The sequence below is a fragment of the Dermochelys coriacea genome, chromosome 7, assembly GCF_009764565.3.
Source record: "Dermochelys coriacea isolate rDerCor1 chromosome 7, rDerCor1.pri.v4, whole genome shotgun sequence".
Lineage (NCBI taxonomy): Eukaryota > Metazoa > Chordata > Testudines > Dermochelyidae > Dermochelys > Dermochelys coriacea.
In genome coordinates this window covers 12,717,753-13,006,110 of record NC_050074.1, presented here as the reverse complement: position 1 = coordinate 13,006,110, position 288,358 = coordinate 12,717,753, and the positions used below count along the sequence as shown (strand labels likewise).

Genomic DNA, 288,358 nt, shown 5'->3' with positions numbered 1-288,358 from the left:
AAACCCTAGCATGGGAAAAAAGCAAAGCTACAATTGGAATAGTGGGTGAAAAATTCTGCACTTAGTCCATACCTATCAGGATTGAAGCAGATAAAACACACGTTGATGCCTTAATGTTTAGGAATGTTTGGTCTTTCTTTTCCTTTCTTCTCTCTTTTTTTAATCATAAAAAACAAGAAAGTTAATTTTATTTGTATTCTTTCATCTATCACTCAGCCAACAGATCACTACAGCTATCTCTGAAAAATAATAATATTTCCAAAGCAATACAAATTCTTGCAGAACTACCGGTATGTTTGCTAGATAAATTTTCTTCATTCCTATATTCATACAAAGCTTATGTATTTTCATGTTCTATAAGAAAGCTATTATTATGTTCTTCTTTTTACTGAAGTGATGATTGCTATGACTTTTCAAAGCACAAAGTCAAAATTTCAGTAATCCTCTCATGAGCCATAATGAGTAAGGACTCCAAATTAATTTTAAAAATGATATGCTATTAATTGGAGACATTTGCATATTTTATTTTTAATAGACTGAAATGTAATCACTGAAGATGTTTTTTAAACTCTTAACATGTCTCTCTAGGCCAGATTCTGATGTCAGTAACATTGGTGTAAGTCTGATGTAAATACATTATATCAGTGGATTTGCACCAGCATATCTAAGACCAGAATCTGCTCCTATTTCTCCAAAGTCTTAGCCACAGCAGTACCTTTCTTCTTATTCCATGAAATTCCCTCACAGCCTTAGATGTAGCGAGGCTTTTGTCTGGGCCAGCAAGGGGAGAAAACACTTTGGCTCCTTTAATTCCCTTATTTTTACACTCCTCATTATGCGTGTTCAGCCGCCAGTGGGCTTTGAGATGGGAGGAGGGGGGTTCCTAGACTGGTTGTGTGTATAGAAAAATGTAGTGGAAGCCCATTGTCTCTTGCAGATTCAAGAAGAGCATTTATAATACAGCAGAGTGAATAATTGACTTTTTCTGGTTCAGAGGCTGAACTGAAAAATAAACAAAAAGAACAGAATAGCTTTGAGGTCAACTCAGATGAAAAATGTTTCAGCTTTATCTCTACAAAACCAACCATTTGCTTTGGGTTTACCTTTTTCAAGTTAAATCTAGCTAGATTTCAAAACAAAAATAATTTCAAAATAAAAAAAAAATGTTTCATTTAGAAAATGTCACCATGAAATGTTTTGACTTCTTTGGAAATGTTTCTCCCTTTCGTTTTGGCCAAAAATAGTCACCAAATTGCACCCAAACTCATGAACAGTTTTGGTCCAACTGAAACAGCATATGTTTAGAGAATAAGCTATTCACCAGTTTGTTCTCCACCCTGCTCTAGTTTATGTGCCCTTTGCCTTGTGTAGAGGGCCATTCTGCCCCCTGGGGCAACAGCGGCTGCAAGGAAGCAAGGCAGCAGAGGAGGAGCATACCACAGTTCCAACTGCAGCTGTGGCCACCCCTTTGGAGTTAGGAGATCCCAGTAACATCAAGATGACCAATGGGAGTCCCAGAAAGGACTGGCTAGAAATCATCCAGAGGGGCCCAGGCGAGGCAACAGCAGAAAGCATGTGCAGAAGGATGAAAATCGCAGTGGATAGGCTCCTTATCCACTGCAGGACCCAGAGTTTTATTTCCTGGAAGTGGATGATCCAAAACCTGCTTGCCGCAGGGAGAAGCAGGAAGACAGTAATAAGTGTGGCTCTCCTCTCTCTCCTCCCTCCTCCTTGGCTAGGGGCAGTTGGATGCCTTGGCTCAACTCTTTCCCCGCTATAATTTCACTGGACCAGGGTTTGGAGCTCAGAAGACCAGTGGGAGAAGACTCAGAGACTTTCCTGGGGGCTGAAATCACTGACTGTGAAGGCCAGACGGTCCTTCCACAGGAACTTTGGAGGTAGGGGGAAACCTAAATGCATGATGTCCATAAGGTTTTCTTTGGGCAGGGGTTTAGAGGCTCCTCCACACAAAGATTGGGTGCTGGAGGGGTTGCCTTTTCCCCCTAGGTTCTCCAGGAGCTATTAGCAGCCGGGAGTATTGACTTCAGGTGCCAGCACTCCTATAGTTGTGCTACCAGACCGTGATGGGATGGTGGATTCCCTGGTTCCTATTGCTCAGAGATTAGGAGGTAGGCAAAGCAACCCCTACAGAGGAATCTGGTTTAATTAGAACACTTCTATTAGAGATTTCAGAGTAGCAGCCGTGTTAGTCTGTATTCGCAAAAAGAAAAGGAGTACTTGTGGCACCTTAGAGACTAACAAATTTATTAGAGCATAAGCTTTCGTGAGCTACAGCTCACTTCATCGTGAGCTGTAGCTCACGAAAGCTTATGCTCTAATAAATTTGTTAGTCTCTAAGGTGCCACAAGTACTCCTTTTCTATTAGAGATGTGGCTAATAGAAGGCTGTTAGATGATAAGCAATGGAGTGGTGAGTTAGGGCTTTGGAGTTTAGGGATCTGCAAGAGGGATTAGACATCCTGACTCGATGTCAAAAATTGATTAGGGGATGACGAGGTGAATCAGAGAACTACAAGTAGGCTAAGGCAAGGGGAGGCTAAGGCAAGGATTTTCCCAGTCAAAGTATTAGGCTTGACTAGTGCAGACACCTGCTGATGACAGACAGCTTTTTTCTTCATGAGGAAGGGAGTTGCTTCACAAAATTTCAGCTCATTGTTAAGGTAAATTTGGTTCCCTTTCATTAGGATTGGGGTGACTACATCCAAAGCACAGCTGGGAACAGGGGTGAAAGGGGTATAGGCTATTAGAGTGGGCATTCAAATTCATAGTCTGTATGAGGGTGTACGTTAAGGACAATAATTCAATGATATAAATGTGCTGAACTCTTGCTGTTATGCCTTCTTTCAGGATCATGAGAATGGGCCATAATAGTTTGTGTTTGGAAGCATGGAAACAGTACCATGCATTGGGCCCCCTAGAAGGTAGACAGTTCCCCCTGGGAGTTCATAGCTGGGTCTCAGCAATGAGGGAGTTCTGAGATGGCATGTAAGAAGGGGCACACTTTCGAGTCAGCAGATGCCCCTCTTACATTTTTTGGCCGGGGAGGGAATTAATAACTGTGCATCTGGATGGAAACAATTTGGGAACTTTATAAAAGGGTTGAGTTCATGATTAGGGGAAAGAGATTGGGGTGAATCCAGGTCCTTTTCCCTGTCCTCAAATGCCACATTGATGGGTCTTGCTGGAGAGTTTCCAGGTCTTCACAGATGGACCAATCCGCTCAGGAGATGTGTAAATTGGTTGGTAGCTAAATTATGTGAGTAGGAAAGCTTGATGATTGCCCATATTGAAACTGCATATTTAATACCTGAGTTATTCAGGGAGATGGAAATATACACCTGTCTGTGGACCAGATAGGATTCTGTCTTATGCTATGAGAGGAATTAACAGACTAGGGATCTAGGTAGGAGTGATGCTAGTCAGGTGCCCAGTGCACGTTCTTCTTTAACAGGGAGACTGGTTCCTTGAAAAATGGAATTGCAATCAGAATTAGGGGAAAACATCACTTAAAGAAGGTGGGAACCATGCTGGGGATTCTAATGTCTGGTACAGTGAGAGGCCAACTCCTTTTCCCGATACCCTCAAACCTTCTAGGGGAGGGTGTTGGGGTCCTAGCAACAGGGCTAGGACATGTGGGAAAGATTGGAAAGGGTGGGGCTGAAGGCATCCCATCTGAGGTGGTACAGGTCAAGGAAGAAAGGATGACTTGCACTGGACAAGTCATTTCCAGATAACTTATTACATCTGGGAAAAGAATAAAGTTGCAACCTAGTTAAACTATATTCCTGGTGTCTTGTCTGTCTTCCTGCAGTGACTGGGGACTATTAATCACCACTTTCTCTCACTAAACAGAATGTGATCCTACAGGGATCAGCACAGTACCTGTAAAGATTTGACACATGTATGTATTTGGAGAAAACAATTAAAACAAACAACCTCAGGCCCAGCAAGAATTTAACACAAACATCTGAGGGGTGTGTTTGTGTACATATGTGACAGTTTCATTAGAGCTGTAAAAAAACAAATGCTGTCAAAGGAAGGGAGAAACTATGAATTTAGTAAGTAATGATTAATATACAATAAATATCAGTTATAGGCAAGTTACCAATAACCAATCAAAGTACACACAGCTTTTCTAATGACTCAAAAAAATTCTGGAGTCCCTCTTTGACTGGTTGCTGATGATTTTTAATCTTCAGCCTGTTTTCTAAAAAATCAATATGACATCACACAGCAAACCATCATTCTTCGCACTAATAGATTTATCCTGCATTCCTTGCACACACAAAACTCCAGTTATCACATTGGGATGTTTGAGCATCAGACTCTAACAGGATAACAATGGTACTGAATACCGAAAACACCCACAATTATATTGTCTCCATACTGTACCAATACTAATACTACTAGTATTTGTAAAGACTTCACAGACAGTGCATAATTAAAATTTCTTCAGCCTTTTCAAATGATCAAGCATTATGAAAATAGACAAGGGCATTGTTTTATCTGCAATAAGGTCACAGGAATTGCCATAGGTATAGCAATAGTATTACACATATAATTACCATCCTGGTAATTTATTCAATAAAGCTCTCATTTAATTACAGGAACCCATTACACTGAATGATATGTTAAGCATAATTTATATCTTGGTTGTAAATATTCAGAAATAGTTCCCTTTATAATGAAAGCAACTCTTCTCTATTCTCCATTTGCATTAGACTTCAGAGTGCTGATACAACAGAAAGGTGCCATCGGTGGATCACATAGCTACTGAATATTCTATGTGACCTGTGATTTAGAGACACGAAGGGGATAACTCAAACATGGCTGGCTAGAATAGCATTATACGCTTAATAATTGCCCACATGTTCACAGTTTGAGGAGACAGAAAACATCAGTATATTCAAAGGAGACTAAATCAACACCCTAAACTATCATCAGTCTGAAAATGCTTGTTCCAAGATTTCAAGAGAATATTTCCATGTGATTGTTATAGATTGGAAGAAATACAAGAGGCTCATAGAGGAGCAAACCCTTTGCACCCAGTGAGGATTCCCCCTTGTGAAGAGCAGGTTGCATTCCTGTTCATCACTGGTTCCCACAAGGGGAGGAGGGAAGGGAGTGCAGCTTTACCTCCACAGGTGCTCTGCTACCAGGACCTCCTGAGGGAGACCACTGAAGATAGGGCTTTGCTGCCCACTTGTGTTCCCTGTACATGAAGTTGCAACCACTTTGCATTAGTGCCATTTGGGCCACCACATATACTCTGTAATACAGGGGTCTCAAACTCAAATGACCATGAGGGCCACATGAGGACTAGTACATTGGCCCAAGGGCCACACCACTGACCACCCCCCTACTGCCCTAGCCCCGTCCCCACTCCACCCCTTCCATGATGCCCCGTCCCTTCCCGCCTCTTCCCACCACTTCCCTCCCCATTCCAACCCCTTCCCTGAGTTGCAGGTAAAATGACTTGATCATTACATCGTCTCAATGCTGACCTTGTTTGACCTAGAAAGCCAAAGATTTCCCATTAAGAATGTAAGTTTTCCCATCAACTAACTGTTATTTTATGGTAGTGGACATGGTTCATGACACTTACATTACATCATAATCCTGTTAACCTGTATGCCACATAAATCTTCCCCGGACTATAGTATTATATATGTACCTGTCTTATGACTTGGAACACCAAAAAAACATACCTCTTTCGGATAAATGTTTTGTGAGAACTAATTTTTTTAACTAATTTGACCAACCCTCCTCCCAATCCATATTCTAATAATGTATGAGTTGAGACCAACTGACACTCCCCACAACAGTCTATTTAATCAACTGTTACCAAACTTCAAGATTATCCCTCCCACTCCAAGCACTAGGACACACACACCACTCCTGAGGATAGTCTTCTTCAAGTGCAGTACTCAAACTAACTTATAAGGCAAGATCCTTCCCAAGGTTTTCACATCCTGCTGGGAGAAAAAAGAAAAAAGAAGCTCACTCCCAATCAAATTTGCAATCTCCATTCTAAGAGATTCCTACAGTAAATCACAAAGACCACAGAATCCCAACACCCTATGTAAGAACTTTTATTTCCATCCTCCACTTTTTTTTTTTTTTTTTTTACATTTTGCCCTTCAGGAGAGTCTTCTTCCTATACTCCAGATATAATATCATTTTATCATAAATTAGCTTTGCTAATTCATAGTAATGAAAAATAAAGTTAAGAATAAACTCATCCTCAACCATTATAAAAAGATTGCTTTCCTATAAAACTAATAGCCACTGATAGATCAACCAACATTTACCAGAGTACTTCTGAAAACTACTAAATCAGTAGTTTGTAATAGGTTACTTTGTGTTAGTATCTAACAAAGATATCTGCAGATCAACACATAACATGGAACAGTTAATGGTCAGTAGGTAATATGACAAACCTTAAAAATGGATATATGGAATTAATAGGATGTCTGTCACTTTAAGGTATCATTGAAGTAACCTCAGCCATTTGACATCAAAGCCAGTAAAATAACACTACTGAGATCAAAGACATTCAACAAAACTACACTTTTTGAAGTTTGCAAGTCGTAAGTTGGAGACATGTTAGTCCATTTGACCTTGCAATTTGCTGAATTCCTGAATGGTGGAGTCATTACAGGAACATCTGATGTTTTGATACACAAAGATCTGAAAGATGCAGAGAGTATCCAGGTTAATCCACACTGACAGGTAGGTCGGTTTTAGAATCCCATTGATTGTGCTCCTCAGATTTTGCTTGTGGAATTAACTTGGCTTTGCCCTCTAAAACAAAGTTTGCTCTTCTACATGTTATGATGAAGAAGGTTCATGATATTAGCTGTGTGGGGCATGGAATGTCTTTTGTTTTATATTTATGTAGAATCCAGAAGAATGGGAACAATTCCTGATGGGACCTTCTGAGTGCAAAGCTGATTGATATGTTTAATAAATACATTCAAGTAATCCTGGGGAAATTATTTGAAAGCTGATTGTGATTTGCATCAATATCATATGAAATAAACATTTCAATATTGTTTAATCTGACCTTGCTCCTTTTGTTTGTGCATACTCTGATTTGTTTAGATAGCACTGAGCCCATTTTTTTTCTTTTATGTTACAGTTTATGGACCTAAACCTGCAACCCTTATTGGCACGTGTTCAGTTTAAGTGAAAATCATATTAAGAAACAAAGGCACTCCATACTGGCTACTCAATGCAGGGTTCTTTGATCTGCCACTATACCCCCAGAAGTAGCATTGAGAACACATGCAAGTACACAGGCCACATTTTACTTCTTCCATTGAGTTCAATAAGTTTTGGATCAGATGCTAAATGTAATAAGACTAAAGAGTACTGTAGTCAATAGGAATAGGATCTGACCTTTAATGTTCTTTGTTGACATCTATTGTACTTTTATAAAGCAGGCACTATTCCGCTAATATCTCTCCAGTTTGGCTGATCAGTGATGTCCCACTCTGTCCTGATGACGAATGCCTCAAGCTAACCCAGAAATTGATAAGAAATAGAAAAGGAAAAAAAATAATTATTCTTTTTGTGTGTGCACCCTCTTGAGGGTGTAACTGCAGAAAAACTGTTTTCTTAAACTCCTCGGTGATCTGATTTTCTGGTATACCAGGATACTTTTTACAGACATACTGCATCTGCACATAGGATCTGAGCACAAAGAAGGGTGTACAACAGTATGGCTTGCAGCACTTTGGCTGAGAGAACACCCTTCCAGTAATACACATTTGTATGAGATGGAAGTATGGTTTTGATGCTGCTCTGAGAACCGCAGTAATATTTCTTGTCAGCATTTGTTTTACAGATGGCAGGTCAGGCATGTATAAATGTATGCTTTCCTGATGCATTGTGACAGATAAATAGTTGCTTATTTACTGGTGTGTATATCTATGGACAATCAAGTATAATATCTCTTCCTCTTCTCCATTTCACTAATCCTTCCTCTTTTTCATTGTGTTCCATCCACTTAGCCTTCTCAATCTGGTTTTCCACCCTGACTTCCTCTGATTTAGACTCATTACACTATTCCACACCTGGATGGCAGACCCATTTGAGTAGAATTAGTCAGATTTGTATTTTATGACATTTTTCTGTGGAAAGTAACTTTACTACAAACTTCATTTTTCCCCTCTAACTGCCAGCGAAGGTAAAGCAACCAGAACACACACAAGCAAACCTTAAGAAAATCTGTGCCTTCTGACATGCAACATCTCTGCTATCCCAAAGCCACGGGAACACAAAGAATGTTACATAGCAAAGTCTTAGAATGTCTCCCCCCCGAATGCACACACCTCCTTTAGAATCAAGTCATCTGTTTGCAATATTTTTAACCTATTGCTATGGCACATGCTGTTAATCCTTTTCGGTCAGATAGAAGGCAAAATAATTGTTAGGGTACAATGAAAAAAATAAGTAATGTGTTTATGTGTGTTGGGGAGGGAGTGCCAGAAATCTTTCCCAACCACTTTTGTGATACCCTGCTGACACCTTGTTCTCTTCTGAATCTCTATTCAAAATTTTTGTTTAAAAAAAATGCTAGAAACTAGGTGGGATGTATTTTGACGGTGTTCCAGGAGGCATATTTGTGAGTGCTATGTATTAACACATGGTAGAGTCAGTGCAAGTTAGCCATAGAGGCTACACATCCTAGCCAATCAACATCAGAAAACACGATTGGGACAGAACTTCTGAAAGCAGTGAAATATAAATGTTATCAGATTATTTTGACAGTCATGCAGAGGTGCACAGCACACCTCTTCTATATTGGGAGACCTGTAAATCATCCCATATCACAAACAAGTATAGGTCTTGAACTTGCAAACCAAATTGCTTATCCTTTATATGAGAGAAAACCTTTGATTGTAACAAAGCACCATGTTAATCTTGTGCCTAGAAAATTGTCCTATGCAGATAAAACGATAAAAAAACTTAGCATTATTCTGTATATCTGGGGATAACATCCTATTTCTGCACCAAAGTCCTTGTAAAACATCCTATACATAGCAATACATCTGTTTATTTTTGTTATGGCTTCTCAATCACTTTCCAACTGCTTTTGTTTTCTGTTTGAAAGCACTTGATTGTGCCATTCTCTGTCTGTTTTCAGCATCATAAAATGAAATTCACCTCATTGATCAAAAGATGACCTCTATCCAGTGTGTCTTAGATTAGAGATAACAGCAGGCTGCTGTCTAACTGAGAAATAATTTCATTCACTCTTTCACTAATCCTTTTTTATTATGACTGCTTACTAAAATGTCACTTAAAGTAGTGAGTGGAAAACAAATAAGAATGTATTCATCCAAATATTTGTGTTGGAATTTACCAAAAAAAAAAAGAGTGTTAGCACATATTGCTTTAGAACTATTTTATTTTATCCTTCACTGACCAAAGTAGTGTTTAGATTCACATAATCAATAAAAATAAAAATGAAGAAAAACATGGGAAACAGTTTTGTGTATATGGTTTGATGCTGAAAATCAGAAAAATATGTCTGATGCATGCAGACATGGAATTTCAACTCTGCGTATTTAGGAACAGATTTTTAAATATCAGTGTTAAAGATCACTTTAGAATATATTATCACATTCTACACTGTAACATTTATTACAGATCTATAAAAAGGGAAGCATAGATGAACAATCATACTCTATGACTAATCATGTTCTACAGTGAGATTTTTCAAAGCATCATTCCAGATGTTTATTCATGCTAAGTGGAAAAACTTGGCAGTGTCCTATATGTCCTACCAAATAGATTTTTTTTCTGGATGGTCCTAATTTGAAAGGATCATGGTCACTGTGATATTTACCTTAACATGGCATAAATACTGCACATATTTTAGTTATATAAGGCCTAATGATCGACATCAGTGGAAATTTCAGCTTACAGCTAATATTGGACTTAGCTTCCACTGCCCTGGGCACTGCCATTTTGGCTATAATGAGTTTTTTAAATGACTTGCCAGACCCTGTATGGTTTATCAGCGTCAGTCTTATCCTTCCCTTCGCTATATTGAAAAATGTATTCTTTAGGAATAGAAGGGACTCTTCTCCTCTCTCCCCCACCCCCAACAAAACTTTCAGAGCCTCAGTCATTAGAATGGGTTTTTGACAGCTGACCTTATTTTACCAAATAATACATCATCAAAGCAACGCAGGTGTGATGGTATATTACACTAGTAGAGATGAAGTATTGTTGCACTAATGGATCATCAGAGAACATCACTTTGTTGATATATTTGCACTAATATGAGCTAGAGAAACTTTTTCTTGTGGCATGTGCCTTTCAAGGTTTATTTAAAAGAAATTTATATTGTGGATCCTTTTAGGACAAGCCTAGGAGAGAAAATATGTTTATACTGTAACTAGTAGGGAGTTTGCTAAGTTCTCTCAGGGCAGGGTGGTCAAATATTTTGAGGCTAGTCAAAGCCCTCCCCTTCCTTGTTTTGAGGAGGAATAAATAAGTCCCCTTCTCATCATCTCCCACTCAAGATACATTGCTTCAGATGAGGACAATTGTCTTCCCTTCGATGAGCCTTCCCTTGATGCCTGAACAAAAGTAGCTGAGCTTGATGCAGGAGGGATCTTGGGTGGATTCAGTAGAAGGGCAGAATCTTTACAGACCACTATTGCAGTCCTGAGTGGAGAACTGATTTGTGATCCACCTAATGATGGAACCCATCAGCCATTCTCATCAGACTATCCTATCTCCATACCTCCCTGTTCCAAGGTTTGCTGCCTTTGGCCACAGATGTTGAAAGTCTGCATCTAAGCTGCGGGTAGAGAGTATCAGCAAAACAAAAAAACCCTCAGTTCCTGGAATTTAAACACAGACCAGTACTTGTCTGTCAGAAATTTGGTCTGAGGTTACAGCAATGGACAAGAAAAGAAAGGCGCATACCAGTTCTTAGAATGGGAAATCTCTTTAAAAAGAGAGGGGACCAAATACAGTGGAATTAGACTGGGTGAGAATTAGGACCATAATATTCATTACTTATATCTAAGCATTCCAAACCAATAGGAGGAGGATAGATATCAAATGACTAAAACAAGGCTATGTATGGTCAATTGTAATGCCTAAACAATTTAAAATTCAGACAACAAAATGCCTTGAAAACTCAGAGCACATTCCCAACAGAAGATGGTAATAGTTTCTTAGGGTTTGGCTACACTTGAAGTTAGAGCTCATGAAAGCAGCCCCGGGCGCCCTAACTCCCGATGTGTCCTGTAGCGGGGCAGACACCCACTCCTGCCCTGAGGGGCTTAGAACAGCCCCAGAGAGGGCTATGGATGGGAACAAGAAGTCTGGGCTGATTGGGGAAGGCAGCAACAGCTGGGGCCATTCCCCAGTCAGGCCCAGCTGGCCCCTATAAGAGGCTGCGAGCCCGGAGTCCAAACAGACTCTCTCTGGCTGTAGAGAGAGAAGGGCCTGGCTGCTAGGTAGCCTAAACCAAGTGCCTAGAGTGGAGCAGGGCTGGGGGAAGGCCAAGGGAGCTGAGGAGCTCCAGCCTGGAAACCCCCCAGGCTGCGGCCTAGTCGAAGGCCAGTTAGGTACTGAGGTTGCAGGGGGCAGCCTGTGGTTAGGCAGAGGCAGAAAGTCCAAACCCCCTTTGCCTGTGATGAGTGGCTTATATACTGCAGTCAGCCACAGTAAACGGGGGTTAGTTAGTGACTGGGCAGTAGCCAAAGACTGAGGCGAGGTGGGGATAGGGGGTTCCCCTGGGTGGGGAGACCCTGCAAGTGAGGGGCTACTGCCAGGGGGCAGCACCCCAGTGGACAAGGGGCATTGGGTCTGGGAGGGACAGAGGAGCCTAGTGTAAGTGGGACACCGGCCTGCAGAGGGCTCTCCAAGGCTGGAAGTAGAGCTAATTCCCAGGACACCAGCAAGAGGTGCTGCGGGGTGAGTCCTACGTCCACATTGGCAAGGCACATAGAGCACCTGGACTCGGCAGCTGGAGCACTCCTGATAATCCAGTGTAGCCACCACTTAAAGTCAGTTCCTTTTGTAGAGTCACAAAATAAAAAGATGTAAGCATCCAACCATCAGGTATACATCATCCAAGGATTACGTATTTCTATTCAGGGGACGTATAGCACTGTGTGTACCACAAAGGAGTGGAATTTGAGAGATCTTGGTTTAACCCTGGCTCTATCAAAGACTTCCTAATGACTGCAAGTAAATTACTAAGCAGCTCCCTGCCACAGCTGAAAAATTGGGATAATGATACTTCCCTACCTCATCTGTTGTTGTAAACCATAATTCATTCAGGTATGAAAATGCTTTGAGATCAGCAGATGGTTGAGTCAAGCTGACATGCAAAGTATTATTACAGATATCCTCCTTTTACTTCAGTAGATTTTATACACTTTGACTAGTGAATTTTGAAACCACAAAAATATTACAGACAGGTTGACAAATAAACATAGGCCTTTCCCCACCATAATGCTACTATTGGTCATCACATTTCACATAACAAAAGTTACTGTTATTTTTAAGGTTTCAGAGTAGCAGCCGTGTTAGTCTGTATTCGCAAAAAGAAAAGGAGTACTTGTGGCACCTTAGAGACTAACAAATTTATTAGAGCATAAGCTTTCGTGAGCTACAGCTCACTTCATCGGATGCATCAGATGAAGTGAGCTGTAGCTCACGAAAGCTTATGCTCTAATAAATTTGTTAGTCTCTAAGGTGCCACAAGTACTCCTTTTCTTTTTGTTATTTTTAAGTTATTCGATAAAATGGGAATTTTAAAACAGTGATTCCATTTTCCTCACTGAAAGCTCATGGTGCATCAAGAGATAGCGTAGACGATAAATTGTGTCACTGTTTATTTACAGTTTACATTCCTACAGTTAATGCATGTCATACAGAAATTGATCTTTACAAGAACTATTGCGGCACGTTACTTTTGCAGCAGTAAAATTTATGGAAATTGATGATGCCTGAAAAACATACAATTATAGTGTCTTGATTAAAAATGGAGCACATTTCAACTAACTTTTTTCTTCTTTGTATGATTATGATACACAAGTACTAATATTAATGGTATTATATATATATATATATATATATATATATATATATATATCAAATGAACCATAAAATTACAATTGGCAGTCAAGAGCACTCTAGCAGATAAGTAAGGCAATTTTCCTCATAATTTTTCCCTTTGTTGTCAATCTTGTTGCATAGCCCATTGCCTTTTCAATGAGCTGTAATGTAAATATTCAAGATCTTGCTTTTCCCTGGTGTATACATTTTGGTTGAAACAGTTCAGTTTAATGCCATCCATTTAAATAGGTTTTTATCAAGTAAACTTTTTTTTAGGGTTTCCGCTAGTGATATACTAGAATTTGATTCCATACTGAGGGGGAAAAAAAGTAATGACATTTCAATTGTCTCCAGGTTAAGCAATCAGAAAAAGTGGTTATGGAGCTTGCTGTATAAAAATACTTTGTTTGCTTTTGTTTTAGAAAACCCAACTTACTGATACAGTCTTCTTGGTATTTCCACACAGTTCAACATCTTTTATGAATTTTAGACATATTTGAACACCTACACATGTAATATATGACAACCCAATGAGCTATCATTTTAGACTGAACTGACGTTACCATGAGCATTTATTATAGTTATTAGCTTTCATACAAAGTATTTAAGTAGCAGTTGGCTAATGAGGATAATGATACCTACTTGCTTTGTACACCCCTTTGAGATCTGCTGATGAAGAGTGCTAGAAAAAGGGATTATCATTGGGTTTTATTTCCGGTGGTTCAGCAATTTACAACTCTCAACAACTTTCATTTTGGTAGATGAGAGGTTTTAATGTTATGTGATTTCTTCCTATGTATGATGTGAAATAACCATAGGGATAAATTTCAGAGTAGCAGCCGTGTTAGTCTGTATTTGCAAAAAGAAAAGGAGTACTTGTGGCACCTTAGAGACTAACAAATTTATTTGAGCATAAGCTTTCGTGAGCTACAGCTCACTTCATCGGATGCAACAATTGGAATGTTATTCACGTTTGATGATGATAGGAGGAGGTACATAGGTGGAATCTGGTGAGTGTATACCAGTCCCACAACTCAATCACAGGTAGATAAAATCACTAAAAAAAATGGTATAAGGGGCCAGTACCAGCAAAACTCAAACATCAAACCGGATAAATTGTTGTTAACACTGAATAGCACTAACATAAACACCATGTTTGTGGCCAGTCAGTAACAAATTTAAAGTTGGCAATTTTGCAACAGAAAAGCTTCAAAAACAGACTCCAAGGAGAAACTGCTGAGCTTGAATTAATATGCAAACTAGATACCATTAACTTGGGTTTGAATGCAGACTGGGAGTGGCTGGGTCATTTCACATATTGAATCTATTTCCCCATGTTAAGTATCCTCACACCTTCTTGTCAACTATCTAAATGGGCCATCTTGATTATCACTGCAACAGTTTTTTTCTCCTGCTGATAATAGGTCATCTTAATTAATTAGCCTCTTACTCCACCTTTTCATGTTCTCTGTATGCATGTGTGTGTGTATGTGCGTGTGTGTGTGTGTGTGTATCTTCTTATGGTTTCAGACTAGCAGCCATGATAGTCTGTATTCACAAAAAGAAAAGGAGTACTTGTGGCACCTTAGAGACTAACAAATTTATTTGAGCATAAGCTTTCGTGAGCTACAGCTCACTTCCACGAAAGCTTATGCTCAAATACAATTGTTAGTATCTAAGGTGCCACAAGTACTCCTATTCTTTTCATGTTTGTCCACTAAATCCACGTCCACTAAATTCTGGATTTTGCTGCAGGAACTCTAATGAAATTAGATATAGTGTCAGAATCAAAATTGCATCTACTCAAACATAGTTAACATCGCCCAAGTAAAAATGCAGGAGACTGTTCTCTTCCAATCCAGAATCCCTGCAGTTGATGTGGTGGTAGCAGAATTATTATCAGGGCGGTTCCCCTAATGCAGTCCTCATCCTACTCAGAATTTTTGCAAGCGTGCAATGATCTGGTGGTAATAGAACTGTTACCAGTGCTGTTTCGGAATAAAAACTGTGTGCATCATATAATGGGGAATTGAGGGTTGCTCTGAACTTGACAGGAGGCACTAAAGGTGAAATCCTGTGCCCACTGAAATCAATAGGAGTTTTGCTACTGACCTCAATGAGTCCCAGATTTCAATCTCTGAAGTTTAAAGGAATGTTGAGCCCTTCGTTCAGCTCCAGAGAGGGTCTCTACCACATTCTGCTTCCAGCTCTCTCTCCTTGTAAGATTCTCCTCTATAATGCAGCTTTCAAAAGTCCTCATCTTCACAGTCACACACTGTAAAAAGGCAAACCAGCAGCCATTAAAATGGGCCACTCATGGGGCTTCACATAATTCAGTATTACCTTCTATATTGGGATGGCCAACCTGTGGCTCTATAGCCACGTGCAGCTCTTCAGAAGTTAATATTAGGCTCCTTGTATAGGCACCGACTCCGGGGCTGGAGCTATAGGCACCAACTTTCCAATGTGCCAGGGGATGCTCACTGCTCAACCCTTGGCTGTGCTGCAGGCCCTTCCCCCACTCCACCCCTTCCCGCCCCCTCCCCTGAGCCTGCCATGCCCTTGCTTCTCCCCCTCCCACTGAGCCTCCTGCATGCCATTAAACAGCTGATCGGGATATGTGGGAAGAGATGGGGAGGCGCTGATCTGCGGGTCTGCCAGTGGGCGGGAGATGCTGGGAGCGGGGCAGGGGGGGAACTGATGAGGGGCTGCTGACATTTTACTTTGGCTCTTTGGCAATGCACATTGATAAATTCTGGCTCCTTCTCAGGCTCAGGTTGGCCACCCCTGTTCTATATTCTAATAAAACAACAAGAAAAGATTTTAAAATTTTCTCTTAAAAAACATAACTCTCAGAAAAGGCAAAGACAGCAATAGCAAAACACAAAGGTGTATTCATAAATGTGATGAATGCATGTCTGTCTAGGTAGGCATTCTGAACATCTTAAGAATTCTAAAGTTATTAAATAGTAGAGCCAGATTTCCAAAAGAGTTCATCTGGGTACACTAGAAAAAAATTAGCCTTAACTTAAGCGTCAAGATGATAGCTCAACACTCTTGAAAATCCAGCCTCTTGAATCTTTGTATTTTTCTCTCCAACATGCTTCTGTTGTTTTAGTAAAAAAAAAAAAAGTAAGGAGGGAAGCCAAATGAAGGAAGTAGATTTTAAATTTCAACTAGAAAGCAATTAGATTTGAGGTGCTTCCAATTTCTTCCAGAGTTCCACAGTTGTGGGCTAGCTTCTGAGAAAGTTCTGCCTCTTATGCATGGAGCTGCACTGTTGCTGTTCCAGCAGAATAGATGTTGTGGGAGGGACTTGACTGCACAGGGGGAGGAGGTGCCCTGTGTAGCTTAGGTGAGTATCATGGAGAACTTGTAGCTGTATGGCTTTCGTAGGGATGTGTGAAATTCCTTGCTTTTGGTTTGTATTGATGTTGTGCCATCTGAATTTCAGTCTGAGTTCAGGGTTTGAACAAACTTCAGTTTTTTTCTGATTTCTACTCAAAACTTCAAATCCTTCCTGGCAAATGCTCCTGGCAAAATATTACTTTATTATTTGGAAAATGTGAATTCTGTGTTAGGAAGATCAAAGACGTGATTCCCTGCTTTACCTAAAGTTCTAGGTTTTGGCAATGAGTTTTAAGCATTTAGCAATCCCTGAGAATAACAGTTATAGACAGAATACCCTGAAAGTGACAACTTTCAGCTCACAGATATTTGACCTACTATAGATTCAGCTGTCAAGCACAATGTTCAAGTTCCTTTCTGAGTAATCCTGCCAACTACATATTTATTCATACTCACTCTTTTAAATTTCACTCATTCTCAACCTATATATTTTCATCTGTTTCACACCCTGCAACAAAATTAAGAAAAAACCCAACAATAATCGCCACCTCTCAAAGAACGCAACACCAATATTGGTGACATACACAAGGCTGTGTAATACCAGCCTTCATTAAAAAGGTTGTTTCCTCTTTTGAACTTTACTTTCAGAAAAAACTAAAATCTGCAAGATGGTGTGGGTTAAGAGAGCTGTCACATGAATCAAAATTTAAGTAATTAATTAAAAGCTGATTTTGCTCCCCTGTATGCTTTTGTCAGTGAAGATAAGTTATCGTTATGTCTTGTTACCTTTTGTCAGATCAGCATACAATAAGAAATAATGCATCATAAAGGGAAATGATTTATGAAAACGCAGTTCAAGTTAAAGGAGATTACCCTGATTTTCATTTTGGATGTCCATCACTATATCAAGCATAGTGCTGACCACTAGAAAAATATTCCTTCAGGGCCAATTTTTAAGTTTCCAGCAAGTTCCCAATTTAATTAATTTAGGGCCACATTCTGTGCTATTTAAATCACACTAACTTCAGATTGACTTCAATAGGAGTTTTGCTCATTTAAGGAACAAATACTTTGACCTTAAATTATTACTGAATACGATTTGAAAAACCACAGAGATCATATCAGTTCACCCACAAAGATTTGCTTGCAAACAAACCAGGAAAAAACCCCAACCTTTAAGATTTATTTTCTATAAAATGAAGATGAGATATTCTCATCAGCATAAGATTATATTTGATTTATTTACTTAAACATTAGTCTGTTATACATCTAGAGGCAGTACACCAGATATCTAAGAGGAATGCAAGCATTTCTCTCTTATTTTGTTTTTTCTCTAGAAAGTTATAAACTAATGTCTTCAGTGTGGATTTTCCTGTTACATGAGAAAAGTAGAAATGAGTGAGAATGTAAACCTTGAATCAAGAAACTGGTTACATTTCAAGGGGGGTATGAGTTATACTTGAGTTTCCTGAGCTGAAGTCACCTCTATGATTTTGGTTCTGGTTGGGACTAAAATCAGAGATCCAATGCTTAATCTTTCAATTTCTAGAGGCAAGCTAACCTCCATTTTTACTGGAATTGGTTGCAATCTTGTGAAACCAGCTCGTGAGATTTTGACACTGTCAAATTAAATCTTAGCTGAAACTAAGTCTGGATATAGAGCCGAACAATGACTTTTCAGTCCATTTTTCAAGAAAAACAACCAGTATGCTATACAATGTAGCCTCAGTCTAATAGTTAATCAGCAATTGCCATCAAGTTACTATTAATTACAATAGGACATATCCAAGGATAGGCTGCTATATTGTATAAGCACCACCAAATAATAAATAATAAATTGCACAGAAGCCTAGAAAATAAATTACTGCTAAGATGGCAATCAAATGTCATTAGTGTGATTAACTGCTGTAAATGATGGTACACTTTCCTGCTATGGATTTTAATGTACACAAGAAAAGCAAAATATTGGTTAATCAATGTTATGAGCAGTCCAGTTAAAGGACAGGTTATTGAATAAGGGATCCGATTGTAAGGAATACAACACTGTATATCAGCTTTTGATACCAGTTCATATCTCTCTCATACAAACAGAAGTACCTCATCTTGGCTCAGAGAACTCTGGAAAAAAAATGAAGGGCTGAGAAATGAAGAGGGTCAGGTTTGCCAAGAGCTAATATGGCAGAAGGTCAAGGTTGACAAATCTGAAGAAGGCTAATGCCTTGAACATGTTCACCACAGTGTTAGCACAGGGAAGATAAATGAACAAACTCCAGTCTACACAAAGGAACAATTTAAAGTGGAGGGAATCATAATCTGAAGCAATTTGTTTCATAGTGCACAATCATTATAAAGAAGTCTCAGTTTTTCTCCATCTTAGTGAGGTGTAAGAGTGGTTTCAGCAAAAGTTGCAATACAGCTCTCTCCTTCATACAAGAAAAATCACAAATGTAAGCAATATTTAAGGATAATGCCCAGTTGTCACCTCAGTTACACAGGTGCAAGTGAGGGCAAATTTGGGCTCATATTTGAAAAATAAATAAATGATATAATACCAGTTGCCATGTTAGCATCCAAATACACAATTGTGGGTAGTTCAAACATATATTGGGGGAAGTTGTGGTTGGTATCAAGTCAGAAAACCATGTTAGTTCTAGGAAACACACCCACATTGTTACCAATGTAATGTGCCATCTACCTCCCGGATGAATTGTTTTTGGAGACAGTACTATCCCCATACTGATATTGAAATTGTTAAATGCCCAGACTAATCCTAAACAAGTACTCTTCCAAATCACAAGTTTAGATTTTTCTGCCCTTTAAAACAAGTATAACTAAAAGGAAAATCTTTAATAAGGTACAAGACCAGAATTGGTAGATCTATGAGAAATAGTCATTATGAGTGTCTACTTGTTTAACACATACTATATTGTGTGAAAGTAAAATAATAGAAAAACGATTTGGGTTGTAACATATGTTTCACCACATAAAAATGTAATTCTTAGCAGGTATTAAGATGATAAAATTAAGGAAATTGAAATTTAAAGCTCTCACTCATTCACTCTGTAACTTACTCAGTGGTTATGGGTTGCTATTGAAGAGGTTTAAGGAATCCATAACCTTACGTTGGATGTTTTTGATTTGTCTTCCAGAGTCCATCACAGCACTAGGACAGAGCTTTACAAAAAATTACCCTGATACAAAATTTTTATTTTTGTCTATCGTTTGTTTCTCTGTAGCCAAATATGGAACATTAGTACCGCTTCAGACTTCTCATCTTACACATTGGCTAGAATCAAATACCTAGGTTGTAATTATTTTTTGCTGTGGATGGTTCTGGGCCCTGTCCACTCCCACTGATCCCAATGGTTCTACACTACATGGTCCGTTGCAGCTTAGAAAGAATTCAAAGATTCTTTTTATAGCTAGAGATCTTCCATTAGCTCAATTGGGAGAGAACTATATTTGTTCAGTTCTAGGAATAGGGTCTTTTTAATTTGGGGGATATAAATATGTCCCAAGTAAATATATATGCCCTACAATAGATGTCTGACACTACCTAGACCCTAGGCACACCATAGACTTATGCATGTAAGTAACTTTGCAAATGTGAATAGTCAGTCCAACTGAGTGCATAACTACTTGCAAGATTAGTGCCCAAAGCAGCTCTGTGTAAAGGAATGCCTTCCTGTTTATTTATTATAGATGTAAGTTAAATCCTTAACGTCAAAATAACTTAAAGCTGGGTATGCATCCAATGAAGTGAACTGTTGCTCACGAAAGCTGATGCTCAAATAAATTTGTTAGTCTCTAAGGTGCCACAAGTACTCCTTTTCTTTAAAGCTGGGTATGTCTCTACTGCATTTGGGTGGTGTGACTGCAGCATGTGTGAACATATCCAAGCTAGTCTAGATAGCTTGAATACCTATAGCAGAGAAGCTGTGGCAGCACGGGAGCCTGCCTGAGTCCCTAAGTTCTTTCTTGGCAGCTAGCCCATGGTGAAGTCCATGCTACTCACTGCTATAGGTACCTGAGCTAGCTAGATTAAAGCTAGTTTGGCTGTCCATATCTACATGTGTTGCAATCACACCTCCAGTTGCAGGGTAGACATGCCCGTTTTTCCTTGTGTTCTAATTCCCTTCTGTAATGTTACTGGGGGGGGGGGGTGAGTTTGACATTAACATTTGTCTTCTTTCGACAATTTGTTGATATTTCTTCTCTAGCACCATCGTGATGTGGCCAGAAGTACATTTGATACTACAATTGAAATCATACTTGTGCTTTACACCCTGCAATGTTTTATTAGAATGATTTAAGACCCTTTGAGATTGCCTGGACTGCTGTGGAGTCAACATCTTAATAGAAAGAGTCACACTGAGATCAAAATGGCTTCCTCAAAGAAATGATGATCATAATGGAAGTGAATGATTCCACTTTCATATGTTACTATAGCCCATTGTGTTAATGGATACTGTGCAGTTAGATGTTTTCATTCCCCAGTTCACATATGCTCACTAGTTCTGTTAACTCCTTGCATGGAGTAGCTGTATTTCTAAGTGAAGTTACTAGGGATTTACATTTAAAAAATAATAATCCATGTTCTACCACACAAGCCTCCAGAATCTCATGTTTAAAAATCCATCTCTCAAATGAAAATCCATCTCTCAAATATTATTTTAAATAATATCTTTCATCCCAGAATTACAGTTTTTGAGTTCAAGGATTTGGTGTATGTAACAGGAATCTGTATGTTAAGATCTGAGTAAGTTATTGAAATCCTAAAAGACACCAACATTTCAATTATATGTTCCCTTCTAAAATGTAAGGATAGCTAAAATGATGGAAAACATAGTCTGTTCACATATAGATCAGAGGCGATATTTATGATGGAGAAATACTTGGAGGATCTTGAGCTCCTAACCAAAATTGGAGCCCTATTATGCTATTCAGTGTATATATTCATAGTAAAATATAATCTCTATCCTGATGACAAGATAGACAAATGATCAGATAAAGGAAATATTATGCCCATTGTACAGGTGGGAAATGGAGAGACAAATCATTTAAGTGACTTGCCCAAGGTCAACCAGGAAGCTTACGAGGAGCAGTGATTTGAATAGGAGATATAGGGATGCATAATGGCAAAAACTGTTTCCCTCCATAACAACTGTATTCTTCTTCTGCTTTTAGTTCATTTGCAATATGGTACAACAAAAATTCAATAGGAATATTTGTGTAAGTTAGGCCTACTCTTGTAAGTAAGGCTTATAGAATCAAACCGCTTGCTTGAACCACTGTTGATACTTTATTGTGTGACTGGTGAGCCTAAGTTTCCAATACTGTCAGGTTATCAAAATCAGAACATCATTAGAACTTGAGCTAAATAATAATTAAAAAGATAAATCAAGCTTCAGAGTGTTAATTTTAGTAAAACAATAAAAAAGTATGAAATAGACAATTACAACAGTATCACAGGTTTCAGAGTAGCAGCCGTGTTAGTCTGTATTCGCAAAAAGAAAAGGAGTACTTGTGGCACCTTAGAGACTAACAAGTGAGCTGTAGCTCACGAAAGCTTATGCTCTAATAAATTTGTTAGTCTCTAAGGTGCCACAAGTACTCCTTTTCTTTTTGCGAACAGTATCACAGAGCCTCTAACTATTATGATGATGAGTAATTGCATTAAAGTCTTTATTGAAGATTTTTATTTCATGACCCCAGTGAAGTCAACAAATCTCCTCGCATGCTTAAAGTTATGCATGTGCTTTAAATACTTTTTTGGATTGGGGCTTTAGGGCTAGGTTGTAAAGGTATTTAAAGGTCTAAAGATGCAGCTAGGCATTTGGTGGGATTTTCAACAGTATCTGGAACGACAACAAATCTCATAAATGGAATTAGACATCTAGGCACTTTTGAAAATCACACTAGCAATCTATCTGCATCTTTAGGCACCTCAATATCTTTAAACATTTGGGTCTTAGAGGCTAAATTTTATCTCTGATTTATATAATTTATAGCTTAGTTGAGTTTCACTTCAGGAAAGCTATATGCAGAATCAAAATCCTTTGACATTCAGCAAGAGTTGAAGCAATGAAGGAAACAAGGTGAAGACAAAACTATTCTTAAAACTAGGCTACTTTTCTACCATGACATAAATAAGACTGAAAACACTGGGCTAAATCCTCCACTGGTGTAAACTGGAATACCTCTATTGACTTCAATGGAGCTGTATTGATTTGCACCAGCTAAGGATCTACCCCACTGTATATAACACATTTCTCAATGGAATTTAAGACCTTTAGGGTTACAGAAAATGGATTCTATAAAACTAAACCTAAAAGGTGTATTTTTGTCTCAGAGGATACAACTGTAACAAGCTTTACCTGATGGCAAAAATCCAATTATCGTAGTAAAGGTTGTGTACAGTTATTTCTTGCTTTGTGTCAAGGCAAACTGTAAAATGAGGTGTATAAGAAGTCTGTTATTCTACCTTTAACAATACACATTTTGTATCAATTTTTGTTAGAAAACAAAAACCAAAATAAAAAAGGAAGGATAACAGCATCAAGTTCTACTAAAGAACTTTGATTATAGGTGGGTTTTTTTCAATATATTTTTCAAGAATAGAAAAGAAAAACTTAGCACAGATGGATCAAATATATATTTTTTTTATTTCAGGGCAGAAATAAAGACATCTATCTCTATTGAATTTATTTTCTTCTTTTCAGATAGCTCGGTCTAGTTTTACATAAGCTACTATAGAAAAGGAGTACTTGTAACCTTAGAAACTAACAAATTTATTTGAGCATCCGATGAAGTGAGCTGTAGCTCACAAGAGCTTATGCTCAAATAAATTTGTTAGTCTCTAAGGTGCCACAAGTACTCCTTTTCTTTTTGAGAATACAGACTAACACGGCTGCTACTCTGAAACCTGTCATAAGATACTATGGACACAAATCAGACGTCAAGAATTATAACATTCAAAAACCAGTTGGAGAACACTTCAATCTCTCTGGTCACTCGATCACAGACCTAAGAGTGGCTATCCTTCAACAAAAAAGCTTCAAAAACAGACTCGAACGAGAGACTGCTGAATTGGAATTAATTTGCAAACTGGATACAATTAACTTAGGCTTGAATAGAGACTGGGAATGGATGAGTCATTACACAAAGTAAAACTATTTCCCCATGGTATTTCTCCCTCTCACCCCACCCCCCACTGTTCCTCTGATATTCTTGTTAACTGCTGGAATTAGCCTACCTTGCTTGTCACCATGAAAGGTTTTCCTCCTTTCCCCCCCCTGCTGCTGGTGATGGCTTATCTTAAGTGATCACTCTCCTTACAGTGTGTATGATAAACCCATTGTTTCATGTTCTCTGTGTTTGTGTGTGTATATAAATCTCTCCTCTGCTTTTTCCACCAAATGCATCCGATGAAGTGAGCTGTAGCTCACGAAAGCTTATGCTCTAATAAATTTGTTAGTCTCTAAGGTGCCACAAGTACTCCTTTTCTTTATAAGATACTATGTTGCTGTTTGCTTGGCTCATTTAAATCCCGGGGGGAAAAAACCTCTATTCAGAACTAAAGGCTAAAGCAATTATTTTTTTAGCACTTCTTCACTTTCAGCAATAGAACGGTAGGGGTGGTAAAGAAAGATGACTTTTCCATTCCAAAGAATCCAGTTGTATCAAAAATGATACTGAGTAGAATTGCAGCACGTTGATAAGCTATAGTTTCCCTTTCTTTTGCACATTCCTTGTTTAAGTTCTTCCTGCAGGGATACCCCCACGGAGTAGTAATTGTAAACTGTGCATCCACCACTAGACTCTTTGCTTTGGTGTCCCACAAAGATCAATTCTGTATAGGTTTATTTTCTACATGCAGCCATTAAGGAAACTGATAAATAGCACAGACCCAATTTGCCAGTAGTATGCAAATAACACACAGCTCTATTTACCGTTCACTATATATGACCATTCCATACCATCAAGATAGTCCAGTGACAGAATCAGTTTATGGATGAAGAACAGATCATTGAAGCTGAATTTAAGTGGGACCAAGGTTACACTGGTGGGCAGAAGAATGCACTTTGAAGAGTTTATAGCCACAGTGCAGCCTTCTTTGCTTCAAGCTACAACACTAGTGCTTGTCGGGATTTTTCTTTTCATCTGAAAATGCTAATTCATCTAAATGTTTTGGTTTGGTTTCAATTAACTTCCCTGGAAACACAGGGAGGGTTCCAATGGAAATCTGCTTGGTTTTCTGTAAGCCTGCCTGGCAGGCTGCTGGAGCCTCCAGAGCTTCCAGAGTCCATTACTCTGGGGTAGCCCACCATATGGACTCGGTCAGAGTCAGGGATTCCAGGCCTTCCAGGCTCTCTGCCACAGAGGCAGGAGCACAGAAGCTGTGGCACCAGCAGGGGATCTCAGGGTCTAGACTCCCTGCTCTGCAGTGGAGATCCTGGAAGCCCTGGATTGAGTCCCCCAGAGTCTAGGGCAGTAACTGCTCCATTTCATTTCTGAAATATCTAAACAAAATGGTCATTTTTTTCTGAAATAAAAACCTTTTAGAATTTCCATTCCACAGGAAATTTCAATTTTTTTTAGTTTTTGTTCCAAATCAGAATGAAAACCTGAAATATTGGAATTTCCTATAGAATGGAAATTCAGAGTTTCAACCAATTCACACCCAGAACTGGCCAATTCAGTCTGTTATTTAGCAGGGCACTTGGATTCCTCACTTTAACTAACCTCTCATACAGCAGCATCTGTGAATAATATTTTCTATCATCTCCATTTTTCTAAGACACTGTCCCATCTTGGTGAAAGATGACCTGGCCTCTGTTATACATGTTGTGTTACCTCTCATCTGGTCAACAGCAAGGCTCAATACCTGGAATCAGAGCCATCAGCTCTTAGGCAGGGGTGAAAGTAAGTTAGAGGACTTAATGGTACTCCGGAGTCCTAAGCAGGGGACATAGCCTCAACCAGAAGAGGCATGGCCTTAACCAGAAGAGGCAGGGCCTTAAATCCCTGGGCCCTTTAAATCTTGATTTAAAGGTCCCAGGGCTCCAGCTGCGGTAGTGGCAGCTGGGAGCCTGGGGCCCTTTAAATCACCCCCGAGTTACCAGCTGCAGAGGTGGCTGGGAGCCCCGGGGCTCAGGGGAGATTTAAAGGGCCCAGGGCTCCAGCTGCCACTATCGCAATGGAGCCCCGGGGCCCTTTAAATCACTGAGGAGCCCTGGGGGCTCCCGGCTGCCATCGCTATCCCGGGGCTCTGGGCTCTGGCAGAGCTTTAAAGGTCCTGGGACCTGAGCTCTTTAAATCCCCACCTGAGCCCTGCTGCCTGAGCCCTGGGGTAGCTGCAGCCAGGCTCCGGCGGGGATTTAAAGGGCCCCGGGGCTCCAGCTGCTGTGACCACCCTGGCCCTTTAAATCCCCTCCGAGCCCCACTGCCTCTACCCCAGGGCTCGGGCAGCAGGGCTCTTGAAGGGATTTAGGGGCAGTAGCAGGGACTGGAGCTCCAGGGCCCTTTAAATCCCCACCAAAGCCCCACCACCACTACCCCAGGGCTTTAAATTGCCATCTGGGAAAGTCGGTCCCGGTACACCTTACGGGGCATACCGGCTTACTTTCACCTCTGCTCTTAGGTAACGCCAACGAGAACAGAATGAGGCAACACATTTCCTCAATAACACAGGCTGCTGCGAGCACATCAACCCTGTCCTCCACTCTGCACTTGCTTCTGGTATATCAGATTAAACATTTCAGTCCTTATCTTCAAGGCATTCGGTGGCCTGGGCCCAGAACATCTAAAAGATCACAAAAGTTCTGTGATTAGGATGGTGATCCACAATTCAATTTCTCAGATTCAATGGAGCTTTCTACTATAAGGGTAAAGGGGATCTGTGTGCAGGACACAGAGTTTTCTCAGGGGCCAGCCAACCTGTAGAACCAATACAAACCTCACCATCTTTTGCCCCAAGTGTGAAGTGTGCTTCTGCAACCTGCCTTCTCTATTATAAACTCAAAGGGTGATCAGATATCAAGTATGAAAAATCGGCACACATTTTTTTCTCATGTGTGTTTTGTCTCTACAAAAACAAAACCTGATCAGAGTAACACATTCCATGACTCACACAATTCTCCCCCTGGAGAAAGGATCTGGGAAAAGAACAAATTTCACATGACAGATGTTAGTCACATTGCTTAATACACAACTAGAAAGCACTGAGATATGATAATGAGGACTGTATGAAAAGGACAATATAAGAACCTAGACAGAACAGAATTCCATCCTATTTTCTAGTTTCATTTCTTCAGCAGAATATCCACAGGGAACCACAATATTCTAGTGGCATGACACCCACTGTATGCTTTTATTTTTATAGAGAAGATTTTCAGTTAGATATTATGAAAATAGTCCACTTTTCACAATATTTGCTGTGTATTTACTCTCCCACCCAATCTCTTCATTGGAAGTTCTGTCTTATCTGAAATACCTGGGATCCATGGAAACAGAGATACAAATCCCACCAGAACAGAGAAGCCCTTCATGCCTCTATGTTAACTAAGTATGGTAGCATGAAATTGAAATCTGTCTTTAGATAAGTCCTTAAAAACTAGGAAACTATCATAGAACCATAGCCATTTTCTGCTCTACCTACCAGAAGCTTTAGGCAGCAATCTGGTCCACGTTCCCTTTCCCATTAATAGGAAGTGTTTGAAAGTAGACACTCAGTTGAGCAACCAGCTTTGACTGATATCACTTCAGATGACCTAATGAAGTTGATTTGAGGTTGATTGAATCAGAATTAAAATAAAAAGTAAAATAAAATAAAATAAGACACCCACCAAATAAGTCCTGTCCACTTCTGATTTGAATTGAAGTCAGATGATCGTTAACATGCACCGTTATAAATGATCGTATTCAATTAGAAGGGCATTGGTGGATCAAGTACATAACCTAATTAAACACAAAAGGACCACTTTTGCCAGGCATATTCATACTCATGGAGTAAGATACAATTTAGTGTGAAAACAGTTAACAGAAGTGGGACCAAGGTAAAGGTGCATCCTGTTTTCTACAGCTGGATCGGAGATCTACAAAAAGAGGACCAAGCACTCAAAGTCCTCTTCACAGCATGCACCTAATAGGTTCTGCAGATAGGTTCTTTAAGGGCTGTGTCCACTTTAATTTCTCATTGTCCTGATCAGGAGCATAGAGGCAATCATTTCTGGGAATTACAAGAGCATGTATTAGGAGGTGAACAAGCCATAATAAGCTAGGCTTGAGGTTCAGGTTCTTCTTCTGCTCAGTGACTATGCAGAACCATAAATACTGCTTCCTACTACTGATGCTCCAGTAACAGATTCCTGAAAGGGTTGATCTCCTAATGTGGGATTTTTTGGTGCTGACAACAGTGAACTAGCCAACATCTTCTAATGCAGGAGAATGTAATTATGTTTGCACTATAATGCATTTCATGATGCAAACACAAAGACAACGGGAGCCTCTTGTCTAACAAGCCAATGTTTGCTTTCAGTACCAGACTCAGATATCTACTGAACACTAATTCTTTTGGGCAATAACCTTAATACTTTTAAAGGTATGACAGTGAGACTGTTGGGACAGGACTGATATTTATTTCCTGAACCCAATCATCTGACCTAAGTCAGGGCTATAAAGGGTTATACTCCATCACATGAAAGAGGTCCTTCCAAAAACTAGTGGCTACTATTAGGGTCCTGACATACACCTATTTTCCATTCACCCTAGTGGGAAATTCATTCACATAATGGTGGCAGAGTTTTGCTTTAGAAGTTTAGAACACATTCATTCCTCAGATTGGAATTTTATAGACCCCTTGTTGTCAATCCACTTTCCAGACCCATGCGCCTTAATTACTTTTACTGACTAGATTATCTTACTCTCTGTAGCTGTGACTATTCCATGCTCCAGTTCCAAAGATTTGTTACCTAGATGTAATGCAAGTAAAGGCTAGTAATGAAACACAATAGTTTATGCTCAATATTTGCCTCTTTAGCCCCAATCTTTTCAACTAGGCCATTTATCTTCCTCTCCATCCAGTTTACCCTGTTCTTTTATAGGTCTCTGTCACACAGCCCTGGTAAAGCTCAGTCTGCTGGTTCTCACCAGGATGCTATGTTTGTGTCCCACCATACTGGACCCATTTGCTCTTAAGTTTCCCTTGGTCTATGTATGCTGCAGCATTCTGGTTTTCCTTGGCCTTTCCGGCACAATTCCTAAGCACAGGATGGCTGGCTGTTACCCCTTCACAGAACTGGGGTCTCACAGCCCAGCCCTAGACCCCCAGAACAAGTGCTGACCTCCCATATGCATGAGTAACTTAAGCACACCCTCTCCCGAGACCTCCAACCTCCAGACTCATGGGCAGTCTGAGATTACAGTTCACCTCTTCAGGGACATGATAGGTGCATCACATCACATACCACATGCACTACAGGCATTGCAAGGTTTCTAAATACATTTACTCTTTACTTTCAATAGCACAAAGGGCACAGTTCCAGACAAAAATAATAAGACACCTATATGCATTTCCCTGCCGGCTTCCTCACCACTCTGGCGGATTCTTTTGGCTTAGGTCAGAATCTTCTGGAATATCCTGCATTCCCTCCTCATGGGTTATCCTCTAAATCGGGGAGTCTCTCTACCCCTGCAGCCAATACCCTTCTGCTCTCTCCCCCAAAATGGCAGATAAGAGCACCTCTGTTTTATAATCTCCCATCCCCTTTGTCAGGTGACCCTTTGGTCAGCCTTGGCAGGTGACCAAGTCCCTCCCAGGTTATCTGTTGCTTAACTATCTCCCTTCCGCCAGGCAGCTCAGACTTGAAAAACTCCTTTACTCTGGGTGGTAATTATCTTTTTGTCTAAGGCTGCTTTATTTGAATGGACAATTGTTGAAGTTTAATAACCCTCCATTGTTAGTCCTATGTCAGATGCAAGAATGTCTCCTGTGGGCTTTACCTCACTGTGGAGGCAGAAGACAACAGGGGAGACAAAAAAGCTCCATATTTCAGAGGGGCATCTGTGTTAGTCTGTATCAGCAAAAACAACGAGGCGCCCTTGTGGCACCTTAGAGACTACCACATTTATTTGGGCATAGGCTTTCATGGTCTAGAACCCATTTCATGGAGTGAAATAGTCAAAAATCTTCAAAATGGAGTTTGCAGTCTGACACAAACACACAGTGGTCCCACTATCAACCAGAATTCAGGAGCACTGCATAGTCATTCCCCCACACCATGGCAGGCTCAGTTTGTGATTGCTACCTCTGCTGAGACTCAAACATCATTTTATTTTATAGGCTTCTTACCAGCTGGTTTAAACACATGTAAGTATAGTGCTAACACTTCCTGATTTTCTTTAACTAAAACCCTTGGGAGAAAACACCTTTGGCAGGAAAACAAAGAGAGTGGAGAACCTATATTAAAAGCAAAACTCCATATGAAAAAGGAGAGTAGATATTACTGACAACTGACCTCTCCAGCTCCCTGTGTTTTCAGTATACAAACTATTGTAAATTGTATGTAGTCTAGGTTAAATTGTAGCTTGCACCCACACAGTATGTATATATTTTCCTATTCAACATTATGAACTCTTGAGTTTCTTGTGGGTTTTTTTAATTAATTTGCCCATAACTACATCAGTGCTGCTGACTGCCAGTATAATGTACTGGAAAAATTGTCACTGCTTTGGCAATTAATGTTGACAGAGAGAGACAAAAATGTGAGGATATTAACAGATTAATCTAGGATCCTTTTCGACAACATTGTAGGTAAGATGACATGCTGAGTTTATTCCATCCAATGTTAGATCAGTGCCCCCTACTGATCATTTGTTAGATTAAACTATACACAAGGTCTCTGTGCTCATTTAATACAGCAACTGCTTCACAATCCCAAATGCAGTCTGAGCGGGCACAACTTGAATGTTAGGGAAAGAAACATATTCCTTTTTAACCCTGAATCCCCCTTTCTTTGGCAGAAATAACCGAGAAGTTTGGGGCCAACGCTATATACGAAGATTGTTAATTAAGAAGAAAGAAACCAGCTTGTTACACATTACACATGTTATGGCTGAAATTTATGGCAGCAGCAAAGGCTCTTCTGCTTGCTGCTTCATTGTTAGAAATTTTTTGTTTTTCTCTCTGTGGATAATCAAAGAGAAAGATGCAATCTTAGCAGTTTAGGAGTACATATGGGGAAATGAAATCAAAGCTAAAAGGTCAGCTTCTGATACCCTTGCTCACCATGAGGTGTTCCTTACTTTGCAAACAGTCCTATTTGATTACAGTCAGATTACTCATGGAATAAGGTACCACTCAAGGTGAGTATGACTGGCAGATTGAAGCCCTAAGCGAATAAATTAAAGAATAAATTAAATAAATTAATACCAGAGTCCCATATATAGGAATAAATGATCAAGAACTCAGTTAGAAGGTAGTTGCATATCTCCTTTTATTCTTGACTGAAGCAAAATGTAAATTAATTGCAGGGCACTTTACAGCAGTGTTTCACAAACAGTGGGTCATGAACCAACCAATGGGTCATGGGCATGTTGTAGATAGGTTACGGGAAGTGGTTGGGGACTGGTGAGCTAGCCTGCCCTTCAATCACCCCACAGCAGTGGCTTCTATCCCATGGGACTGGGCCCAGCTCCCTGCTCCAGGTGTTTTGACCTGGCTCACAGGATTGCAGCTCCACTCACTCCATTTTTGCCAAGCCACACCTTTCTTATGACAAAAGGGTGACCAAGTCAAACCTGCAGCCCTGAGCAACACCCAAAGCAGGGAGATGGGTCCTGCCCTATACGAGAGTTGCTGTTGCAGGGTGAGTTTGCTCTCTAAAGTTACACCCCTCTGCACCAGGTCAAGATTCTGGTTGCGCTGCTGGAGTAAGGGTTCTGCTGTGGATGGTCTGTGTCCCCTTTGGCATAGGGTGATAAGGAGGAGGCAACAGTCATTAGAGGAGGATGCTGGCCTATGATTTTGTGGCCCTGGCCACAAATTTGGACCCAGAGGGGGTTGCAAAACAAGACAAAATGAAGCTGTGGGGGGTTGTTTTATTAAAAAGTTTGGGAACCACTGCTTTACAGGATTGGTTCGTCTACGTTTATAACTTTGTACCCATCAAGTATTATACAGTTGATATTGTTTGGCTTAAACATAGTGGTAACATTAGTGGAAGAAAGAAAAGGAGTACTTGTGGCACCTTAGAGACTAACAAATTTATTTGAGCATAAGCTTTCGTGAGCTACAGCTCACTTCATCCAATGAAGTGAGCTGTAGCTCACAAAGCTTATGCTCAAATAAATTTGTTAGGAATGCATCCGATGAAGTGAGCTGTAGCTCACAAAAGCTTATGCTTTAATAAATTTGTTAGTCTCTAAGGTGCCACAAGTACTCCTTTTCTTTTTTGCGAATACAGACTAACACGGCTGCTACTCTGAAACCTGTTATTGGTAGAAGATTTTCTGTAGATGACATTCAGGTATCTTTACATGCTACATCATCTAATATTTTAGATGCAGCCTGACAATATCTCAGCTAAAAGGTAATGTAATGCTAGGGGATGCCTGCACAAGTTGGTCCCAGTCCTGCAAGTGACAGCACATGCTGAGACCACACAGAGCCCCAGTGAAGCCAGCTGTAGGAGCAAGGCTTTATTATCCAAAAATGGAAAGAGATGCAAGAAACCAGGAGAGTTAAGAGAGGAAAAATTGGAACTATAGAACGAGAAGGGCAATAGCATATGCTCAGATATTGCCTGCAAGGAACAGGCAATTGCACCACAAAGATTTTTAAAACTAGGGGTAGCAGGTTGATGTTGTTGTTTTTGTTTTTAAAAAAGGTTGTTTTAGGATCTTTTTATGTGATTTAATTTCTATTTATCATTAGTTTAAACTTCCAGCCTGGCAGACCACATGGAACATACAAATGTGACCAGCACATTCAAATGTGACATGGATGACAGCAAAGAGAGATCATTATTATTTTTCAGGGAGAAAGTTTTTAAAATAAATACTGGAGGCTGTATTGCTGAATTCAGCTCAGACTTTCAACTCTCCATATTTTCTATGGATATTAGCGATAAAACATTTTCAAAATGGTTGTGTATGTATTTTATATATATAATTCTTCTAGTCCTAGTTAGTAATCTGGGCTCTTGATGAGTGTTTAGGGGTATGATACATCATTTCATTTTAGAGTGTTCCAAAGCCCGGTAGCATGAAGCTACATAATCCATTTTGCCATGATATCAGTAACATATTACAATGTTCAAAGCAGAGTTCTTTATACACAGTCTGTTGAATATCCCTGGCTATCCTCAAAGGTATGTAATCTTAAAATTTAGCTAGAAGATGGAGAGTGGGCTCATGTTCATATTATTCATGAATATTTCCATTCTCCAGCTAGCCACACTTGTACAGTATTTCTAGCAGGTCAGTTGGCACAATTCTACATTCTGCATTATTAAACTCCAGATGCATATATCATAAATAAATATTTGCAGTGCTCATCCAATAATCAAAAAATGAATGATGGCTTGGTTAAGGAACAGAGGCAGACAGCTGATAATTACATAGTCTGATTATAATAATTTAAAATAGCATACAAATATACAAAAAAATGTGCAAAGCATGATTATAAGGTGTTTAGGGCAGTACCTTGTCTTTCTCAGCATTCGTGTGACACCTAGCACAGCCTCTGAAACTTCATGGGGCCTCTCAACATTAATGCAATATAATACAAATAGTTCCCAGAGATAATGTTTAGTGAAGAATCCTAATTGTTGATGCATGTGAGGCAGAATGGGAACCGATGCTTTCAGCAATAAGCAGAAGATATTGTTAATGCCACTCCATTAATTTTCTCCAAATCTTGTCCCTGAACTAGTTATAATTTTGAAGCTGGTACAAGAAAGTTTCTTTTTAAATTAAAATTATTGATAGCTGAAAATTGCATTGAGTTTTGCCTTATTGGCCCAAAGAGACAAACTGAGCTGTGCAGCAGTGTGCTGGGATGAAATGGCTAGTGTCTTTATCAGGTTAGAAGAGATATTGTGAATCCCCAGGGAGATTCACTTACCTGTGAACATGGAGGTAAGATCTCATCTTCTCTTAGCCACATCCTTTTCTTACTCCACTGTCATTGGGCTGACGGGCACTTCTAAAATGACGCCCTCCTCGCAAGTCTTCCTACTTCCCTAAATGAAATGACTGATTCAGTGGTATTGAAAGTCTCTCCTCTGAAAGTGTTGACTTTGGGAGTTAATATTTAAACACAATAGTACTGCTGGCAAGGTACCTCTGCCAGAAAGAGAGAAAGAAGTTTTCAAGCCAGGGGTAGATGTAGGTAGTAGATATTCTTAGTACCGGCATCTCCCTAATGGATGGCAGCCCTCTTTTGTGCTGCGCTGCTGTTTTACAATCTGCTATGTTGGGCTCAGTCCAGGAGCACATAAATCCTACCAGTTGTTAACAAAATTTGCAGACAAGCTCCTATGCTCTATTTAAAAACGTGTGGGGTGTAATCTAATTTCTATTTCTATTAATAATTAGGGCTGATCAGTTAGAAAAACTTCCATTTTGTTACAAATTTTGAGCTTTCAACATTTTTTTCCATTCTGATTTAGGATAAGAAAAATGATCTTTCGAGGTTTTTTTGTTAAAAAATAAAACCAAGAGAGTGGGAGACCTACCTCAGAACAGCTAACAGTTTGGTGTACTACTGGGGGACTCGCATCGGAGACCCAGATTCAAGTCCTTTCTCTACCTGATCCCTATCTCTGTGTTGTGGTTCTGGAGTGGGGCAGATTTGGAGAGCCTATATACATGTCACAGAGCCCAGGTCCTAGGATTGTGCTCGTATAACATTGGAGGGTTAGCACATATACCCAAAGCTCCTGTGCCGCTGCGGGTATGGTAGTGGCTGTGATGTGGCTTCATTGCTGTAGATTCCCTCACATCCTCAAAGAAAATCTCTAGTGTTTAAACAAGTTGCTTGGGTCACGTGGGCTCTCTGGGAATTATATGGGCCTAAGAGCATCATTTTGGGGGAGTCTTCCACCTCTTAGGCTATATCTATGCTACAAGGTGGGAGCGTATTCACACTAAGTATAGAGAGCAGTATAGCTGTGGCAGCATGGGTAATGGTAGCAGAAGCACAGCAGAGGCTTGCCAAGTACAATGAGAGCTAGTGTAAATGAGCAAGGGAAAAATCACACCCCCACCACATAGTGTAGACATAGCCTTAGTCAAAGCAGCTGTCCTTTATCTCTTTACCTTCCCTTTGTTGCACACCTCTTTCCTCCATCCCCTGACCTTTCTCTATTACTCTTTCCTTCCAGCCTCCCAGTCCCACTCCCTTACTAGTGCAGGAATTTGTAAAACAACCAGCTAGTTTACCATATGGTCCTGAGTATGGGATCCTGGAATATATGGTCCTCTAACCAAGAGCTTCTTCTTATAGAGAAATTCATCCCCAAAAATCACAATCCATACCCCAGTGCAAAATAAATATGGTGGTTACATAACCAGCAATAAGCAGGTCTCAGAATTCAGAATTAATGTAGCCAAAAACAATCCTTTTGGGGGGAGAGAACTACAGTAGTAATGAGTGAAGGTATTTAGATGATGTTACATATTGTTCTATTACTAAGGTTTGTGATACATCTCGGGCAATCCCACTCTCAAAATGAAGCCTCTACCTGGGCTGGAGAGGGAGTGGGCACTGAGGGAGCAAATGTGACACCTACACAAGAAGGTGTCAGGATGGGGTCTGGAGTAGAGCTGGGTGAAATTTTTGGGTGAAGCATTTTTTCCCCTCCCTCCCCTCCCAAAGTGCATATCCTGGTCAAATAAAACATTCTGCAACTTCAAGATGATTTCAGCAAATTATTTCGGTCCAAACAAAAATCAGAAATGTGAGGCTACATTCACAAAACTGAGGAGGAGCCCTCCTTTACACCCAATAGTTCAGTGGTTAGGATAGTCAATTAAGATGTGGGAGATGCAGGTTTGAATCCCCTCCACTAAAGCAGAGAATTGAATGCAAGTTTCCTGTATCCCCATGAATGCTGTATTCACCAAGCTATTGAGTATTCTGGGGTTGGTGTCCTTCAATCTCTCCTCTTGCAACTGTTCCACTTTGTATGACATATTTAAATATTCATTGGGTGACAGAACGAGCAAGAATGTCTCTATAGGCTGGTACTCAGGGGACTCATCTTGGAAGAGGGTTCCAGACCCTGCTCCAATGACTATACTCAGGAACAGTGTCACCTGAAGAGATTGAGTTTAGCTCCACTGCAGAACACCCCATATCTTGGTGATTAGGACACTTGCCTCAGCTATGAAAAACCTGGGTTAAAGTTTCTTCCCCAGAGCAGGGATTTGAACCTGTGTCTTCAGCATCCCACGTAAGTGAACTGAGCTAATGAGTATAAGGGAGAAACAGATCCTCCTCCTCCTGGGTTTTGTGAAGCTAGCCCTTTGTCCGTTTGTTTGTTTTTTAAATAAAAACAAATGAAATTTGAAAGCATTTAAAAAGGCCTGATATCAAAACCCAATTTTTTTTTCAGTTCAAGCAAAACATTTTGATTGCCCCCAAATGAATATTTCAACTTTTCAATTCACCAACAATTTCAAACAATTTTTGGTCTTCGGTCATTTTGTTTTTCAATTCAGAATTGGCAGTGAACCAGAAAATCTGTTATTCAAACAGCTCTAGTCTTGAGTGAGAAGTTGGGGCTAGAGTGATTTGATCCTACTACTGGTGCCAAGAAAATGCCACAGTGAGCTATTATGCCTTCAAGCCTCCTATGCCATCTTGTAGGCATCACAGGGGTTATCAATGTGTGGGTGCTTCATAGGGACTTGCAGGGAACTGAACTGTAGGAGGGTTTCTGTGGTCTCTGTAAACTGGGATATTTTGGAGAAGATTCTGAGAGGCAGTTCTTTAACTGAATGACAGTCTAAACACTAGGGCTTGGTCTACATTACAGAGTTAGGTCAAGGTAAGGCAGCTTACATCAACCTAAGTATGTCAGTGTACACACTACAACCTTGCTTCTGCCAATGTAAGTGCCCTACTACACCAACATAATAACTCAACCTCCACAAGAGGTGTGGGGCTTATGTTAGTGTATATAGGTTGACACAGTGTCCATGTAGACACTGTGTTGCTTAGATCGGCTGTTATTCTTGTCAATTTCACAGCTCTGTGCTGGAGCCGTGAAATTGACAGGAAAGCCGGGCTTTTGTTATGGGGCAGGTGGGAGCTCCAGATCCTGGCTGTCCCCCAGGCTCCCTGCTCAGAGCCAGGCTGTCCCCCACATCCCAGCTCCCAACTTTCAGCCAGGCTGCTGCTGGGAGGCTCCCCACTTTCTATGGAGTGAAATCCTCGGTGCACCAAAATCAAATAGTTTTATCATTGACTTCAATGGGGCCGGAAGGTCATCCTAAAATAGTTAGTATGTATTTCTGCTGGTTTGCAGCTGGTTTTCTGCATGCTCTCATTCAACCTAGAGATCTGGGACCCACATTTTACTCAGGTGAGAGATCTTACTGAAGAGTTAGTATGGATTTTCGAAATCAGGCCACAGCTTCCCATCATAAGCTGAAAAGTAGCCACTTCACTCCAATTGAGAACTAAAAATAGTTTGGGGGAAGGGGAAGAAATAAAATTCACATTTTGGAACTGGCCTGATTTCCAAATGTTTATAACCTAGAAAGCAACTAGCAATCTAGCAATGCTTGAATAAATGCAATGTTCAGAATGAGCAGGTTGTTTCAAGGAGAGCTGGAATGTGAATTTTGCTTGCTGTAGGAACCTGTGAGGTGAGCCTGGGGCAAGTCTGGCAATAATCAGACTCTGTATTACAGCTGTGGAAGGCAGAAGCACTGAGAGAATGAGAAAAGTGGTGGGGGAGGGAAGAGGAGTTAGATTGAGAATCCAAATCTGCATAAAACAAACCTGAAAACATAAGGACAGTTTGGAATAAGTGGGGGGAGCTCAACAACAGGATCTGGCCCAAATTAGTTCACATTTCAGGTTTTCTGTTGTCCCTCCAAAATACCTTTTTTAAACACAGGAATTTAAAATGAAGTGCATGACCTGGGAAAGTTGGAGATCACATTATTGTATTAATTTATTTATTTTGAATATTGGATAGCAAGTTTGCTCACATGAAGGGAAGGAGACTGGGGAGGAAAATACACATTAGCCAAGAGAGGAGTGTGACAGTCTGTATCCCTATGTTCACCCTTTTTACAAAACTATAATGGATTTTGTACAAAGTAAGCCTTGTGAGGTATCATTTGAAAACTCATAATTTGCTGATCATTATTGTCCTGGTAAAATATGTGTGGCAAATTGTATTTTAAGTTATAAGAGTCTACTGTATGACATTACTGAGATGTGTTCCAAGTTTAGAAAAGCAGGTACAAACCAGTTCCTCAAAAACAAAAGGCAAACCGATCCCTCAGCCAGGTGTCCAAAAAATCAAGTGGACTATCACTTCATTAAGTGGCCCTTCTTCAGAAGGAAAAGAAGCATGAATGAGACATTTTGGAAAAGAAATAGCTGGAAATTTCCCTCCCCCTCCCAGACCTTCTGTCTCCTAAACCTCAGCTGGGGGTGATTTTCAAAGAAAAAGAGAACTGTAAGAAAGGAGAACAGATGCTCCAAAATACTGCTTCTTTTCTCTCTTCTCACATCATCAACAACACCTGAAGAACAAGGAAGTAACAACGAACTGGGGGAGGGGTCTTGGCGGAAACAAATCCAGCCAGTGAGCATGTGGTGATAGAAACCTTTGCTTTGAATTCATTTAGCTTGTTAAGTTATTATTTATGTTTTCCCTTTTACCAATTCTGACATATAAACCTCATTACTTGTAATCACTTCAAATCTATCTTTTTATAATTAATAAACTTATTTTATCTAAATGTGTGTTTGGGAAACTTCATTTTGGGTAATAGGCTTTGTACATATCATTTTCTATTAATGAAATGACTGTCTATATATGAACTGGTATTGCCTAGGAGGGTGCTGGGCAGTATAAGATACACATTTCTAGAGAAAATTCTGGGAATGAGAATATGCTGGTATTGCCCTGCAGTGTAATTCATGAGTGGCTGGCTATAGCTCTTATACAATATAGCTGGGAATGATTTACACACTGGGGGCTGTATATAAGCAGACCAGGAGTGGTTCCTTTCACAGTGAAACAGTGTAGGAGGCATCCCAGACTGGAGAATTGAGGGGACACACCTGTCCAGATTGTACCCCAGGTAATGTCACAAAGGGCTCCTGCAGCAAACCCCAATTATAATATATTTTTCTCTAAAATTTAAAATAGATTGTTATAAGTGTCAGATTTTTGAGGACCTGTCAGAATATTTCTCTCAATATTTTATTTGAATTTTCAAATTCACCCATCAGTAATGAGAGTTCTGATGAAAAATGGAAGAGAACATTTTTGGCTAGATTAATAGTCACTTTAGGGATAGATCCTTAGCTGAAATCCATGTTGCTTTATTGATTTTATTGCAGCAAGGCTGATTGACACTGGCTGAGGATCTCGCATTTTTGAGGGGGGTTTATTCTTAACTATTAGGCTCAGGACCTGAAATGTTATGGTCAAAGTTCTTCTGAGAAGTTTTAGTTCTGTTTTATTTCTAGGGGGCCATGTGTTGTCCGTTAGAGATGGTATATGAAAATTGGAAGGCTGTTTGCAAAGAAAAAGGTGAAATCTGCCAAAGAAGTCAAAACCCATAATACTGCCTATTATAGCAATCTCCAAGACAGAATCCCCTGAAGGAAGAGACTGAATGAAATCAGGAGTTGTTTCTCTGTCTGACAGAGAAAGGATTGACATATACCATCTTTATTAAAAAGGCCTAACTAAGCAGCATTAGTCACCCATCATCCATATTTCTTGCCATAAATGAGACTGCATGGAGTTATAGCGTCTCTGGAGAAAGCAGTTACAATATTAATTTAATCTAAATGACAAGTGGAAAAACACTAACTAGTTTAAGGAGTTGAGCTCTCAGAATCAGACTGTGAAAACTACTGCACATACATAGCACACCACGGCACCCCTGCTATAATCTTAAATGAGCTCCCTGGAAGACACTGTAGAGAGCAATAGTGGTAAAGGAAGACATTTCAGCAGTAATGAATGTCAGAGTCTTCAACTCTGTCAAGACACAATTTTGTAAATAGGCCAGATCCCCAAGGATGGCAAGAAAAACACACATGGCCATCCTCTGCTGGCTTTAATAAGCAGAGCTTCATTGAAGTCTATGGAGCCTAGGTGGTGGACACCACCTAAGGATCTGGCCTGTATAATGCAAGCCAAAGGATGCTGTGCAAAGTTTTTTAAAAAAAACCTCATTTTTGCAATGCCATAATATTGGTACTGATCTGGCCATGGCAGCTTCCCCGGGTTGAGTTACAGCAGCCCCCAGACCACTCTAATTCACACCAGCCTTGAATGACATCCGGTAGCAAAAGACAACAGCATAGAGTTCACATGGTGTAGTGGTGCTCTGGCCAGGCCTCCTTATCCACATGATTGTCTTACCTGCTGCTGCTATTAACCCACAAACTCCTATGTCAGCTTCACACTACTGCATGATCGCATGTGTGCTGGGTTGATCCTCCCTGGGCTAGTTAATTTAAATTTAGGGCCAAATTTTGCCAATGGAGTGGCAAAAAGTGCCAAACTACACCAAGGTTTTGTCCCAGTGTGTCCAATAACAATGACAGGAATAAAGTATTTACCAAAATATATTCTTGTGCGACACTCTTCATATCAAATAAACCTACTGCAGACAGTCTCTTCTCCCTAAGACTTGTGCAGAGCATTTGTAGATCCAATTATGCAGTTGCCAATTTCACTCTGAGAAGTGCTCCTGGGAACCTCATCTAGGTCAATGAAACACTCCACCTTACTATATTGACTGTTTTTGGTTTTTATTGGGAAAGAGCTATCCGCCAAGAAGTGTGGTGGTCCTAAAAGAAAAGCTTAAAAGAAACACCAACCAACCAATCAAAAAAACAAAGCAACACACACAACACCTGCATTGTCCTGAGAGACTTCCTGTTCCCAGCCACCATCTTGGATTCCCTCAGAGATGGGGGAATCACAAACAGCCTCTGCAGAAGCATTAAAAACTTCCTTTTAACAGGAACAACCCTCCGTGTAGGTTTTATACGCTCATCAATCTTTGAAAGCTGTCAAGAGATCTCTGTCTCTCTTTAGAGTGAGTCTCGGAGTGGAACTACATGAAGCATGCATGGGGTTGTGAATCTCACGGGGCAAAAAAATGACTGGGACCCCCTACGTGTGGGAAACGTTAAGAGCGACACCATTTTACTGGAGTTTTGTAGCATTTTCAATACTTCAACAGGATTGAAAAAAAAGTGGAAATGGTGCTTCTTTGTCTGCTGTCTTTTTTCCATTGCCACTTAGTATAATACAAAAGATTATATCAGCAAAAGAAGACAAATAAGATTTGTACATAGTTTCTTGAACTTCTACCTACATCTTCAAATCTGACAGATCCAAGATTCTGACCCCAATTAAGAAGCCTCATCACTATACTTTAGCCAAACAAACAAATAGCTAGAATGGTCTACCATATGTTTTGATTTTCAATTAATTAAATCCTTCATTGCACAAAACTTTTCAACAGAGAGATAGTACCAAAGACAGGCAAAGCTTTTTTTTGTAATTGTTTGGAAGAATCTTATTAAACACTTTCTCCAAAGAGAAGCAGCATGACTGTTAAATTAATGATTCATGCAAGGCCCTGCAAGATAGGCAAGTTTCCTGCAAGACTAGCTCAGCAAGGGGTGTTATAAAACTGAAATTGGTATATGTGGAGAATGGATGGAGAAGATTTTAAAAGATGATATCTGTGGAAAAACTTCAGACCTTTAAATTTGCTTCCCCACAGCAGAGGGCTTCCTAAAATGTCCTGCTTCCCTGCCTGACCTCAATTCCTTCAGTTCTTACACATGTTTATAAAACAATATGCTCTTTTAAAATTAGGTCATTTAGTGATAAATGCAAATTGAAAGAATTGCTGCTAAAAACATTTTTTTTATGATCCTCACTCTCAGGTTTTCCTTCATGAAACTAATGGAAAGAAGTTTTAAACTGCTGTAATTCCACTTAAGTCAATGGAGTTACTCCTGATTTACACTGGTGTAATCAATCAGGATTTGGCCCAGTGTTTTTAAAATCTTGAGCAGTATGTGCAGTCATCAGCACATCTCGAGAAAACAAACAACCAACTCTGTGAGCAGCACTTGCAAGATTTGTATGTTGAGTCTCATTGCACCATTGCCATCTGGCAGTAACACAATGAAAACTGACAGTTCAAGGATTAAAGCCTTTAAATTTTACCCATATTTGCAGGACTTGATACATTGAGGCAGCACTCTGCATCAGTAAATGAATAAGGCTTATGTCATTGATGGTTCATCCCACTAGGCAGGAATAAAAAGATTGTGGCTAAGATAAAAAGGAGCAAGACACTAAATATATACACATAAGAATAAATAAATAGAAGAAAGTACAGATATTATGTATCTGTTCATATACTGTAGCCCCCCCCCCCAAGTTATTTGATGCCAAAACACTCATGAAAAAGACATCATAAATATTGTAAAAGGCACAAGGAGAGATGCAGTCATTAATGCAAAGTTACTCAACACCACAGAAAATTGCTTTGGTGACATTTGTGCTAAAATAATTATAAACATAACAAATTAACAATGTATTGTTGAGTGCATTTTAAAATTAATTCATCAATTAATTTAAATCTATTTTAATTTCACCTCAGAGAATCAATTTTTCAGCACTCCTTCTTTTTCCCTCCTCAGTGAAGTGCTAGGTTCCTTTTGTTATTGAGCACTGACCCTTTGGAAACATTACCAAAGCAGCAGGAAAATAATGAAAAACACAGAGAGTGCTGAGATTTCCAAGCTATCCAAAGGGCTCTTAAAAATCGTGCAGATAATCTTTAGAGAATATGCCAAACAGCTCATATAAAGTTGCATTAAAGTCTGTACTTCATGCTGGGTCTGAAAAGTCATGCCCAAAAAACCATGATCAGCTTGATTAGATATGCATTCACTGTCAGCTACTAGGAAAGTTCAGTAAAGAAGATCTAAATGGAAAAAAAATCAGCAGGGTGATCATCTTTTTGTATTTCAAGCTGAAAGAGACGTAGTTAGCTGTGAAAGAATAAAAGGAAAGAGTAAAAGGATCAGAAATGAAGGATCAGAAATATATTTTGGAACCTGTGTCCCTTTTGAGCTAAGCTATACTGTCCTGGCTTTCACTTCTCAGTAATATCATTCTTGAGACTAGCATGCATCTCCATGACCAAAATTGTTCTGCCAGCCCCAGAGACATGCTCATAACTTGGGGAAGGACGCACCCATTGTGACATTATATGATAAAATATGACCATGTAGATCATTGTTGCTACCACTGTTAGATAATTGCAACAAATCTTGTACATGGGTTGTCAAGTAAGGTGTCTATGGAAAGGTTATGATTTGCTGAATATAATTTTGCTATTTGTATACAGGTATCGTTTTTGTATTTGAAATACAGGCAATGCTCATAACTTCAAATAGGTTTTCTCTTGTGGTAAGGCCCACAAGGTAGTTAGCCTCCACATCCTGAAGGGACTATTCAAGTTAAGTGGCCCATCAAAAGAACACTTAACACAATGGAAGACGCCCATCTACACTAAATGGACTGTCCTGTGAATGTTCTTTCTGGGGTATAAGTAATGATTTCCTGCTATTACTAAGCAAAGTCATGCATGGACATATGACTTACTCATGTAACTCCAAACTCCATCTTTTACCTGTAATTTTCCACTAGCTATGCTGAGGGCTTTGTTTGAAATAATGGATTTCCATCCACATGGCAGAAGCTATAAAAGGCACTGGAAACATCTCCATTTTGCCTCTTTCCTGCTCAAGCCTCTGGACAATGGATTTATTCTAATGGGAGCATCCGATGAAGTGAGCTGTAGCTCACGAAAGCTTATGCTCAAATAAATTTGTTAGTCTCTAAGGTGCCACAAGTACTCCTTTTCTTTTTGCATCTTAATCAAGGGATTAAGGACCTTCCAAGGATTTGGAAGCAACCAGAGTCTTGACTTAAGACAGCAGTTTATTCCATCACTGCTACAAGACTGAACCAAGAACTTTGTAATTATTGTATGTATTTAATTCATTTAACCAATTTTAACTCTCACCTTTCTTTCCTTATTTTTATAAATAAACCTTTAAATTTTAGATACTAAAGGATTGGCACCAGCATGATTATTGGGTAAGATCTGAGTGATATATTGACCTGGGTGTGTGGCTGGTCCTTTGGGATCAGAAGAATCCTTTGTTTGATTAAAATGTTTTTAAAGAAACTACTCATCTGTAAGTCAAGTGTTTTGGTGGTGATTCAAGAACTGGAATACCTAAGGAAACTGCTTTTCTGACTTCTTGGTAGACAGTGTGATGAAACAGAAGCCACCAACATTGGGGTGTATCTGCCCTATTTCTCAGCAGTTTATCCTGAATTTAGTATTCTCAGTTGTGACCCACTGAGGCATGGTTACTAAAAGAAATGGGTAGAGAGCTATTCAGATGAGATATCAAACAGATCTCTCAAGCTCAAGTAGTCAATCCAGATGTCAAGGCACTTTTTTCACAAAAAGCATGGATATGAATCTCGGTGACTTCCTCAGTTATAAATTTGGGGGTGAAATCCTGGGCCTATCGATGTCAACAGAAGTTTTGGCCTTTACTTCACTGGGGTCAAGATTTCACCTGGGAGTGATTCCATTCTTCTTAGCCTCCTCATGTTGTTTTAATATTGTCTAAAATGATGTATAGCAGGGATCGGCAACCTCTGGCCCGCGGCCCGCCAGGGAAGCCCCCTGGTGGGCCGGGCCAGTTTGTTTACCTGCCACACCCACAGGCCAATGGGGGCTGTAGGAAGAGGCGGCCAGCACATCCCTCGGTGCACACCGCTTCCTGTAGCCCCCACTGGCCCGGAGTGGCAAACCGTGACCAGTGGGAGTTGCGATTGGCCGAACCTGCGGATGCAGCAGGTAAACAAACCAGCCCAGCCCACCAGGGGGCTCACCCTGGCAGGCTGAGGGCCAAAGATTGCCAATCCCTGTTGTATAGGAACCAAGTCTTACTTTAAAAAAATAGTTCCACTTTACTAGACAATTTCTTGTCTTGAGAGTAGAGAAGGTGAAAGACTGGAGAAACATTGAAAATATTCATAAGTACTAGTTCTGCACTTTCATGCACTGATGTTTAGGCCCTTTAGTACCTGTGAATATGTGAGACTTCAAAACTGGTTAGCATGTTTATGACAGAGATATTCAATTATATCTATACATGCTCTTGATCCTGAATATGTGTATTCAATAATAGATATTAATTCAGCATCAAGTATGGATGCTATACCCACAAGGAGACTTCTGGGATCAATTTTGGAGCTCAAGTACTGAATATTGAGTGTAGTCATTGTAAATAATCTGTGGACCACCACTGATTTGCTTGTGATACTGTGAATATACGGGTTTCAGAGTAGCAGCAGTGTTAGTCTGTATTCGCAAAAAGAAAAGGAGTACTTGTGGCACCTTAGAGACTAACAAATTTATTTGAGCATAAGCTTTCGTGAGCTACAGCTCACTTCAGCTCACGAAAGCTTATGCTCAAATAAATTTGTTAGTCTCTAAGGTGCCACAAGTACTCCTTTTCTTTTTGTGAATATACGGAATGCTAAACTAATATCCAAATAATTGGATGGATTTGCAAATACTTTGTGAATCCAAAAATAAAACATTTGCTGAAAATTTTATTTAGCAAACTACTTAACAGATCACCCCAGCTGTCCCCAAATGATTTGAATTCAATTTCACTCCAGCTTTATAAACAGATTTTCTTCATTAAGCAAATAATTTTTGTCAGCCCCTGAGATTTCTTTTGTTAGGACAAAAAATAGATGTGCACATGCAGTATAAATGTTTCTCTTTGATTTCAAATCACTTTATCATATATCATGAAAAGTTAAATTTGGGATTTATGTATGGCAACAGGATTTATTATTGGTCTGTTTTTTGTAGTTAATTCATTATTTGAATTTGAAAAGTTATGCACATATTGACTTTCTCCAGAATGAATTGTGGTCTAATAAGCCATATGGAACACTTTTCTGGTTTTGGAAAACAAACATTAAAAGGGAGAACTTGCATGTTTGGCCCACTTCTCAGCTAGCATATGCTCTTTTAGTTGACCATTATTTTCAGTAATTTGTGGACATAATTAATAATGTTTGTCCACACACACAAAAAACAAAAGGTAAATTTAGTTATATAGGCTTGGGCTCAAAATGAAATAGTTTAAAAAAAACATTTGCCAAGAACAAAGTGACACAATTGGTAAGGAAATATTCTGAGCCTGATTCTCCAATGCATTACACTATGTGACAAAATTCCTGCTCTACCTTGGTGTGTCTTGCACTTATTGGCGGATTTGCTCACCTTGAAGCTTCACGGCAGCCCTCAGCTTGGCCGTTTTTCTGAATTCACAGTCCAGGTCGACTCCTCCTGTGTCTAACCAGGAGTTTGGAGGATTTGGGGGGAACTTAGGCCCACCCTCTACTCCGGGTTCCAGCCCAGGGCCCTGTGGAATGCAGCTGTCTAGAGAGCCTCCTGGAACAGTTGTGCGACAGCTACAACTCCCTGAGCTACTTCCCCATGACCTCCTCCCAACACCTTCTTTATCCTCACCATAGGACCTTCCTCCTGGTGTCTGATAATGCTTGTACTCCTCAGTCCTCCAACAGTCCGCATTCTCACTCTCAGCTCCTAGTGCCTCTTGCTCCCAGCTCCTCACACACACACCACAAACTGAAGTGAACTCCTTTTTAAAACCTAGGTGCCCTGAATAGCCTGCCTTACTTGATTCTAGCAGCTTCTTGATTGGCTGCAGGTGTTCTAATCAGCCTGTCTTAATTGTCTCCAGAAGGTTCCTGATTGTTCTGGAACCTTCCCTGTTACCTTACCCAGGGAAAAGGGATCTACTTAGCCTGGGGCTAATATATCTGCCTTCTATTACTCTCCTATAACCATCTGGCCCGACCCTGTCACAACTAGTTTTATCAATATTATATTTATTATTTGCATTACCATAGTGTCTAGGAGTTCTAGTCATGGATTTGGACACCAGTGTGCTAGGTGATATACCAAAAGATTGTCTCTGTCCCATAGAACGTATAGAATTCCACCATTAGAACACTGGTATAATGGGTAGGAAATTAGGCTCATTCAGTTTAAAGGTTCTAGTAGAATATTTGAAGTATTAAGGGTTTTTTGGTGGGTTTCTTTAAATGTCTACTTGATCGTGTCCATGTGGCAAAACCTTTAATGTGATATTTAGTGATATTGACAAAGTTGCTAATATGTATCACAGAGGATGTACACAACAATAAATAAAGTACAACCTTTTGTATTGTCTTCTGGAAAGCTCAACTCTTGCCTTTTCTCATCAAAATTCATATAGCATCCCTGATATATGTTTTCTCCAATAAGAAATGCCATAAAGTTCCCTTAAATCTGAGGCAAGCATGGCAAAAAGAAATGTGGGAACAATATAGCTGAGATGATTGACTTAATATACTGTTTGTAATGTTGCTGTGGCTGTGTTGGTCCCAGGATATTAGAGACAAATTCAATGAGGTAATATATTTTATTGGACCAACTTCTGTTGACAAAGAGACAAGCTGTCGAATTTACACAGAACTCTATCCTAAAGAACTGTATCCTGAAGATCTCTGTGTTCAAAGCCCATATAGGTGATAAACAGGCCTTTGATCCTACAGACACCAATTTATATGTATATAATAATGCTTCAGATTTTGCAATTACAAAATTGGCAATTTTCAAGTATTTTGCATAGAAGAATACTTCTAAGCTTTTGGTAGCCAAATGTGTTGTTCACAGACTAAGACCTTGCCATCACACTCTGAAAAGACACAGTATTTAGCCTGAAAAGTATCTTATTATAGAATAATTTGTAGATTTTGTAGATTTGTAGAATAATTTGAAGATTTTAAAGGGTTGGTGCTTCCATAACCACCTCAGTGCCATGTAGGACAAACTAAATATAGCATGAGCAAGTTTTTAGTTCCTTCCAGTGATATTGCATTTTCCTATGATTAAATATCCATATAAAATCCAGAGTAAACATGCATAGTGTTCTAAAAGCCATAGAATAAGACAAAATCATGTCCTGAGAAAACAATGGCCTAGGAACTCAAAGCCTGAACTTGCTCTCACTGAAGTTCATGGAAGTTTTGCAATTGATTGACCCTGATTTTGAAATCTTATTCACGAGTAATTTTTTCTCCATGCAAATAATCAGCAGGACAACTTGTAAAGCATGAATTTGTAGATCAAGCCCTTACAGACAAACTAAAATAGAGGGCCAAAGTTCTGGAAAAGGAAGCAGTGAGGAAATCATAGGTGAGGAGATCAACATAGAAAGAATTTGTGAAAAATGGATTTGATAGCGATTAAGTGCACAAAATCCTCTCATGACGGCACACAAGAAAGCCCAGAGCTACTGGTTTCTGGAGGATAAGATGGTTTGTTCTATATTGTTATAATAGTTACTAACTAGCAGTCTGATCCTCTGAGCACATTCTGCAAGAGCTCAAACACATGCAGCTCTCCTGCACTTTGACAGAAGTTGAGGTCACTCAGCACCAATCTAGGTTAAAGTGTGGGTTACAAGTTGCACAATAATAAATTGCAGCCTATTGAAGGTTGGTGCAAAATGCCACAAATTTCACGCTTTAAAACCTCATTTTAAGGCTAAGCTAATAATGAAGGATCACTAAAGGGAAACATGTTTCAGAGTGCAGTTTCGATGGCAAGTGATTTCACACATTTTTTTTCACGCTTTGTATTTCTCCCTGTGAGCGATACTCAATTGAATAAACTGTCCCTCAGACCAGTGTAAAACATGTTATATGATAATAATACATATGGGAAATTTGCAGTGGATATCAGTCAGCTATAAGACTCAAATGTTAATCTCTTGGGTGTGCCACAGTGCTTTATTACTGAATCTTTATGTTACTGCATAAATATAAAAGCTAATGAAGGTCATTATCTCAGATTAGAGGATATGCCTAACTTATTTGTATGTTATCTATCATTAAAACATTTAGTCAATATACAATGCTGCTGAACATGTCTATAACAAACACACCTACTTTTTTACAGTGAAAGCTAATCAATAACATTTCTAGAAGCATAATTCAATTTGCCTTTTAGAGATGAGGTAGTTTATGAACCATGTGCTACCTGACCCATCCCCTGTTAAACTAAACCCCATGCTCGGATTCTTGCTGGATATCATATTGTACTTTAATATCATGCAGGAGGCAGTTATTCTGAAAATGGCATCTGTCAACAGTCTGATTCCCCCCCCCCCCCCGTGCTAGATGACTTCAACTACTGAGAATCACAGAAGGCAATTTAGATCAGCACTATTGACAAGGTAAATGACCAAAAAAACTATCTTGCTGTCACCATGGTAACAGGGCCCTAGTCTCAGTTTCCCTCTCACAAATGAAATAGATCATGCTCTACAAAAAGAACTCCACCCTGCCCATGGTAAGAAATGTTTGCAGTCCAGTTTAAACAGACAAAATGTGCTCCTAGTCTTCTGGGTCACAGGCTCTCCACTGAGGTCTGTGTAAATATGCACTCAACCCTCTCCTAGAAGCTCCAGGCACAAGCCCCTCAAAAAAAGCGGATGTCCAATCCAGGCCTCAAGCCCACTCTGCTTTCTTGCCCTAGGTGTCTTCCTTCATTTATTCCCATCATGTCTCACCTTCTCTGGGATTCCTAAACAAAAAGCTTAAATAACTCTTCTCCTGGGTTTCTTCTTGAGCCTGCCTAGCTCTCTTAATAATTAATGCCTAGGATCTTGCACTGGACTTCTCTCACTGAAGAGACCAATGGATCCTGTCTTTTCCAGTCTCCTACTCTATAATTGGGTGACCAGAAGTCCCAATTTTATAGGGACAGTCCTGATATTTGGGGCTTTTTCTTATATAGGCTCCTATTACCCCCCAACCCCTGTCCTGATTTTTCACACTTGCTGTCTGGTCATCCTACTTTGAAGAGACCCATAACTTGCACTTACAAGGAGCAGGAGAGACCCACAACCTTCCTTCCCAAGCACTCTCTATACAAGCAAACGGAATTTTATATACAAATGTCCTTTTTCCTATCATTTCTTGCAATTCTCTGCTGCTTCTGGTTTCTCTCAACTGCAAGTTTTCAAATGCTACTGTTCTGGTCTGAACCAAAACCAGAGCTATGCTGGGGCCTGTAGTCTGTCTTAAAGGGCTAGCAGGGTTTGGCTACATTCCTGTTATTTACATACCTCTGAAAATTATTTGCTGATAGTAACATAATTTTCTACCAACACATTTCTGTTGTAATTGTTTGCTTGGGATGCAGTTCCTCATGTCTATTCCAATAAACAAAATATGAGGAAACTTTTGAGTTATGAGATCAAATTCCACATCAGGATTCTGGTGTTTTGCTCACAACTGATTCATGTAGGCACCAGAACTCTGAAATGAAATTTTAGCTCCATATAACTCATAGTCACATGCTAACTAATGTATATTAGTGATAACACCAATGGAAGACAACATGCTGTACACTCAAAACATGTACTTTGTAATAATGAAGCCTGCATTAGAGACCCTATAAAAAGTAACATCCATATGTTCAGCCAAAATTGAATGTTATCTTCTCATTGATTTTTTTCTCAATTGTGAAAAGCACATTTACAAACGTTAAGACAGCAAAACAACATTTTATCTTTCTCAGAAATTGCAGAGGCAGCAGACAAGATAAATGTCAGATGGTGAACAGGACTTAAAATGTCTACCTTCATAAATCAAATTTGGCTATTACTTGGCTTAAACTCTGTCTATACATTCTTGTCTAATTGTTAAGAATGTGGTTGATCTCATTAAACAAATTCTGCACTTGCTAATGGAACAGACCTAGTAAAAGAATAGATTTTTAAGGCATAAAGGCAATCATATACAGAAATACCATGAAACAGGCTACCAAACAATCCTAGAAATAATAGTGCAAATGTTAGAGACCTTAAAAAGGTAACATTGATGGTTAACAGATGAAAAAAATGGGCCAGATATTTTTTTCTGAAAAACATTCACAAGTCCTCTTGATCTTAGTACCTCTTGAAATATTGTTTACACAGACAAAGGATCGCTTTATTACTGTTATAGTGCTGGCAGTGATTTTTTTCTCGCCTTACCAGTTTTACCCTCTGGGGCTTGATTATGCTATCACACCAATGTAAGCCAGGAGTGACTCCACTGAAGTCAATGACATTTCACTGGTGTAATACCAGTATAAATGACCTTAGAAGCAGGGACATTGACTTTGTTTGCATGGCAACTGATTTAATAGGTGTAAAGGAGAACAAAATCAGGCCCCATATATATTTGCTGATGTCCTTTCTCATAAAAATCTTGTTATGGATATGTATTACTTGCAGGTTCTTAAAGAAGCAATTCCAATAACCTCTGTTATATCTTTAGAAACATCCCAGCTAAATAAGAAAGGTTCACGGGCTAATCAGAAAAGATCAATACAAATATATGTTGGGGAAGGAAAAGAAAATCATAGGAAAAGCTGAAGAAATGAAAGTTTCTGGAAGCAAATATATTCTAGGGGCAGGAGTAAAAAGTAAACTGGGGCATAGCAGGGGTTAGAAAATGAGTTTTCAAAATTGTCAGAGGATGCACATTACAAGCATAAAACTGTGTACAAGCATGACTGTCTGATATGCTTAGGGATCTTAGTGTACTAACATGCTTTTAATGGTAGTACAGTTTTATAAGTCACAGGGCATCGTGTTGTAGCTTAGGGTGAAGACATCATTGGTCTATTGAAACTCAGCAGGAGACCTTTATATTGAACAACAGCATATAAAAATCCCTCATCATAAAATTCAGAGAACTTAGATTGCTCCTCTTACCCTACCTCAACTAATTTTATATGTGAAGCATGCTTTCACAGCAGCTTGGTTTTTCCCATGGAATCTAGATGTCATCCTATAGAATGGGCTTATGGGACCGGTTTAGCTTTTGCTTCTCTCTTCTCCATGGTACAGAAGTACTTTATTCATGTGGGCACTCATTATATTCTCCCCCATGCTATAAGTTCGCTTTTCAATAAGTGTCCCTTACTGTGAACCAATGTTCTTCAGCTTTCATTTTACACCTCACCCATCTGCTTCACCTTTCTCTAGGAAGTATAGTGACATTGGTACTATAATTTGTGTGCCAGTGTAGACTGATGCTACTGCTTGATGCTGGTACATTTACAATGGGTGGAAAGTGAATGACTGACATGACTCAACTCTACTTTTCTTGCAGAGAGATTTCAAAATGGCATTGACTATCAAACCTATCCTACTGTCAGCAGCCACTTGCTAGCATGTTATTTTTATTTCTAATACCGATCAGTCTGTTTACAGTGTGTGCACTTACATATTACAAACAGAAATGGATTTCTCAGAGAAAAGAATTGATGTGACTAAATAGAGAAATTGTCGTTTGTATCCTGCAGCATAATTAGTGGTAGCATAGCTGTTATTAGAGTTGGCTAAATAATTAGTAAAAATAATAAATAAAATCTTCATTTGTGACTATTTCGGTATATAAAAGTTCCAAGTTCAGCTTGCTCTGATTTGAGCCATCAGTTTATTCACTGAGTATTTGGATGGTCAACATTTATTCAAGAAAAGGACAGAGGCCTCTGGGATTCCCACAGATGGTGGAGAGGAGAGGAGAGAACACGGAAGGAAACAGAATCACCAGAGAGGCAGGTAAAAAAATCAAAAGGACGATGTCATGAAAGCTAAGGGAGATCAAGATTACATTAATGGAGCATGATCTAAGTGTCGAAAGCACTAGAGATGTGATCAGGGATGGTCGTGGTTAGAGACAGGACATTGGGCAGGAAAGGCCAGGGCTCTGAGGTGCACAGACATTCTCTCTAGCAGGTGCTTGGTTGACTGTTCTTGCTCTTGTGCTCGGGGTCTAACTGATCACCATATGAGGAGTCAGGAAGGAATTTTCCCTCAGTCAGATTGGGAGTGACCTTGGTGGTGGGTTTTGTTTTTTGCCTTCCTTGGCAGCATGTGGGTGTAGTTACTTGCCAGGATTATCTGAGTATATCTGACAATTTCCCTGCCATTGCAAGGTCTTGGGCACCGATACACCTTAGTCCCTCCTATTCTCTACCTCTGGCATGTACTGGGTCTGAAAATCCAGTTTACATGGGATTGATTCTACCTGGGCCGGTTACACTGACTTTAGAGTAGAATAAGCCAAATGTAGGGCTCAGAACAACCAAACAGGAGATTGTGGCCCTGTTCCTCTTACTTCCCACAGAGGGATTCAGGCAGAGACTCATCAAACGCTAATGTGTTTCCCACTTCTCCTCCCCACTTATTGTTAAGTTGTTGAGAAGTTATCATCTAGGAGCACTGTTTAAACATATGTTTTCTGTATAAAAGCTTGTTTCGAAGCTCTGATCCATGCCTTTAAAATAGAGCATGTGAAGTGTGGGCTAAGCTATCCAGGGAGGAAAAACTGCAATAAATAAATAAATCCAATCAATCAATCAACCAAATCCTTATATGGTCTGGAAGCAAAAATGTCAAGACAGTGAAAATAGATGTTGAGGTACAGTTAAAAACCCAACAACCAGAGACTAGAGAGTTAGAACACATTTTATTATGGATGGGAAACATTGTAATTTAACCCAGGGGGAGAAAACACAGGAAAATAATAATGCTCAGGTGATTTCTTACAATCAATATGCCCTTAAATATTTGTAGAGGACATAGCCAAAGAGATCATACAAGTTGTTGTTACATAAAATGGCACAGGAACAAGCAATATACCTGACACAATCAATAGTTGTAATTATCTTGAAGCATTTTCCAGAAGAGTCACACACATGACTATTTGCCCCGTGTAACTAAAGTAACTCTCTTTTCCACTGTACATGGCAAAAGAGTAGAAGGGGTTTGGAATGGCTGGAAATAAATTTGTGGGAACTGAAAATGACTATGAGGGAATTGGAAGGTATCAAATCATAGTTTGTTTGCATTTCTCTCTCCTTTATAGTAGAAAACCTGTTAGTGCATCAGAAATTAAGAAGCTAAAAGAGATTGCTGTTTGCATCATGAGGAAATGCTTTGTTTTGCAGATATCTAAGTGGAAGATAGACATATGCCACATTATGCTCATTATTTGCCTTCAGAAAGATTTGAGTTTAAAAATATAACCTGACAATGCTTCAGGATTAAATCCTGAAAAAGGCAAGATAAATGGCAGGACTTGATGACAAAGTCTGATTTAAAGAACTATTTTAAAAATATGACAGTGTCAAGGTATCTGTTCCATGCTAGGGTTTTCTTTTAATTATTTTCTCTCCCATGTAGAATTAATCCTATGGTAAAAGCTGAAAACAAATGTGTTCATTCTACCCATTTTGTTTCCTCCATTGTGTATGCACACACATGCGGACACATAAAATGGAGGACAAAAAAGTTGAATCTGATAAATGCTGGGCCTGATCTTGTGAGGGAGAGTACACAATCAAGTAGTACTAAGAACCATCACACTCACACTCTCACTCTCTCTCTCTCTCACACACACACACACACAGAGTTTGAATCAGTGATAGCTGATAGCACTTAGCAGCACTTGATTGGGCCTGATTTCTCAGGCAGAGAGCCAATGTTGACCAGACTCAAGGGTGATTTATTTTTCTTCTTTCATCAGTTTACTATTAAGTCTTTGTGACTAAAATATACTCCTTAATTAAGGTCTAAGAACACTCTGAAAACACTTATGCACATGATGATAGGTTTCAGAGTGGTAGCCGTGTTAGTCTGTATCAGCAAAAAAAACAAGGAATACTTGTGGCACCTTAGAGACTAACAAATTTATTTGTGCATAAGCTTTCGTGGGCTAAAACCCACTTCATCGGATACATGCAGTGGAAAATATAGTAGGAAGATATATATATATATACACACACAGAGACCATGAAAAAATGGGTGTTGCCATATCAACTGTAAATGGGTCATTACACAAAGTAAAAACTATTTCCCCATGCTAATTTCCCCCCTACTGTTACTCACACCTTCTTGACAACTGTTTGAAATGGGCCATCCTGATTATCACTACAAAAGTTTTTTTTTTCTCCTGCTGATAATAGCCCACCTTAAGTGATTAGTTTCATTACAGTTGGTATGGCAACACCCATCTTTTCATGTTCTCTGTGTATATATATCTTCCTACTGTATTTTCCACTGCATGCATCCAATGAAGTGGGTTTTAGCCCATGAAAGCTTATGCACAAATAAATGTTGTTGTCTCTAAGGTGCCACAAATACTCCTCATTTTTTATGCTCATGAGCAACTTTACCCACATCAGCGAATTCTGTGGGACTCTTCATTGTATGTACAAGGTTACTTTCATGTGTAAGTGCCTACAATACCAGAGCCAAGAGCCAGTCTCTGAATAGGGACTTGGAGCTGGATATTTAAGCCAGAGTTCAGCACAGCATGTATGCACGTACTGAGTGCTTTGACAAACTGGATTCTTTGCTGTGCAAAAAGATTATATAAATATATATATATAAATGGAAAATGTCACATCTAGGAAGTGCTTTCATATAGTAAGACTGCAATTAAAGTGGGATATAATTTTTAAAAATTCACATGATTGTGTCAGCAGTAAGCCTTGCTGTAAAAAGCTAACAGGCTCTTTTTCTTAAGGAAAGTTTCATTAAAGGAAGAAAGATGGGTAAATAACCTAAGAAGCAGCATAAAGCTTGTCAATACTCGCATCAAAAACCTCATCAAGACAAATATTAAATCAGTTAAAAATCAAACTATCAAGCAGTCTAAGAAAATGAGCATCATTTAACAGTGTTCATGGTAACTTCCCTGACCACCTGGGAGACTAAAATGTCTTTAAAAGAAAAGGAATGGTGCTTTTAGGCTAATTGAACCAATAATCAAAGTTTGTCTTTCTAACTCCTGGACTATGCAGTCAATTACTAAAATAAATTTGACAGCAGACAGATAATTGTATGCAATTACTCTGTAAAGACTTGATAATTTTGGCAAGAATTAATCTGCATTTTCCATTGAAGTGAAATATACCAATTTTTAGTGGGTTATCATCTTGATTATAAGAAGAAAGATTCAACTATGTCTTGTCAAGCTGTCTAGAACCTGAAAATACAGTGTGGGTTGAAAACGGGCTGATGAAATGAGACAAAGTTTAAAGTTTCTTTTCCTTGGCTGGGAAGTTAAATTAGAGATGTGAGAGCCTTTTAGCATTCAGCAAGCACTGCTGTCTGAGAGCAGAGCTGTTCAAAAGCTATTTAAATATGTAGAGACACTAGCAAAAGTATATATATTTAATGTGTTTTGCAAAATTTGAGTCATATTGTGTACCCCTCGCTATCATTGGCAATATTTTCTAGCCCAAGCATTCAGCAATCATGAGTCAGGCCCCTCTAAATCATGAGATTTTTAAAAAAAAAATTAGTTTTGGGTTCTTTCATATGCCTTCCAGTTTGAGCCTTTAGAGTTCATACTTTCAGTGTTTTCTCTGAAGTCATGAGGGAGATTTTTTTTTCTTTTTAGTATGAAATCTGAAAGTCTCATGAAATCATAAGACTCAAGAAGCTGGGGATTTATGGAAACCAATGAATATTGCAATATTTGTGATAAAACTCTGAGTATTGGCAACAATGCACTGGTGAACCATTACTCACATGAGTAGTGCCACTGACGTAAGTTTAAGGGAGAATAAAGGTATACATTGGTCTAAGATGCACTTTGAGGGGGCCAGAAAAAGATGTAAGCCACAGAAAATTAAAGTCCCTTTAGAAGCAATAGTGACAGTGTCAGGGCTAGGAGTTGTACCGTGATTGCAAGTAACCAGCGATAGAGGAGGGGAAAGCTGTTAAATCAATTTTTGCCAGTGTTTCTATGTTGTTACACATTATATGAAATAGTGTGTAAAATTATGTGATTTCACTGCACTTTAGGTTGATTTACTTACTTAATGGCATCTCAGTTCCATGCTGAGTTTCACTGAATTTAATGTGTTTATTAGAAAATTAGCTAACACTCATGCTTTTTTGTAAATTACTACCACATTGTCAGTTTAAATAGCTTAGTGATTTTTATATATTACACACAGTTTTATAAACTGCTGGTCAGAGAAAAATAAATGCACAGAATGACTATCTGAAGTAACTTCCCCAAAAAGGATCAAGCAATTGTTATACAATTGTTTATTTGACACTGTATTAGCACTTATTTAACAAATCATCATAAAAATAATTCACTCTAAAACAGAAGTAACATCTTTAGATACCATGTGCCCAACCAGAGATGCAGTGTGATGCATGTTCCAATGAATTTAATTGTGCAACAGAGAGTGCTACAAACAATTAAAAGGGTATCCATGAGCCCTGCAATAGCACCAGGTCCCACAGAGAGACAATTCTTTGTGATGAGTGGGAATAAAGAAGGACTGCATCTAATGGAGGTTGCCACCAGAGCCACATCTTTCATCCTAGATTCTGTAGAACTTTTAAGTACCAGAGCATTAAGATGGGTTTCAGAGTAGCAGCCGTGTTAGTCTGTATCTGCAAAAAGAAAAGGAGTACTTGTGGCACCTTAGAGACTAACAAATTTATTTGAGCATAAGCTTTCGTGAGCTACAACTCACTTCATCGGATGCATTCAGTGGAAAATACAGTGGGGAGATTTATATACACAGAGAACATGAAACAATGGGTGTTACCATACACACTATAACAAGAGTGATCAGGTAAGGTGAGCTATTACCAGCAGGAGAGCAGGGGTGGGGGAAAGCTTTTGTAGTGATAATCAAGGTGGGCCATTTCCAGCAGTTGACAAGAACCTCTGAGGAACAGCGCAGGGGAGGGGTGGGAATAAACATGGGGAAATAGTTTTACTTTGTGTAATGACCCATCCACTCCCAGTCTTTATTCAAGCCTAAATTAATTGTATCCAGTTTTCAAATTAATTCCAATTCAGCAGTCTCTCATTGGAGTCTGTTTCTGAAGATTTTTGTTGAAGAATTGCCACTTCTAGGTCTGTAATCGAGTGACCAAAGAGATTGAAGCGTTCTCCGACTCATTTTTGAATGTTATAATTCTTGACGTCTGATTTGTGTCCATTTATTCTTTTACGTAGAGACTGTCCAGTTTGGCCAATGTACATGGCAAAGGGGCATTGCTGATACATGACGGCATATATCACATTGGTAGATGTGCGGGTGAACGAGCCTCTGATAGTGCGGATGATGTGATTAGGCCCTATGATGGTGTGTCCTAATAGATATGTGGACACAGTTGGCAATGGGCTTTGTTGCAAGGATAGGTTCCTGGGTTAGTGGTTCTGTTGTGTAGTGTGTGGTTGCTGGTGAGTATTTGCTTCAGGTTGGGGGACTGTCTGTAAGCAAGGACTGGCCTGTCTCCCAAGATCTGTGAGAGTGATGGGTCGTCCTTCAGGATAGGTTGTAGATCCTTGATGATGTGTTGGAGAGGTTTTAGTTGAGGGCTGAAGGTGATGGCTAGTGGCGTTCTGTTATTTTCTTTGTTGGGCCTTTGTAGATAACTTTTGGGTACTCTTCTGGCTCTGTCAATCTGTTTCTTCACTTCAGCAGGTGGGTATTGTAGTTGTAAGAACACTTGATAGAGATCTTGTAGGTGTTTGTCTCTGTCTGAGAGGTTGGAACAAATGCGGTTGTATTGTAGGGCTTGAGATGGTTCACAACTTAGTGTAGAAGGAAGGTTATCATGGCCCAGCCACTATTTCTTGACTAAAGAGACAGGGAGAATAGATCCAACTATTCAAATAGATAAAAACTCACTTGGGATCTCCTCTATTATTTTGGATGAAGTTTAAATGTATGAGGTTCAGCTTCTTCAAAAACAAAAAATCACACACTCCACCAGAAGAAAAGGTGGAGAGGTAATTAACCATGGTTATTCTTGCTCACATGCATAGGATTAAACTGATCACCAAATCAGGACTCAGGAGGGAATCTCCTGCATTGGCAGGGCCAGTGGTGGTGGGGATTCTTCTCAACTTCCCTGGAAGAATGAGCTCGAGTTAGAGTTGTGCCAAATATTCAGCCTTGAGCTGAAGAGTCTGAAGTGGCTCTTTATTTGTGGATGTTCTCTCAAAGCGAGGTCACATGAAGCGTCTCCTGTGTTCCTGTTAGGCTTGTCTCCCACCATGGAGACAAGAGTTTGGGTTTGATAGAGGGCATTTTGCTTAGGTAAGTTCTCCCATTCAGATAGACATTTTATCCCAGTCTGTCTCCCTCTTCTGAAACTATTTTTACTTGTACATATTCATTATCCCAAAGTTGAATTAGCAACCGATTCTATCACCTTAACCGGACAGTAGATGCACAAACTCTGGACGGACAGCCCATTCCCTGCTGGGAGTCATGTCCTGAACACCTGCATTGAATGGTGAGTGGTTTAGAGTGGCCACTCCAGAACTGGTCAGGACCCAGCATATCTAGCAATAATGGGTTTAGCTAGGCAGCCTATATTGTAAATAGCAATGTAACAGGTTATTCCAACAGCAGCAAATCCTTTTGGTGCATTTAGCACTGGCAATTTCTCCACTCCTGGTTATACCCTAAGCAGCAAAGAAAATGAAGACAAAGAAGAAAGGTACTTTCAGTGGCACTTCTGGCTTAGACATCTCAAAAATTCAGGTAAACCACTTAATGTGTCAGTCAAGAACAACCCACATGAATTCTGCATGCAGACAATCTAGTGGTACACAGCACACCAGGAGACAGCAATGATACGCAGCATGCTAGGAAAAAACTTAATTTGTTTATTCAGTTTATTGTGAATTTGTTTATTCAGTTAATTTTAACCAAGCAATGGATAGCTAAAGTAGGTAACAGCTCAGTTAATTGTCAGCAAAGAAGGGTAAGATGGTGATTGTAAAATGTCCCTTTAAAAAACTAGCAAAGTACAGTATATTCCCTACCGCCGTGTCTGTTCAGTGCACCAACGAATAGATGTGTTTGAAATGTTGATTTATAAACTGATTTTGCTTTATCATAATCTCAGCTTGTGAGACTGGAGCAGGTGATGTGGTCTAAACCATAAAACATAAATAATTAGGATTTACTGTTTACATTGCGGTAGTGCCCACTGTGCTGAGCGCTACACAGACATAAGGGAAGACACACAGGAGGAGGAGGAGGAGAAGAAAGGATATGAAGTGCAGAAAACAAAGTGGCCTGGATGGTGATAGGCACAAATCTTGATACTTCTTATTCAATATATATGACTTTTGTGGGATGGGGTAAGTAGCACTCATATAGTTCTGACATGGGAGAGAGGAATGATAGGAAGGAGATTCTAGAGTAAGTCACAAAAAAGAACAGGGAAGATGTTGGGGAGGGAGGTAAGCACTGTATAGATGGGGAAGAACCAAAATAGACTGAGAGAATGAGGCTGGACAACTGAAGGGGTGTGGTGGTGGTAAAGCAGTGGGATGGAATGGGACAAGCCACCAATGACAATTCAGCAAATGAGGAAAAACTTATTGAGAACTTCAGTTTCAGAATAAAGGGGAAGGGGAGCATTATTCAGGTTTTCCATAAGGGAGAGGGAGAAGGAAGGGCTGGACAGCCCTGACTCACTGGGGCTGCTGCATCTCGAAAGTAACAGACACTTCATTTAAGTTGTGAATCTGGAGATAACGTGAAGTATATGGGATCTCAGTTAGCAACTATAGAAATATCTTTACTTCAGAATAGCTAATGATTTTGACTCCACAGCACCTTCTAAAACTATGAAGAATTTGTGAGCCAGTGAGCTCAGTATGTAATGAAGAGGAGGAAGTGGAGGTTACAAGCAACAGAGGGAGGGGACTTATCATTGAGGGTCCCTGTTAACTCAGACAGTGCCCCACTGAGTACAGTGGAACTGGCAGCTAAAGAATCAGCCAAGAGGAGAACTCCTGATGTGCAGTCAATAGGAGAGAACAGAAATTCATCAGCAGTGTGGAGGAGGCATTAAGGGCTATTTTGGTGATACAGAGGTGTGGGATGGAATAAGAAGTGATTGGAGGTATTGTTTCAAAGGGGAGGTGATTCAAGAGACACAGAACTTCCAATTATACTCAGTGGGTTCTAGAGACAGACAATAAGCACATCATTATGGACTTCCTTAACTGAACAGCAGATTAGTATCCAGCAGAAGCAAAACTGATTTGGAATCATTTGTAGTAAAGGCCCATTTGCCATCATAGGAGTCCTGGGAAAATTGGCTGTTATTGTTCGATAAATGGTTCTCTGCGAAAATCTCTAAGAAAAGATGTTTTTGTTTTTCTTTATGCACAATTAAAAACAATGCACAATACAAACTCTACAAATCTCTGACCACCAGAAAACATTGATGGTCCTGGAATAGTCTTCTAATTGCCTTTCCTTATTAAGAACTAAATTAGATACCTGAGGGATGCATAGTTTTTTCTCTTTGTATGAAGTGAATAATCTCTAACCACAGTGAATTAAATTTAATTTCTCCATAATTTGGAATACCAGCTGCTAATGAAAAGCTGTTTCAGCCATCTCTAAATTAAACTCTGATTACCAGTGCAATCCTATATCTTCATCTCTTCAAAATCAGCATAGTAAGAGTGAAACATGAGAGAATGTTTTTGTCTCCAATCCAACTCTGCAACTATGTAAAACTCCATTGATTTCAACGGGGCCTGTTTTCCTGGAGACACCAACAGAATCAGGGCCTTCCTTTCAATGACATGGATTTATATTTCTTGGGGGGTGAGGGGGTAAATGGGATTAGGTACAGATTTATTTAATTGGAACCAGAGTCTGGGTTAGTTCTACTGAGAATTTTTCCCCACCCAAGGTTTGGAGAGACCTGAATATGGGTTATTACATATATGCTTGAGTGAATATTTCTGTGTTACATCACTTTAGAAAGGTGAGAATTAGCCTTATTATCCCATATTCACATGTGGGGAAACTGGGGCACAAAGAGGCAAAGTAATTTGCAAGGCAACAGCAGAGCAGGGAATAGAACCCAGGTCTCCTACCACCTCGTGTTCTAGCCTACTGAATTGCAGTTTCCAAATGGGAGGAGGGAAGTGTATTTGGAAGCCAGTTCTGGAATACTATTACCATTTTTTTTTCTGTGAAGCGAATAATAAGGTAGATTTATTCTAGAACATTTAGCAATCCACTACTGATAATTAGGACCAAATCCTGCACTCCTTATTCAGACCTTACTCCACCATGGGTTTTGGCCCATACGGGATTTGGCCCCTAGAAATCAGCTGATAATTACATGACTACTGTTCCATATGCACTGCATGATTTCACTGATGGCTGATGCAACATGTCCTATGGAATGATAGAAAGTAGTTGCCGCTATGGCAATTTATACCATAGTGGGATGTGTGACATCACAGTGTCCTTATCCACTCTTGTTTCTTACTACATCACTTCACTTCCTTCCATGCTGGTAATGATGCCAACCTCAACCACACATTTGTCCCTTTCTCCGTCTTACACTTTCTCCTCTGCTCTGCCTGTCACCTACGGAATGACCACCCTCAAATAGTCATCCTTTCCTCTTTCAGATCCCTTCTCAAGACCCACTTCTGCTGTGATTCTACAAGAAACCAACTACCTAGTGAGTATTTGGTTTGTGGGGCAAGGGTGAGAAAGTCAGTGTCAGCTGATATGAATTTTAAATGATTAAGAACTATCAGGTTCTTCTTCTATTATTATTGTTACCCTTGTCCTCCGTCCCCTGCTCCTCCTATTGTTAGTTAAACCAACTTGCAGTATCTTGTTTTTGGTTGTAAGTTCTTTGGGACAGAGACTGTATATTTCTATATCAACTAGCACAACAGGGCTATGATCCTGATTGAGGACTTGGGGAGTTACCACAACAGCCATAAATGATAAAACAGCAATAATGTTTTTCGTGAAATGTTACATGGTGCAGTAGTTCAACCTAACCACAATGGAAGCACTAGTAATTCTCCTTACTGACCCTGTATTAGTTCCTGTTATGTAAGTTACAGGAGTCATCACTGCACATATGAAGAGACAAGGTAAAATTTTCAAAAGCCTCCAACTGACTTAGCAGTCTAAGTCCCTGTGATGGGGGACAACCATCTCCTGAGTGCCTCATAGCAGCTGGGTGTGGTGCTGCAATCTTTCTCCTGTTCCTGGCACCCCTGTAGTTGCCAACATCAATAGGCAGGTTTTCAGTGGCTCAACCCTCCAGCCAAGTCACAGAGTCAATATGAACTACTTCCAGGGTAGCAAAGAAGTCACCAAACTGTCCAAATCAGCATCTTCAGCCCCGTGTCTGGGCCCTTCAAATCTAGCCCTTCACTAAGGCCTGTAAAGGAGCCTTGTTTTCTAATTTGAGCTTAGGCCACATCACCAGTGGGAGACCCACTTCCCCAGGTCCACTCAGTAATCTAGGTTCCACGCGAGAGACCCTATATACAGTAGCCAATATTGCTTCCTTTAATTAGTTGCTGCTGTTTTCCCTGGGCTTCTTTCTATTTGGTCCTTTTATCTCCTCACATCAGCTGAGGATTACAGTTCTCAGGTCCTCTCTCCCAGGTCCAGTAAATGCAGCCTTTCTAGGCAGCCTGGGGGATTCACCTTTGCCACTCTGGGTCACAAAGGCCTGGTACATCCCATCACAGGTCCACTCACTTTTAATTGGCCTAAGATCTCCTGGGTCACGTAAGGGGTTTTCGCAAAAAGAAAAGGAGTACGTGTGGCACCTTAGAGACTAACAAATTTATTAGAGCATAAGCTTTCGTGAGCTACAGCTCACTTCATCGGATGCATCCGATGAAGTGAGCTGTAGCTCACGAAAGCTTATGCTCTAATAAATTTGTTAGTCTCTAAGGTGCCACACGTACTCCTTTTCTTTTTGCGAATACAGACTAACACGGCTGCTACTCTGAAACCTGTAAGGGGTTTTGAAATTCTTACTCGTACCTCTTATACTATAGGCACTATTATGAATCAAACCAGTCCCAAAATAGAAACATCACATAATAAAGCACACTTTAAACCAGCCTCAACATTTACTCCAGGGAGCATTCTGTGCCAAAAAATTAAAAATTCTGCACATATTTTAAAATTTTGCAAAATTCTGCAAATTTTGTTGAAATAACACTGCATAATCACACCAGTTTCAATTATTTTGGTAAATTATTTCAAAATACTTGTCAGCAAGTATGTCTGTAACAATACAGACACACACAAAAATTCCCCCAGGAGTAGTGAGTTAAAGAAACCCCTGTGACAACCCTGTTCCTATTTCTCTGCCCCCTTCACACACACCCCTGAGCCCAGCCGGGAAGCCAGACACCCACAACCCCTCTCCTCCAGAGCCCAGCCACGCCCCCACCAGCCCAGATAACCTGCCCCAGCCCCAGAGTCCAGCTATGGGACTCCCCCTTGCTCAGACCCTCCCCTCATCCCCCAGAGTCCTGGGATCCAGAGGAAGAAACAGCCTGCTGCTCAGTCCCATGGAGTTTTCTATGCACCACCCTCTTCTTCCCTCAGTGCATGCTGGGAACTGCAGCTGCCAGAAACCCTATAGATCCCTCTCCCTCCCCCAACAGTGTCTTCTATGTGCAAGCTGGGCTCTGCTGGGTCCAGTGGCCCCTAGTGGTGGCTAGCAGGCCTGCAGATCATTTCTGTGGGGGAAAGGAAATTCTGTGTGCATGTTAATTTCTGCAAAATTCTGCATTGCACAGTGGCGCAGAACTCCCCAGGAGTTAACATTACAGATCTCCATTTAAATCGATTGATGGAGGCAGGGTGAGTTTAAAAGCTTATGCAAACTATCTGAACCTAGCACGCCACTAATCCACACTTTCCTCTGCCCCACACAATTTTCCTTCCCCCTTATCTGGCATTGTTTCTTGCTGGGAAGGATAGAGTGACCTACTACACCCCTCTTGTTGTTGGCAGCTCCTCCGTGGAGCCATAAGGATGGATGTGTATTTGGCACAGTTCATGGAATCCTCTGACACCTGTACCCTCTGCAATGAGAGGGAGACCCTGGCACAGATCTATGTAGAGTATACAAGGCTGCAGCCCTCTTTCTGGCTCCTCTAGACCCTCTTATTGAAGTTCCATCTGCACTTCTCCCTGAACCTTTCCATTTAAACACATCTGTGGCCCCCACAAAGTCACAAAACCTCCACATCAGCCTCCTCTGGAGCTGGTTAAGACAATCATACACCACACCAGGAGGAGGAAGCTAGACAGGGGGGTGCTCTGTGACTGTGGGGCCTCTTTCCTGTCCCACATTAAATCACTCCCAAGCAGCGTTCCCCAGGGTGCTGTCCACTGACACCTTGGACGCCTTTGAGGAATATGGATGCTATGAGGGATTCTTTGCTCAGGTCCCAATCTAGTTCCCTGATGTTTAACCTTTGACCTCACACGTGTTCCTATTTTTTTCATTTGTTACCCCAAGTATTCATTTTGGGCCTGGATTCAGTGGTTCCTTCCTATCAGTTGAGAAGGCCTAGACCTACCCCTCCCAGTATATGCATTAGGTAAACCCTGCTGCTATCTTTGGTGTATCTTGCTGTCATAAATGTACAGGGAAGGGTAACCACCTTCCTGTATACAGTACTATAAAATCCCTCCTGGCTTGAGGCAAAATCCTCTTACCTGTAAAGAGTTAAGAAGTTCAAGTAACCTGGCTGGCACCTGACCCAAACGACCAATAAGGGGACAAGATACTTTCAAATTTGGGTGGGGGTGGGTGGGGGAGAAAGGCTTTGTTTGTCTGTTCCATGTGGCTTTTTCCGGAGACAGAACAAGGAAGCAAGCAATCCAACTCCTATAGAGTTAGTAAGTATTTAGCAAGAAAATGCATTAGATTATCTTTTGTTTTGGCTTGTGTTTCTCTCTGTGCTGAGGGGAATGTGTATTCCTGTTTTTTTTCTTTTTGTAACTTTAAGGTTTTGCCTAAAGGGAAATTCTCTGTGTTTTGAATCTAATTGCCCTGTGAGATTATCTCCCATTCTAATTTCACAGAGGTGCTTCTTTTGCCCTTTTTTCCTTCTAATAAAGTTCTGGGATTTTTTTAAGAATCTGATTGGGTTTTTTTTAGTGTCCTGAAAAACCCAAGGCTGGTCTGTGCTCATCTTGTTTATTCTCAAGCCTCCCCAGAAAAGGGGGGGTTAGGGCTTGGGGGGATATTTTGGGGGAATAGGACTCCAAGTGGTCCTTTCCCTGATTCTTTGTTAAATCACTTGGTGGTGGCAGCATTTACCTAATCCAAGGTACAAGGGAGAATTTGAGCCTGGGGGAAGTTTTAACCTAAGCTGGTAGAAATAAGCTTAGGGGGTCTTCCAGGTGGGTCCGCACATCTGTACCCTAAAGTTCAGAGTAGGGAGGGAACCCTGACACTTGCCCATCTCCAGTATTTCTTGGGAGCTGCCAAGGAAAACCTCTCAAATCTGAATGGTCTTTAAGAGGCTGAAGGGAATGGACCCCATCCTGACAGAGAAGCAAGGAACAGCATTGAGTCCATGTATTGATTATAGAGCAGCTCCTAGATAGCACACAATGTGCATCTGCAAAAATGAGTCAAAATGACTTCTGCTGGCTTTCCTGATCACATGGGTTGGGCTCAACCAATAAGGGAATCAGGACCAACACAACCTCATTTGATTCATGTGACCAAGAGCAACTGACCCAGCTTGAAATTCAGGAGTAGCCCCAAAGTTTGTTAAAATAAGTATTGCACATGCACTCTTCCTAACAGCTGAAGCAGGAAGAATGTCCCAGTGGCTAGGGACCTAGTCTAGCACTCAGGAGAGCCAGGTGCAACTTTCTGCTCTGCCACAGCCTTCCTGTTTGACTTTAGATGAGTCACACAGGGTGAGATACACAACAGCACCTCTCAGCCTAGAAAACTACTGGGATTCACAAAGCCTGAGTTAGATACCTAGGCTCTCTTCAACAAATGGAGGGTGCATAAAATGGATTCACAAAAGCCAGCACACTTGGCCACTCCCCACCTAGGCTAGCCAATAGGACAGGTTTTTCCTACATCTTGTCCCTTTCAGAGAGTTTGGCACCTATCTCTGCTTGGATTTTCAGCTGTGAATGCTCCAGTGGATACCAGTAACTAAGGTGTTTATTACAAGAAGCTTGAAAAGGGGATAGAGGAGGATCTCCCTAATAACATTTAGACCAGTAGTTGGTCAAGTCCCATCCTCCACCTGATGGGTAGAAGAGATCTGAATAGGGCTTGGACACTTCTCAGGGTAGTAACTTAATCACTGAGCAATAGGATAGTCTGATGTGGGGTTCCCTCAGTCTCTCCTGTTGAATCTGTTCTACTTTGGATTAAAAAATTAAAGAGTTATTGGGTCAGACAGAAAGCAAACATGAGAATGACTCGTCTGGTGGTTACATCATTTACCCAGGTTGTGGGAGCCCCAAGATCCAGTCCTCCTGCTCCAATGAAACTTTCATTATTAATCCAAAATGAAACAGCTTCAACTGGAGAAATTGAAGTTGCCCCACTTGAGAATAGCTCAGTGCTTGTGGCACTCATCTGAGAGGTGACAGATTCCTGTTCAACTCCCTTATCCCCCACAAATTATAAAATAGCTCCCTTTTGGTTATAACAAATTGTTTCACATATTCTGCCCCACTCTGCTGTCACTGCCTGCCTTGTCACCATCATCTTCTGAGGTACCGGGTAGGTAGACAACATAAATACAATGGTGCAACAATTGTATAATGATTGCTGTGTAACATAATGCAATGCAAGAAATGTAAACTTTACAGACTAGTTTTTAACAAAAGTGAAAACTTTCCCAGTCCTGTGGCTAGACAGTGACAGTACATCCTGTGAGCCTGTGCTTTCATCTCAGCAATAAAAAAAGGGGGGGGGGAATAACAGGAGTTAAAAGCTAGAAGACAGGAAGATACTACAACCAGTTACAAAATGGCCACTAGAGGACTGCTGGGCTCTAAAACTTTAAAATGCCATCTCCAGAAAGGCACACTGGGGAAAAAAAAGTTTCTATATGAAGGATACTGGGGAGAGCTAGTAAAGGTAAGCAAGTCCCTGTGGGAGGTACAGATTGCTTCTGTGTTCTGCATATCAGCACTATATCACACCATCTGCATTATAGAACAGCCACTCTGAATACATGATAATGGCATCAAAGGGAGAACAATAAAGCTCTTTTTGTCTGACTGCGTCACTGCAGAGCTAACAGGTTAACATTTTCTATGGTGTTGTGAGAGTGACATGTAATCCATCTCATGAGCACTGGTCCATGTCTCTGCAGTGATATGAACATGACCTCCTTCAACTTGCTTTAGATCTCACATTGCTCTCCTGAGAGAACACACTTAAGGAAAGTTTAGTGCACTATGGTGTGGACAGGCAGAACTAGCCTTCATCATAGTGGAGTTTGCTCCCTTCTCAGTGTGGGGGCAAGAAGGTGAGGCCATTACCCAACCTAATTCCATTCCACCCTGTCCTCTTTATCATGATGTATGACCCGTAGTGGTACTTGGAGGGGACAGTTCCTCTATTCCCTTCAGTGCCTGGACTGCAGATGTGACCTGTCTTTGCACAGGTGTGCCAAGAGGACATATCTGTGTGCCCTCACCTTCCTCCATTCTGGCACACACAAGGGTCAGTCACAATCTGGCCCTTCTTCATTGCCTGAGACCCACACTAAAAGAGAACATCAATCCACAAAAGCATCTGATATGGATGAATGTTTGTTTACTTGAGAGACAAGGTGGGTGAAGTAGTATCTTTTATTGGACTAACTTCTGTTGGTGAAAGAGCAAAGCCTTTGAGCTACACAGAGCTCTTCCTCAGAGCTTACTTGGTTTTCATTGTTACTCTTTACTGAAAAGTCATTTGATTTGGTCTCTCACCTCCCTCCAGTCACCTATCCCCTCTTCCCACCATGACCTACAGAAACCAATGTGACTCTACAAAATAAAATAAAATAAATATAAACAGCTGTTAACTGTCCAGACTCATACCATCCATATGTAAAGTGTGATTAAGCTTTGGGAGAACACACAGAAAAACTCCAGGCTTTTTATTTCGAGTAAGATTGTGAGCTCTTACACCTAATAGGGATAAATTAGACACACAAGCAATCTCACTGACTTCAATGTGCTGCTTGTATGAATAACTACTTACCAGAATAAGAGGTTCACTGGGCCCTTAACTTGAATCTTCCTACTTCCATCTCCAGCTTCTTTTCCACACAAATTTGTTGTTTCCATAACTTTGCTAACATTGACTTGTATGTCCCTTCACAATGATATTTCAGCACTGATGTGCATGGTCCTTTCCTGGCTTTAAATCTACATAGTAAGTTAGGAAAATGATGAACCCTAAACAGTTTATGCTGGATCAGTGTTTAAAAAACAACAAAGAAGAGAATCCTGGCATAGGCCTCAATCCTGCGAACACGCATGTGAGAAGTTCCAATGAAGTTAATGAGACAACTCACTTGAATACAGTTAAGAACACAAGTAAGTGCTTGCATGGTTAGCATCTTATTTAGCGTTGTGCTTTGTTTTTATTCTTTCTATAGTTATTTTGCATTGCTTTGCTTCTTGATATATGCTCTATTTACAGCACAAATTCAGGAGAGTTACTTCCAGAATTTATTTCCTCAGTGGCTGTTTTCTTCTCTTCCTATCTTTCTTATAACTGAGATCTGGCTCTGGCAAGCCTTTCCTGACTTTGAATAGCTGTCCACAACTGAATGCATGATGTTTTTTGCCTGGAGTTGAAATGGAATGGGTGCAACAACAAACAACAACATTGCATGCAACTTTTATAATTCTTGTAATGGATTTCTACAGTAGACCTTGGTCTTCCCTGATGGGTATTTAGCACAGGGAGATGAAGGAGACAGTGTGTGCTGTTCACAATTCTGTCTTTTATCAGATTCACAGCAAACACTGATACCATACTGTGTATACTAAGTGGACATATTTAATAATATTTAATTATATAGCACATGTCTATTAATCAAATAGAACACATTTAATCGTTTCAATAAGTATACATACTTTCATGTGGATGCTCATTGAACTAGATCCTTAGTGAGCGTAAATTTGTGTAGGTCCATTTATACCAGCTCTGGTTCTGGCTGTTGATACAGAGCAGGACCAGCACAGGACTAACTGAAGTTTAATTTAAAAACCTGAGGTGCTTGCATATTCAGTGAAACTGGGATCCATCACAATGACTTGGTGACATTTTTATCTTATGATTGACCTTTTTCAGATTGAGCTTCATTGCAAGACTATTAGCAAATGGCAGTGGTCAGGAGAGGTGAGATTTTATAGAAATATTGACCATACAGAGCAATAGAAAGAATAAGCTGATCAGAAATAAGATTGTTGGGATCCTTTTAGCCTGGCTATACAGGACATTGAAGGAATTGAGGTATCACGCTCTAATTTAATAGGTTGCCACTTTATCTACTCTGAACCTTAAAAAAATCTAATAAAAATAGTTTCTCCTCCTTTTTCTCCTTTAATTTGTGCTAAGGATCTGCAGGTTTGGCATCAGTGCATTGAAGTGAATCGAAATCTGCAGCTTATACATTGAGGGTGGCAGTTGCATCTTTATTCTCACTCCAGTGGAGCACACGATTGTAAGACTTTTCCTCTCCATTATGTTACTGAAAAAAAGTGTAACTCTCATTATATTGGAATATGAATAACAACAACAAAACTTTGAATGTCCTTGATACCTTCCTGAAAGGTTAATACTAGTTATTATATTCCTAGCTGTATTCATATTTGCATTGAAAGCTGAGATTATGCAGCTGGAAAATGTGTTAAACTCCTGAATTTCTCCTCTTAAAGTGAAATAGCTGAAAACCCAATGGGGAGAAAACAAGTGAGAATTTTGCTTTCACTGAACCAATAAATCAATAACACAGATTAATGTGTAGAATATTATCTTAAAATAGTACGATGAATATCCTGGAGACTAGAGCCAGTGACTATTTGTGGCAAGCAATTTATTAATCAAATTTGGCCATTAAATCTGTCATTGTTCATGAACAGATTTATTTTAATTAATTGGTTTATTATTTATAATTGTTTGACAAATAAGTTTTACATTCATATTAGTCAATGAGTTTTTTGCCAGCTGTTAGTAATTAGTACTCTTTTGCGTATCTGCTATTTGGAATTTGCTATTTAAGGTGTGTAATTGTCTAACTCAGGTCATATAGTACATTTTTTGTCCTCAGATTGGATGACCTATCCTCTTTGAGGAGGAATATCTGAAGAAACCACTTGGCACTGAATCTTTAAAAAAGGGGTAGGGATAACTTTATGGAGTGATTCAGAATAGGAGAGGAAAAGGCCTGGGAAATTTTACAATACTTTTAGTCTTTTCTGCCCAGATCCCCAAAGGTATTCAGGCTCTTGTTAGGAGCCTGAATACCTTTGAGGATCTGGATCTTCCTGTCCTCTTTTGCAAAGAAAGAGTATTCATTTTAGTTGGCTTTGTATAGGGAACTCAGACTTTAAAATATCTAGGTTTCTTCCTGAGTAAAGGATACAAAGATGAAGGTAAGAATTATTGGGTGTCTGGTGGACTTTACATTCAAATTTATTTTGAAACATTTAAGGAAATATTTGTGTATGTGCATGGTCCTAATGAACTTTGTTTAAGCACTGTCTAATGCTTTTCTGCCCATTTTGCCTATCTCTATTCCACCAATTCTGGAAGGATAACGTATTCTTTTCTTCCTTGTGTAGGTCTGATATGTTCTGTTAAACAGATATATCGTGCCATACTAGAGATGAATGCATTTCTGTGCTGGATAAAATGACATTTTTGAATAGTTTGCCCACCACTTGGTTAAGTTTATAAGTGCTTTGGGGGACATGTAACTTTGGTTATATGATACATGAAAATTATTAAGATATATTATTTATATGTGCTAGGTTTAGGTGTGACAATTGATTTCTCGATACTTTGCCTGTGGACACCATTCCTGAACTTGCATTATGAATTAAAAGAGTCCACTGAAGTTCAGGAATTAATAGATATGCTTTTTTCTGGTTCAGGTTCATCTCCAGTTTTGAGTAGCTCACCTCTGAAATCAACGGAAGATGCAGCTATTAAACACCTCAAGAAATTAGGCCCAAGATGAGAAGACAGAAAAGTTGCCCTGTGTGCTGGAAGCTAGGAATTAATGGCTTTATCTTCCCACACCACATGCCCCTTCATGCTCTTGATGTTCAGTTCTTCTGAAAACATTGACCACATTTTCTTGTACCTAATCCTAACAACTTACAGTGCATTTATAATACTGTATAATGTACTACTATGTACAATAGAAATAAGGCACAGTTATGACTTTGAATTTGCCTCTTGTTGAGACATGCATTGTTTTCCCTGGCTTGCATGCATATGTTCAAATGTGGAAATTCAATAGATTTTTTAGGGTCTGATCCTCAGCTAGTATATTTGCTTCTCTGAAGCCAATAAAACTACACCATTTTACACGAGCTGAAGATCTGGCCTTAATTTAAAATCAAAACAAAATTCCTGACAAAAAAACATGAGCAAAAAAATAAATGTGCTGATCACAAGTTAGGCATTTGAAGAATACATCAAGTCAAACTTTTATTAGCAAAGTTGAATTCCATGTGTAATGAAAATATCTTTTAAAACCATACATGTACATAGGCATGATACAAACAGCAACTACAGTACAAACACATTTTTCTAAAGCTTAATACATTTACATTAACATTCATCTAATAAAAAAAATGATGTGAACTTAGTACCACATTTGTCTTGATCTTTTTACATGAAGTAACAAAATATCTCATGTAAAATAAAAAATACAGTATGCTTTGGCTCATACCCATATATTGGTTCCCGCATGAAAACTGAATTACTGCAGATAACAAAGCTTGATCTGATAGTCAAAACTTTTACATGAAAGATATGGTGCTGAAGTGTAAACATGTACCAATAGTCAGAAGATCAAATGGCAAACATTATGTATATGCTTTATTCAGAAATACTAAACATTAAAAAAGATGCTTTTGAGGGCATGATCTTTTGTCCAGTTAATGGAATTTCTGCCAGCAAGCCCTAACAATGATTTTCCTTCAATTTCTCTCTCCTTACATGGTTGTTGTTTAAAATAATTGAGATACACTATAGACAGCATGTCTAAATATCCTTTTCATTTGTGTAACTATGACTGCATGATTGCAGTTACAATGAAATGCCTCTTCAGATGTATACAAGGCTTAAAATAAAAGTACCCAATTACCTAACATTGTTTTCCAAAGCTACGTGTGAAATTATTGTCAAAAGCCTGGAACGATGCAACCTGCTCATTTTTATTTAATTCACTTGGGGAAAAAATTCTGATCCTGCAAACTTTTATTTACACAAGAATCATTGGCTCATATGGTTTGTTCCATTAGCTCAATGGGAGTACTCATCTGAATAAGGGGTACTCATAAGATTTTGTATGATCAGGCCAAAACAAAGTGACAAATCCTTGAACCATTGCATCATGTTGAAAGCTGACCTGCAGAAGATATGATTTCCTATTAATTATATATACTAAACAATCTAACTATTGTAATATTAATAAATTTATTAATGGAGTTATATGATGGGGTTGCTGAACTGAACTCCACGACCCAGGAGGCCCCTTCCAATCCCGTAATCTATGTTCCAATATATATATTGATTTATTCATAGGGGAAAATAACTTGTCTATTGTCTTAATTGGAAGCAGATAAATGGCCAAGACACTTATCCGGTATTGGAATCCAGTAGCAAAGCCTCCTGGGGAATCCCACTGATGTAAATAGGAGAATGCACAGAGATGGAAATATGGTTTTTAAAATGCATAAACTCCTTTGAACTTTGTGCCCTTGAGCTCACAGATACCACCAGAGACTAAACTGGAGATGGAGGCCATTACTAAGAATACAATATTATGCAAAAAGAAAAGGAGTACTTGTGGCATCTTAAAGACTAACAAATTTATTTGAGCATAAACTTTTGTGAGCTACAGCTCACTTCATCAGATGCATTCATTGTAGCTCACAAAAGCTTATGCTCAAATAAATTTGTTAGTCTGTACGGTACCACAAGTACTCCTTTTCTTTTTGTGAATACAGACTAACACGGCTGCTACTCTGTCACCAAATATTATGCAAGCTTTCTTTCTTGGGTGGATTGTGCATATTTTAAAATGTAATGCTCTGATATACGAGGGCCAGATTCTAATGTCCTTACCCATGTTGAATAGGCCATACTCCATGAGTATGTAGTATTAGAGTAAATGGGAATACTAGTGGAGGCTAGGATTATCCAACATGAGTAAAGTGTTTGGTCCTTATTACCAGGGAGGAGTAACCCCCTGTATTTTGCTTACCTAAGACTTTTCATTATAAATGATTTTTGCAACCTTTTCTTTGAGTAGCTCTATTACCTCCATTGTTTAAAGTGGGCCTTTGAAATTCATCAGGGAGAAATCCCTGAGACCAGAGAAGTGCCTTTTCTTTGACAGATGAAATTCCATTCAGGTGTGGATGAGATATAAGCTTCTGAAAATCACCTTTACTCTTCTGTGACTTGTGTTGCCAGTAAAATGTTGGCAGCATGCCAAAATAATAATAGAATTAACATTCTAATCTAAGCTTGATCCCATGCCACCATCAAAGCAGCAACAGACAGAACAGGTGTGAGGGGAGAGAGAGCCAAGCTTTTCTCCTTTCTAAAAGCCCTTCCCTCTGCTTCCTGCAGGAGTACCAAATAGGGAAGGAGCTTCCCTCACCTCCAGAAGGTTGAAAAGAGGAGAGCTGTTCCACACTCATAGTAATCTCTTCATTTTCCTTAGACCCAGCACGTGACTCCATAACCTAGTCACACCTTCTATGGAATATCAATTTTTCTCTTACTGCTAACTAAAATGGTTACTGTAATTAAGTCCTCAAGCTGTGCTGGAGGTTTAGGATTCAAACTGACTGATGATGTATGATAGGGGGAGCTGTTGTATTTCCATATAATTAAAATTTGTTTTTACTTTTTCCTTTAAAAGAAACCTAAGAAATTACAGACAAAAATCTATGTTTAAAAATATTAGTTACAGTTGTAAAGTCCAAATCAAAAAAATTAGGAAAGGTCAGAATTAAGATTTCATATGCAACCTTAATTCAGCTTTCGTGTGTGTATGTATTATGAGATATACTACATGATCACATGGCATTTTTTTTCATAAGACCCTTGTCTCATTCAGTGTATGCAGTTTTAATAAGCAGTTAAGATAGGAGGAGTTTTTTTTATGTAACAAATGAAATGAAAAATCATTACAGATTTCCAAAATGTTATTTTATTAAGAGGATTTCAAGCACTTCTGAAAAATACCAGAAATACCTGTTCTCTTAATTGTGGTACTACATTTATGGTGCTAAAACTTTAAATGCAATGCAAGTGTCAAAATGTCCCCTTCTTCACACCAAACCCCACTGAAATGAATGGAACTGGCCTGTTTGAATGAAAGGAAAAATTGGTTCCAAAAGTATAAACTGTTTTGCTTTTTTGTTTTTAAAATGACATCTCTTTTGGAAGCATATTTTAATCTTCTGCACATTCCAGGATATAAAGTAGATATAGTGGTGCCTTTAAAAAAAATCCCTGCTGAAAAAGAATTACTCAAGAAAGAGAATGGAGCTAGACAGACACAAGAATCTCTGGGAATTTCAGACGTTTGTTTAATATTCATTGGGCAGAATCCTAAAAAGTCAGTGCACATGTAAAAAATTTCATTGCACATCTTTTTATCACAGTGTGATTTTTAGGCCCTGAGGAGTAATGAATCATGAACATTAAGATTTAAGAGTCTGAATAAAAAAAAATAATAGAAAAAGTACTCATACCGAAACAGATGAATAGCACATCACAGGAATGTCATCAGCAACTTTAAGCTACAAATGAGCAAGTCATAGCACAGGATGCTTATTCATTATTTGATAAGAGGCTGTCCCACTAATGTGGTCTGAAATTTGTGTCTGTTTAACATAGATGTTTCTGGGACAATGACTCCAGTTAAACCGAACATCCTGTAAGTGCAAGAAAAATGCATACCTTTGCTGACTTTTAATGGCTCATATCGTACCTAATGTGTGAGTGTGAGCAGCCATCCAAACTTGCAGATGGCAGTGTCCCACAATCCTAAAAGCTTTGCCCCTATCAGAGGTCCAAACCCTTTTCACAGAGGAGTTGTTTAGTAGCTATGGGGAATAGAAGAAGGCAGACTTCTGTAATTGAGCTCTTATGAGCTGTAGCTCACGAAAGCTTATGCTCAAATAAATTTGTTAGTCTCTAAGGTGCCACAAGTACTCCTTTTCTTTTTGCTAATACACTCTAACACCCTAGTCTGGACCTTTCCCTCCTCCACAATCAGATTTCTCTCTGAGGATTCTGTGCCACCTACAGAAGTTGGCACAGCAGTAGGGGAGAAGAGGAGAGGCTCTGGCTACTCAATGGACCATTAAAAACAAACTAGAAAGGCCAGTAATTTGTGGATGGGAGCAGTGGTGGTTGGGGACTTAATACTCCATCTTCCTGGATAAGGCTAACTAGGGGCTCACCCTGTCCTATTAAGAGTTTCTTTAGAGGATAGGAAGGGAAAAGATGAAGAGGTAAAATTTAATGTTTACAAAATCCAAGGCAATCAAAACATTTCAATTAAAAAAAAAGAATATTCAGTGGAAATAATTAAGAAGGCAAGGAAACTTTCCTCTGCTAGCCAAACATTGCTCCCCTATGCTAGTGCAGAGTCCCTAAAAGTGAAATGGATTAGGAATAGACTAGCAACAAATTGAAAATTGAAAAGGAGTACTTGTGGCACCTTAGAGACTAACAAATTTATTAGAGCATAAGCTTTCGTGAGCTACAGCTCACTTCATCGGATCCGATGAAGTGAGCTGTAGCTCACGAAAGCTTATGCTCTAATAAATTTGTTAGTCTCTAAGGTGCCACAAGTACTCCTTTTCTTTTTGCGAATACAGACTAACACTGCTGCTACTCTGAAACCTGTGATTATGCAAAAAATTGAAAATTGTAACACAAGTCTGGTCCATTCCCAGTTTCTTTCAGTTTCAGGTTCTCATGCACTAGTGTCAGTGGACACTCATCCTGTCGGTTAATTTGTCTGGAGTCCTGAAAAAAGTCACCCTGTGTGACTTGGGACAGGATGTAAGGTTTCAGTTTCTTGCCAGAACTTCTGTGTGTGAGACCCTTCCCTTCCCTCTCCCCCTCCCAAGCTGACCAGTCCCTTTTCAGTGATCAAGTTGAATTAACTGTAAAAAATATACAGTGCAAAGAGTGAGACATTTGTCAAATTCTCCCAGTTTTAGGGATCTGAGGTACTAATAATACAGGATAGTGTGCTAGCTATTTTATCCTATGACCATATCATACTCTTACAAGCTACCTATAAGTAGTCCCATTGGCCTTTATTCCAAATAGATGGTAGATTTAGGGCCAGCACCCAACAGCTACCATTGTTTTCAATTGTTGTTGAGAACTTTTGAAACTCAAGCCACTTCATTTAAGTACATGAATGGGAGCTGGTCCCTTAGGTATTGTATAAAATTAAAACCAGTGTTATAATTATTTTATAATGTGCATCGTGAAGCTCATAAAGTTGTAATTCTGGATCTGATTCTGCAAACCCTTATTCATGGGAGTAGTCTTTACTTACACTATTATTTCCACTGAAGTACTTGCGATGAAATTAATAGAGCTATTTGCCTAAGGACTACTCGTGTATAAAAGATTTTGCAGGAATTAGCTTGTATATAGTAAAATTTCTCCTTCTAACAATGGCTAAATTGTAATTATGCAGATACAATCATTTTAAAAGAACAACATAGAACTACAAGGAACATTTGCACTGTACCAAAGTTAACAAAATATAAAAGAAAAAAAACCCAACAAACTTTTAAAAATAACTGGAAGACCAAATATAAAAAGGAATGAGTAGTAAAGAAAGGAACAGCTCCATTGGGAATTTTAAACCTTATTCAGTAAACCATATAGAAAAGAAACTCCAGTGTAATCCATTTTTAAAAAAAGTAACAATGCAGGATGTGAAAATAATTTTTTTAAAAAAATCCCTAATTATTCAGGGTTTATTTTTTGGAGAGAAACAATTATTTTAAGTATTATCCAAAAGAAAGAGGAAAAGCTAATATATGACTCTTTCATACCCAACTAGTCCCTCTATTTCTACATAGCAATACAGAGTCGTGCTAGGATAATTTTCTCACTTCAAATTAAAACCAGTCTGTGTTTTCAGTTATGTAAATATTAACATAATATGTACAAGAGAGACAAGGTGGATGTCTTTTATTGGACCAACGTCTTCTTCTGAAGAACTCTGTGTAGCTCAAGAACTCTGTGTAGCTCTTTCCCCAACAGAAACTGGTACAAAAAAAAGATATTACCTCACCCACCATGTCTCTCTGGTATCCTGGGACCAACATTACTACAGCAACACTGTAAATAATATGCACAATGCATTCCTGAAATGTATGCTCACATACAAATATACAGACAGAAGGCAGACAAAACACAGTTGCTTAGAAATGCAGCTTTCAAGGATCTTGGGTGGCAGATTCAGGTGGCCTTTTTAGTTGTCTAAAGACCTGATCCTGCTTCCTTGACACATCGAACAGATGTGGGATGAGCCTCGTTATCCTCTGCCAAAGGAAAACTAGTGTAACTAAACTTGTTTAAGGAAAGAGTGACAGCTACTGGAGAGAAGATCGGAACCTGTTTCTTTTGAGAGCAAGTTTGAGATCAAATTACTTTTGGATAAAGCTATGTCTCTAAGTAATTGCAATCAGCTCTAGATCCACTAATTCTAGAATTACTTAAACAGACTTTCTTTTTCTTTGTGAACATTAAATAATTTATGGAATGCATTTCTATAGTGTTTTCAATTATTTTTTTCTTGGTGTTAACTTTTAAAGTAATCTCCCTTCTCCCACTCCCACTATCTTCTGACCTCCACCATGCTAAGGTCATTATATATTAGGGAATACTGGATTTAAATGTACATACAAAGTGACAAAGCATACAGGAAATAGAAAGTTATATAGAGAAACATGTAGGGTAAGAAGTATCTATATACATATGTAACACTGAGAAGCTATGGTTTTCATCAGACTGAGTGGTATATATTGTATGTGAGAGTATTATTCACCTGTTTTTTATGAATGAAAACACCTGAACAATCAGGACTGAAAAGTCTCAAAAGTCATGTTTTGATAGCAGCGACTAATTCCCATATTACCTGGAGGTTGGGGTTCTGATTGATTCATTCTGCAATCTACTTCTGATCACATATGGTAATAGTTGATTACTAGTCAAGATAAATATGGAAATTTGAAATGAATCATTTATGTTAATATTTTATGCATGGAGAGGAAAAGTTGCTGTAGAACTTCCAGTGCTTTCGATTGATCCTTTTTCCTTAGATCCAGCGTAAACGCCAATAAATGAACCATCTTCATTAAACATCCTTTGGTCCCCTTCTCCATAATCTACCAAACTATCAGCACTTTCTGTAGCTTTAATGTCCCCGTTAAGTGACTGGAGGCTGCCTTTGAGTGGCTTCTCATCGCTGTCACTATGAAATAAAGAAAAATCTTCCCAAAATCTAGCTTTGTATTACAATTACAAAAGCAATTGTTCATTTCCTTTTCAAAATAGACAGACATATTGAGGGAAGAGGGAATCATTTTGATTGGGATACATTTTCAAAATATGCACACAACACATTATTCACTTGATTCCAAGTCAAGTCAATGGATGTGGTGCCGCTAATACACCCTGCTCTGTGCTTTGTTTGCATTTTGCATTTTTTGTAATTTTGAATTTAATGGAATAGGTCAAAAAACAAAACAAAACAAAAAATGCAAACATTACTGAAAAGAATGGATTGTGGACAGTTTTTTTTCCCTTTTTTGACCCCTTTCCTTCTTTTGCCATTGAAAATGGAGGGAGGAGGAAGGGGAAAAGACAAAAAAGCTGAAAACCCGCTCTATTGATTCATTATTGTATCTTATTTTGTATCTTAAAGAGAGGCATAAAGAGTCTGATTTTACAAAGCAAAGAGCCATTTGTATTGCCCATTGCAGGGTCCATTTGTTTCGCCTAGCCTTTGAAGTGGAGTAGGTGGATTGAGGTAAAGGCTGATGTTTGAGGGTACTGGTATTTTATTGTGTCCTGCTGCTTGGTGGAAGGGGTGAGCACTTCGCTTCTGTAACTTTAAATGACTGGCATGGTGTTGGGTGGGCACTTTTATTTATTCTGAGTAATAAATAAAAATATATTTTGCATCTCTATCTATTTCGCAACTGCACAGTCATAATCCACATTCACTCAGTGTGACACCCTGTTCCTGTCTCGGGACAACTGAGCCACACTATTAAGGCTGATGAGCCTGCTACAGCCTTGGGTAAGAGAGCTGGATCTTTTTTGCTTTCAGATGCAGAGGTGCCAGGTTTGAGTTCAGTGCTGAAGACCCATCCAGGGACACAGAATTAAATAAAGTGGGTAATTTATATGCACAAACAGGTAGGCCCCTAAACAGCTGTGTACCCCAAATACCAATCTGAACATACAATTGCAGTTACTGCACATGCCTTAATCTTGACTCATCTCTGAAATATCAGGCCCAAACCTCACTTCTTCATACCACTTGTATTCAGTACAAAGAGCCCATCATTTCATATGCTCTAGAATTACTTGGGAAGAGTCTCCAAATCTGTTTTGGGCTGCTCTGGCTTTGCATTTAATTCCTCATTCACCATTGAGCCTTCCCCAGTCCTATGCAGGGTTTGTGGCTGGATTACACCTGTATATGGCTAATCCTCCAATTGCTGGAATGACCCTTGTGTTGGCAGGCTGTGCTCTCTTCAGCTATACCTAAGGATTAGAGTAGCAGCCTTGTTAGTCTGTATTCGCAAAAAGAAAAGGAGTACTTGTGGTCTCTAAGGTGCCACAAGTACTCCTTTTCTTTTTACCTAAGGATTAGGGAGCCACAAAGGTCCCAGACTCTGGATTTGTGCCAAATACACCCTGAGCAGCCCAGAGCTCTGGGCCATTCCCTTTGCAGCAGAGCTGGTTGAAAGATATCCCAGTTTTTCCGTGACAAAGGGGAAAGTTATTTTGCAACATTTTTCACAAAGGATCTGTTCCATTTTTCAGTTAACTCTATGGAACCTATCAGCATCACAGCTTAGTTGCACATTGGTTACATCATTACATCTCCAGCCTCAAACTCTGAATTTACATATGTATATGAAGGAATGATTCAATGAAGTGTTAAAAGACACCTAGTGTTATTTGGCAAAGCTATTTTTAACAAATTTATGCTAATCTATATTAATTCAAATCCTTTTTTATTAGGCATGGCAAAAATAGCAAAGAAGACACAACACCTAATTACTAAGAAGGAGTCAAAAGAGGCAATTTACAATGTAAGGCTGCTACGAAAAAATGTATTGGAAACAGTGAAGTCTAAAGGAAACTGTATCTTCTGACTAAGGTACTCCAGTGGAAATGGCATGGGAAATCCCATGAGATCTTGCAATGAGCTTGTTATTGTATATTCTGGAAAGCCCAGCATTTCCTGTCTAAACAAAGGTGGGAGAGTTTGTCACAGACGTTTCCCAACTGCCACAAGATACAAGTAATATTACTAGAAATTCTTATACTAATAAAAATGGGCAAAGAAGCAATAGCATTTTTTAGTCAAAGACATGATGTTACAAGTTTAACTGGAATCCCTAAAATATTAGGCAACTGGGCCATATTCTTGCTCTCATTTATCCCAAAGTATGCCTAGTAACTCCACTGAAATCAGTGGAGTTCCACTGGCTTTACAATGAAGAAAGTGACAGCAGAGTACATCCATGTGTATCTCTAGGATATCTATGTCTCCTAGAAAGAAGCTCATGGACAATGATGATCTGAAGTAAATCATCTTACGTACATATCCAAACAGAAAATGGTCAAGACTGAGAGAATCCAATTAGATGGTTCTATTAAAGTGATTTCAGGAGAACCAACAAATTAATTCAACTTACCGTAGTTGCACATAAAAATTGAATAACTTGTGCACAACTTCACCGCACGACCTCTCAAGATGTGAATGCAATGGCACTGCCTGCTGGCTACCCCCTCACACTGCAGCTCTAGGAGCCCAGGCAGCCTCAACAACCCAGCTGTCTTCTCACTCTTGCTCCATATAAATGGTATAGAGACACTGTCATACATTGGACTGTTCCAAGACCAGATATTCAGGATAGGCATTAGACCACACATTTTCCCCTCTCAGACCAGCGCTTTGAAATCTTAAGCATCTCCTCCAAGTTGTAATCAGCACTTTTGACTGCAATTGACTTCAGTGGGAGTTGAAATTGGTCGGCACCTCATAGGAGGTGCTCATACTGTCATAGGATCACCTGCCATTTTGTTGGCTGGTCAAAAGATACTCGCCTGTTAGTTTACATTAATCAGTCACACTCTATTGACTTCAGTGGGACTGAAGGTCATTAGAATCAGGAGATATAAAGATATCTCAAGTATGTTTTCATCTATCATGAAAAGAAATAACCAACGTAAAATGGAAAGTAGATGTAGATGCTAGAAAAATCTTCCAAATTGTTGGGCCCAAGATTGGGTTTCTAAGCTAGTAACATAAAAGTTCAATTCTGCCATCCTCACTTAAACTATTACTGAAGTTATTAGTAATGTTGACTGAATAAGGATGTCAGTAACTGGCCCCAAAATTTGTCTCTTCATAATCAATATACAAAATATTTCTTGCTTATTTTACCATATATAGTATTTGTATTTCTAGAAAATACAAGCTGGAGTTGGGGGTGAAAATTACTAACCTCATGACATTCTTACCTTTCTAAATATCTGTCCCATTAGAAGGCATTAAAAATTAAATAAAGATGAAATTATGCATGAAAAAAACCTTATCCTTGGTAAATAACCTAGTATACATACCGGATTTAGCCAGCAATGTTTGTGTTTTAAAAGCTAGTTAACCAGTATTCAAATATGGCTCATACAACGATGTATTTTCATATGTAATGTAAATATATAATGTAATTAATTAGCCTCATTAATCTTGAATGCAGCCAAGTGTAACTATTTTACTTCTTATACAGAAACTACTGTACTGATATTTATTTGCCATTTTCTGTCTTTTTAATTTTTCTCTCTTCTTTTGCAGAATGAACAACCCCCATGCTACTAAGGGCCCAATCAAAACCGATTGGAATCAATGAGAGTCTTTCCATTGACTTCAATGGATTTTGGATAAGGCCCAATATAAACATTATATAACAATATATATAAAAGGTGCTAAATAAGAAACAGATGGAAAAATAGGGCTACTCCATCAAAAATTACCTATATCATAACTTGGGTGGATTAAAGTGTTCTGGATATATCTTTACATTCATATTATCATCCACTCCCATGGGGTTTGCTTTGAAAATGAAAAAATAGTGTTACTTGCATGCTATAATAAAAACACATTAAATAAATACTTGTGAAGATATTGGGGGGAAAAACATTTGATATAGTAGATCATATTTACCTATATTCCCCAAAGATCTCATCTTTAATTGATTGAGCTTCAGGATCTGGATGCAAATCCTCTTTTTCTTTCACTGTACAAATGAAAAAAAAATAGATCTGTTCACCATGCTGTTTCATGTATCATTTTTATTTTTGGCAGATTCTATGAGAAAACTGTCAATCATTATCTACAGCTGGAGGGCAACGATTTCAATTAAGTGTTTTGCATTGCACAGAGGAGTATGTTTTCAAGAGGTGTAGAATAGGGTAGATGCCTAATTCCCAAGGACTCTAGTCAGAGTTTTGCAGCTAAATCCTTGTACACTGCTTTGAAAATGCAGCCCCTATAATTTCTTTTACTAAGACACATTTCTTTCCTGTGTAATTCAGACTATATCTGGAACCATAATGCATATGTCATTATAATACTATTTAGTTGGAATATGAATTTAAAAATTGCCATGCTGGAAAAAAGATTTACAGGTGCATCTAGTTAAGTATCCTGTCTCTATCAGTTGGTAATTCAGGATGTTTCCAAAGAAGGTGTAAAATTAGGGTGACCAGATGTCCTGATTTTATAGGGACAGTCCCAATATTTGGGGCTTTTTCTTATATAGAGCCCTATTACCCCCACCCCATCTCAATTTTTCATAGTTGCTGTCTGGTCACCCTATGTAAATCCATGTAATTTGTTTACAAACCTAATTGTGCAGTACCACATCGGAAATTTCTTCCTGGTTTCTGCTGACGATCAACATGTACTACAGCCACTATTACTTTTATCCTAGCTAGTTTAATTGTGATTAGATTTAGGAAAAAAAAACCATTGTGGGAACACAGTTATTGTAACTGGGTATATAAAATAGGTAACTGTACATGCCAAAAAAAGGCAAATTGGAAGACTTTAGTCTAATAAACACATGCAGCTCTAGTGAATATGGACAAGATCTTAAGAAATGTTGGTCCCAAACCCTCTCTGAAATCAATCGGAATTAGGCACCTTAAGTACCTTTATAAAAATCTGGCCCTTTGTGTACAAGTTAGGGTCCTAGTTCTGCAACTGGATCCCCCAGCACGGCCCCTGTGTTTGTATAGTGCTCAATTAAATAAAAAACATATTAGCACAACCACTGTGAAACAATAACATATAGAGCTGGATTGTAACCCTACCTGAGTAAGGGGCAATATATAGCATTTTAACATTATAGCCTGTAGGTATAATGAAAATTATTGTAGTGTCTAATACAGTGGTGGGCAAACTGTGGCCCATGGGCCGCATGCAGCCCATCAGGGTAATCCTCCGCTTCCGTAGCTCCCAATGGCTGGGAACGGTGAGCTGTGGCCACCGGGAGCTGCGCATGGTGGCGCCTGCAGATGGTCAACCCCAGCACAATGTCTCGCGGCCGGCAATCAGATTACCCTGATGGGCCACATGTGGCCCGCAGGCCGCAGGTTGCCCACCACTGGTCTAATACTACCAAACTCCCACAGCCTTTAATTTTCACTTCCATATCTCTTATCATATGTCGAATATTCCCATTTTTTAATTTGGAATACAAAATCTGGAGAAAAATAGAAGAGAGATTTCTAATTGTGCATCTCAAAAAACCCAAGTAATGCAATGACTAGATCTAGTCAGACGACATTGAAGGAGTTACAGTTCATATCAAATCACTGACAACTGGGTGGACCTGCCAGGGCATAATTTTAAAATTTCCATGTGTGAGACCTTGAATGAAAAATGACTGTCTATCAATATGATGATCAGCTTGGTGTCCCTACTCACTTTAGTGATACAGGATCAGGGCCTAAACCTTCCCTGTTAGAAGTTGCTTCCTGAATTACATGTAAAATACCCTCACTAAGGAAAACAATGAAACCCGTAAGGTCACTCTGGGGCATAAGCAGATGTTAACCAGTGACAAGATTGCTAGTGGCACCAAGACCACTTAGAGAGAGATTAATGAGTCTGCTCTACAACCTTAGCTAAGAGCCATGTGGCTTTTAGCTCATGCAGTGGAGGCTCATGCATTTAGCTCCAGAGATTCCAGGTTTGATCCCACCCACCAACATCCGGGGTCTGTCAGTGTTACACTGGAAGTACAGAGAGCAGCCATCAGTATGTCTCCTAATGAACCCCTCACAAGCCATGGAGCATTCTGGGACCAGAACTAGGAGTGGGGCTGTATCACAGCCCCATGGAGATTCTGAGCAGTGCAGCAGCACACAAAGCAACAGGGGGAGGATGTTGTAACTTACACAGGACCCCATGGCTGTCTCAATTACACCGAGGAGTCCCGGAGCAGCCCAGGATCAGGAAGGTTCAAAGGTGGCTTAAAGCCATCAAAGTGCCTCCTCCTCTGGGTGAGTGTTCTGTGCTGCACCTCTTACAAATGGAGCACAGGATCTCATCAGCTGAGTATAATGTTTATTTATTAAAAGTCACAAATACAAAATTTGTATTTCAGTTGGTATAAGTTCAACCTTTAGGGGACTGAAGGCAAAATATTGAGGCATTTCCACTTAAATAAGAAGTTATTTGGTATGAAGAACGACTGCTATTATATACATATCTGAAAAAGGACAACAGCGTCATTTACCTGAGTATTTTCCTCCTTTATTTCTTTTGATAAAGCACATAGTTAGCAGCAATAAGGTAAGCAAAGCGATGGCACACATCAGTCCAATAAACCAGCCTTGGGTGGAAACTCCCTCATAAATGCCAGCATAAGCTTTGTAAAAGGAGAGAAGTAAAAACATTTAACAAGAGGAAAATAGACTATCGTAACCAAAAAACCCACCATTTAATATTTTCTGAACTAAACCTGAATCACACCAAACTATTGCTATTTGCTGCTTTACTGATTTCAGTCTAACATTTTCAATGTAAAAACGAAAAAATACAGGACAGAAATAATAGGTATGAGGAATAATGTTCACATTTAAGTAAATGAAGTGTCTGCAACATAATATACATAAGTAATTCCAAAGGAGTATTTGATTCAGAGGATTAATGCCAAATAGGAAAGTTGGACAGAAAATTGATAGCCTCTCATGCAAGCAGTTTTGCGACAGAAATAGTGTTAAAAGTGTTTAGGGTACATGCAAACTGCTCAGCTAGTTGCATTGAAGATGTAAAACGTAACAGCACCTACCCTATTAAAATGGCATAGTAGCTAAAACCTGTAAATAATATATATTGGAAATTATTTACGTGTCATTATTTACTACTGGGAAGACAAAATACAAGGCTGAATTGAAAAAGATGGACTCATTCGTGCTCCTATTGAAGTAAATGGCAAGAAGAGGCTAAGATTTCATTATTTAACTGTTACACTTTCATTGCACAACATAATATGTAATGTCAGTATTTCTTGAAATATTAAAAATAAAATAATCTTGTTTTATCACAATGGATTTTTCACCCTAAACAGTTTCATTTCTCACCTCTCTCCCTCGTCTCAATTACATCTTCAAAAATGCTATTGTTATCAACCCAATTCTTAGTCACTAGACGAACTGTATATTCAGTACCAGGCTCAAGTGCCTCAATGGGGTGAAACTTTTGGGTGGGATTTACTGCTTCTGAAATCTTCCCGATCCCTTTACCTATGAAATGTACATAGTCAAGTCACATTGATTAATTCTATTAATTCAATAGCAGGACTCTGAAATGCACAGTTACAAATGATTTAAATAACAAGTGATAATAAAACAGCATACATGGATATGTTTAACATTTGCCTTTGGATAGTTTATCTTATTTTTTAAGGTAGACAAGAAAATAAAGTAGAAAAGCATTTTCTGTATTTGCTCTTTGATATTCTGCAGGATAAAATCAGTGTCAAACTGAAATAATCCTGAAATTTATGAAGGGCTTGTTTTAAATTTGCAGGATGAAAGTAAATATTGAAGGAATGACATATAGGACTATAGATCTGCTTTAACTAATGAATGCTTAATTTAAAAAAAAACCCTGAATATGGCCTGGATTTATTTACACAATCTGTGGCTTGATCCATTTCCCATGGAACTGAAGTAAATGGGACAGGACTGAGGCCCATATTATTCTGAAATATTATTACATCTCTCATAGGAACAATTACACTGGGATTTATACTCAAATTTTCCTTAGACAATAAATCTCCTTGTCCCCATTTATTTCACATTTGTACTGAAGCTATAAGCAAAGCTCTCTTTTAGATATACCTGAAGTTTTCTTTCAAATGGATTTTCATATACAATCTTTACATGTTCCAACTGATATTTATTTATGTGAAAAGTATTTGCAATCAATTTTTTTCTATGGTTTTCAAACTAAGTCAGTCTTGCACTCCTTTTGCTTTCAAAACTCTCCTTGACATGAATAGATGTTTTACCTGAATCCAGTACTGCAGGATAAGTGATTTATTATGTATGTTTAAAAAAAAAAGTATTTCATGCTAATTGCAAAAGGAAGCAACTGTTATTCACTGCAGTGAAGATAGTAGGATTTGCCCTCATCCTGGATTCAGTGTAGTACAAATCATACGAATGAATCATAACTGTTCCTCTCTTTCAGGATTTTAAACAGTAACTTTTGCTAAAAATTACACAGGAATATAAAACAGCATCCACATTTAGGGCCTGATCCAAAGTCCATTAAAGTCTATAGAAAGACTAAGAATCATTGATGTCAATGGGCTTTCAAATCAGGCCTCAGTAGACCTGTGCCCAGGTCTAGTCTTAGGTACTAAAGTTTGGAGGACAGCTTTAAAACATTTGCCTTTTTACTTCTGTTCAGTTTCTTCATTTGCTTAATTTATCTGGTGAACATTCTAAAGTTAACTAATGAAAAGGATCTTATGGTTACTCATACATACATCATAGCTCAAAAACTGCTCAATCAATTTGCACTTATAACACAGACAGTAAAGCAATGCTGATTACTACTGAAACTGGTAAGCAAGCAAACAAAAAAGCTTTGAGTGATTAGCCCTTCTTGATAGCTGAAGGAAAAGAAAAAGAGATTAAGAGTGGAATAGACATGGTTAAAGGAGCTGTACATAATACGTTTTCCAAGGCAAGTATACATATATTACAATAAGTAGCTAAATTAGTAGACCACTGGGAATCAGACAGAACATGTCCAATTAGAATAATCCATCTAGAGGTATGTTTTACAAAATGAACTACATGAAGCTGAGCTATAATTTTTAAATCAAACTGCAAATTCAGCAACAGGACATTACAGGTACATTTTAATTACATTTTGTAAAATCAGGATGTCAGAACAAAATGTTTCATAAAAAAGCTACCCATAAAATAACAAAAAATAAAGCTTGCTATATGAACTTTAATCCTGTTGGGCAATATACGCCATCAAACATTTAAAGATGTCAGCCAGACAAAGCAGTCATATTTTCCAGTCCATATGCAGCATAGGTCTGATCTTGTAGCTCTACTCACTGAGATCGTAAGCCAGCAAAGCACTTATATTTGTCCTTAACTTTAAACATGTGAGTTGTCCCATTGAAGTTATTTTTTTAATGCCATGACTCACTTATTTAAAGTTAAGTGAGTTCAATCCTTGAGGGGGGCATTTAGGGATCTGGGACAAAAATTGGGGATTGGTCCTGCTTTGAGTAGGGGGTTGAACTAGATTATCTCCCTTCCAACCCTGATATTCTATGATTCTATGTGCTTAAGTGCTCTGCGGGATCAGGGATTGGGAGTTTTCCCTGATTGGGAACTAAGTTTTATACCATGAGTTGTGCAGGGCTTTTGATATTTGGCACCACAATGTTGTATAAAGGATTTTCTGTATCCTAAAATGTAAGATAGGAGTCGAGTGGAGATTGTCTGTGTGTGATTTCTTTCCATATGAATCTGGTTGGCATTATAAAACTAAACACTGTACAATACCCATAGAAAAGAAATAATGGGTAACTGGGGAAGGGTTGGTAGAGGGAATAGAAAAAATAGTTTAGAATCCTGAGGGGGGAAAACAAAGACGCACTGGTAAGGAAATGTTTACTCAATATACTGAAAAGTCAGTGCGCTGCAGAAATTAGCTTCAGAAAACTGAAAGCAGTTAGGTTAGGTTTTTAATCTACAGTACAGGAAATAAGCTTTAGTAATATATTTAAGCTTTAATAATATATATACCACCAGCATTTGTCATCTCCCCACGACTATTTATCAGCCATACCATGGGATTCACATGAACATTAAACACTGAACTGCAATTTTCCAATATTCCTATTGGGTTTAGAGATTTATGAGAACAATGGAACATACTTTTTTTTTAAATTGAAGCCTATGGAATAATGGGAAAACAAGATAAACCTCCCCTAAAGACATACTATAGTGCTAGTTCTCCAAAAGTTAGCACATCTGTTATGAAACTCATTTATTAAAAAAAAAAAAGATTGGCACTTTTACAGTTGAAATATAATTGTAGGTAATATTTTAATTTATAACAGCACCTGTCTAAATACATCTGCCTGGAATAAATGGAAAGTTACACTTTCATCAGTTTTCCTCCACTGAATGGCTATTAAAAGCTTATAAATATGCATCATAATTACACTCTACCTTCTGGGGTTTTGTATTCTACGAGGTAGTTCATGCTGATTGGGAGGGATCTTTTTTTACTGGTAATTTACAATCCTTAGAATCCATTAGATGAAAATTAGTAAGCCATCCTGCTTAGCTTGACACCTAGACCATCCACCTTGACTTTTGGGTTGTTGGACTTTTGGACAAAGCACAGAAGAGAGGCTAGCTCATTTTATCTTACCACCATTTCTATTTATCTTTTGCTCCTGGCCACAGTTTTACTGGCTGTAATAGGTGGGATAGATGTGATTGTATTTAACTATAGAAATGATTCAGTAGGTAATACTTGTGATGGTCAAAATAGCAGCAGATGATCACCAGTGCCCTGGTTCAGGAAAAGTTCGTATGTACACTAGGGCTTGCAGTTACTCCCAGTACATGTTCAGATCAGCAGTGTGGCTTGGGAGGACAGAAGGCTGCCTGAGGAGTTGTATAAATGATGCGGTAGTGGTGGAGGCCGGTCAATCAGTTGGTCATAGTTCAAGAAATAATTCCATTAGGATGTTATTCTATATGGCTAAGAAAACTGTGTTTTTAGTCTGTCAGAATGTTGGGTGGCAAAAGAGAATTGAGTTGGATCATACCTTATGTTATGAGAGGCTACTATCATGATCTTGAGAGATGTAATAAAGGTTAGTATTCTAAGGCTGGGATTTTAAATGAAGCCCAAGGGAAGTAGGTGCCCAATTGTCACTGACAGGTTTCAGAGTAGCAGCCGTGTTAGTCTGTATCCGCAAAAGAAAAGGATGATTTATGGCACCTTAGAGACTAACAAATTTAGTTGAGCATAAGCTTTCATGAGCTACAGCTCACTTCATCAGATGCACTCAGTGGAAAATACAGTGGGGAGATTTATATACACACAGAGAACATGAAACAATGGGTGTTACCATACACACTGTAACGAGAATGATTAGGTAAGGTGAGCTATTACCAGCAGGAGAGTGGGGGGGAAAAAACCTTTTGTAGTGATAATCAAGGCAGGCCATTTCCAGCAGTTGACAAGAACGTCTGAGGAACAGCAGGGAGGCAAGGGGGGAGCAAATAAACGTGGGGAAATAGTTTTACTTTGTGTAATGACCCATCCACTCCCAGTCTTTATTCAAGCCTAAGTTAATTGTATCCAGTTTGCAAATTAATTCCAATTCAGCAGTCTCTCGTTGGAGTCTGTTTTTGAAGTTTTTTTGTTTAAGAATTGCAACTTTTAGGTCTGTAATTGAGTGACCAAAGAGATTGAAGTGTTCTCTGACTGGTTTTTGAATGTTATAATTCTTGACGTCTGATTTGTGTCCATTTATTCTTTTACATAGACACTGTCCAGTTTGGCCAATGTATATGGCAGAAGGGCATTGCTGGCATATGATGGCATATATCACATTGGTAGATGTGCAGGTGAATGAGCCTTTGATAGTGTGGCTGATGTGATTAGGCCCTATGATGGTGTCCCCTGAATAGATATGTGGACAGAGTTGGCAACGGGCTTTGTTGCAAGGATAGGTTCCTGGGTTAGTGGTTCTGTTGTGTGGTGTGTGGTTGCTGGTGAGTATTTGCTTCAGGTTGGGGGACTGTCTGTAAGCAAGGACTGGCCTGTCTCCCAAGATCTGTGAGAGTGATGGGTTGTCCTTCAGGGTCGGTTGTAGATCCTTGATGATGCGTTGGAGAGGTTTTAGTTGGGGGCTGAAGGTGATGGCTAGTGGCGTTCGGTTATTTTCTTTGTTGGGCCTGTTCTGTAGTAGGTAACTTCTGGGAACTCTTCTGGCTCTGTCAATCTGTTTCTTCACTTTAGCAGGTGGGTATTGTAGTTGTAAGAGGGCTTGATAGAGATCTTGTAGGTGTTTGTCTCTGTCTGAGGGGTTGGAACATGTAATGAAATTGGAACATGTAACTTCCTTAGGCTCCTTTGAAAATTCTAGTGGCAGTTATTGTTTCATATGCATGGATTTTTCATTAACACTTGGATTTTTGTATGTACAGTAATCGTTGTAACATACATAATTCTGTATTTTGTCAATGCTGCAACTCACTGGTAGCTCTAGATAGTTTGAAATTTGGCAACAAAGATTGTTGAGTCAGATGACAATATATCAGAGGGGGATTTAGTTCTTTTTTTTGTTTGTTTTTTTAGGAGTTTCTCTTTCCATTTAATATATATATTAATGTTATGTTGTATATCATTTCAGGTGGCTAATTACATGTATAGCAATATTGATCATCAGGTTTTCTTATGTCAATGTTTTGGGGGCAGTTTAAGAAATGCTACCTGAATAAAAAAGGTAGAAGTAATAATCATTTTCTAAACAGAGACAGCACATTTTTTCATGGAGTTAAGCCTGAGATAAGCCCATAATATTTAATCAGCTCTCTCTAAAGCTACAAAAAAAGACTAAAAGATAAACAATGTTAAAGCTATAAATTCCAGGGTTCATAATTCTCAGAGCAGAGGAAACACTGCTGATCCTTAATAACAACTTGCTAATCTCCAATCATTTATTTTAACATCAAACTGAAAATATAATTTAACTTTGAAACTATATTTTTTTAAAATTTATTTTGCAATGTAATGCAAATGTTACAGAGCGGCAATCATTTCCACCATTAGCAAAAATTCTCCAACCAAAATTATCCCTGTTTTACATCTAACCTCCCTCCCACCTTGCCCCCCCGGCCCCTCCTCCCCCACAAAACAAACCCCTCTAACTCTACTCAACTCAGTAGGCACAAGTTCTGCACAGTGTTTTATCAACCCACCTCTGCAAAATCCACTGTTGTGCCTCAGCATCTCAGCTGGGCTTTGCCACTAAATATTCACTTCCATTAGAATGCTGATTTAAGAAATCTTCCCCTCTAATGACTGTTCATTACATACTGGATTTAGTTATTAGTGCTGTTGGTGTTAGGGTAGTGACATGCAGGGTAACATGGGGGATTACATGTGGGGCCTGCTCCTTATAGACCAGGTGCGAGCAAACTTTTTGGCCTGAGGGCTGCATCGGGTTTCGGAAATTGTATGGAGGGCAGGATAGGGGAGAGGGTCGTGGCCTGGCCCCCACCTCCTATCTGTGTCCCCCCCCCATATTCAACTCCCTTTGTTGCCTGATGGCCCCCCGGGACCCCTGCCCCATCTACACCCCCCTCCGCTCCCTGTCCCCTGACCGCCCCCAGTCCCCCGCTGCCCCATCCAACCCCTCCTCTCATTCCTGACTACCGCCGCAAGGACAACTGCCCTAACCAACCACCCCTTCTCACTGACGACCCCCGGAACCCCCACTCTTGACTACCCCCTGCCACCCCATTCAACCCCCCACTCCTTCCTGACTGCACCCTCGGGACCCCTGTCCCCATTCACCCCCCATTTTTCCTGTCCCGACTGCCCCCTACCGCCCCATCCAAACCCTCCTTCCTGACTGCCCCCCCAGGACCCCTTCTCCCATTCAACCCCCCTGTTCCCCGTCCACTGACCGTCCCAACCCCTGTCCATACATTCCCCACCCGAACTCCCCTGCCCCCTAACCACGCTGCCTGGAGCATTGGTGGCTGGCGGCGCTACAGCCGTGCCACCCGGCTGGAGCTGGGCCACACCACCGCCGCCACCACGCAGCACAGAGCACCAGGTCAGGCTGGGCTCTGGAGCTGCACTGCACCAGGAGCTCACCCCGCTGCCCAGAGCATGGCGCCGGTGGCGTGGCGAGGTGAGGCTGCAGGGGAGGGGCCGGGGCCTAGCCTTCCCGGCCAGGAGCTCAGGGGCCGGACAGGAGGGTCCCGCGGGCCGTAGTTTGCCCACCCCTGTTATAGACCATTGGTTAATAGTACTGGATTTGATCCTACACACACACATTGCAGAGGAGAACCATGTTTTAAAGGAACTATGGAGAAATGGCTCCTTCTGACTCAAGCAAGGGCCTGGGCTGATGGGGAATTCCCTCCACACCAGGACATGCAATGACTGCAGAAAGCTGCTCTAGCCCATTGAGTGAAAACACAGAAGATTTTCCTGCCCCTAGCCCAGCCTGTTCATTTCCCACTTCCCCATGTGCTGTGATGCAGAAGTCCACCATGTCATTGTGGTATGAAGCAGCTTTGGGACCTGCCACTCTTTACAGGACAACCTGCACAACCTACTCCCCTGCTGCTGTGGGGGAAGTAGCCCAGGGAATTGTACAGGTCATGTTTCTAAAAGGTCAGCTACCATAGCTGATACTATTAGGGTCCCTGGGCTGGAGCCTGGAGTAGAGGGTGGGCCTGGGCTCCCCCCCCCCACCATTGCCCCCTGATTAAAATGCATAAATTCAATGATCTTCAGCTATAATGGAAAACAAACGACTATTTACTTTAATATAGCTATTATAAAATCAGGTCAAATATGCCAGGAGCCAAACATGACTGAATACATATCCACAACATATCCATGTCTTCTCTGGGACAGTTTATTTTACAAAGCCCACAATGTAGCCTCTGACAGCTGGATATACGAGAGTAATGGGAGCTATAGAAGGCCTAAAATAGATAAGGGAGGTAGATCTTTTTTCTTTGAAAATGGAGCACATTGAATATGAGAATCACAGAGACAAAATAAAAAACAGAGCCTATAATGTTATTTTATAGAGTCTCATTCCACAGTAGAACCACACTTTCAATCTACCACTTTAAATCTGGGCAACTTTAACTGATATGCCTTGACTTTTGAAAACACTCCATTTTTTGAGAGACTGTGTAACTTGTTTAATTGAGATAGTTACATATTTTATCACCCTTTTTGTATTTTGCATGCCCTCCATTCCTCATCTCAAAAAAATGAGAAAGTCACAGAAATGTGTATGATTTCCTCAGCCAAATGGCACAGATTTTGCACACTTTAAATGAGTCTGGACCAAATTTAGCTTTCAGATAATTACAAAAAACTCCTCTGGGATTTCAATGTAAGCTGGAGAGCTGTATCTAGGGATGGACATTGGTACTGTCAGGTGGCTCTCATTTAAATTACTTGAAAAATTTGTGTAATAGGGCACAAAAGTAACAGCAGAATAGGACCCTTAGAATTTACAGAGATTATGCTGTTCTATTTGATGTGCAATCTGCCACTCTGACTTTCAGTAGAATCCCTTGCTGCCATTGCCAACAAAATCTTTTGAAAGAAAAGAAAGAAAACACGGGGAAAATTAAAATGTCAAAATTCCAATTTTGCATGTTTCTTAGCCATATGTTACTGACAGCGTTACCAACAAAGATCCTTTTAAAAGCTAGAGTATTACAGAGGGTTGTGCAATTTAATAACAACATCCTAAATGACCAAATGTAGGACTCCTGATCTCAGCTAAGAATACAAGAATAAATGGCTAATGAAATAGCACTGTATTTTTCTGGGATCAAATTAAAATAAAATAAAATATATATATAATGTGATGGGGCAAGGCCAGATGGCAAGGCCAGATGGCTATGGAAGAGTAGTGGGAGATAGATATATTAGCTCCAGGCTAAACAAATCCCTGGTACCAGGATAAGTGAAATGGCAGCTGCTCCAGGTCAATTAAGACACCTGGGGCCAATTAAGAACTTTCCAGAAGGCAGGGAGAAGGCTAGGTTGATTGGGACACCTGAAGGCAATCAGGGGCTGGCTGAAACTAATTAAAAGCCTCCCAGTTAGTCAGGTGGGAGTGCATGTCAGGAGCTGTGGGAAGAAGTTGTGCGGTTGGAAAGGCTGAGTAGTACCCACCATATCAGGCACAAGGAAGGAGGCCCTGAGGTAAGGGTGAAGTGGAGCTTGAGGAAGTGAGGGCTGCTGGGGGGGGAGTAGCCCAGGGAATGGTACATGTCATGTTTCTAAAAGGTCAGCTACCATAGCTGATACTATTAGGGTCCCTGGGCTGGAGCCCGAAGTAGAGGGTGGGCCTGGGCTTCCCCCCCCCACACCTTTGCCCCCTGATTAATCACTGAGACTGGGAAACAACAGGGACTGTGCAAGGAAGGATAACTTCTCCTCACCTCCCTCGCTGGTTTATGATGAAAATGGCTCAGTAGACTGTGACCCTCGTCTCTAGAGAAAGAAGGGTTACGTGGAGGGTCACAGTGAGCCTCTGAGGCTAGCGAAATCTGCCAGGAAACACGGGACCCATGGAGGCAAGCACAGAGCTTTGTCACTATATATATATATAAAAATTATGTTGTCAAAGACAAAGCTCTAACCCATTTTAATCTGATTTCTTAAATTATCTTTTTCAATTTAGCCATTAATCTCATCTATCAGCAAAAATGTCACACTTCGCTTAATAAAGGGGAACGAAAAGGATGCTGGAAGTAAAGGCCATTTATTAATATAGCACCAGATTCTGCATGGCCCTGAAATAGCTGCACAGTACAGTGGTTTTGGAGGACATATGCAGTGTATGGGTGGGCTTGACTTAGATCAGTGAAAAGGCATCAGTTCAGCCTTATGATCAATATAGTAATACAACCACAGCCAGTTACCTAAGGGGAAGAAGGTGGCAGAATAACCCAGCCTAGGGTGAGTCTGGTCGCTTAAATGAAATAACAACTGTTCTGTGATAGAAAACCTTACCTATCAGGTATTGGGTCTGGGAGGGCAGCATTATCATTCAAGCAGTTTTGATGATGGGAGTCCACATGAACTACAAAGGGAGAATAATAGAATATTTTGCACCTTGTTATCTGCTGGTATCGTAAGAACTGTCCTGAATCATTTCATGAGCAAGGGAATATGTTTATGTGTGGAATTAAAGATGGAATCCTGGACCCAGATTTGGATGCGGTACTCTGGTCTGGGTAGGTTGATTCATGGAAATAATTTCTCACAGACTGCAGGTATGATGGAGATTTTCTGAAGCCCAAGGAGAGCACGAGCGAGAAAGAGAGAGAGAGAGAGTGAGTGTGTGTGTGTGTGTGTGTGTGCGCGTGCGAGAGATGTAAATGAGCTGCTGATTTCATCATTAGGTAGGCAATCTTTGGACATTCTGTGTGGGATGCAAAAGTGGGAAATTTGTCTTTAAATCCATGCATGGATTCGGAAGGATACTGAGAGGCATCACATGCACAGCCAGGTCTTTATGCACAAAAATTCATTAAGGATTAAATCATGTGGAAGAAGGCAAAAGGCAATGGGGTGTCTCTGTTTCACAGATGGGGCCTTAAATGCTTCTTAGTAACTGGATCCTGAAATCAGGCTTGCTACATTCACTGGATTAAGAATAATTTTTTGCCAGGAATTGTGTTTTGACTTCAGCACTTGAAGAGACTATGCAGGCTGACAGTCAGCTAAGATATTAAATTTCAAGATTACAATGTTATCAGTGTTAAAAATGATGAAGCCAGGCCATTTCTGCTTATCACATTCTCTTTGTCCTTTGATGTGGTATGTCAAAAGCAATTATTATTGATTAATATCTAGGAACTTGTTCATTGGTACAGTAGAACTTTCAGAGTTCCTGAGCAGAGTGTATTTGATTTCAGCTGAATGAGACAGACTGGCTTGTTTTAATTTTCTTGTAAATCTACAAACTTAGAGCTTTAGGAGGACAGCAAGTAGCCTACAAATGTATTTCACTGTGTTACTTTATGGGAAAATAATACTATGTATGGAGCAAGTGCAACTACTGTTAGCCTTATGTTAATCTTGATTTGTGGGATTCCCAAATTCTGCCCTCAAATGACAACACATGGCTTCCATTAATATTTCTTGGAATCCAAAATGTCCATTTAAGGGAAGAATATGGCCGTATAATATTATTGAAAACAGGTTTTTGATGTTCTCCAACTTCCTGTTAGTGGTTACTAAAAGCTAATTGCTAGTTTTGATAAAAATCAGCTGAGTTGATTGGTTGGTTGAAGCTGCTGTATAGTGAGACACAATAGCCAAACCTTTTTTGTGTGTTTGGAGTATCTGGGTTCCTACATTTAAAAGTTCACTGATTGTGCTAAGGCAAAGCAAATTTAAAAGCAAACGATTTCCTCTAATTAGAGAGGACAATGTCAAAGCTGAAGTATTCTCAATGGACTTTTCATTATCATTAAAACTCCTCATCATTAAATGATACCCCCATCAACTTACTCCCTTCTGTCATTGTTAGTCCTTCTTCTGTGATTGGTTTCCCACAGCCTTTTATAGTACAGGCCCTCACATAGAATTTATACTTGGTGCTGGAGATCAGATTTGAAATCCTCCAGCTGAAAGTCGAAGGGTTTGTAATATTGGCATCATTCAATGCTCCAATCTCATCTGTCTCATTTACTGAAAGAGAAACAATAGAGTTCAGTCAGGCATGGCAGCTAAATGTTACCAAAATGCGAATGTGTCAAGAAAGCTGATGGAGAAGATGCAGTTTACAGTAAGTAGAAAGGATGGCACTTTAAATAAATGTATATCTTACTACGCTGATACATTTGTGAGTCTTCAAATGGGATTTACCATGTCTAAATCAATCAACTACACAATTGGGTATTATGATAGTTGAAAAGGCTCTATGATTCTAGAGATCTAGTTACTGAAAAAGAGAAAGGCCTGAGTTTTAGAGCTATGCAAAATGTTTGTCTAGAACCCTAAATGCACATTAATTGAGACTGTTCTTGGATTTTCATTTTGCTTCCAAACATCTGCCCATGTCCTTAAACTTTGGCAGGCCTGCAGTCATGATGCAAGATTATGGGGTGCTTCCAGAAAGCATAATAGCTGGCTGCTATATAAGGATATATATACATTGAATTAGTATCCAAAGTTATCCCCAGTGTTTGGCTGTACTGGTAACTCATAATCAATAATTCAACATAAACTTTCCTCCCTAAGCTTGGCTGCTCCAGAACCATATCTGTTCTATCTCCTTAGCTCCTTCTGGCCCCAAAGAAACATTTCTATGTCCTTGATATCCTGGTTACATATCATTGGATCCACCTGATCATGACTCAGCAGTAATTACCCTGACTCTAAATGTAGGGTTTTTACAAACAGGGGGAGAGAATTTGCTGAAGAGAAATCATTAAAAAATCTGAATAAATATTCACCAAAAAAAGTTTGCATTATTTGCCCAGCTGTACCAAGTATGTGTGTTTAAAGATTCCAAGCCTATGCAAATGACTCATGAATTATCATCACAAATTATTTCTTCTTTGAAAAGTCAGGTGCATTTCTAAAAACAGCTATAAATATTCTATGTGCTGGTTAACTATTGGGTTAACTGTCTGTGAATTTGAAAACATGTATTACACGATTTGATTAGTCTAAGAGTCTTCGAATGTACCATGATTGCACTTTGAGCTTATCTAGACAGAAAAAGAACATGCTGAAATCCTTTTTCCCTGGAAAATGGAATTCACCTGCCCCCAGCAGGCTAAACTAAAATCTGTAATTTTGGAACATTTTTTCTGTGATGAACAAGTTGTTACTTAAAATTTAAAAGAATTAGTTTTAAGTTATTGTCTATTTTAAATAACTTTATATTAAAATAATGTTTGATTTAAATATGATCTATTTGCTAAAAGTCTACATCAAGGTAGAACATGTACTTACTTATCTGATATTGCAAAATGTAGCCAGTAAGGAAGCCATTTGGTTTTCTGGGAAGTCCCCATGACAAAGTGACAGAATCCTTATCTTTGTTTAGTAATCTTAGAAAATGTGGCTGTTCAGGGACTGGAAAACATAGGAATTAGCTTAGTTTCACTGAATATAGATCATATCTTAGCAGCTCAGTCTCCATACATTCCTGTTAGTATGGCATATAACTGCATCCAATATGTACAATTCTCCATTCTCAGTCAACATATGCTAGATGCTTAAGGTCTGATCCAGCAAGATGCTTGCTAAACACCTTTTGAGAGTCCTCAGCCTTGTTAACTGCCATTTACTGCATAGACTTGGACCCTCTTATTGGATAATCATATTAAATACTTTTTTATGCCAGCATAATAATATAGAGTCACACAGAGTTCTTAGTAGAATTAATTGGTCTCGTTTCAAGGAAGACATTAGTTTAATTTCTTCCATCCCCATATTTTAATTTTTCTTACCTCCTTCTGGAGTTTGGAATACAGTTGGAGAGCTTTCAGGTCCAGCTCCTTTTGCATTGAAAGCCGAAACAGTTAAGTGAAATTCACTAAATGGCTCTAGACCAGGAATCATGCCATAGTTTCTGTCTCCTGTAAATGTTAGGAAGTGTTTATCTGGGTGATGTTGTTTCCCATCCAGCAAACTCCTTGTTTTCCACCAAATGACCTGTATTGAGAAGGGCAATTCTGTAACAGATTAAGTTCTATGGGAATGAACACTGCATTGATTTCCCCCAACCTCAGAGCAATTGCTTTAAACTTAGACAGGATTCACCTAACACAGCTGATTATTTAAAGAATAAATGATGATAACCTTATATCCTTTTAAGTGTCCACGAACTCGGTCTCTTGGAATGCCGGACCAGATCGCTTTAACCAGCGTACTATTCATCACTTCCACAATTACACTTGAAGGAGCAGCATCTGGAACTGTAAATATGTAGGTGTTACATACTAAGGATACTCCCTAGGATTTATTTTCAAAGAATAGCTCTACACTTATGCTGGCGTGTAGAGTACGGACATTGCATGCCCAGCTAGCATGGGTAGAAACAACAGCACAGATGGTGAGGCACTGCTCAGGTGACTAGAGTGCCCTACATGCCTGAAATCTAGGGTGTGTGCCCTATACATGGGTCTCTACATGCCAAAGCAGCGTCTCTGATGTCTACTCTGCTATATTTAGCCGTGTAGTGTCCCACAGCCTCCCTGTTGTCAGAGCCTTTCCCCACCACAGAAAAAAGCTTCAGCTGCAGGGACTGCTGGAATCTTTCCCTGCCACAGTGAAAGTCTCTGGCAGAGGGAAAAGTCTTTAGCAGCTCCCCAGAGTCTTTCCACACTGCCTCCCCACTGTCAGTGTTTTTCACTGTCACGTGTAGCTACACACTGCAGGCAGTATGGATGTAGCCTTCCTTTCGTTGTGCCGTGTAGTTACATGTATCCTACACGCAACAGCAAAGGTAGGCAAGTGTAGACAAGATCATCGCGTTCCACAGCTACCCAGCCTGGCTCAAGTTGTAGAGACTCATGCTTTTAAGTCTGAAGATTCCCCCAGTTCAGTTCCAAATGGGGGCCATCACATCTGTATCAGTGAGGATAAAAAAAAATTGTGATTAATGCCTCATTCAAAAAAGCAATCTTAGAGTTCTTTCTGTAAGCGATTTTCTTTTAACTAAATCAACTGGTGAAAGAATAGGGTTTTAATCACCACAGAACATCAAGAAATCTACTCCAGCACCTGAAATAACTAGACCCAGAGTCAATGCCACATCAGTGGATACAGGATCGGGTCCATAGAAAGCATATTGCAAGTGAAACTGAACACATGCAGAGAAATCTCCCTTTTTACTTACTTTCACTATCTACCAGATGACATGATGTTCGGTGTTAATACTGTGACCGTGAAAAGCCATATGTCCCTAACCCCGCACTCACTACCAGGGAATAGGAGATGGGTATTGTTTACTACCATAAACAATCTCATTTAGACTCCCAGTAGTAAGTGTTCACAGGGTCAGGGCTTAAATTAACAAACTATCAGAAAAATGAAATATGACAAAAATTGCAGGCCATGTAAAAGAGCTACTTTGCAAACATTAATAACTCATCTACTTAGAACAGGTCATTCAGTGGAATCTGTAAACAAAACCTAATTGAGGGTTAGTTTCTTTGTATAATGTCCATAAGAGTTTCCTCTTTGAGCCAATTTTTGATGTTAGGATGATGATAATGATAGCTTTTATAGCACCTATTGGGGCTAGGCACAGACTAAGTTCATTTCAAGAGGGAGTCAGAGTAGAGAGGCTGGAGGAACAGTAACATCTATAAAATCATTCAGTTCAGCAGTTGCTAGTGCACAGCATGATGGATTAAAGAAGGATTTTGGTTGTTTGTCCATCTGAATAAGTAATAAAGTAAACAGTTGTCTCAGTTGGCTAATCTCTTGCAGGCTTTTGTGTAGACCATTCAAGCTGGTCATCTATTTTTCTGTTAGGAAAACAACTTGAAGGTTTCAGACATGGGATGAAAACTGCCCAACTTTACATAATAAAATTAATCTGCAAAATCTGAAAGATGTACAATTTGTAGACACTTCTGACCCTTATTTGACAGTAGTCCTCACCCCTGCTGCTAATGACTAATGCATTGGGCATTTGTTATTTGTATCAGGGAATCCTGGCTCCCTATGCTAGCTGGCTACACTGGTGTTTACTCCCTTATTGATTTCAATCCCTAAATCCTAAAAAGATTTTTTTGCTTCTCTTGCTTAACTGGCTTGTCTACTGAAGGAAATCTTGGCTTTTCATCACTGCAGCTGGGGAACATATCATCCTCCCAATGTCTTTTATACATTGATTCTCTAAGCAACAGAAGGGAGAAAAAATTATGATATAGTGTTAGGGGGGATTGGAGGGACTATTGTCCGATAGTCTAGATATTATAGCAGGGATTTCTACAATCTTACAGTAGCCAGAAGCATGTTTGTATTAACTCCACCAGCTTTGACCCAGCACTAGTGTTGTCATTTTTGCATTAGTGTTCATTGGAGGAACATGATTACTAAAGAGCACTGTGGTGCAAGGGATTGGCAGGTACAGGTAGATTGTTGGTATCACAGCTGATGCTGATATTACAAAAGAGTATGAAATATGCTTATGTGGGAAACTGGGGAAAACATCATAACAGACCCTTAGGGGCTTCAAATCTATGAACAGATGTTTGTGGCACAAATGCTGATTGCTTGTATCAAGGCAGTCATTTAAGAAGAAAGACACAGTACAGACATTGGAAAGAACATTTTTATCAGTGGTGGACCTCACTTTGAGAAGTGGCCTCCAGCTATGACAGGAACAAAACTGGATCCTCAGTTATTTGAAAGATCAAAGTTGCACTTGCAAAATTAGAGACCTGTTTGGGATCCCTTTAAAAATCGGGGACTCCCGTGTCTCACAATTGTAAGAGTAGTTTCTATAAAAAGCAATAATATTGAGTGGAATATTGGTGTGGCTGCAAACTGTACGAATTAGAAGCAGTACAAATAGATCCAGTTTGAAAGGGATGATTGTGAAGGTCATTTCATGAGAAAGTACTCTGTTTCTTGCATGATGCAGAAAGGATAGGTGTGTTGGTATCATGGACAAAAATGTGCTCATGATATGGAATGTAAAATATACTAAGGTGTCTACTGCACATGCAGGGCTGTGATATTACTTGGAAAACACTGCAACTCTAGTGTTGACACATTCCTCAATGTTCAGTGGGGATCCTTAAAGATAGTGCCACCTGCTTTCCTCAGTGTGGCTGGCCCATTCTGTGTCAAGAAGCCATAGTCATCCTCTTTCTTGCTGCCTTTGGATACCCTGCACCCCAGGCGTGCACTGAAGGGGCATACATACTACTTTTTGCAATTTCCTGCATTCTTTTTGGCATACAAAAGCTGAATAGTCTGTATACTCTGTTTTAATTCTAAAATGCCCACAAACTGCATATGTGCATCTACCTGTAGAGTATTTTACTCCCTGTAGTTTGAGATGAATGGGTTAGGCCCCAGTCCAGCAAAGTACATAAGCACATACTTAATTTGAAGCATGTAGATAGTCCTTCTGAAGTCAATGGGGCTATTAAACTTAACATTAACATTAAACTTAACATTAAACATGTTTTGATGGATTGGAGCCATGATTAGGTGCACAACTTAATCAAGCAATTGTACATTTTGGTATATGCAAGCATAACTGACCTTTTTGAAAATGAAGCCCTTGATAGCTAAAATTCATAGTAAGGAAACTGACACATAATACTTCTGTTTCTTTTAGTATTCCAACATGCTGATCACTAGTGAGTGACATTTAAGCATTTTTAATTGCGAGCTGGTCAAATAATACTTGTTATCCATTTATATTGCAATGCAAGAATCATCTACATCATATATTTTTACAAAAATGTTTCTGTTACTTACTGTCCTCTCCTGAATATCCAGTGGTAACATTTGGTTCAGGACCAGATCCAAAATTGTTTACAGCTTGGACTTTGATATCATAAGGCACAAAGGTAGGAGTATTCCTCAATGTCAAGGAATGTTTTTTTACAGTTTCCTCATTCCAGTCCGTCTCTACTCCCTGCTGTCGCCAGCTGACTTTGTACTCCAGTCCCGGTCCATTTTGCTCCATGGGTTTCAATGGCTACAAAAGAAGTTAAAGGGATACTGAGCTGCCTTTGTTGCTATAATCATAAAATGGCAGATTAAGTGGAGAATAATTTTGAAGCAGTACACTGTAATATTTTGCAAGAAAAAAATAACCTTCCCCATCATGTTATTTTTAAGATGGCTATAAGAAAAGTGTTATGATTTTTAGAATAGCATGCAGGAATAACAGCTGGATTTAAAACAGGTTAATTATTAAAGCATATCTTTCTACATATAGAATACACTAACTGGTTTTGCTACAATTTTTCTTAGTTTTATGGTAATATAAATATATGTAATCTTCATTAAAAGTAAAAGACAAATTATCCAAATTTTTATATGGCACAGCAAGGTGGGTCATTAAAATTTAGATTATCTGGTAAGATCTTAAATATGCACCAACCTCCCCGACTCTCACTCCTCCCCCCCCAACACACACACACACACACACACACACACACTCACTCACTCACTCACTCACTCACTCACTCCACCCAACTAGATTTAGACACTTAATGGGTAATAAATAGTTGTACTCCAATTTTTTTTTTTTTTTACTGCTTAGTTGAGGAAACTCTTTGTGATATAAGGCAAGAATGAATCTATGAAATGGTGTCAGCTGGGGCTGGTTGGAAAATGGTATGGCTTTTCTGTAGAAATTTTAGAAAGAAACGGTTTGTTTTGTTTTTCATAAAATCTTTTCAATTTTATAGCTTTTTTTTCAGTTGACAGTTTTTTAGATGAAAAATCAGAAAATTTAGGAAGAGATGAAAAGTTTCACAGAATGTTTTCATTTACAAAAAACAAGCTATTTTTCATCAAAAAACTGAGGTGTTAGCCCTTTTTGATAGAATAATTCAGTCACCAGGCCCTATAGGGTCTGATCTAGCAGCCTTTGAAGTCAATGAAAAGGCTGCCATTTACTTCAGTTGTTGTGGGGGAGTGTACCTGAGGAGATGAATAAATGATGGGGCAGTGGTAGAGGCCTGATAATCAGATTGGTCATAGCTGTTCATTGTTAAGATTGCCAATAAGGCTACCAGTTGTGAGTCTTATGATGTGCATACCTGCAAACTGGATTTAATCACAACTTACTAGACCAATGGTGGGCAACCTGTGGCCCATTAGGGTAATCCACTGGCGGGCCGCCAGACCATTTGTTTGTATTTTCACAGCCTCACACGACTCCCAGTGGCTGTGATTCGCCGTTTGAGGCCAATCGGAGCTGCGGGAAGTGTTGGCCAGGCTTTCTGCAGCTCTCATTGGCCGGGAATGGTGAACCGCAGCCACTGACAGTTGTGAGAGGCCGTGCAAATGTAAACAAATGGTCTGGCGGCCCACGAGTGGATTACCCTGACGGGCTGCGTGCGGCCCATGGGCTGCAGGTTGCTCACCACTGCACTAGACTCATTTCTCATAGACCATCACCTAGCCATCACATGGTGACAAACCAATATGGGTTGCATTTGAATAGAGTTGGGAAAATAACATTGATGGTTTATTTTGGTTCACTGGCATTTCCAAAAAACTTTTTAAACAATGTTTGTGGTGGAACCAATAACAATTTTTGGTTGAAATTTTGGGCAAATCGGAAAGTCAAAACAGGTTGAACAAAAAATATTTAATTCAATTCAAATATTTCAGTTTTGACTATTTTAAAATGTTTTTGAAAGGAAAATTCATTTTGACCTAAAAAATCAAAATGTTCCCTTTTTAAAAACTAGAAATCAAAACATTAACTTTTTTTTCAGAATTTTTTTAGGTTATCCTTTCGACCAAAACAATTTGGCAAAATTAACAGGAATTCATTAAATGTTTCAATGTCGCCAAATTTGTATTTTTCATCAAAAAAAGTTTTGTGCAAAAAATTTTGCTCAGATCTAGACCTGAACAATGTGTTTTTATAAGTCAAACTACTTTTAGAATTTAATTGTAATGTATATAAGCAAAAAATAAAATGTTAATAATTCAAACAACATTTTTCCATACACAAGAAGCATTCAAAAATACACTATAGCTCCAATCCAACAAATCACATATACTCTATATTTAAAGTATTTGCTGGATAACATCTTAAATTGACTTAATTTGAATTACTGTTTAATTAACTGCATTAATAATGCAATTAATTGAATTATCATTTATTAACAATTTTGCATAACATTTAGGAGTACATGACTGATGAAAATGATCATCATTATTTAAACTCTGACTTCTTCATTGCATTGCCAAAGCATTACACAGGGATTTAATTTTGTAAATCCCCTTGACTAAAACCTGAACGGTACTTTGAAAATTGATCGTTTACGAATGCACTAAAAGGAAAATAAGAAAATAAAATTTAATGCTGGAAAATAAATTCCAGTTTAGGGTTAAGTTTCAGCCCCACTTGACTATTATTTTGATCTTGCTTAATGCAGCAAAGCCTTGGCTGAAAATCCTGTTGCTAATGCTCATCTGATCTGTTAATCCAAACTAGGCAGATTAACATCATTTTGCAAAATCAGTGTGTGTACATATCCGGCCCTTGTCTGCTGGAAATAAAGCATTCAGTATGCATCAGGCATAGAATATCTGCTGCAAAGCCTACAAGAAGCAAACTAAAAAAAAAAAATTTGTTCCCCAAATAGTCTAAATGAACCCAGAATCACTGTCTGTTCTTATTTATCTAAACCTATCCAATCTCACTCCATTCTCCTTTAATTGTTGTGTTACAACTGAATTGTAGATTGTAAGATTTTTGGGCAGAGAATATGTCTAGCTAGCAGTACAAATAATTAACAACAACATATGCTGTCTGTGTTGGTAGCTGCCTCTGTGTAACTGCTTATAAAAATAAAATTGTTCTCACTGACTATGGAATAATTTGCAGAATGAAGTTTCACAATAAAGTAATGGTCAATAGACTTAGAGGGTCACATTCACTTCTGGGCTACACCCTACCTAAAATGAAAATTCAGGTTGAGGAAATTTTTATGGTTCTTTTCTGCTAGAACCAGGGTGGGAAATAATCTTTTCAAATCCAATGCAAAATATGTTTTATTCCAGTTACACAAAATACATTCCTTCTCAATTATTAAAACTTGTTTGGAATTGAAGAGAAAATATATCCCTCTGAACAGATGGCACCTAAATTACAGACAAATAGTCTGGAAATCTGAAGGCTGTAATTCTGTCCTCAACACTTCTACAGATTCCTTTGACACTTGTGCTAATGACCTTCTCCAGCTCTTGCTATATGTGCTATATATGGGATTTCTTCTCCCACTACACACTTGTGTATTTCAGGCCTTCTTACATTTTTCCTTAGCATTTGTCACACAGGTGTCAAAAATATATTTTTGAATGGGAGAGGAAGGAAAGAAATCCTTTCCCCATTGAAGTGAATGGGGGCTTTGCCTTTGACTTCAGTGGTCCTTGGATTTCACCCATGGAGTCTACTAATGGTGGCTACAACAGATAGCAGGAAGAAACCCATATTGAAAATGTGAGTACTGTCTTAACATGATCCTGATAACTTCAGTAATGCTTCAGGATCTTCAGCTTGAAAGAAGAAACCATTTCACATACAGTTTCACTGATAGGAAGTTTTAAATTACCTCCCATTTCATAACCATTTCATTTGGTTCAGAAGCTTCAACTCGGATGTTTTCTGGGTTCTTGTCTGGAGCTATAACAGTAGAATGAATAAAATTAGTTTACGTCATCCGTACTTTATTAATCCTGTCTTTTTTCCTCTCTTCCCCTATGCCCTACATCTTCACAAAACAACCAGGTAGATGTGAAAAGCACCAGGCTAATTTCCTTATTTGAAATGATTTGGCTTTGTTGCAACTAACCAACATGTAAATAAAGAACCCATTATTAAACATAATTACTTGACACAACAGAGGGTTAATGAACAAATCTGTAGTTTATATGGTTTGATCTTGAGCAGCCTTCTTGGTTAGTTTTAGTCGATATCTCTAAGATGATTTTTTGGATTTCAGAGTACCAGATGTAGGGGGATTATGCTGAAGAGACATTTCCCCTGTTGGGAATGGAAAAACAGAAGGTGTATCATTAGTGTGTGACACAGAGCTGAAAAGCTGTTGAAGAAGCTGAGACAATATATGTAAAAAACAAACAAACAAAAAAACCAAAAAACCCTAAAGCAAAAATAAAGCTGGGGCAATGCAAATTACTATGCAATGCTGAACAGCTGGCCTCCGCAAGTACTTTCAGGAACAGGACAGGCCAGTCCTTGCTTACAGACAGCCCCCCAACCTGAAGCAAATACTCACCAGCAACCACATACCACACAACAGAACCACTAACCCAGGAACCTATCCCTGCAACAAAGCCCGTTGCCAACTCTGTCCACATAGCTATTCAGGGGACACCATCATAGGGCCTAATCACATCAGCCACACTATCAGAGGCTCATTCACCTGCGCATCTACCAATGTGATATATGCCATCATGTGCCAGCAATGCCCCTCTGCCATGTACATTGGTCAAACTGGACAGTCTCTACGTAAAAGAATAAATGGACACAAGTCAGACATCAAGAATTATAACATTCAAAAACCAGTCGGAGAACACTTCAGTCTCTCCGATCACTCGATTACAGACCTGAGAGTGGCTATCCTTCAACAAAAAAACTTCAAAAACAGACTCCAACGAGAGACTGCTGAATTGGAATTAATTTGCAAACTGGATACAATTAACTTAGGCTTGAATAGAGACTGGGAGTGGATGGGTCATTACACAAAGTAAAACTATTTCCCCATGTTATTTCCCCCCCACACTCCACCCCCCACTGTTCCTCAGACGTTCTTGTTAACTGCTGGAAATGGCCCTCCTTGATTATCATCACAAAAGGTTTTCCTCCTCCCCCCCCTTTCTGCTGATAATAGCTCATCTTAAGTGATCACTCTCCTTACAGTGTATATGATAAAACCCATTGTTTCATGTTCTCTGTGTGTATATAAATCTCCCCACTGTATTTTCCACTGAATGCATCCGATGAAGTGAGCTGTAGCTCCCGAAAGCTTATGCTCAAATAAATTTGTTAGTCTCTAAGGTGCCACAAGTACTCCTTTTCTTTTTGTGAATACAGACTAACACGGCTGCTACTCTGAAACCTTTAGGAACCAGTCATTCTGTGCTACAATGAGAAATGTGTTATGAATGGAGATTTGTGACAAGTTCAGAGGTGCTGGGAGACTCACCATAAATCTTGAGAAAGATCCATTCTAGCAACTGATTTGTATGTAAAAGGGCTATATTGGGGCTTTAAGCAACAGAACCAACTGGAGCCCCTGGACCATTGTACCTAACTTAGTATGCTGTCCTCCAGAGCTTCAGAGCGTGCAGGAGAGCATTGCTGCTGTGCCAACCTTGGCAAATGTGTGGCATATGCTCCCCTTTGCAGGGTACCAGCTCTTCTGGCTGTTGTGGGTCAAGCTCTAGCCTCTCCTTTCAGAGACTATTGAGTATAACTACATCTTCATAGAGCCCCATTGGCTTCAGTGGGACGAATCATGGAATAAGGTGTTGTTCAGGTTTGCAAGAGTATAAAAATCTGGTCCCAGATGATTTAAACTGGGCTGAAAGCAACCCTGCTGGATTTCAAACTCTCATGGAACAAATAGGATTAAACGTTATTCTAGAAAATATATAGCTAGGAAATGAGATGACAGTATGTACCAGTGGGAGGTGTTTCATAGCGTGCTGATGAAGCGCTAGCCTTGCTTCTTCCAACACCATTAACGGATATAACACGGAACTGGTAATTCATATAAGGAGCCAACGATAAAACAACGGCTGTGTTGTTCCCTGGGATTCTTGTGAGTTCCTGCCACTTCCCAGGCTCCCAACGATTCACTTCAAATTCTACAATGGACTCTGGACGGGGAAAAATAAAAATGAGAGAGAGAATACCAAAAGCATAACTCTGCACTAAAGCCCATATAAATACAATGGCAAGCACAGAAGAAAACAACTTTACAACAAAGGTGTTTAAAAAATAAAAACAATTAAGTATGTCTATGAACCTTGTCTGTTTATTCTAGTGGTAATGACACACTGTAACTCTAAAAAATAAATGTAAGACTATGGTACTAGAATCCTTCATACCATAAATGGGACTGTTGTGACTGCCTCCTGCTTTCCAGGATAATCTAACACTTCTGTTCTGTTTTTCTGAGAGAAGAAGCTCTTCTGGTGGGTCAGGAACATCTAAGAAATAAAGAAGAAATAGCAGAAAGGTGGTGAGTTGAATGTATTTAGGGTAAAATTTCAACAGTGCTGTGCATTGGCCCTAACTGCTCCAACTGAAGGCTATGGAAAAACTCCCACTGACTTCAATGGTGACTTGGTTAGGCCAGCAACAATCACTTTTAAAAATCCCACCCTTATTATACAAACACAAAGTGAATCCTCTGATTTTATGAATGGCTATATTCATTTTTCAGGGAAATCTCATGTCCTCTTATTGTAATAACTAATGCAATCGATTTATTTTTTCTTCATCAATATAAAGTCTATATAACAATTAATATATCTCAGTTCTCTTTTTAATAGAAAGCTGCATTTGCTTCACTTGGATTTACTGTGGTCCAAACCACAGTGATGGGGAAAGAAGAGTGAACTTCCCCAGATATTAAACCTACGCCCCTATAATGTTAGTGAGAGGAGAAAATGCATTATCCCTGGTGGATCCCAGTTTAACCCTATACTATGTGAGTGGAGAAGAAAGTTCATGACCCAGCTTCTCAGTTCATCATCTGTCTAAAGGCTAGGACAAAAGCCAATTGGATGCTCAGATGCCATGATGGTGAGTATGATATAACAACCTGGCTAGATCTCTCATCTCGGTGCCACGAAGGTGACTTTTAATCTCTCAGCAGGGTCATTCCAACCCCAGCTACTACTCCATCATATGCACTGTCTGTGTCAGAGCCAATTTTCAGAGCTACATATGAGGTCTGACAATACAGGACTTTAGAATCTGACTTGTAAAGCTTGAATACGGCATATACAGAGATGGATTAACCAGCAGGAGAGCAAGAAAACAGCATGGGTGGACAGACATGTTTGCAGAATGACCTTGAGTTTCTCAAAAGTTTATAAGAGGCACTAGAGACGATCTATGGTTTGGGATAACATATGTTTGTGAAAATCCTACAGATGCATCTGATGAAGTGAGCTGTAGCTCATGAAAGCTTATGCTCAAATAAATTTGTTAGTCTCTAAGGTGCCACAAGTACTCCTTTTCTTTTTGCGAATACAGACTAAGATGGCTGCTACTCTGAAATATATCCTACAGTGAATGCCTTTAATACAGGCACATTCAGACTGACAGATGTTTATCTTCATCAGATATTGAGACTTGTTTTGTCAATTTTGCCATCCGTTTTATGAAATTGATATGGTCTGAGGAAAAAACAGTTTCTCATAACAATAGTATTTTGGAGCAGTATGTTTGTTGAAATAACATCTAAATACAAAAAAAAACCATGAAAGAAATAAAAAAATCATGTTAAAAATAAAATTATTTTCATTATGAACATGTTCTTCAAACCTCAAAGTGGAAATGGTTCCATCTCCTGGAGTCACTTTAATCTAAGGCAATGTGACATAGTAATTAAACAGATTAAGGAGTAGGTCTTTGAGGCCTTGAGGAAGTCTTCATCCTCTTTGTGCCTCAATCAAGTCACCTGTATTATTGGATAAAACTAGGACTGACATTTAGTTTAGCATGCAAACTAAATTAAAGGTAAACGCACAGGATTTTTTAAAAAGTGAGCTTGTGCCTTCTTACCGTGTTTATGATGTGTAAAGAATGTTCGAAAGATTCTTCGCCTCACCCTACCTCTTCTCTCTTCCTCAATTGTATTACACCTTTGAAATATCAGAAATACCCAGTATGGTCTCCCTAAGTTTTGCTAGTGGCCCTCTTGAGGTCTCAGAGTATGTCTGTTGTTAGTTCTTAGATCTTATTTGGAGAGACAGCGGTCCTCTATTTTAACAGAGATGTCTCCAATATGTCCTTTAGTCACTGATGGGTGTTAACAAAGCCAAACAGTTTTAAACAGTCCAACGAAAAATTCCTTCATGCTCAAATTGTGGTGTCTTGCTTTTATCAAAATTAGTTCTCTAGTCACCACCATAGAGTTTTCAAGGACAGAAAAGGCTTGAATTTTTAGTTTGAAAAACACAGATTTTTTTAAACCCCCATCTGGCTTATACATTATGTGACAAAGCTCTGTCCTTGCCTCCGTGGGTCCCATGTTTCCTGGTGGATTTCGCTAGCCTCAGAGGCTCACTGTGACCCTCCACGTAACCCTTCTTTCTCTAGAGACGAGGGTCACAGTCTACTGAGCCATTTTCATCATAAACCAGCGAGGGAGGTGAGGAGAAGTTATCCTTCCTTGCACAGTCCCTGTTGTCTCCCAGTCTCAGTGATTAATCAGGGGGCAAAGGCGGGGGGGGGGGGGAAGCCCAGGCCCACCCTCTACTCCGGGCTCCAGCCCAGGGACCCTAATTGTATCAGCTATGGTAGCTGACCTTTTAGAAACATGATGTGCAATTCCCTGGGCTACTTCCCGCACAGCAGCCCTCACTTCCTCAAGCTCCAATTCACCCTTACCTCAGGGCCTCCTTCCTTGTGCCTGATATGGTGTTTACTACTCAGCCTTTCCAACCGTGCAACTTCTTCCCACAGCTCCTGACATGCACTCCCACCTGACTGACTGGGAGGCTTTTAACTAGTTTCAGCCAGCCCCTGATTGGCTTCAGGTATCCCAATCAACCTAGACTTCTCCCTGTCTTCTGGAAAGTTCTTAATTGGCCCCAGGTGTCTTAATTGACATGGAGCAGCTGCCATTTCACTTATCCTGGTACCAGGGATTTGTTTAGCCTGGAGCTAATATATCCATCTCCCACTACTCTTCCATAGCCATCTGACCTTGCCCCGTCACATATCCCCCCACCTCCCCCCCGCTCAACACCATAGAGTTGGGCAACTTGGGACGCCAGGCAGTACGCTCGTGACAGACCATCAGCGTTGCCATGGTGGCATCCAGCCTTGTGCCGTATGCGGAACTGGAATGGTTGGAGGGATAAGAACCACCTGGTGACTCTTGCATTCTTTTCCTTATTCCGCTGCATCCACTGGAGGGGTGCATGGTCCGTTACAAGAGAAAATCGCCAGCCTAAGAGGTAATAATGCAGTGTCTCCATAGCCCATTTGACAGCAAGGCATTCTCTTTCGACTACTGCATATTTCTGTTCTCTTGGGAGAAGCTTTCTGCTTAGGGTAGAGGATTAGGTGTTCCTTGTCTCCCACCATTTGCGACAGAACTGCCCCCAACCCCACCTCGGAAGCATCTGTTTGTAAAACAAATTTCCTGTTAAAGTCCGGGGCTATGAGTACAGGGTCATTACAGAGGGCTGTCCGAAGGTCTGTAAATGCCCCCTCTGCTGCGTCGGTCCACTTTACTATGTCTGGACCTTGGGCCTTCACCAGGTCCGTTAGGGGACTTGCCCTAGTGGCGAAGTGGGGAATAAACCGTCGGTAGTAGCCTACCACGCCTAGGAACGCACGGACCTGCTTCTGTCGGGTCGGCCGGGGCCAGTTTTGAATTGTCTCTAGCTTATTCATTTGGGGCTTCACTATGCCCCTTCCCACAATATATCCCAGGTACCTAGCCTCTGCTAGCCTGGCGCATTTAGCGGGATTAGCAGTGAGGCCAGCCCGCCTTAAGGTGCGCAGTACTGCCTCAACTTTCTCCAAGTGGGTTCCCCAGTCTGGCGTATGGATGATGACATCATCTAGGTATGCAGCTGCATAACTAGTATGGGGGCACAGCAACTTATCCATGAGGTGCTGGAATGTGGCTGGGGCCCCATCTAGCCCAAAAGGGAGGACGGTGTACTGGAATAGCCCATCCGGGGTGGAGAATGCTATCTTTTCTTTAGCTTCTTTGGTCAGAGGAATCTGCCAGTACCCTTTTGTCAGACCCAGTGTAGTCAAGAATCGGGCACTACCCAGTCGATCAACCAGTTCATCAATGCGTAGTGTGGGGTATGCATCAAACTGGGATATTTCATTCAGTTGGCGAAAGTCATTACAGAATCTCACGGTACCGTCAGGTTTAGGCACTTGAACAATTGGACTGGACCACTGACTGTAAGAATCTTCAATAACCCCTAATTCTAACATTTTCTTTACTTCGGCCTTGATTTCCTCTCTTTTGGCTACTGGGATTTGGTAGGGTCTCAATGTTACCTTGACTCCGGGGATCATGCAGATATGGTGATAGGTTTCAGTTGTCCGCCCTGGTTTTGCGATTAATCACGTCGGCTGCCTCGATCTTTTGGATTGGCGTCAAGTTGGATGATATCCTCACTTGCTCATGTAAGTTATGCTCCTGGGGAAGGGTCTCCTGCATGACTAAGCATGTCTCTTGATCATGCCAAGGTTTTAGAAGATTGATGTGGTAAATTTGCTCTGATTTCTGGCGGCCTGGCTGCCATACCTTATAGTTCACCTCTCCCACGGCTTTGATTATTTTGTAGGGTCTCTGCCACTGGGTCAACAGTTTACTTTCTGCTGTGGGCACCAGTACCATCACCCGATCCCCTGGTTGGAACCGTCGAAGCTTCACTTGGTAGTTATAATGGGTTCGTTGGGTCTCCTGTGCTCTCTCCAAGTGTTCCTGTACAATGGGTGTAACTCAGGCTATCCGATCTCTCATCTGCAGTACATGCTCAACTATGTTCCTTCCGGGATTTGGCTCCTCTTCCCCGACTTCTCTGGCTATATCCAATATGCCCCGAGGGTGGCGCCCATATAGTAGTTCGAATGGAGAAAAACCCGTGGAGGCTTGCAGAACCTCCCGGATGGCGAACATGATGTAAGGCAATAGGGTATCCCAATCTTTCCCATCCTGGCTCACCACTTACCTGATCATGGTCTTGAGGGTCCTATTGAACTTTTCCACAAGGCCATCTGTTTGCGAGTGGTATACAGAGGTCCGCAGGGCTTGTACATGGAGCAATGAACAGAGATCTTTCATCATCTTGGACATGAAAGGTGTCCCTTGATCAGTCAACATCTCCTTGGGTAGCCCAACCCAGGCAAAGATCCGTACTAGTTCCTTAGCTATTGTCTTGGAAGCTGTGTTGCACAGGAGAACAGCTTTCGGGTACTGGGTTGCATAGTCCAGTACAACAAGCACATGTTGGTGGCCCCAAGCTGTCTTCTCTAGGGGCCCTACCAGATCCATGGCTATCAGTTCAAAAGGAACCTCTATTATTGGAAGAGGTATCAAAGTAGCCCGCAAGTGTGGGTGAGGGCTATGTAACTGACACTCCGGACAAGAGGTGCAGTATCACCGGACATCTTCATGTACTCCTGGGTTTTCTCTACCCCTAGGTATCCTCCAAACAGGTGACTGTGGGAGAGACTCAATATGGCTTTTTGATGTTTTTGTGGCACCAGAAGTTGTATCTCTTGCTCCTGCATTTGCACCATGAGGTACAGGAGATCTTTCTTCACTATAAAGTAAGGTCCGGGACCCCGGACCTTCCCATCCACAGGTATCCCATCAATCTCGGCCACCTCTTTCCTGGCATTATCATATCTGGGGTCCTTCACCTGGTCCGCCCAAAAGTCTCTCTCCCGGGACTAACTGCCCAAGCTCCCAGGGGCCGGCTTCTGCTTCTTCCAACAGCTCGCCGCCGTCATGGCTGGGGGCAGCTTCTGGCTCACCTTCTGTGGTGGAAGTTTCTCTGTTGGCTGCTCATGTCCATCTGCCTACTAGGGAGGTCTTCTGGCGCTGGGTCAGGATCCGGGTTCCCAAGGCCTTTGCGGCCTTTCTCTCCTTTTTTGTTTTCCAGGTCTTTTGGGGGGCAGAGAACAAATCCTGAGAAATCTCAGCGAACATCGGGGGTTGACATTCCCCCGGTGACAAGTCGCTGTCCTCAGGGTCCCCACCTCCCTCCTGCCTCTCTGGGGGGAGTAAATTATCAAACCCTGGATAGTCCCTCCCAATGACTACAGGATATGGGAGTTTAGGAACTATGCCCACAGTCACCTCAATGGGGTTTCCCTGAACCTCTATCTCCACTGGGATGGTGGGGTAATGGCTCACGGCCCCATGCACGCATGTCATTGCTATGCGTTTGGCTTGTAGCAGCTGACTTTTTTTTTACCAGCTTATCCGATATGAGGGTGATAGCACTCCCAGAGTCCACAAGCGCTGTAGTCTCTGCTCCATTTATCCTCACTGGCCTGGTGTAATTATGCGGGGCTAATGCGACCCCCGCGAGGTGGATAAGGGAGCATGGGACCTGCCAATCCACCAAATTACATTGCAAAGGCTCCTCGGTGCTGGGACACTGTGCTGCTATGTGTCCCCACTCCCCACATACATAACATCTATAATTGCTTTTAATCACTCCCCTATCCCGGGGGTTAGGGGGTTTAGTCCCGGGGCTCCCCCCACTCAGGCCAATCCCTTCCTTCTGGGATCCCTGCTGGTTTTCGGCCGCTCCTTCTTCCACCTAGGACTCCCCGGGGGTTTGGCTGCCCAACCTTCCAGGGTTGAGGTCGGGTGCTTGCTTCGAAAGGGGCCTTCCTTGGGTAGTCAGGTCAGTCCCCTGCCTGTCATCTGTCTTTCTACCAGTGTTATCATCTCATCGTATGTGGACGGATCATTCTGGCCTACCCATTTGCGGAGATCTGGCAGCAGTCCCCGCATGTAATGGTCTTTGACCAGGGTTTCCAAAATCTCCTCCAGCCTGCACACCTCGGGCTGTAACCACTTCCCTGCAAGGTGTATGAGGTCGAATAGCTGGGACCTCGGGGGTTTGTTCTCCTGGTATTTCCACTCATGGAACCTCTGGGCCTTACCGCTGCCATTACCCCTGCTCGTGCTAGGATCTCTGCCTTCAGACGGGTATAGTCAGTGGCATCTGTGGTAGGCAAGTCAAAGTAGGCCTTCTGGGCCTCTCCACACAAAAAAGGGGTGAGGATGCTGGTCCACTGCTCCTGGGGCCACGCCTCTCGCTGTGCAGTCCTTTTGAATGAGAGGAGATATGCCTCTACGACATCTCTTGACGTCATCTTTGGCAGACAACCAGTGGCCCTCAGGGTTTGCGTCCCGTCGGACCCTGGGCCTGGGTGGTGAGGATCTTCAGCTGGTCCACCACCTCTCTCAAGAGAGCATGATCTTGGGTTGCCTGGCTCATCAATAATTAATTGGTTTCCTGCTGTAGCCGCATAGACTTCTGTTGTGCCATTGCCTGAACCCGGGTGGCCTCTTGTTGGGCTGCCATGGCTTGTACCAGAGCTCTTACCACCTCCTCCATTGTGGTACAAAGCAAACAAAAAAAATCAAAACAAAAAAAATATCCAAACCCCCAGTGCACTTTTTTTTTTTAAAAAAAAAACCTCTTTCTTTCGCCACACTGTGAACGAAATCCCACTTCTGACACCAGTTGTGACAAAGCTCTGGTCTTGCCTCCGTGGGTCCTGTGTTTCCTGGTGGATTTTGCTAGCCTCAGAGGCTCACTGTGACCTTCCACCTAACCCTTCTTTCTCTAGAGATAAGGGTCACAGTCTACTGAGCCATTTTCATCATAAGCCAGCGAGGGAGGTGAGGAGAAGTTATCCTTCCTTGCACAGTCCCTGTTGTCTCCCAGTCTCAGTGATTAATCAGGGGGCAAAGGCGGGGGGGGGGGGAAGCCCAGGCCCACCCTCTACTCCGGGCTCCAGCCCAGGGACCCTAATTGTATCAGCTATGGTAGCTGACCTTTTAGAAACATGATGTGCAATTCCCTGGGCTACTTCCCGCACAGCAGCCCTCACTTCCTCAAGCTCCAATTCACCCTTACCTCAGGGCCTCCTTCCTTGTGCCTGATATGGTGTGTACTACTCAGCCTCTCCAACCGCGCAACTTCCTCCCACAGCTCCTGACATGCACCCCCACCTGACTAACTGGGAGGCTTTTAACTAGTTTCAGCCTGCCCCTGACTGGCTTCAGATGTCTCAATCAACCTAGCCTTCTCCCTGCCTTCTGGAAAGTTCTTAATTAGCCCCAGGTGTCTTAATTGACCTGGAGCAGCTGCCATTTCACTTATCCTGGTACCAAGGATTTGTTTAGCCTGGAGCTAATATATCTATCTCCCACTACTCTTCCATATCTTTAGATCATATAAATCTTTCACCTTTTACTAAAGATTTCCGTGGAGAGGAACATTTATGAGTTTCTAGTACTCTTCCATAGCCATCTGGCCTTGCCCCGTCACAATTATAATAAAAACAAAAAAGGATCAAGACCATTCTTCCCCCCAAGCAGGTCAACTTTTAAAAGGGAATATAGCCCTTTATGGAATTTTCATAAGTAGTTCAACAAATAGTCAACAAACATCTTGAATTACACAGTAGTATAAATGTACAATAGTGTAAATAAAAGGCATGTCATGTTGTTAATTTACTTTTTATTGAAAACCAGCATTTATCAATGAAGCATGAAGTAAATACAAAACTCTCAAGGGTGAGTGATTTAAGTCCTGTTGCAGCCTCTGCCAAGAATATAAATGGATTGAATTAAAACAAAAACTTGCCCATAAAACAGGGGTGGGCAACTTTTTGTCCCAAGGGCCACATTGGGTTTGCAAAACTATATGGAGGGCCAGGTAGGGAAGGCTGTGTCTCCCCAAACAGCCTGGCCCCCACTCAGTATCTGCCCCCTCCCACTTCCCGCCCCCTGACTGCCCCCTCAGAACCCCTGACCCATCCAAACTCCCTGCTCCTTGTCCCCTGACCGCCCCCTCCCAGGACCCACGCCCCTAACCGCCCCCGGGGACCTCACCCCTTATCCAATCCCCACCATGCTCCCTATCCCCTGACTGCCTCCCGGAACCCTCTGCTTCCTGCTCTCTTACCATGCTGGAGCCAGCCGCGCTGCCCGGCAGGAGCGGTGGGCCAGAGCATTGGTGGCACAGCTCGCTGAGGCTGCGGGGGAGGGGAACAGCAGGAGAGGAGCTGGGGGCTAGTCTCCCCGGCCGGGAGATCACAGGCCGGGCAGGACAGTTGCGCGGGCCAGATGTGGCTCGCGGGTTGTAGTTTGCCCACCTCTGCCTAAAATAACATTCCTGTTAATATCCAATTCCCTTGGATAGGTACTTAGGCTCTGATTCTGCAATGGATTGCATGTCAGTGCATCAGTTCACCCACCCTTGACTTCAATAGGGCTTCACGTGGGCAGAGCTGCAGGCAGTCCATAGCAGTGTCAAGAGAAAAGGAGGCTTGTCCAGTGGCTATGGTGCCAGCGTGGGACTTGGGAGAGCTGGGTTTCAAGTCTCAGTTCTGCCACTAGCTTCCTGTGTGTCGTTAGGTAAATCGCTTAGTCTCCCTGTGCCTTAGGCCCAATCTACACTAAAATGTTAGGTCAATCTAGCTATGTCACTAAGGGATGTGAAAAACTCACCTAATTGACCTAGCTACCACCTCTCAGGGAGGTGGACTACCTACACTGATGTGGGAGAACCTCTCCCATTGGCATAAGTTGTGTTACGGTAGCCTTTCAAGTGTAGAAAAGCCCTTAGTTCCCTTTCTGTAAAATAGGGGTGTAACTGCACCCATTCTGTGTGATTCTCTGTCCCCGTCTCGTGATGGCTGTGCCACATATAGAGATTGATGAGCCCGAAGCTGTCAGATACAAGGATTGAACCTGGGACCTCAGGATCTTAAAGCATGAGCCTCAAATGCTTGAACTAAAAGACTCTGTTAGCCATAGAAAATACGACAATAGCCCTTAGTAATTGACTAGTACATAGATACTAGTACAGCTCTACCTCACAGGGGATTTTGTGAGGACAACTACATTAAAGATTGTAAGGCACTCAGTTACTATGGTAGTGGGGGACATAAGTACTTTAGCTTCAGGACTTTAGATAACAAAATAAAAATGCCTCACTATTTTTGCAGGAAAGATATTCCCAATCATAATTGAAGGGGTGCTTAGGGTGTATTCAAATAGCAAGGTAGACTTATGTATATAGCTAAGTCAAAACTGATAAATTCTCATGGGCGGCCCCAGTAATACCATATTCTGGAACCAAGACAGTCCAAGCAGCTAGGCTGCATGCCAGAGACCTCTGTGGAAGCTGGGATAGAGGAATCCTCCCCCTGAGGTTGCAAAGTGACAGCATAACTTTTGCACCAATGCAATTAGAGCTTCCAGCCTTCAACAGCTCCTACAGCTGGTGTGATTGCCTCTTGCACAAGAGAAAATGATGAATGGCGCTCAACAAGGACATTATTATATGTGTTGTTGTATCAGAATATTGTGCTCTGGGGCCCAGTTTTCACAGATGTTGGAAAGCATAATCCTAACTGAAATTAAAAGATGCTGCAGGTGCTCTGCATCTCTGAAAACCAGGCCACTGATGTTCTATAAATTGAACTGAGTGTGTAGAAAAACTGGTCTGAATCACAACATTGTTTAACTTTTTGGATGTAGGCTGCAAACCAGGTGGAAAAAATTACTTACCAAGGACAAGTAATTGGGATTCGGCTGTGACACTGTCCAGAGATGTACTAGCTACACAGGTGTAAATGCCTTGATCCTCTAATGTCACACTTGATATGAACAACGTATCCATTTCAGGAATTATCCTTCAGGACAAAAAAGAAATTACATAAGCATGAGAGAGAAAATTGGAAGAGAAGCACATTACTGATAGATATTTTTTTCCTGTAGGCCTGTTCATGCATGCCTTTGATAACAGACACATTTGGAGTAATACAGTGGTGGTGTATGTCTGTTATTTAAAATTGTGTCTTAGCTGCAGATATATTACACATTGTACTTTAGAATATTACTTTTGTAGCAATTTAGAGCTCAGAGTTAGATCCTCAGCTGGTGTAAATGGCATGGCTTCATTGTCTTGAATGGAACTATGCTGATTTACCTCTCAGTGAGGATCTGGCCCTCAGTCTTTATGCATGTGCTCAGTCATATTATGTGGTGGAGCGTGGGGGGCTGTACTTCTTCCGTGACTAAAAAATAAAGGAGTTGTCCATTCCGGACACTTCATAGGATTAGGGGCCCAATCCTAGTCATATCAAATTCAACGGCAAAACTATACAGAGAGCAAAATTCAGCCCTCATTTCATTCATTCCTATGCTTACGACACAACCACTCAGAAACACACTGCTTTTAATGTATACTATTTAAACTTATTTTCTAGCTCTCGTTAAGCATTAGCACCCCAGTGTTGAACAACTGGGGTGAAATGCTGGCTCCGCTGATGTCAATGATAAAACTCCCAGTGCTGCAGTGGAGCCAGTATTTCACACTTGGATGAAGGGTAGGCAGCCAAGTTTGATACTTCATTGTGTAGGGTGCCTGCCAAATGAGACATACTGCACCACTGGATAGCAAGTATACGTGAACCTACCTGTGAAGCTTAGTTCAAAAAAAAAATCAAAGCTTTAAAATATTTGAAAGAACACAGGTACATTCACAAAAAGAAATGTACTGTATGAACAGCTATGATATGCACAGACTTGGCTTAAAGCTATAAAAACATCCTATCCGTAGGGAACAAAATTAACCATGCTACACATAACACAGTATTGTTTCAGAGTCAAAACAAGGAGAGGTTTTTTCTCAAGATTACCTGCCATCTTCTGTGCTGTTGATTTGCAACTCATCTCCATCTTTCCTCCAGGATAATTTAAAACTTTGTTTCAAGTGCGAGTCATATTCAGACTGACATTTCAATAAAACTGAATGTGATTTCAACACTTGTGGGTTTTCAGGAGTAACAAGAAGTTTTGTAGCATCTGGTTGATCACAGAAAGATACTCTGATTAGCAATATACAGGTGATTGTCCTACATTTTCACCAAGAAGTTCAAATGCAGAAAAAAAACCATAGGAGCAATATGCTGTAGTTTTTCTACATAGTAGTCAAATTAAGGAGGAATGTTTTTGATTTGAGGTTGGGCTAACATTTAGTGTACTATAAAAAAATTTTCCTTTCAGTTCAATTCATATCAAAGAGGATCATACAGCCAATCAGGAGTTTATAGGAAAATATCACAGGTGAACATCCTAGCTAATGGTCTGTTACAATATATGACAAAATAAATGAGACAGAAAAACTTGACTATAATTTTTATGCCCAATCCTATTTCAAATAGACTTTGGCAATGACCCAGAGAAAATTACAAACGAATTAAAGTCAAGTGGGGAAAAATATCACAATCAAGTTCGTTATTTTAAAATCAATCTAAATAAAGAAACAGAAGAATAAGTAATGGAAAGCAATTGGCTACATTGCCATACAGTGAAAAGTAGTTTTGTGAACATTTCATTGTGTGTTCTCATATTTATAGTCTCTCATTAATTTCTAAACAATTGTGTCCAGCTGACAAGTAAAAAGAAAAGGAAGAAAACAAAACAAAACAAAACCGAACTACAAAACCTGCAAAATCATCTTTGGCTCAGAGTCAAACTGCAGTCTTTCCTACTCATGCATCATTAGTAGTTCTTCAGGCTACACTAAACTCTCTATAACATGTGCAATCCATTGACTTTAGATTATGTTCTCAACTGTACCTGTCCAACCCCATCTTCCATTTCAACACACACACACACACACAAAACTCCAAAACCTGTGTTGAAATGGAGTTAAAGATGAGAGTGCATATCAGTAATTTAAAAGTAACACACACTACAGGAATGCTATAATTATTCCAAAAGCCAAACATTACAAATCCAGCATATCCACTGAGTCTCGGGGCTGATGAGAGGAAGCAAACCCTCCCCTCGACAGTACTCGGGCCAATATAGGAATATGGAAAAAAACTCCTTCCCAGTCTCAAAAAGGCTACTAGTATAATGCCCACAGCAAGTACCCCAAACCCAGATCCTGCTCTAACCTGAGAGAGTAGAGGGGATTATCATTCATGTTGTTGCAACTTGGCAGGTGCCCAGTGAAGGTACTCATGCACTAGGAGGTCCAATCCTCTGACAAATTGCAACTGGTGGTAGAGTTTGGAGAAGACAACCCCTAAAGAAGTGGGGAATGGGGTGGGAGGTTCTTAATGTCTGGTACAGTAAGGGCCTAATACCCATGCCCTCAACAATCAAAAGAGGGGAATGGCAGTGGGGTTGCAGCAATGCTGCTGGAACCAGGTTAATGATATGGAAGTGGATGGGATGAGGGCCGTGCTCCCCAAGGTGGTATGGATTACAGAAGGAAGTTTGATCTGCACTGGACAAGTTATTGCCAGATAGTTCCCAGATGTGTTAGTTAACAAAGCCGTGACCCAGTTAAGCCGCATTCCTTGTGCCTTGTCATTCTTTTTGCAGAGCCCAGGACAATGTGAGGGTCATCCATTCATGGGGGAAGAACCATGCACAAAATATGTAAGAGTGCATACCTTGTCTTGATTCTTGGATATTCCTTTCATTAAACCTTGCATAGTTGTCCCTTGCATCATCCATACATGATGCTGCTTCTTTTGCTGGACTGGGTCCTTCTGAATCAAGTATTGTTCATAAACCATGTGATAATTTTTGATGCAATTACAAGAAGCAGAATATACCTCTGTTTTGGAATACATTTTCTCTAAAGCTTTAACATGTTTCAAAGATGTGTCTATTCATAAAATGAGAAGTTACCTCTGATACCCAGATTGGCAGTGATTGCACTTTTTCCAACCAAATTTGTCACCCAACAAGTGTACGACCCAGAATCTTCTTTCTGTGTCTCTCTGATCTCCAAGGTGCCATTTTCATATACAGTGTACCGCAGACCTTCAAGTGGCATTGTGCTGTCATCCCTCATCCTAACAGTATAATAATGGTTACCAATTATTTTCAAGTCTTGGAACCAGGCTTTCACACCAGGAGGAATTTAGGTTTAGTGATTATTGCAAAGGAATAAGAAGAAGATTTCTGGATTCTGTTCCCAGCTATGTCACGGAGTGGCTGAATATCTCTGAACAAGTCACTTTAGCCACACCATGTCTCAGTTTACCAGCCTATTGGATATTACAATACCTTCCTCAAACAGATGTTGTGGAGTTTTCTAATCTTTGTACAGCATCATGCCTTGAGATCCTTGGATAAAAAGCTTGTTTAAGTCTACCATACTGATATTATCTTATTCATTATTAAATTTAACTCAAACATGATGACTGAAAAGTTTCAATGTGTTTGTACAGCTAAATAACATGTTCAATATAAAACCAGAGATTTAAAACAAGCAGCAGGCAAACAGTTATCAATGGCTTACCAAGTAATGACAGCGGAAGGTGAAGCAAAAACTTGACAGTGCAAGAAAGCATTGAAACCAGCAACTGTGGCATAGTCTTCACTGTCTGAGGTTAGCACTAATGGAGCAATATCTGCAAAACAGAATGTAAATCAGTTATGTTATGATTTGGAGTTAGAATCAAACATGTTATTTCTTAGATCCTCTTTCCAGTGCCCTCCCTGCCACTAGCCCCACAACAAGTACAAGTAACTGGGCTGGTGCAAGAGGGACCTGCACAATGAGGAATCATTCCATCTCTGGACCCTCCAGCTGTCCTACCACTGCTCAGTACAACTGCAGCTCAGATGCTTTGGCAGCTACTGCCACCAGCTCATAAGGGTCGATCGCTGGTGCATCTACTTAATGAGAAATTCATTGCCATACTCTCTCTTTATACTGTGCTCCTTCTCTGTAGCTAGTCCCTGGGTAATAGCTCATCTTAAGTGATCACTCTCCTTACAGTGTGTATGATAACACCCATTGTTTCATGTTCTCTGTGTATATAAATCATCTCCCCACTGTATTTTCCACTGAATGCATCCGATGAAGTGAGCTGTAGCTCACGAAAGCTTATGCTCAAATAAATTTGTTAGTCTCTAAGGTGCCACAAGTACTCCTTTTCTTTAAGCACCACTGTGTAAACATAACAGGAGGTTGGTTCTATGACATGCCGGGGCTGTAGGGCCCAGGACATGCTCCAGAAATCTTGGTCTGGATGCGGAAACTACATTAGTTCTGCTGCCTATGGAGACCGCTTCCACTAAGTCAATTCCCAGCATTATGATTGTTTCTTAAATGAACAAATTGATAATAAAAATTGAAGTTCCAGATTAATGATCTGTGTAATAATATAATTGTACAGTTAAGGGCACAATCCCCGTTCCACATCATCGGTCTCAACTCAACTATCAGTTATTGTTTTATTTAATAGAAGTCTTTGAGCGAGGCACAATTCTTAAACTAGAGTGTACACATGAGTCATTCTGTGCTTCCACTAAACATATAATATCGTGCATGTGACACAAGGCTCTTTGAATCAGATTACATAATAAATTGCATCTCTTCACTTTTTGGACCAATGCAAAGTTAAAATGAACTTGTTAGAATCCTGAGGCTAATGATGAAAGCCATAGAACAACAGCCAGCTTTGGTAAAGCATTAACAACTATGGGCCTGATCGTACAAACTTTTACTCCCATGATTTATCCTCAAGCAGTGATGGGTGAACAGGATTGGGTCCCTTGGCAAAAGCATCCTTTCCATAAATAATCTAATGTTGTGGGATACTTACTTAAAACATTCACATTGGCAGTGGCAAGGATGGCACCATGCTTGTTAGTTGCCTCACACTGATATACTGCACTGTCCTGCAGTTGTAGGTTGGTAATGCTGATCTCCCCAGCGGAGACTCTGCCCCTATAGGTCCGTTCTTGAAAGGAATCAAATGATGTCAGTAGGATGAGGAATGATCAGCACTTTGAGTTCACAGAGCATCTCTGAACGGCTTCCATTTCAGATGCATGTTAAAAGGGCAAGTTGCATTTTCAGGATTAGGCTAACAGTTCCCCAACCACCAGAAAGCTGCTCTAAAGCATTGCATATGTCATCATTCCCATGGAGAAAAAGAAGTGGATAACTTGGCTTGCAGTAACATGTTTATCTACAGAGACATTTTACCTATGACAGAAATAGCATGGTTTATATTTTGTATGTGTGTGTGCAGATTTCCAGAAGCACCTAAGGCATCCGACTACCCAGTTCTCATTAAAAAGAATGTCCAAATCACCTAAAAAACTTTGAATTTCAGCCATACTGTATGTTCTTTATACCTATATACACAGTATGATGGGATAGACCAGGGATTAGCAACCTCTGGCGCGTGGCCCGTCAGGGAATTCCGCTGGCAGGCTGGGACGGTTTGTTTACCTTCAGCGTCTGCAGATTTGGCCGATCATTCCAGGCCAATGGGTACTGCAGAAAGCGGCGTGGGCCGAGGGACATGCTGGCCTCCGCTTCCCGCAGCCCCTATTGGCCTGGAAGAGCAAACAGACATTGCAGGTAAACAAACATCCCGGCAGATTTCCCTGATGGGCTGCGTGCCAAAGGTTGCCGATCCCTAGGGTAGACAGTGTCCTGGGTAACTTGGAGTGAGAATGGATGGACCACGCTGCAGATTGGGTCCCTAAGAGGAATTCTGATTTTCTCAGCTAGAATGCATTAGAGGGGTTCAGCATGCAGCATGCTATGCTGGCTAGTTCAGGTGTGTCTGTGACAGAGAGAGAGAGAGACAGACGCATGGCCTAACCCTTCCCCACTCTCATTCAAGCAGATAGTGCCAGGGGAGGAACAAGAAGGGAGCAGGGCCTTTACTCTTCAGACACTTTGTGGCTTATCTCTGTGCTAGTCTATGAGTCCTAGTGGGGCCCTAGTATTGTAAGAGTCTGATCCATGTTCCTAAAGATGAGAAACATACGCTGACTGGACATGGGCTTTAAATTACAGTTGTAGCTTCCATATTATTGTTGCTTTAATTCTACTCTCTTCATTATCACCATGAAGTATTCACTTTGGCTAAACCAGACAAATCAACTGTCATATGATGCATTTGGATTTATGCACCAACTTTGGTGCTGGGAGTATAGTATATGCTAATATTGTCCAGCTGTCTGAGTGTAACCTACACACCTTCTGGGTGTGGTGTTCTGTTCCATCTAGTGGCACTGAGACCACTTAGAGAGAGAGTTAAATGAGTCTGCTCTACAGCCTTAGCTAACAAGCATTTGGCTTTTAGCTTATGCAGTAGAGGCTCATGCACTAAGCACCAGAGGCCCCTAGTTTGATCCCACCCGCCAACAACCGGTGTTTGTCGGCGTTGTATGAGCACACTATTTTGTATCCTTACTTACTATCAATAGGCATCCCATTACGTTTCCACTTTATAGTTGGCTCAGGTTTGCCAGTAGCTTCACACAATAGCAAAGCAGTTGACTCTATGCTGTAAACATCACTTGTGGGTTTCTTTATCCACCGAGGAGGTTCTGTTAAGAAAGAAAATAACATTTCAGCAGATTTTACAACGAGTAGGAATAAAAGTTCATGAAGATGCTGCTATCACTAATGTCTTCCAGAAGATGGCACACACGATCAACTATTGCAGAGCAGATTCTCTCTTAAAGGATAAATATATTGTCTTATTTTATTTTGATTTATAAAATGATTCTACCAGAGAAATTAAAATAATATATACACCATTCTCATACTCCTCTGTTTAGATGTTGTTTGTTGAAATTAAATGCCATGGAGAGGCTGTTGGAAGTGGACAGTGTTTGAGTGAAAATGCCAAGCTGTAAGTGCAAAGCTAAATGTTTGTGCACAGGAAGGCTGGTGAAAATGGCAAGGTTGCTTGGTTTGATATTTTCAGAAACACCCTCAATATGGAACTCTTAACAACAGACATGCAATGTAACCAATGTAATGAAAATGCAAATATCTATTCAACCCAAATCCTCCCCTTGGATGTAATCATGTGGATTCCATTGACTTCAATGGGACCTGGATATAGGTCTCTGATGGAAGAACCTGCAGTGTTAAGAATATTTTGGTGACTCAGGGAATGCAGGGGCTGAACCCAAGCTTATCTCTTTGCATGGACCAGAGAGGTTTCCTGGGATTTCTGACACCTTTGCATCATCCTCACAATAGCCAGACAACTGGAATCCTAGGGGTCTGATCCAAAGATCACTGAAGTAAAAGGGAGTCTTTCTATTGACTTCAATTGGCTTTGAAACAGGCCCTAAATGTTCAAGATAGAGCAGTCACCACTCAAAAGTCAACTGTGCTAAAAGTTGTCCACATGATGGTGCCAGAGATGCAGTGCTGTACTGACATATTTCCTTGTTCTTAGAACAGGAAGTAAAAACACTATGTTTATGTTAATGAGGAGAATTGAGTGTGTAGTGTGGTGTTTGTTTTGGTAGGTTTTCCTTTTCTTTCTTAAATATGTAAAGAGTAAACACTGCTATGTATTCACATTAGAGAAGGTCAAAGCAGCAGGTCTTGCACCTGGAGCAGAAGATGGGGAGATCCTTGGTTCTTATGGGAGTTTGTTCACAGTATGGAATCAGTCAAAGGTCTGTCTCTTGCATAGACCAGCAGTATTGAGAACTGGAGTTGTTAACCACAGTCCTCATCCTAGAGCTTTAGGCAATCTTTTAGATATTCAGGTCATTAAAGGTCTTGAAGATAAGGACCAAGACAGAAATGAGATGGTGACAATACGCTAATACAAAGGTTCCTAAAATGTACCCCAAGATCACTGGTTCTCGATGGAGAACTGCTGATAGTCCAAAAGAGGCTGTCTGCCACATGATGCTAGCTACTCGTCTCTTGCTGCTCCGTTGAATTAAAGGAGAGCTAAAAATACACAGCCTAAGTACTTTCCTAATGTTTTTTCAAGTAAGAAACTGCTAGAGTTGCCTCATCGATGTTATGCAGTTGTGAGTCTATCGGTGTCCATTAGACAATTTCAGTATTAAAATGTAGTCCACACCATGAAGACACTAGAGAAGCCCTTCTCTATTAGGAAGCGGCGCCATGCTGCCTATTAATATATCAAATGCAATGGATGCAGCATCAAATATGAACGTGCACCACTTGCATCTGCAAAATGCCACATTTATGCCAGCAAGTTGCTGATTTGTGCGAGCAAGATGAGTAAAGGCAGCCACCTCCATGGGCAATTCACCCCTCTTAAAACAGCTGCGAATGTGGGGGCTGTGATTACAATTGGCATGTGTGTTTTTTTTTAAATGATGCCCCTAATTATATTATATTATTACTATTATTAATTACTATTATTCTGACAATAAAGACTAGACACCCCAACCAAGATCAGGGTTATGATGCCAGGCATTGTGCTAGTTAAAAGCTTCAGAGGTTATAAGCATTTTAAATTTGGGGGGAATATATTCATAAATAAAAGTGTTTGAAATCATGACAATTTGTGGGGGGTTTTTTAAGAACCTCTCTCTGCTCAAACAGCAACAACAGGCTTTTTCTGTCACCATTCTAATTTTCCAGGCTCCATCGCTTTTCTAAAAGAGAGATTAAAATGTTCAAGCAGTCAAACAATTTTCTGGCTGAACATTTCCATATGCTTTGTCATAATTGCCTGAATCTTGGCCCTCAAACTATTGTAGGATTAGTAAATAGGCTGCCTGCAAATGCCATTGCTTGAGAATGCTGTTATGAAGACTGGGGTTTTGTTTGGGCATGCTTAAGTATCAGCAAGAGGACACAACGTGGAAATGAGAGCTAGATTCTGATTTATACTCTAGCAATAGGAGAGAGAATGGGCAGAAGAGCAGTGCTAGTTGTTGACATAACACTAGTTAATGGCATGGAGAGTAATTTTTCTTACTTGTTTAATTTTCTCTCCCTATACACATTCATAGAGGAAAAACTGTCACATCCTCAGATGTGGCATAACTCCACCAATGTCAATAGAACTACACTCATTTACACCAGTTGAGGAGCTGACCCTGTCATGTGCGCAGAGAGAGAATGAGACTGAATATGTGGCTCTGTGATGGATGTTAGTGACATTTATTGGTTTGAAACTCTAGAAAAGGAGAATACTTGGGTTCAGTTGTGCCTAACGTGTTGCATGGGAGGAGACTCCTAATAGATCTAAATCCTATTAGTGGCATCAATAGACATTGGTTCTAAGCAGGGGAGAGGGGTTTAATAGCTCTCATAAAAAGCATTGTTTACATGGAAATAGCGGTTTTAGGTTTTTGGGGACTTGCTGGTTAATGAACAGAAACAATAATTCATCACAAAGCTTTTATCCCTGTAGAGATCTGTGGTCAACATACTGAACAACTTAGTTAATGTTTTTTCCCTTGTATTTTACTTTTTGAAGCTCCTACAATTGCTTTGAGGGCTTCAGTTTTTACAGTTGAGAAAACCACAACCAGATTGTTAAAATATTCAGCTACTGTAGAGACGTTCCAAATCATCTGGAATGATTTTTAAGAGTCAGCAACTTCCATGACAGGAGCATGTGAAACTTCTCCAGGCCGTGGTGTCCTATTCCTCCCCACTTTCAGGAAGAGAAATAAATATTATACAAAACAGGGTTGTGTCAAATGACAGGGCGTGATCAGTCACATCATATGACAAAATGCTGTGTAGATACCTGAAAGGCTGTTCTTCCTCTCTGGTTGCCTGCCTATGGAGAAGTGAGGAGAGACGGGGAAGTGAAGATTAAAATCGAGCAGCTGGCAGAAGTGGATGGCTTAATAGCGTAGGAGCACATTTCTCTCAGCAAAGCGGAGTCTCTTTTTTATCATGGCAAGTGAAAAATGTTTTTGCTGAGTCTTTCAATTATGTTTCAGTATCTTCCTTCCAGAGCTATTTTGGGTGTCTTACCCAAAATAGCAGCTATATTAGCATGGCCAATAGTAACATTACAAAATGATAATATCACTAAATGTTGTACTCTGCTCTATGGGGGGAACTGTGAGCCCTGCTGTGTGCCTGGACACAGCAATACGGGGGAGTAAGGAGTCACCACATGGTCCTGCATGGGCTACCCACATCCCTGGAGCTTTCTTAGTGATGGAGGGAGGAAGAGCATCTGCCAGTAGGCTGATAGTCCCCCTGTGAGCAGGTGATGGGTGAGTGGGTCACCCAATGCACACATGGAGCAATAACCTGCTACAGAAAGGGGAATGGTCCACATCCCTGTGCCCTGGAACAATGGGAAGCAAAAAATCACATTGTGACTTTCACATTCTGTTGCTACTCTATTCCTGAAGCAGCAACGTTACACGTTGCCCTGTCCTGGGGCTGGATTGCCCTATTAACTCTGAAAAAGAGGCATTTATCTGCAAACTCATTCTGTTACTCATCTTCTGTGTAAATATGGGGCAATGCTTTTCTAGACTTTATTTTGACCCTAGATTGTTTCTCACTTTTGATTTACAATGGAAGTGTTTTGCATTGTTACCTAACCCAACCAGTTTGCTTGATGCCTATTGTAAGATACTACACTGGCTGGTTTTATTACTCAGTTTCACCTTCGCCAGCAAATAAATAAATAAATAATAACGGATAGGAAAATGCACACATCCGATTTCAAAAGAGTTACACTGGAGTAACTATGTGCTTTGTTATGCTATTATGTGATATGATACAAGTCACTATTTTAAGACTGAATCTCTGCCATGATGCCTATGAAGAAGTGCTAGCTGCCAATTGCTAGGTACACAGTGAGCTGAGACTTCTGTTTATTGTGTCATAGTTTGCTCCATCAACTTGTGCTCCACCCACCACCATTTGTTTGTTTCATCCACATGGTACGTCTTGTCATAGCATAGACTGCAAGCTAAACTGGGTGTCAGGGAACTTCAAAGAAGCCACAAGCCTCTAGTTCTTGGTTTGTACTGGACAAGTAAGTTCCTGAGCTTTCTGACTTTCCTGGGTATGCACCATGCTTTATACTGTGGTGCCCTAATTCTTGAGCTGTGTACCTAGGTACTATCATCATATTATTATTTGCCTTGCAAAAGCAAAGAAAGGCATTGTGCTTTATTATTAATCATGGTTTGTTAAGAGTTGACAGTGTCCTTGGCCTATGGAGTTTACTACCTAAGTAAATCCAGAAAATACACTGGGAAACTTCAAATGTGATGCTCATGTAAAATGATTCACGTGGGCAGGAAGGGGGGTGTTGCTGTCCCTGGAGATAGAACCCTGGGCATGTTGGCCACTCAATGGCCTGCGTGGAAAGAACCAGAATGCTGCAGCAGACTCATAAAACCCTTTATGTGGTTCAGCCACTACAGGTCAACAAAGCTATCCAGAGTCAGCAAGGGCGCCGCTAATAGAGCAATTGATCAACAATGTATTATTTTAGTGAAGGGCTGTAGACAGCTGTTTGTGGAGGCATCTTACTGGTAGGAGCTGGCCTCTCTAGCCTTTGTGGAATCAGAGATACAGTTTGCAGATCTAAAGTTAGACAGGCCCCCATGCTAACGTACACAGATAGTACAGGAGTAACGATAACATTAATGAGTGAGGATATAAAAAACTGCTGGGAGACAGATTAGTAAGGATTACAAAACAGAGCAAGTGGGGAAAAGTAAGTAGATAATGAGTTCCTTAGCTCCTGGGGAAGACTGTTTGCTTTTGCAGTCAGAGTTACAGTCACTTAAATTGTCCTGTTATGTAAACTTTGTGAGTATTTTATTAATATTACAAGTTGTGAAGGTTTGTCATGTGAGACACTGGCTCATGTCACGTCCCCTTCAGCTACTTCTACCAGCTAATGAAATTACTCCTTCATGCCTGTGCTTTTGACACTGAAGATCATGGACACTCCATCCCTTTTGATGAGCCAAGGTAAGTTCATTTGGGGATGAGAATGTCACAGGGAAGTGCTCTAGTGAAGATCAGCAATGGCAGGAAAAAAGTAGGCATGGGTAGGGATTAAAAGAAGAATGATATCACCAGGTGCACTGGAGAGGAAGGAGTGGTTCCAGATGTGTGGGGTAGTGTGACAGTAGAATTTGGGTTCTGAAGAAGATGTGGCCAAGGGATCATAAAGATAAGCAAAATCAGCAGAGTAAAAAATGAGTACTGGAGTGTACCACTGTGGCAGAAATATAGGTAGCAGCAGAGTCCTGCAAATGAGGCTGATACATTTCAATACAATGTGGTAGGAAATGAAGCAGATTGTTCAGCTGTGATATTTTGAGAAACCTGGAGGGGAGTGAGGAAAGAAAACTGCAGTAATCTAGCTGAGACATCACTGACACCTTTCAAATGGTGGCAAATATCATTAAAAACACAGAGATTATTCTTTGTGACTACGTTATGTTCCCATTATTGAGGCCAGCATGGTTTCCTCTAATTTTTCCTTTCTATGCAAATGCTTTGGATTTATCAGACAGACCTTACTCTAAGGATTAGGAGTTATATTTGAATAAAGTGTGTAAGAGCCAGTCAAAGTTACTATATTAAAAAAAAAGTAAATTATACCTCTGATAGTTTCATAGATTTTAAGGCCAAAAGTGAACATTAGATTGCCTAGCCTGAGTTCTGCATAACACGTCACAGAATTTAATCCAATAACCTGTGCTTGACTAAAGCACATCTTTATATTTTAGATTACTGAAAAAAAATCATTTTACATGAAATGTAATGCTACACTGTGCAAATATAAAATCTTAGGGCCAGATCCTCAGCTGGTATAAATCAATAAATCAAATCCACAGACTTCAATGAATTGTGCTGATTTACACCAGCAGAGATTCTGACACCCCTGTTTATTATTCAAAATCTAAAACCCATTAAAATATAAATGGCACCTTCCACATGAACTTGAAACTCATGTTTCACTCTCCCCATAGAATTGCTTGCTGTGCACTCATAAGTTCCTTCATCTGCTGCAGATACTTGTTCTATCTTCAAAACCTTTCCAAAACTTTCTGTCACTGCTCTGTCCTTGGGCAAATCTCTACCAGCCATGATCCAGTTAAGATGTGGAGTTGGGCTAGCAGAAAAAGAAAGAAGATGTTGAGTTTAATTTAAAAAAAAAAGTTGTAACATTTCACATCAGTATAACTACTGAATGTTGAAGTTTATACATTTCCCTTTGTTAGATCATGATTTCAGAATTCTCCAAATGGCACTCCTTTGTGTGCAGAGCTATCCATTTTACTCATTGAAACATCCTGGCTGGAGGTTTGATATGGTCCATAGCTACTGCCTGTTGTTTAAAAGGGACCTGTGTACAACAAATCCTTTGCAGCTGACAGTGGGTCACAAAACAGGTTTGCATCCCTTGTAAACATATTGGCATGAACTGTAGTAGAGGCACTGAAGCTTGTTTTGTCCTGTTCCATAGGGACTTCTTGCAGACAGACAAGGGGGTAAAGACTTAATTAAAATAACTCCGCTCTGTACTCTGCCTGATTAGACAGGGCTAACCGCATGTCACAGATGGCTGAAAAAGCTACTTTATATTTTTAGAAAGTTAGGAGCGTGCTCAGAACCAGAGACACTGAAGAACAGGACAGATTGCTGTCTGAACATTCCCAGCTGGGTTTCCTGACCCCAGCACCACACATGATACATATACCCAGTGTCATATCTGCTTACTCTTGTGTCCATCTGTTAAGATGGCAAAATGCCCAGGCACAAGTTACTCAAAGCCCCAAGTACCGAGAAATTATGTTCTTTTATGAACAGCATGGATAATAGTTCAAGTGTCATATTTTCTGCAAGAGAGTTCATCCCTGATATAGTAGTGAAACACTGACACTATGAAACCCCTTACATTTCATCAACACCAGTTTAGATCTTTGTACCATCTAGAGGAGGTTGCCTGCCATTTTCTAGATCAGGGTAAAATCCTCCGAGATCACAAAGTGGTCATATATTTATTGCCATTAATTATTTTTCGATTTACTGGTCCTCATTTTCTGAGTTTGAAACTTGTCTCAATCTAGCCAAACTAGTTCCTCATTGACATTTGCTCTCCGCATAGAACAGGGATTAACTGCAGGGATGAACTGCAAGGGGAGGTAGGTTGGGGGAATATACTTAGAGTCCATCGAAAATTTGTCATTTTTTTTTCCAAAGAAAAGTACCTTTTCGACTACAAGATTTTTTTTTTCCATCTTGGCCTAATTTGTTCATGCTTTGATGTAAATTTGTTTTGTAATTCATCCCCAACCCAACTTTTTTTGTATACTTGAAAGAGGAAATACTTTTTTCTCCCATGTCATGGGAAATTTTGAATGAAATGTAAATGTAAAGTGTTGGTTCCTTTTTAAAATTTTTATGAAGTATACTTTCCTTTTCTCCTACCTGCTTTAATTATTATACGGGGAAAGTTTTATGAGGAAATTTGCAGAACAAGTCCCCATACTGTCCTTGTTTCAACCAAAGTGATCGGTTCCTTACATTCCTGAGCATAAAATTTACACACATATTTTTTTAAAGAATCCATCAACTGGATAAAAAGGAAGTTCACAGGCACAGGTGGCAGTGAACTAGACATGGATGTATTGCAAAAAGGAACAAGAACCCATTACAGTTACTTGGAATGAATCCAACAGAGATGAGTTGTTCACATGCTCTCAGAAAATGGCAACCAATTGCAAAGTCATAATCTTGTCTAGTCAAAGAGTGAGTGATGCCCTTTCAAACAAGCATGGACAAACAAGATGCCCCAAACATGTTTGCTCAGGCAGATAAACACCCTGATTTTGAGGTTTATAGTGGGAGATAATTGCACATGCTTTAATATGGATCATTTATCTGCCAACCACAGTGAGCACACAAGGATGTGGAGTTCAACAATACAGGTTGTAAACATGATGATTTAAACACCCCTTCAACAGAGAGCTCTATCACACATCAACCAGGAGCAAATGTGTTTTCCCTGTTAGGTTTAATGGCTGTGGAGGGCTTTTAAGCTTTACCTAGTTTTCCTCCCGCAACTCTTTTTGGGTAGAAAGTTGCACACATAAGTACAAGGTAAAAAGTGGTGATCAGGACGGAGGGCATAGGTAAACCTGATCCCATGCTGATGAAAGTACTGCTGTACGGCGGCCAAGTTACCCCTGCCCACTTGGAGGAATCAGGGCTTAGAGGAGTATTCACAGCTAAACGCCACATCATCATCATAAGGATTGCACTTCAATCATGTCTGCTTAGACTTTCCGATTCCCCACTCATTTTCCATCCTGCGCAATAAGAAAGATGGCATACCACTGCCGGTCTGTATCTATTTGTTGCATCTTGTCTTAGATTATAGATTCTTTGTGGCAGGCATGGTCTTTTTGTACAGTGACAAGCACAATGGGGTACTGGGCCAGGACTAGGGCTCCTTGGCACTATGGTATTACCAATACTAATAATAATGGGGTTTGAGATTTCCATTCAATGCAGAGGGCTACGCCTAGGCCTAAGGATTAGTTATACCTGCATCCATGCATTGAAATTGGCCCAAATTAAACTTGAACACTCCCAAATATGAATCTATATCTAGTTTTGCAGATGCTCCTTATCTTTATCATGGGCCAAACCGAAAGCCCTGAATCAAAATGCCCCTAGTCTTTTACTCCGTTGTTGGGTTTGTTTCTGAATGGGCATCATGGAAGGCATGAATCCTTGTACGATGGTGCTCAAGAAATTGAAATCTCATTGAAGGTGGAAAAGCTCAGGAATTTATTGATACTTAATCAATACTCTGAATTGGCCATGCTAGAAAAGAAAAAAAGGGTGGGTTTTTTTGGAGTCCAAACTGTGGAAGCTGAATCAATTCCTAATACACTCAAAAGAATAATCCAATGCAGTGAGCTGTAGCTCACGAAAGCTTATGCTCAAATAAATTTGTTAGTCTCTAAGGTGCCACAAGTACTCCTTTTCTTTTTGCGAATAGACTAACACAGCTGCTACTCTGAAACCTTTCAAAAGAATAATAATTTTCAGTGGTCACCATACTGGAACATCTGCGAAACCAGTGATCACAGGATGAATAAACAACTGTGATATGCCAGTTACTATGGTAAATGATGATTCTTTAGTTATAGTTGTCTATAACCTGTACATTACTCACTCGCCAACAGGAAACTTTCTCCATTGTAACTCTATTCCAGTTTTCAAAAAGTACAATTTATGTAAAGAGAAATTTGGTTTAAAATTATATACTCTGTGGAGAATGTATAAAGGTCCTTCCTTTTGCTCTAACTTTATTTCAGAAGGTTGTTAAGTGGGTGCAGTACTCACAGCCCTTCAGCAATGCATTCAAGTAGTAGAACTCCCCCTTTGATGACAGTAACTGATGAGCTGCTACCAAAAGATTCGGGTGGTATCAGTATTTTGGGTTTTCTTTCCTTGATGAAATTAGCTAAAAAAGAGAAAAGAAAAGGGTCAGACCTTGTGAAGTAAGGTGATTACATATGCCCCTGAATCATTCTGTACCCTCTAACCAGTGCTAAAAATATTGCTTTGGTCAGAAGATTTCTGGAATATTCATTCATTCATTCATTTTATTTATATTTGTGGTATTTTTCTAAAAGACCTACCTAGGGCTCTGTTTTTTACTTACATTCAAAACACAACTATAGTAACAGGAATAAAATTAGAACCTTCTCTTCCTCAAAACCAGAGCCCTGAACCTGCAAACCCTTAAACGAATACACAACTTTACACTCATGAGGAGTTTCTTTCCATCAGGCTTCCAGGGCTGGGCAGTGGCTAGGCTAGAATCATACAACCGTGGGGGATTCTTTCTCTGGCTGCTACTGTTGATGTCTTAAAGAGGCAGACCAACCCAGAAGATGTTCGGGGGAGGCTAGTCCTGAATTATGCTGGTACAAGAGATCCTGGTTGCTGACGATGTTGGTTGGGAGATGGCATTCTTAAAAGAGCCAGAGTTGCAGCTGCACTAGTATGACTCCCAAATGGTATAGGGTGAAGGGGTGTGTCACAAGGGAGCTGGTCCCTCTGAGCAGAACTGGGCCCAACTCCCCTGGGTCAGAGCAGGTAAGCCAATTAAAGGAACCTGAGCTATCCCTGTGCCTATTAAGGGTTACCAGAGGGGAGGAAATGGGAGATGGAAGGGAATGACTGGGACAGGCCATGCCTAGGAAAAGGAAGGAAAACCATGGTGGAGTGCAGCTAACTCCTGTGATGGGTCCCTGGAGCAAGGGTCTCAGGGCAGCAGCCATGGGGCTATTGCTCCAGGAAGGGAGCAGAGCTGACTAGAACCGGGATGCTGCCAGGAACAGAAGTACCAGAGACTCCAACGAGAGCCTGAGAGAAAAAGAGAGTTAAAAGGCTGTTCTCTGTTGTTTTACTTGACTATGGTAAGAGGCTAAACCATCCTAAAGGAGACTGGGTGTGGCAGCGAGTTTTTGGAAGCTGGGAAGAAGCCGGGTGACAGGGTGGCTGGGCCAGATGCTCTGTTCCAACTCTGCTGAAATCTCTTCTAATCCCTCCAAACTAAGATCCAAGTCCCATCTCTCTAGCTGACAGCCTAAGAAGAATTCGGCTTCCCACCTCACATGCCCTAAGAAGTGTGCTTCATCCTCAGACAACCTCCCTGGTTCCCAGTCAATTTTAAGAACCAGTTCAGAATTTCCTGCCATGCCTTGAAAAAACTCTATTTTGGATTTGCTCTAGCCTCTCTCATGAATCTTTCTTCTATTCTCATGCCTGCTCAGCTAGTATTTGCCTCCTCTCTGCTTTCTTATTTCTCCCCTCACCCACACACTCTGACCAATGATGGTGAATGAGTGTTTCCCTTGTCTGTTCTTGCCATCTGGAACAGTCTTCCTAATGTCTTTCCCCTTCACTAACTTTACATCGTCTTCTAAATCTCAGGCATTATCATATCTTTTGTCCTTTGCCAGCAACTTAGAATTCATCTTCCTTCTACAGTTGCAGAATTTACAAAAACTCACGAATGCATTTGGGAATACACTGTTCATAACAAAACTCCTTTTTACTGTCATGGATTTCAGACAACCATTTACTCTAGACTGCCAACAAAAAATCAATTGTTTCTTTGACAATACATTTTAACCATTTATGTTGTTAAATGGCTATTCAGTAATAATTAATAGCCAATATGTCATTCAAATGTTTACTGATTCTTCAATAAAAGCGATTTATTGATAATTTGGTAATAGATCATTTCTATCTTACAAGCCAGTGTTCTTCTCCCCTTCTTTAATTGCTTTGGGTCTCTTTGTACAGTATGCACTACACAGACCAGTGACTACATGTGCTGTACACAAATGTTCGCCCACATATGCCTAGATTTTCAGACATGAATAGCATTCTTGGGTGTCTACCATGAAACATCTGAAAAGGGCCTGATTTTCAGAAACTGTTCAGCATTAGTCCTCTGAAAAATCAAGTCCCTCTCAGGTGTTCTTAGGTGGGCACTCCAGAAACTGAGGCACTCAAAATCACTAGTTAGTTTTGGAAATGATGGACTTAATTTTAAAATATATTCTCTCTTGATAACCATGTTTGGGGAAAAATAAGGTATTTGGTAGAACGGGGTAGAAAATAGATTTTCTATCTCATGAAAAGTTTTTGTTTTGTACCCGAATTGGAACAAAAAGCCACAATTTCGATTTTTTTCATAAAATGAAATAACTCCCAAAAATATCATTTTGAATCACTTGAAACATTTTGTTTCACTAAACTGACCCCCCCCCCTTTTTTTATATTGACTCTTTATGGTTCAATTTGAAAAAAATTAAGTAAATTTAGAGGAAAAAAGCTTATAATACATAAAAAAAATCAAAACTTTGAGATTGAAAACTATGAAACAGGACATTTAAACATTTTAATAGCTTTTTCCTTTAAAAAACAAACAACATTTCCTCAAAATCAATTGATTTTGTGAAAATGTTCAGTTTTGTCAAAACAGCATTTTCCAGTAGAAAACTTTCATTTAAAATCTTCCAACAAGCTCTAGTATTTGGGTTGAGAATCCAGATATATTCTGTTAGCTACACACCCTTATCAATTCTATCCATATTTTCTGCTATTGTTACATGAAACATCACAGCATATTCTAACACTATCTGGTCATCATAGTTCCTGCGTGATTTTTTTATTCATCTAGCTTGAAGCTCCTTCCCTTGAAATCACTTTTTTGATCAGCAAAACTGCCAATTCTGAAAAATAGTTTCTATTTGTCAGGACCACTTCTCTGAACGCTTTATTTCACATGGAAGAGAGATGCAGTAATGTTAAAAATCCTGCAGACCTCAGTCAAGATAGTAAAGACTGAGTCAATACTGATGCATGTATTCCTTATACCCAGCAAACATGTTAAAAGTATTTCCTCAGCAGTAACAGTATTTCATCTAAATTGATACAATATTTCATTTTCTAAAATTGCAGATTACCCAACACATTAAATAGCTCTTAAGTATTCTCATTGTAAATTCAAAGGCAAAGAAACAAACAGGTACATTCAACTCACCCTTAGTAACAGCAGCATTAGGTGAGCTTGAGTCATTAGTATGTTTAACTGAAATAAACAAAAAATGAAAACTAAATGCAAATGGAATAGTTGATACAGATTAAAAGGTCAAAAAACAAACAAAACATCAACCAAACAAAAAAAAACCTACACAAAATGTTTTCTTAAAGGAAATGTAAATATATTTTATATAAAACCACCAAAAGAATATAATGCAAATTAACACAGACAATGAATTTCTGTATGTATAAAGAAAACAATAAAAAGATGTAGAACTCAGGAAAAGATTCACTAGAAAGTGATTTTATCAGAGTTATGTCAAATAAGATTGATAGGTTCCTAGCATTCATTAAAAGATTCTATCCTTAATTCTTTCTTCTTTGTTATTTATCTGTTTTTTCTTGCTCTCAGACACAATACCTCAGTAGGGGCAATCTGGCCCCGATCCCACAAAGCACTTATGCATGTGCTTCACTTTAAGTACATACATAGTCCCATTGACTTCAACAGTAATGTGCATGTATTTAAGTGGTTTGCTGCCCTGAGGCCAGAGTGTTCCAAAGCCTGCAGGATGAAGTCCTCTAACGTGTGTGTGACTGGAGACATTTAAACATCTATAGAATGCAATATCTACTTCTGATATTTTACTTACAATTAATATCCTAAAACATAGCACCATAGAAAAGTAGGTTTGGAAGGGAACTTGTAAGGTCATTTAGTGCAGCCCCCGTTGCTGAGGCAGGATCAAGTATACCTAGATCAGTGGCTCTCAAACTTTCCAGACTACAGTACCCCTTTTAGGAATCTGATTTGTCTTGCATCCCCCTCAAGTTTAATCTCATTTAAAAACTACTTGCTTCTAAAATCAGACACAAAAATACAAAAGTGTCACAGCACACTATTACTGAAAAATTGCTTCCTTTCTCATTATTATTATTATTACCATATTATTATAAAATAAATCAATTGGACTATAACTATTACATTTTAGTGTATAGTATATAGAGTAGTATAAACAAGTCATTGTCTGTATGAAATTTTAGTTTCTCCTGACTTCGTTAGTGCTTTTTACGTAGCCTGTTTTAAAACTAGGCAAATCTCTAGATGGGTATCTGCAAACCCCGACTGAACTACACACCCCTCACAGGTTTTTGTCTCATTTATTATTCAAAATCTCCAATGACAGGGATTCTACAACCTCCATTGAAAGTCTATTTCAGTATTTAACTATCATTACAGTTAGAGAGTTTTTCCTAATATCTAATCTAAGTCTCCTGTGCTTCAGATTAAGCTGATTACCATTGTCCAACGTTTAATGGATATGGAGAAAAAATTATCACCATCTTCTCTATAAAAGCCCTTAACATATTTGAACACTGTTATCAAGTCCCCACTCAGTCTTCTTTTCTCAGGACTTAACATGCCTAGGTTGTCTTTTTTTTTTTTAATTTTCCTCACCATTCAGGTTTTTCTAAACCTTTTATAGTTTTTGTTGCTCTCCTCTGCACTCTCTCTAATTTGTCCACAACATTTTTCAAGTGTGGCACCCGGAACTGGACATAGTACTCCATCTGAGGCCTCAAGATGGATTAACCAAGTATTAAGGTATTTGAACTTAGTATTATTAATTATTTATCTGTTTACCCCAACAAGAAAATATACCACTTGTAAATTAAATATTGAGGCGTTCATTTGGGAAGAAAATATCCCTGATTTTTTAGGAAACATAAATCCCACAAAGTCAGATATTATTGAAACCAGAAGGTGTCTTAAAGGGCACAGCCAGCTTAAAATAATATATATTCTGAATTGATTTTTAACATATTTATTCTTGCAAGTGACACTTAAAATTACTGCAACTGAATGAGTCAAGCAAAACGGGAAAGATCTTCAGCTGGTGTAAACTGTCATAGCTCCACTGAGTTTAATGAAGCTTTGATTTCCACAGCCTGCGAACGTGGCCTACCATATTTTCTCTGATTTTCTTTTTGTTTGTTTGACTTCTTTCAAAAGCACAATCTCACTGTTTCCTGTAAATTCTGTATATAGAGTCACTTTGTTTCCTTTGTTGTTTGAACTTTGATACACAAAAAGAGTAAGAAAAAATAAATATATAGGAAAATGTAATTGTAAAACCATGAAATTGGCAGTGGGACTTAGGTGCAGGTACAGTCTGAAACTACCTTTTTCTCACTTTCGGAAACCGAATAGATTTGAAGTATCTGGTGTTCTTTTAATCTGCAAAAAACTGGGTAGCTACAATGCCCACGAGTCAGAAAACGAACAGCTCCATGTCTCCTACTCACCCTTTCAGTCAGGAAATGGAAAGCTCCTTTCATGCCATATTATACTCAATTCCTTTGTGCTTTTTACTTCTTACTAGAGACAGCCATGCAAACAAGTTTTCCTCTTGCTCTAGAGTAGGAATACATTTCCTATGATTGGGAAAGCATTGAAACCCAGTTCTCCACTCTCAAGATCATGAAAGTTGATGCTTTTGTACCTTATAAAATAATGGGGTTTATGAGGCTTTTTTCTAAACAACAGGTGATTTTGTGCATTTAGAGACAGAGGGACCATTCATAACTTCTGTTGATTTCTACCTTCTCTTGAGCACTATCAAAAATGGGCAGGGATAATCTTCTACTGTTTGTTCAGTTCCTCTCACAAATGGGCACCATCCTTGGCTGGTGCTTGGGCACTACTGTAATATACTGATTACTATTAATAGAAGTGAAGACAAATGGTACCATTGGCTCTCCATGGCTGAGCTCAGGAACAGACTTGTCAGATACAAACCAAGAACTCTATGCTATGGCCATTTTGAAGTTCTCTAATATCCAGTCAGCCAAGCAAGAACCTTGTTGCATAACAGGACACCTAGAGTACTCCCTGATCATGTTAACTGCAGCTCCCTAATGTCATTCTCCAGAGCCCAATTGCCATATCCAGGCAAACCCATGCCCAGGGGAAGAGGCAGTATGGAATGCCTAATCATCCACTCAGTGGCTGAGAAGGGAGTTGATTTCCTGGATGCATCATGATTAGATTTCATAGCTGTGGAGAATAGGAGGAAGACAATAGCGCTTTTGCAGCCCAGCAACTGCAGAAGCTTTTTATCAGTTAGATCTAGCTCTCAGAGTAAGGCTTATAATATAGGGATAAGCATATTAACATGTATTTTGTTCAGAGAGAAGAATCATGTTAGACTCATGGCATACATTTTCATTCAGTGACAAGGGGGAATTAAAACAATTTTTAAAAGACTTACTACGTGTAACCATCAGTGTCATTGGCATTTTCTGTACGATTGTCCGCAGCCTGGGAAATGCTGCAAAGCAACAATAATCACTTCGACTGTCATTTTCTTCCACATTTGCGAAGTATAAATCTCCCTTAAGGCTCATGGAGACCCTTTCATCTTGTGGAATGTGTTGTAAATCTAGCAAGAAAAAAAATATTATAATATGGTTATGATATCCTGCCATCCCCCAATATGACTATTTACACTTCCTGTCATGTGTTTGCTTTCAGGTGCAGAATAGAACTTTGATTCAAAAGAGGAAGGAGGTGCAACATAACCATAATCTCTGTGTCCTTTTACAGTCATGGGAATGGGAGTTTATGAAACAAGAACCTAGGTAAACTTTCTACAGAAACAGCATGAATTCTCTGGAAAGTCAGTTTTGTTCATTTACTTTAATTCTGTAATTACTAGGGGATGATGCAGTGAAAATCCCAGCAAGTTTCAGTGCTACAAAGGCTTATAATACTGCCATGGATGCCTTGATTTCTAGGTTTCCACTGTGCAGAACCCAATCTTATCTGTAACTACACCTTATAGAAGTAACTACTAGACCATGTAAAGATTGTGTTGTCTCATTGTCAAACCAGCCAAATGTAGAATTCTAGTCTGGAATCCTGTCTCTGATAGTGATAACTCCTAGGGGTGAAATCTGAGTCCCACCAAAGTCAACGGGAGTTTGCCATTGACGTCTACGTGGCCAAGATTTCACCCTAGACATTTAAAGAAGAATGTGACAGAATCCCCTAACATAGCCAATTATGCAATAACCAGACAACAGAAGAAGGTTATTCCTAATCTTGTCAGTTAATGGTTGGCTTACCTTCTGAAGCAGGATGGTTTATATTACTGGTATATTTTATCCACTTTACTGTAACTGAACATTCTGATTATCTGTGTGTGTCTAACCCTTTCTAAAACCCTGTTGAGCTCTTGCACTCAGTATTATCTTGTGGCAACGAGTTTCACAGGTTAATTAAGTGTTATGTTAAAAGGCATTTTATTTCATCAACTTCAATGTTTTGCCTTTCAGTTTCATTGTATGTATATTATGAAAGGTACAGAAGACGACCTGATTCACCTTTCTTTACCATTATTACCAGTACCTTTCCATGTGTCTAACCATTCTTATTACCTATCTCTTAAATCTCTCTGCTATATCCTTTTTTGATATGTAATGACCAGAACTAAACAAAATATTCATATTGAAGGTAAACCTTTGATTTATGTAATGGCATTACTACATTTTAAATATTGATTTATATCCCATTCTTTAAAAAACTCTGGCAAAAGTCCCATGTGACTTCATGGGGTCTGAATTTCAATCCTTATAATACTGCTTGTTCTTTTGATTGCTGTTGCACATTAAATAGAGGCTTTCACTGAGTTGCCTACAATGCCATCCATATATTTTTCCTTAGTGCTTATACTTTTAATTTTCATCAGTTATGAATTTGTAATGAAACTGATCTTGATAGGCATTTTAAGAAAGGCCTGTTATGTGTTGTGTCATCAAATGTTACTTACCAATATTCATCCAATAGATATGCAAAGGTGGAATTCCTCTGGGAGGATTACAGTGCAAAACAACAGCATCACCATACTCTACCTCAATTGGCTCAATCTTTTCTTTTGGGAATTTTGGTACACCTATGACAAACACAAACAGTTTCCTTCATTTTCTTATCCTTAGTCCCCTTTTATACAAACAGCACATCTACCCCATATCCTTCCTTTTGTTCTCTGTATTAAGTACTATTATTATGTGCATAAAAGCAAAAATTGGCTAGGCATTTTTTGAAAAAAGAGCAAGACGACAAGATTCCAGCAAAAGAGTTTGTAATACACAAAGAACAAAGGAATTGGTGTAATGGAAAGGAAAGTAATGGTGATGTTAAGGGGAAGTCTGGCATAAAATCTGCATGTATGACTCTACATCAGCCCATCTTGGTACACATTTTTCCTCTATCCTCCACTAGTCAGGGGGCATGCTGGAGGCTAGCAAGGGCAGGACTGTGGTTTGATGATCCTCGCTGGCATAATAGCTCCCAGGGAACTATAAGGCAATGCAACTTAGAGCAGCCTTTAGGCAGCTGCTATAACTTGTGCAAGGGGCTGGCTTGGTGCTCAGTCAGCCACAGAATCAGAAGAGGCAGAAAGGTAACTTAGGGTGATCTTTGCTTCCCCCTTTCTCAGGTGTGCAAGCTTTGCTGTGGCACAGCTGCAGACTGACCCTACATAATCTTTAGGGTCTGATCTTGCTATCCTTGTACATGTAAGCAGTCCTTTTGACTCACATGCACAAGGGCTAATGGATCTAGCTCTTAAATACAGACCAGTTGATCCAATAGTTTAGGACCTGACTCAATTGCCAAAATTCACTGAAGTCAATGGAAACCCACAAGGACTGCATATAAAAGATGGGAACAGCAACCAGCCCAGTTGCAAACAGCCAGCTGCAAACAGAAACAAAGAATTGTATCTTGTTTGTCAGTCTCATGCGAGCACCCCCACTGAAGGCACTGGTGCTACATCCACAAGTAAGGTGAGTAAGATTTGATCCTGGAATGAGCATAGAGAAGCCACAACTCAACAAACAAATTCATTTGTTAAATGTAATCACTCTTTAAGCAAACCAAGTTGAGACTGTTTCAGGGCAGACACTGAATCCTGCTTACATTTGAGGCAAGTTAAAACTGGTAGAAGGTGCAATTCGTAATTAAGCAATAGTAAAAGAATGAAATAATCATGGCTATCAAGAGCCAAAGGGAAATATTAAAAAGTGCCAGCTTTGCATACCAGTTATTAATGTGAACTCCAGTGCAATGCAACTGCATATTATAACATGTTTAAATGTCAAAGCTCATCTGTGCCAGATCCTCAGCTGATGTAAATCAGTATAACTCCACCAAATTCAATGGGCTGTGGTGATTTACACCTTCTGAGATCTGGCCCATGGTCTAGGAATAGGTTACAAGTAAGGAACTGAATGATTATTGGGGATTTTACATACAAATATTACGAGATAGATTGAGACTGTGGTCTGTGTAGTTCCATAACGAAGCAGGATCTACCTGCATCTTAAGTTTGGATGCAGAAGAGAAAGCAGAGGCTGTGTGCCTGATACTTCCTGCCCCACTCTGAGTAAGTAGCTGGGAGGAATTAGGGGAGAGAAGCATGTGGGTCATGTGGGGCTACCTCCCTACAACATGTATGCCAGCAGATCTGGCATGCTGTGACTCCAAGAAGTGTTCCTGAATTACAGTTTCTTCTTAAATTTCCTTCTGTGGTAACACTAGCTAGTCTGAACTGGAACAATTACAACATGATGTTGATTGCTTGAGTAAGAATTGTGTATGGATATTACTGGCCGAAAGAAAGGCATCACTCTGCCATAAGATAAAATGGAAAGAATGTTCTCACACCTACCATGGATGATGAGAAATTATATCTACCAGTCTTCTATTGGCAGAGAGATTAACAATTTAAAAAAATCTCCAGTTTATAAACAGAGTAGGGGTCCCTAACAAGCGGTAAAATGGAGATCCCATGAATCTCACCCACTTCATTCTCGCTATTGTCCTTCATACTACAGCTAGCTTCCTTCCAGTAGCTTCTTCACTCCTTAAGTCCTGCAAGGTACACCCAGTGACAATTCCAGTTCCTGCCAGGTACACATATTAGGCTGAAATTTAGGTCAGCTTCCAACCAATTCTCTTGCTGAAGCCCACTCTGTCTAATCAGCTGGAAGGCAAAATTCTCCTACATTCTGTGTTCGGGGAGTTATTAAAAACCAAAAAAGCTGATAATATTGTTACCCCTTTGTGACCCAACCAGCTACTCAAATTTGGGACCCTGTGGGTTGTTTTATTAAGAGAAACTGTTGATAGTCCGTTATTTCTTTGATGCAATCCTGACACAAGAAGAAAACAACAGGAGATAGACTTGGAATGGTGAGCCAAGAAACTCTTTCAGCCAGCACTTAAGCCAGAAGCTCTCTTTTATCTTTTTCTCAGGGACACACTATCAGAGCTTTTCTGTCTGGTGCATGCACACATGCACAACCCAACCCCAGTCACTGTCCTGTCCCTGTGTTTGTTATCAGCTTTAGTCAGCCTGGCCAGACCACTGCCTAGGCTTGTCATGCTGGTGCAGACCCTGGGCATTGGTTTCCATTATTTCAGTTATCAGTATACCCTGGGTATTGAATGGTTCACACATTTAGCCTGAATAGACGTTGCTTAGTACACCCATCAACCCAATCAACTCCGTGATCTATGCAGCCACCAGCACCTCTGCACATAACATTATCTTAAGAACTGGCTGTGCTATATCATTCCTAAGTGCATATAGGTGTGTAACCTTTTTGCAGAATTTATCATTTTAATTCTTGGGTATTATGTAATCGATTGCTACTAATTTGTGTCTCATCACAGAATCTATAATTGAGCTAAGCTGGTAAGTGGTTCTGATCTCTATGCAAGATGTACTGCTTGATGATAGATTTTGAAATTGCACAGAGTTATCCATAAGCACATGGATAATGTGAAATTGGAAATCAATCAATCAGTTTGCCATGATATCTACCGAAAAGGTCATGTCAATATTACAGGCAACTGCCTACACACGGACATAAAGAGCAGGGCCAGACAATCTTTCATAGCTCAAGGTACTCCATCACATATTTTCATTACCCAGGGGGAGAACACACTTATATAATGGGCCTCCGAATGACCTGTTGAAATGCCAGCAGGTGGATCCTATCAAGGCTCAGACAAACCATTGGCAGGAGAAAAAAAAAAGAGCCACATGATGAAAAATTATCCACCTGCATTCTGCCTCTTATGGAAACATTTCCCAAAGCACACTGTGATATTTAACACACTCAGAACTGTCTTGGGAATGGTTCTTCATGCCACATTTTAATTTCTGCCGAAGTAATATCTTGAGTTCTCCAATACCACAGTGTCATTAAACTGTGAGACATATAAGGATCAAAATTATATTTGTCTGTGCCCAAGTTCTCTGCTTGTGACTGACGGTGACCCAAGCAGTGACAAATTGTTGTTTTCAGTGCCCTCTCACTGTTGTGAACCTGGGTATATCCAATCCCTAGAAAAAAGAAAAGGAGTACTTGTGGCACCTTAGAGACTAACAAATTTATTTGAGCATAAGCTTTCGTGAGCTACAGCTCACTTCATCGGATGCATTTGGTAGAAAATACAGTGTGGAGATTTATATACACACACAGAGAACATGAAACGATGGGTTTTATCATACACACTGTAAGGAGAGTGATCCTCACTTAAGATGAGCCATCACCAGCGGGGGGGGGGGAGGGAGAAAGGAGGAAAACCTTTCATGGTGACAAGCAAGGTAGGCTATTTCCAGCAGTTAACAAGAACATCTGAGGAACAGTGGGGGGTTGGGGGGGAGAAATGTTATTTCACACACACACACACACACACACACACACACACACACACACTGTTGTTGCCCAGTCTTGAATAAGCTGCTAAGGGGACAATGGGCAGAAGATCTCTATTCTCTGGTAATCCCCAATACCCAGAGCATTCCTTGGCCATTGATAATCAGCAGTAATTAGAGCAGCCCTAAGGTTGATCTTCTTTATGCCAGGGATCAACCCAGTGGCCAGCAAACCAGAGGGACATAAATATGACTTATGACTTCTTTCTACTTGCACTGTGCTGAGCACAGCTTGGACACAGCCTGAGATCTGTCTCAGTGTATAATTTCAGTCCTGGCACAGTGCAATTTGGAGTTAAATTAGTAATTCTCATTACAGTCTTTGAACTGTTTACAAAGGATGATTCTCCTAATTTATGGAAAGATTCTAATTTCCACACTAAACTGACTTATGTAATGGCTGGCTGTCAATCTAGGAAGGTATCTTACTATGGGATAGATGCTAGTCCTTGCCTACATGGAAGGTTTTCACTATTACCCTTTCCCAAGAAGAAGAGTGTTTATCCCCATAAATGACTTGGCGACTGTCAGAATAATCACAGTGAATTAATTGGTTAATTGGGTGGTCAACAGGACTGGGTTCTATTCCCGGCTCGTGCACAAACTGCTGTGTGACTTTGCTCCATTACTTAACCACTCTGTTTTCTCATTTGTAAAATGGGGATAATATCGATCATTCACCTTTGTAAAGTGCTCTAAGGCCAATTGTTATTTTAGCTCAACTCAAGAATCCTTTTGGTCTCTTCACTACAGAATTCGGTATGCTGTTTCAAATTTTAGATACAGGCTTTGCCTTCTAGGTGGACTGTGCAATCGATAACGTGAGATACTGTTCGTGAATTTATTTCTTGGTTGATTTATTTTCATGCTATGCTTTCATTCTATAGTTTTAAGTGTTTTAAGGAAAGTAACTATAAATATACTTTAAATGAATCTTGTATACATTTCACCAAGGAGGCAGGTACCTTGTGATCAATTAAATACAAGATTTAAATTTCTAGTCCTAATTCAATTTCTCCTTCTGACATTAGGCACATTCAATAATTAAAGTAACAGAATTATAAGTTCAGTAGTACAGTGGTTGTTGTCTGCATCCTTGTCTTTTTATGGCATTTAACATGTGTCACACTATATAATCTGCACTGCCTGTTTTTTCACTTAATTGTATATGGACACTAAACATACACATATGCTTAGATAAACATGCATTGCGATTCTACTATAGTTCTTGGTCAATTCAGTTAAATACAATAAAGGGAATGGAAATCTACTTCTAATATAAGCACCCTTATTGCAGTGAAGGAAGTCTTGTCCAGCACATATCAAGCTATCCACATGTCCTGCCTCAACTACAGGTTCCAAAATTCAAGAAACAGGCATCAATTAAGAAAAGTGTTCTGTTTTTGTATATTTAAGTAGCTCTTCTTTTGGAATCAGAGTCAATGGATCACCAGAATATCAGAAGACTTTGTACTGCTGGAGGTGACATACTTTAGAAGGGACATAAAACTGACGTCCTCACCATTTGGGAAACTAAAGGGCCCCCGGCACTCTTCTTATGAGTAGTGGTATCACCCCAGAGCCCTGGCTAGATTCCAAAGTGAATAATTGTGTTCTGCTTAGAGCTTTGAATGGCAATGTTGCTCTTTTCACTCTGCCCAAAATTATTGGGTAATATTAAACAACTACTGTGTCCCCTCCAGTAATGACTAATCATTTTAACTCACACTATGACATTCAGTTCAGTTCAACTGAAAATACAATTTGGAGTCAAACTGTTGTGCAGTGCTGATGAGTTACACCCCTACAGGCAGCTGAAATTTAGTGATGAGTGAAGTAATTCCTATATATACACACACCTGACCTTTGTGGCCAGGGTGTCATGAGGCTTAACTGGATAGCTAGTGTATAGAGCACACCTCTCAAGAAAAAAAGTATCCATAAAAACTGGTCAGTAAAAAGGAAACCCTGGGAGACTCCTCTCATAGATTTCATTTCAGAGTACTCAGTCAGGAAAGAATCTCCCTGAAAAGGAAGAAGTTCCATAGACTCCATGAAGTCCATCAAGGACTTCACTTTATTTCTGATTTTATGCAGAAGGTGCTCAGGTACTATGGGTAAAAGCAGCAGTATAAAACCAGAGAGAGAGAGAGAGAGAGAGAGAGAGAGAAATGTTTTGTCCCCACAGAAAGATCAAGAGGTTCTGCTCCCTGTGTAACTTGGGGGATCTGCCCCAATACAGAACAGTTTATGTGGACTCTCTGTCCTGGCTCTGGCTCTCCTTCCCAGACTCTTCTAAGCTTCTGTGACAGCACAGTTCCCATGAAGCCATGTTGCCAGGCTTTCCCCTATTTATAGCTGCCTTTAGATCACTTCTCAGATGTTCCATGGCACAGAAGGAGGATGCCAGAAAAATAAATAGCTTTAGGCTGCATAAACTTTTCTACAGGGCTGGTGGAGGGATGATGCATGTTCCTTATTGTCTTCTACCTCTGCACTCAAATGGCCAGAGATACTGCCAAGGAGATAGGTGACCACTCCCTTCCATGGCAAAGGCTGAAATCAGCATGTGGAGGGCCTCCATCACATGCAGATCTCAGCGGGACCATTGGCCCTATGTCTGTCAAGTGCTTTGGGATCTTTTGATAGAGGAAGCTGTAGAAATGCGAAGTACTAGGACTGGTGGCATTGAATGAGCAAAACTGCTGTTTTAAACACAACAAAAAAACTGCTATGACTTGTGAAAAATAAAAAGAGAAGGCATTAAAAAGGTGTTTATTTTCATAGCCTCAGTAGAGAAAAAATAATCAAGTCAAAGCAAATCATTTTCTGCCACCAAACACTCAATTCTCCTGAGGATGCCATTAAAAAAGCCTGTACTAACAGCCCTGCTGGCTTATTCTCTAGAGATAAAGCATGGTGAATTCTATTCAGCAAGTATCAGTGAATAATAAATGCTCTCCAAATTAATATAGCTGTGAAAATATGTACATAATTTACCCAGTTCCTTGTAAATTAAAGTATTTGGGGGATGTTTTTAGTATTTGTACTAGGAAACTTAGAAGGTACTGATGGTTCCGTGGTAATATCTTGAACTCCCTTGCTATTTACTCAGATTTGGTCATTAATTCCTAGCAAACAGGAGTTGAGAATGCTGTGGAATAAACTTAGTGAGTTAGTGGGGGGAATAGAAGTGCCTCATACCACTCAATAGCAAGTGGTTGGAGTGATTACGAAGAAGTTAGGGATATGCGGGACTACCACGGGACTACCACATCAGGATTCCCAGATTACAGGTGGTTTTTTTGAGGTGACCCGCTATTCAAAAAGTCTGAAATCAGTTCTGAGGCCTGTGAAAAGTCATCACATTGGGACATTACATCTCAAGAGGGATGGTTTGACACGATGTCCTTATGTTGCACCATGGTGGTGCTTGGGCACAACATGATGACAGCACTTTAAAATGTCAGAATGCTGCATTGCAAGGGCCTGTCAAACTGATTCACAAGTGTGGCAAACTTAGCTCCACAGGAAGTCTTGGTTAGGAAGTCTTGTGGTTAAACAAAGAAAAACTCTGAATGTTTCTTAGGGCTCCCTAAGAGATATGGAGGACAGTAGGGGAAATATGAGACATTCTGAATATTAATAACTATAGCTTTCAGTTTCACTTTTTAGGCTGCTATGACCATGGCACACTAGAATAAATAAATATCATAGCATGCCATATATGACAACCACCTTCACTGTTATCCAGAGATAGCATCTAATATTCTCTCCCTTCATTAAAATTTTGACTAATATATGCTGGTAATCAATCAATCAAATCAATCAAATGCATTAAGCCCCAATAATATTAACCACAAATATTGTAATAGTGATATAGCCTAAACCAGCCTGTACCATAATCCTATTCACTTATGCTAAGTATCCCATAACACCTTGTATTTGCTGAAGTAAACATTTGGCACAAGCAGCTAGGAAACTTGTCAAAATCAAGATACATCTGTTCTGTGTCCTAGTACAAGCTAGGGATATACCTTCACAGATTATTACCTGGAATGCTAGTATCCAAAACAAAGATAACGAAGGAACAGAAGAAAAGGTTAGGGAACTGGAACAAACTGATGAATTGGATTTTAGTGCTGTAATTTATAAAATCATATAAATAATATCAGCTGAAATGTGTAACTTGGGGAGTACACCTTCTGCATAAGGTGAATGCAACATCACTGCATGGGACTGTTCTTTGGAGACTGATATAATATCAAACCTTTCTCCTGTACCATATTAATAAATCTGACTGACATTGGTTATTTGGTCTTGATTATATTTCATGAAGAAATAATGAACCAAAGTGTGGTCAAGCAATTGACTATGCAATTTATCAATAAAAAGAAACACAGCATTTCATCTGAGAAACTTACTTGGAACTATTATTTCGATTTCTTCTGACATGGCAGTGCCCAGTTCATTTGAAGCATAACAACGGTATTTCCCTTGAAAATCAGCTATCATCCCCTGATTTTGGATCACAAAGGTTCCTGAATTTCTGGATGCAATTATCCTGGGGTCAGATAGTAGATTGAATGGTTTCTCATCTTTAGTCCAATTAAAACTGAAAGGTAATACAAACATTAAACATAAGGCCTTGGAAAATAATGTGCTGTAGTATAAGCATAATGGTAATCAGGGACCCAATCCTGACTCATTACAGTGAATGGCAAAATTCCCTTTGACTTTTACGGTGCTGGATCAGGCCCCAAGGGAAATGTAGCTAACATTAGCTATGGGGCACATCTCTCCTATTGAGCACGCTACTTTGAGATACACTGACTGTGACATGAAATATTAATCCAGGACTGAAGGCAAGGACAATAAATGAAAGTCACAGTCTCAAAATAAGAAAAGGAGTACTTGTGGCACCTTAGAGACTAACAAATTTATTAGAGCATAAGCTTTCGTGAGCTACAGCTCACTTCATCGGAAGTGAGCTGTAGCTCACGAAAGCTTATGCTCTAATAAATTTGTTAGTCTCTAAGGTGCCACAAGTACTCCTTTTCTTTTTGCGAATACAGACTAACACGGCTGCTACTCTGAAAGTCTCAAAATACTGGCCACAATGAAAGGAACTACAGAATTTGGATTAGAACCAAAGCTATAGGAAACTTGGTGCTTTTCGTTGGGAGTGGTCCATGCAAACAAACAATTTCACTGGTTCTGGCTTATGTATATTTGAAAACTAAACACTTATCTTATCAAAATGAAATGTTTCATTTAGACTTTTATATAATACTATGTGTAGAGATATATCTATCTCTCTATATAAATTTTATACTGTGTTTTGATATTATCGAAACAAAAAGTTTTGATGGTCCCAAATAAAAATTTTGTGGGAAATTTTGACTTTTTACTCCAATGCAGAATGAGAAATAAAAAGTCAGAATGTCTCAGTGAATGGACATTCGGTTTTCTGACCTGCCCTTTTCAGAATGTTAGGAAACCTTGGCAACAATTGACGTAGGCTGACCTTTCAATTCGTAATCAAACACGAAACAGGGCAAGTTAGTTGTTAACATGCTGCAGAGCTTCAGTAAGAGCCATCTTGAAAATGACTGTGTCTTATTTAGTATTAAGATGACAGTTGTCTTTTTTAAAAAAAAAAATCCACCAAGTTTTAAACTTTGTTCACTTTGTGGAGTAATGAATATCAGTACTGTACAATCACAATCACACATACACAGAGCTCCAGCGAGTTAATAAATAATTTAATCAATTTGAACAAACAACCTGACTGGTAAAATTTCACAGAATATTTTATCACAAAACCCATAAATTTATATTAAGAATATTTGATGCAAAATATTATCCTGTGCTTATATTTGAGATAACTATTGTGATATTAGGCACATACAAAATATCAAATTAAATGTAAATGTGAATACTTGGCACTTGGTTTAATGAGTTTGGTATTTTCATGGGGGAGGGAAGGCTAAGCAGTGTGAAAAGTAAGTGGACAGCTGGTACCCTTTGATTGACATTACACACCACATATCTCTTTTAATACTGCGGAGTCAGCCTTGTGTGAACCTGGGGGTAAATTTAGCACATACTTGAGAAATGAAACATTTCCAAACAGGAAAAGGCATGTTAATCCCTATTCATGGAGCTAGTGGAAGAGATCAAGCAATAAAAGTTGGGTGGCCTAACGGAACACAAAACTTAACCTATCCCCCAGATTCTAAGCTGATTAGTGTGCATCAATTCTCCCTTTCCCTGCCAAGTAAGAACAATTTTTAGGCAACAGTTAACAGGTAGAAAAGGAAAACGAACTTTTGATTACTCCTCTAGTTTAAAGAAACACTTACGTGGGTTGTGGATTTCCTTTAGCTTCACATTTAATTGTAAAGTCTTCATCAAAAGGGTATGCAACTTGGGTCATGGATTGGTCTGTAATTGTTGGAACTTGTGCAACTGAAGAGAGGACATTTGATTAGATCAAGTACTATTCAAACAAAACTAAACACAGTTCAGATTATTTAAAGGGATCAAGGTTGCCAGACCCCATTACATTATCCCAGCAAACATTTCAGATGCACATTTATACATATTCTCCTGATGATGAAAACACTGTCAGTATTCTGAAGTAAGTGCTTCAAGTGTCTCAGCACCAAACGGGAGGTTGAACAGTGCTTGGCTGCAGCACTCCATGATATGGAGGGAATATAATGGGATGGAGTAATTATATGGCTCTTGTTCTTCCCTCCTCAGACATTGATCTTCACTTGAAAGATCCAAAGTCCACTCACGTCAGTGTTTTTCCATTGATCTCAATGGGCTTTGGACCTGTAGAACAATGATGGGGGCTGCATGAGCAGAAAAATTCTGCTCTGCCATTGCTATGTTCTTTCCTCTAAGGCATCATAACTTGTTCTCCTGTCTGAAAGCATAACACATCGAGAGGTTGCAACATAGCTGGTGTTCTGCTTCCACGTCCCTGCATGGCTCCAGCTCATAAAGCCATAATAGAGACCACAGTCTCTTCCAACATAAGCTAAAGATAGCAAATGTGGAGGCTAACTTTCTAATGCTCATGACTGTACTGAGCTCTGATATGTCTTCTGAGAGTTTGTGAGTGATTTTTTTAAAGCCAGGTGACTAAAAGAAAATACTTTCCCCCTGCTCACTCCTAATGAATCAAGCAGGTGGCAAATCTGCAGATAAATCAAATATGTGCAAAATACATGCAGGTTTCAATAAACTGGAATATGGATGAGTATACACTTCCTAGAGCATGCCTTCCATTTCATTAGTGATATTTCTGAACATAGCCATTAATATTACATACATTTTATTGCCATTAGAAATGATGAGCTCTGACTCAGAATAGAAATATTCCCACAGAAGTCAGTCAATACTTACACCTTGCTTGTGAGAGCATTAATGTTTCATGTTTTCCCAAATTTATTAAGTTTAAGGAGGAGAGTAAATTAATAGACTGGCGTGTTTTAAACTACACATAGATACACTACATGGTACATCATTGGATCCATTATGGATACATACTGTTTTCATTCATCTGTGGCATGAGTGCGCATCGTTACTATGCATACAGCAAATCAATGATGTTTCATTGACTTTTCTTCTACGGGAATTAAAGTGTTGAATAAGAGACACACAACAGAGAATGTGCTCTGAACTGTAAGCTGGGATAACAGATCATCACATTGTTATACACAACAAGAAAATTAGCATGTTCTCTGGTTTCACTTTTAAGTCGAACAGGCCATGAAGCTCAAAGCTCAAACAAAATGTAGTATCTTGCTGCACCATGTCATGTCGAATCCCTTGCATCTCTATTATGTCCACCCTTTCCCTCTAGCTTATAAATATTCAGACAGAATTCTTTTTTATTAAAATATAAAATGCTCTATTCAAATAAATTAAGGCACAGATGGTTCCCAGAGTTGGTGCTTACATTTAGGTGAATGCACAAGGAACCTGTCCCATCCTTGGCTTCAAATGCAGTCTTGTACACAGCTGAGTGCAAGGATTCCTCTGGGCTATCCACTGGGGCTAGCCACTTCCGAAGGAAGGAGGGGTACTGCCTTCCTGCACTGGTATGTAGAGCTAGCCAGCCATGGAAGGGAGTGTATGTTGAAACTCCTAGTAAGTGTAGTCTTCCAGAGCAGCTGGGATTGCTGGGAGGCACGGGGTCATTCAGAGTTCTTTCTGGGGCCTGGCGGGGGGTGCCCTAAAGTGGGCCAGTGCCTTAAAGTTATAGCTGAGCCCTAACATGTTTTGAAACTACTTATAGGACCCTTCTGGCTGCAGTGTCTGAGGCACAGATCCCCAAAAGGAGTTTAGGGGCCTTTGAGGTCAATGGGAGTTAGGCCCCTAACTATGTTTGAGGATCGGGCCCCGCATGCCTAGGAAAAAAAAGGCCAGGTTTGTTTTTTTTTTTTATGAATAATTGGTGAGACAATTCATCTAACAAAAATATTAATGAGATAAGATTTTTTCCAAAAGAAAACTGTAGTGTGTAATCAGCCTTATTTATTTGCCTACGATGAAATGTAGTTTGGGGGCTAAATCTTCCACCCCTTGCTCCTTTAGTCAGCTCCACTGACCTCAATGGGATTGGCCTTTTATGAGGTTCATTACATATTGTACACATGCACTGAAGAAGAACCAGCTATGTAAAATATGCCATTTGATGAGTACCGTGGCCAGACACAGGTAAAGTAAGTGCTCCTGCAAGCGGCATTCAAATGATGGGAAATATTCTTGTGGGATGAAACTATTCTGACAGATCCACATATGTTCCCTTTTGAAAATGAAACAGCAGGCTGCATATAAATAAATAAATGGATATGTATATCAGACCAACTGCAGAAAGAACAGCAGCCAAAATGAGAGATTTATGCAAAGGACAGAATTGAAACTTCTGAGCAGAACAGAGGGTAGGATCTCAAAGATCAGTGATGTGCTAAGTTCACTGCAGCATCTAAATGGGTCTGAAGAATGTAAATTACAATTGTATATGTATAAACTCCCAAAAGACCATGTTAAGACAGAATAAAATTCATAACGGAACACCTGAAACAGGGGAGAAAGCAAAGTGTTTTTCAGGGGGGAAGAAAGCAGTGTGTTCAGTAAATAGCTACAACTCACCTGATAATGGTATTTCAATACCTTCTGCCAAATTTAATACAAAGAAAAGCAGACATATGTTGATCCTTTTTGTGCTTAACAGTATCTCCATCTCTCTTCTGTAAACAGGGATTCCAAACAGAATGAAAGAATGTTTTTCTCCCACCTTCCGTTCAACTGAGACGTAAGGATGTGCACTTGCAAATCTAGTAAAGAGGAGAAAGCCATATTAGCTCACAATATTAACTTGGCTTTAATGAGATTAGTAAATTAAAGCAACGCTCAAGGGTTCAGAGCTAAAGCAAAAATGTAAACATATTAAAGGTGTATTAAATTGTACAGTTCCCCGCTTTGCTTCTGAAAGGTACTATAATAAAACTATAGCAACAGAAAAAATAAAGCACATTAATTATACCATCAAATATAATTATACCAAATCAAGAAATTTGATTACTTTTTGCTTTGATTTTGAGAGCAGGGATGGGTATATTTGTAATCATTCCAGTTCATAATTTTTTCTAATTGAGAATAGTGCTAGTTGAAAAGCAGTGTAACACATCTAATGAGAGAGATTCTGTACTCCAATGAACCTATTCATAAATCTTATATGTTCTTTATCTTTCATTTATGCTTAAAACAGGACATTTAAACAAACCTGATTCACTACTAAGGACCATCCTATGAAACCTTTGCTTTTCTTCCATAATCCCAATATTACTATATACAAGCTTTACACACACACCCCACCATTATCCATCCTAGGTTTATATGTTAAAAGGCAAAAATGTCAGGAGTCTGCCAAAAGGAGAAAATTTTCATCTCTAATTAGCATTTAACTGCTATTCACGGAGGAGTAAAAAGAGACAGTTCTGAAAATGCAGGTATATAGACAATTCTGATTGTCAGTAGTGCTTGTCGTACCTCAGTTAAATATTAACCAACACAAGACTGATATGTTTTTTAGCTATCTATGTATCTTTATCTGTGGTATTTATAGGGTACCAATCACCACTATATACCAGATATCAAATGTCAACATTACTTAGACAGGACAATTATCAGGCAAGAAATGACCTAGAATGAGGTAAAAGTCAGCTCAGGAACCAACAGCAGCTGACTGCCAAATGGCAGGAAAGAGAGACAGCCTATTTCCCCTGCAGAGGTTTCCCCTACATGGAAGAAGCTGATAATCTGTTTCCGCTCTTACCCAAAGAGAGACGATAGTGAAGAAAGCCAACCAGCCAGCCTTAAAGAGCCCAAGAGGGAAAAGGGGCATAGCTGACTGACCTGCAACGCCTGTGGGCAGGTGTCATAAGCCACTGGTTTATAACAGGGTGGGAATTGTGGCGAATTCAGCATCTTTGTAAGGTTCTGATTGAAAGCTAGGTGGGAAATAGAGATTTTGACTGAGTTCTATTTAGAGGGAGGAAGATAATCTGGAAGTGAAAGTCAGGGAGTTTGAACGCTAGTAAAATGAAAGTGGAAACAAAATTTACAAGATCCCTGAAAATCAGAATTGCTGTTTCACATTTCAAATAATCTTTGAGAATTCCCGGGTTTATCAGCAGCATGAGAGAGACAAAGGAAGAGGCTGACTGATAAACCTCATGCCAAAATCCTCCAGTCTCACTCTTCCGCAGGAGAGATCCACTATTCAGAGGATGTGCTGAATTCAAGAAGTGCCAAAACCCGAGTACCAGAATAGTTGTAAAACAAGTACCAGAATAGTTGCAAGATGCCCAAAAAAGGTCCAGAACAGTGTCCCAGAGAATTCCAGTAGGACTTGAACACTGCCACTTTTAAATATTTATATGACAAGGGTTTATATTACATCCACTAACTGGTCTTTCCAGGGAATTATTCTAACAATCCAAACCATTGAGAAGCTTCAACAAGCCACCATATTTTAAATCAACATGCCATCAAAATCTCTATTTCTTCTCTCAAATTTGAAAATTTACTTCAGATTACAGGGGTTTACAGATTACAGCATGAGCAGTATTAAGTCTTGTGTTAACAGCTAGAAGATCTGATTGTCCATTGCAGCTAGAAATGGAAGCTTTAGATCAGTGGAAAAAGGAGATTACCATCTTTCCTGTAGGACCTACAGCACCAGTCTTTAGGCCTGGAAGACTCAAACATATTGAATGTTGAAGTTTGACACTTTTATGCACAAAGTTATTTTAGCTATATTTTAGAGGTATATTAAATGTGTTATTTCTGGTTTTCATCTCACTTACACTGGTTTTACACCAGTGTAATTTCTTTGACTTCAAATGAGTTACTCTTCACCTACAGGTTTCAGAGTAGCAGCCGTGTTAGTCTGTATTTGCAAAAAAGAAAAGGAGTACTTGTGGCACCTTAGAGACTAACAAATTTATTTGAGCATAAGCTTTCGTGAGCTACAACTCACTTCATCGGATCCACCTACACTTGAGTAAACGTGAGGAAAGTCAGGGTCATTATTTTCCATCTCTCTTCCTACTACAGTTGGACTTGCTGAAGTAAGGGTGCCTGTCTTTACAGGTGAAGAAATTATTTAAGAAATAATATTAAGAAAAATATTTAAAGGGAAAAAACCCTAGAATTTTCTATACAGATTCTCCTCTTGGACCTTGCATGATGACAATAAAACAAGTGGTGGTGTGAAGCATAAAGGCTTTATCAACACTTGTCTGAGGTAACCTGCACAGTTAATTCCAAGTTTACCATCTGTAAGTAATACAGTCATCCGACAATCAGTGCGATCAACCCTTTTATACGTCACCACATCAATCATCATATATTCTATATATACAAGATACATAGTCCTTTCTTAGATGACAGTCTCTCGGTGGCTGCCTAACACTTACTTACGCAGTGTCAGGTTCTCTTATGTTCCCTGCCCTGCTCATCATTGTCTGACTTGCGTTTACAGGCAATAAAATCAAGACCTTTATAAATGCTATTTATAACTAATGTACGCCCTGCATACAACTTTGGTGGTCAGAGGAACTGCAGTTTACACTGTGACAAGGCACCTCCTTTGCCTCCTGGGACTCACCAATAGGGGAGAGGGGGCTGGAGTAAATCAGTCCCACTCTAGAGAGCTTTTGTTCCTCATTCAAGTTTATTTTTCAATATTTACAAGGTTGGCCTGGGGTAGGCCCACGGAGTACTCTTCAGCCAAACAAAAGGAAACACGTTCTTAATACAAAAAAGAAATATCTTTCCTTGTCCCCTCTTTGGGGTGTTGCCTTCTTATGCTGGCCTCTGGATTCCAATCCTCCCCCAAACTGTCCATTAGCTCAGTTGATTCCTCCCATAGGGAGGAAAGCAGCCTTCCACCCAAGAGAAGCCTTTTCTCCCAGCTGCCACTAGCTCTTCTACAGCTTTTCTCTTATTTCTTTTCCCTCTCTCTCACACCAGAAAAAAAAGGGGGGGGCTGTTTAAAGGTCACAGACAGCCCTTAATTGAGGTAACTTCTTTTCAGCTCATGAGGAAGAGGGCCTTTACCATTCTAGGGCTGATATATCTGCCTTCCACCACACAATGCTCACAAACATCTAACCAGAGAGTAGCTTGCCAGTTGTACGTTACTGGTAACAAACCCCTACTTTTGCATATAGTGCTCTCAGGGTCCAGTATCAATAATGACAAACTCATTGACATCTGGGAGAACGTCCAAAGTAGAGGAGCCAGAGTTGCAGAAGCATACTGAGGTAGCATGTTGGAAGGGAGACATGAAAAGGAGGTGTCCCTTTATCTGAACTGTATCAAATCTAATCGAGTTTCAGGTTAAATCCAAGGAAGATGCTAAGGTTTAGGTGGCTTCCATTAGCCCATTAGCTCACCATACTACTTTTTATAGAGAGACAGACAGAAATGTTTAGAGTGGAGACAGATCTTTTATCACATGACTTGTCTCTCTTCAGACCACTATAATTAGTTGGTTCATCTAGCTCTCTCTTTTTCTCTCTTCCCCTGTTTTGAATGCAGAATGCTGCCTGCACCAGCACTGGGAACTAGTGAACACATTGAGATGGATGATGTTACATTTTCCTGAGGCAATACCCAATTGCAGCTGTGTTGAGCCCATTGTCATTTTTGTTTTTTGTTTTGTTGTATGAGGTAAAACCCAGCTGAGCTGTGAATTAAGCAACAGCATCTTTCAGGCGTATTTGCCTAGTGATAAGTATCTGGCAAGATACTCGAGAGGCAATAAGTGTAACCCATCAACAGGCAGAGTAACAGCGACATTATTTTAGGTGTGCTATGTGTGTGGTTTCTCTCAAACTATTTTCAGAGTAGCAGCCGTGTTAGTCTGTATTCGCAAAAAGAAAAGGAGTACTTGTGGCACCTTAGAGACTAACAAATTTATTAGAGCATAAGCTTTCGTGAGCTACAGCTCACTTCATTGGATGCATTCGGTGGAAAATACACTCCACCGAATGTATCCGATGAAGTGAGCTGTAGCTCACGAAAGCTTATGCTCAAATAAATTTGTTAGTCTCTAAGGTGCCACAAGTACTCCTTTTCTTTTTATCAAATTATTATGACCAAACTGCTTCCCATCCTTGTAAACTCAATTCTGATTTCAGTCTGGGAGTGTGTCTGATTCTCAAGGCTTATCTCACCTTCACATATTGGAAGAAGTACACTAAGCTAGACTGTCACTATCTTTATACACTCACACAAGGAAGTAAAGGAGCATAGAGTGTTCCCTGCCACTTTTTCAGGGGAGCTACCCACACCAAAGGGTGAAGGGAAGGAGACGTAACGATGCCACTTCCTCACATCCCTGCACAGATTGGGTGGGGAGGGATCAGAGGAGCTTAGGAATGGGCACAGCCTTAGCTCCATCACCTCTCCAGTGTGCTGGCTCACGTATCTGAGGTGACACGCTGGGTGCAGGCCTAGAGCAGGTTCCTTCTTCCCCAGAGCAGGTGGGGGAAGATGGGGAGGCAGGTTGTGACTCTCCAAGTAACAGTAGGCTTCCTGGGCTGCTCCTGGGGCAATGTAATTGACTTGCCCCTTGCTTAAGGCAGATTTCAAAGCGATGACCTAGTCCTGGGCTAGGTTCTCCTTAGGGGTGAAGAATTTGACTTTGTTCCACTGCCTATTTGCAGCCACTCTTGCACAGTAGCAGGTGTCAAGTCTAAGAAAGGATCAAGAGCTAAGTATCTCAGTGTGACAGGGCTAGCTCTTAAAAGCATGTCTTCTCAGATCCTTCTCCATCTTTGCCAGGCCCAATTCTGCACTGAGCTCTGAACAGTAAGATAGTGGTCAAGCAGGGAGGATAGGACATATGTCTGCTCAGCGAGGGGGCAAATGATTCACCTTACTAAAGCTGCCAAGTAGACCAGGCTGCCAAGTATTAGGCAATTTGCATGGATGTCATGCAGTAAGCAGCCCTATCATGTTTCAGGCACACTGCTAAGCTAGATATCATCAGCCCCTCCCCACCTACCTTTTAGCATCCACCAGCCCGAACACTCCAGTATCCATCTGCCTAACCTAACAATCCCTGAACACCCATAGAAACCCTCCAGCTTACCCACAAGTTTTGTGCAGCACAGTGTCTGACCCCCACCATAATTTGTCATATGCAAATTATTTGTAAATGTGAAGATTAGCTGATTAAATAATTTGCATAATATATCACACATACAGCTGCACAAAACTGACAGCTATGTGCATGGTTTTGGTCATTCTTGTGCTAAAGTACAACAATCTCATGCTGTTTGCAATGTGCCAAGCAAGGATTTGCAAAATCTAGGACTTGGTAAAATTAACAGTTCAATTCACCAAGCTTTCAGAGCAGCTCCAAAGTGCTTGCCTTGGAAATGTGTTTTTCATCTCAAAGTGGTGTCATGCTACCCTTTTTCCTTGCGATGAGTTTTATGCAGGATTCTGCAATGAAGGGGCTGAGGAATCCATTGAGGGAAGAGGAATCCATTTTGTTACAACAGAAAAAAGGACTAAATCCATTATAGCAGATGTCGCCAAACTGTGACTCCATTAACTCTTCAGAAGTTAATATGCAGCTCCTTGTATAGGCACCGACTGTAGGGCTGGAGCTACAGTCACCAACTTTCCAATATGCCGGGGAGTGCACACTGCTCAACCCCAGGCTCTGCCACAGGCCTGCCCCCCACTCCACCCCTTCCCGCCCCCTCCCCGAGCGTGCTGTGCCCTCACTCCTCTCCCCGCACCCCCAGCCTCCTGCACACCATAAAACAGCTGATTGGGAGGTGCGGGGAGTGAGGGGGAGGTGCTGATCGTCAGGGCTGCTGGTGGGGAGCAGACGTTGGGAGAGGGAGCTGATGGGGGGCAGCTGACATATTACTGTGGCTCTTTGGCAATGTACATTGGTAAATTCTGGCTCCTTCTCAGGCTCAGGTTGGCCACCCCTGCACTAGAGCTACTTTTCTTCACAACAAAATACAATATGAATGCTCTGTATAGGAATTATATATATTCTATGACTTATGCTCTTTTCTGTCTCTCTCTATTTTCTCTTTTCTCGGCCTGAGGCTTAAAGCAGGTAATTTGAATTCACTTCCGATAATTATCCATAGTTCTTTACCTGCAAATCATTATTTATTATGCTATTCAGTTAATAGTAAATACTGATTGCTTTAAGGACAGCTCGTTTGTTTGGTTAATGAGATGTCCTTAACTTAGAGTGAACAAATCTTTCAACATAACCAATTTTATTCAGGAACCATGCAGACTGTCAGACTCCTGTATTGTGTATGACCCTTTCCAAGAGCATGTACTAAAAATATTGGGCAATCAAATAGGAGAGAAAATATTAAATTTCCATTTGTCTCCTAAACATAGGGAACAATTTTCACGACATGGAATTACTGTATCAAAATAGTTCAGAAATACGAAGAGTGACCACCAAAAAACTCAGATTACTGCTCTATAGCTACCAAATGAAATTATACTGTGCAGCTAAATACATCATCAGCCCAGCAATTTTGTGTCCTCTTAAAATGCTTGAGTTTCCATTTCTGAGTAAGTTCTGTACAGTACAGCCAATATTAATGAAACTACTGGATTCCCAAAGCCTAGTAATGGTTAATTTCAGAGATGACCTTTTTGTTAGCCAGCTTCAGATTTAATTTACCAGTAACTTATATGTTAAAAGGTTTATACATAAAAGTCATTGGTAATTAGAAAGTACAGCCTTCGGGCATGGCCCCAGATACGATTTGGGAGAGTAACTCTCTCACTCTCTCTCACACACTCACACACACACACAAAGCAGCTTTTGGGTTTTAGAAAGGAAGGAAGTTGATGATTTAGTTATACAATATGTGGAAAGATACAGGGACTATATACAACAGGAGCTTAATGAGCTACTGTTGCTCTTTCTTAGGCATGACCATAGACAGAAGAGATAAAAATGTTGCTTCAGCCAACATTTGTCCACACCACAAAACAGTAGCATTCTCTGCTCGAAAGAAAACTAGTGCTGAATTTCAGTTATGGCAAATACAGTGGCACAGCTGTGCTGGGAAATCACACATAGACCCTGCCTACACCGTGGCTAGTTTTAGAAGATATTTTTATATAGAGTCTCCTTCTCATATCTTTTGGGTATCTCTTTGGGACCCCACCAATGTTGGGATCCCCTCTATGGGACCCTGACTACCATTTACCTCAAATCTCATGTGCTTAAGGAGAATAGTCCCAGAGCACACTAGATTTGAACAACCTCTTAGAATGAATTAAGGACAAATGTTCCCCCTCCATGGCTTGCATCCTCAAACAGTCACCCCCCACCTCCAGCCTTCTAGCTCTTGTTCTATTTCTCACTTTAACAAAAGAGCTCCTCCATTCCCTCGACAATTCCCCTCATGAAGTGCCTGAAGTATCCTTCTGCTCCACTCCACCCATCAAAATGATCCAATTGTCCCACATTCCCTGCACTTTGCACTGCCACTTATTCTGCCTCTCAACTGACCTCTGCCACACACTATACAATGTTGGTCCTGCCCCAATCACTTTTTCCCCTTCTCTGCATGATTCCTGGCCCGAGGTTAGCTGAGAACTAATAACAGGGGGAGTGGGTCATGTTTGGTGAACAGGCTGGGGGAGGAGGGAAAAAAGGACTCATGGATGAAGCCTATTGTGTGAAAGGTGGTGGCGGGAAGGATAAATCTGGTCTTGAAGACAATCCAAGTGGTTTGGATCATTTCAATAAGTCAAGAAGTTTGGATATTTACACTGGGCAAGATTTTCCCCTCACTGGTTCACAAACTAGCTGCTCAGAACAAGTATATTTAAAGCCTATGATTCGGGGGACACAGAGCTTAATTCTACTGATAATGACCCCTATTCAAAAATAGTCTCCACAGCAGTTGCTCCATAGACCTACTTCTCTCCTCCACTGCCAACCCTTCTAGTGAGTCTGAGTAATTAAAAATGAAATGTTAGACTTTCTGCCCAACGACTACTCCCCTTGACTGGGGATTGGGCCTTTTGGAAAAGAGAATTCCATTGAGCATATGTAGGTCATTAACCTGGCATTTTTTCCATACAGTGAGTAGGTGAGATTTCATGTGTTCACCTGTGAGCTCCCATTAGCTCAGAGAGAGAGAGAGAGAGTGTGATTTATGCTAACGAGGCACTGGCTGTATTGTAATGCAACAGCTGAAAGGATTTTACTGTATTCTGTAGCTGTAATATTTTAAAAAAATATTTAAAAAAACCAAACATTTGGCAAAGGTGGAAGGTGAGCTCCATACAGACTCTTTTTCTTCAGCTGTCAATATAATAGGGACCATTTCCCCTGAAAGCTTTCAGACATCCCAATGTCAATATTAGGGAAAAATAACCTTCCCTTGACACTATATCCAATGCCTATTTTGGCTACTGCCAGTCTTCTGAAAACAATTGACAGTGCAAATGCTCGAGGAGGTTAAAATATTCCTCTAAAGCAGAAGTATAGTCCAGTGTGTGAGGCAGAGAACATATTTCCATAAGCACCAAGGATCCTCTCTGTCATTCCTGGAATTAAGTATTTAGTGACATTTTTTTCTTTTGGCCACTGATTTCTCACTAGATTTGGACCATAGAGTCAATGCATGACTTAACCCTTAGAAAACTGTTTTGCCAGGTGGCCCTATAAACTCCATTTATCTCCGCCTACATCACAGCAGTTTTCAGAACAATTACCCAAACAACATTTTTTTAAGATTTAACAAAATTGGCACAATAAATTTAGAATATATAAAGATATTATGTTTTCTATATTTAAACAAAAAATTACCACCCTTTCTTATTAATAAATTAATAAATTTATTATTTATTATTTATTTATATTTATATATATTTATTTAATTTATTATTTATAAATAGATTAATAAATTCCAAGGCCAGAAGGAACCATTCTGATCATCTAGTCCAGAGGTGGGCAAACTACAGCCCGCGGGACCATCCTGCCCGGCCCTTGAGTTCCCGGCTGGGGTGGCTAGCCCCCGGCCCCTCCCCTGCTGTCCCCCCTCCCCCGCGAGGGTAGCACGGCTTGCATCCGCCCACCTCCCAGGCTTTCCAATAAGCCAGTCCTGCCGCTCTGAGTGGTCAGGGGATGCAGGATAGGGGGTGGGAGTCCCAGGGGGCATGTCAGGGGTCGGGGGTGTGGATAGGTGTCGGGGAAGTCAGGGGGTAGGGGGTTGGATAGGGAGTGGGATCCGGGGGGGGCAGTTAGTGGTGAGGGGATCCTGGAAGGGGGTGGTCAGGGGACAAGGAGCAGGGGGGTTGGATGGGTCGGGGATTCTGAGGGGGACAGTCGGGAGGGAGGAACTGAGGGGGGGCAGATAGGGGTGGGAGCCAGGCTGTTTGGGGAGGCACAGCCTTCCCTACCCAGCCCTACATACAGTTTTGCAACCCTGATGTGGCCCTTGGGCCAAAAAGTTTGCTCACCCCTAATCTAGTCTGACTTTCCATAGTTCAAGCAGTAGAATTTACACAGATTAATTCATAGAATTTATATCTTTAGGAAAAACATGCAGTCTTGATTTAAAACTTTTCAGTGATGGAGAATCCACCCTGAAAGTTGTTTCAATGGTTAACTCCTCTATTAAAAATGTACACCTTATTTCTAGTCTGAATTTGTTTAACTTCAACTTCCAGCCATTGGATCATGTTATACCTTTTTCTGCTGCACTGAAGAACACACTATTAAATATTTGTTCTTCATGAAGGTACGTATGGACTATAATAAAGTCATCCCTTAACCTTCTCTTTGTTATGATAACTAGATTTAGCTCCTTAAGCCTATCACCATAAGGCATGTTTTCTAATCCTTTAATCATTCTCATAGCTCTTCTTTGAACTCTCTCCAATTTATGAACATCCTTTTTGAATTGTAGACACCAGACCAGGACACGGTATTCTAGCAATGGTTACACCAGTGCTGAATATATAAGCAAAGTAACCTCTCTACTCCTACTCAAGATTATCCAGTTTATGCATATGAGGATTGCACTAGCCATTTTGGTCATTGCGTCACACGGGGAGTTTATGTTCAGCTGACTAACCCCCCACAACCTCCAAATCTTTTTCAGAGTCACTGCTTCTTAAGATAGAGTACCCCATCTAAGTATGGCCGACTTTCTTGGTTCCTAGATTTATACATTTACAGCTAGCCATAATAGAATATATTCTTTGCTTGCACCCAGCTTACCAAGCAAACCAGACTGCTCTGTGTCAGTGACCACTCCCCCTATTTTTGTGTTGTTTGCAGACTATCAATGATTATTCCCCCCCCCAGGTAATTTATACAAATGTTAAATTAGCATAGGGCCAAGAGCCAATCCCTGCAAAACCCCATTAGAAACACACCAGCTGAACGATGATTTCCTGTTTACAATTACATTTTGAAACCTATTGTTTAGCCATCTTTTAATCCATGTAACGTATGCCATGTTAATTTTATATCTTTCTGTTTCTTTAATCAATATATTATGTGGTACCAAATCAAATGTCTTACAGAAGTCTAGATATATTACATTAACACTATTACCGTTATAAACCAAACTTTTAATATCATACAAAAAGTTTCAGAGTAGCAGCCGTGTTAGTCTGTATTCGCAAAAAGAAAAGGAGTACTTGTGGCACCTTAGAGACTAACAAATTTATTAGAGCATAAGCTTTCGTGAGCTACAGCTCACCTCATCGGATGCATTTACAAAAAGTTATTTTCCATAAACCCATGTTGATTGGTATAAATTATATTACCCTACTTTAATTATTTACTAATCGAGTCCCATATCAACTGTTCTATTAATTTCCTGGGATTAATGTCAGACTGGCATGCCTGTAATTACCCAGGCCATCCCATTTACTATCTTTAAGTATTGGCACAACATGAGCTTTTCTCCAGTCATCTGGCATTTCCCCAGTGTTCCAAGTTTTATTGGAAATGAAGATTAACAGTCTAGCAAACTCCTTATCCAGCTCTTTCATAATTTATGCATTTAAAGTACAATTGAGGAGCTAGACAAATACTGGGAAAGATATGCAAAAGATGGATAAATATAACTGAAGATGTGTACAGAGGAGCAGAACATTTGCTTTAATTTAAAGGAGGAGGTAATTTAATTTCCTTATGTAGGCCAAGGTTTTCAAAAATGACTAGTGATTCTCAGTGGCCAGTTTGAGATGTCATAAAGGGGACTGGTTTTTACAGAGTGGATGCTCAGAATTTAATGGAAAATTTGAGTTGTGTCTAATTCAGCATTAAAAAATTAGAGGCACCGCTATTGTCTTTTGAAAATCTTGGCCTTAAATTGCCATTCACCAGACCTGTATGACTTAAAACATTCACCCTCACCACAAATTCCCATTTGAGACAAATCCCACAATCAGAGGCCTTTGCCCTCCCTCCACCTATGCCCCCTCAGACAGACAGGCTTTGCAACATACCCAGACAATCAATGACTTTGGGATCTTTCGGACCAAGGAGAGACAGCATTCCAAAAGGAAGGGACTCGCTTGCAGAGCATTATCTAAGAAACCTTCTCTCTTTTATGCCAGCGGCATCCCAGCCCAAGTCACCTTGTTGATCTTAGCTCCAGTAGAGTGCCATAGAGAGAGAGAGAAGGTCTCTGAGGTATGAAGGTCCTAAGCTATTGGGGGCTTTATAAATCAAAACTAACATTTTATCCTCTACCAGCAGCCAAAAGGCATAGCCCCATGCAGATCCCAGAACACCACTGCCACACGTTTACAGCAAAAAACACTGCTTACAAAGATGGCTGCCACATTCCTCACTAGTTTCAGCTTCCAGATGGATTTAGGTGTAGCCCCATCTAAGTCTGATCCAAAGCTCTTTTAAGTAAATGAGAGTTTCCCATTTAAGAGTGGCCAATCCCCAAAGAGCTTACAATGTACATAGACAAAGAGTGAGAGAAAGGAGGTATTACTATCTCCATTTGACACATGGCAAACAGAGGTACAGACAGATTAAGAGACATGTCCAGAGTCACACAGGAAGTTTGCAGTAGAGCTGAGAATTGAACAAAGATCTCCTAAATCCCTATTGGGTATCTTCTCCCCAAAGCTATCCTACCTCTCTGTAAATTCTTGATGACTCATTGTGGCAAGTGTGACTTGTTAACTCCAACAGGATACTTGAGTTGTACATAATGGCCTCTTAGCAGAGGGAGGGAGATCATGCAGGAAATCTTAGGAACAGTCAGGTTGGAGAAAAAGCTTAAGCTATTCTATTTAATTTTATTCCATCTAGGCTCTTGAACCATGCTTGTTACCATAGTAGCTAAGAACTTTCCAATAGTATATTGGGGGACTAACGTCTATCATGAGTTGTTTGTTCTCTCATTCTCTCTCGAAGAAGTATGTTCACTGGAGTAGTTTGTTTTTTGTTTATTTTTAAAATAAATATATATAATGTTACTATATGTTTATTAAAAAGGCAAACACAAAATGCGCCTTGCATTTGGAATGGAAGGTGGTGAGTTTTGAGATGGCTATTTATTAATTATTACATGGGTTACCAGTAAAGTCAAACCACATGTAAAGAGTAAGTTTGACCTCGTACAGCACATGCAGACTTTAATTGTGCCATTTTACTATGGACACTTTTCAGAGCAGAACTACGTTTTAAATTCAATTAAATTAAATTAAATTCAGACACAGTGTACTGTAACTGTGAGATATTTTAAATTATAGTATGGAAGCACAATATACATTTTACTTGTACTTACACAACTTATTATAAAAAACTACTCCATGCCATATATATATATGATTACAAATATAATTCTTATCAGTAAATTAATGATACTATACACAGCATATCTGTTGTATCACATTGTTTTAAAGATATTGAGATAAGTTCATTTTTGGTGTAACTCTGTCAAAATCAGTGAAACTCACCGGAGAAGAATTTGGCCCATTGAATTTAAATGTACAAGCATGGAATTTTTAATTCTGTTTGACAAATACAGCAGGTGATTGGAGAATATTTTTAAAAAAGGAATATCATCAACCTGGTGTGACGTTCTATACCTTATGGGAGCACCCTGTGACTCCCATATTCCTCATTTACATAAAATTGTGATATTGAATATAAAGCATGACAAGTAAAGTATCATGGGAAAGGTTATGATCTGCTGAAACCCACTGTTCCATCTAAATATGTATATCATCAATGAATATGAAGTTATGAGAATGTGTTTTATGGTTGTCACTGAAATATGCTGTGGATTTGGGAAGAGCCAAGACTCTAACTCTCCAGAGACAATACCAAGGAAAGTAACCAACGCCTGGGCGCATATCAAACAACCATCAACAGACATTGTCCAGCAAGGGAGATACAATTCAATGACTCACCTGCACAAGGCCACACCAGAGGAATTGCCCAACCTTGCCTGGGGACTCAGCAATACCCACCAGACATGCCTGGACTTGTGATCTCCAAGCACATGTACTAAGGGTATAAAACAGAACACAGCAGCCACATGCTTGGCCTTTCTCCTTCCCCCACCTATGCTGCAAGCAACATAGACACTCTGAAGACTCCAACAGAAGGGACTGGTCCAGATTTCAAGGGTGAAACCTGTGTACTATGAACTGCAGTATCGAGTGGGGTGAGAAAAACTGCTTAATCTAGATGTGGTCCAGCCTAATAAGGTTGAGAGTTTAGACTGCGTGCTTATTTTTTATTTTATTTTGGTAACCACTCTGAGTTTTTGCCTATCACTTAAAATCTATCTTTTGTAGTCAATAAACTTATTTTACTGTTTATCTTTACCTGTGAGTTTACCTGAAGAGTTTGGTAAAACTGCTCAGGTTTGCAAAGGCTGGTGTACATCCACTTCCCATTGATGCAGTGGTGAACAAATGAATAAATTTGCACTGCTCATCCTGAGCAGTTCAAGATGGTATATTCCTGAGGAACAAGGCTGGAAACTGGGGGGATTTGGCTAGTGCCTTTCTCTGTGATATTCATGCGTGGCTCTGGGAGCATTCATGCAATCCAGCTGGGTGTGGGGCTCCACATGCTGTTGTGCTCAGTGATAACAGCACCTGCCACTTGTCACTAGCAAAGCATTGTGAGAGACAGCCCAGGCTGGAGAGTTAAGGGGGCACAGTGGTCCCACAGTCCCAGGCTGCACCCCAGAGATCCTGTTAGGGACCTCATCATAATTGGCTTTTTCACAAGCCTACAAATAATGGACGGTCAGATTGTGTCTGCCTGCAGTGATACCACCGCAGCCTTAATTGTCGCTTTGTGTGTATAACTGAGAGCACATTACACCTTTAAAAATATACATATATTCCATTACTCTCTTGCTATTACTTTTTGACTTATTATATGACATCAAGGAAGTGAGCTGACAACATTTCTGGCTGAAACTAGTTTTATGTTAATTGAAATTTTCAACAGCCATTAGCATTTTATCTCATAGGTCAACCGTGAAATGTAATACAAAGTAAAGTATCAACAGGACATGATGACTAGAAATGATGGAATGTCAACAGCACACAGACAATAAAAGCAGTTTGCAATTTGTTTGTTTTCCAATGGACATTGTTAACAACAGATTTTCCAAATAAAATTGATGCAAATTATCATGATCGGAAAATAAATGTATGTCAAGGGTGTTAGGATATAGATATTCAGTCCTGTCTGTAAAGGTCTATACTTTAAGAATTTAGGTATATGTTTATCATTTAGCTAATTATAGAGGTATAAAAGAAAGAATCTATGTAAGGGCCTTCTCTTACTGTGACAGTCTGAGGCCCTGTTCTTAGGCTGATGCCTTTGGCCAAGCAGCAGAGGCAGCCATAAGCTGGGAAGCGAACGGTCACATCCCAAACTAGTCATATTGAAATAAGGCAATCTGGAGCTTAGAAAGGTGATCCAATCTATCACCTCCAGAGAAAGGGAAGAGCCTAGAAGATGTAAAAGGAAATTTAGTTTGATAGTTTTCTGTTTGCTAAGAACTCACTTATCAATAGACACAGCTGGGAAACCCTTATGTCTTTATAGCTGCAGTTGTGAAATCCTCACTTCTATATTGTTTTATCATTATAGTTCCCTCTTTACTATTATTTATTTGCCTGGTCTCTGTCCGGTTCTGTGATTGTTTCTGTCTGCGGTATAATTAATTTTGCTGGGTGTAAACTAATTAGGATGGTGGGATATAATTGGTTAGCTAATCATGTTACAATATGTTAGGATTGGTTAGGTAAATTTCAGTAGAATGATTGGTTAAGGTATAGACTATATAAATTAGGGGGAAACAGGAAGGAAATTGGGATTCGAAAATAAGGAAAAAGGAACTTGGATTTAAGCTTGCTGGAAGTTCACCCCAATAAACATCGAATTGTTTGCATCTTCAGACTTTGGGTATTGTTGCTCTCTGTTCATGCGAGAAGGACCAGGGAAGTGGAAGAGTGAAGGAATAAGCTCTCTAACAAAGGGCATTTTCTCTTATTGTCCCCTCCTACTCCCCAATCTCTCTGCTTTTTAAAACACAGTACATTTAATTGCACTGAATTATGACAATGCAACCTTTCTATGGTTAAAAATAAATATATTACACTGAAGTAACATGCTGCTTTATTTGGAGTTGTGCATGAGTCAGAGGAGCAGGGTTTAAGCTACCACAGTTTGTTTTAGCCATTAAGACCCATACCCCATGAGATGTTCACTAGGCAGACAGACATGAAGTGCTCCAGTGTCTTCAAAATGTAGCACAAAGCATAAGTGCTGACTCTGTGGGTGCTCCGGGGCTGGAGCACCCACAGGAAAAAATGGTGAGTGCTCAGCACTCACTGGCTGCCCCCTGATCAGCCGGTCAGCGGGCCCCACCAATCAACACCTCCCCCTTCTTCTCAGCCCATCCTGCCTGCAGCGGATCAGCTGTTTAGTGGCATGCAGGAGGCACTGGGGGGAGGGGGAGAAACAGGGTGCACTCAGGGAAGGGGGAAGAACAGGGCAGGAAAAGGCAGGGCAGGGGCAGGAAGAGGAGGAGTGAAAAGGGGAGGGGGCGGGGTTGGGGCGAGACCTGGGGCAGAGCAGGAATCAAGCACCCCCCAGGAAAGGACTAAATTGGTGCCTGTGGTGAAAAGGGTCTACCTGTGCATAACTCCTTGCAGGCTTGGAGCCAGATTTAATTGTTCATTCAGTGTAAAGTTTGGTTTAAAATAGCATACTTTCTCCTCTCATATGCATATATGTTATGAATTGTAAGTTCATCACAAGACAAACATTGTACTTTATCAGGTAATAAATGAGAAAAATAAAATAGCAAAGCACAATACATATGCTCTCCATTTAAAATACATAGCAGCTCACAGTATGGAAACAATTCCGATGCCATGAAAACCATTTGACTTCAGTGGTGGTAACCACTGTACAGCAATGAGGTTTCCATTCTGTGTAGTGATTTTCACAGAATGGGGCTTGTGTTCACGCCAGAGTTCCCGGCACTTACAACTAGATGACATTGACTATAGGTGAAAAAGGTATTTAATTTCAAATGAATTACCTCTATAAACCATAGAAAATAGCTATTATTCCCATGTGATCCATTAGATATTAGTTGTTTCTGATGTAATTCAGGAAGGCAGATTCATCTGCAAAGTGCATTGCTCTGGTGGCAGCAGGTTTTGTTTGTTGCCTTTTATATCAGAGTCTTGAGTCTGAATTTATTGTCTTGGAATATGAAAGTAGCTTTCACAACATTTCTCTCCCATTCCCACCAACGAAATATATTTATAGGCAAGCTCAGCACATTCCCCGAGGATTTTGAGAGGAAAATGCTGGCTGTTTCTGGTTATGAAATCTTAAAACAAAGCAGATCTTAACATCAGAAGCAGCACAAATATCTGCTCATACGGATACCACTCTTATATCCAAAGATAATCCTGTTACTGGAAAGTGAAATCCACCAAGACACCATGTGGATCTAATTGAAACTGCATTCACTCACTCATAACAATGGACCGTTTCATGACAACAGTCTTGTGTCTTTACTTCTTTCCTCTGATTTTTCCCCTTCCCTATGTAATGAAAGATTAGCTTTTCCAGCTTCATAAAGGTTTTTAAAGTGCTTGCATTTCCTGAGCAGTCAAACCCATCAAGCTTCCATCATTTCTTACACTACAAGAGATATGAGGGATTAACTCAACAAAATAAGGTGGAAATTAAATATTTAACCATATAAATAATATGAAAAATATTTTAAGGGTGTAGGTTAAATTTCAGATTCATCACATTAAGCCAAATACTGCAGTCCTTATTCATTCCTTATTTAGGTTAATCCCAGTGAATTTTGTCTGAATGAGGAGCAACGCCAAACCAGCATCCCGTTCCCCATAAACACTTCCGCCAGCTTCAAATAGTATGTCAGAGCCCAACTAAGAGATTCTTGTTCTCTTTTATTAGTGGATCTCCCGTTCGTCTCAATGGAGCTGCAATATACAGAAATATAAGGAATTTTACCTTGGGTAAAAAATGCAGAATTTGGGCAAGTTTGCCCAGGTGGTTTCAACTTCTTAGGTAAGAAATCTTTAATACCTACATGTAATATTGTACTGAATGAAGGATGGATTCTCAGCTTTAGCATTTTCTTGCTTGTGATTGTAAGTTAGATGCTTAAGTTATTTTTCTAAATCATGGAGCAGCTTTAAAACTTAAAAATAAAGGATGAGGAAGAAAAATAACCATACATAATGGGAGTGCATGACACTAATATATCACATTTATCTTCTTTTAGAGCCATTATGATCTCAGAGGAGGTATATGAGCAAGTGTTATGGTACAACAGACATCTCAGCAGAGTACAGTGTATACAGTCTTCATGGAAGAGTCTGAGATATTAGATTAAGTAGTATAATATTACAATTTATCAGGTCATCATCTTGTTTCAATAGCTGGTGTTAATGGAAATCTTTTGTTCCGAGGCTTTCAGGGGAATTGAATAATTGATAAGATGAAAATTAATTCTGAACATCAGCAGTAGTAACTATTTGTTTAGGCTTATTTTATTTTATTTGTTTAACACTTTAATGATGAGGGTGTCTTCCAAAACTTACTCTGATTTACCCACTACCACCAACATTGCTCTGCATTAATGCCTTTGCCCTCAGAGTACTGTATCAGATATCAACCAGTTAAGCTGAAGAAATCCGGTGGATTTCCATGAAATATGAACACAGTAACTTTAAAAGAAAGGAAAAGGACTTGCTCAAAGTTCTGCTTCTCTAAATAAATAATTTGACTGGATCACTATTCATTCGCCCTTTTCCACTAAGAGTTGGAAGTGAAATGTTTTCAGTGACTGATTTGTTTTCAGGTGCTGTTATCCTGTATATGTGTGTGTATGTATGAATATTCACATACAAGGTATTTTATGCTATTTATTAAATTTACTATTAGATTCTGACTCATACTACTTGCGCTCACAAAGGATTAAGAGGAAGTCAAATGCACTATACAGACTACCCAGTTATTGAGTCCAGAAGCTTTCTGAAATACACAGGGCTACATACATGGCTGCATGGTTCAGATGGGTAGGGAAGGGAAGACAATGGGAGGGGACTTGACAGAGCCTTAACTCTACTCCCCTGTTGGTTGGCATGGAGATTGGTGCTGCTAGGGGCAAGAGTAAACCCTTGGCTCCTAGGAGAAAGCAGGAATGGAACTGAAAGTCAGACTACTCCTAAAACTTAAGTTGACCTAGCTATGTCACTCAGGGATGTGAAAAGGTAAGCCATCCTAAGCCCTGGCAGAGACACTGCTAGGTCAATGGAAAACTTCTTCTAGCTATTGCCTCTCAAGGGGGTGCATTTATTACAGCAGTGGGAAAACCCCCACCTTCACTGTTGTAGTAAGTGTCTACACTACTGCACTACAGTGACGTAGTGCAGAACTGCAGTTATGCCACTATACCGCTTGTAATGTAGACATATCCTAGGAAGGGACTCAGGGACTACTCCACAGTTGGTGTAGCTTTCACATCCCCGTCCTCAGTACTTTTCCAAAAGTCTGAATCTAGTCCTTAGGTTGTATCCTATTCTAACGTTACATGGATGTTACCAGGAGCTTATATTTGCATGATGGTGTTCTTAATATGCAGCGTGCACTGAAATGGAAGGAGGGAGAGTAAATGGAAAAACTCTGGAGTATTGTCAGTGTCAGGACAGCTGGCCTGCATTAGGCAGCCTGATTGGTGGGAAGAGTCAGCAGACCAGCAAATCAGATCAGTATTTGCCCCTCGCTGCAATAGCTCTTGTGCCTGCTTATTTCTAGCCCTGCTCCTGCCTTGATTCACTCCCAATAATCCAGCTCCTAACCATAATGCCATCAGACCACCGGTCATTGGTGGGTGGGATCAAACCTGGGACCTCTGAAGCTAAATGCATGAGCCTCTACTGCATGAGCTAAAAGCCATATGGCTCTTAGCAAGGCTGTAAAGCAGACTCATTAATCTCTCTCTACGTGGTGTCAGTGCCACTAGATGAGACACAACACTACCAGGAGGTGTGTGGGTTACATAACCTTGGCTCCAATTCCTGACATCCGACTCTTAAATATGGCTTCCGACTCTGGTTTGGAACTTCGGCTCAGATTCCTGACCTCTGACTCCAGCTCTGATCCTAGGCACCAATTCCTGTCTACCTGATTCCACTTGTAACCCCTAGGCATCACAGGCGCAACCATGGGTGCTCGCGCCTCCCCCTGCCCCACCCGAAAGTCCCTGTCCTAACTCCGCCCCTCCCTGCCCCTATTGGATCCCCGCCCCAGCCCTGCCTCCTCCCCCAAGCACACTGCATTTCTCCTCCTCCCCCCTCCCTTCCAGGCTTGCCACGCGAAAGAGCTGTTTCACAGCGCAAGCACTGGGGGGGAAGGGGGAGAAGCGGGAAGCAGCGGCACGCTCAGGGGAGGAGGCAGAGTAGAGGCGGAGGTGAGCTGGGGCCAGGGGGTGGGGCGGGGAGCTGCCGGTGGGAGCAGAACACCCACCAATTTTTCCCCAGGGGTGCTGCAGCCCCAGAGCACCCACGGAATCGGCGCCTATGGTAGGCATAACTCGTGTGTCATGACTGCCCAAGTCTGAATGTCAGACATTCAGAGAACCTCCCTAAAAAAACATGATAAAAAAAGCCTTGAGACAAATAGACCTTTAATTTATCTCTGATCTTAAGAGATGTTGAATGCCAACAACTTCATTGTCTTCAAAGGTGCTGCCTGGGCTCAGTTCCTCAAAGCATCAGGCTGCAAGTTTGCACATTTACATCCCAACCATATCCTACAAGGTGATTAGATACCAACCACACACTCTTCTATTTGGATTCAAAGGAAGTTAACAGGAAGGGATACACTTCCAGGAGGTGTTGAACAGTTTGGAGGGTCTGGCCCAGAAACACTCTGAGCATCCGGTAAATTGAGCAGTGTTGCCAACCCCAAATGTTCAAAAATCATGAGTCAGGCTAACAAAAATCATGAGATTGGCTTTAAAATCATGAGATTATGTACAAAAAATAATAGATTGGTGTTCTTTTTATTTGCTTTCTGCTTTTTGAGTCTTTAAAGTGGACTGGGTAACATTTTGAAGCTATCTCCACAGCCACAAGGGCTAAAAACTTACTTTTTCTTTAAGAATGAAGGCTGAAATCATCACATAATCCACTTGACTCCAGGAGTTGGGGCTTCAGGGAAGGCAATAATGATCAGGTATCGGGGGTAACCATAGTAGTCTGTATTCACAAAAGCAACAAGAAGTCTGGTGGCACCTTAAAGACTAACAGATTTATTTGGGCATAAGCTTTCGTGGGCTAGAACCCACTTTATCGGATGCCATAATTATCATGAGACTCATAGCAACACTGGTGAGTTATAAGTAGCCATAGAAGTATGTTGTCCACAGGAGCTTTTACTTAACAAATGGATTCTTTTTATGTAAAGATTACACAACAGAGAACACAGCCTGCAGTTCACCACAGCATGTAGCTCACTCTCCCTGCAGCCCAGGGCCACGCCTTCCAGAACAGAATGAAAGCAGTTGGGGAAAAAAGGAGCAATTGACTGCTAGAGCTAGTGCCACATGGGCATGAAGGACAGGCTCCTCCATTACAGCACACATCCTTTGAGCTTTTCTATCTATAGTCCTTTTTTTCTTCTTTTATTTAACTGAAGTTATTTAAAGGACAAATCTCTGTTTAAGCAGCTGCTGCCATGACTTGTCAGCCCAGGCAGCAATTTTAATTAAATATTTGCTGCTGTGCATGGTGCTCTCACTCTCTCACCCTCCCTCTCCCACACATCCCCATCTTCCTTGCAAACAGCATTTGTTCTTGTGAAGATAACAGGTCTGTCAAGTATCCTCTAGCTTTGCCTTAAAGGCCTCTCTCTTATGATATGCAGTACATCAATTGCTACCAGAGAAATCTATCAACACAAAGGACAAGAAACAAAACTTGTCTGAATTTAATAATGATAAATGCCATTCCATAATTAAATTTTGCTAATTATTATTACAAATCATTTCTACAACACTGTACCTTTTCACAACCCTTCACAGAGTAAAATGTGCTCCTTCTCCCCAGTAACTTACAATATAAACTAGACTAGACAAACAATTCAAGAGAATACATGGAGACACGACAGTTTAGGGAGTGGGATGGTGTGGAAAGAAGCATAGAGATGTGACAGGAACAAGAGAGGAAGCATTCCTGTGAGAAGTGGATTTCAAACATGGTTCTACTCCTGAAAAGTGGCTAAGCAGAAATAGCTCACTCTTACTCAGCAGATTGGTGCCCTGTGTATATTTAAAATCACATCTGTTTAAATTATAGACAAACAGGTTTGCACTTTCTTAGCTCCTGTGAGGCCTGCAGAGATACCCAGCTACAAATTACTGAGCTGACTACCACATGCATCAGCAGAATTGCTTACTATGTTCCAGTCAGCTATACCTCTGAAGGCAACTGGATTGACTAGGTATCGATCAGGTCCTAATTTGGCCTGCAGAGCCTTCATTCCTGCTGATGGCATGGGAGAAAGAAGGAAGGACCCTGTCTTGTCTCTTAAAGAGACTGTGTGCAAGATGGACAGTTTGGATGTTTTCTTGTGTTTTGCTTTGGGGGTTTTTTTTGTCTTTTTGCTGGTAAAATGACTGGTTATGGACCCTGAGAGACAACTAACAACCCATGATGTCATTTAATGGAGAAATCAGAAAGTAGGAAAGAGGATGTGTGGCACACTGAAGTATGGAAGGTATTCCCAAGCTGTCATAAATATAAAGGGAAGGGTAAACACCTTTAAATCCCTCTTGGCCAGAGGAAAAATGCTTTCACCATGTCAAGGTTCCTTCCCCACTCTGAACTCTAGGGTACAGATGTGGGGACCTGCATGAAAACCCCCTAAGCTTATTTTTAATAAAGCAATATTAATGAGTGCATGATTCAGAATGGGAAAAGGAGGTGAAGGTAAAGAAGAAGCCAGATGGCACGTAGGAGGAAATGAGAGCAGAGACCACAGAGGTGGCTTCTAATCTGTAGGGCTTTGAAGCAGCCTTAATTAGATGTGGAAAGACAGGGAGCTGGTGAACAGGTCCCAGAAGCTGGCTGAAGTGGTCAAAATGGCAGGAGAGGCAAATTCATTTAGAAGCATGGGGCTGTACAGACTGAGTGGGAGAAGAGGAAAAGCAGTAAGGTCAGAACAGCAGGTAAGTCACTTGGAGGGAAAGGGGCAATGAGAGTCATTTGGAGTTGAACTAAAAGGAAATTAAGAAGCAGAGAGAAGTGAGAGGCTCAAAGTAACCATGTTCCCAGCACAGCTGCAGAAGTCTTCCAGGAGCCAAAGAGAAGGAGAGTTCATTGAAGCAGAGCACAGCAGCAGATTGTTTATTACAGCTGAGCATTCTGCAAGGGGTTAAAGCTCTCCAAATTGACAGAAATATTATATAATCATTTTTGCAAGAAAGGCTGAGTTGTAGCAAGCTGTTCTATGCATGTGTATATATAAGCAGGCTACATGAAAAATACAAATGTATACAAAATCCACGCACAGACAGAATAGATTCTGTTCTCAACTACTCTAAGTTTATATCAGCCCATTTCCTTTGATTTCAGAGTAGATACTCCTGATTGACACCATTGTGAGAGGAGAGTCTGATCCAGAGCTTCCATGGGATACCTGTATTATTGTACCAAACAGCTACCATCTCCACCCAGTAATTAGGTGTCAAACTATGTTTCGAAATGACGATAGCATAAGCAAGTAATGAAAATAATATATTGTTCCATTTATTTAAATTATTTCACATTGAAACTAGGCTTTGTGCATTTAACACTAATTTAGACAAATATTTACACTTTTTAGACTTACTGGACTTGCTATAGAAATAATAATAAAATTGTAGATCGCTTTTCATTGTAAAGGAGGCTAGCACATGTTAAAAACTTGCACTTAAACTATGCACAGGGAATTGCATCATCAAGGAATAAAATATAAACATGACAGCTGGTTAGCAGCACACGGAAATGCTTCACAAAACAGGAGAAAGAGAGAAGAACATTGTAGCCAACCGATACTGACCTGTGCTGGAATTTGGCCAGAATTCTCATTAACCACCATACTTACAAAGAATGGCATGTGTTCCTTAATTACAACTAGACAGGACCTTGATTTTAAGTTTCCTCAGAAAGATAGTCTTGTCTTTGCCCCCAAATGTCTCACTGGAGCACTGGTTCAAAAATGACTCACAGGAAAGAATGCCACCTAGTGAATCACAAAACCACTTTATGAAACCCCTAGGTTTGGCCTTCTAGATCTGCCATCCAGGTATCAAGCCCAAGGTCACTTAGTTCCTAAAGCTGAGACGATCACAGCATGAAGTGGTATGGCTGCAAGCCTGAATACTATTCATTTGAACAGATTTTCCAGTTAATGTTTTACTAATCCTAAGGCACAAAAAAGGCTTAAAATATGTGTCAATCATGCCATCCTCCTCCCAGCATACTCAACTGCGTCGGGAGAATTGCTATTCAAACTGCTGACGCACTGACTGTAACACTGTCAGTGTTTGGAGAAAGAGAATTAAATTGCATGTGTGAAACAACTACTACAAAACAAAGAATCAGTGGGAGATAGAAAATGTCAAGAAAAACCACATTAGCATAGCTTTCCATTTGTTATGGATTAAAATGCTTATTTTTGCAGGGAGAACATTAATGTTTTGATGCTTTGCAGTTTTCTTCTGTAACCACTGCACCATTACCTTATTTTAGCAGGTTCAAATATCTATGCAGTGTCATACTAGATGGGGCACTAATACTATGTGGTAAAGTCAAGTAAGAGTTTAAGTGATTACATGCCAAGGAGATTTAATAATTTTCTAGAATTATCAAGTAGCTCACAAAATTATATATCATTTAATCTGCAATTACTACATCTCAGGAAAACAATCCATTTTACATTACAACAGTGACCACATAGCACATTACTGAATATTGCAAACTTGTAGACTAATTGTTCTGCCTTGAAATTAGTTACCATGTAATCTACTAATTATTCTTTGTGAAAGATGCAAGGAGCAGGAAAGCATTTTCATGAGTTTTTAAAGTGCAGTTTTCAAAATTCTGACTTCAGTATCTGCTAATTTAAGGGAATTTGTTAATGAATGCAAGAAAAGACCATTCAAATTAGTAAAAAAGAGGCAGTTTACTCTCATCAAGCAATTTGCATTAGAAATCACTTCCAATTTTTCTTCAGTACAGAACAGTTTTTTAATGGACTGGCTTGACTCAAGGGTGATTAAGTCCTAGCTTGCCATAGGTAGCTTGAAACATTTAAAGGTTAAATTTATAAGCTAAGCAAGGAGATACTGCTTTCCTGCTGAGAAGTACTATATGGCCAGCCAGCATGAGTTAAGATTTTTTTTTTTCTGGAGACATGTGTTACTAAAGCTATTGGTCTGGCATAAAACTCATTAAGCTCCCTGACAATCATTTTGACAAAGCATAAGCCAAAAGCTACTGCATGTTCTTCATCTGCTGTCAAAATTTTAAGCAAACAGAATGGGTTGAAAGAAAAGGAGTACTTGTGGCACCTTAGAGACTAACAAATTTATTAGAGCATAAGCTTTCGTGAGCTACAGCTCACTTCATCGGATGCATCCGATGAAGTGAGCTGTAGCTCACGAAAGCTTATGCTCTAATAAATTTGTTAGTCTCTAAGGTGCCACAAGTACTCCTTTTCTTTTTGCGAATACAGACTAACACGGCTGCTACTCTGAAACCTGTGAGAATGGGTTGAGAAGGTTTTATATGCAGCAAATTTGGTTTTAGAAGTATTACTCTAAAGAATAGCTTCATGAATCCAATGTAATCAGGAGGATCTCTTATTAATGATCTATTTGATTAGATCTATAGGCACTACAAAGTGCTGTTAAAGCACCTACTGCATTTCACCTCAGAGGTGGCTGCACTTCAGTATTGGGTAAAGTGATTGAGACAGGTTTGCATAGAGACTGGGAGTGGATGGGTCATTACACAAAGTAAAACTATTTCCCCATCCCACCTCACCCCCCACTGTTCCTCAGACATTCTTGTTAACTGCTGGAAATGGCCCACCTTGATTATCACCATAAAAGGTTTTCCTCCTCCCACCCCCTTCCTGCTGGTAATAGCTCATCTTAAGTGATCACTCTCCTTACAGTGTGTATGATAAAACCCATTGTTTCATGTTCTCTCTGTGTATATAAATCTCCCCACTGTATTTTCCACTGAATGCATCCGATGAAGTAAGCTGTAGCTCACGAAAGCTTATGCTCAAATAAATTTGTTAGTCTCTAAGGTGCCACAAGTACTCCTTTCCTTTTTGCGAATACAGACTAACACAGCTGCTACTCTGAAACCTGTCAGAAACCCCCTTGGGACTGCCATCTGATGCGCTGAGACTACCTCTGTGCCCATTTTCCCTGGCAGCTTGGGACTTGAGTACCCTGCCTGGCTGTTCCAGACACGCTAGCCTGCTACAAACACAGATCTAGGTCTGAACCACGTCCCCCAAAAGCTTCAGGTTTAACTGAAAATAGCTTAAGAAGTTCTCCTGTCTCCAACACCCAGATACCCGGTTCCCAATGGGATCCAAACCCCAAATAAATCCATTTTACTCTGTTTAATGCTTGTACAGGGTAAGCTCAAATTGTTCGCCCTCTATAACACTGATAGAGAGATATGCACAGCTGTTTGCTCCCCCAGGAATTAATTACTTGTTCTGGATTAATTAATAAGTAATAACAGACGGAATGAAGTAAGTTACCAAGCAAAATAAAATAAAACACGCAAGTCTAAGCCTAATACAGTAGGAAACTAAATGCAGGTAAATCTCACCCTCAGAGATGTTCCAATAAGCTTCTTTGACAGACTATACTCCATCCTAGTCTGGGTCCAGCAGTCTTCACACCCCCATAGTTACGGTCATTTGTTCCAGTTTCTTTCAGGCATTTCTTTGGGGTGGAGAGGCTATCTCTTGAGCCAGCTGAAGACAAAATTGAGGGGTTTCCCAGGACCTTATATAGTCTTTCTTTTATGGGTGAAAACCTGTGTTCTCCTGTGCAGAATCACAGCTACAAGATGGAATTTTAGAGTCACATAGGCAAGTCACATGTCCATGCATGACTCAGGTCTTTACAGGCCGACGCCATTGTTTATGTGTCAATTTGAATGTCCCCAGAAAAGCTCAGATGTGGATTGGCATCTCTCAAGGTCCATTGTTAGCGAAGTACTCCCAATTACTTGAATAACCCCTTCACACTATGTTGACCAAAACTTCCTTATGTGCTTCCTACAGCAATCACTTTTAAATACAAGCATAGGGCCAGCGTTCATGACTTCACTTATAAAAATGATACATGCATATGAATAGGATGAATACATTCAGTATAACATAACATTCAGTATAACATAACCTTTGCAAAGATATGTTACATGGCATATTTAGCAGAAAATATGTTCTAGTTGTGTCATATTTACACTCCTAAGCATAATTCTATAAAGCATTATGGGGTGCAATGTCACAGTGACTTCCTACAAACTGTATGTAATTTGTCAAGTCAGTTGATAAAGCATTTTGGGGTCTCTGACACTAACCATGCAGTAAAGGACATCTAAAATGAGACAGAAAGAAATGTATTCCAGATTTAAGATAGAGATTTTGGGGCAGATTGTCTGCTGCACTAGAATGCCATTGGCACAGAGGGATGGCCCGAGCATCAGGGAGCAGTTTCTCAGAGCCAGGTTGTTCATGATGTGACCCAGAGCAGCTGCTGGACTGCTCTAAGTTGCACTTGTTCTTTAATGTCCATTAAGGAGTTCTGCCACATCCCTATCCCCACCCCACCTCAAACAGAAGAAAGGGGCAAGGCAGAGATATAGACCTGGAGAGTGGCACAGATACACCAGGAGGGAGGTTCCTTTCTGGCAAGGGAATTTTTTGCTCGTAATTTTCAGCTGCAATCAAGCTTTTATGCCAGCTGAGTGATGAACAGGAGCTGGATCTCAGAAGAGAATCTTCAGTTATCTGTGGTTTCTTTTTACCTAAATTAATTTAATTTCCTGGTTTTATACAAAGCTAGAATACTAATAGAGTGTGCAATAATTTCCAATGACATAAGTCTACGATACAGTATACAAACAATGTGTTGTAACTTAGTGCATTACCAGTCTCACTACAACTGACTTGGACAACCAGCAAGTAGGGAAATTACACCTATCGTAATTTAAAACCTTCACCTAAGCATATGATACTAACCAGATCACTCTGAGATCCTGATTTAAACCTTTACAGGTTTCAAGGTAACCTTTTGGGGCTAAGACTTGATCTGGTCTTTTAAGAGATCAGTTCCGAAGCAAAGAAAAATGAAATAGTGAAAATAAAATGAACATTCTCCAAGGTAAAAATTCGGCAGGAAATAGCACAAACGTGCGTCGCCCCATTACAAAACACCCCCTGTATTGATCAAAAGACCAACAGGACGTGTGACATAAAACTGTACAAAAAAGGCACTGATGCCCTAGTGTATAACAGTCTGGAATAGTTTATGCCAGATCAAGTATATTAAAACATACAGATAGTGAAATATTCAGATGGAATATGTAAGGAGACCTTTGGAGAGCGGCAAAGCACCTAATGTTATTAGTGTCAAGTGACAGAAAGGTGGAACAGATGTCAAGACTCTAATCTATTTGGCTAATATAGTGCTTCCTTTTGCAGGGTTCAGAGATGGTTCCCATATTTAGTTCAAAGTCTTGGGCATTTGGTTGGTTCTAGGACCCCAACTCAGCAAGATTTATAGTACGTTTAAGTATCTTGTTGAATCAGATCATAGAGGATTCTTCTTCCATTAAAATCAAGAGCAAAACTCCTGTTGACTTCAATGGGAGCAGTAGCAGGCTCTAAAGGACTTTTTTAAGGGTGGCCAAGTCCCCCAGATGTGTGATGAGGGAGCTTATCAATTTTTAAATGGAAGAATATTAGGCCTGATATTGATGGGATTTGGATACCCAGTTCCCATTAAAATAAATGGGAGTTTGGGCACCCGAATTGAGTAGATGCTTTTGAAAATCTCAGCTTATTTGTTTTGTCCTCTGTATTTTGTCTGTGATGTGTGGAAGCAGAACCATGAAATAAGGCACTTGCCATACTTTCTCCATGCTCCCAACAACAGTTTCCTGCTCAGCTCTTTATCGTATAAAGATCAGAGAGATTGATGGAAACCCCCCCTCCCAAATGCAAAACTGCATTAAAAACAGTTTTCAGTAACAAACTTTTAAGAGCCATCCTATTTCTTCTGAAATGAGAACACGCTATGTAACTTTAACTATCTCACATACTCACATTGAGCCTCTCAGAGTCTTTAATATATTTATCCTTATAAACAACCTTGTGAGATAGGGAAGTGCTAGTATCCCCATTGTACATATAACACAGGGACTAAGGGCCTGTTATACAGAGCAGCAATGGGCAAAACTACTGTAAGAAAGAGGCAACTAAACACAATGCCCTAAACAGCCCAATGCTGGCACAAGTTTGCCAGGTTTTGGAGTGGCTGGTAAGACCATGTGCGGTGTCTATGTTTTTCCAGCAATAAATGCAAGTGAAAGTCAACACTAAAAACAGAAGCTGCATTTCCTCTTTGCTGCTCTTTTCTTCCTCCTTCCGAGTATATTTGTCCTGTTTTTCCTCCTAGAAAAAGGAATTGGTCTGTAACAACAACAGCAACAACAACTGTGCCCGCCCACCTGAACTAACTTCTTCTCTGTTTCACAGAAGGACAAATATTACCATCTTTTATATACCATTTTAACAGATTATATACAATTTTAACAGATAAAAAAATCTCTCCAGCTGAAGGGAAAGGGAACAAAAGATGTTGTCAAAATGAAAGCCTTACTTGATATTTTACATTTTAAATGCTTTAACTGTTTTTCCTTGTTCTGTATCTTTAATAAAAGGTTAAAAAGATGTTTGAATGGTGTGTTTGCCATAGTACCACAGAGGCTGAGATCTCTATATCCAACCTAGAACCTCATTTAACACTATTTAAAGCTGGACAGTGAAAGGCTCACATTAACACCTCTGCCACTTGGGGCCCATATATTCCCTCTGAATTAATACCCACCTTAACCGCTAGATCATCCTTTTCCCCCCTTTTCAATTAAACTCATTTTATTAACATCTCTGTTATTCTTCGGATTCTCTACCAGTATCCATCACTATAGTACCCATGTGCTTGCTCTGATAACTAGAAAAAGCTCCATATTGGAGACTCGTGCCAGAAATGGATAGCACAGGAGCCAGTCTTCCCTGTGAACAGAATGTTTGATCAGTGTGTCCAGTAAGCTGGTTTAAGTGGATGTTTACACATTAAAGTTAATCTTGTTTCACACAGCGATTAGCAATTAGACTGCATAGGGTGGATATTTTAGTGGCTTGGGGCCCAATTCCTGCAAGTGCACCCCAATGTTGACCTCTCATTGGAGTAAAACATGGGGTAGGGAGAGATTCCTGCTGGCAGAGTGTTCAAAATGGGGTTCCCCCCCACACATCTGCTGACTAGCAAGGTGATGCTAGCCACAAAACTACATTATTGATAAAGAAAAGTTAATTCCCCTGCAGAAACAATGATCCTGAGACTGGCTGGCTGCTGTAAAGGGGAGCTAATATCTAACAGAATTACATAACCAAAGGTCAAATTCTGCCCTGCTTTAAGATCTTGCGACTACATTGAAGTCATGTGGGGATTGGGGGGAAGGGGATGCAGCGCACAACATAGCCTAAGATGTTTCTGACTCAAGCCAGTCTTAACATATGCACTCTTCAATTTGCAACTACCCTAACTTTTGCCATGGGATATGAATACTTATTGTTCTTTAGTGCACACCTACACCTATTTTTCTCCAAGCTCTTTTTGGCTTGTGCACTGGCTGACTTCATAAAGAAGATACTACTCTTTTTATTAGGAAGTCCTGTATTATTCCAAAGTCAAACTCTCTAGAAAACATATTCTTTAGGAAGAAATCTCTGTGTTTTTGCGCTGCCCAATTACAAAGACTGTCTTACTCCCTACTGATACAAAACTCTAACTAGCTTTAGTGGGAGAGTGACCAAGAAAAGTCTTGGTGTTTTACAATCAGTGATACAATATAAATCCATCTTTGGAAAAAAATGTTGGCTACAATATATGCTTAGCCAGCTAATGTAGGATGCACCATTACAAGGCATATTTAATTCAGAATGTGCATCAAATCTAACTAATGCCAAGTTATAGAAAGCACACAATTTTATTTTTATTTCTTAATTTGGTAAGTAAATGTACTGCTTACTAAAGCGAGAGGACTAATTTAGGCACACACACAAAGTCATTGTACAGGCTCACTAGCACAGCTCTAGGCTACTAGAACTGGCAATCAAGTCAAATTTGTGTGTATGTGTGATTGAAATAACCAGTTTCATTTTCATTTGTGAACAAAATTTAGGATTGATCTCAACTTTCAAAAGATAGAAGAGGTAGGGCACTAATGTGTTTTGCCACCTAGCCCTGGCCCTCATGTAATAAGCAACTGCTTTGATGGAGATAAACTAAACTACATCTGAAAAGATCAAATCAATATATGAAAGTTCAAAGAAATTGAAAAAAGAAAAGGAGTACTTGTGGCACCTTAGAGACTAACAAATTTATTTGAGCATAAGCTTTTGTAAGCTACAGCTCACTTCATCAGATGCATTCAGTGGAAAATACAATGGGAGATTTATATACACAGAGAACATGAAACAATGGGTGTTATCATACACACTGTAAGGAGAGTGATCACTTAAGATGAGCTATTACCAGTGGGAGGTGGGGAGGAGAAGGAAGAAAACCTTTAGTAGTGATAATCAAGGTGGGCCATTTCCAGCAGTTGACAAGAATATCTGAGGAACAGTGGCAGTGGGGGAAACATGGGGAATTAGTTTTATTTTGTGTAATGACCCATCCACTCCCAGTCTCTATTCAAGCCCAAGTTAATTGTATCAAGTTTGCAAATTAATTCCAATTCAGCAGTCTCTCGTTGGAGTCTGTTTTTGAAGTTTTTTTTGTTGAAAAAAAAATAGCCACTCTTAGGTCTGTAATCGAGTGACCAGAGAGATTGAAGTGTTCTCCAACTGGTTTTTGAATGTTATAATTCTTGACGTCTGATTTGTGTCCGTTTATTCTTTTACATAGACACTGTCCAGTTTGACCAATGTACATGGCAGAGGGGCATTTCTGGCACATGATGGCATATATCACATTGGTAGATGCGCAGGTGAACAAGCCTCTGATAGTGTGGCTGACGTGATTAGGCCCATCACTCTCACAGATCTTGGGAGACAGGCCAGTCCTTGCTTACAGACAGCCCCCCAACCTGAAGCAAATACTCACCAGCAACCACACACCACACAACAGAACCACTAACCCAGGAAACTATCCATGCAACAAAGCCTGTTGCCAACTGTGTCACATATCTATTCTGGGGACACCATCATAGGGCCTAATCACATCAGCCGACAAAACCAGTCAGAGAACATTTCAATCTCTCTGGTCACTCAATTACAGACATAAGAGTGGCTATTCTTCAACAAGAAAACTTCAAAAACAGGCTCCAACGAGAGACTGCTGAATTGGAATTAATTTGCAAACTGGATACAATTAACTTAGGCTTGAATAGAGACTGGGAGTGGATGGGTCATTACACAAAGTAAAACTATTTCCCCAAGTTATTCCCTCCCCCCCCCACACCACCCACTGTTGCTCAGATGTTCTTGTCAACTGCTGGAAATGGCCCACCTTGATTATCACTACTAAAGGTTTTCTTCCTTCTCCCTCCCTCCCCTTGCTGGTAATAGCTCATCTTAAGTGATCACTCTCCTTACAGTGTGTATGATAAACCCATTGTTTCATGTTCTCTGTGTATATAAATCTCCCCACTGTGTTGTCCACTGAATGCATCCGATGAAGTGAGCTGTAGCTCACGAAAGCTTATGCTCAAATAAATTTGTTAGTCTTTAAGGTGCCACAAGTACTCCTTTTCTTTTTGCGAATACAGACTAACACGGCTGCTACTCTGAAAGAAACTGAAGACTCTATAAACAGGCACATCTCAGCACACGTGTCATGGCCTGTTCAAGGGAGAAGACTGTTCATAAAAATGGAAGCATTTTTTTTCTCCCACCAAAGAACAAAAATTTAAGGTGAAATAAAGGACTATTTTCTATGAGTTTGCCTATCAACAGCTTACTGCTCTTTTTCTGATTAGCAGCTCCTGCTGTAGCACCACCATATTATGGACTCCTTAAACTGTTCTATCCTGATAAAACCATATTTCACTGATCTCCTCCTATCTAAATGTCAAATATGAATGTCCCTTTAACATTTTGGGTACATTCAGAAAACACTCTGACATGTCAGGGAAAAGCACAGCCTGCTTTCTTTATAAAACAAAACCCAAACCCAAAAAGAGATACACACTTCAATGCATAACTGTCCTCAGAATAACCTTGTATGGTTTTCAAAATGTCAAAACTTTCTTTGATGAAATTCCAAGTTCCTGACATTCCAGACCAAAAAGAAGGCAATTTTGACAAGGAAAACAAACTACAACAACACATAAGGATATCTTCACCAAAGACTCAACAGCAAATTCATTGGGAGTTTGCAGGACTGGATGAAGATTTCTCTTGACTAATAAAGGACTTACTATTATATTACTATCTTATGTTTGAAATAGGTGATTCTTGATGGTTTATTCATTTATTATGATTTGTCTCATCATTGAGTAAGCTGCCTATCCAGCCCCCTTCCACCTATGCCATATATTAAATATACAGAAATAAACAGCTGCACTCATCTAAAGAAAGAGAAAATAACTCCTCAACTAATCCCTGCTGTCAGCTCACCCCTGCAGAGCTACTGAAATCTTGTCTCTTTGCAGTGCTGTTTAAATGACTAATTACTTTCCTGTGCACCAGTGCTCCATTTGCTCAAAGGGGATTGGGAAATTTGCTTCACTTCTGTTTCCTCCTTAGAAGGAAACTTGATTAGGACTAGATATGTTTTTACATGGGGGGTAGGGAGGCAAACATTCCACTGTTTCATGCCATTGGCTACTTGTGACTCTCTCTCTGTCTCTCTAACTAGATCTAGTGAGCAGTGGCATAAAAATTGGGAATTATTTGTTTTCAATATTCCAATTATAAAGAGACTTTTGCATTCTAATACTGTGGTGTGCACAGACAGACACAAAACAACAACAAAATCCACAATCTTTGGGGCTATGCCACTAGTCTCTAGTCCAGTCCCTTAAAAGCAGAAGAGATAAGAATGTTTTTTGGTTTTTTTTCTATTTTGACTGTAATAAATCCGTCTCTTGTTTTCACCACTATCTCAACATGATCTGTAATGAGAGCTGTTGCCTGGTTTTGAGATTCTTCAAAATGCAAAGCATAAACTTTAATAAATGACAGAAGTGATCATGAGATTTTATTAATCTAATTGCCATTTAAACCTAATTCTTCATATTATACATCTAATTCTTCATATCTTATTGTACACTATTCCATTAATGTTTCCAGCATGTAAGCCCATTACAAATCAAAGATATGAGAAATTCCTTATCTTTATCTACTGTTTATGTATGCATAGGCATGTAATTTCAGAACAAATTAACTTGTCTGATAGCCAGTTATGTTAATACTGCATTGCATCCAAGTACTCTACCTCTACACTACGAGCTGGGGTGTGATTCCTTTGCTCATGTACACACACATATGCTAGTTCTCACTGAGCTAGTGAAAGTATAAATAGCAGTGTACTGCCATAACACAGGTGCCAAGTACAAGCTCGCCTGAAACCAGTGGGCATGTACTTGGCATGGCTCAGCCATGTGTCCACTGCTGCTACCAGCTAGCACAAGAATGTGTACACAAGCAGGGGAATCACACCCCTATCATAGTGTACACATGCCTTACTGTGCTTTATCAGGCTACATGATTCCACTTTACCTATCATTCACAGTTTCAAAAAAGTCCTTTCCTTACAGGACTCTTATGCAAGAAAACCCTGACCAAAAAGTCACTTTCCTCTAACACTGAACAAGGAACATTATTATAATAAGGAAAACAGTATTATCCCCCAAAGCCATCTCTGTGTTTCTCTGCATTTTCTCCCTCAAACTGTCTCCACTTCCCAATGTCCTGATATCCTGCTACAGTAAAAGAAATAGTATTTACAACTTCAGATCAAAAAGGTCTTAATTCTAGATGATGGAATGTTAGATGTGAGTATTTAGAGTTACAGTGATTCAATGTGCGTTTTGCAAATGATATATGATAACTCATTGCAACACGAGCCATAACAAATGACATACCCATCATGTGCCCCCATGACCAAGCTACAATAGAAAATGCAGATAATATAAGGCATGAAACATTTGATGCCAGAAATCAGTGGCATCTGAGTACAAGCAAAACACTGCAGTCTCTTTGGATCTTCTCACAAGTCCGAATTTTCTTCCTGGCCTGTTTTCAGGCATGTTAGCGGAATTGCTGAATAAAAGACTCAGTTTTATGTCTACAATGTTGCAGTTCTTCTTTAGAGATGAAATAAAGTAGTAGTGGACATGAGCACTGGAAGGGGAAAAAGTCTTTCTGAAGGCTTGAGGCATAAAAGTCATGTTTTTAAAACTGAAGTATTTTCACTGATAGGAAGATGGATTTAAAGGGAAAGAGTAGAAATATCTGATAAATTGATACATGTTCAGCAGTCTGGCTCATATATAAAAGGGGGTTCCCTCTGCATTTATTACCTTATTATTACATTGCCATGCAAACAGGATAACTAGGACAGTATGAACATCTATCATGGTGACTTATCCCCAGAGATGTGTTAATCATATAGGAAATTTACCAAAAGAAATAAGATATTATTTCTACTTAGTCAGCCAAATATCACTTTAGGATATTCCCCATCTAGGAGTTCTGGAATGCCTAAGCTGCATAAATTGGGGAATCTCAAATAGGAGTACCAAAGTTATTTTACCTATATATTTGACACCCGTGCAACTGGTTCTGGAATACTGAGTCCAGTTCCAGTGACCACAATTCAAGAAGGATGTGGATAAATTGGAGCGGGTTTAGAGTAGAGACATGGGAATAATTAGAGTATTAGAAAACACATGACAGCCTCCAAGAACTCAATCTATTTAGCTTAAAAAAAGAGAAGGTTAAGGGGTGACTTGATTATAGTTTGTAAGTACCTACATGGGGAACAAATATTTAATAATGAGCTCTTCAATCTAGGAGAGAAAGCTAGAACACGATCCAAAAGCTGGAAGTTAAAGCTAGACAAGTTCAGACTGGAAATAAGGTGAACATTTTTCACAATGAAAGTAAATAAGAATTGGAGCAACTTCCAAGGGTCATGGTGGACTCCCCATCACTGAAAATTTTTAAATCAAGATTGGAAGTTTTTCTGAAAGACATGCTCTAGGAATGATGTTGGGGAAGTTCATGGCTTTTGTTATACAGGAGGTCAGACTAAATGATATAAGTGAGATGAGTTAAAAAACTTCCAAACAAAAATGCTAGACTCAGACTTAACTGTGGAGCTGCTATCATGCCTCCATAGTATATATGTAATAACATGATTAATTTTATTAATGTCACAATAAATTATTTAATATTAATTCTCCATCTCTGAGAACCCTTAATAGTTGATTATTTATTGTATTTTTCATCAAATGATATAACTTATTTCAAGAAGTACTGTTATTATGGTTTACTACCAGCCATAATGCTTACTACCACGAATAGTTCCACTGAAGCCAACTTAATTTGTCAATAGCACTACTTGTGGTAGTAAACGTCAAGCTGGATAGTACGTATTTGCTGCTTCTGGTCTATATTAAAAATGTAGACTTCTGTGGATGGTCAATTTACTTGGAAAGAATATATCCTCCATTCTACATAAAAGAAAAGTCTAAGGATATATCAATAGTGACAAGTTAATTAATTTTACCACTTGATATACTAGTATGCAGAGAAACAAATCAGACCATTGGAATAAAGGAATCAACTGCCTAGTTAAGTGTCTGCAGTACTGCAGTTAAGCCATTGTACAAAACTTAATTGTTAGCTTGCTCTACAGGAGTGAAATATTTCACTGCAGAAACCAATATGTGCAATCTCCCTACATGGAGATCAAAAAATGAATAAGAAATTCTTTTTTACTTTGACATGAGGAAAGTGAAGCTCAGATATGCTTAGAAACAGGGTGGCATGAAAAAAAATGTTGTAAGACCAATGCTTATAATGTTATAGTTCCAGGCCAACAAGTTGCATTTAGATTGATCATTTGAAAGTTAATGTGACCTTTGTTTATTCAGGGCCACACCCTCAGATCCAGTGCACCCAGCCGTGCAAAACGGATGGAAAGCTGACCTAAAGAGACATTATTGTTCTCCCCTAGCAAAAGGGAATTACACAGATGGTGTAAAGCTAGAATAGGGGGCTCACCCCAATCCCTTCCATAAAAGTGTGTTTGGAGGCCAGAGATAGGAAGGGAGGAGATATGTTGTGACAGCAGAGCTAGAGTGCATGGTGCTCCGGCCAATCTTTGGCCAGCCTCAGGGTTGTGGGGATGGAGAGGTGACATGATGCTAACTTTACTTATTCCTCTCTTCAGCTTGCTACAGCTGAAGTTCCAAGTTCCAAAATGTATATCTTGTATGATAAGCAGTCTTGAATACAAAAGAGAATCCTAACATTGTATCAAAATTTAAATAAAAATATAGCATGTAAATCAAATCTTCAGGCATTAATGTTTAATTATTTCTTGCATAGTATCAATGGACAATATTTTTCCCTAACCGTTCATCTTTGGATCAAATCATGAAGTCTTTACTCAATTTTTATTCAGCCCTTTCTCTAGGAAAATTCCCACTGAACTAATGCTGGAGAAAGGGTTTAAAAAAAACTGAACAAGAATTTCAAGATCTCACCCTTTATTTGACTATATTGAAAATGGTCCTCTGTTTATGCACCTGATTGTCCTCTCATGAACACAGGGTTTACTTCAATGTAATGTCACTGATTTCAGTGGAGTTGTTGCTAATTTACACCAGTATAACTAAAAACATATATAAACACAGGATGTGAAAGCTCAGGAAATGAACAATCATGCTATTCTACTCTCAAATAGCCAAGAACTAGTTATGACTGGATTCTGAGCAAGGCTATTACAGAACTGACTAAGACTGTGATGCATGTGATTATATGGTTGTGACTTACATCTTGTGGAAACATGCCTCAAAACTGTAGGTGGCATTTGACTATACTTTGTAGTCCAAGTCACTTTGTACAGATGTTTACTGTGTCATATCTGACACAATAGGACAGTCTGTTCCCCTGCACTCACATATAGACAAACATGAATACCTCATATCAAACAACCTTCACAATCTGATGGGAAGGATTTAAGAGGAAAAGTTAAATGAAATATGGCTGTGAAGAAATGCAGGACTGAGATAACTGTCCATAGATAATTAAAGGGTGTGAACACCAGGACTGGAGAGTCATTATGGCACTGCACTGTCCTCCCCATCCAATGCCATTAACACTCCTATCCCATCTATCTATCTATCTATCTATATTTTAACCCACTGGTTAATACGCAGCATGGCCCTCTCATGTAAGACAAACTGATGAACTGATTACATATGCACATAGAAACTAGGTTATGTTCCGCTATGCCAAGTTGTCTATTCACATTCCGATGTCACCAGACTTGTTGCTAGAAGCCCCATCACATAAGCCATTTACATTTATACTGGGCATAGTTCTCAAAGATATATTGTAGGGGAAAGCCCTACAGTTGGAGGAGGTTTGATCTAAGTGACCACATAACATAGTCTTCTCCATCTAGAACTCTAATTGTATGCACAAAATATGTAATCATGCACAAGCCTTTACATGTCTATGTATGACTTCATTGAGAAAGTAGGGGACTGAATGGACCAGAATTGAAACTCATCATACTTTTAACTTGTAAATCAAAGTCAGAGAAACGTGGAGCAGAAAGAGGATTTTTCAAGATACTGCATATTAATAGCTTACTGATATTAATAGGAATTTTAATATAACATAGGAAGTTGAATATTCATGATTTCCAATTTATTTAATGTTTTATTGCACAGGCTATAATGAAACAGGAAATTGGTCCAATAATTCCTAATCACATAAGTGGTGTGCAAGCAGAAAGGCTGTACATTGGACCAAAACAAATGCTCTTCTTGGATTGGGTAACTGTATGTGTAAGCATCCAGCTGTGGTCATTCGCAAGTGCAATTATACAATATACATGGGTGAAATTTGTTTGTGTGCTCAAGACTACTACAGAAAAGGATGATCTTGGGTAAAATTTTCAAAAATGCCCAAATGATTTAGGAGTCTAAGTCCCATTTAGATTCCTAAGTCACTTGGATGCTTTTGAAGATTTTACCTCTTGTGTCTAAGGCATAGTCTGTTATTAGGAAGGTTGAATTCAGTTACCTGCTCTTACCCAGACTTCCTATGTGATCTTTTAATCTCCTAATGCCTCAGTTTCTCATCTTCTGCTTGTTGTCATGGACCTTTCTCCCACCCTTTGCTTGTCTTATCTATTTGGATTGGTCACTCTGCAGGACATGGCCTGTCTCTTACTATGGGTACGTCTACACTGAAGCGAGGAGGTATAATTCCTAGCTTGGGTAAATGTACACATGCTAGCTATGATCAAGGTAGCACTTTAAAAATAGCAGTGTGGCCAACTGATGCTAGATACGTACTTGAGCAGCTAGCCTGAACTGCTGTGATCATGCCACTGATTGAACTAACATATATGCGTCTAATTAAGCTGTGAATTACACCTTTCAGCTGCAGGGTAGACAACCTTATGTGTATGTAGAGTGCCCAGTACAATGAGGTCATAATTTCAATGGAACACTTAGGGGCCATTGTAAATAATAATAATACATAATAATGACAGAAGTCCCACTTCATCCTTATTTGATTAATTAAATGGGACTTAAGTGGTGTATAAACCTCATTAATTTCATCCTGAGCCTACCATTTCTGAAAATCTGGCCCTTTAATGTTCAAATAAAAGGATGACATTTTATACATTTGTTAAAATATTGGCATATGTACATCATGACATCATCCTTGCCACAGGCTGTTAACACTACAAGGAGATTTAAAGAAAGGATGATTGATGTCTGTGTTTCTTTTGTGACCTGTAAACAGATGGATCTGTAGAAGAAAGTACTGACTTGGAAGCAAGAAGAAGAAGAATTAAGAATATTCAGTAATGTGAATTTTCCTGAAAAAAAGAGCAATACAGCTTACCATTTATTTCCAGCATGTGAAGTGGTACCTCAGTCTCATTCCCACTTCCCCAGAGACCAGCTTCCATCCATATGAGTGAAGATTGTATACTATTGGCAAAGAAGCAACTGTGGAATGACTATAATGCAGCATTATGTGGGTACTAAACAAGGAGTAGCTTCTGAAACTTCATCACTTTCATGGGCCAGGAGCCTTTAATTTGTACTGGGCCTCTCTTACAGCAAGTGTGACTGGAAGTGTTTATCAAAAATCATTTTAAAACTAGATATACTTGACCATCCACTCAGGCTCCTAATACTTATTGCTGCTAAAAGATGACTATGAATCCACATGTAGCAGGACACTGCTTAGCTGAAAGTCTAGGGGGTTCTGATTTCTGAAGGAGCCACTGCTGCTGAGGAGACAGGAGGGAAGTACAGAAAATCAGGGGGGATGGCAGGAGCTTCTCTCTTCCCTATCTCGCATGTTTTTCCTCAGAGCCACATGGTGGCACTCATGTTGGCCTGCAGCTTACTCACTGTTAAGTCCCATTCATATCAATAGGCCTGTTCATGGAGTAAGGTACTACCAGAAATGAGTAAGGGTATCATTCTCTGGCCCTCAGTGAATAGCTTTCTGGGAACCTGGATAACATAGCAACTCCTCACTCTCTCTTTCACCTTCTGCTCTGACAATCAAGCAGAGTGAAGATTTTTGCTGTTCCTCAGTTTTTGAGACTTTTCTCTGACCTCCCCTTCCTGCCCAGGCCCCCAGGAACAAAAATTACATGGAACCTGATCCAAAGAGCAATTCAAAAAGCAGAGGCTATGCTGATAAGCAAGCCTTGTGGGATGTAAATGAATTTCAGATTAGCAAGAATTTCAGTAACTTTGTTTCAGGTAATCAAGGTTTTATGGTACTGTACTTCTGTTCAATTATAGTTCTTGATAATTTATTATGTGGCACAAGCTGGGAGTGCAGATCTATTTTGCATATACCATTAAATGCAAAAGCATTTAGTAATAAGACCCTCTAGAGAGAATATTACCAGAGATTATGGACTAATTTGGCCAAAGATGTCCCTTGATAATCTCATTGCTTCAACAGAGGAGACAGGCTTGATGACGGTAAGACATAATAATAATAGAATTCAAGAAAGCTTTCTACATTCGGATTCTATATTTACTAAACTGGTTTCTAATCCCTAATAATTTATTTTATTTGTATTATCAGACTATTCAATCAATGTTTGGTTTTTTGGCTGTTGCATACCATTTCCTTAATGTTTCTTTTAAATTTGGTTACATTGTATTTCTTAATGCTTAAATCTCTATTTTTCTCTGAGAAATACTTCTTAATACACTAATAGCCTAATTAACATTTTTATGCTAATTAAACCCAGTCCTGCAGTTCTTACACCAATAAAACTATGAAAGGTCACATAGGTTTGAGTCCTTAATCTCTCTTTTAAATATAGATACATAGATCATATTTCATTTAATCGTATGAATATTTATGTTTCAGTGCTTTGAAAATTTACTATCAAATTGAAAAGCAGCATACTTTAGAGAAAATTCTGCACTGTCTCTGAAAAGTAGGTCTGTAATTATACCTTATAAAAAAAAGCCAAAGGAAGTAAACTTCTAGTTTACAAAACCACTAATAGGAAAAAAAAGGAATTTATTAATGCATAATAAAGCCTTTGGTAGAGCAATGTTACAAATCCAGTTGACACACACCCATTTAATACAGAAGAAATAATATATTACATATATTGTTTTAAATGGACGTGTGTCTAGCTAGATTTGTAACATAACTCTACCAAGGTCTTTATTATACGTTAATATTTTTTTTCTATTTTCCTCAGGGAGGAATATTTCTGGAAATGGAGGCTCAAGCCAAATCCTCACAAAACAACAGTCACTGCATTCCATCTTGAGAACAGGAATCATAGAATATCAGGATTGGAAGGGACCTCAGGAGGTCATCAACCCCCTTGCTGAAAGCAGGACCAATCCCCAACTAAATCATCCAAGCCAAATTACTAAGCGCATCCTAAAAGTGACCTTCTGTGGCAACAATGTGTGACACGACTCCACTCCTACCTATCTCGGTGTGAAGCTGGTTTGCATGCTAACCTTCCATGACCATCTGAAGAAGGTAGCTGCCAAGACGAAGACAAGGGTCAACCTGGTCCAGAAACTGGCAAGCACAATCTGAGGAGCATCAGTATCATTGTTACGGACATAGTGGTGACCCTTGTGTATTTTAGCCAAATATTGTGCACCAATATGGATGAGAAATAGCCATACTCACCATACTGCAATGTGGTGCATCACTGGAACCCTCAAGTCAACCCCAACACCTTTGTTGCAAGTGCTGTCACACATTACTCCAGAGGATTTCCAGAGGAAATTCCAGAGGATTGTGGAAAATGAACATCTTCCCATCCACCACGGCCTTAACAATGGTCTTCACCACCACCTGAAGTCACATAAGCTCTTTTGGACCCATGCATTTAACCTGATGAAGTTTGGAAAGCCGAATGGAGTTCACAAGAAGTCACAAACACCTCTTAAAAGACCTGATGCAGAAGTTCCCTGGCTTCAATCTCCCACAAAGTTCATAGGCACCCCTAAACCATATCCACACAATTTTATATTACACAACAGTCAAAGAGAAAAAAATTGCAGTCAAGCAATGTTAAATTTATAACAAAAGATGCAAATGCCCAAAGGGGAATTTTTACTTTTTTTAAAAAAAAATCTAGATTTGGATTGCATTAGCTATGTCCAGATCTGTTCTAATCCAGGAATTAACTCAGAAAACCAACCTGAATATATAAATATATTTTTACATTATTGTTCTGTACATCATTAAGTTACTGTGCTTGCTTAGCGTGTAAAAAAGTGTGAGGATTCTATGTTATTGTAACTTCTCTGTTTAAATGAAACTATATGTTTAAAAGACTTTGTGCATAGGTTTCTGGTGGGGAGCTGAGAACCCTGTTGTGTCAAGCATTGTCCCCATGCCATATAAAATATACCAAGTGTGAATACCCCCACACGCGAGCTTAAATTTGCTTTCTACAAGCGGTCATGTGAAGAAAATCGTCCCAATGTTCATGGAAAGTGAAGCAAAGTTATTTAAGAAAATCAACTAAGTAGTCATGGCATTTTTTGTGGTATTTCCTTAGCCATACGACCTCATCCTACTTTCATGGAAGTAAATCAAAAGACTCCTATTAGTCCAATGGTACAGGATCAGGCCATTAGCGTGCACACATATATGTGCTTAGGCATAGGATTTTAAAAAAGCTTCTCACCATTTGCATCTTGTTGTCTCGGTGGAGAATTGTCAGCATAGTATTAAACTTATAGGAATAATAGAAAACTGACTGAACTATTTTTCCACTGAGAAATATGCACAATTCAGTGTTTTCTAGAAGTGCTATTACAATAAAAAGCAATTATGGAATATAGGTTTAGACATGTTGTCCAATTTCATAAGAATTCAAGTCAGATTTTTCAGGCAAAGAAAGGAAAAAAATAAAAAATATATATATTTAGTGTCAAAGTGGTCTCTGTATTATTCATCATCATATGTGCACTGACAGATCCAAAATAATTAGTATTACTCACATTAATTAAGTTATGCAATTCCCCTGCCTAAAAGAGAAACACAAAGAAATGCAAGCTAATTATACATTGATCACATGCTCTTCTGTAGATCTGTATCTGTAACAATTTTTTTCTCTCTGTGAATGTTGCATAAGAAAAATTAATGTCATCCAGGTTCCTAGTTGTGCTAGAATGCTGTATTATGCCTTACATCTAGTAAGTTTGACTTCACAGAGATCCTGTATATCAAAATATTAATGCAGAGAAAGAGGTGATTATTCTCCTAGATAGGATGCGAGGCTGCCCGCTGAAAATGTCACGGAAATGTGCAATCCATAGCTCACAGGAACAAGGACTCCCCCGAATAATGCTAGAGACATACTAAGCGAACTAAGCGATGAACTAAGCGAGAAGATCAAAGGTAATTTATAGTGGATAGAGATTAAAATTGGGGCTGACAAATTAAAAGAAAAAGATGAAATTTTTGGTTGATTATTTACAGCTTAGCCAAACCTCAGAACCTGCAGAAACCACTTAACATAAGAACATATGAATGGCCCTACTGGGTCAGACCAAAGGTCCATCTAGCCCAGGATCTTGTCTTCCGACAGTGGCCAGTGCCAGATGCCTCAGAGGGAATGAACAGAACAGGTAATCGTCAAGCGATCCGTCCCCTGTCGCTCATTCCCAGCTTCTGGCAAACAGAGACTATGGACACCATTCCTGCACATCCTGGCTAATAGCCATTGATGGACTTATCCTCCATGAATTTATCTAGTTCTTTTTTGAACTTAATTTCTTCCTCCCCCACAAACACACACAGAGTCCCCTCAATCCCTGCACCCTTTGGGAACCCAAATGTGATCCCAGTGGACATAGTGCCCATCTCACACTCAAAAAACATTACTATGAGCATGCCTCATCCTTCTAATGCCAAACTCTATGCCAACTCACATTTAACCACTTCACCACTTAGTGTGTGCACAGGAGGGGTATGAATACCAGTCACAAAACTCTGAAATCCCAGCTACTTGATAGCTGTTTGCACAGCAACGTTCAAGGAAATCCCCACAGTACCCAAGATTTCCCACCTGGCCTCAGGGGTTGGCAGTTGTGTCTTACAGTAAGTGGTGTATTCTGGCCAACAGTGAGGCTTCCAGGCTTGCTGTACACCCTTGTTCCAATCTTATGAGGCAGAAAGAATGAGACTTAAGGAGAGGGTCTGAGATGATGCTGAACTTTAGATTTGGAAGAAAGATACATGGCGGGGGTGAGGGGAAATCAGGAAATAAATAGTGAGTGGGGAGCAGTTCATAGGGTTTGGGCAGGGAAGTCCAGCAAGTACTGGAGAAGATGTGATCCAAAGATTTGGCTTCTGTTTAGAGGATTGGAGGTTTCATCAGACACTACTTTTGCCCAAACTAGCAAAATAATGCAGAATATTTTGTGCATAGATGTTCTGAGGTTGTCCTCTCTCTCTTCAGTTTCCTATAAAGTGAAATTATTCTTGCTGGAGATTTTGCTTTCAGTTCTGCTAAGACGTGAAAATCTACTGACATCTAACCTTTAGAAAATATTTTTTTATCTTGAGATTAAGGCCCTGAAGCATCATTTACTGGGTTTTCCCTGAAGAAGAATGTATCTGAAGCAATTTGCTGTGCTTGTATTTTGCAGGGGGGAAATACTTTATTAGTATTATGGTAAACATACATCTTCAGAATGTAAAGCTATCTTCTGTATAAATATCTGAATTCCAGGATGTGAAACAGGGAAGTGAAATATATGTTATCAGAGACAGATGTGATTTAATATCTGAAAATGTAAAGAATTCTACAATTACTATGGAGATTCATCCTTTCCCTCCCTAAGTCAGGGCCAAATAAAAGATATTACATGAGTCTTGTACAAAATACTCCATTATATTTTTTCTATTCAAACATTTGTTAATATATTAAAAATATACTGTCTATTTCATATCCTGTATTATACACTGCCTAAAAAGTCGGATATCTTGACTATAAAGCCATATCCACTTAGATCTGGGTCTTAAAATTAGATTTCATAACTTAAGAATAGTGGGTTCTGGTCAATATTTGGTTGGGTTACCTACAAGCAAAACCAAACATACTGATAGAAGTGTGGATATTAATTCAGTAGGTGTCACTCCTCCAGCTGAATCAGCACCGAACCTATTGTGACAGACTGACAATAACTTGCAATATCCCGAATGAACTTTATCTAATTAAGTTTAACATCTTTGGAGCCCATAGTATTAAGAATGCAACTGTGTAGTGCTTTATACCTGGATGGTATTAGGAACTCCAAAGGACTTTTTGGAATAATACCTGTGAAATGGATTTCTTAGGAAGTACCTGGGGTTTGCAAATGACCCACTTCAAATCCTCCTTTTTCAAGCTACCACCAGGGGAGGAAAACCCATTGTCTATTAATTCCAGGAACAGGTGAATTTCAGCTCAAAAGACCCCTGCACTACATAAAGGGTGGAGTAAACATGAACCTGTGTTTATCATTTCAGAGTTTGCTTCAGACTATGGAGTGGGGGCTGGAGAGATGCCTATGTCACCCCAGACCAATCTTTGTTTCTTGATATCCCATATATAGCATGTAAAAGGCACCTTTAATGTGTTTCAAACAACTGAATTCAGGGCATTAATTGGGTCCTCGTATAACCTAAATCCTTTACTCCTTGTGTCACTACTAGCATGAAGTGAAAATGTCTATCACTCATTCACAAACAAAAACCTATATACATTCAATTTCTTTAACCTTCCCTCTTCAACCATATTCTCCAGTTCTTATTACTTTGGCTGAGCAGTGATTCTTTTTAATATATTTTATAGAGCAAGGGCACAATATGTATGCGCTTCCTCAGGACACACACTTGCTCCCAATGAAGGCAAATGGACTTTGATCACTGACTTCAATGGGAGTGAACGCAGGCTCATTCATTCAAACTCCCTATACCGAAAAGACAGTTTAATTGTTTTCAAAAAGTGTGAGAACACAAAATGGACCAGAGCGAAGAGGAAAATTAAGCTCAAGTTAAGTCTAATGCTGAACAATCCCTTCCTAGCCTCCCCCCACCCACATTTTAATACTTTTTGCACAAAACAAAAAAATAAAGTTTTGGGTCTACGAATTTTCAGTAAACTACAAGGAGTCCACTGGCTACAGTTGTAAATGGGAACGACAAGAAAAATGTCAAAAGCATTAGCATTATAGAAGGAGATGAGTGGCTATGCTTGTCTTCAAGCCCATTTGCTGAAGAAAGCATTTAATAATGACTGGCATCTAGAGCTGATTTCACTTGTTAATAGTGGCATACTGTGTAAAAATGAGAAAAGTTTTGGAAGCACTTTCTTAACGTTGCCATTTTTGTGCCTCTAAATGTTTCCTCTGTAGTAATAAGAACTGTACTACATGCTTTATTAGAGTGCACTTTCTAAAAGATTATTTTAAAGAGTAACAAAGGGTCCAATCCCACTCCTGTTGACATGAATGGCAAAACTCCCATTGTATCAATAAAAACAGTACTGGGCTCGGGCCCCTTTAAACCAATACCTAATTGAAAAAAGCTTCCAGTCTTTTTAATAGGCAACCTTCCCATTGTACTCTCAATTCATTGCTTCTGTGGTCTACCAAAAGGCAGCAAACTCCTAATAGATAAAACCACTGAAGGAAACTATTTTCAGTTATGATGGTAATTTATAATAGAGCACGTTAGGAAGGATTTACAAGACATTAAACTCTATGCTTTATTAACAACCAAAGGCCAGATTATGTTCTCCATTTCCCCAGTGAATATCCATAGCAACTCCTCTGAAGCCAGTTGATTAACAATAGTGAAACTGATTTGATTTAGTTTTCTTTCATATTAGAAGAAAAAAGTTTTATAATTTAGTAAATTAAACTCAAATCTACTCTCTTTCTTGACTGAGAGTAGGTCTACACTGCTTGCAGCTCATGGACACACACCTAATCTATCTTTAATTTAGTTAGCTCCAGTAGCAGAGCAGTGAAGCTACAGCAATGTATTCTTCATCATGAACCGGCCTCAGTAATTCATTACCCAGAATTCCAAGCAGGTTTGAACAACCTGTGCTGAAACACATGCTGCTGCAACTTCACTGCTCTGGCACCCAAGCCAGCTAGATCAAAGTTAGCTCAGCTATGTCTACACCCTGTGATTGCATTGTAGATATACCCTCTGGAGCAGCAGTTTCATTCAGTTTTGAAACTGAACCTAGTGCAGAAGATGGCAGTTTGCCTGTTAAGTGGTGTGTCATGCCATGAGCACATGACTCCAAAATCTTCACTGGCTGTCTGTTAGTTTCCAGGTGGAGTTTAAAGGGTTGGTTGTGACTCATTAAACCCTATGGGTCTTCCAACTCCCACTGAAATATACTTCAGTGGGAGTTAGATCAGGCCCCAAGGGTAAGTCTACATGCAGCTGGGAGGGAGCCTCCCAGCCCAGATAGATAGACTCACACTAGTGGGGCTAAGGTTAGTACACTAAATGCAACTGTGTAGATGGTTGTGGCCCATGGGGAAGCTCAGGCTTGCAAGCCCACCCAACTCTCTGGGTCTGAGTCAGGTGGCTAACTAAAGTCTCTGCTGGAGCCACAATATTTACTCAGGTTTCAGAGTAGCAGCCATATTAGTCTGTATCTGCAAAAAGAAAAGGAGGACTTGTGCAGCTTAGAGACTAACACATTTATTAGAGCATAAGCTTTTGTGAGCTACAGATGCATCCGATGAAGTGAGCTGTAGCTCACGAAAGCTTATGCTCTAATAAATGTGTTAGTCTCTAAGGTGCCACAAGTACTCCTTTTCTTTTTGTGAATATTTACACAGCTATTATTAGCTCACTAGCTCCAGCCCCACCAGTGTGTGTCCATCTAGCTGGGCTAAGGGGCGCTCTCCCAGCTGCAGTGTAGGCATACTCTAAATGACATAGGACCTGGCTAACTGAAAGCTGCCGCTCCTTTGTTATATTAGCATGCTTTACAAGGGCCCTCCTACTTTGGAATTCACTCGCTGTGTTTACTCAGACTGAGCTCAAATTCATTGACTTTAGAGTAAGCTGAAAATCTTATCTATTGGGGCGGGTAGCTGGGGAAGGCTGGGGACTTCTCTTGGGAATGTGGATCTTTATCTCGGGGATTTCTTTTTGGGGAGTTCTGAGATAGGCAAAAAAAATTTCACTTAGAAGGGCCTCTGTGGTATGGAGAAAATTGGGCTTTTTTTTGTTAATTGGACTGTATTATTAATTATGCTGAGGGCTTCTACAGCCTGCTATTGCTTTACTCTATGTCTAAATCAAAACAAAGCAATATTAATATCTTTTACGTAAGTATGAATTACAGAAATGTAAAGGAATATCAATATACTGTAAAGGACAATCCTACAGTGGCAGGGCTATTGACTAGATGATCATCTAGGTCTTTTCCATCTCTAACTCGCATGATTTCATGATACCACCTTTAAAAAATTAAGAGGAAGTTGAAGACTGAGCACTTTTTATACTATCTTCATAAAGCATTCTTCAAAGCGTACATCTCCCCAACTAATTCACCCATAGCCAGTGTCCAGCAACAAAGACTGACTCAAATTGGAGACTTAATCATTAACCAGAAATCACTTAGTGGGAAACAAATGCTTGCCTAATATGAGAGGTTTCATAGGCACCATGCTCATAGGCCCCTATTTGTTCATTAATATTCAAACAATAGATTCTGAGCAGAAACAGTATGCCGTTGTTTTCCAGTATGGCACATTCAGGATAGAATGCTGAGTGCTTTATTATTGCGTATGTTTCTCACCACGAGCAGAGAGCCAAGATGTCTCTTATGATGACAGGGTGAGTAGCTAAGTGGTGATTTCCAGACACCAGTGATTGTCAGATGACTGGTTACCAGAAACTATTCATTTCATAGCAGCCTCTTCCGAGTTCTCAGCACATGCACACATCTCCTTTGTACTATCTTTCTGTTTTCACATCTCAGGGCTTTCCAATAGTCCCTCTTTTAAATTTAGCAATGCAACAATTCTGATCACATGCAAGAATACCCGGAGCATCTGGGAAGTACTTCTAAATGTTATGCAGCAGATTACAAAAAAACAACCCTTTCGAAAAAGTCCACCTATTATAGCTGGAGAAATCATAATAGTATCCAAATTCTTCAACTTAATGAGGTACCATCACTTTGGGCCAACTCTTAATACATGTCTATAAGGAACTAATTCACTTCTAATGTATTCATATGGAAATTTGGCTTTCCCTTTCAGTATACTAGATAAATTGCATCTAACTAATTTCAGCCATAAATGGTTATAAACCTGTATTTTCACTAAACTCTATATCGCAGGACCAAACCACAACCACTCTGGAGGGGAAGAAGGTAGTTTCAAACCACTTTTATTAGGGGCTCTCTCTTTCAAGCTATCATTTCCCTAAGAGGGCTCAACTAATAATTCACTAGTACTCTATAAAACTTTAACCCCAGCAGAAAAATATATAGAAACCAACTCCTTTGTCATAGGAAGAAACTGAAGAAATACACAAAGCAACATATCTGTGAGAGTTCATTTTCTCTACACACTCAGTAATCGTATTTTTCACATTTTTACACACCAAATCACGAAATTAATGAACAAACCTCAAATACAACTGAGCCATGATTCTTTCCTATAAAGAATAGGAGAATTTTTTTTTTTATATCTCAGCTGGCAAGAAGGGATTTTGTTTAAAGACATATATGAAAATTATGACAACTTTCAGAAAATGCCTGTCTTAAGAGCGAGACAAGTTGGATGAGGCAATATCTTTCATTGGACCAACTTCTGTTGGTGAAAGAGACAGGTTTCATGCTTCAGGTTAGACTTGCCAAAGTTCTGTGTAGCTCTAAAGCTTGTCTCTCTCACCAATATATGTTGGCCCAATAAAAGATATTACCTCACCCACCCTATCTCTCTCATATCCTGGGAACAACACAGCTACAACAACACTGCAAACAACAATGGAAAATATCCTAGGAGCCTAAGTCCCATTTTCAAAAGGTACTTAGACATTAAGGAGCTAGAGCCACAAAGGGGACTCAAATGTAGTGTCACAACACTTAACTTTTAGGCCCCTTTCCATCCAGGAGAATCCACAGTCCTGAATTAGGCTCTTAGGCTCCTGTACAATGCATGGGAAGAATTCGTAACCTAAGAATGGGATTCACAGAAGCCAGCATGCTGAGCATGGAGCTGCCTATATGACAGTAGGAAATACTGAGGGGAAAGGTGGGACTTAAGCCACACCCCAAAAAGGAATAAGGTATCTAACAGAAGGTGTCTCCTGCTGCTTGGGATTCATAGCAATGAATGCTTTCCAGGGGTTAGGCTCCAAAGCCAGGCCAGTCCTTTCTCACAAAAAATGAAGGCGAAAGAGTAGCTGCTGGTTGTGTCCACCCCTTATACCCAAAATCTCAGTGTACCTGGAAGGCAGAAGACCCAGGTTCAATTCCCTCTTAGTCCCTGAGGTGGAGCAGAGACTTAAACCACCTTTCCTACCTCCTAAGAATGCCCTAACCTCTGAGCTATATGGTAGGTGGCTCAGAATGTGAGGTTGCATCTCACTCTCTCCAGTTCCAGTCCCTACTCCAATCAATATTTACGTATTTCATACGCAGTGGAACAGTTTCAACAGGCGAGCTTGAGAAAGACTCCTCCTGGACTTTCAGTGTGACTTAGGAGTGTAAATGCCCGAGGGTTAGATTTACTAAGGTATTTAGGCACCTAATGAGACAAATGTGTGCCTAATGGAATTGACAAGAGTGTCTAAGCAGGTTAGGTGCCTAACTCCTATTAAGTTATTGGCCTTCATGCACATGTGCAGTGGGGAGCGGAAGGGTGGAAGAGTATAAGGAGCCTGACCCATCCCCAATCTGTGTGTTCATCTAATGGCCATGCACAACTGCAGTTCCTATTCTCGAGAACACAGGGAACCTATGTCCTTCCTCACCTAGGCACCCTTGGTGTCCCATAAAGGGCAAGGAGGGTCATGTGTAAGTCAGGTCATAGCTCTACTCCCTTATGCATGTAAGGTGGTGAAATAAACTACAACCCACGAAAGAGTGTGGCAATGAGAGAGCAGTCTCCATGCACCTGGGAGCCCTTTCACTCCAAGCATTCTGGATCTCTGAGGTGCTTCAGCTGGGTCAGGGCTATCATTAGCCCAAAGGGACAAGCAGAATTCTTATAAAGGATAGAGGATAAAGGGACAGGAAAACAACTCCCTTTTCCACATTTTCCTGCTGTCACTTGCACCTACATCTTTCGCTCTTCTTCTCCAGGTGGGGAAGCAGAAAGGTAAATCCTAAATGCCTAATCCTGTATTCTTTGTGCACCCAGAAATACGTATGTAACCAATGGGAGCTTTCAGAGTAGCAGCCGTGTTTGTCTGTATTCGCAAAAAGAACAGGAGTACTTCTGGCACCTTAGAGACTAACAAATTTATTAGAGCATAAGCTTTCGTGAGCTACAGCTCACTTCATCGGATGCATTTGGTGGAAAAAACAGAGGGGAGATTGATATACACACACGGAGAACATGAAACAATGGGTTTATCATACACACTGTAAGGAGAGTGATCACTTAAGATAAACCATCACCAGCAGTGGGGGGGGGGGGAAGGAGGAAAACCTTTCACGGTGACAAGCAAGGTAGGTTATTTCCAGCAGTTAACAAGAATATCTGAGGAACAGTCGGGGGTGGGGTGGGGTGGGGTGGTGGGGAGAAATAACATGGGGAAATGGTTTTACTTTGTGTAATGACTCATCCACCCCCAGTCTCTATTCAAGCCTAAATTAATTGTATCCAGTTTGCAAATTAATTCCAATTCCAAATTAATTGGGCCTGTCCTGTAGTAGGTGACTTCTGAGTACTCTTCTGGCTCTGTCAATCTGTTTCTTCACTTCAGCAGGTGGGTATTGTAGTTTTAGGAATGCATGATAGAGATCTTGTAGGTGTTTGTCTCTGTCTGAGGGGTTGGAGCAAATGCAGTTATATCGTAGAGCAGAATCCTTCTTTTTGTAGTGTTGGTAGGAAGGTCTCTGTGGGTTAATATGTTGCTCAAAGGTGTGTTGGAAATATTCCTTGAGTCAGAGACGTCTAATAAATTTGTTAGTCTCTAAGGTGCCACAAGTACTCCTTTTCTTTTTGCGAATACAGACTAACATGGCTGCTACTCTGAAACCTGTCATTATGCAAGGCACTGAATTTAGCCATATAGAGTGGAAATCTGTCAACTTCATGAAAAAACTCGTACAGATACAGACAGACATCATCTTCCTCTCCAAATGCAAACAGATTTACATCATACCAAAAGGACTGAAGGTAAAAAATCCATTACAATCTACATACCACACAGACTATGCTGACAGCTTGTGCCACACACTCTCAAAGAAACTGCGGAACCACCTGATCAACATCCTCTACAGCAAACAGGGAAAGATTAAGAATGAGCTCTCAAAACTGGATCCTCTCATAAAGAACCAACCTTCCACACAAACGTCCTCGTCGCTGGACTTTACAAAAACTAGACAAGCCATTTACAACACACACTTTGCTTCTCTACAAAAGAAAAAGGACACTAAGCTATCTAAACTACTACATGCCACAAGGGGCCACAACAGTGGTTCCTGTAACCCACCCAGCAATATTGTTAATCAATCCAACTATACTCTTAGCCCAGCAGAAGAATCTGTCCTATCTCGGGGCCTCTGCTTTTGCCCCTATACCCCCACGAACATGATACAGTTCTGTGGTGACCTAGAATCCTATTTTCGACGTCTCCGACTCAAGGAATATTTCCAACACACCTTTGACCAACATATTAACCCGCAGAGACCTTCCTACCAACACTACAAAAAGAAGGATTCTGGGTGGACTCCTCCTGAAGGTCGAAACAGCAGCCTGGACTTCTACATAGAGTGCTTCCGCCGACGTGCACGAGCTGAAATTGTGGAAAAGCAGCATCACTTGCCCCATAACCTCAGCCATGCAGAACACAGTGCCATCCACAGCCTCAGAAACAACTCTGACATCATAATCAAAAAGGCTGACAAAGGAGGTGCTGTCGTCATCATGAATAGGTCGGAGTATGAACAAGAGGCTACTAGGCAGCTGTCCAACACCACTTTCTACAAGCCATTACCCTCTGATCCCACTGAGAGTTACCAAAAGAAACTACAGCATTTGCTCAAGAAACTCCCTGAAAAAGCACAAGAACAAATCCGCACACACACACCCCTAGAACCCCGACCTGGGGTATTCTATCTGCTACCCAAGATCCATGAACCTGGAAATCCTGGACGCCCCATCATCTCAGGCATTGGCACCACGACAGCAGGATTGTCTGGCTATGTAGACTCCCTCCTCAGGCCCTACGTTACCAGCACTCGCAGCTATCTTCGAGACACCACTGACTTCCTGAGGAAACTACAGTCCATTGGTGATCTTCCTAAAAACACCATCCTAGCCACTATAGATGTAGAAGCCCTCTACACCAACATTCCACACAAAGATGGGCTACAAGCCGTCAGGAACAGTATCCCCGATACTGTCATGGCTAACCTGGTGGCTGAACTTTGTGACTTTGTCCTCACCCATAACTATTTCACATTTGGGGACAATGTATACGTTCAAGTCAGCGGCACTGCGATGGGTTCCCGCATGGCCCCACAATATGCCAACATTTTTATGGCTGACTTAGAACAACGCTTCCTCAGCTCTCATCTCCTAATGCCCCTACTCTACTTACGCTACATTGATGACATCATCATCTGGACCCATGGAAAAGAAGCCCTTGAGGAATTCCACCATGATTTCAACAATTTCCATCCCACCATCAACCTCAGCCTGGACCAGTCCACACAAGAGATCCACTTCCTGGACACTACGGTGCTAATAAGCGATGGTCACATAACCACCACCCTATATCGGAAACCTACTGACCGCTATTCCTACCTACATGCCTCTAGCTTTCATCCAGATCATACCACACGATCCATTGTCTACAGCCAAGCTCTACGATATAACCGCATTTGCTCCAACCCCTCAGACAGAGACAAACACCTACAAGATCTCTATCATGCATTCCTACAACTACAATACCCACCTGCTGAAGTGAAGAAACAGATTGACAGAGCCAGAAGAGTACTCAGAAGTCACCTACTACAGGACAGGCCCAACAAAGAAAATAACAGAACGCCACTAGCCATCACCTTCAGCCCCCAACTAAAACCTCTCCAACGCATCATCAAGGATCTACAACCTATCCTGAAGGACGACCCATCACTGTCACAGATCTTGGGAGACAGGCCAGTCCTTGCTTACAGACAGCCTCCCAGTCTGAAGCAAATACTCACCAGCAACCACACACCACACAACAGAACCACCAACCCAGAAACCTATCCTTGCAACAAAGCCCGTTGCCAACTCTGTCCATATATCTATTCAGGGGACACCAACATTGGGCCTAATCACATCAGCCACACTATCAGAGGCTCGTTCACCTGCGCATCTACCTATGTGATATATGCCATCATGTGCCAGCAATGCCCCTCTGCCATGTACATCGGTCAAACTGGACAGTCTCTACGTAAAAGAATGAATGGACATAAATCAGACGTCAAGAATTATAACATTCAAAAACCAGTTGGAGAACACTTCAATCTCTCTGGTCACTCGATCACAGACCTAAGAGTGGCTATCCTTCAACAAAAAAGCTTCAAAAACAGACTCCAACGAGAGACTGCTGAATTGGAATTAATTTGCAAACTGGATACAATTAACTTAGGCTTGAATAGAGACTGGGAATGGATGAGTCATTACACAAAGTAAAACCATTTCCCCATGGTATTTCTCCCCCCCACCCCACCCCACCCCCGACTGTTCCTCAGATATTCTTGTTAACTGCTGGAAATAGCCTACCTTGCCTGTCACCATGAAAGGTTTTCCTCTTTCCCACCCCCCTCTGCTGCTGGTGATGGCTTATCTTAAGTGATCACTCTCCTTACAGTGTGTATGACAAACCCACTGTTTCATGTTCTCCGTGTGTGTATATCAATCTCCCCTCTGTTTTTTTCACCAAATGCATCCGATGAAGTGAGCTGTAGCTCACGAAAGCTTATGCTCTAATAAATTTGTTAGTCTCTAAGGTGCCACAAGTACTCCTTTTCTCAATGGGAGCTTTGAGTGTGCAAGGAATACTAGGCCATATTCTAAGGGATAAATCCTCTCTGCATAGAACTCCTATAGTCTTCAGTGGGAGAGCTCTGCACACACAGGAAGCTTTGGATGATTGGCTCCTAGTTGCTGACTGTAGGGCCATTTCTAGAGAAATTATAATATTTGACTGTACTGAAGGACATGCTATGTTTGCTTTCCAAAGACAGTGAATCTCACAGCACACATTGCATGAGAATAGACATTTTCTTTAAGGGCATTTTATTCAAATTACTAAGACTTACTGGAGCCTTTTTGACACACAAGTTTGCACCACATTAATGAACGATGTGTTTTTAGTGAAACTAGTGCAAGTTTGTAAGTTAATTATTTTAATTTCGCTTCATCCAATAAAAAGCTGAACTGACACATGAGTGTATACACAGGGGTTTGCATTGGTTTAAAAACAAAATTAAACTGGTGGAACATCAGTACATGGAGAAGGCCTTAGATTGTTAATTACTGCAGATGTGACTTTTTGTATCGAGGCCATTTTTATTAACGTACAGTAGTCACAATTACCACAAGACAGCAAAATCTTTGTCTGCTTCTATGTACAGATGATTTATTATTACTACTCCTATTGTAAAAGCCTACACTTTGGGAGGAGGAGGAAATCCATGTGGAAACAATGAACTGTGAAATGAAAAAAAAAAGGAGGAAAAAAAGTGTCCACTTATACAGATATTAAGCCATGTAACTTTTGGATAAAATTCTGATTTAATTTGCTATACATGGACTCAGGACTCAGGAGCACTTTTGCAAAGCATAAGTGATTTGAAAGGAAAAACTGAGGACTGATACTAACAAGAGCTGGCATACTGCCGTGGTCCAGGTTGACCACAGTGCACAGGGGCTGGAATTATGAACACTGTCTGTAACAACAATCAGATTGATCCAGCATGTTTTGTTTGTTCATTTCTGGAAAATGTCAGTTCAGCTAATTCAATCAGAAATGCATCAGGCAGTCAGAATGGGTTTTCAAACTGTCAGAAAACAAAATAATTTCCCATAATTTAAAGATTGAAAAGCTCCTGACGCCTCATGGAAAAATATTGAAAATAATAATAATTTAGTTTGCAAAGCATTTCTGTTCCTATAATCAAATTTCTTATGTAAGTCTCTTTCCTGTTTATTACTATAATCATTCATAGAAAATTATAGTATTCCATTTTTCAGACTATAGTTTGCTCATTTCTCAAACTGTTTAACAACTCACCATTTCAACCATAATTTTGGGGAAAAAACTCCAGCAAACCTTGAGATAAATTAGAGTAGCGGTTCTCAACAAGGGGCCCCTTAGGGCAGAAAGGCTGAAGCCCAAGCCCTGCCGCCTGGAGCTGAAATTGAAGCCCAAGCAACTTAACTTTGTGGGGCCCCCTGGGCAATTGCTCTGCTTGCTACCCCCTATCACTGGCCCTGGCTTTTAATCTACTGGATAGGCAGAAAAACAACTGTTGTGGCACAGGTGGGCTGTGGAGTTTTTTATAGCAGGTTGGTGGGGGGGCTCAGAAGGAAAATGGCAGAGAACCCCTGAATTAGAGCATAACTTTAAATAACCTTCTGAAGAGGATTTCAGTCAGGCTTTAGGTTGAGAAAGAGTTGCATGAATTGGCCTCAGGATTTATCTAAAATAATTGTCAAAGGTAAATTTATTATTTAATTCCTTTAATGCCATAGGATGCAAATCATCCAGATGAGCCAATTGTATATGTAAACATTCAGCTTTTCCAAGCATTCCCTTTCTTGCTTTTTAGTACTAGTTATTTTTAATGGCTCTTCATTACTTCCTAACTGTACAAACCTTATTTCCTTTATTTTTCCACTTAAGGACAGATTTACAAATGCAAAACAAATATTTACAATCCAATGCAATGATTAAGCAATGGTTAAGAGGTTTCCTGGGCCATGCCAGTGTTTATTTTATTATTTATATGTACATGTGTGTGCAATGGGCAGTGTCAGACAAACTTAATTATAAATGATGCTATCAGCCCAGTCTATTTTAGGTGTGTGCAAGTGTGCATGCACACACACGGCTTTCCAATATAAAACCCTGTTTTCAGTTGCTTAATCCTTTGCAAAAGTACCAGTTTGGATTGAAATTTTCCATGCTGCTTGTCTCCCTCAGATTTATTATTATTATTAGAAAACTTCAGCCAAAACAGTCAGTCATTTCCAAGAACAAGGCTAGGGAAAAATATGTTGTTTTGCCCATGTTGCAAATGTTCTTTGAAATGCTCTAGCACCTACATATTTTGGAGAAGACTTGAAAATTGGTCCGGGGCATGGCCTGTGTGTCAGATGTGCTGTCCCCATGAAAATCCACCCAAATTCAGACAAGTTCTACACCACTGAAAAATAGCCATTCACACTCTCTCAACAGAGACATACTAGAACTTCACAGAAAAAGTGTTGACGATACCAACCTGTGGGCATGCTCTAGTTACTCAAAGGTCCTAATGCTGACCATGCTGTGTGCACCATCCCCACAGAGCAGCTGGGCATCTCCATCCCCTCACATCTCCTACTCCTGACCAGACTGTATATGGCCCATGCCCACAAAGCTACTGAGCATGGTCCAGCCCAGGGCAACAGGGACCCAGAGAACTTTTCCTACTAATTTAACAAGCTGGGCTAGGGCCAGACCCTAGAACCGAGAGCATGAAGCCTGCTTCTCCAGTGCTCTGATTAACCCCCTTGCTGGTGGCCAGGCAGCAGTGAGAGGAAATTTATCCCCTTGATTCAGATGAGATTGCATCAGAATGGTTGGGGGAGATAAGAGGAGCAGACTGGGACACGGAGTCTGGTGATATTGGGAGGGGAAAGAGAGAAACTGTGAATGGGAGGTGGAGGAGGGACACAAACTGGCTGGCAAGTGGACTGGGCCTGGTTGGGCAAGGAAGCTAGGACTGGAAGCTGGTGCAGCGAGCAAAGACTGGACAAGGAGACTGGAACTGGGAGTGCAGGAGGAGGGAAAGCTGGAACTTAGAATGAGAGAATGAAATGAGGAGCACTTGGCTGGTGGGGAGACAGAGATCAAAGCTAGGGGGAAGGTGGGGAACCTGGACTGGGCAGACAAGGAGACTAGGACTTGGAACCAGTGTGGGGGAGAATGTGGGTTGAGGGGGAGGAGAGGCAAATCTTAAAAGTAGCTGGGGTAGAACTGCAACTTGGCAGGCAAAAGACTAGGACAAGGAATCAAGTGGAGCATGTGCGCTAGACAAACTGGATGAGGAGCATAGGGAGGAAGACTAGGGCTGGGAGACAATGAAAGGGGAATGGAGAGAAATATATCAAACAAGGGACCAGGACGGAGAACTGGGGCTAGCTGGGCAAGGAGATTGGGGTCAAGGAGCTGATGTCGGAAGAACATTGGGACTGGTTTGTCAAGATGACTTGGCCTGGGTGTTGGGAAAATGAGACGGGAAGTCAGTGTGGAAAATGGAACTTGAACAGTGAGCCTGGGGAGGGATACTAGGACGGGCTGGACAAGGAGACTGGGATGAGAAGCCTGAGGACAAGGAGCGCGGGCAGGGAAGAGACAAGACTGGGCCAGAGACAGGTTGGAGAGAATAGGATAGAAGGGGTTGAGCTTGGGAGGAACAGCCAGAAGAATTTGTGCCCCCTCTGGAGCCTGGAATGAGAGCTTATATTACATGATCACATACTGGCTTCTTCCCATGCCCCCCACAACAGGACCCCTGCCTCATTCAATGCCTCAGGAGGGTCTGCTCTGGGGGTGAATTAGGGTTGTGTACTGAAGGAGCCTGTTTCCTGTAGGACCCCTGCCTCATTGTTGCAGAATCTGGAAGGTTTGTAGTAACTAAGGCAGGGGACCTCAGGAAGAAAGGACATTCTCCTGGATAAGACAACTGAATGCTACCCTGGAGAATTGGCTTCTATTCCTTCTGCCACAGAACGTCTGTGTGATGTTAATCAAGTCACTTAAATTTAATCCAAGCTTTCCTGAGTTGGTCACTAATTGTGTCTTCCTCATTTTCTGAGTGCCCAACCTGAGATGCCTCAGGCTTGATTTGAAGTCAATCTGAGCACTCAAAACGGCAAGTGAAATCAGTGGGAGCTGGGCTTGAATATAGAGATTGCTATAGTACTAAGTATTCCCAGGCATCTCAAATTGGGCACCCAAAATTAGTGGATCCTAATGACCTTAATCTCTCTATGCATCAGTTCCCCATCTGTAAAATGGGAATATCATCCCCCACAGGAATGGTGTGAAAATAAATCAATTAATCCTTATGAAGTACTTAAATAATTAATGATGAGCACTATAGGCTGAGGAAAGTAATAATTCTTTCTTCAGAACAGGGTTTAAATAGCAGGCAGGCAGTAAGGCCACAAAGAGATCAACAAGGATAAAACAAAACATTGAATAACTGCTCATTAACTGAGTACAGTTCATCCTGTGCAATGAATGAGGCAGAGGTCCTGTGGAAAAAAAATAGTATGATCATGTCACAGAATACTCGGTCATAATGCAAATGCACAAGGGAGCCAGATTATGGCTGCAAAGATAGCCTTAATTCTTGTATTTCCTAACTTTTGAGTGCTTGACTTTTCAACCTCAATAATGTTGTTTTAATGTAGTTTTTCTGTTTATATATACACACACAAATCTAAAAACCTCATTCTAATTCAACTAATGAAGATTAATTAAGAGATAAAAAGCATTTCATGTAAGCCTTTTGGTGATGAATTAACTATAATTAATTTTAAAAAGATAGTAATTTAGTTCAAAGAGTCATTTTTTCGCAGTAAATTAAAAGAAACTACCTTGAGAACTGTTGTACACATACACGCACACACACATCTTTTTTGTGAAAATGTTTTTATTGGTTGAAAAGCAGTTTTTGTACAAAAATATTGATCAAAAATGTTGGCCAGCACTAATATCTAAGTACATAGATACAGCTACACATAGTTCATTTTTATGTCTCCTATCAATTTACTATTTAAAAATTTCTATTTCATTCAACAAATTCAGGCAGAAAAAAATGTGTACAGTACCAGTTGAGAAAAACCCCTGTTCATCTAGGAAGGGAGATCAAATACAGCAATAAGAATGACTTCTTCTGCCTTCATTATGCTCCATGGAACAGAGCCCTCTTGAGTTTCACAAAATACTCAAATTCCATTGCCATAGAGCTCAACTGGAAATGACAGGTTTCAGAGTAGCAGCCGTGTTAGTCTGTATTCGCAAAAAGAAAAGCAGTACTTGTGGCACCTTAGAGACTAACAAATTTATTAGAGCATAAGCTTTCGTGAGCTACAGCTCACTTCATCGGATGCATTTGGTGGGGGAAAAAAAAAACCACTGGAAATGGGGGCTGGGGGAGCTTCCCTACCCAGTGGTTGCTGTGAAGTGACTACATGGCCCTTGAATGCTGCCTTTCCCCTTTGCCACCAAAGGAGATTAAGATGACACACACAGCCACTCCAACTCTCTGGAGCTGGGGGAAAGCCACTGCAATTGACTGTCAGTCAAATGTCCCTAGACACTTATGAGTTAAATAAGAATAGTGGCCAACAGGTACAGAATGGAGCTTTCAGCTCGAGTGAGGAATTTCCCCAGGCCCCAGGAAAATGAAAGGCTGTTGTCACAGCAATGCCCCCTGCTCACCTTCCAGCTTCCCACATGCACAATCACTGCATACCACCTTGTTCCCTACCCCTACTTTCTTTCTTCACGCTCCATCTGAGTGACCTCAGAGATATTTTCTCCAGTCCCACATGACTTCCACAAGGAAGAAGGCAAGGAAGGACCTGTAGAGAGCTGGCAATTGGCACAGGAAACATGTTTGTACTAGTTAGCACACCCATAAATCAGCTCCCTGGACTGTGACCACAAAACTAGTGTTGAGATGCTCAGTGGCTCTGTCTGCTGGCGCTCGTCTATTAATCTTCAGGACAGACCAGATCAATGCAGAGTCTACGAAGAGTTACGGTGCTAATAGAGCCCCTTATAAAACAGGAGCAGAATCTGCTCTTTTAACCATGAAGGACCAAATTCTGCACTTATTGAACACCATATGTGCTCCAGTCCAGTTGTACGTCAGCACAGAGCCGAGCACAAATTCTTATTTGTGACTGAATATACAGAACAGAGACTGTCATTGGAGGCGAAAGAGGTGGTGCATTTATCATGAACAGTAGGGGATCTTATGGAGTTTCTTGGGGGGGGGCAATATAAATGATATTAGCAGTATTTTGCCTTCTAAGTGAAGAGGGAATATCGTACCTACCGGTAATTGCTAAAAAGGAACCTAAGAGCTTCCTCTTGAATTTTCTTTTATGGGACAGTCTGCATATATTTTTTGGAAGTGGATACATTCCTTCATAAACCCATTTCTTTATAGAGCCAAGGCCTCATAATGAACTATTTTGATCCAGTTAATTAGCAGGATTCCATCCTCACGACTTTGATTAAAACAAGTGTGATTCTAAGGTTGACAGGAGGCAGTAAGCTAATGCATTTGACTAGCTTTGAGCTCATTAAAAGTTGGGCTGAAATATGCCCGACGTCAGAAAGAAAAACATTTCAGTGGTCTCATCAAGACTGTCTCTAGTGCAAAACATAGCATTTAAAAAAAAAATCATGTGAAGCAAAACTGGCCGTCTCTGTTCAACATAGTGCCAGGTTTGTAATGTGGTAGCTGTTTTGCAGCTCAGATCAGAGATGCATTATTAGAGCTTTGTGCTTGAGTTTGCTCAGCACTTGTGTGCAAAATGTCTGTCTTTCTTAAAACAATGTTGCCACTCTTATTTTACTGATATTCACATTCAAATATTAAAAAAGGAAGAAAAGAACAAGTTTCATCTCCATTTTTACTGCCTTGTATGTAATACACATAAACAAGAGCAATATGTGATGTGTTTCTCAAAGGCTGCTTTGATGTATATATAATATATATTTAATTTAAAAAGAAAAGGAGTACTTGTGGCACCTTAGAGACTAACAAATTTATTAGAGCATAAGCTTTCGTGAGCTACAGCTCACTTCATCGGATGCATTTGGTGGAAAAAACAGAGGAGAGATTTATATACACACACACAGAGAACATGAAACAATGGGTTTATCATACACACTGTAAGGAGAAAAGGAGTACTTGTGGCACAAATTTGTTAGTCTCTAAGGTGCCACAAGTACTCCTTTTCTTTTTGAGAATACAGACTAACACGGCTGCTACTCTGAAAACTGTAAGGAGAGTGATCACTTAAGATAAGCCATCACCAACAGCAGGGGGGGGAAGGAGGAAAACCTTTCATGGTGACAAGCAGGTAGGCTAATTCCAGCAGTTAACAAGAATATCAGAGGAACAGTGGGGGGTGGGGTGGGAGGGAGAAATACCATGGGGAAATAGTTTTACTTTGTGTAATGACTCATCCATTCCCAGTCTCTATTCAAGCCTAAGTTAATTGTATCCAGTTTGCAAATTAATTCCAATTCAGCAGTCTCTCGTTGGAGTCTGTTTTTGAAGCTTTTTTGTTGAAGTATAGCCACTCTTAGGTCTGTGATCGAGTGACCAGAGAGATTGAAGTGTTCTCCAACTGGTTTTTGAATGTTATAATTCTTGACGTCTGATTTGTGTCCATTCATTCTTTTACGTAGAGACTGTCCAGTTTGGCCAATGTACATGGCAGAGGGGCATTGCTGGCACATGATGGCATATATCACATTGGTAGATGCGCAGGTGAACGAGCCTCTGATAGTGTGGCTGATGTGATTAGGCCCTATGATGGTATCCCTTGAATAGATATGTGGACAGAGTTGGCAACGGGCTTTGTTGCAAGGATAGGTTCCTGGGTTAGTGGTTCTGTTGTGTGGTGTGTGGTTGCTGGTGAGTATTTGCTTCAGATTGGGGGGCTGTCTGTAAGCAAGGACTGGTCTGTCTCCCAAGATCTGAGAGAGCGATGGCTCATCCTTCAGGATAGGTTGTAGATCCTTGATGATGCGTTGGAGGGGTTTTAGTTGGGGGCTGAAGGTGATGGCTAGTGGCGTTCTGTTGTTTTCTTTGTTGGGCCTGTCCTGTAGTAGGTGACTTCTGGGTACTCTTCTGGCTCTGTCAATCTGTTTCTTCACTTCAGCAGGTGGGTACTGTAGTTGTAGGAATGCATGATAGAGATCTTGTAGGTGTTTGTCTCTGTCTGAGGGGTTGGAGCAAATGCGGTTATATCGTAGCGCTTGGCTGTAGACAATGGATCGAGTGGTATGATCTGGATGAAAGCTAGAGGCATGTAGGTAGGAATAGCGGTCAGTAGGTTTCCGATATAGGGTGGTGTTTATGTGACCATCGCTTATTAGCACCGTAGTGTCCAGGAAGTGGATCTCTTGTGTGGACTGGTCCAGGCTGAGGTTGATGGTGGGATGGAAATTGTTGAAATCATGGTGGAATTCCTCAAGAGCTTCTTTTCCATGGGTCCAGATGATGAAGATGTCATCAATGTAGCGCAAGTAGAGTAGGGGCATTAGGGAACGAGAGCTGAGGAAGCGTTGTTCTAAGTCAGCCATAAAAATGTTGGCATACTGTGGGGCCATGCGGGTACCCATCGCAGTGCCGCTGATTTGAAGGTATACATTGTCACCAAATGTGAAATAGTTATGGGTCAGGACAAAGTCACAAAGTTCTGCCACCAGGTTAGCCGTGACAGTATCGGGGATACTGTTCCTGACGGCTTGTAGTCCATCTTTGTGTGGAATGTTGGTGTAGAGGGCTTCTACATCCATAGTGGCTAGGATGGTGTTTTTAGGAAGATCACCAATGGACTGTAGTTTCCTCAGGAAACGTAGAGACAGTCTCTACGTAAAAGAATGAATGGACACAAATCAGACGTCAAGAATTATAACATTCAAAAACCAGTTGGAGAACACTTCAATCTCTCTGGTCACTCGATCACAGACCTAAGAGTGGCTATCCTTCAACAAAAAAGCTTCAAAACAGACTCCAACGAGAGACTGCTGAATTGGAATTAATTTGCAAACTGGATACAATTAACTTAGGCTTGAATAGAGACTGGGAATGGATGAGTCATTACATAAAGTAAAACTATTTCCCCATGGTATTTCTCCCTCCCACCCCACCCCCCACTGTTCCTCTGATATTCTTGTTAACTGCTGGAATTAGCCTACCTGCTTGTCACCATGAAAGGTTTTCCTCCTTCCCCCCCCTGCTGTTGGTGATGGCTTATCTTAAGTGATCACTCTCCTTACAGTGTGTATGATAAACCCATTGTTTCATGTTCTCTGTGTGTGTGTATATAAATCTCTCCTCTGTTTTTTCCACCAAATGCATCCGATGAAGTGAGCTGTAGCTCACGAAAGCTTATGCTCCAATAAATTTGTTAGTCTCTAAGGTGCCACAAGTACTCCTTTTCTTTTTGCGAATACAGACTAACACGGCTGCTACTCTGAAACCTATATTTAATTTATACTCTCTTTTGTTTGTTTGGTGCAAAGGTACTTAACTTTGATGTTTACTTCTACCAGTTGCTCATTTGAGGGAGGATGTATTAGACTTTGATCAGGGGCTTTGATTTATTATAGTCACTGTTTGATCAGTTACTTCCCCATGAGTATTTGATCTACTTGGTAGCCTTTCCTATTTCATTTAAAGTCTTTGTTATTTACACACACACCATTTTGTTTGTTTTATTGTTAGGGTTTTGAGGGCTTAAAGACTCATTCAGCTCAACAAGCTTTTTTCTAAAAATTGATTTAAAAAAAAAATAATTTGGCAGAGTTATAAACGGCTGTTCTTTGGAATTTTCCATTAGCATGGCCTGCTCTGGATTTCCTTAGGGCAAAAAGGCATTCCAGTGAGAGGGTATGTAATTTGCTTTCTTCATTGACTTTTCCTCTGGTGATTTGTATTGCTATGTTGCATATTCTTACTGATTTTTCTTGGTTAACCCCAATATATTCAACATTTCCATATGGTTCTTTAGAGACATGCTTATTTCAGTATCTAAATAGGATTCCAGGTTTCAATTTTTTGAAAACAACATACAAGCTTTCAGGGGATTTGTTTCATATATTTTGGCAGTTGTATTTTTCTGTTATTTCACGAACATCTATGTATTTGATTTATAGTATATTAGCAATCTACTTTCTGTCTCTCTTTATGTATCTATCTGGTGCAGATCTCTATGGAAAAAACACACAAAAATGCTATTCTTTCATAGGTTGCAAGGCCAGAAGGGAGCATTGTGACCAACTATCTAACCTCCTGTATAAAAGAGGTCATAGAACTTCCTCAAAAATAATCCCTAGAGCAAAGCTTTTAGACAAAATATCCAATCTTAATTTTAAAAAATCATCCATGATGGAGAATCCACCAAGACCCATGGTAAGTAGTTCCAATCATTAATTACTCTCACTGTTAAAAATTTACACCCATTAGGTACCCTAATAATGAAATATATCAAACTCATTAATACTTAATAAAAATAATAATCATATAAATGCCATTTTAAAATTGATTTTATACAGCATATTAAAAACTTGATGGCTCAGGAGATAATGAGAGAGTGTCTTTCTTCTCAAGGTCATCAATTCAAACTCAGTTCAGGCTGGTCGTGATTAAAAGTTGCTTGGTGGTGGATGTTAGCGATCCTAGTCCAGTTTCTAATGGACAGCTGCTTGCCACAGCACAATTGGTGCTAGCTGGGACCTTTGTTGGAATTCTCAGCATTGAGGCTGAAAACTGAATGGGGTTTTGGACTACCCTCATTAGTCCGTTCAGGCCTGTCTTGCTGGGGCAGTGTGGGGAAGCTTGGACTGATATTGTCTGATCCATAACTGTTTGGTATCTCAACAGATCACTTCACTCACTCATTTGACAATGTACTTTTGCAGCTGTCATGTATCAAATAAAAGAACGTGCCGCATTCAGGCTCTATATTGAGTAAGCGGATAGATACCTCCTTTCATAACGTGGAACAAGAATTTGCTTGCACTCTTATGTTTACCAGCAAATAAACCATGTCACATATTGTGTTACTTTAACAGCCAATAAAACCTTGTCCTAGGATAAAGCCTCTAGAATGCTGATCAACATAATGCCCCTTGTCCCAGTACAATGTCCTTGAAATGCTATGTTCAAACTTACACAATGTGCCATTGGCTGTAGTCCTTGCCTGACGGAAATCATTGGTAGGCAAATCTTTTATGTTTTCCTTTAGTTTGCTTTTTAATGCCAAATGAGGCCTTTTGTTTAAAAAAAGTAGCCCACCGGGCTAAATTTTCAAGTTCTTCCAAAACATTTCTTTTGCTCTCATATTTTGCACATGCAAAACTCAACACTTGCACGTGCAGGTTGGGTAGCTGTGTATACATCTACTGTGAAAGCACAAACCACTTGTTTGCAAGTGCATACGTGAAAGGTCGACAGGTGTAAGTGGGAATGAGTACATAAAACATGCGACTTCTAGTGTTATATAGTGGAAAGACATTTCCTCAGTATTCTGCATATGAAACCCAAATGTTCTTGCATATTTAATCTAAAAACAACTTCCCTAATGATTTGTAACTTAGACAAACATCTCCATTCACACAAATCTTGATAACAGGTATGTTCAGAAGCACCTAAGTGACTTAGGAACCTAAGGTAAAATTTTCAGAAGTGCCTAAAGTCCCAGAGACATAGGATTTCTAAAGCTTAAATCACTTTTGAAAATGCAACTTATGTGCTTTTGAAAATGTTGACCCGACATCTCATATAGCTAAGGGTGAAATTTTCTCTGTACAAATGATCTACACAAGGCTTTATGCACCACTACAGCCCCACACTTCAGGCCAGTCTGTGCAAGTAGGGCACAGCTGTGGACAGGTGTGATTCATACTTGTGCTACTCCAGGGGTAGTTTGGGAGGGGTTTGGTCTCCCTGGGGAGTGCATTCACCACACCATCTTTTAGGACTGTAAATTGTACGATCACCACTGTTCAGCTGTTGGAGGGAGTATATGGCCATGATCTTGTGCAGGTATAAATTTCACCCGAAGGCTTCCATCTTTGACATCCTTGTGTTCAAATCCAAGTTTGTGGAGAGATGTGTGTATGATGGGACAGATAAATTTTATCAAATTCCTTCAGACCACATATGCATCCTCATTGTTCTGATGTAGCTGAGGATAGACAATGGCATGGGATAGAAAATCTACTTTTTCCCCCAACATGTAGTCAGGTGTTCAACCAACAGATAGCTCAGTACCTAGGATTATAAGGAAGACTGGTTTGTTTGATCAGAGAACCTCTTCTTGGGTTGCAAACACTAAACAGCCCTAGTCATTTCACTACTGTCTTAAGGCGTTCGCATTAAATACTGATCTGAATTTAAGCATATTTTCAAGTGTGGAAGAATCCTGAATGCATCAGTTAAGGTCTTTAGCCCACATGATATACCTCAATGAGGTCAATTTTCAAAAATAAGTGTGTGAAGAACTGGCTGAAGGATTTTTCCCTTAATGCCTTAATTCATTTGCTATTATAGTTATTATAACCTTTATATGCAGGGTATTTAAGCTCAATTTGTCCTATCAGTTGGGGTTGATGGGGGTGTTAATAGAATCATAGAATCATAGAATCATAGAATATCAGGGTTGGAAGGGACCCCAGAAGGTCATCTAGTCCAAACCCCCTGCTCAAAGCAGGACCAAGTCCCAGTTAAATCATCCTAGCCAGGGCTTTGTCAAGCCTGACCTTAAAAACCTCTAAGGAAGGAGATTCTACCACCTCCCTAGGTAACGCATTCCAGTGTTTCACCACCCTCTTAGTGAAAAAGTTTTTCCTAATATCCAATCTAAACCTCCCCCATTGCAACTTGAGACCATTACTCCTCGTTCTGTCATCTGCTACCATTGAGAACAGTCTAGAGCCATCCTCTTTGAAACCCCCTTTCAGGTAGTTGAAAGCAGCTATCAAATCCCCCCTCATTCTTCTCTTCTGCAGACTAAACAATCCCAGCTCCCTCAGCCTCTCCTCATAAGTCATGTGCTCTAGACCCCTAATCATCTTTGTTGCCCTTCGCTGTACTCTTTCCAATTTATCCACATCCTTCTTGTAGTGTGGGGCCCAAAACTGGACACAGTACTCCAGATGAGGCCTCACCAGTGTCGAATAGAGGGGAACGATCACGTCCCTCGATCTGCTCGCTATGCCCCTACTTATACATCCCAAAATGCCATTGGCCTTCTTGGCAACAAGGGCACACTGCTGACTCATATCCAGCTTCTCGTCCACTGTCACCCCTAGGTCCTTTTCCGCAGAACTGCTGCCGAGCCATTCGGTCCCTAGTCTGTAGCGGTGCATTGGATTCTTCCATCCTAAGTGCAGGACCCTGCACTTATCCTTATTGAACCTCATTAGATTTCTTTTGGCCCAATCTTCCAATTTGTCTAGGTCCTTCTGTATCCTATCCCTCCCCTCCAGCATATCTACCACTCCTCCCAGTTTAGTATCATCCGCAAATTTGCTGAGAGTGCAATCCACACCATCCTCCAGATCATTTATGAAGATATTGAACAAAACGGGCCCCAGGACCGACCCCTGGGGCACTCCACTTGACACCGGCTGCCAACTAGACATGGAGCCATTGATCACTACCCGTTGAGCCCGACAATCTAGCCAGCTTTCTACTCACCTTATAGTGCATTCATCCAGCCCATACTTCCTTAACTTGCTGACAAGAATGCTGTGGGAGACCGTGTCAAAAGCTTTGCTAAAGTCAAGAAACAATACATCCACTGCTTTCCCTTCATCCACAGAACCAGTAATCTCATCATAAAAGGCGATTAGATTAGTCAGGCATGACCTTCCCTTGGTGAATCCATGCTGACTGTTCCTGATCACTTTCCTCTCCTCTAAGTGCTTCAGGATTGATTCTTTGAGGACCTGCTCCATGATTTTTCCAGGGACTGAGGTGAGGCTGACCGGCCTGTAGTTCCCAGGATCCTCCTTCTTCCCTTTTTTAAAGATGGGCACTACATTAGCCTTTTTCCAGTCATCCGGGACTTCCCCCGTTCGCCACGAGTTTTCAAAGATAATGGCCAAGGGCTCTGCAATCACAGCCGCCAATTCCCTCAGCACTCTCGGATGCAATTCGTCCGGCCCCATGGACTTGTGCACGTCCAGCTTTTCTAAATAGTCCCTAACCACCTCTATCTCTACAGAGGGCTGGCCATCTCTTCCCCATTTTGTGATGCCCAGCACAGCAGTCTGGGAGCTGACTAATAAATGAGCCATTTTCTCCAAAACCAAAGCTACTCACTTTCTTAGGCAAGTTGTTTGCTTTCTTAAGCATGTAGAAAAGGACATATCAATATTTCACATCATAAATATGGTTACATGAATCATGCCCTGATTCAGGGGTTCTCAAGCTTTTTCTTTCTGAGGCCCCCTCAACATGCTATAAAAATTCCATGGCCCACCTGTGCCACAATAACTGGTTTTCTGCATACAAAAACCAGGACTGGCATTAGTGGGTAGCAAGCAGGGCAATTGTCCAGAACCCCATGCCATAGCGGGCATCGCAAAGCTAAGTTTCTCTGGCTTCAGCTTCAGCCCCAGATGGCTGGGCTTGGGGACCCAGACTTCAGCCCCATGCAGTGGGGCTTCAGCTTTTTGCCCTTGGTCCCAGTGAGTCTGATGCTGGCCCTGCTTAGAGGCCACCCTGAAACCTGTTCCTGGCCCCCCCAGGGAACCACTGCCCTGATTTAGAAAAAAGAAAAAGGAGTACTTGTGCACCTTAGAGACTAGCAAATTTATTTGAGCATAAGCTTTCATGAGTTACAGCTCAGAATGCATCCGATGAAGTGAGCTGTAGCTCACGAAAGCTTATGCTCTAATAAATTTGTTAGTCTCTAAGGTGCCACAAATACTCCTTTTCTTTTTACGAATACAGACTAACGCAGCTGCTACTCTGAAACCTGATTTAGAAAGAACACTAACTTTTAAGCTGGCAACTACAAATGTTTATTAACAACTGCCTTTTGAAAGAGATTAGCATCGTGAACTCTGAATAAAAGGAAAACTGTTACAATCATGCTTTCTTTCATTTATAATGAATCAAAAGCCCTGTTATAATTCTACTAAACTATTATGAACAGAAACAGAAAAAAAAAACTAAAGAGTTTGTCTGAACATATGTATCCCTATGTGACATGTTTTTATAGCATGTATTAACATGGGTTCATGCTGTGGTCATGCAGTGCAGAGGGGTCACTTATCAGATTGTGCACTGAAAACATTGTAAACACAATTTGGGGAATCGGCACATAAAAGAGAGAGAGGAGCAATGAAAAATGTAAAAGGAGAGAAAAAAGAAAAAGTGGAGCATTCCTTGAACACATGTTTCTGACATCCTACACCAAGTTCATGGTTGGACCCAGGTGTATTACTGGGTACATGGACAATAAAGTTAGGTAACATTTGCAATTACCTAACATTCAAAAAGCTAAAATATAAAAAATATGGTTAAGGTTACACTTAGAATTCTTTCCCAATGTTACCTGCTCCAACTTTGTAAATATTTCTCTTGTTCAGATGAAGCATTCTAGATTGGCTTCGGTTTCATGGTCAAGGGTTTAGAAAAAAAATCCATTCATACATTTTTGAGTTACATCAGGAGGAATAGAATATATTTTCCAATCATAAAGACGGGAAAAAAATGTCATGCTCTTTATTCTTGCTTAATTAAATTATGGCCAGCCTTTACATACTGACTTTTCCAGGCGGCTAGTCCTGAATGAGGACTAATTTGCAGGCTAATTTACAAACAAAGAAAGGAAATGAACTTCACTGCTCACACCTCTTATTTTTATTTGTATTTTTTTTAATAATTATCTGAATCAAGACACAGAATTGGAACATACCTAACCTTCGCTGAAGTCCAGATTCAGATAGCATTTGAAATGAGCTCTGCAGCTTGGTCCTATATCTACTATGGTTATTTTGGACTTGTAACATAAAGGGGTAGCTTTTATTTAGCATATGACTTGACATTTACTGGCTGGAAAGAACATCAAAGGTTTGCCAATGGGTTGACTCATATGATGAACACTTGTTTCTTTTTAAAAAGACAAAGTACATGTTACCAGCAAATGAAGTATTTTGCAGTTCACTAAAGTAGGGAAAGTGAGCTTCAAAACAGACAAATAAGAAGCGAGTTCTCAGCCCTCATTCTCTCCGTGTTATTGTTTGCATTAGCGAAGGCTGGGGAATTGAATAAAGAAAATCCCATAAATGGCATTTCAAAAGAAAGTTAAGGGGTAAATCATCAGCATGATATGTGAGTATTTTGCCAGATGGCTTCCATTAAGGTGAATAGGAGTTGCACAGTTAAGTCTCTTCATACTGAAAAATTAATCCCAATTTCTTCTTTTTTATTTTATTTAATTAGTCACAATATAAATGTCAACAAAAATATAAATTTAAATTCAAAGCTAAGAAAGAAAAATATCTTTTGGCAGCATGAATGTTTTGCTCAGTAGCATATCTAGCTATATTAAGGGTTCCGAAATCCTATGAAAATGGAGTATCCTAGAGAAGCCAAGGACAGAAATAATTCTGTGGCTTCAGCACCTTCTTTCATTAAACTACAGTTGTTGGCAATGCCATCACTAAGGACACGCTTTTGACTCGTTCCCCTTTCAGCACATCACAGGAGTCCTTTGTAAAATCCTAGAGCTACCACTTCAGATTCAGTCTTCTCAGATGTTTGGAATACTGTATGTGTCACTCATTTGTCTACATGGCAACCATTAGCAGGAGTTAAAAGGAGATAACTGTAGACTTTCATTCAAGAATTACACCAAATCACTACAGGGCTCAGTCAATCAGACTGCAAAATTTGGTTTTCAGGGAAACTCCCCCATCCCTTGACAAATTAAAGCCATAATAGGATGGAAGTCCTGACTTGATCATTTCGTCTCACAAAGGTAGCTGTGACTTGTTTGGTTAAAAAACTTGTGAACTAGATTTTGGCAGCATGAAACTTTTTATTCTGAAGTGATAAATCTTTCAGACTCTGAATGTCAATGATTTCCAATCATTTTAAAATGATATGCTATTTATGCAAGAAGTTTTATACATGGAGAGCACGAGAGAGAGAGAGCACACTACTATATACAAGTATAGAATATGTCAAAGGCAAATTGTTTCAATGAACTTAGAGCTAAATGAATTTAGTATGCTCCAGAAATAAATATTAGCTAAATATATGCAAGACACAAATCTTTATTTAAAAGAAGTTTGCTAACCAGTGAATTCAGCTCCTTCTTCATCAACTCCTGCCACAATCTGCAGTTTTAAATCTGGATCATTCTTCCCACTTTACTGCATCTGGAAACAAACACAAAGTTATAATTTGAATAATAAAAAAGGACTTCAAAAACAAGCAATCCCACAAACAGGAATATATCATTCTTTGTTTCTATGTAGACACAGCTTTTATAGTGATAGAACTTCTCTTTGTTCTTATCCTGTTTCATCAGATCACTGAGTTTGTCTCTGATCTCATCCTCTTTTCTCCTACATTTAACTAGAAAAGGCGGCTGATTTTCCATGTTACAATAAGAGCGGTAACATGATCCAGTAGATAGGGAACTGGAGGGGAAGTCAGGAGACTTCGATGCCAATCTTGGCTCTAACACTGACCTGCTCTGTGACCTTTGGGCAAGTCACTTTTTTGTGCATCAGTTTCCCTTATTCACTCAATCTGCACTGTTCATTTAGATTGTAAGCTCTTTGGAGCAGAGTTGGCCTCAGTTTTCATTGCAATCTATAGATGCTTTTGCAATATAAACATATCATCATACTAAAATGCAATAATATATTCTGAAGCTTTGGATCAAAATGTTACTTTCGTTTTAATTCACCCTATCATAACAGGTAGCCTGAACAATATTATGGAACACGAAGTATGATTCCAAGAAGCTTAGCTGGTAGAGTTCGAAAAGAGTTGTTAAATCATCCTTTCCACTGTTGTTTCACTGCATTCCCTTAGTAGCCACAAGAAGTGATTGAACCCCATAATGAAATCATAAGCATTTTGGCAAAAAATAGTTTCTACTATTCATCCAAGACTGCTTTGGGGAAAAAAAATTTTCCATCCACTCTAGTCGTCACATTCAGTACTACTAGAAATCCAAACTGTGAGGCATCTGTCTATACTCAATTTGTTACAGTTATTCCAAATAGAAAACCTCTCTCAATCTTTCTGATATTGCTAGAAAGATGTATTTTTAGGGGAGATTCATGTCAATCACCCCAGTGTAGAATTTCCTTTTTTCATGCTTCTATCTTTCAATCTACATAATAACTTTAAGATATCTAGACTCCAAAAGGGTCAAAAAGAATGGTTTGGAAGACCTGCAATCTTCTGACTACGACAAGGTGTCAAAAATATATTGTTCGTCTCTCCTACTTCAGTTCAGCAATCTGGAGCATGCTTGAAAGGTGTTCAATTTAAAATAATAGATAAAAGGTGATATAGAAGAAGTATACGATCAAGAAAACTATAAGGGAATATTTCTTAGCTATTTTCTTCAATTGTGTTCTCTCCGTTTCAAGCACATCTTTAATGATTAACCTGTTTGTATCTCATATACACACACTACACACATGTGATATTTCTTTGCTATTGTGCCTATCCCTTAGCATTTATACTACCGAGTTCTTTCTGAAGGGATATTTCACCCATTGGGCCACGTTAACAGGTGCAACCACCGCTTTGCGCCCTCAGGCTTCTCTAATATGTGCTGGACCCTGGAAATGGGGAAGAGTAAGGTGACTTAAAACCACCTCTCCCAAGTCCCATATTTTAATCAGGGAGAACTACCACAATATACATTTCAGGCTTTATTTCGATATAACATTAAGGAGCAAAAGAAGGATTGCAAGTCACCCTTACAATTGATTTACTTTATTTAAAGATTTGAAGAATCTTTGCATGAGTGACAAGATATTCAATGAAATATTTTTAGGGAAAAAAGTGATAAAGGGAAATTCGGCTAACCTTTTTTTCTTCCTTGACACTACTCGATAATCTCTTTATCTGGCCTTATTCCAATAGAGTTAGAGGCAGACTGTTATTTCCCCACAGACAAATCCCAGCCTCTGACACATACACACACATGTACGTTAGTACTTCAAACTGATGGCTACATTTTTAAATACGGTTAGCTCCTTTGATGTGCATGGCCAAATTCTGTATATTCACACACACACACACACACACACACACACACACACACACACACACACATTTCAGTGAGGCATGTCTATCTAGCTGGCCACATTTGGTACATTGTAGGTCCATGCAAGAGACCAATAAGTTCAAAGCCCTGATGGCGAGTCTGTTGCCTTTTTATTTAAGAGCTTGATCCAGCTCCCCTTATAGTCAATGGAAGGTTTTTAAAATAATCAATCAATCATATACAGAACACATACATCAATCTCTGCTTCAAAATGAAGAATGTAATCCTGCTCTGACACAATGGACTGACTGGTAGACAAGCCCTTAAATATACATATAGACTTAGCATGTGGCAAGCTTGGGTGTAAATCTGCAGGACACTAGACTAAGTTGCTATATGGACCCTGCTACCACACACTAAAAGTTTGATAGTTTGCTGTAAGGTACCACTGTTTGGAAGCCGAGTACATCAAAGCATACTATGGAACTTTTAGTGCACAGTAGGAGGTCCATATGGCAATTTAATGCATAGCAGGCTAGCGTGACAGATTCACACCCCAGGTTGTTGGTTTCAGCCTATTGCTTGAGTCTGTTAAGGGTTGTTTTTCTTTTTTTAACCTTACTTGTATTTCACACAGAAAAGTAACTGAAATGCTTGACAGGAGACCATAATTTAAAAAAAAAAAGTCATCTTCACAAATCCTCTGCTTCCTTTATAATTAAGTGAGGTCCACCTGGACCTATCAATCAACCTTTAACTCAGAGCCATCCAACAAGCCACTCCGACAAGTGTATAGAGAGGCAGACAGGAAAGGACCAGAGAATGATATAAAGGAACTCTGTAGGAGTATTCACTTTTGCTGAAGGAAGGCCTTAACCTTCTTTTCTCCAGCAAATTCAGTTAACAGGTAATAGAAATGAAGGAAAGGATGGTGTTAAAAAGATAATGAGGGCTGCCAAGGAAAGTTTAGGAAAATGACTACCCACTTCATGACAAACTTATACCAATAGAGGATTCCACCAGAGGTACAGGTGAGAGGCCGTCATTTCCCTTTAGAAACTCACTCCTAGGACCCTGCTTTCCACTTCAAACCATCTGCTCCAGCTTATTGAAAACCATAAACTATATCATTTCATACCAGCTGAGGATGTGGTCCTCTGTATATAGAATGACATGACACAATTAAAATGTACAAAACCAAGTGGCAACAAACCACGTGCCACACATAGCCAGTCCAAGCATTATGCTTTTAAAATAGGTTCTTCCCTCCTTAGCAATTCTCTGCAGATTATGAGTGGCCTTATCTCCATTGTAGTCACCACGGAGGGGCCTGGATCCATGCTGCTTTGTACTCCATGTAGTCCAATGTAATTCAGTAGCATTTTACCACTCTCCATAGGTTTAAATGGCCACCCAAGGGGCAGGGCAATCTAGTGTTAGGCCCCTACTCTTTTGTGTTGTGTAAGCACCAGGTTTGGAAAAGCCTGATTCAGATAGAGTTCTGTTGTAGCCATGTTGCCCATTGACTCCCCCATTATGCCTACAATGCCTCCTATTGGTGATATGGATGGAAGAGACAATGGGTAAATTAATGTACACAGGGTCAGCATTAACCTTTCTGCTACATCCAGTAGAATTTGAGAAGGAATGTTGAAGACAGCAGATGGGCCCCTAGTCTGCCTATGCCTGCACAACAAAGCCTTGTGTGGAGGAGCTTCCTTGGAGTGGGGGAAAGGTGAGCAATGAAGCTGCACAAGTGGATATTTTCCTTTTTCAGCATCACCTCAGTCCACTCTAGGGCTCTGCTAGGTTTTTGTTTCTTCTGATCCCTGAAATGAGGAGAGCATGTCCTATGACTCATGGGAAAAAAAAGTGAAGTTGTCAATTGCGAGCTTCCTTTCATATCAGCGCAAGGGAGTAAGGGGGTGTAGTGAGCCTCCTTACTTCTTTGCTTGGGCTATCTGCATTGCTAATCTGCTCGCAGTGCGGAGATCAAGAGCCAATATTTACCATCCCATTAAGTGAGTGGGGTCTTGGCTCTGTGCCCCCAATATGCTGTCTAGTCCAGCAGAGTCATCCCAGAGAAGGTCATAAGATATAACTAGCTTAGGGTTGGTGAAGCCATTCACACCTGTGTAAAGTGGGTGTAAAATTATGAGAATGGCACCAATATGCACCCACTTTGCTTAGGAATAAGTGACTATTCAAGATGAAAGGCAGTGGAGAATCAAAGTATAGGAGTCTAAAGTAACTCTGGATAATAGTATAGTTATTATGCTTTATTACCATCAATGATGCTCTTAAAAGGGGATAATCATTATCATTAATATAAAATTAGGTTCAAATGCATGATAGTATATGAGGAAACTATATCCATTACTTTATTACATTAGATCTGCAAGTATTATGCTAAATGGCTTTTGCTTAATGTTCTGATTCTTTTTAATTTGTGTAAGGTACCCATATGCAGAGGCCAGAGACACCACTAGAAATTGGTCAGTACTTCTCTATTGTCACAGTACACTGAGTTTACTTTCATAACCTAGGGAAATGAATGCGACTTTGGACCTGATCCTACATTCCTTGTGCCTCCAAAAACCTCACACGTATAGCAATGGGATATTTAAAGGGACAAGGAATGTGAGATTAGGAATAGATTCTGTAATGGAAATTTATTATTTACCATGTCACTTACAGTCATGCCTATGGGTTAAATTGAGATTGGATCCCCATTGTGCTGGCCTTTGTGTACACACACACACACACACACACACACACACACAGAATGAGATAGGCTCTAAATCTGTTTAATGTTAAAAAGGGACACGATTGTCCATTAATGTAAACCAACATAGCTCCATTGATTTCGAAAGAGCTGCTCCAATTTACACCAGCTAAGAATTTGGCCCTAAGATTTTTACAAGAGTGTCCATTTTAAGACATCCTCAGGTTTCAGCAGCCTTCAAGCATTCCTACTTCACACACTCCACCTCTCGCCCACCTCAACCTCTCTGTGAATCTAGTAGCACTTGATGGAATATGGGACTGTGTATTATATTGTTTCATTGGGAAATGAGTTGAATTCCTGGAAATATTGTAAGGAATGTACCGGTCTACAAGAATGCACCCGTCTGCAGCAGAGACTGCTGCTTTCCTGCTTATGCTTTCCTGTGTCTCTTTTGTCACCCAAACGTGGAAATGTTAATTAGGTGATCTATTTCTGAGACTCTTCAGTGTGGAATGATGCTTTCCATAGAAAACCATGATTGTTATTCCTGGAGGCGTGGGTTAGCCAGCAGGCAAAGACAGGCTGCTGTTTTCCCTTGCTCAGGGAAATGCATAAATATCTTTAAAAAGCTGCTTGTGTTTAAAAGTCAAGTGCCTATTTTACAGAGAGCTAAAGGAGATGATTTGTGAGAGACGTAGTGCTGTGGGTGCATGGTTTCTTAAAGGGGGAGACGACAGTTATTATTATAAAAGTGTTCATTGTGGCCAATTCAGAGCTGCAATGAGTTTGCAGCTGCGAAGTCCAAGTGATTGCATTTAGTATGCTACTAGCAACGGCAGTATTACTGGAACAATATATTCCTTGATAAAAATGAATGTGTGCTGTACTGTGCTAAAAACTTGCCTTGGTCTTTGAACCCCAGTTGCTAAAGAGGAGATGGAGGGAAATGGCTTACATTTTAACAATATCTATTGATCAAGGTTTGCAGTGGCTAGAATATATTTTTAAGTGGTGAAATGCACCTCTTTCTTAGATCTACAGGGATTAAATAAAAACAGGAAATAAGCGTGTGTGTGTTACTAACTAGATTCACACGGCTACTTTTGCTCCCTGCTTTGCAATTGCATCTTTTCACTAATTACTACTACTGCTACTACTACTGCTTCACGTCTTCCAATTTTCCAAAGGGTTAAAGGGGTTAGATTTGTTTCCAACCGGGGGACTGAGCATTTGAGGGTTTTACTTATTTCAGCTGCTTGCTCTCTGTTCCAGCTGAATGACAGGTTTCAGAGTTGCAGCCGTGTTAGTCTGTATTCGCAAAAAGAGCATCCGATGAAGTGAGCTGTAGCTCACGAAAGCTTATGCTCAAATAAATTTGTTAGTCTCTAAGGTGCCACAAGTACTCCTTCTCTTTTTGTTCCAGCTGAGTTATGCTTGGTGCAGAAATTGAAAAAGGAGGGGGACAAAGCTGGTTTGAAGCCATCTTTGTGTTTCCCCTATTCTTGGGTGAGCTAGGAGTTTGACCGATCTCTGGTGTAAGTTAGAGCAGCCCAATTGCTGCAATTTAAAATCTAGCCACCTGTGTTCTCAAGGGGCAATTCCAGCAGCCAGGAATAGCAGGAGTGCTGCTCTGCTGTGGCCACACCCCCTTTCCCTATGCCACATCACAGATGGTAACAGAGCTGTGTTACTGGATCTCTGACACCTTGAGACACTTCAAATGGTGTCTTACTGTACCACAGATAAGTATAGACTCATATAAGATACATTATGCTAACTGGAATCTGAACTTTTAAATGTTGCTTGTATTTGGTCTGCTGTGGAACTTTGAGTCATTGCATTCTCATAGTCTTCCTCATGGCTGTGAGGTCCTCCATAAAAAGCTAACATTCCAGGGCAAGGCATCATTGTGCTGAGTTATATTGCTCTTGACAGCCCCAACACTGATCTCGGGGTGGGGCAGAATGGCATTGTCCCTGAAGGAGCACCAGGAGCAGATAATCTCCTTAAATGCCTGACACCACACATGGGGCATCATGCCCCTGCATGCCCTTCCTATTCTGCCAGCTATTGAGCAAACAAGACGGGGACATAGCCCTAGTTTCTTCCTGACCCTCTGAGTCAATGGATGCTCCCAGGAACTTGTGGAGGGAGTAGTCCCACCGTCCCTCTCAGCTTTGTGCACCCAGGTGACCAGGCACAAAGTTGCTTTGTATTATTAAAGAAAATGATGAGTAGGCTTTGGCACTGAAGGGTTAACAAAGCATAAAGATATGAATGGGGGTGTGGTAGCCAAAGGTAAGATCAGCCTGTTGCTTAGGCTGCAGTAAACAACTCCTATAACCAACTCACTCATGCAGCCATATATATCTGGCTCCTCACACCAGACACTCTGAGACCAGAGGACGTCCTACAGGGCGGACCATAGAAGCTCTTGTCATAGATACTAAGGTCAGAAGGGACCATTCTGATCATCTAGTCTGACCTCCTGCACAGCACAGGCCACAGAATCTCACCCACCCACTCCTATGAAAAACCTCACCCATGTCTGAGCTATTGAAGTCCTTACATCATGGTTTAAAGACTTCAAGGAGCAGAGAAGCCTCCCTCAAGTCAACCATGCCCCATGCTACAGAGGAAGGCGAAAAACCTCCAGGACCTCTCCAATCTGCCCTGGAGGAAAATTCCTTCCCGACCCCAAATATGGCAATCAGCTAAACCCTGAGCATATGGGCAAGATTCACCAGCCAGATACTACAGAAAATTCTTTCCTGGGTAACTCAGATCCCACCCATCTAATATCCCATCTCAGGGGATTAGGCCTATTTACCTTGAATAGTTAAAGATCAATTACTTACCAAAATCCCATTATCCCATCATACCATCTCCTCCATAAACTTATTAAGTAGAATCTTAAAGCCAGATAGATCTTTTGCCCCCACTGCTTCCCTTGGAAGGCTATTCCAAAACTTCACTCCTCTGATGGTTAAAAACCTTCGTCTGATTTCAAGTCTAAACTTCCTGGTGGCCAGTTTATACCCATTTGTTGTTGTGTCCACATTGGTGCTGAGCTGAAATAATTCCTCTCCCTCTCCTGTATTTATCCCTCTGATATATTTATAGAGAGCAATCATATCTCCCCTCAACCTTCTTTTAGTTAGGCTAAACAAGCCAAGCTCCTTAAGTCTCCTTTCATAAGACAAGTTTTCCATTCCTCAGATCATCCTAGTAGCCCTTCTCTGTACCTGCTCCAGTTTGAATTCATCCTTTTTGAACATGGGAGACCAGAACTGCACACAGTATTCTAGGTGAGGTCTCACCAGTGCCTTGTATAATGGTACTAAAACCTCCTTAAGCCTACTGGAAATGCCTCTCCTGATGCATCCCAAAACCGCATTAGCTTTTCTCACAGCCATATCACATTGGCAGCTCATAGTCATCCTATGATCAACCAATACTCCAAGGTCCTTCTCCTCTTCCGTTACTTCTAATTGATGCGTCCCCAACTTATAACTAAAATTCTTGTTATTAATCCCTAAATGCATAACCTTACACTTTTCACTATTAAATTTCATCCTATTACTATTACTCCAGTTTACAAGGTCATCCAGATCCTCCTGTATAATATCCCGATCCTTCTCCGAATTGGCAATACCTCCCAGCTTTGTATCATATGCAAACTTTATTAGCACAGTCCCACTTTTTGTGCCAAGGTCAGTAATAAAAACATTAAATAAGATTGGTCCCAAAACGGATCCCTGAAGAACTCCACTGGTAGCCTCCTTCCAACCTGACAGTTCGCCTTTCAGTAGGACCCGTTGCAGTCTCCCCTTTAACCAATTCCTTATCCACCTTTTGATGTTCATATTGATCCCCATCTCTCCAATTTAACTAATAATTCCCCATGTGGCACGGTATCAAATGCCTTACTGAAATCTAGGTAAATTAGATCCACTGCATTTCCTTTATCTAAAAAATCTGTTACTTTTTCAAAAAAGGAGATTAGGTTGGTTTGGCATCATCTACCTTTTGTAAAACCATGTTGTATTTTGTCCCATTTACCATTGACTTCAATGTCCTTAACTAATTTCTCCTTCAAAATTTTTTCCAGGACCTTGCATACTACAGATGTCAAACTAACTGGCCTATAGTTTACCCGGATCACTTTTTTTTCCTTTCTTAAAAATAGAACTATATTAGCAATTCTCCAATCATTCGGTACTATTCCTGAGTTTACAGATTCATTAAAAATTCTTGCTAATGGGCTTGCAATTTCAGGTGCCAATTCCTTTAATATTCTTGGATGAAGATTATCTGGGCCCCCCGATTTAGTCCCATTAAGCTGTTTCAGTTTCGCTTCTACCTCAGATATGGTAATATCTACCTCCATATCCTCATTCCCATTTGTCATGCTACCATTATCTCCAAGATCCTCTTTAGCCTTATTAAAGACTGAGGCAAAGTATTTGTTTAGATATTGGGCCATGCCTAGATTATCTTTAACCTCCACTCCATCCTCAGTGTTAAGCTGTCCCACTTCTTCTTTCTTAGTTTTCTTCTTATTTATATGGCTATAGAACCTTTTACTATTGGTTTTAATTCCCTTTGCAAGGTCCAACTCTACTCGAATTTTAGCCTGTCTCACTTTATCCCTACATGTTCTGACCTCAATTAGGTAGCTTTCCTTGCTGATCCCTCCCATCTTCCACTCCCTGTATGCTTTCTGCTTCTTCTTAATCACCTCTTTAAGATGCTTGCTCATCCAGCTTGGTCTACAACTCCTTCCTATGAATTTTTCCCCCTTTCTTGGGATACAGGCTTCCGATAGCTTCTGCAGCTTTGATTTAAAGTAATCCCAGGCCTCCTCTACCTTTAGATCCATAAGTTCTTCAGTCCAATCCACTTCCCTAATTTCCTTAATTTTTGAAAGTCAGCCCTTTTGAGATCAAAAACCCTAGTTGCAGATTTATTTTTGTTAATCCTTCCATTTAGTTTGAATTGAATTAGCTCATGATCACTTGAGCCAAGATTGTCCCCGACAACCATTTCTTCTATGAGGTCCTCGCTACTCACCAAAATTAAATCTAAAATGGCATCCCCTCTAGTCGGTTCAGCAACTACTTGATGAAGGAATCCATCAGCTATCACATCTAGGAAAATCTGAGCCCTATTATTATTACTAGCACTGGTCCTCCAGTCTGTATCTGGGAAGTTAAAGTCTCCCATGATCACGCAAAAAGAAAAGGAGTACTTGTGGCACCTTAGAGACTAACAAATTTATTAGAGCATAAGCTTTCGTGAGCTACAGCTCACTTCATCCGATGAAGTGAGCTGTAGCTCACGAAAGCTTATGCTCTAATAAATTTGTTAGTCTCTAAGGTGCCACAAGTACTCCTTTTCTTTTTGCGAATACAGACTAACACGGCTGCTACTCTGAAACCTGTCATGATCACGCAGTTTCCATTAGTATTTACTTTATTAAAAACATTAAAAAGGGCTCTATCCATATCCAAATTAGATCCCAGAGGTCTATAGCACACCCCAAGCACTATCATAGGAGAGGCTTTACTAGTTTTCTTCCCCAATGTAATTTTTGCCCAGACGGACTCTGTCTTATCCATTGCATCGCTTCTTATTTCTTTACATTCTACCTCATCATTGATATACAATGCTACTCCACCACCTTTACCTTTGTTTCTGTCTTTCCTAAACAGCACATACCCTTCAATACCTGTAGTCCAGTCATGACTACTATTCCACCATGTTTCTGTTATCCCTATAATATCTGGTTTCACTTCCTGCACCAGTAGCTCTAGTTCCTCCATTTTGTTACTTAGGCTCCTCTCATTGGTGTACAAACATCTTAATTTTTGCTTTTTGGCCTCACTCACATTTTGTACCCTATTAGGCACAGTAATTCTACAGCCAGTATAACCTATTAGACTGGTATCCACACCGCCCTCGCTCCTTATATACATTCTCCTACCCACGGCTGTATCCTTTCTTACTTCGTCTTCTTCCCTCTCAATGCTAAAATCTGGCGTGGAGATTACCTGGACATCTCCCAACCATCTCCCCCTAATTCCTAGTTTAAAGCTCTCTTTATCAGTTGTTCCAGCCTTGATCCTAGAAGTCTATTTCCTTCCCTACTCAGATGAAGTCCATCCAGAGAGAACTGTCCTCTGTCCGTGAATGCCTCCCAGTGGCCATACATCCCAAAGCCCTCCTTATAGCACCACTGCCTAAGCCATCTGTTGACAGTCATAATCTTGTCACACCTTTGTTGCCCTCTCTAGGAACAGGAAGGATCCTGCTAAAGATCACCTGAGCCTCAATTTCCTTAAGCGTCTTCCCCAGCCTAGCATAGTCTCCCTTAATACTTTCCAGCGAGAATCTAGCCGTATCATTTGTTCCCACATGAAGAATAATTAGGGGATTCTTTCCCGCTCCCTTTAGGATCCTTTTCAACCTCAGGTCTACATCCCGTATCTTAGCACCCGGAAGACAGCACACCCTTCTATTCTCTGGATCAGCTCTAGTTACAGGCCTCTCTATTCTTCTCAATAAAGAGTCCCCAATCACATAGATCTGCCTTTTCCTGGTGACGGTGCTATTCTCCAGGCTCTCCCCTGTTCCCTCTGGCTGCAAGTCCTTCCCATTCCTATTTTCCCTTATAATCCTCTTCAACCCATCCTGTATCCTCCTGGGGCTCATATTTGGTGTAGTATCCCTTGACTCTTCTGCTTTTCCTATAGGACTAGCCTCTCTTCTCTTCTTCCTTACCCTTCCACCTTCAACAAGTACCTGCTGAGCCCCTTCTTCATTTTCCAACTCTGCAAACCTATTCCTAAGCTCTATTTCTCCTTCACTAGCCCATCTTTTCCTCTGCCTGGTTCTTTTAGTCACATGCTTCCACTGACCACTTTCCTCACCCAGTCTCCTCTCAAATTTCCCCAGCCCTGCTTCCATCCGTGAGTCTGAGCTTTTCCCTTCAGATACCTCATATCTTTGCTCCATCATCTGCTCAAACCCCTTCCTAAACTCAACGAGACTTTCCACCTGCATCTCCAAACCTCGGATCTTTTCCTCCATCAGCTCTATCAGACGGCATTTCATGCAGAAAAAACTCTTACTGGTTCCCCCCTCCAGGATCATGTACATACCACAGCTTCCACATCCAGTCATCCTCAATGTGTCTTCCACTACAGGAGTCACTCCCACAGCTGCCTCTGTATCTGTCATCACCTTCCCACCTAAATCCTGTTAATCTGGGAAACACAAGTCACAACAAAAAGACCACCCCCCCCCCAGCAAAAGCAAACCCCAAACAAGCACCGCAATACAAACTCCCTTTTCAAACTCTCACTCAAACTCCCCTGTTTAGAGCTCTGTTTGCTAGCTCCTGTGCTGCTGCAGCTGTCTGTGCTGCTGCCTGACTGGCTGGCTACCTTTATAGGACTGGCTGGCTACCTTTTTGTCACTGCTCTATGTATAACAGAGGAGTGAAGAATCAAATCCTGCAGTCCTTACTTGGCCTTGACTTTAGTAAGAGTTATGGAGTAATAGTAAGGAATGAACCAGACACCTGCATATTAATAAAGAAGTTTTTGGGGGGTGAGGGTGTAGTCATAGAAGGAAACTATTTATGAACCAAATTATGAACTTTATGAACAGTGCAGCATCACATGAATAAACCACGGTACTTTCAAAAAGTCACTGTCTATGAAATGACAAAGCATTTTAGTGGTGTTTTGGATTCCACGTAAGATAGAAATGAACAGGAGAGAAATTTGTGATTATGTCTCCAGTTTAATTCAAAGGCCATAAAGTTAATATGTGGAGAGAAAATAAAAAAGAAAAGAGGCTTTAACTTTTAAAATAAAAACATGAAACCAAAGTTTTAGAAATAATCATCATCCACGTATATAATGAATGCAAGACATGCCATAACTGCAATGATGACATAGATAGCAATCCAAGAGTAAAGTTTTTTAATTTAATTTTTTAATCCAAGAGTTTTTTAATTATTTAATCTTTAAGAAGTGGGGTAGAGCTAACTTTATAACAATGGAAAATGAACACATCCATTTTAGTTGACATGCAATGTAAAAATAATGATGATTATTCACAATTGCAAGTCCACTGCCAAAAAAGCATTTTTGAGGTTTACCCTTTATACATTTGTCATATTACTTTTATACAAAGTCATGAAAATTAAAAAAATATACTTCATAATAAAAAAAAGTTAGTTTTAAGGGTCTCTCTTTCAATGTAGGGTTTGGCCATTCATGTCAATATGAACAGAATGTGGTAAAAAAAGAAATATATCAGTAGACTTGCTTTCAGTTGAACTCTTAATTTTGGACTCTCATTTTCCATTACAAACTGTAGCAGAACAAATCAGACAAGAAGTTCTCTCAAAGTCACAGATTTAACTTAGAGATAACAGTCTTTTAAAATATACACATTGAACACAAATTGCTGTTCGCAAGTGCTGTGATGTTTCTATAAAATATTTTGAGAAAAAGGTTTAAAATAGTGACATGAAACAGTTGCTTGGTAATCTATTAGCATTGACTGGAGTTAGAAAATGAAGTCTGTGGATCAAAATCATATAATAAGTGCATATGAATCCAGGGCATATTAAGGGGTAGGATTGACTCTCATTTGTTGTTGAAGACTCCTTGGTAAATAAGAGACCCTTTGGTAGGATTCTATCCAAGACCCATTTGTTTTTAATTTACTGCTGGGGTGAAATATTCTCCCCTACATCATTCCAGAAGAGCTAGTTGGGAACAATCTGTTGCAACGGTTTTTCAACAGAAATTGCAGATTCTGCAAAATTGAAATATTCTATGGGAAAATGTCTATTCTGCTGAAATGTTTCAACTGTCATCTATAAAAAAATACAGTATTTTGGATCAGTTCCACATCAATCTGTCTTCCTGAGCAGCCACAGTACCTCATATATCCAATCTCCTCTACAGACCAAACTCCCAGGCTGGACTACCTATACTGTGGTACACCTGTCTCCCCTCTGTTTCAACCAGTGTGGTGAATCCCAGGACTCCTACGAGTGCCTCATGGGAGATGTAGTCTGACCAGGGAGCTCTGACCACAGAGGACAATGGTGGCACTGGACACCTGAACAACATCTCTGATAATGTAGATGGATGCAGTTCAATGTTAAACAAAGCCTAAATAAAACATTTCAACTTGTTTTGACAAGCTGAAGTGAAATTTTTCAATTCAGGAATGTTGGACCCTTTCATTTTTATCAAAAATGTTGAAGTGAATCATTTCAACGTTTTACAGTTTATGCTTTTTGGAAATTTTTGAATTTTCTTCTTTTTGTTCTAATTCAGGATGAAAACAAATTATGAAATATTGGAACTTTCCATGGGACAGAAATTCCCATTTTCAACAAACTTTACTCTCTAAAGTGTACAAGTCACCAATTTACTCTTACCTAAACTGAACTGAAAGTTGATAAATACGGAAAACTCTGATATGTAGCAAATAATGAGAATAATCGAAAATACAGTAACTTGTAATGACTATGGCAAAAAACCAAAGCAGCTAAGTATCTAAAATCTTCCACTTATTTCTGTCCAAGAGCATTATTAAAAGTGAAGAGAATATTGACATGCTCAACTTAGTTGTATAATCGGTAATAGCAATACATAGAAATTGGTAAATTAAACTGTGTGTCTATAATATATAGTACCAATAAAATAAGGCAGGGCAGAAAGATATTTTGTCAATCCAATGCACTGGACCAGATTCTGGCTGATAAAATAATAAGACCAATAATCAGACATAAGGCTGTATTGACACATACCAGAAGTAAATCAGGTACAATATTTATATAAGCATATGGTCACTTAGGTTTCTTACTTCCTAGGTACATGTGTTGTTTTTTTTCCCCCACGTAAATTAGGTTTGGGCAAATAAATTCATGCCCGATATGTGACAATGTTTAATGATCATGGTAAGTGATGAGCAATTAAACCCAATTCTATGATACATGTACATATATTGACTTTAAATTTTGGTGAACACCAATATTTATGGTCTCTTGAGGAAAATTCTGACTGGTAGGGATCACTGCTGTCAATATTTACCTCCTGGATCAATAAATCCTGATAGTCAATAAAAGTCAGTAAACTCAACTGACAGCACTAGGGTTGCCTGCATACACTTTAGGTAGGATTTGGCACACTTAGTATATGCTTATTAGTTAGAATGATTTTGCATTTTGAGTCCCTGTGGTATATGGCACACTTCCATGTGCTTTTTACAACATATCAACCAGAAGTCATTTCTACTGTTATTGCTTTGCTACCACCTTTCCTTGAACTCCTTTGGAACAACGTATATGCAAATTGAATGATATGCATTTTCTTTTATATATATCAAAAAGAGGATTCCCTCTGGGCTGGTAATATAAAGTCACATAATGCTGAATGCTACAACTTTGTATTAGATACTGGAGAACAATTTTTTCACAGTGCATATGTATTTATATTCAAAGTTTTGAGATTTAAGGGGAAAAATTCATACAATTCACTCTTGTATTTTGAAGATTACAACAATTTCTAAATATATAGCTGAGAGTAGATATTCTGGGCCAGATCCTTAGCTGGCATAAATCAGCACAACTCCCTTGGACTTCAGTGGAGCTATACCAATTTATACCAGCTGAGGCACTGGGTCTCTAATTTTTTCCATTTCTTTAAAAACAACTACTAAGCAGAACTGTACGAGTTTGAGCTGCCCTTTTCCACATCTTCAACATAAACGTAATTCATATGACAACTATTTCATACCTATTATATAGTTGCATTGAAGCACTGTCCTGTCTTCCATTTACAGTATTTATCAAACTGTAGTCTTACAAGAATATTTAAAAAGGTTATTCAGATATTTATTACTCAACAAATATCAACAAATAATTTATTTATACAACTAACTTGCTTTCACTGTGTCAGCACCCCTTTCATGTTCACGTTGAGTGGTGTTTCTAATGAAGGAACAGTTTGTGCTAGTTCAAGGACTCAAGCAAAAATGAATTGTAAGACTGAAGTTTGAATATTTACTAAAAGTGAATTCCAAATGGCATCACTGACCACTGCAAATTTTCAATGCTGAACTGAAAATTCACACTGGAATATACAATCGTAACAATAGGTTTCAGAGTAGCAGCTGTGTTAGTATGTATTCGCAAAAAGAAAAGGAAGACTTGTGGCACCTTAGAGTTCCACTGAATGCATCCAATGAAGTGAGCTGTAGCTCACGAAAGCTTATGCTCAAATAAATTTGTTAGTCTCTAAGGTGCCACAAGTCCTCCTTTTCTAATTGTAACAATGTTGTTGTTGGTCAGTTACACAAATGACTGCCCTTTAAGCTTGTGTGTGCGCACGCACACGTGCTTGCTTGGCCGGATGGCTGAATGAAGGGAACAGTGCTCTATGGCTGGTGGGGGGGAGGCAGGGGGAGAAGAGGAAAACTGCTACAAAAAGGGACAGCGCAGTTGCTGACTTATCCCTTGGGAATGCAGGGTTTAAAAGAGGCAGCTGTGCACCCAAAGCCTTCCTTTTCACACGGACCAAGGCTGAACCAGGACCCACCCTCCCTCCATTTTAGGTGGTAAAATACCAGGTTTGGTCAACACCTGCTGTGGGCATTACACTAGCAGCCCCGTGGGAGGGGGCTGGAAAGGAATTTTTCCCTGACCACCCGATTGGCTTGGTTGCAGTTGGGGTTTTTTCACCTTCCCAACACCAGGTTTCAGGAAGGGCTCTGTTCAGGCATGGCATGACGGTGGTAGGCAATACGTCACAACTCATTATTTAAGTGTAGGGCGGATGTCCAGTGCAGGTACTCCATAGGAAAGGCACACAGTGACTGGATAAATGGCTTGTAAAAGGACTTAAAAAGAGGTGTTCATTAAAGGAATGAACGGGGAGTGGTTGGGGACTCCTATGATTGGTACAGCAGGGATCCCTGATTGGTACAGCAATCCCCCTTCTTATAGCCCACCTTAACCCTCCTCTGGGTGAGGGTGGATGGTACGGTCCTGGCAATTGATTTGTTGGAGGGACCTGGAGGGAAAAAGAGGAGGAGCTGGTAAAAGCCCCTCAGGTAATTACAGAATAAACATGGGGTTACCTTCACTGTACACTGTTATCTGCTGGGTAGTCCCAGACATCCAATAATAAAGTTGCGGCTGGATTAAACCCATGTCAAATGTCTCCTGTCCTTTCGGCATAGCCAGACAATAATTGATCAGGCCAAAGAAACTAACATGTAAATTAGGTAATGAGTGTGAATTTTAGAACATTTCCAAAACACTACTAGCAAGGGATTTATAGACTAAAAATTATCCTACGAGGACAATTACAAATAATTCAGAAGAATAAGGACATTTGAAATTTGTTCATGGACAAATTAAAAACAATCTGGAAAGAGAAAAATGGTGAAATGTGTTGAATAAATTTTTTTTATGAATCATTTGCCCAGCTCCAAGTGTGATATGGTAATCAGATCCCTTCTTATTTATAACAAGATATGCTCATGGAGAGTTTTACTACCACAAAATGTGATACTTGGTAAAGATGGACCCTTCAGCTTTGTAATTTTTGAAAAGCTGGGGGACAGAATAATATGAAAATCATTTGAAAATCCTTGAAAAAGCAGACCAGTCAATACCATTGTATTTCCCTTTCTCACTGCAAGCATAATATTTCCTCTTTATATTTCAGCACAGGGGTAAATACATATTTTATATATAGGCCCCAATGAAGCAAAGCATTTAAGCACATGCTTAACTTTAAATATGGGATTATTCATATGCTTAAAATTCAATACATTGTTAAATATTATCTTGGATTGGGGCTTTATAGACTTAAAAAAAACCTATACATTTCTACTGATATAATCATTCCATAGGATTACAAGCAGGTAAAATGTCTGCCCAGAATAAACAGTTTGGTCAAAAATTTCCCACCCCAGTGGAGGAAAGACTAATGATTCAGATTGCTTTCCAATCACCTGTCCTGATCAGAGGGCATTCAGTTGCAAGGAACAATTTGGAAGTAATTATTTTGAGTCTGTATAATGTCTTCAAAGGCAATTAAAGTCCCCATACATTTTTGAAGGACACACAACTGCAGGTATAGAATACCACAGCCTGTGGGAATGCCAGTTAGAGCCAATTAAAACCCGATCAACCTTCCATGACACTGACATGCATATTTGAACTTTGCTTCTCTTTGCAAGATGGAGATATTTTGCTTCTCTGAAGAAACCTGATTTGGGAAGTGCAATGGATCACCCCATGCGATCATAATACAGATTTATCGATCAAAATGGAAGATGCCCAAATTGATTCTTGTAACTGGATTCCACTATATCAAAGAGTCATTGCTGCAAGAAAAAGACTTCAACTCTTTAGTCACAGATACCCATCTTCACTTCAGTATAAAATCAGAAAGTGAGAAAGAATGGCTCACATGCATATTTAACATAAACTTCAAAAGCAAGGGGTTCATTAGGAGAACATCATAAAAAGCAAGCTTTTTCTTGAACGAATAGCTACAGTTTAATAAAACATGACTTCAATTTTTTTTTTTGAAATTACATTGCAGACACATTTGGGCTGACATAGGGAATATAGCAAATTATGATAAAAATCAATTACTCAACAGATATGTATAGATACTGAATAATGCATTCATTATTATTCATTCTCATTACAATTCCCTCACATCACAAAGAAACTATGGAGGATGAGTGACAGCTTTAAGAACATATTTACCAAAATAGATAATCTGGAGTCCTAAGCTATTTAAAAAAAACTGGTGCACTGTCAATACTGTGTTATTGGGAATTTAAAAGATCTTAATTGTTTTGTTATTTTTAACTAAATAAACAGATCCACTAAATTATTAATCTGAATCTTCCTCCTCCCTGCCTCTCCCCCTGAAACAATCCAAAATTTCAGAATGTGCAGGTTTCATTTCAGCTCAGTTTTACTGAGCTATAAAAATGCCTGCAAATCAAGAAAGGTACAAACAACAAATATCTTCTTAGACCATGAAATAGGCTATCCTTTTTTAATGATTCAAATAAAAACATTGACAGACTGGGAGAATTGGTAATAAATATAAATAGAAGGGCTGAGGAAAACATCCACTTGAATAGTTTGCTAACTGCTAGCTATAGCATTTTGGCCATTTATAAGGCCACGTTTCAGACAAGTTAGGTGGGCACAATATGCACGCTTAATTTTTGTGTGCTTAGAGTTGACCAGTTGAAATCAACGCTTTGAGGGCCGGATCCTCATCCTGGTAATCCTCATCGGATTACACACATTACAAATCTGCACTCCTAGTCACAGCAATTTTGTGCATGGGTTTTACCCACACATACATTTAAGAACCTAAAATGTGTGAAAAAATCAGATCCAAATCCTCAGTTAGTATAAATCAGTATAGCTCCATTCCACTCAAGGAAGCTCTGCCAATTTACTCCAGCTGAGGATCTGACTCTAAATCTTTACTCTGCCCAATTTTGCTGCTAATATAGTCCATTTCCAACATCCATAAAATAAGAAAACCCTTTCTGTATTCATTGAGCAGTAACTAATATTATCACCCACTTTAAGATGTCAGAGAAAGAGACTGGAGTTTTCACTGTCTGTATGACTCAGTTACAGTGTTTTTTTGACGGCTTTCCCTACACTTTTGCTTTTGCTACTGTGTTCTGTGTAGGCAGTGCTAGGAGTCTCTGGTATCAGTAGCCGATCTGGTAGGGAGGAGTCTTTCAATTCAGACATCCAGCAGAATCAATAACTCTTTGAGGAAATCTCTCAGGGTCTGACCTTTGGGGTGGCCTCTTTAGGCCCCAAACTATAGTAACAGCAGCAGTTCTCCCAGGCAACCTCCTAGGGAAAGATTCAAAAGAAGATTGTTGCCTATTGGAGGCACCAGAATATTCCAAGCAGGCAATCTAAGAATGGAATTAATCAGCCTGCGAAGCTTTTAAACTCAACTTATCATTCACCCAGAGCTCTACACATATTCTTTATGACCCTGTGTTCCTTCATCTCCTTTGATCATATTATATTGAAGTACTCTCTTGTTGCATAAGTAACACCACTTCACGGTAACAATGAAACAAAAGAGAACATAAAGAACATAAAAGAATATAGTCCATCGCTTGGCCTATCACAACGCATACAAAGACTTAGTAAAAAGCCACGGTATTACAGAGCTGTATTTATGCTATTACAGAGCAGAACTAACAAAGCTAAATACGGCTTTAGGACCCAACATGATCTGAAACTCTTAACTAGAGCTACTGTTGATTGTTTCTCTGTTTTTTATGTGAATTATTGCACAGTTAGGGGCAGATCTTTGACCACAGAGGCAATTACTTATTCAAGTGTACCGAACCTTGTCCCTCACTCCAACTGGTCTAATACACCAGGATGAGGATCCGGCCCTCAATGCGTTGATTTCAACTGGTCAACTCTAAGCACAGTGCCCTGTTTGAAAGAAGTGATTCATGGGTTGTAGCGCATGGAAGCTGCAGAAGGTCATGCTACATGACACCTCACCCTTTTGACTTTCACATTGTCTTTCTGGCAAAATCAAAACCATTTTGTAACCAGTTCCAAAGGTCCATTTGACAAGCCAGAAAGGGATGCAACATTCATTTTAATACCACTCAGACTCCTCTGCAGAACACTAATCTCAGTTCTACAAAAAAGAAACTTGCCTTATGTGGTTTTGTTTTCATTAGGTTTCCCAAAATTAATCCAGTTTAATCTTTAATTTAAAACTATATGGTAGGTGTTAGAGACCATAGGGACTCTGATTTTGATATCTGTTGTCCACAATTCATCTTAAACTTGATTTTCATACTTTGGTTCTTGGCTGCCGAAACTCATGTTAATCCATTAAGACCATTTTTCCCAATCACAAGGTGACATATCACTTGTGCTCAGTTCTATTATGCATCAAACTATCAGGAGACGAGTTTAATATCTCACTGTTAATTATTATTTACCATTTTATTTCATACATAATTACATTTTAATCAGTGATTTACTTTTGGTATAAAACCATGGAGTGAAATCCTCACCCCATTGCAGTCAACGGCAAAACTGCTATTGATTTAAATGGTGCCAGGATTTCACCCCTAGAGTTCAGAGACAGAAACAACCCTACTAGATTATGTATATTGTGGTAACACCTAAAGAACACAATTGAGATGGCTGCTCCATAGTGCTAGGTTATATATACACATTATTATTATTACTGTATTACCATAGCACCTAGGAGCTCTAGACTTCATTATGCTATATTAACAGATGACTCTGCAGGGCAGGGACTGACAGACTAAATAGCTCAGACAAAGTATAAGGGGGGGGAATAGAAACACAGAAGTGAAGATACTTGCTTGAAGTCAGACTACACGGCAGTGGTGGAAATAACCAATAGACCACACCGACACCTGGATTAAAATATGCCAAGTTCTTTCCACAGAAAAAGGCATAATCCTTGCCCTGGAAAAATGTTTAATCTAAAAAGTAGAAAAGACAGAAGAAAGATAGGAGAAGAACTTGCAACATATAAGCAAGATGACAGGTGATGGCACATCTTGTTAATTCTATACTTGGATTTAATTAATAATTATTATTTTAATATAAACTATGCCTAACTGCCTGCTCATTTGGCCATTATTAGCCCCTGACTCAGCCATCACCTAAAACTTCCAACGGCTTCAGCTATCTATTTTCAAATCCACTAGAATCCTACTTAAATTATCACCTTACCCATGACTCCTATCCTCCTTGAACAAAGCAAGCTCTGCCTCTTGTGCTACACCTCCTTTATGAGAATCTTAACTTCCTCTTCTGCACAAATCCTCATAATACTCACCCCCCCACACCATCACTACATCCTATAGAGACAGGAGACATTTTAAAAATAGTCACTGCTGACATCAGAGGAGATGTTATGACAGTGAACACCTTCTTCCCAATCACACTGAGCTGACAGGTGCTAGGGAAACCAAGCACCTTTCCTCAAACCCACATCCCAGTTATGCTCAATATCTGCCTATTATTTAGTCCCCTCTTCAGAGCATCCAGCCCATATCCAGTCCAGCTCTCCCACAATGCAAGCAATCAGATGTAGTGATTAGGATATCTTTTACACTACAATGAAGTCTCCCTTTAAGAAAAAAAATCAACTTTCAAGGCACTGTGTTTTGCTCTCTTAGGCTACATTTACCACTGGTAGCACCAAGTAGGGTATGTGTAGCTCCAGACCACAGTGAAAAGCTGGCAGTCTCCACAACGGAGTGTTTGGCTAAACGCATCAGTCAAAGTCCCTGGCGGGTGAATGAGGAGGGGAAAGGCTCCAGCAACAAGCCCACTGCCTCCCCCCCCTACCTAGGCAGGCTACTCAGCCAGTTTTGAACTGGACAGTCCTTTTTTGCAACTTTTGTCCCCCATCCAGTACTGAGCTAAAACCCCCCACCAGTCTGATACACACCATGATGAAGAGTGCATCACCCCAGCCCCACTGATGAGACCTCACGTACACCATGTATGTGAGGTTACCCCAACGGGGGTGGGATAGCATTGCACAGTCTTAAAATGGCACACATACCCCCATGTGGTGTGACCTCACATGCACCATGCATACAAAATCATGCCAGCAGGGGTGGGTCATGCCAGCAGGAGCATGGTCATGCCATTCCTGGAAGTCCCAGAATGTTCAATATTCCAGGAATATGGTAAGGGCAGGATGTCAACTATCTGAGCCTTTACCCACTGCCAGAGTCTTTCCCTGAGGATTCAAGCGCGTCTTTACTGGCCTAAGCATAACCCACACACCTCCTAGGTATGGTATTCTGTCCCATCTAGTGGCACTGAGACCACTTAGAGAGAGAGTTAAATGAGTCTGCTCTACAGCGTTAGTAAAGAGTCTGTTGGGTTTTAGCTCATGCACTAAGCTCCAGAGGTCCCCTATTCAATCCTGCCCGCCAACAACCGCGGTCTGTCGGCGTTACATAAGCAGCGGCTCACCATCTACACTGCAATTTATACCTGTGCTAAGGAGGCATACAATGTGTGTACTCTGTATGCCACCGTAAGGAGAGTGCAGTGTAGGCATATCCTTAGATGCCACACATCACTCTTAATTCAGCCTGGACAGCAACTCCCACTACTAACTCCAATGCCATTACACCAGTTTGCAGCAGCCGAGGATGCGGTCTGTAATGTCTACAAACAAGGCTGTGTTTTCAGAGCTAAAATCACTATACCCAGCAGTTTGTGCCTTATGATGGTCCATACATAGTGGGACCCTTTCTGGGTATAGCTAGATGCCAGTTGTGAAGTGGAATGAAAGTTTGCATAATTAACATGCAGAATTGGACTTCCATGACTCTACATAATGAGTCCACATTTGCAATTCTTGTGCACTCAAAAATTCCACCATATCTATTAAGATATTGTTCTAGGTGGATTCTTCTGTTCTTCTATCTAGTGACTATCTGCAACATAGGGTTCTGTTGCTCTTTTTGGGGATTTCTGTTTCTCCTGAGATTCCGGATTTCTACACTACAGAAGACAAGAATCTGAACTCTCAGAACAAGTGAAATCAATTGTGTTGATTCCTGGATCAACATTAGGCTACATAGTAGCTAAGCCACATAAGCCCACGAAAGTTTGAATTTGTTTTTCTGCAAAAGGTCCTTTGGCAAATGATGTTTTTCAGGCACTTATGCAAGAATCCTCTAAATTAGCCAATTTCCTCTGAAATATTAGGGAAAAAAGAATAAATAGTATAAATAAATCATACCTTACATGCAATACATGTGCTGACAAAGTGATTTTAATGTGAATTGAGAGCTAAAACTACCTTAAAATAGGAAGTAGAATTCACAAAAGCAATACATAAGGCTATACAAAAATCAATGTTCGCTGCACTGGTTGTTGGCAAAATTAGACAATTAATTCCGTGTAAACTAACCTATCAGGAATCCCCAGACTGTGGGGATTCTGATAGCTGTTATTGCAGTACACTATATTAAGGAGAGAACACTTTAATGAGATCCCTGGAGAGTCTATACAGGTTTGGATCTTCTTCTCGAAAAGAACATTTTACTCCATTTAACTGCCACTACGTTATATCTCATACACACATGAGCAAAACAAGCTATTAAAACAATTATCAGTACTAATCAGTATGGTGCTTTTCAGGATCAAAAAGACATTATGCCATTTTCAACATATATGATCCATCCAAAATACCATGTGCATATTAAAAAGAACAGTCAGCAGCATTTGACAGCGCAGCAGCACAAAGAAGAGCATAATGCACCAGGACCAAAAAAAAAAAAAAAAAATCAGACGTTGCCTACATCATAACCTGTAATTTATATTTTTTAAAGGTTCTAATTTCTTGCATACATTGATACATGCATTGGTACAGTATGTCATGTGAAATAAAGGCCCTAGCTTGAAATTTAATTTTCCAAACAGGTGTTAAAATGAATCTTTTACAGTCTTGACTTCAAAATGGCTGTATTTCAAGTTGATTATATGCTGTAAAATAGTGGAGCAGAATATCTTGATTGTACTGTAGTTGTAATACCAGAAATAGCAGCACTAAATCCCACATTTTCATCTGCTTCTATTTGCAGCTTCTCCACAAAATATGCAAGCATCAAATTTACCTCTGAAATTAAAGCAAGCAGTACTCTGAGGTTTTGAAAGGCTAGTCAGTTTAAGCCTTATGACCTTTATTTTCATATTACCTTTCTAATAAAATGTTAAGTGATGCCTTGGAATTTTTTTGGGAAGTCACAAGTGAAATAAAATGATTCTCCCCCTTTAAAATAGTAACGAAATGGTATAAAAATATTTTAAAGAAGGACCTATACACCTGTAAGGGATATCTGCTTAGATAGCTGAATACTCTATTTTCCCCCTAGTCGTACATACTGGAGGAAAGTTTGCTATGCACACTTCTTTTTACTAATTAAACTGGATCAGATCCCGATAGCCTTAGCAATGTTAAATAGTATGAGCAGTCTCATTAGAGTTAATAGAGCATCTCATAAATTAAGTGACTATTCAATGTGAGTAACAATATCAGAATCTGGCCCATCATAGAATCATAGAATATCAGAGTTGGAAGAGACCTCAGGAAGTCACCTAGTCCAATCCCCTGCTCAAAGCAGGACCAACACCAACAAAATCATCCCAGACAGGACTTTGTCAAGCTAGGCTTTAGAAACCTCTGAGGATGGAGATTCCATCACCTCCCTAGGTAACCCATTCCAGTGTTTCATCACCCTCCTAGTGAAATCGTTTTTCTTAATATCCAACCTAGACATTCTCCACTGCAACTTGAGACCATGGAGACAGCAGATTGAGGGACATGATCGTTTCCCTCTATTTGACATTGGTGAGGCCTCATCTGGAGTACTGTGTCCAGTTTTGGGCCCCACACTACAAGAAGGACGTGGAAAAATTAGGAAACGTCCAGCGGAGGGCAACAAAAATGATTAGGGGACTGGAACATATGACTTATGAGGAGAGGCTGAGGGAACTGGGATTGTTTAGTCTGCGGAAGAGAAGAATGAGGGGGGATTTGATAGCTGTTTTCAACTACCTGAAAGGGGGTTCCAAAGAGGATGGATCTAGACTGTTCTCAGTGGTAGCAGATGACAGAACAAGGAGTAATGGTCTCAAGTTGCAGTGGGGGAGGTTTAGGTTGGATATTAGGAAAAACTGTTTCACTAGGAGGGTGGTGAAACACTGGAATGCATTACCTAGGGAGGTTGTGGAATCTCCTTCCTTAGAAGTTTTTAAGGTCAGGCTTGACAAAGCCGTGGCTGGGATAATTTAGTTGGGGATTGGTCCTGCTTTGAGCAGGGGGTTGGACTAGATGACCCCCTGAGGTCCCTTCCAACCCTGATATTCTATGATTCTATGATTGTTTCTTGTTCTGTCATCTGCCACAAGTGAGAACAGCCTAGCTCCATCCAATATGCCATTTGCCTTCTTGGCAATAAGGCACACTGTTAACTCATATCCAGCTTTTCGTCCATTGTAATCCCCAGGTCTTTTTCTGAAGAACTGCCACTTAGCGAGTCAGTCCCCAGCCTGTAGCAGTGCATGGGATTCTTCTGTCCTAAGTGCAGGACTTCGCACTTGTCCTTGTTGAACCTCATCAGATTTCTTTTGGTCCAATCCTCCAATTTGTCGAGGTCACTGTGGATCCTATCCAGCATATCTACTTCTTCCTCCAATTTAGTGACATCTGCGAACTTGCCGAGCATGCAATCCATCCCATCATCCAGATCATTATTGAAAATGTTGAACAAAACCAGGCCCAGGACTGACTCCTGGGGCACTCTGCTTGATAGTGTCTGCCAACTAGACATTGATCACTACCCGTTGAGCCCAACGATCTAGCCAGCTTTCTAATGCACCTTATAGTTCATTCATCCAATCCACACTTATTTAACTTGCTGGAAAGAATACTGTGCAAAACCATATCAAGAGCTTTGCTAAAATCAAGGTATATCATGTCCACCGCCTTTCCCATAGCCACAGAGCCAGTTATCTCATCATAGAAGGCAATCAGGTTGGTCAGGCATGACTTGCCCTTGGTGAATCCATGTCGACTGTTCCTGATCACCCTTCTCTCCGCCAAGTGCTTCAAAATGCATTCCTTAAGGACCTGCTCCATGATTTTTCCAGGGACTGAGGTGAAGTTGACCAGTCTGTAATTCCCTGGATTCTTCTTCTTCCCTTTTCCAAAGATGGACACTATATTTGTCTTCTTCCAATCATCTGGGACGTCCCCCGATCACCTCGCGTTTTCAAAGATAATGGCCAATGACTCTGCAATCACATCAGCCAACTCACCCAGCACCCTCGGATGCATTGCATATGGCCCCATGGACTTGTGCATGTCCAGCTTTTTTAAATAGTCCTTAACCTGTTCTTTCACCACTGAGGGCTGCTTACCTCCTCCCCATACTGTGCTGTCCAGTGCAGCAGTCTGGGATCTGACCTTGTCTGTGAAAACCGAGGCAAAAAAAGCATTGAGTACTTCAGCTTTTTCCACATCAACTGTCACTAGGTTGCCTCCCCCACACTTTCCCTGACCACCTTCTTGTTGCTAACATGTATGTAGAAACCCTTCTAGTTATCCTTCACATCCCTTGCTAGTTGCAACTCCAATTGTGCTTTGGCCTTCCTGTTTACACCCCTGCATGCTCAAACAATATTGTTATGCTCCTTCCTAGTCATCTATCCAAGTTTCCACTTCTTGTAAGTTTCCCTTTTGTGTTTAAGCTCACCAAAGATTTCTTTGTTAAACCAAACTGGTCACCTGCCATATTTGCTATTCTTTCTGCACATCAGGATGGTTTGTTCCTGTGCCCTCAATAAAGCTTCTTTAAAATACAGTCAACTCTCCTGGACTCCTTTCCCCCCCTCAGATTAGCCTCCCAAGGGATCCTACCCTTTAGTTTCCTGAGGGAGTCAAAGTCTGCTTTTCTGAAGTCCAAGGTCTGTATTCTGCTGCTCTCCTTTCTTCCTTTTGTCAGGATCCTGAACTCTCCCATCTCATGGTTATTACCATCATGCTAACTGGACAAACCTATAAGAAATATCTTACTAACGGAGGAAAAGTGTTTCCAAAGGGGCTGGCATTCAATAGCATGGCAACCAGAAGTGAGAACAGGTGAATTTTCGACACCTGAATTTTGGGTTAAATTCAGACCTGTTGTAAGCAAACCGCTCTGCATGTGAGACTGCGGTACATACATACTTAGGACGTGTGTTTCTGTGGAAGTCAGTTCTCAATATAGCAACACATCTAAATGTGTATTGTGATACAGAATTGCCAGAGGGCAGCAGGAGCGTACTAGAAGGGAGCCTTATTCCCTGTAGAGGGAAGAAAGTTTGCTATAGACTAATTAAAGCACCTGAAGCCAATGAAAGCACCTGAAGTCAATTAGAACAGCTGAAGCCAGTCACATGATAAAAAACCTCTGCTTCAGTCAGACCAGGAGGAGTTGGAGCAGAGGAGAATGTGGAAAAGTGCTGTGGCTGGCTAGAAGACCCTAGGTAAAGAGACACCCATCTTGTGCAGAGAGAGAGAGGGCAGGAAGCCCCACAAGCTGAAGAGCAGGAGAGGGAAGTAGCCCGGGGGAAGGAAGCACTAGTTCAAGTGGTTTACCACTATCCCTAGGGCCCCTGGGCTGGGACCCGGAATAGAGGGCGGGCCCGGGTCCCTCCCTCTCCACTACCCTTCTCTGGGTTACTAGTGGGACAGTAGATACCCTAGTTCAGGGGCAGGAAACTGTGCCCTGAACCACCCCCCTCTCCCCCAAGAAGAGGAAGCGTGGGACCCATCATAATCTTACCTGCAATTTGCCACAGTATTAAGTGACCCTAATTGATTTCATGATCCTTGGAAACCGAGAATCAAGTATAATCTCCAAATCTTAATTGTTACACAGACAAACATTTGTTTATCTGTTAACCACATTGTCTAATGAGAAGAGGACTTGGGATAACCTCTTCTTAAGAGGTTCTCTACATTTCTGGTTAGAGGACTCTGTACCCTGTCTATAAATATTCTTAACATTCTAACCCAATGGACCAAGTATTATTTCAGCACACTAATTGGTTTATAATCCCTGCGAAAAGAAAAGGAGTACTTGTGGCACCTTAGAGACTATTTTGTTAATCTCTAAGGTGCCACAAGTACTCCTTTTCTTTTTTGCGAATACAGACTAACACGGCTGCTACTCTGAAACCCCTGCTAAGTATCAGCCATATCATTCCTAACTGCCATAGGCTAGTATCATCATTAGCTGAGTGACAATCTCCTAGAGCATTTTGATTCTTTAATCTCCATACTCCCCCAGGACTGCAGGCCTATTAAGGGTCAAAGCTCCCTCTTTAATTCCTTTCTTATCCTGTACCTCTGTGTAGAAAAGCAGGGGAAAGGTAGTGACACAAAGGAAATAGAAGACCATGTCTCCCTAAGGGGGAATAGCAAGAATCAGATTATAGGAAATTGCAAATAATGGAGAAAAAAAGGGGTCCTGATCTTCATCTCAGTTGATTTCAAAGAGTCAGTATGTGATCTCACATTAATGTAAGTCAATATTACACCACTGAAGTCAATAAAGTATTGCAGTGTCAATGAGTTCAGAATTTGGCCAAGATTCTTCTTCTTAATATTTATTATTTGCACTAAGGTAGCACTAAAAGACCCTAGTCAAGATTAGGAACCTATGGCAATGGGTAGTGTACAAATGCGTGGCAAGACATGGTACCTGCTTTGAAGAGCTGAATACAAAATGCCCTGATTCAGCAAAGTACCTAAGCACGTGAGTAACTTTAAGCCATAATTTGTCCCATTTAATCTGACAACACTCTCCCTATTCCATCTGGAAGTCAATAGGACTACTTAAATACCTTGCTAAATAAGGCCCTAAAATAGGACACAGAAAAATAGTGGGAGAAAGGGAAACCCTGTAGAAGCAAAGAGATCATAGTGGTGGCTGGTAATCAAGTTGGTTTCACAGTTATGTATTTTTGTATGTTGGGGGATGTGTCCTAGGGCATGATGTGAGTTGAGGGGAGGAAGGGGACGAGTTAAAAGAAGCAAGGGATTGGAAATGAAATGAACAGAGTGAGGGATACTGAAAGGGGAGACGGGAGAAGAAACACAAGGAAAAAGGATGGAAGGAATGCTGGTAAGAAGCATGGTGAGGGAGGGTCATAATAGGAGTGTAGATCTATATGACAGAGAGTGGGAGGAGGGCAGAGTGAATCAAAAATGCATCCTGGAGTATAAACTCAAAAATCCAGAGTGCAAAGGAATAGGAAGGTGCTAGTGCTAAGCCTACGAGCCTGTCTGGCTTTAAGGGCTTGCTCGGTCCCTATGAGTTCTTGCTTTTCCTTTCTGTGAGCTTACAAGAGCCTCTCTGTCACTTCAAATACAGAGTACTGACTTTGGGATTGCTGAGGCTTCAGTATAGCCAACCACCATCCATTTGCACTTTTTGTGCCCAAGTGTCTTAATTGGCACGTATGACTTTTTTACTGCCAAACCCAAATACTTTAAAAAAAATAAAGTCTGGCATCAAAAAATTTGAGATTGCATAATAAAGTTGAGTTCTTTTTACTTGGCTTCTTTCCCTTTAGGGTTCATGTTTTCAGGCTGTTCACTTCATTGTAAAGGCTAGACTCTGTTTGTTTGTTTTTTAAATTAAAGATCTTTTATCACAATCACTCATTTCCTAGGGCTTTATGAAAAACATGAAATATAAACAAGACTTATGATAAAGTTGCAAGAGTTGGAAAAAAGTGATACTTTGACTAGCGGGAGACAGCTTCTCATGAAAACATATCCAACTTTACTGTTGTTTGTCTCCCTCCCCATTTCTCTGTTTTGTCGCCTCTTAAAATTCTAGACTCTGAGCTCCCAGTAGCAAAGGCCATTCATGTTTTACTTCTTTGTTTAGTGCCTGCTATAATGGAGTCCTGATCTCAGATTGTGTACTCCAGGTGCTACAGCAACAGATCTAACAAACAATGTCTATAGTATGTATAACAGATTTTAGAGCTATCCTATGTACAAACAAGATATATATACAAAAGTCAAAATTCTTCAAATGTGTGTTCTCACTGAAAATGTCCTTTTATCAAAAAATAGTTCTTGAAAAACTGGAGTTTAAGTACTTTCTGTTTTTTCTAAGATTTTTCACATAATTTTGTTTTTCACTTAAGAGTTTTTGAAATTTTCCATATTCCGAAAGCCATTTTTACCAAACATAACACGTCACCCATTGAGATAATGGCATTAATAAAAATGTTGATCAAAAAGTTTCACAAAAACAAAAAAGTCTATTTTGAATCCTGTGAAAGAACTCTACATTCTGAAAATGTTTGATTTTTTTTTTGCCAGCTCTAATTTTAATAGTTGGACTTTTGACAGGTGAAACCTGATAGCTAACAAAGTTAGCACTAGTGTTCAGACAGAGAGAGGATTACCCTTTTTAAAATTTTCCTGAGATAAGGGAAACCTAACTAGACAAGAATTCTTATGCACATTGAATCTCTCAAACCCAAAAGGTAAAAAGAATTGTCTTGATACTGACAATACCCTCATTATGCCACTTGGAAAGTTTTCCAGACAGAACCTCTCATGGAACTTACATTGCTAGGCTGGATTCTTTGCCCTATTTAAAAAAAATTAAAATCCTGCATTTTAAATGGTGTTATAAATCTCTATCATGAACAAAGATGTAGGGAAAGTGCAATTTCCTATCACTGGTCACAATCCTAACCTCACTGAAATCTGTAAATTATTGACAAGCTACTAGAAATCCAGTTTTTGACACACTTTGTTCTTTAATTTTGATATTGACACTTTCTTTTCTAGGTCAGTCAGTCACCTGTTTCTGGGTGATTCTTTGTCAACTTTCAGGTCTCTTCTTTCCACTGTTTCTAGACAGGAGGAGAATTCTCCTCTTTTGGAAAGATTCCACTTCCAATGAAATACGTGAACTGTAGAGTCAAGAAATCCAACACTGGCCACAGATCGCAGATAGTAAAAATAATAAGCACAGAGCAGAGGGAGCAGTCTCTTATGTGTACCTGGATCTCTGAACAGGTAGCCTTTGAGCATGCTCCAAATAGAGTCTACACACTATATGAAAAGTCAAGCTTAGCTTTTTCCTGTGTTTGGCTTTACTGTTAACTAACAATATTAACAGAACATAAACCTCAGTCTGATCTTCCTTCCCAAACCTAATGGTTTCAATAGTTTCTTTCAGGACCTCCCTGTCTCACACTATTTCCCTCTGACCAAATGGCCACACCAGCCTCTCATATTATTAACAACTTGCCACAATGAGTCAGCAGAAATTTACCAAGTAGCTTTCCACGGGGTTCTCACTCTAGCTAACACGATGGGTCTACAGAAGCACTGTGCATCCCTCGGAGACACTGGCATCATCTTATTGGGTTTCTCACTCGGTATTTTATTTTATCTCTTTGCCCCACATAATTTTGAAGGTCTCCTGTAGTCTCTAAGATGCCACCGGTACTCCTTTTCTTTTTGTTTCTTACATACTGTATTTCCTGAAGCTTCTTGCTTTGTGTGCTGTATTTGTTGCTCAAGTTATTCCAAGGAACTTATTTGAGTTAGTTAAAAATTTCCCACTGTATTCGTTATTTTAACAAGTAATATTAATGAACATGGCCAAAGTAGTGAGCGGTTTAAATAAAATTATCAACAGTGAAGGGAGAAGGGTCTGTTCACTGATAAATACTGCCTCTCTTGTGGTTGAAATTTTAGCTTTCAGATCAGAGGGGAAATCATGCTCAAAAGTCAGTAGCAGAGCAATAAACTACTTGTTCTAATGCCCACAATCACACAGCCGCAGCAATACCCTACCACTATAGAAAAGGATCAGCAAGCACAAGACTTTATTTCCTCGAGTCATGCTGAGAATCTCTGCAATTTGTGGCTATGGTTTCTAGCCCTTCACATTTACTTTCTAATCTGAAATCATATCCTCCCTGTCAGAACATGCCTGGGGGCAAGCCACTTATGGGAAGAAAAAAAAAAACGCTTGAATCTCAGTGTGTCTAGTCTGAGTCATAACATCAGCCACAATGAGCTTCTACCGCCAAACACAGGAGTGCTCTTTTGTACAGTCCCTCTCATGGAGTGAAAAATCCAAAAGGAAGCAATTCAAGAGACTGAGCGTAACTGAACCATTTAAGTGCCCTCTGACCATCAGTGTAATGATCAGCCAGCAATGCCAAAATTAATCTTCCACCACTTCTTGGTGTTTCTGTACAAGATACAAGGACTAGCTTTTTTTTTTTGCCCCTCCAAAAAAGGTATTCAAATGTATACACCCGGATTATTTCAAATAATTCAAATGCTTCCAAATCTGTTTTCTTCATTTTTGTTTGTTTTCCTTTCAGTCACGTAGAAAGCTACCAGTACTCAGATTACTTTCAAGAAAGCTAAGCTAATATCATATGCAGGACCCTGAGGCAAAAGCCAAGCCACTGCGCAAAACAATCTGGAAAATATATATCAACTAAATTGGGCTAAATTCACATAAGGATTTAGGCACCTAAATCCCAGAATCAGGCCCCAGTGAGAGTCACAAAACCCCAGCTCAGCTGCAACCAAACCAGTTGGTGCCCAAATTCACTCAGTGCCTAAATTTGTGCTAAAAAGATTCCATGAGTGCTTACATTTCTTCCTCTGAGCAGATCTCCAGAAGCCTAAGCCTCAGAGTTAGGGTTGCCAGGTGTCCAATTTTTGACCAGAACGCTCGGTGCCCTCTCCCGCATCCCCAAACCCGCTCATCCCCAGTCCCACCCCAGAGCCCTCACCCCCAGCCAAAGCCCTCACCCCCCTCCCACTCCCCAACCCGGTGAAAGTAAGTGAGGTGGGGAAGAGCGAGGGAGGGAGGGGGGATGGAGCGAAAGGGGGTGGGGTCTCACAGAAGGGGCAGGGCAGAGGTGTTTGGTTTTATGTGATTAGAAAGTTGGCAACCCTACTCAGAGCACAAAAAAACAAAGGGACAAGCCTCTGCCTAACTTGCCCAGGAGGCCTAATCTGGCAAGCATGCTCGGATCTCACCTACCAGCTCAAGCCCGTGTAGGTGAGCTTACATAACAGGAAGACAAGGCAGCTTCCCCTCATAACTTTTAGGGCAGTAGTTAAGCTGTTCACCTGGGATGTGGGAGCCCCCCAGTGTTCAAGTTCCTCTTCCACCTGAGTGGAAGAAGGGATTTCAACAGGGTTCTGCCACCTCTCAGGTGAATGCCCTAGCCACTGATCTGTAGGATATTTTGGTATGGGTGTTGGCTTCCTCCATCCCTTCTGTGAAGATGTTGCACTGTGACTAAATATGAAAGCATCATGGGGGAAGAGAGGGAGACAGACTCTGTAGCCTGGTACTTAGAGCACTCAGCTGGGAGACCCAGAATCCAGTCCCCATGCTCCATTTTTTTAAAAATTATTTAGCCACAGTGGAATAGCTAGGAGAGAGAGAGGATACTCCACAATCAAATATCTTATAGTGCAGGGGTTAGGACACCCACCAGAGAGGTAGCAGATCCCTGTTCAAATCCCTTCTCTTGCTCAGATGGAAGGGGGATTTGAACCAGGTGTCTCCCTCCTCCTGCTCAGATGGAAGGGGGATTTGAACCAGGTGGCTCCCTCCTCCCAGGGGAGTACCCTAAACGCTGCTCATGAGGGAGATCCCTAACTGCTCACCTCCCACTAGTTTTTGTAAAAACTGCAGTTGCCCTAATGCCAAGAGAAGGTTTTTCAGCCCAAGCACTAGGGATCCCTGCAGTCTGGACTCAGCGGTGAGGCTTAGCACACCCCCTCAGCTTACATCTCCCATTTATCACCTTAGTCAGGGAGGCTCCTAGAGTGCTGGCTTTTGTGAATCCCATTCGGAGGCACCGTCTCACCAGATTCATTCAACAAGGAGCCTAGGCACCTAACTCAGGCTTTGTGATGCTCAATGTCACCGTGCCAAAATCTCTTTAGTAATCAAGCCCTATGTGTTGCTTCTTTTTTCCCCCAGCTACTTTTCTTTTGATTGGAACTAAACTATTTCCCGGAAGAGCCACACACATGTAATTGTTAAGCTTCTTAAAAATATTAATCTAATATAGAAATTGCTGTATTTTAATAGGTCCGTGGTCCAGCTAATCCAGTATCCTGTCTGTAATGGTGGTCATTACTAGCTGCTTCAGAGGAAAGTGTAAGAAACCTTGCAGGAGGCAGTTATGGAATAATCTGCCAGAAGGAAATTTGTTCCCAAACCCCATTAGGTAGAGGTTGATTTATGATCTAAAGAATGAGAATTTTAGAGGACTGTATTAGATTCCCTTAACTATTTTCAATTGTATATAGGGTCAGAAGAACCTACAAGACTCAATGGCTCAAAGCCACTGTTTCTATCATTGAAATTTCTTAAATTTCACCTTCAGAAATATCTGTCAAACTTTTATTACATTTTGAACATATTCTTGGCAATTGTATGAACCATTGCATTTTATTTCTAAAAGATTGAATTCTCCCAACAATATTGGGTCCCTGGAAAGTTGTCAGTGTAGCAGCAGCAGCAGCACTGATTTTATTGTTTTTAAACAGCAAAACCTATATTTTAATGTAAAAGTATCAGCTCAGTGCTGATGGTCCAGAAAGCAAACAAGCTAATAGGCTGCTTGAAGAAAGGGTTAAAGAAGAATAAAAATTATTATGGTATTATATGTACTAATGATAGGTCCTCACTTGGAATACTAAGTTCAGCTGTGTTCACCTAACCAACATAATGATAGAGTAGAAATAGAAAAGGACTAGAGAAGGATGGCAAAACATGACAGTATGCAAAAATTTCTGTAAGAGGCAAACAATAGGATTAGGACCAGTAGTTTAGAAAGAAAAGCCTTAAAGAAGTCCCAGGATTGAGCAATATAAAATAATGAATGGTATAGACAAGGTCACATGGGAACTCTGTTTACGCAGTGAAATTAGAAGATAGCAAATTTTATGTGGGAAAATAAATTCACACTAATTAACCACTGCACTCACTGCCACAAAACACTACTGAGACGAAACACAAACAATTCAAAAGGAATTAGAGCTTTATATGGATAATCAAAATACCCTCACTTGCTAGGATAAAAACGTGAAAGAGTTATAACCCGCGTGTTTCATAAGCCAAACACTAAGGACATAAGCCAGCAGCTAAGTGGTTGGAGTTAAAGCAAACTTCCTCCATAAGCATGTTATTGTATGACTGTCCATTATGGGGGCATTACACTGTCTTTGAATCACCTGGTATTGGTTACTATCAGAAACAGGACACTGGGTTAGATGGTCCCTTATTCAGATCCGTTATGGTAATTCCTACCTCTACATTCCCAAAGCACTTCACAGTGTAATGAGTTTAAAAACGGGGAGTGCAGCTTTGTGCTAAGCAACCTCTTTCACACAGGTTTAGATGCTGTAATCCATCAGAGAAAGGATATTGGCCAAATCATTCTATACACTTCAAAAAGTACTGTAGGATTAAAGCTCTGCTTGGGCCGAATTTTAAAGCCCGGCCCACACCCAAACCCAACCCAACCACCCCTGACCTCAGCCTGAGAGGAGCAAGACGTTTTCAGACTCACCCCAAACCAGAGTCAACATTGCCGCCGTCACCTCATCCATGGGGCTCAGCCTGATGGAAGCTTCATATTCCCCATGCCCCTTGACCATGATCAGTCTCCAGTCAGTGGGGTCACTGCAGGAACTTCTGCATGCCCCACGCCCACCAGCCACTGCCTTGTCGTGCTGTGAGAGTGAGAGGGGCTGTGACTCTTTGTCACTCTGCAGCACACTCTCTTTGTGGCACAAGCCAGCAGAAGCAGGGCAGCCACTGCTGTACAGACCTCAAAGGCAGGAGGAGATGGAGCTCAGAGACAACCCATCCCCCAGAGAGCTGGGTTGTTTTCAGACCCAATCCCGACCCTTGCAGTCAGTTCCCATAAGGTTCCAGTTGGGTTGCAAGGTTCCACATGGGATATTTACCAGCCAGCTGATCAGATACCAGACATGGCCAGGAATGTTTGTCATAATGTTTCTTCCACAAAACAACCTAACAACATACCACTCCTGTAATAATGCAATAAAGTGTCATCATCATGAGCCCAAGTTCTAGCATGGTACTGAAAGCTACCACCTTCTGGTCAAGAGCTGCCAACCAATACGTTTATATTCATGCCAACATCACGCATATTATTTGCCTCTTCTATGTATACCAAGTATATTCAATGTCCTACTTAGTCACAAATGTTCTAATACATTATATGCCATGTTTGGTAGCCAATTCACACAAAACATGTAACTTATTTCCACAGTAAAGATCCTGCAGTAACTCCATCTTTAAAACCAAAAAGCTTTCATGTAAGAAATATCACAAGTCAGCCAAACATAGTATTTGCTATGTTTTAGGTTTATGAAAGATTCTAGTTATTTTTCTCTCTCTAGCTGCTATAAGAATAAGTAGGCAATAATGCTCACCTTCACTGAAGAAAAAATGTACGGGGAAAAAAATTCTAGAGTATCCATGTCCACAATTTGGGGAGGAGAACTTTTACAGTACAAGCCCTGATAAAGTGATACAGCTTTCTTAAAGGATTTAATGGGCAACTGCCTGTGTGGAAAAAGTACAAGGACTGAACCAGTAACTAGCTCTGTACCTTGCATCTTCACCCAAGCGTTTTCTTTTCTTACAATCTGGTTTCCAAACACAGAAGCATCTCTGTAGCAATTTTAAAATAACGATCACCCATCTGAGGCTATCATGACCTGAAGCACAGTTGTGCTTCTGCGAAAAACAAATCAAGGTTTCACTGTTCATGTGAAATTATTTCATAATAGGAGCTGGACAAACATATGCCACAGAGCAAACTGACAAAACAGTTTCCTTTCTGGGTTCTACAACAATTCATTCTTCGTGACTTCAAGAAGTCACATTCTGAAGAAAAAAAATCAGGAAGAAGTTGCAATATTTCATGGTACATAGCATTTCTGTCGATGAAATGAAACATCAGAATCAGCAATGGCAGGCCACAGCAGAAAAAGCAACATGTGACAGATTCCAGGCAATGTGTGTCATGCCCTTCAGTTCTGGTTCACGGAGGGGTATGTCACATCCCACGTTATGAAGCAACCTTCCCTTTACATTATGTGCAAGCAATTTTGATTCAGCTGCCTTCTCTCATGCATGGAAGAATCCAGAAGTTAAACAATGTGAAAATATGGTTTTGCATAGGATTCTTTTCAGAAGTTTGTCAAACTGGGATAGGGTCCATCGTCATTAACAAAGGGTAGGGTCTAAAATTGCCCTGGTGCTTTTACTTAGCATGAAACAGGCAATTCAGGCTTCCCCCAACACTCTTGCCTTTACCCAAAACTAGTTTTTCCAAAACGACTATTTTCCATACAACAGTGACAGAAGGTGCAGTTACAGCAGCCAGTTTCTACCTCCCTTTTTTCCCCCTCTTCTCCTTTTCCTGTCCTCTCCCTTTCCACTGCTCTAACCCCATTGGTCATCTCTAACTCCTCCCACCACCATTTACATCCTCTTACCCCAGCTGTTCTGTCATCCTCCTTGGGGTTCTTCTAGCAGTAAATACTAACTGCAGAAGCTCTTAAATCTGACAGCTAGAAGCACTAGCAATTGCAAGGAGAACAATCACCAGATATTTGGTCACACCATGAGGCTGTATATGAAAGCTGATGCTAGTAGAGTATCATACTTTTATAAGCACTCACCATTGGCCTAAGGACTCCTATTAGTATCAATCGTGAAACTCCTAAGGACTTGAATGAGAACTGAGTTAGGCCAACAGTCAGCACTTTAAAAATATCAGCCTCAAACTGCTCTTAGCATGAAACACTAATAGCACTTGTGAAATTTAACAGAAGTAGCAACACTCAGTGATTCTGAAAGGAAAGTACATCATCCTCTCCCAAAGGGATAAAACATTAGGATATGAAGGATACAAATTGTGGAACCAGGGTCTAGTCCCACATCCTGAAATGAACTTGACTTACACCACTTATTTTTACTGGAGTTATAGTTCATTTATTGACACTGTACCTGACCCAGACAGAAAAAGAAACAAAACACTTGAACATGAACAGATGAGTTTAATGCATTAAATTTTAGTTTGTGTACCTAAAATGCTCCAGGAACCATCCCCTTTCTCAGGTAAATTTTGAGTTTTGGGTTGAAAGATGCATAAAACTCTAAATGGCCAAACCTTGCTATGAACTAAACATTAAAGGAGTTCACATGTGCATTGTTTATTCCAGTACACGCATGGTATAAATAATGGAAGAGGAAAGAAATAGTCCTTTCCATTGTAGTATTTGTATAAGGCTAAAATATTTGGTCATACCATGCCCCGTTACAAGCATGTTTAGTGTACATTTTGGAGGAAGGCAGGATCCTAGTAGAGTGGGCTGTTTTTTTTAAATTTAGGCTGTCACTTGCCTTGTGAATATACAGATATTTCAAAACATTTTGATACAGAAGGTCAGTCCTCAGAGGAGAGCTGAACTCTTGATGTTTGTTCTCTTCCCCACCCCCTACCCCCATCTAATACATCCACACATATTTATAATACACAGAGAATTAAATTTTCATCTTGATGTGCAGTTGGAATTACATGAGGTTTCACTGCATAGTAATGATGAAGCAGACTGAAATACTGATGATGAAAACTGGCTGTGCCAATAAGATAATTAGATATAAGGCTTATATGCTTTCACTAACGTAAATCAGAGAGATCCCTTGGACTAAAGTGGGTGCAGGACTGGACTTTACATTTTTTGTTTTGTTTTGGGTGAGTGCCAGTATATTCTGTAGTTATGCTTCTTTATTAAAACTATGTGCTGTTATAGAACTCAAATTGATTTTGATTTCCAGCAGTTCACTAGGATGTAACAGGAAATGAAGCTCAACATTCCAATTACAGTGCCTCCCAGCAGGTGCGCTCGGTTTGGAGTAGGCATTACCATAAAAGCACCTTCCAGCAGGGCATGTAGCATATTATCCAGAAATAAACAAATAGTATAATCAGGGATAATCCAATCCCAGATTTAGGTAAAAGTCTGAGTGAAAACTGGATGAGCTATAGCTCACAAAAGCTTATGCTCAAATAAATTTGTTAGTCTCTAAGGTGCCACAAGTCCTCCTTTTCTTTTTGAGAATACAGACTAACACAGCTGCTACTCTGAAACCTGAGTGAAAACTGACTCAGTCAGTAGATGGAAATGTGTGTTTGCCACAAATGTAGTAAAGCCTCCATTTGTTGAGCTCCTGTTGATTTCAGTGGGAGTCCTGTGAATACTGGGATGGGTCCTGGCTTTGTAATATATATGGGAGAGCGATTTAATCGCAACCATTTTTATGGGTCACCCAACAGCAGTGTAGTTACTCATCTGACTCAGTAAAAAACTGCACATTAAAAAAAAAGTGAATATTTTCTTTTCAGTTGGAATAGGATGCCAGTTTAAACCAAAATAAAACAGACACAACAAGTATTTTTTTAAAGTCGGTCTACAATAAGAATTCAAATACAGAATGAACAAAATGCTTTAGATGTCATGAGACTAACGTAGTATCCATGATACAAGTGGGCAGATCTCCAAATGGCGTAGATCAGTGCAACTCAATCAACTTAAATGGTGCTATGTGATTTATACCACCTGAGGGTCTGGACCACTATGTTTATTTTTCAAACTGCTCAGGCTGTAAGTTATATTTTGTCACTGGTCTTGGGTGGAAGTCCTAACCTAAGTGATAATGGAAGTTTGGCTATTGACTCAATAAAACCAAGCTTTCACCCTTAAGGTACATGTACACTGGAAAAAAAGGACCCAGGGCTCAGCCGTGGCTGGGCTTGTTCAGCCAACTCAGGCTCACAGAGCTTGGGCTGAAGGGTTAAAAATTGCCATGTAGATGTTTGGGCTCAGGCTGGAGCCCAAGCTCTGGAACCCTGCCCCATTGTGGTTTCCCAAGTCCAAATGTTTATGCAGCAATTTTACAGCCTCTCAGCCCAAGCCTGAGCCAGCTGTGGGGGTTTAATTGCACTATAGTTGTACCTTCAGTTTCCATGTGTAATACAAGTATTGAAAGAAGTCATATAGATAAGCCACTGTTACATTATGCCTACCATGCTTACTATTTCCACAACTCCATCTCCTAGTGGTGCTGGAACTAGGGGCACCGCCACACCTTTTGTCTTGAAGTAGTAACAATAAACACATGGTTTCCATCATCAGCATCCTCACTATAAAAATTATTCCAGCACCCCTGCCATCTCCCCTAAGTGTCTGATAAAATAAACTTATTCTACATTAATATGGAACTGGGAACAAGCATCCAATTACTTCTCCTCCCCCCTGTCCAAAAACACAATTATAGTTGCAATTTAAGTGAATGACATAAGTATTATTCCCCACCACCAAATTCAGTAAACACCACAGCAGTGATGCTCCTGACAGACACTTCAGCTAGACTGACTCAGGATAAGTCACCCCAGTACAGGTAGTAGAGTATTTTCAGTAGCAGAACGTCATCTTACCAGAGAAGATCAGATGAAGCGTAGTTTGGACCATGTTCAGGTCAAAATGTAAGACTCATAAGATCATCCCCCAGTAATGGCATTTTGGAAGGACCAAATCACTACTGGAGAGAGATGAAGAAATGAAGCAGAAAGCTAAGAGAAAAGAACTAGACCCTAACTGAACAAGATACTTAAATACAGGAGTAGTCCTGATAAAAATCAAAGCAATTACTCATGTGCTCACTTACCTTGCTTCAGCAAGGTCCTAGAGAGGAGAGCAAATAAAGACCTACCAAAACATGCACTGGGAACAAGGAGGGTTGGGAGCACATCGAGCACTCTGTGTAATTGTCATGTACCTTTTAAACAGGACAGTGAACCAGAGTTATCAATAATAAATTTTTGAAGAATTTTACAGGTGTCAATTCTTATTAGCAGCAACCCACATGAAAGATTCCAAATGTAAAAGTCTGTTTTGTTAGCATTTGTAAATTAGCCATTGATTTATTCTGGACTCTCAGGGCAAACTCTCCTTACTCAGGTGAGCAGGCCAATTCTTCATTAAAGCTAACACTTTTGAGTAACTAGATATGGCAATTGCAACAACAACCCAAGGTGAAATATTTTAAGGATGCATCAGACTTGTAACAATGCAACATGCTGGAGACAAGCTGCATGATGCATTTTAAAAAGTGCTCTTTCAAGCTGTAGGAATATGTCCCAAGAGGCCAGCCATTCCTTTTCCCTCCTTCTAAAGTGCCTTGGAAGCACAACAAGCAGCATTTGAGATTACTTCTTATGTGTTAACTGGCTGAAAGTCTGACAGTGAAATGCTATCAAACTGCAGAAGTAAGAGGTGTGGGAGAGATACAGCTGGTGGGAGCAAGAAGCAGAGTGAAAGGGAGGTTGGCCCAATCCTGCAACTCTCTCAAGTAGTCTTACAAGAGTAACCTCACTGACTTTAACTGGAATTCTAGCCTGAGTAGATTGTAGGATTTGACCTGTGGAATGTGCATGCTGAGACAACTAGCTTTTAATGATCATTGCTACTTATAGGCACTTTGGGTGGGACTTTCATAAACTCCTACATTACTTAGGAGCACCAGTCCCATAGAAAACTATTGAAAGTCAAAGAGACTGGAGTCCCTAAGTCACCTAGGTGCTTTTGAAAAATCTCATCCCTGTCTTGCATTTTACCAAGACCAAATTCTTGAAGATTTGGGCTTGAACTTCCATGCTACGTGCACATCTACTTCCTACCCAAGAGACCGCCAGTGAAATGCATACCCTTAAAATGGAATCACCGTGTCCCCCAAGAGACAAAAATGTTGCCACCTCTAAGCAAGATCAATGGTTACAAATGAACTTATTCCATAAATATGTAACCCTTATGTAGCCTCCTGCTCCCAGAGGATGGAGGAAGCGCCAGCAGCAACAGAAGGGACCATCCCTAAGCAGTCAATAAAAGGCAGCTCAAAAAGGAAGCCACAGCTGCAGAGATGTGAATACCCATATAGCAGAGGAATTTCTTCCTCTTTACTATTCAGAATTCCCAGGCAGAGAGACATTGGAGGAGAGGAGAAGCAGGAGGCAGGTTGTCTGAAGAGGCCATAATAAGGCTGCAGCTCACCTTTTTCTTTCTCACAAAACTTAGGTAGAAAGAGTTATTGGGAAACTCTTCAACATTAGCCTGACTTCTGCAATTAGGGCATGTATTTGGTAGGTACCTGCCAGAAACCCCAGGGCCACAAACTCTACATTTTCTTCAGTTCTGAGCTGTTTTTACATCAAGCATCATGCCTTTCCTCCCTGGAAGGAATAAACTACCTGAAAAGAACAGTTGCTGGATTCTCATCAGGTGGAAGGAAGAGCCCAGGGACTGAGTACCAGGAAACATTCTGAAAGTTTGAGAATCCTAATGGGATGGTATCCGGGGCTGTTTTCAGCCACTGGCACCCCTTCACGGTTGAGTAGGTTGCTCCCCCTTTGTTCAGCCAATTACTATTTAATCCCATGTCTGGTTGTTCCTTATAACATCAGCCCTCTAGCAGGATCATTAATAATCTCTCACCTCTTGGGGTGGTAAAAATTCTGTTAGCTAAGGAGACTGGTAACCCTAGCAAAGGACTAACATTCTCTACCTTAAGATTAGCTTTGCCTGGAGTTCAGCTGCCTGTGTCCTTAAGGCTTTATTAACCCCTCTGCTGGGTTGGTAGGGGAACCCAGGCCCACCCCCAACTCCAGGTCCCAGCCCAGGGACCCTGTGGGAAGCTGTTGGAACTGTTTTTTCCCAATCCCTTACTGCTTTCCATCATGCCTCTCTTGTAGGCTTTCCCAGACACATTCCGTGATCCTCTTTTTCTAGAGGTCCAGTTACCTAGGCAGATTCCTGCCAGTCCATTGCTGAATGAGCCTGCTTTCTGTGGTTCTTAACCTCTCTGTCAGTCACCCCTTCCTTCCAACCTGCAGCCTTTTTATCTCCTCAGCTGTTGTAGGGCCACCAATTAGCCTCAGCTGAGGGGGCAGCTCCTCCCCCGTGTTAACCCTTTAGCAGGTGGTACAGCATGGAGTCTGTACACCTCATGACAGAAAGCAACATTCCCTTGGCTCTCAAATGAGCACTAGCCTCTCAAGGGGTGACCCATACTTGCACTGGGCAAATAACAAAAGCTAAGATTGATCAAATACTGTATTCAAAAACTTGCATGGTGTCAAGGTGCCACCGGACTCCTTGTTTTTGTATTCAAAAAGTGTCACAAAATTGTTCAAATACATGATTCAACTACTATAGTCACAAATTATTCAGCTAATTCAATAGGCTGGGAAATATGAAAGTGTCATCATTTAGCCTAAAAGTATCATGAACACAAGGAAATTCACATGAACAACAGTGTTGTCACCGTACTACTCGCAGACCTAAAAACAGCTTCTAAACTAAAGCCTTGGTGATTCTGTCTGCATCCATGCAAAATCCTAGTGACTTCCCTGAAGCTTTACGAGGGCCCTGATGGATGGAACAGCTTGCAAGATCGGGACCTGAGTTATGCTGATTTATATTAGCACAACTAACACTGTATAATGATATAAACAGTAATGCTGATCTGGTAGAGACCATTTATAATGTATGGCTTCCCCCCCATCCCTCCCCAGTTTCAAACTCAATCTCCCATACTTGGGGATGGGGTGGAGAAAGAGAAACAAATATTTGGAAGCCACATCTACAGTGCAGGGCACAAAACAATCCTCAACAAATATTAAAATGCCATAAAAGTCCATTGTATTTCTAACTATGTTGAATGTTTAGTAGTATTACCCAAAGGAAGCAAGGGAAACCAATTGGAGACCTTGGGTCAGCACCATTTTTTACCATGCACATTCACCTAACATACACAGGCAATTACTGCCACTGCATACATAAATGAGGCATTTGTGCATGCAAATGGTCTACGTAAGTGCATGCACAAATCAGATGCAAAAAAGAGCAAGCAAAAATTATTTTTGTCTTTGGGCCACAGTTTCATGGGAGAAAAATAAAAAACAAATCAAACCTTAAAATGATGCTCAGATGTCAGACAGCACTAGCATTAAGTCAGAAATGTTTGTAATGGGCTTTTCCTAGAATGTAAGTAATACTTTTTTCTAAATAAGTGTCAGGAATCAGGGCCTGCAGCAGAGCCAGTCTCACAGCAACCTAAGGAGTGCAGCAGGTTGCCTGATTGGATGCACTGCCAGATTGGTTGGGAGACTCAGCAGACCAGCTCTCAAGCTGCAGTTCAGCAACTACTCAAAGCATTTGCCTATGGCTATGACAATTCCTCTGCCTGTTTGTTCCCAGCCCCGCTCCAGTTTTGCCTCCCTCCAGGTAACCTGGTTCTGACCACAGGCTCAGATTCTTGTCTCTGGCTGGGACCCTTGGCTCTGGCCTCTGATTCCTGGCTACTAATGCCTGCTCCAACCAGCAGGTACAACTATCCATGTCCCAGTAATTGACAATAAGGCTAAATGCCTTAAGTGGTATTGTACCTTCCTTTACTACTTTAGGTTACTGGGGCTATTCTTAATTCCTTAGGGGAATGCATAAAAAAAGCATTGCTCTTTGGTTGTCACAAAATGATACATTAGGTGTTATGTGCCATCTCTGTTAGTAGGCCAGATTCCATTACTGCACCCAGCCCATTTGGCTGCATCAGGTTCTTGACAAGGACATCAAATGTATAACTTTGTGCTTGGTCCATGATAGGAATTGTTCCAGGGATGGGGAGATAACAGATACAAAGGAACAGACAGCAGTTCGTACATAAACAAGGAATGCTCTGCAGATGGGACTGCCATGTTTTGAGGGGATTTTTCCCCCTTAACAACAAAGATAAGGAGCTTTAATGAGCTAAAAATATCCATATCCATCCACATAAGACTACTATGATCTGGGGTCTTGTAATTTTTCACTGGTTTGGGGCTTTAAGTTGTTACAGCAACGGGTTGTTTTTTGTGATTATTTTTTAACAGCCGTTTTATTTTGCAGAGTTTAGATCTGTCAGTCTACATTTGAAATTCCCACTGACCTTGAGGGGAGAGCTAACAGTAGAATGATGCCAGGATCCAGTCCAAAGTTTCTTGCTATGCATACACCTAGGTTGTTTGGAAACATGACCACGTGTTCCTAGTTTGTAATACACTCTTGCAAGAATAGTTTTATTAACTCTTATTTACACACTCTGGGGTCAGATTCTGGTTCATCATGGAAGTGGACTCAAAACAAGTAGATATTAATGTTATTATATATATTGTGAAAGTATCTATGATCTGCAGTCATGGACAAGGACCCCATTGTGCTAGGTGCTGTAAAAACCTCAGAACAAAAGTCAACCCTTGCCCCTAAAAGCTTTCAATCCAAGCAAAAGCAACATTATTGTAGCCACCATCATCCCTGACTCTCACCTCAATACCCCCCTACATGGATTATTTTTACTAGGAGCAAGAATGATCAGCAGGGGTGCTCAGAACCCACAGTGATAACAGCGACATAAGTACACAGATAGTGGGGATGTGCAATTCATGTTGAGATCAATGGACACATACTCACACAGATATGAGCACTACCATTCTAAATCGCTAAGCTCCACCCTGGAAAATCTCTCCATGATTCCAGTCAGAGGCCACACGTGGAGAGATCTCTCTACAGCTTTTGATTTTAGCCTGAATCTGAACAGAAAGTGTCTGCCCGGCATTCTACCCTGTACCATGTGGTTTTGGCATTGTTGATAAATTGAATAGTCAATTGCTTGACCATACCTTAGTTCATTATGAAATATATTCAAGAGACCAAATAATATCAGTCAGGTTTATTGCTATAAGATTATAATAATATAGTACATGAAAAAGGTTCAATACAATACCAGTCTCCAGGACGCTGTCTCATAAGCAGCGTTGTTACATTTGCCTTACACAGAAGGTGTGCCCTCAAAGTTACATCCCTAAAGTCATCTTTTTATATCCAACTTGTTCACAAGGAAAAGATGTGTGACATCTGAAACTAAACTCAACCAATCAGCTTTCCACCTTGTTTCTGTGGTACCACAATGTGCCCCTTATCTCTTTGTTATGAACAAATACATTCCTAGTACCAAGGGGCATGAGGACACCTCCAAGGTTTGTACCAGGGTAAACTATGCATATATATTGGCCTTTTCCTTTGGGACGTTCAAATACTGTCCTGGGAGAATAACTCCCTACCTCTTCTTGTGGGGAAAACACTATGTCCTGATCCAGACCCATTTTTCCATTTACTTAAGCCAAAAGCAACTAATGCAAACTGTTATGGGATACCTGACGTGGGTGAACATAATTGTGGGGAAAGTATAATACATTCAGTTAACTTCCAAATACTTTTATTAATAAGATGGCTTACATCTAGGTATTGGCTGACGGAGTGTGCAAAAGCACACAGACAGCCAGAATCAGGCCATATACAGAAGAACCTCAGAGTTACCGACGCCTTGGGAATGGAGGAGGTTGTTCGTAACTGAACAAAACGTGATGGTTTTTCTGTCAAAAGTTTACAACTGAGCATTGACTTAATACAGCTTTGAAACTTTATTATGCAGAAGAAAAATGCTGCTTTTAACCATCTTAATTTAAATGAAACTGTTTCCTTACCTTGTCAATTTTTTTAAAAAAACTTCACCTTTTTTATTTTGAGTAGTTTACATTTAACTCAGTACTGTACTGTATTTGGGTATTGGAGTGGGGGCAGGGGTGAAAGTAACAAAGTCTTACTGGTACAGGTCCCAGCTCCGGGCCCCTGAAAGGGGTGGGGCCTTAGGCAGAAGGGGCGGGGCTGGGGTCAGCCACCCCCAGCCAGCCCTTCAGCACTGCCCAGCCCTCACCACCCAGGGCTCCGGTAGTGATTTAAAGGGCCCGGGGCTCCGGCTGCTGCAGCTGAGCAATCTTCCCCTTTTGCCCTCCCCCTCCACCCCCCTCCCCCCCAGCAGCCCTAGGGAGGGCAAGAGGGGCAGCGATGTTAAAATCCTGCCACAACAGGACCCTACTGGCAGGGCCACCGACTGCAGGTGGGGGGAGGGAGGGGAAGAGAGACGTCAAAGTTTAATGTCGGCTGTGTACGGGCCTGTACCGGTGGCCACCTCTTACCCACCCACTTTCACCTCAGGGTATGTGTGTGCTTTTCTCTTCTGCTGCCTGATTGCATACTTCTGGTTCCAAATGAGGTACGCTGTTGACAAGTTAGTTTATAACTCTGGTGTTCATAATTCTGAGTTTCTACTGCATCAATACACATAAGGGGGCAGAAATATTTTTGTGGTGAACCCTTCACCCTGAATTTCCCCGACTTCTCTGCAATCAAAATCTGAACTGTAGTTTTACATTGAATCCTTTTTGTTCTGAATTCATAAAAGTCATTTCTGATCTATTTAAAAATGATACACAAAGCAGTTTTCTACATTCCATATGAAGCAATTATGGATCTGGAGTATAAGGCTGCATCTTGCCATTATTCCAGATGCAGGAACTCCACCTGGAATCATTGGAGTCTTGGATACCAAAAATCAAGCAAACATGGGATATTGTCTTACAGACACTCTTCAGAAATATTGGCCTAGATTCTGAGTGTTACTGAGAGGAACCATATTATAGTATTATTGTTAGATGTTGATAGGAAAGCAATTCTTTAGTTAACCATACAATACATTTTAAAAATAGGTTATATCTTGGTCACCTGCTGTAATTTAGGCTGTCTTATCTTTCTTTCTTATGTTTTATGTCTTATGTTCATCTTTCTTTCACTTTGCTGAGTCCTAAAACTGTTGTTTCCTTTGGATGAAGAATACACAAAATGCATCTTATAAAACAAATTTCTGCTACTGGGAACTGCCCAGCGAAGTTCTCCAGTTATATGAATTACAGGATGTGCCAAACTGCCCTGATATAATTCAGATAATCATCAAACTGCATGTTCCATGTTATGTTCCATTTACTCATAATGCAGTATGATGCAACTCAACATGACCTATCAGGACCTCACATTTCAAGACAGCATGACAAAAAGCATTCAGTGGATGAATTTCTTTGTTGGGATTATGCTTCCCACTGATGGTTTCCTTTCAACAGATGTCTGACTGAGAAAGGACAAATATTTAATTGCAATTTATTATAAAAAACTGAGCATATCAAATTCTGAGTTTCCAAGTAGCAATGATTTTTTTTGTCCCTTCCCTGCTTTTTCATAGACATTCTGCTAACCAGCTTCAATACTAGAGTAAGGCACATCATTGTTAGTAACATATAAGCTGAATTAGTTATGGTGAGGCTTTTGTACTGGCAAAAAATGTTCTTTAACTAAAACAGAATTTTCTAGTTTACTGGACAAATACCAGAAGAAAATTGTGGAATCATGTGGGGTTGCTAAGCAACCAATAGTTCCAGTGTCACTTGTTTGTGATCAATTCAAGTCATTCATCAGGCTCTGAAGCACCATGCTAAGGAATTCCAAAAAATTTGTTCCTTGGGAAAGCCACAGAGACTTCCTGCAACACAATAACACTTTCATTCTTAGAAGATAAACTTAGATGTTCTTTTGATGAAATGTGATATGTTAATTCATTATTCTTAACATACTACTAATGGGCAAAGCTTTAATTAACTAACTACATCATTGTAACACATGCAAGATAAAATGCAGTAATTAGTACTGCTTAAAGGAGTCACTATCCTCTCCCACTGGGAAAATGAAGAAGGAAGCTTCCTTATCATGCAAACAGTTGTCCACAAACATCACTATATGTCATTTGCAGCTAGCTTTTGTTGATTTTTTCCAGTGATATGTGATAAATTACATTTTTAATGGCAAACAAAATGGCTGCAGTCCAAACCACATTAGGTAGACCTAAAAGGCTGTGAATAATATAATCTTTCATTTAAAAGGAATGCTTATCTCTGGGTTTTCTGGAAAAAAGGGATGTACTATTATGCCTTCACTCATTAAGTTTAATTACAAATGTGGCACATTGTAATTATTATGGGCATTTACTTTCTCTATAGACAGTCAGTGAGTTAAGGATAAAACTGTAATCAAAATACACATAATTGAAAACATAGTATCCTTACTGTCTTGTTTCAGTCTCTGGTTCAGAATTCAATGCCTCACATTCTGATTATTTAAAATGTTGTACTGTATTATCAATTTCAAACAGTGAATGTAAAAGCTGTGCTTATATTTATGATAAAACTTCTACAAGACCAATTTGCTTATAATTTTTTGGTCATGGACATTTCCCAGAATTTTCATACAAATCCTGTGGTTATTTTATCTCTTGCATAAATTATTTTATTCCATGCCTTGCTCTTGTTATCATAAAGGACCTGGTTTTGTAATCAACTTACTCAGGCAAAACGCCCATTGACAACAAAAGGACCCTTGCTTGAGTAAGTAATACAGAAGCTTGGTTCACAAGCCTTTTCAATTCCATTAAAAACAATTTGCCTTTCTAAGAGCAAATCATTCAGTACTTTGAAGATACCACAAAAGGTCATATTAGGACATTAATGATATATCACATTAAAAAAATCCTCCCTAAAATGAATATTCTATATTTTTCTTTTACAAGATGGTGACTAAATTTGGAAACAAAATTTTGTTAAGTAAATAAGATCTGCATGCAAAGGATCATGGGTTATAATGTGCCAATGATCATATGAACCGCTCCAATAAAACTATGACACCAATGTTTCCAAATTTGGTCACCATCTTCTAAAATGAATATTCTATATTTTTCTTTAAGGGAGATTTTTTAAATGTATAAGTCACTATCTTTCTCTTTGAGGAGCACTAGGGGTCAATTCATACTATTTATTCAGTAGTGCTCAGTGGTGCTTATGAAGTTCTTCCAAATACCATTCCATTAACACTTCAACAATATAATTTAACTTTGTCAGATAAAATAGCACTGCACAGTCAAACAAAATGAGATCTGTCAAATCACTTGTGAAATTTCCCAATATGTATCAGATTACACTACTTCTAATTACTAGTAATAAATATATATGGCTATATATATCCATATATGAGGCTTTTTATCTATTAATGATGTATGAAAACATACTGCATTTTCAGACATGATTTTACAACTTCTCTGTCCACCTGTCTAAAACATGCCATGTCAAAAACTGGACCCAAATAATGTTAGTGATGAGCTGTGTGTGAAAAAGCAACTTCTGTTTCCTGGTGCAAAGTCTTCTGTGGGCTGTTTGTTAATTTATTCTACTACATTGCACAAAAGCCTACTGAAATTCTGCAATCAGAAAATGTAAGTGGAACCACTTATTAAATAAAACTTTGTGGTTACCAAAATTATAAACAGATGCACCTTTTGATTAATAACTTGGATTGTACAATGAGAATACCATTAAACTACCATACATCACTAATACCAATAGGTTCTTGCATTTCTCCCAACTTTTGGTGAGTCATCTACATTTTACTGCAAAAATGAATTACCACAACTTTAATAAAAGATGTTAAATATTTGTAAGAAAAAGAGATGACTATTGAAAAACGACACTTGCCCCCCGCCTCCCACAAGAATCTGAACATATATATCCCCAACGGAAACTGAAATTGAGGCTTGCAAACTTGAACTTTCACAAAGCAATGTGAATTTAGAAGAAACAATCCTAAAACTAAACAGTCACCTCAAGCTATTTGTGTTTGTGATCTTGGTTACATAGATACCAAACAGATCTTCTCTTCTTCGCCTGCTATTTCTGCTGAAAGTTTCCCCTTATCTCCCCTGCAGTGCAAACTCTCGCTGGACAACAGTTTTGCACGGTGTGTCACAGCATGCATTTAAGAAACCTGCATCAAAACTGCCTGAACAATAAGGACAGACCATCTCAAAATGCCTCGGACTCAGAAAATGCGTAAAGGACTAATTGGGGTCTTGCTCCCCAAAACAAGTGTGAGGTGACGATCTCCGTCCTAGAGGCACTGTGAAGCGAAGCCAAAGAGCAAAAAAGATTCCAAGGCCCAACTAAGACCTGCCAACCCAGCTCCCTCGCACAATTGTACTGATCTGAGGTCCCTGGGTACTTTCCAAGGCTCCACCGAGCGTTAAAGCGTTTGCATCCAGCGACTAGGCACATCCATAAAGCTACGCCGCTGTTTGGGGTTTAACTCCAGCCCCGCCGCTCTGCTCCAGGGAGCGCCGGCTTGACACACACACACACACAGGCATGAGGTTTCAGTGCAAACAGCTGCTTTCCGAGCCCTTTAAACCCCCTGCCTCAGCCGGTCTGCCTCAGCTTCCCCATCGCCTTGCTTCCCCCTCAACATCGGATCTGATGGTTCCCCTGGGCAAAGCGGCTTTTTTTTTTTTTTTTTTTTTGCCAGCATGAAACCCACTGGCCTCAACCCCCCTATCAAACCCAACCCCCACCCCACTTCCCACCTTCTACCCTCATCCAACCACACCTGTACCCGACCAGTACCTGGGCTTGCTGGTTCCAGCTCAGGGCGGGCGGGGAGGGGGGCTTGCTTTTTGGTGGTTAACGTCCCTGGCCGGGAAGAGCCCGGAGATCGCAGGGGAAAGGGAGACGCGCCCGGCTGGAGCTGCGGTTCTTGGGCAGCAGCTGCCCCGTCCCAGCGCTCCGAATTAATCGCTTCGCTTCGCCTCGCCCCCGCCGCCGCCACCAAAACAGGGGGAACGCGCTGAAAGGAAGGAGGCTCCCTCCGTGACTGGCATCAATATCTCCTTCGGGGGAGCTTCCCGGGAGCCATGGCAACGAGCCCCTGAACCTCCCAAATCTCCCCCGGCTTCACACGCACACACAGTGAAGGCGGCTGCTCCGGGGCTGGCCAAGCAGCTTGCGCTCCCCAGCACCCGCCCAACCCCGCCGGGCCGGGGAAGGCGCGGGGCGGGGCGGCAGCCTGCAGGTCCCCGGCACACGCCCCTCTACCGCCGCTGGAAGCTGTTGCCTTCCTCCCGGGAGATCGGGGGCAGCGGCAGAGCAAAAGCCAGCCCTGCAAAAAAAAAAAAAAAAAAAAAAAGGGGGGGGGCGTGTGTAGGGGGGGATGCGGGCGCGCAAATTCCTCCCTTCCACCTGAGTCAGCTGCAAGGTGGGGAGCAGTTGGCAAGGCAGCCGGACCTCCCCCCCCCCAAGCAGGTGGGGAGCTCCCACCTGATGCAGCCGCTCCCTCGGGTCGCGTCAATCCGGATCAGCGGAAGGGCAGCCCCTGGGGGGGGGGGGGAGCGATCCGCACCGCTCCCAGCCCCGGGGCGCGTGGGAAGATCGGGGGGGGGGTCTTCTCCAGCGCAGGAGCCGAGCGAGGCGGGGTTCCCCAGGCTCCAGCGGCTGGGTGGCTCTTCCCCCTCCTGGCTGAGGCTCACCCCTCTCTCCCAGCGGGCTGCAGCTAAGTGCCCGTCTCCTTCCCCAGCTGCCAGAGGGCGAGGAGCGCAGGCTGCCGTCCCAGCATGTTCACACTTTCCACTCCCTCCGCTGGAGGCTTGGGAACAGCGACTCCAAACTCCCTGGGTGCTGGAACAGTTTCTATGGGTGCTGCTGCTGCTGCTGGAGACCACCTATTGGGTGACTTATTCCTCTTCCAGCCAAGGGTGCGGCAGTACCCTCAGCACCCCTATCCCAGGGAGCGTGGCTGAGGAGGGGCACAGGGCTGGGGATGCCCCAGGACCCCTCTGATAATCAGGGGCCAAGAGTTGAAAGCTACAACCAGGGCTCTTTGGGGCCTGTGTTAAGGACCCACCCTCGGAATCCCCTGAGAAGTGGGGCCTCGGAGCCCACCAATAGAGCACTTTGGAAAGACACAGGACAAAATGGCATATTCTTGACTGCAAGTGGTTCATCCCTCTTTGGTAACTGTACCCATGGATGGCATAACTGAAAACTGCGAAGAAAAGGGGCAAAAATCAAGAAAAGGAAAATAAAGGCTGAATAGTGGGGTGGGGGAGCACCCCACTGGCAAGACCCTTCGAATAATGGACTGAAGGGCCAAGGGTGGTCATGGAGAGCCCACTATCTAAGTTAATTAAATCAATGGGACTAAATAAAACACCAGATTCTTTTCTTGCCTCTAAATCAGACCTCTCCATTTTCCACCAGAGACAGAACTTTATACCCTCCCTATACAGGGCAGGTGCGGTAAGCAATTATTACCATAGCAGATTCATTAAATTAGAGCATTCTGAAAGTTAATTAATCCCACATCATTTGAGACTCCTTACAGCATTGTTTTTCTCCACCTCCCTCAACCTTTCTTTTCCCCACCTAGCCAAATTAACTTCTTTTGAACTAATAAGCATTTGAAATCTCTGGAACATATTGAACGAGTGGAAAGGCTGGCTTTTACCTCTGTGTATTTTCCTTGAATAACCTGTTCATTCCATAGGGTAACATTGAATTTTCCCCCATATTAGGCAGGAAGGTGAAGACAAACTATCACCAATCTGTCACCCATGTTCTTAAAAGACTTTACCCAGGAAAGAGGGGAGGGGATTTTGTGAGTACTTGGATTTCTCATACAATTTCCTACTTCACTGTAACCTGGGAAATGTGACCTTTCCATTTTTCCCCCTCTGAGTTTTGTCTGATGCGATGAACAAAAATGATCATAAACACATTAAACCATAAAACCAGATTGAGTGAAGGGCTAGGACTCAAGGGGATTATTACCACTGGGGTTACAGATTTTTAAAATAGTAACAATTAGAAAGTGTTGATGTACCAGGGAACCACTGTTGTCCACCTCCTGCAAAATTGTTAGGTGAGATTATTTTTGGACAGGAAGTGAATAAAATGTCACATTAGGCTTAGGAAAAGGTGTTATAAAGCAAATGATGTAATAGGAGAGAAATTCTGCAAGCTAATAAGAAAGATGGTTGTATAATTTAATATATTTGTTCTGGATAAGGAAACTGAATGCAAAAATCTATGCTGAGTCAGTGCTATAGTTTACATTTCAATCATGTAAAATCAACCAATATACAGTCTGAATTTTCTCAATAACTGTAACTCAGCCAATTTGTGACTATAAGGTTGCTGAAATTTACAACCAGATGCAAAGGGGGGAAAACCTACCTCTGTGCAAGGGAGCTAAGTTTGGGTTGCTTGTAAAAGTCACAATATTGAATTCCTAGATTTATCTGCAGTTAGGTCCTTGCCCAAAGCCCAGCAAAGGAAACAGGAGTCTTTCTATTGAGTAAAGTGGACACTGGATCCGGCCTCCACAGCTAAATCTTAAGTCTTTTTGCTGGTTATGGGTATATTCAGTCCAAACACAGTGGAAACAAAATGTTACATTGACATGACACTGCTCTCCAAAGCAGCTGAGAACTCAGCAGTGTGTCCCCACACATTTATGCACAAGAAACCTCTGCAAACTAATGTGAATGGATCAATGGCGATACTAGTAAAGCAATTTCCTATCAGTGTTAGGGCCCTGAACGATGAACGCACTGTGAAGCCGCTCGGCTCAGTATCAGCATTGGAGTCAAAAAGCAGACTGTACCCATTACCAGCCATTTCCTCATATACACAGCAGAAGCCAAGAATGGGCTGATTCTCTGACTTCTCAGAGCTTCACTTGCATAGCTGGTTAATCTAGCCTCAGCTTTGCAGCGTTAACTCACAGTTTCACTGAGAGGATTGACTCCTTTGCTCATTTTTCTGGGTTTCAGCCTTTGTTTATCTTGCCTGTGGAAAAAAACAGATAGATAGATGTAAAACAACCAAGAATACTTCAGCTAAATAAATAATTGGCTTACAATTATAATTGTATTATAATTATACAATTATAATATGAAATATGTTGTTACTAATACTAAGATAAGACACTAGTGAAAAACTCTTCTATCTGGAGGCCACAGTTTCTTTTAGATGGGGTGTAAATAGACGTATTCCATCATCCTTCGGACTTCAGTGGATAATGAACATGAACAAATGTTACATGCACTCAAATCATTCTTAATATGGGAGGAAAACAAAGACATATGAGGAACACAAAGACAGTTCAGTAACATGGGTACTTCTAAACAGCTGGTTCCTCTCTCCATGAATTGCTTGCCTGAAAATAAAAGATGTGCTTCAAAATATTATTCATTTGGCTAGAGAGACACAGATAGGGAAATTGGCCAAATCTGTCAAATCCAGGTGCCTAAATATAGGCTCTTACATTCATACTAAACACCTACATAAAAGAAGCTTGATTTTCACAGGTGCTGATTTTTTGCCCATCTATTGCATTTTAAAAATACAGTACACATTAAATATATATTATCTTCCCAAATCAAATGCCAGAATAAAAGGTTGGGTAATTTAGCTCAGGGTTTCGCCAAAGAAACCTGGAGCTCTAGAGGGTCGAGTTATAGCTGACTTTATTTTTAAAAATAGATAGTACTTTCATGTAATAAGTTATCATTCAAAAAGGCCATTTTCAAAAGTCATATAGGAGGGTCAGAGGTTAGAACCTGGATCTTCAAGCTCCCAGTGTGAGTGCTTGGTATTTGAGACAAAAGAACAATTGGATAATGTCTTCTTTGGCAGAAGAATCATTCTGCCCATAATTGTCAATACATACACAACTGTCATGTATAGTTGTTAAGAAAGATTATGTATTTCTGAGTGCAAACAATCTCAGGAACATTTAGGTATATGAGTAGATAGGAAAACCAACAGCTGAATGCATTTTGTTACTGATCACATAGCCA

The 288,358-nt window shown here is 40.3% G+C and overlaps 1 protein-coding gene and 1 pseudogene across 11 annotated transcripts; one reads left to right on the top strand and one right to left on the bottom strand.

Annotated features, from left to right (window-relative positions):
• Positions 1–72,435: 72,435 nt before the first annotated feature.
• CHL1 (cell adhesion molecule L1 like) lies at positions 72,436–287,347 on the bottom strand. 11 transcript variants are annotated; one of them, XM_038410055.2, is made up of 31 exons: positions 287,282–287,347; positions 285,400–285,540; positions 284,127–284,346; positions 232,225–232,306; positions 158,644–158,828; positions 155,838–155,943; positions 153,897–154,087; positions 145,513–145,635; positions 143,953–144,123; positions 140,682–140,729; positions 137,462–137,582; positions 134,032–134,216; positions 127,564–127,695; positions 125,949–126,086; positions 124,637–124,748; positions 124,021–124,187; positions 122,010–122,175; positions 120,877–121,001; positions 110,447–110,548; positions 110,018–110,215; positions 107,926–107,996; positions 104,099–104,321; positions 100,454–100,569; positions 100,102–100,306; positions 99,602–99,724; positions 98,150–98,329; positions 86,938–87,099; positions 86,091–86,222; positions 83,510–83,582; positions 82,810–82,821; positions 72,436–79,516 (listed from the first exon to the last, which is right to left on the bottom strand). In XM_038410055.2, exons 5-31 carry the CDS (start codon positions 158,732–158,734, stop codon positions 79,300–79,302), a joined length of 3,690 nt encoding a protein of 1,229 aa, XP_038265983.1. In that variant the 5' UTR covers positions 158,735–158,828; positions 232,225–232,306; positions 284,127–284,346; positions 285,400–285,540; positions 287,282–287,347; the 3' UTR covers positions 72,436–79,299. The 11 variants fall into 11 exon arrangements, 10 of the variants coding, with proteins under 10 accessions (XP_038265983.1, XP_043374794.1, XP_043374793.1 ...); XM_043518859.1 differs by lacking the exons at positions 284,127–284,346; positions 285,400–285,540; positions 287,282–287,347 and adding exons at positions 216,503–216,581; positions 284,817–284,978; XR_005293999.2 differs by lacking the exons at positions 285,400–285,540; positions 287,282–287,347 and adding an exon at positions 83,320–83,398 and having other exon boundaries at positions 79,405–79,516; positions 284,127–284,560.
• On the top strand, positions 118,509–118,618 carry LOC119859582 (annotated as a pseudogene).
• Positions 287,348–288,358: the final 1,011 nt, after the last annotated feature.

Coding starts and splice junctions, on each gene's coding strand:
- CHL1 (XM_038410055.2), bottom strand. CDS start 158,734: ATGGAGATACTGTTAAGCACAAAAAGGATCAACATATGTCTGCTTTTC. Junction 126,087..127,563: donor TAATGGGATGCCTATTGATA/GTAAGTAAGGAT, acceptor ATTCCTTTCAAG/AACGGACCTATAGGGGCAGA. Junction 86,223..86,937: donor AATTGAGACGAGGGAGAGAG/GTGAGAAATGAA, acceptor CCTTTTACAAAG/CTTATGCTGGCATTTATGAG.